This window comes from Sus scrofa, chromosome 10, assembly GCF_000003025.6.
Source record: "Sus scrofa isolate TJ Tabasco breed Duroc chromosome 10, Sscrofa11.1, whole genome shotgun sequence".
In the NCBI taxonomy this organism is placed as follows: domain Eukaryota; kingdom Metazoa; phylum Chordata; class Mammalia; order Artiodactyla; family Suidae; genus Sus; species Sus scrofa.
Window position 1 is genome coordinate 57918764 of NC_010452.4, and position 286325 is coordinate 58205088.

The 286325-nt window shown below is 47.5% G+C and overlaps 4 protein-coding genes and 1 long non-coding RNA gene across 6 annotated transcripts; 3 read left to right on the forward strand and 2 right to left on the reverse strand.

Moving 5' to 3' along the window:
* Positions 284–10353, reverse strand: LOC102164731 (endogenous retrovirus group V member 1 Env polyprotein-like). Its single transcript, XM_005668194.3, has 2 exons — positions 10257–10353; positions 284–5551 (listed from the first exon to the last, which is right to left on the reverse strand). Exon 2 carries the CDS (start codon positions 5091–5093, stop codon positions 4323–4325), a length of 771 nt encoding a protein of 256 aa, XP_005668251.2. The 5' UTR covers positions 5094–5551; positions 10257–10353; the 3' UTR covers positions 284–4322.
* Positions 10721–139201, forward strand: CCNY (cyclin Y). 2 transcript variants are annotated; one of them, XM_021064007.1, is made up of 10 exons: positions 10721–10991; positions 102453–102527; positions 110293–110327; positions 114539–114639; positions 120868–120903; positions 123292–123349; positions 123453–123572; positions 128805–128971; positions 132188–132350; positions 136008–138201. In XM_021064007.1, exons 1-10 carry the CDS (start codon positions 10838–10840, stop codon positions 136122–136124), a joined length of 1026 nt encoding a protein of 341 aa, XP_020919666.1. In that variant the 5' UTR covers positions 10721–10837; the 3' UTR covers positions 136125–138201.
* GJD4 (gap junction protein delta 4) lies at positions 150916–157975 on the forward strand. The gene is made up of 2 exons (XM_003130802.4): positions 150916–154369; positions 156609–157975. The coding sequence occupies exons 1-2, from the start codon at positions 154306–154308 to the stop codon at positions 157703–157705; spliced, it is 1161 nt and encodes a 386-aa protein (XP_003130850.2). The 5' UTR covers positions 150916–154305; the 3' UTR covers positions 157706–157975.
* On the forward strand, positions 159681–189039 carry LOC110255709. Its single transcript, XR_002336409.1, has 2 exons — positions 159681–159946; positions 187937–189039. It is a non-coding gene; the product is annotated as an uncharacterized LOC110255709 (long non-coding RNA).
* On the reverse strand, positions 175217–178027 carry FZD8 (frizzled class receptor 8). Its single transcript, XM_021064988.1, is given in 2 exon segments — positions 175217–177485; positions 177488–178027. Coding segments are annotated over 2 exon segments (2079 nt in total). The 5' UTR covers positions 178007–178027; the 3' UTR covers positions 175217–175925.

The window sequence follows — 286325 nt, forward strand, 5'->3', positions numbered from 1 at the left end:
TGTGAAGAGAGGAGGGGGGAAGGAGGCAGAGGAACGGTGGGGGGGGGAGGTCTGGAACAGAAGGACAGTAAGAGGTGAGCCAGACCTCATTAAAAACGCATTTTACATAAAGTGTATGGGAGAGAAGACTTCTCCGTCTGCCTTTAAGGACACCAATGATAAGCTTGAGAACCATCCAGAGTAAAAGTCTTAACACTTAAAGGACTAGGAATATATGGAGAATATTAGTAGATTGGAGCTATATGTCAATGAAGGTAAAAGCATCAAGAAATATGATGGAAAATATCACGAGAAAAAGAATGTATAGACATATAGATGTGTATACAACTGGGTCACTCTACTGTACAGCAGAAATTGACAGAACATTGTAAATCAACCATTATACAACAATTAAAAAACAAACAAACAGGGAGTTCCCATCGTGGCTCAGCAGTAATGAACCCAACTAGTAACCATGAGAATGAGGGTTTGATTCCTGGCCTTGCTCTGTGGGTTAAGGATCTGGCGTTGCTGTGGCTGTGGGTAGGCCGGCAGCTGCAGCTCCGATTAGATCCCTAGCCTGGGAGCCTCCATATGTCATAGATGCAGCCCTAAAAAGCAAAAAAAAAAAAAAAAAAATCTAAATGACATAAGCCATCTTGGGTAGTTACAGAGAGGATGAGAGAAGAGGCTCTACACTGTCTCCAGATAGTTAGATTCTTTCTTTTTTTCCCTCCTTCCTTCTGTCCTTCCTTTCTATCTCTCTCTTTCCTTCCTCCTCCCTCTCTTCCTTTCTTGTCTTTTTAGGGCTGCCAAAGGCATACAGGGAGGTTCCCAAGCTAGGGGGTCGAATCGGAGCTGTTGCTGCCAGCCTACACCACAGCCACAGCCACAGCCACGCCAGATCTGAGCTGCGTCTGTGACCTACACCACAGCTCATGGCAATGCCGGATCCTTAACCCACCGAGCGGGGCCAGGGATCGAACCTGCAACCTCATGGATGCTAGTCAGGTTCATTCCCTGAGCCACGACGGCACTGGTGTTTCAATCTTCTAGCCGTCCTTAATTACTTGTGGGAATTTACACTCTGATAGGATCTCTTTACTTCATAGAAATCTCTTATGGTGGAATTTTAGGTGTATCCACACACAGTAAAAGTATCTATTTATAGGCAGCACGCTCTGCATTCTTCACATTTTACCACCAAGTGACTGCAATCACTTGACATGTTCTAAACTGTGCTTTCAACAGTTTATCCTACTGGACTGAGTTGCTCTAGGGTGGGAACTTATCTTATCCATTTCTGTGTCCCCAAGGTGCCCGGCTCGGTACTTCCGAGAAATGGTCTGTCCATAAATGCATCACTTATGTTGGTCAAGGTCAAGTTGCTCTCAGACTGAATACAACCCCCGCCGTAGCAGTCACAGGGTAGCCGGCTTAGCATCACTATGGGGGCCTAATCTGGAGAGGAGGGGTCACTGGAAAATAAGAGCACTGGTGACACAGCAAAAGGTCATGGTTATTCCACAGCTGCCTGACAAATGTCCATGTGACTGATGCAGGAAACTGGCTCCAAGTGATACTCAAAGAGCAGATATCCTCTGAGCAGATATTTGGCCCGAGCTTCTAGCCATTTTCCTTCTCTTTCTTTTTATTTTTGTCTTTTCAGGGCTGCAGCCACGGCATATGGAGGTTCCAGGCTAGGGGTCTAATGGAGCTGTAGCTGCCAGCCTACACCACAGCCACGCGGGATCTGAGCCCCCTCTGCGACCTACACCACAGCTCACAGCACCACCAGATACTTAACCCACTGAGCGAGGCCTGGGATCAAAACATTCTCATGGATGCTAGTTGGGTTTGTTACAGCCGAGCCACGATGGGAACTCAGGTTCTTTCTGAATATGCTTCTCCTCAACCTTGCTGCCTTTGGTCGAGAGGGCTGGGCCCCACAGACATATTAAGGCTCCCTTCTCTTCCCCTTGTCCAAAGCTAGTCCTCAGCAGTCACTGATTCCCTCCAAAAAGAGGAAAGGCGACAAGCCGGACTCACGAAAGAGCCTCTTTGCCGCTCAACACTTGCAGATTTCTTCTCCCTTTATCTGCATCTGCTTTCCACTCTCCTGTTCAGATACCTGGAGGTGGGTCTCCACCCCTGGGCCCTTTCTCGTAGTCTGACCTTACACAGGTTTCACCATCAGAATTAGTATCTTTATTTGAAAAATGGGGATAACAGCCTAGACTTGAATGTAAAAAAAAAAAAAAAAAAAAAAAAAAAAAAATCACTTAGTACCTCGTAGGTGTTCAATAAATGACACCTTTCATTGTCATCCTGGCATTACATGGTTTCTGCAGCCTTTCTTTCCTAAAGTGTCCCTGCGCGTCAAGCAGGAGGCATCTCTGCCGGGAGGGTTTTGAAGTGTGTATGTGTGTGTGTGTGTGTGTGTCTTTTGGCAGGGGTGGGGAAGGGTGGGGGTTGACACCCTACTATATTACTGGCAAGGCTTTCACATTTATCTTCCCTCTCCAGGCCTGCTGACTGTAAGTCACACTCCTGAATAAGCCCAACAGGTGCATTCCTAAGGGGACGATGGCAGGAACCGGGGGGCGGGGGGAGTATGGAGAAGTCCCTGCAGACCAGCAGTCAGGCCATCCTTTGGCAAGTCTGTGACTAACCTGCCCCTGTCATGTGGGCCTCCACCTCCAGATGCTTCTTCTCAGTTGACACTGCTGTCCTGTTCTGCCAACGACCTGTCAGCACAAGAAGCTTGCAGTCATGCTGTCTCCTAAATGCCATTCTCCTGTCTCCTCTTAAGCCCTTCAAACCATATCCTTAGTATAACTGTTATGATTAAGTAAAAATTTAATGTGCCTGCGTGTACAGGCTGCACACATACGGCTGAGTGGCTGGATGCTTCCTTTCACACAGCACCCAAGTCACAAGACAGCAATCACAACAGACAGGACGGTAACCCCTACCAGGGTCCAGCCGTCTTACCCACACTGTCGTCCTGAAAATGGAAATCTACACTGACTTAGTCACAGCCCAGACTTTCCTGGGAGCAAAGGGGTCAGAACTGCCTTAAGAAGGAGCACTATTTCATCTTGTTCCTACCGAGCCGCCTCTGGGGCCATAGTTCTTGAGTGCTTTCTTTCCTCATCTTTTCAGCACCAGCACTTTGCTGCCATTTATGTTCCAAGGGGGCCCTTGGCTCTTGAATCAAGAGAAACTGCCAAGAGGCCAGATGAGCATTTCAGACCAGGCTTTATCAGGGGCTTGCACTGCAGCACAAGGGAGCGAGACCCAGGTGACCTCACCCACTTCACTGGTCCTTAGGTGGGGTGACGGGGGGGGGTGGAGCTGCAGGACAGGCAGAGACATGCTTAGGCTGTCCCCCTTGGTTGTGCCATCTGCAGGGATCATGTGTAGATCTCTGCTTTCTGCGCTGGCACCTCCAAAAGGGCTTGCTCACTACCGCCACCTAAAAGGCAACACAGTGGTCAGCACTGCCCCTGCTGCACAGGCCTGAGGTTGTGTTTAATCACTTTGGGGCTGATTTATGGCCTTCAGCATCCTGTTGCTTAAGGAAGCTTCACATCTTGGTCTGTTACAGCTGCCAGCTTCCTGTTGTTCAAGGAGGCGTTGCCCAGGTGCCAGCGTCCTGCTTGATGACCCGAGGCCCCAGCCCATCTCATTCCCCCCGAGGCAGTCTACACCCCTTATTCCTAAGGGTCAAGGGGCCAAAGGTCTCTTCTGCATCTACTTCCTGCTGAACAGGGGCTGCAGACCCTAGCCTACCCGGGAGGCGCAGAAGTCCGCACTGAGCGATCCAAGCACCTAGAGGGACTTGGGTCACCTTCATGGGATGGGCTGAAATCCTGGGGCCACCAGGAGCCTCACTTGGAACTGCTGAAGGCTGAAAGACACAAACCTAACTGAAAGATTAAACAGGCAGGATCTAAATTGTAACAAAAGAACTGTGGCCACTAGAGGGCGCAGGAGAGGCAGGAACCAAGTAACACCAGGCTGAAACCTTTCACCCAGCCCCACAGTGGGCGGTGGGGTTGCTAATTCCATGTAACCATTTAGTTTGTTCATAAATTTCCTGAGTATCTAGTTCAATTTTCTTCGAGCTGTTGACGTCTGTACAGCAAGTTTTGTTAACTTGCACAGACACCCCCTTCTTCAGCCAGAAGATAATTCAGGGTTAAGATAAATCGGGGTCAACTACGACACCGGTGAAGATGAAAACCAGGGACTCCTGGAGCCCCCTTAAGGCATCACTAGTTTTTGAGGCCAGACTGTCTATGGCCCGTGTGAGGTTTCTTAAGGTTGTTTCGTGATAGTCAAAACCCTCCCAGGGTGGCGAGTCCCAGGGCCGCCCCAACCCCTGCCAGGATTAGTCCGAGGGGCCAATTATGTCTGTTTTGAGAGGTGGCATTGTGTTCGGTGGCACCTAGTCCTCTCGGGACCAGTCGCCCCAGGGTGCATTCTCCCCGGAAGTGGACGTTGTCTAAGCAGGGATAGGCGGCAGCCTGGAGAGGCCAGGAGAAGGAGGAATTCGGGTTCCCTTCAAAGGGGAGTCGGTTGTGCGCTGGACCACAGAGGAACAGATATCCAGCGGGGGTGCAGGCCTGGCGGGGTGAGGTGGAGTTGAACCAGCGACGTAAAAGGGAACCCCAGTTAGGTTTAGTACTGCACCCGGGGGACAGGGGCCCTCCGTCTAGCGGGCCCCTGTCTAGTTCTGAGTTTTCCTCTATCCCCTCGTCGTCACTGAAGGCAGATGGGGTCTGATAGGTGAGCCTCCAGGATGGGGCTGCGGTTCCCTTCCAGTGCGTACACGAGGTGTTGGGCTGGGTGCCCGGGGAGAGGAGAGACGGGTCCACACACCAGTGCGTCTGGTTAGGGGTGCACGAGGAGCTTGAAGTGGAAAATGACATCGGATAAACGGAGAGGGCGCTTCCCGCATCAGCAAGGCAGGTGTCTGTCTGGCAGGGGCAGCAGGGCTTTCCTGGCGCCGTGCAGAGAAGGGGCCGCTTGACCTGGAGACCGGTTTGGTTCCAAGGGTCTGTAAGCTCTACACACCCCATGTGGTCACGATCTTGGAGCTGCCCCATCAGCAGCGGTGCGCTCCTCACGGGTTCAGAGGTCAGGGTGAGGTCCACGTCCTCATTTACAGGCACAAACTGGAGCAGAGGAACCCCCTCTTGCGGGTGGTGGTGACAGATCCAACAGTGAGAGAGGTTATTTCCTGAGGCCAAAATGCTGGAAAAGTTGCCGGGCGAGTTTTCCCTCCAGGTCCCCTTTCCTGGTCATTTTCTCCCCAAGCCCTCCGTAGGAGAAGGGCCAGGAGAAGGGTCCACCTCTTCCACCCCATCGCTGGGGCTGGTCTTCTCGATCCAGGAAGGGCAGAGGAGTGGCTGCTCCGCGGGGATGATGGCGCAAGCCGGCAAGAGGCAAGCGCACAAACCCCAAATCAGCAGGGGGAGGCGAGGCCACCACGGCACTTTTTACTGATCTGCAGTGGTTCCTTGTCTTTTGAGTAAGCAGCTCAGGTGTATTCTTCTGTTGTGGCCTGTGGGGTTTTTGGAGCAAGAGTTTTAATCTAGATCAACGTACCCAACTAGGTGTCCCTTGTGGTTTAATGGCAGTGGGGGCGGCTCAAATTATGCTAGAGAGGCCTTTCCATTTTGGTAATAGTTGATCTTCAGGGGCTCCCTCCTTCCAAGTTTTAGGAAGAACTTGGTCCGAGGTTAATTCATGGAGGGGCTGCCCCTTCTGCTGTCCCGCTGGTGGCATGGTCCAAGATCGCCTTTGACCTTGTCCCAGGTTAAGGACACATGGTAGACGCTGGTTTATTCCTCATGGCAGTGTAGGGAAGGGCCTCCCATAGGTCCTCTCAAGTGGGCTAAGCTTCAGGTGACTCTGGGGGTGACTTGAACCCTAAGTAGCAGGTTGGTCCAGGGCTCATAAGTCTCTTGGCAAAGCTTTGCTAAGGTTTTCTTTAAAGTATGGTTCACTTTTCCCCTCCCTTTTCTGAAGATCGGGGGTGCCAAGAGGTGTGTAGTTTAGAGCTAATTCCAGGGTGGCCTTTGCTATGAAGGAGGCACTGTTACTACTCTGGATGGATCTCAGACACCCAAACCAAGGAATCATGTCCTTTAAAAGGGACTTAAAAGACTTTGGTGGCCTTTTCAGATCGAGTGGGGAAGGCTTCGACCCATCCTGCAAAGTATCTATGGACACAAGAAGATATTTGTATCCCGATCCCTGGTCATTTGGGTGAAGTCTAATGGTCAGTCTTCCCCCAGGCATGTCCCTCAGGGCTCAACGGGCCTGAACAATGAAGGCGGGATTGGATGGGGTTGCAGATTATGACACACATACACCACTGGCAAGAGTCACTCATTTCACTGTTCCTTTAAGCCCCCTTTTCTGCAAAGGTCCTTTGTACCAAGTCCCAGAGTGCATCCCTATGAGTGGGTGGCAACATGGAAACCCTTAACGAGCTCCCATTGTTGGGCCCCAGAGATAAGAACCTTGTCATCCTTTATATCCCTGCCTATGCTTCCTGACAGCCCCATACTCAGCCTTCTCTTGCCCCCATGGGGAATGCCGAGGAAGGCCAGGAGTTCAGGGCGGGGGGGTGGTGGCAAGTCACCAGGGCCATGATTTGGTCAGGCTCTTGTGATTGAAGTGTCTCTTTTGCAGCTTGATCAGCTTTGCTATTTCCTTGGCTTATGAAGGACCTGTCCATCTAATGGCAGTTTATTACAGGGAATTACTGCCACAAGCAGCTGCACTGCTTCTAAAAGAGCCAAGATTAAATCTTTATGTTTTATGAGAGAATTTCTAGCAGTTAACATTCCTCTCTCTCTCCAAATGGCAGCAGGAGCATGTAGCACATGGAATCCACATTTAGAATGAGTAAAAATATTTTTCTGGGCTGAAGTCTCGAGTGGTCGGGCCTTGGCGTCTATGATTTCCTTTCAGCTAACTAGAGCATCCTGCCATTCCGGTTCTCATCTCCATGAAGCGCCTACTGTCAGTGAACCATTTGGCCTCGGGGTTGCCAAGGGGTTCATCTAGAAGATCGGATCTAAGTCTGTTCTGTTGTCTCTGTACAATGATGCAATAATCTCCACTGTCAGTAGCTGGGAGAAGAGTTGCTGGGTTTAAGGCTTGGCTCACCTTTAAACTAATATTGAGGGTATCCAATAGGAGAGCCTGAAACTTTGCTAACCCTCCTCCGAGGAACCAATGGTGTCCTTTGGCTTCTCACACAGTCTGGACCTGATGAAGCGTTAATACATCTAGGGGTTGTCTCAACGTAAACTCAGAAGCCTCACTGGCCAGTAGGGCCATGGCTGCTACCACCTGTGGGCAGCTGGGCCACCCCAGGGCCAGTTGTTTTGAAATGTAAGCCACTGGCCTTTGATTTGGTCCCACCTTTTTATTTTTTTGGCCACACCTACAGCATATGGAAGCTCCAGTGCCAGGGATCAAATCTGAGCCGCAACTGGGACCCATGCCATAGCTGTGGCAACGGCAGATCTTAACCCCCCATGCCACATCAGCAACTCCTGATTCCATCTTTTGGGTCAGGACTCCCAGTGCCCACATTAACCTCCCATGGGCGGGGGTGAAGGGTTTGTTTAAATTTGGAAGCCCTGGAGTTCCCGCTATGGCACAACAGGATTGGCGGTGTCTTGGAAGCGCTGGGATGCAGGTTGGATCCCCGGCCTGGCACAGTGGGTTAAGGATCTGGTGTTGCCACAGCTGCAGCTCAGATCTGATCTCCGGCCCGGAACTCCATATGCTGCAGGAGTGGAAAAAAAAAAAAAAAAATTGGAAGCCCTAGTGCTGTGCCCTATTCAAATCAGTCTTCAGAGGCTCCAAGGCCCACTGCTGGTCCCTACTCCATTGGAAGGGCTCCCTTTCTTCTCCCTTTAGAGCTTCAACTAGGGGTTTGATTGTAAGGCCATAATTTGGGAGCCAGATATGGCAAAACCCAGCCATTCTGAGAAAGCCTCAAGTTGTCTTTTTGTGGTTGGGGATGGTATTAACTGATGTTTTCTTTCTTTCTTTTTTTGTCTTTTTAGGGCCACACCTGCTGTATATGGAGGTTCCCAGGCTAGGGGTCAAATCAGAGCTACAGCTGCCGGCCTGCACCACAGCTCATGGCAATGCTGAGTGAGGCCAGGGATCAAACTCACAACCTCATGGTTCCTAGTCGGATTCGTTTCTGCTGCGCCACAACAGGAACTCCTAATTGCTGTTTTCTGATCTATGGCCAGGCCTCACGCAACGGGGCTCAACAAATCCTAAATACTGAACCTGCTGCTGTGAAATCTGAGTCTTTGTTGCGAAGACTTTATAAATTTAGGGCCTTAACAGCATTCTGATCTGAATCTTGCTTTGTCTCACTACTTATTAATAGGTCACCAACATACGTTAACCAAGTTTCATTTTTCAGCCTCAGTTCCTTCAGTTCTTTTGCTAACACAATTCCAAAGACATGGGGACCGTCCCCAGAGCCCCATGGAAGCACTGCCCAAGTCTACCTGAGCAGCCTCCAGAGTGACCAGATCCTTCCATTCAAAGGCAAGAAGGTACTGAGCGTCCGATGCAGGGGGAAATGGGGGTATGGGAAAATGCACCCTTGAAGTCCGACACAGAGAAATGTTGAGTGCCCCCTGGCATCTGGGTGAGTAGGGTGGGGTTGGCACCATTGGGTGAATGGAGATGCCTTCCATACTCACTGTTCCTATGTCTCACACCAAATGGTGTGCTCATTAGGCTTTTGGTCAGGGAGAATCTGAGCGTTATAAAAGGACTGGCAGGCCAAATGGGCCGGTGTTTTAGGAATTTGGTGAGCAGTGTTTGGATGCCCCCTCTCAAGGCCTCAGGCTTTAAAGGCTATTGCCTCTGGATTCCAGGCTATTTCCCTCCAGGCTTTAACTTTTATCTCCACTGGGGCCACAGGCTTCGCCTTTCCTGGTACTGATATATCCCAAACCACAGGACCCACTGGTTTCCTACTTTCTTGGGGGATATTTTCATGACCAATATCTGGGAACTACTAATAGATGCATCTTCTATTCTGATTTTCTGCCTTCTTGGAATCACTCTGTGCTAAAAATATACTAGCTCTCAGTTTACTTAACACATCTCTTCTGAGGAGGGGGACAGCCATGTCAGCATATACAAAAAAGGAACGAGTAAAGATTAGACCTGACCTCGCCAGTAAGGCAGGGGTGTAAATCGTCTTATCTTTGGCTGCTCATCAACCCCCATTACCCTACAGACATAGGTGGAGGGGGCCAGCAGGATCTCACAAGGACATTCCAACAAATGGCAATAATACAGTCCAGAGCATGGAGCTTTTTAAAAGATGGACTAATAAATGTATGAACATTACTAAGGGACGGAGAGGGAGCACAGGTTAAAAAAAAGGTTTACAGGAGCTCTCTTTGTGGCTCAGTGGTTAACGAATCTGACTAGTATCCATGAGGACCTGGGGCGGATCCCTCCCTCAGTGGGTTAAGGATCCCGCGCGCCCTAAGCTGTGGAGTACAGCTACAGATCGATTAGACCCCTAGCCTGGGAAACATCCATATGCTGCAGGTGCGGCCCTTAAAAAAAAAAAAAAAAAAAAGCAATGGAAAAAAAAAGGTTACACTCGTTCAGATTTCGACAAAATAATGTTTACATGGCCTTTAGCAAGATGTACACATATCGCTGATGCTCGAGCGCTGATGCTTGCCCTTACTTTTCTTCCCAGTTGGTACCTGCCTCCGTAAATAACACTTTGAGTTTCTGGATCTCAGTTTCCTCATATAGACCATGGGTTGCGCCTGGTTTCTCCGTACAGAGCATTCTGTCCCCGCGTCTCCCCTCAGGACGCCTTCCCTGCCACTTGGAATGGGGAGAAGGGTTGTTCCTGCCGCCTTATTCTGCCCCCGGGACAGGCGAGGGTGCAGCGTTGCAGAGGAGGTGGCGGGGACTACCCCTCAAAGTCCCCATACGCACGGCCCGGGGCGTGGGCAGGTGACAGGAGAGCAGGCGCTACCTGGCGGACCCGACAGTAACCCGCGGGGAGCGCGGCGCCTCCCGGGCCCGAGGTGCATTCCGGGCGGACGGCCGGCGGCTCAGGACGGGGTAGAGCGCCTATCCTACCCAGTGCCTCTCGGCGCGCGAAAGAGAAGCGAAAAAAGCCCCGCCCCTCAGCCCGGAGCAGCCCCGCAGCCCCCGCCTCGCGGCTGGAGCGCCGCACGCACCTCTTGTCCCAGCGCGGGGTCCTCGCGACGCCGCCGCGCTGCCCGCGCCTGTGAGAAGCCACCCGCTCCTCCGCGGCGCATCCGCTTCCAGGGCAGCGGGCGGGGCGGGGCCGGGTGGGCGGGGCGCGGTCGAGCCGGGTGGGCGGGGCGCGGAGGGCGCGGAGGGCGGGGTCGGTAGGGCGGGCCCAGCGTCCCCGCAGCCGCCCACGCCCGGGCTCCCGGCCGCGCCTCCGTGTCGGCCGCGTCCTCGCCGCCCACGGCCGCCCGCGTTCCCGCCGCCGGCGTCCACTCCGCGTCCCGCGTCCACCCCGCGTCCCGAGCGGCCGCGCCCCTTGAACCGGAACCGCTTGCGGCCGCCGGCGGCGAGCCGGGCCGATCGGGAAGCGGAGGCGGCTGCGCGGCGCCCGCCATGGCGGCGGCGGGGTGAGCCGGGCCGGGCGGCCGCAGTCGCGCGGGCGCGGGCGCTCCTCCGCCGCGGACAGGCCGCCGGGCCGGGCGAGGGGAGCCGGGCCGCCCATGGCGAGGCCGCGCCGCCGCCGCCGCTGCTGACCCGGGGCCGCGCCGGGGCCCGGGCGCCCGCCATGGGGAACACCGCCTCGTGCTGCGTGTCGTCCAGCCCCAAGCTCCGCAGGAATGCCCACTCGCGGCTGGAGTCCTGCCGGCCCGACGCCGACCTGAGCCGCGAGGACACGGGCTGCAACCTGCAGCACATCAGCGATCGGGAGAACATCGACGGTAAGGCGGGCGGGAGGGCGGGGGTCTCTCGGATTCCTCCGGCGCCCCGCGCCGCCGGACCGCGCGCCCCACACCCCGCGCCCCGCCCGGCGGCCGTTGCTCTCGGCCGGTCCCCGCGAGCGGGCCGGGGTCTTCGCCCCGGAGGGCCGGCCGGGGCGGGGTCCAGGCCGGGCTCTGGACGTCTGTCCGGCAGAGCCAGCCGCCTGCCAAGTTGCGCGCCGAAGGGTGAGCCGCCCCGTCCTCCGAAAGGCGAAGGGGATGGGGACCCTGGCCACGGCCGAGGAATGAGTTCCCAGTTTGGAATCGCAGTCGCTACCTGCGGCCGGAGAACTGGGTGCCTGGGTCAGCTCTCCGGAAACTCGCAAATTGATCCCACTTGCTGGCCTCAGACCCCATTTCCATAAAAGCTAATCCCCCCAAAATACCAACAACAATAAGGAATTAAAAAAATTTTTTTTTTTGCGGGGGCGGGGCGCGGTGTGGGATTGCAGTCAAATAGCTTCACCTGAATGCTATTAAAATTTCTTTACGGGACCATCACAGCAGTTTGCTGACAGTTTTGGATTAAGTCGCTTCTTCTTTGCCTGGGGCTGAATTACAGAGTCTTGTGAATTTCTGATTGATTTGAATGACTTTTGGTTGGGACTAGGGTTTGTAAAGGACTGATCACTACACGTGGTAATGGTGGTTTATTTTATTGGTCTTAACAGTGCCTTTATTAGCACTATTTTGTCAATCAGCTACGTGGCTTAATATCTGTAGATGGGTAGTTTATGCGTCTTATAATTTATGTAATTTTCAACTTAAAAATTTTAAAATTGGAAATATATTTTTATGACAGCTTGACTTTTTTTTAAGCACGAAGTCTTTTCACAATTGGTGTGGTTGAAGTAATCTGGAAAATTTTCTTGTGTGAATGAATTGGCACAACTGTCATAATTCATTCTTGTTACTTTTAGGATGGCGCATTCCCTTTAGTTTGCAAAGCCAAATTTAAACTACCAAGGGAAGAATTTTCTCTTTGTTTGGTCTTATTTAATTTCTTCTAATTTCCTCTTTTTCGAACACAGCAGCTTTACTACATGGGTACCATATGTAGAAGAGGCTAATACAAGATCTGGTTTATAATGGGCACTTAGGAAATTAGGGTGCAGTATGACAGTCTAGTGGTGTTATTTTAGACTTTCATTGTATTAACCTGCTCTTTAGCTGTCTGTGAACCATTTAAAAGCATCTAGACCAATATTAAGGCCATTCTGTCTTGATCATTGCTCTGGCCCCAAGCACCTGAAAGAATTATCTTACATATTGTAAAGACCGCGTAAGTATTGTATTTTAAAGGAGTGAATGAAGGAATGACTTTGTTATAGAAAATCATTACCTAGTCCCGTAAAATGTTGAAACATTGGAAATAATTTCTCTTTTATGTTGTGCCCTAATTAATATTGGGTAGAGGCTTTGTCTTTAAAATAACGGATTAAAATAATACAGAAGGAAGACTCACGTTTCTTAGACCCGGGCTGCATACCATTCTTGTTACAGTAAGGAAACAAGAAAATGAAAGTAATTGCAAAGAGCTATTTGGTGATAAGGCTTAGAAGGATTTTGCCAGAAAAAAATAGAATAGTGTTGTGTGTTCTTTCACTTGAAAGAAATCTAGGTTTTGGTCATCATTTGTTTTTGAGAAAATATTTGAAGACCACCAACCCTTTGTTTTGGAGGTTCAGGATAGTTTGAAAGATGATTGAGCAGATGAAGAGGTTTTCTAAACTGGGCTGTAGTGTCTTCTCACACCTGAACCCAGCTGGTACGATGAGGCGAGTTTAAACCCAGAAATATGAATTGACTCTTTAAACAACGTTCTCTCCATCTCCTATTTACGTACCCAGCAGTTCTCAGCAGTTTCAATTAGATGAGAAATGGAGGAGAGTTCCCGTTCTGGCACAGCGGAAATGAATCCGACTAGTGACCATGGTTTTAGGTTCGATCCCTGGCTTTGCTCAGTTGGTTAAGATCCCGTGTTGCGTGAGCTGTGGTGTAGGTCGCAGATGCGGATTGGATTCTGTGTTGCTGTGGCTGTAGTGTAGGCTGGCTGCTGTAGCTCCAGTTTGACCCCTAGCCTGGGAACTTCCATATGCCTCGAGTGTGGCCCTAAAAAGAAAAAGAAAAGAAATGGAGGACCTTGGCGTTAGTATATATAAGGCTCTCCAGGTGATTCTACCATGCAGCAGGTTGTGACTTGCTGGCTGGATGAGTCTCAGAATGTCTGTTGTTCAGGGGCATTTTCCATAGACGTTCATGGTGTCAGAGGCTGGGAGAAGAGAGCAGATTTACCGAGTTACAGTGTACAGGGGTGCATATGTGGAATATGTATTTTAACCTTGATTGTTGGATGGTTAGTAAACACTTAAGAGCTGCGTCTTAAGAGTTCCTGATTCTGGTAGATAACCAAAGCTGAAGTGCCTAAACACCGTGTTTCTTATATCCTGAAAGACCTTCCAGACAACTAGAATTGGAAGGTTCAGAGAAGCTCAGGGGACTGGTTTGCATTTCTCGAGAGCACACGGGTATGAGGCCTGTGCGTGTGCTTTCCCTGCCCACACACAGGGGCTGGTGCTTGTGTAGCATTCCAGTGACGGGTGCAGACTTCCCTGACCCCCACAGGCCACTCGCCTGCCCTTGTATGGAGTGTACCCTAGGGTTAGGGGATTCCTGGTTTTGAAATTTATTAGATTCACCTGTTCCCAGGTATTCTCATAAGATTATTGTGAGATTGAGAAATAACAGAAGCAGCATCGAAGGTAACAAGCACAAGCCTTACGTGGGGCTTCCCCTGCGCCTGATGCCAGTCCATTGCTTGGCATCAGCTCCCTCATTTCGTCCTTGCAGTCACCCTGGGGGGAGTGCTGCCTCCCCTGTAGAACTGAGAGATGAGGCAGGGAGGAGGAAGGACTTGCTCAAAGTCATGGAACCAGTATGTGACAAGTGGAAACTTTCCATCGTTGCTTGACTGACCATCAAACATTAGCTAGTCTGGGGTTACCCTCTGGGGTGCGCTGTGTGTCCCTGCGCCATGTCCGTCGTTTCCCTGGGAGGGACTTCGTCCATCTTAACACACCTGACTTACCTGAGTAGCTTCTTTTGTGGGAGGAGAACAAGAGGAATGGACTAAAGAGAATTTAAAATTCGACGAGACCAAATAAATCAGAGTAAATGGAACATCTGTATCAGAGTGTCGCTTTGGGTTGATAAACTCAACTCTCAAAACGACTGAGAGCCACTTCATCCAGGAAGCAGCTGTCACCCTTGACCACCTGGGAGCCTCCTCGTCCCAGAGCTGATCTGCTAGGAAGGCACAACTCTCGACCTTCAAAACATATTCCGAATCGGCTCTCTGCTTAAAGCCTCTCCTGCAGTCCCCGTCTAAGCAGCCAGGCTGGTCTCCCAGCCTCCCTCCACCCTTGCCCACTGCAGTTGCTGGTCACCCCAGCAGCTGCGCTGAGGTCCCTATCAGAAGGTAGCACATCACTCCTCTGCTGGAAAAACTGCAGCGACTCCGTATTTCACATGGAGTCAAAGCCTTGCTGTGGATTTGACAGTGGAGTCCTCCCAGTGGACTCCAAGGCCCTTCGTGAGCTGCCCGCCTGCCTCACTCACCAGCTCCTTCCGGCCACACCGGCCTCCTCCGGTGCTGTTCCTTCGGCATACTGGACACACTGTCACGCCGGGACCTGGGCCTGCCCCTCTGTGCGGAAAGCTCTTCGCCAGGTGTCCTCTTGGCTAGCCCCTCACCACTGTCAAGTCTTAGTTCAAGTCTCACCTTTTCAGGGAGGCCTTCCAGCCACCCTGCTTAGCATCCGCTCGTCACCCCCCACCCCCCGCAGTCCTGAGGCACGTTCTCTGCTGTGTCTTTAGTGCGTGTCGCCTCTAGTACGTGTCCACGTGTGTAGCTGTGTAGTAACCATGTCTGCTTACCCTGGCGTGTAAGTGCTGGTGGAACATTCTCCTTTTGTTCATTGCTGTAATCTAAGTGCCTAGAAGAGTGCCCGAACCTTGGAGACGCTCTTTAAATATTTGTTGAACGAACAAGTGAAGGACAGCAGAGTCACAGCCTCAGGTATGTATTTACTGAGGGAGAGGAGGCGGGGGAAGTGGGGTACGAGTAAGACTTGCCGTAATGAAAGCAGGGTGGATGCGCTGTGAAACTTTTGGGTTTACGTTTTAACCGAGAGGTAGGCAGATAGGTGATGTCCTGAAAATGAAACTTAGGAAAGATTTCAAAGCAAAACAAAAGAAAAAAAATCACAGGCAAACCGAAAGGAATCTGTGGCTGTTGGAGATCTGTTTAACAATGTGGTACCTTTAGTTGTATTTCCTTTGTCTCTTCGGATGAATGGTTCTAGCCGGGGTCTCACATCCTTGCGTCTTTACAGATCAAAATGAAACTACAATGCGTAATAAACTAAAAAGTACTGGACAGACATATGCAGTCACGGTGATTTCTTGTTTTAAACATGAAGTGTGTTCCGAGATACACAGCAGTGGTGTCTGAACCTGTGTGGCCCGGGAAGGTGGAACACAGTGCCTGGGAAAGCCTGCTGTTGGGAGGGTGGGCTGGCAAGGAAGCTCTTCCAGACCCGAGTGCCTGCTTGTAGTATTGGTTTGGATCCCTGCTGTTGGTTTATACGCTGCCTGCCGTCTGCAGCCTCTGGAAGCTCATCTCTTCCGCATGCTTTTTCTCCAGTCTCAGTCTCACCTTCCCAGCCTGATGGGCAAAACCATACCCATGGACTTTGGTTCCAGGCTGAAACTTACTAGCCGTGCCACCTGCGAGCTCGTGAGATGCTCTGACCAAGTGCGGCTGCCTGCAGAGTGGTGTGGAGACGGCACTGCTGTGGCTCCGCCACCTCCCCTCCCCTCACTGGTGGTACTCTCCCTAACTGGCATCATGACCTTTCTTGACGCTAAGGGGACTGAACCTGGGGGAGGCGCAGCCCCTGCTCTGGTCACACAGACCCTTCACGCCTTTCTGCCCGTTTCACAGGGAGGAAATTGAGCCTTAAAGGTCGAAACATTTGCTCAAGTTTCTACAGCTAGTTAGTGGCAGAGTTAGAGTCAGTCTATCCTCAGTTGCTAGAGGGTCACACCTCAGCTGCCCTGTGACACCTGCTTGGGAGGGAGTGATCTGTGTCTGGAATCGGACCCTCCTGCTGTCTTGCCCATGCCTGCCTCTTTTCAGAGATTCCGTTGTGCTTTGGACTAGCAATACTTTACGATTAGGAGATTTACTCTTCTGCTCCTCTTTTTTTTTTTTGTCCTTTTAGGGCCTCACCTGTGGCATATGGAGGTTCCCAGGCTAGGGGTCGAATCAGAGCTACAGCTGCCGGCCTGCACCACAACCACACAACACAGGATCTGAGTCGCGTCTGTGACCCACACCACAGCTCATGGCAGCACCGGATCCTTACCCCACTGAGCGAGGCTAGGGATCAAACTTGTGTCCTCATGGATGCAGGTCAAATTTGTTTCCACTGAGCCAGGATGGGAACTCCTCTATCATTTAAGGAGGTGAATCGCTTTTACATTTCTGGCTAATGGAACTAACAACACAAAGATCACATCTGTTCCTATCCAGAAAAGGACAGAACCAAAAGGAAAAACGTAACGAGAGACAAGCCATGTGAGCAGCTCCGAAATCCTGTTTTAGTCATGCAGGGTCGGAGGCTTAGCTCCAAGCGTGTCATGTTGGACGTACTTTAAGGAAGCGGCGTTTGGTGTTTCTTACAAGAGAGCTGTTGACACTGTCATACATGTCCTACTTCAGAGTACAAATCCGTTCACGAGTCACCATCTAGACTCTCAGGAGAGGTCCGTGGCACCACCAGTGGATGTCGGGGCCTCTCAGTGTGACACTTTCAGTATCGTTTTCGCCTTGTAGATGAGGGAAGGGGAGCGTTCCCGTTCCCTGCAGCCTTTTGCGTCATCTTGAAATGTTGAGTTTGTTGCTGAGAGTTTTGGGTATGAGACTATTTCTTCTCTGGGCTCTGAGACCGTTATTCTATCTCACCTTTCCTGAAGAACGAGGGAGGGCTCTTCCCCTGGGGAGGAATGTGCCTCTGGCCCTGTGATGTGGTGGAGGGCAAAGCACAGGAGCCCGATAACACTAACCTGCTAACCCGGGGTCTGCACCCCAGACCTGGCTCCACTTTTGCTGCAGGGCCTCTGTCCTGCTGAGCCTCACTTTGCTCTCTGCTTAAAAAAGGGTGCTCAAAAATCCTGCCTTGACATCTGACCTCAGGGACCTAAAATGAGACTGAAGTGCTTAACAAACCAGGAGGGACTAGATGGACGGATGTCATTAGAAATGCAGCACGTGTGTGGATTTTCTGGCATGTAAACACGCAGTGTTGTCGCAGGAGCTGCAACAGCCTGCATTGCCAGAGAGGCCAGAAGCCAAGGGGCAGCTTCTCCAAACACGGTCAAGTGGTCAGGGTAGTTCTGAAAGGCCACCTGGGGCTGTAGAGCTGCGTGACCTTGGGCTGGAAGCTTGCTGGTGGGAGAACCTGGAATAGAAATAGTCCTCATTTGTTGCCCTTCTGGGTCGCTTTTCCAAAGTCCCACCGCAGTGCTGCTCAGAGAGAGTGGGGTGGGAAGCTGAGAGCCTCCCTGACGCCCGCAGCCGCCCAGGCCCCCCAGGCGGTCTGCTGCCTGCCCGCAGAGCCCTGGGTCCTGACAGGGTGAGGCCAGGGCTTTACGAATTCTTCAGTGCACATGCCCACGTGTGCTTGATTATATTAAAATACTGCTTTAAATAAAAAGGGAATCGATGGGCTGAAAAATCAGCCCAGGCAGCCTTGCAGGAATTTTCTGGGGCGGTTGGTGCCCATTTCTTTCAGGCAGGAGTCTGGCTGCCTGGGCCCATGGCTACAGAGCTCAGGAGGTACCTCGCCCCTCTGTTCCCTTTCTCGGCTGCTTGTGCTGCTGGTAGCTGCTTCCTTGGCTCCGTTCTTTCCCTTCTCGGAACTTCTCTTGCTCTCTGCTGGCTTGGAGATGGAGCTGTGCTAACTGAAAGTGAGTGTGGTCAGTCTGATAGCACACACAGAACGGCAGGGTTTTCCCTGGGGTCTCTTGGTGACTTTGAGAAGAACGATTGTCTCTGGATGGTCAGTTCCAAACTGCTGTGCTCTGAGCTCCTCTGGTTCCTCGGAGGGAGGTTGCCCTTAAGGACTGGAGTGGAAGACCTTGAAATCCTTTAATCTTCACCTGTGTCGGAATATTGACCTTCTGGCAACAGTTTTGACTCTGTAAAGAAGCTTTGTTTTTTTTTTTTTTTTTTTTTTTTCTGGATGGCTCAACAATGGGAATGAAAGGTCGTCCTAAAAAGGGAGTTCTAAAATGTGTGGGCAGAGGTAACATCTCTAGGCTAAATGTCTAGTCTCCTGTGGCTATACTACTTTGATTAAAAAAAAAAATTTCAAGGAGTTCTCATCGTGGCTCAGTGGTTAACGAATCCAACTAGGAACCATGAGGTTGCAGGTTCAATCCTTGGCCTTGCTCAGTGGGTTAAGGATCCGGTGTTGCCGTGAGCTGTGGTGTAGGTTGCAGACGTGGCTCAGATCCTGCGTTGCTGTGGCTCTGGCGTAGGCCAGTGGCTACAGCTCCGATTCGACCCCTAGCCTAGGAACCTCCATATGCCATGGGAGCGGCCCTAGAAAAGACAAAAAGACCAAAAAAAAAAAAAAAATTTTTTTTTTCCAACCTGGTTTCATTACTTGATAGACTTAATACCTAGGATACATAGTTTTAATGCCTGGGTCATGATTTTGTGGTCTTTGTCCCCTGTACTTGGGATGTACAGTGAGTGGGGCTTCCTTGGGTGTGACAGATTGAGTGCCATGCTCAGCAGGGATGTGCCAGCCTCTGTAAACGTGTCAGCTGGCTCCTGGTACTGAGAGAAATACAGCTGGAGTACACTAAAGATAATTGTTAGCAACTGCAATTACATCCTCACCAGTTTGCTTGTGAGCTTTGCAGAAATCTTAGTTGGCTGGTGAAATGCAAGTCACTTCTATTTTAGACACCTCTGATTATAGACCTCATGACTCCAGGAGGATGAGTAGGAAATACTCCACATGGGAGTTCATGTGTCATGTAGCTGTGTGTTGCAAGGCTGTGGCCCAGTGTTTGAAACATTTTAAGCAAGTTCTTTCTTGAGGATGGATGCTTCTCTAACTGGTGGGGAAAGAGACGCTATTAAGGATGTTGTGATTATATTTGGCAAGCTTTTGTCTCACTCTGCAAATTTAACCTTAATGAGGGGAATTAGTGCATGGATGGTTAGGTTAAGAGGTCTGTCTTTTACCTGGAGAAAAGGTTTCACTCTACATTTAGAATTCTGTCCAATAATGAACCTTTGACCCTTGCAGGAGAGTAGGTGATTGCAGCTATTCCATTAAGTGTATCTGTAATTGTCCTTTGAAAGACCTCTGGGTTTTAGATGTGGATCCAGACTTTGGATGGTTGCTTACAAGTCCAGGTTTTAGGGCTTCCTGTGTGTCCTGCCAGAGTCTAGGATGAGAATCGAAGTTGTAATGCTGTGTTTAAATTCAGCTTCAGAAATTTCAAACTCCCAAGCTCACAAGCAGTCCTTTCCTTTTATTATAGTGAGCATTACTTCCGTCAGTTTACGTGGACCATCTTGTTTCCCCCCAGCCTTTCCCCTCGGGCTCAGTGTCAGTGATGGGCTGTTACTTTAACGTGTGGCTCTTGTTACCCCACTGCCTGAAAGGCATTGGTAGACACGGTTTCTGCAGCCTGGGTGATTGCCTTCTGTCTGCTGAATAACTGAGGAGGGCCACGTTGTCTGTTCACTTTAATGTGAGCATTTATTTATTGATTGATTTTTATCTTTTTGGGGCCCCACCCACGGCATGTGGAGGTTCCCAGGCAAGGGGTTGAATTGGAGCCACCACAGCCACAGCAACGTGGGATCCAAAGCACATCAGCCACCTACACCACAGCTCACAACAACGCCGGATCCTCAACCCACTGAGTGAGGCCAGGGATCGAACCCGAGTCCTCATGGATACTAGTTGGATTCGTTTCCACTGCGCAGCAATGGGAACTCCCTTGACTCTTTTCTTAAAATAAGTCTCATGTTGACTTTTTTGCTTCCTGTGTTCTGGAGGCAGTCTGGAGGAAGCACAGCAAAGCCGGCCTTCCCGAGTGTGACTTTAGGTATTAACCACACAGGCCTGAACTGAAGGAGGGGAGGACGTGGCCTGATGCTTGTGCTGAACGCAGCCCCGGGCCAAGCCCCTTGCGGTGTGTCGTGCTGGCCTCTACAGCGGAGAGGTGCTGTTTGGTGGCTCGAATTTGCAGCACGGCCCCCGGGGGTTGGGGGTGGAGGACGTGAACAGAGCATGTACCCAGGAGCCGCGGTGGCCTTGAGGGGGCAGGAGGCGTTGAGAGGGGAGGCGACTCAGTGCAAGACCCCAGAGGTGACACAGGGATATTTGGTGTCTCTGCATCCTTGTGAATGACTTGGCTGGACGGCTTTTCCGAGTCAGTGGGGGTGGGCTGCTGGGAGAGGCCCTGTGGACTGGGGTGAAGCCAGGAGACTCTGTCTTCTCTCCTTCAACCCATGAGAGATTGTTCTGGGAGGAACCTCTGTTGGGCTTTTGGAAAATGAAAGTCCCCTGGTGTCTGGGGTAAAGATGGCACTGTGCCGGGAGCAGAGGGCAGGGTGGGGATTGTGGTCAGAGTGTGAGGATGAGGCAGGGCAGGGTGGAGCCGGGTGAGCGCAGGGCACGGCCGCTGTCTCCGCTCAGGCCCAGCGCGGCTCGTGCTGGCCGTCTGGTCTCCTGTGGCCTCCGGCTCGGTCTTCGCCTTCACTTGGGACGTGGAGGGTCGGCAACCAAGGCACCAGAGGAGCGCTGCCCCTGCCATCTGTGTCCAAAACCTGGTGCTTGGTGACCACGCTGATGTCCAGCAGAGCGGGACCCCAGCTGATGTTCATGAATGCGTTTCTGTCTTGATTGGCCGAACTCATGTGTGAGAGTGTGTTCACAGTCTGACTTCTTGGTGTGAAAGTCAGGGACACGGCCACTACAGTGGGCGTGCTCAGCGAAACGATGCCAGGTCTCTCAGCTTTGCTGTCACTGATGTTTGGGGTGGGACGATTCTTGCTGTTGGTGGGGGCTGCCCTGTCCCCTATCGGATGCTTAGCAGCATCCCTGCCTCTGCCTGCTGGATGCCAGTGCACCCCCTCGCCGGTCGTGACAGTCAGACAAGTCTCCAGACTTTGCCAAAGAGCATTTCCCCGGAGGGCAGCCCTCTTCCGCCCCGCCCGAGAACCACTGAGGTGCAGGCTCTGTGAGTCGAGGTGAAAGAGAAACTGACTTGTGGTTTCTGCACCTTTGTCACTGTCACATCTGAGGCTGTGGACAGGCTGCCGGGCGTAGGGCCACCATGTGAGTGACGCCGGAGGCTTCCCGCAGGGTTGCTTTCTGGACTCGTTTGGACGCTTTAGAGCTGGCACACGCTCCAAGACGGGGCTCCTCGTGGTACCCTGGACAGAGCCTGGCACACATAGAAGATCTGCCAAGATTTTTAATCTTTACTCGGATTCAGAAGCCACATGTTTCCCCCCTCTGCCTTCTCCCTTTCCCCTTTCTTCTCTTCTGAGGAGGAATATAAAGATTGCCTGTTTGAATCTGTAAAGCTCTGATCTGTGTTTTCTGATGTTGCTTTGCTTTGGTTTGAGTGCGCTGTGTGGGTTTGTATTTTTGTGGACCTTTTGAAATCTCGTTGCTGTAGCTGGGTGACCTGGCCTCTCCAGGCAGGTGGTGGGCAGAATGGGTGTTTGATTAAGGGTCTGGTGTTCAAGGTCATGCTTAGTAGAAAACTTGGGGGAAACCCCTCTGGGTGTTGTGTCTCTGTTGTATTGTTACACTCTTAAGGAAAAAATACTTATGGATGAACCCATTTGAATTATTTGCTTTCGAGAAGTTTCTGTGTCCAAGCACACCGCTGTTGGAAGGAGGAAATGACAGTGCAAGTTTCTTGAAATTGAGCCTTCGAAATTCAAGTCTTGATTTGTAGCTTGCCTAGATGAGGGAATCTCCAAAAAATGTGGTGATGCTGTATTCCTGACAATTTAACCTCACCTCTGTGAGTGCTTAAACCCCAAATGTCAGTCCCTTATGTGTAAAATTATTTGTAAAGATGCAAAAGCGGCTCCTGGAGTCGAAGCGGTTCTCCCACAGCCCGAGGCCTGGAGGCGCCTGCTCAGCCCACATAGCACCGGCTGCTGATTGGGAAACGCCCTCACTGTCAAGAGAGGAGCTTGGGAGCGCAGAGGGAGGCTGGCTGCCTGGGCCTTGACTGCAGGACGGCAGAGGCTCCGGGCGTACCGAGCGGTCAGGGCTGGCCTGCTTCTGTCTGTCCGCACGCAGAGCTGTTTGGAGTTGGGAGAGCCAGCCCCTCCTGGTCTGTGGGGCACATCTGGGTGTGACGTGGAGATGAGCCAGGCAGAAGCAGCCAGGCCTTGGTCATTTTCTCTCTCTTATCTTGGTATTCCGAGGTCCTCCAGAGTGACCTTCTGTATTGTTTTTAGAGTGCCTTTGAAGTCTGACCAAGCCTGGTGTGTGCCTTTCTGCATGAAGTGAGAAGGAAGGTTTGGCCTCAGCCAAGCCAAGTATCTTTCAGCTGCTCTCCCACGCAGCCTGTCTCAAGAGACTGTTTGCCCAAGAAGAAATATGGCAACACATATTCTCTGCCACTTCCGTGGGGGTGCTTAGCTGTTTGTAGGGACCAGGATGTAACTCTGAGACAAGATTATGATTGTAGACTGTTTTAAGGATTCTCGTTTTAAGCATCTAAAACAAAACCACGAGGCGTGATAAACAGAAGTACTTCTTATTAGGTGCCATGACAAGACCTCTTTCAGGGAACCGGTAACCAGTACGTAAAGGGCTGTCTGTGAAGGATTTGAATCCTATTCTCTTAATAAAGAGAAGCGCTCCTCTTGAATGTCTTCAGCCTAAATTTATGGGGCCATTTCTCATTATACGCGTTGCTGACTCAGTTGAGTGGGCAGATGGGCTTGATGACTGAGCTCTGCGAAGGCCACGTTATTCGGTTTGCTCCTGAGTGTGTAAATAATTTGTCTCCTTTTCAGGTATTATTATAAGACGATTGGTGTATGATGTTTTGGGCTTTGTTTCACTTGTTTTAGTCCCTGAAGTCTACCTAGAATTCGTGGCTCTCGATACCATTTTGATTTGAAATGACTTATTGCTGATGGTGGGGTCAGCATGTGGAGTGGCTGTGGCTGCAAAACTCATCACAAAGCTGGTTTTTTTTCCTTCTTTTCTTCCCCCCCCCCAGAGTTTAAAAGTGGTGATGGTTGTTTAGTTTAGAATTCTCACTGTAGATAAAGGGTTCGCATAAGCAGAATGCTGATGCTGTGAGGAACTAGACAAGCTGAGAAGTTTGGAGGGCTTCTTTTCCTTTTAAATAACATTTCTAGCAAGTGGTAAATTCTTATGAGGAAGTATTTCTAGAATGTGTTCTCTTCAACCGCAGAGAAGCAGGAGTTGGAGAGAAAATGGAATTCAGCAGCAGGTGTTGGCTGAGCGGCATCTGTTCTCCATCACTTAAACAGAGAGCTCATGATGCCTGTGATGACGGGCTTGGGGCTGGCTACTGTGGGCAGAGCACAGCTGTGCTGGCATTTTGTACCAGAGCGGAGTGATGCCCCCTTTTGGAATTGAAGGTTCGGTTCTTCTGCAGGTCAACAAATATTGGTCAGTCCGAGTACTAAGTAAGTTCCAGGCTCCTCACTGGATGCTGGGAACACAAAGACCAATGTAGCTTGGGTTTTGCCTTGAGGACCTAATGGTCCTTTAAGGGAGACGCATATGCAGGTAAGTGATTCCAGTACCACAGACAGAGGTGGAAGGGGCCGGAATGGTGTCCTCTGTCCTGGGGGGGTGAGGGATGTGCCCAGGGAGGGCTTTGCTGGGACAGCCTGGAGGTGAGGGTGTGGGCAAGAGCCAGGAAAAGGGTGCAGGGAGACTCTGCTTCCGGAAGATCCCGCGGCAGCTGGGGCCTAGGTTTGTTCTGAAGCCAGTAGGTCGTGTCGAACTTCTTGGTGGCTTAGCCCCCAGTCATCACATTTAATGAATTATGCTTGTTTGGGGGACATTGGTTCGAAAAGATTCCATAGAGGATGGATGTATATCAGAGAGCGGTTTCTTGTGTCTTTTGCATATACTCTGCATTCTGGAAAATGATTACTCAGAGGCGTAACGTGGAAGACAGAAAAACATCTTGAGACCTGGAAGAGCAGGTGCTGTTTCTGTTGACGAGGAGAAATTAGTCCTCATAGAATCGTCAGGGACCCTGAGATCCTCATGGCCCAGGTTAGGCAGCCGAGCTGCCCGCTGGCATCACACAGCTCGTCTGGGGGCCGAGCGTCTGGGAACAGCCTCCTGATGGGGGTCTCACTGCAAGGTTAGATGTCCCCAGAGAGGGTACCTTGACTCATCTGACTGCTGTCTTCCTGTGATGTTGATCTGAGTGAGGATTATGTCTTAGGGAATTGTAGGAGTTACCACACTGTGCAACGGCCTCCCCCCAAATTTAACAGCTTGGGAGGGCACTGTTCACCACCTGTCAGCATCTGTGGGTTGGGACCCAGCCTCGCTCTGGGGCTCTGGCGGAATTGCAGGTGAGCTGTCGCCTGGGGCCGTGGTCCTCTCAGGGCTCAGCCGCGAGAGGCTCTCCTCCTCCCAAGGCCTCGGGCGCCTGCTGCTTGGGGCCCTGGGGGTCGGTTCCCTGCCCGGGTGGCTTCTCCAGGCCCAGCTCGGCTTCCCCCAGAGCAGGTGGCCTGGGAGGGCAGGGGCCAGCCCCGGGAGCGGTGGGGGAGCCTTTTCTGGAAGCTGAGTCACAAGAGGCGTTCCATCATTGCTCAAAGCCCAGCCCACACCCAAGGGCTTGCACAAGAGTGTGAGTACTTGTACTTGGTTGGAGGTATTTTGGGGGCCGCATTGGAGGCTGCCGACTGCCGGCCTTAAACAGGATTCTTTAGCTAGTATGTAACAGAGGTCCACGCAGACTGCTCGAGCGAAATGGGTCGGAAGCGGGGAGGGCAGATTTACTGAAGTGCACGAAGCCGTTTCCTGGGCAGCAGGGGCCAGGAGGTCCCTCGAGGAGCTGGGGGGCCTGCAGCCACCGAGGCAGCTCTGTCTCCCGTGTTTTACTTTGAAATTCTCTTGTCAGGACTTTTCTTTCTCTGTGTCTCCAGTTTATTTTTCCGTACATCTTTATTTTCTCTCAAGAACCCCCTCTCCCCCCCCCGTCTGCCCCCTCCCCTCCCTCAATTCTAAGACGAGAAAGGCCTGCCGAGAATCTCAGTGGTCCAGTTTCCCGAGGCAAAGGGTTACGTTGCTCAGCTCCGCTCAGCTCATGGGGCGGCTCCCCCTGTGGAAGGTGTCCCGTCAGCTGCGGGGGCTGAAGGTCAAGGTCGGGGTCCAACAGGCCCCCAGCAGCCTTCCTGCTGTCGTGGGAGTGGGTGACAGGGATGAGGTTGGGGGCGTGGGGAATGCTTGGGGGAAGCACATTTCCGAGAAGGGCATTTGGGAAGAATTTGCTCAGATATGTATTTTTAAATTCCATATTTCAGTTTTCCTAAATATGGAAATTCCCTGGAAGACATAAAATGAATGAATTTGGGTAAAGCTCAAGTTAGGGATACGTTTGCAAACAGTTTTGAAAAGAAAGACCTTAGTAGGAAAGCATGGTTATCTCTATTACGAAATTAAAAAAAAAATGTCCTAGAGACTTTTCTTAACTTGAAAGCCAGAAAACTTATTGATTATTAAAATTACTGTTTCTTCTCTTTCTCTGTCTGAGCTTGCCCCTTATAAATTCCAGGTTTATCTCCTTAAAAAACATGTTCTTACACTGTGAACATCTGTCAGCTTTCCTATCTTAGATTATTTTTTTTTTAGCGGTTTATGTAACTTGCATTGAAATTAGCATTTTTGTTCTGTTCTAAAACTGCCCACTTAGTGTCTTCATAACACTCTGTTTTTGGTTAATCGATTTCAATAAATTATAAAGCTGCACAGAAGGTTATTATTGACATTTCTGCCTGCTTGTTTACTTCCTCAGCATTCTAAAATGATGCACACTTTGACATAGCTGTAAGGAATTTTGTGTTACTAAGATAGAAACCAAAAGCCTTATCCAGAGGTCTTTTCTTTTTGCTTTGTAGACAAGGGGTTTTGAGTTTTGTTCTTGGAGTTTGAGTTGAATAGTCCAATAGTAACAGCAATGAAGGCAGATAACAGTGGTAAGTAGTTAAGCATGTACATTTTAAGCTGTTGCTTTGTTGCTTAAAAACTAAGATTGGCAGAATGGTCTCTGGGAATGCCACAGCCCTCACTGGTCTCAAGGTGCAGGGGCTGACAGGTGGCCTTGGGACAGGTGGGTGTGGAGGGTGTGTTGAGTGTTTCAGGGTCCACTGATTTCTGCAAGATGTGCCGATTGTGCTTCTTCAGAAAAGGCTTCTCCCGCTGTTTCCCCGATGCGTTCCTCACACAGTACTTGTCATTGTAGATGTGGATTTGGTGGCAGTGCCGCTCTGTCCCGTAGAATCTGGGAGGAAGGACTGGACTGCACTTGCAGAATCTCTCAGAAGGTGCAACACATCTCCCTAGCTGCTGCTGCTGCCTGGTTGCTTCTGATGACCCAGGCTCTTCAGGCTCTTCTCCCTCTTACCCAGGCTGTCTCCCCTTTCCAGATGTGGAGTTGATCTCCAGCCCTGCCTGGCTCCCGCGTGGCCCCTCAGGCACAGGCTCCCCCGCTGCCCCCGCCTGGGCTCAGACCTCCTTCCTCATCTGGTGACTCCCGCTGCCAGGCCTACCCCTGTCTCCAGGCCCTGCAGTGTTTATTCCCTCCCCGCCTGCTCTTCCTGGCTGGCTCCTGGGCAGGGACACAAAGAGGGGACTCTTCTGCCTCGGCCTAGCCCCAGCCCTGTCGCTCGCTGTCACTTTACCTCGTTTGCCGTCTGTTCTCTGTCCTCCCCCTTTATGTGAACTCCAGGAGGGTGGGGACTCTGTCGGGCTCAGCCACCGTGAGACCCCTTCTTACCTGGAGGTGCTCCAGCAAATATTAGAACCAGTAGAGATCGTGCATTCATTTCACATCTAATTAAGGTTTTGTGGTTCTCGACCTTGGTGTTTTAAAGAGCACAGGCTAGTTATTTTGTAAAATATCCCTTAGTTTTGGTTTGTCTGATGTTTCCTCTTGATTTGATTCAGGTTGCGCGTTTTCAGCAGAGATGCCGCCGAGGAGATGCGTCACACTTAGCGGCACACGTGTCCTCTTCACCCCAGTGCTGGTGACATTGACTTTACCCTCGGTTGAGGGATGCTGTCATCCTGGTTTCTTAATGAGAATAAGTAATTCGGAGTTTCCATTGTGGCTCAGTGGAAACGGATCTGACTTGTATCCATGAGGACGCAGGTTCCATCCCTGGCCTCGCTCAGTGGGTTCGGGATCCGGTGTTGCCGTGGGCTGTGGTGTAGGTCACAGACATGGCTCAGATCCCATGTTGCTGTGGCTGTGGTGTAGGCTGGCGGCTGTAGGTCCAATTCGATTCCTAGCCTGGGAACTTCCATATGCCTCAGGTATGGTCCTAAAAAGACAACAGCAGCAACAAAAAACCCCCCCAAAATAAGTAATTTGTGAGGAGGTCGAGTCTGTGTAAGTGCCCTGTTTCTGAGGAGTTTTTCTCATTGGCTGCGGTGTCTGTTGACAAAGCTCCCTGGCGCGTGTTTGGTAGGCATTCTGTTGTGGGCACGAGCTCTTCCTTCTCATTTATACATTTGCCAGAACAGAGTCATGGAGTCTTGTGTTACTCGGTGAGGTGCAATATGTTCTTCTTCTTCTTCGTTTTTGTTGTTGTCCAAGTTGTCCCAGATTGGGTTGGTGGGAGCCTCTTCCAACCGCAAACTGCTTTCTTTACAAGTGGTGTCCTTTTGATGTGTCCTCCTCCTTCCTTGAACATACTTTAGTTTCTGGCAGGATATTTGCTTTTGTAGAAAGAATTTTCCTGCCGGCTTGGAAAAAGTGCTTTCATTCCCCCTTAAAAAATACAGATGCACTATTTTCCTTTGTAGAACATTGCAGTGACTTCGGTAACCAATCAAGATGCCTGAGGATGTGACCCTAAGCCAGTCTCTCTTTTTTAAAACTCCCACAGTCTTGCTTGCTGGTTCTGTGGCATCAAAGAGCAGCAGCGCATCCGCCGGTAGCTCAGGGAGAAGATAGGTGTACTGAGTGTGTAAAGCCCTCTGCCTGGAACCTGAAAAACTTGGAAGAGGCGCTGGCTTTGCTTCGAGGGTTTAGTGGAGGAAGATGACAGTGAATGAGCATGTGTGCGAGTGAGGTCAGAAACGTGAACTTGGGGAACGAACAGCCCTCTTTCTCTGCTCGTACCCAAAGGACAAGGCAAGGCCGAGGCCTGACCGGTTTGACCCAGAAAGATACGACAGATGACTTTCAGATTGACATGGCTGATTATCTATACAGGCAGAGGCAGAATAAGCCAGAGGTGCTGGCTTCCCCTAATCCTTGCCCACACACCAGAAGGGGTGACCCTGAGGTAAAAGGGGCCAGTGATGGTGTGGGTTGCAGACACCCCGCTGCCTTGAAGCCAGATCGAAGTGGATTTGTAGTCTAGTCGTCCGCCCAGGGCAGCGTGGAGTGTGCAGAGGGCCTCAAACTTCGCCAGAACCCAGGCGGCGGGGAGCACCTGTCTCATGAGCACCACCAGAGGGGGCGCTGATGGGCGATGGCCTCTCCCGCGGCCTGAGCGTTCATGTGTCCCCAGAATGCCTGTGCTGGAACCCCAGCGCCCAGTGTGATGGTGTTAAAGTAGGGCCTTTGGGACGTGCCTGAGTCGTGAGGGGGGAGCCTCCTGAGTGGGCCTGGAACCTTGTAACAGACCCTTCAGGGAGCCCCCCAGCCTCTCCCTGCAGGAGGTGCTCAGAAGCCTGCACCCCTCGGGCGCAGTGTCCAGCCTCCCACACCGTGAGCGGTGCTGAAATGAGGTTCTGTTGTTAAGCCCTCGGGGCTGTGGTGCTTCGTTACGGCGGCCAGGAGCTAGAAAGGCAGCTCTGGAGCCCCCGCCCCGCCTCTGCTGTTCGGGCGGCCCTGGGCGCTCCCTCCGGGACACACCAGCTCGGTTGGAGCTTTGCTTACCCGGCTATTGAGCTAAGTGCAGGGGCGCTGGGGTGGACCAGCCTTTCCTCTGCACCTTCTCCTCGGGGATGTGCTTATTGCCTCCCGGCGGCAACACTCACCAGCCCGCTTGGGTGCACGCTGTCCGGTGATGAGCTCGTGGGAATGAGGCTGTTCTTGGGGCCTTTCTCTGCACTACTCTTTCTGTTCTCCCCAAACTCATTGATGGCATTTGTTTGAGACCCCAGGCAGGCTGTCCCGAACGGCCCGTTAAGGAGCACCTGGTTTGGGGTGGTAGGCTCACCTGATCAGAGTGGCCTGGGAGAGGAGCGTGTGGGAGGTATGGGCACCAGGTGGGAGCGGGAAAGGGCTGGAGCCTGTGGGGGGACTTGGAAAGTCTCAAGTGGGACAGTGGTCTTAGAAAGAAAGTTATGGAGGCGCCCTGCTGCCACAATCCCCCAGCCCCAGGCAGACCTGGAGTCCGTCAGTGCACCTGCCCACCTGTCCGTCATTGTTGAGAATGAGTGGAGCAGCCCTTGCTGAGAATTTCTTGAGAACTTTGTGCTCAGGTGTAGGAGGACGAGGACTTAGAGCTGACCCGGGGCTTGGAGATGGGAGAGTGTGTGATGGCCAGTGGAAACTGGAGGAGGAGGAGGACAAATTGGCTTTGAGGAAGGAGAGGGTAAATTCTGGGGGGCATAGATAGGTTTTATAGTCTTTCCTGGTATTAAGTGATAATTAGTTTTTCTAAAGTTCATTTCAATATATTCTTGTTAAGAACAAAGTCCAGGAATGTAAAAAGGTCTCATCCTTGGATTGGTGTCAAAGAGGTGATGAAAGGTTCTGGAGTTATAATCATTTTACTTGTGGAGAATGTGTGTTTACGGCAGTTCTTAGTGATTTGGGACCCTTTCATCTTATTTCTTTCTTTCTTTTTCTTTTTTTCCTTTTTGGCTTTTTAGGGCTGCACCCGTGGCATATAGAGGTTACCAGGCTAGGGGTCCAATCAGAGCTATAGCTGCTGGCCTACACCACAGCCACAGCAACTCGGGATCCGAGTCGCTTCTGTGACCTACACCACAGCTCATGGCAACGCTGGATCCTTAACCCACTGAGCAAGGCCAGGGATTGAACCCGTGGCCTCGGGTTTGTTACTGCTGAGCCACAATGGGAACTCCTGATCTCATTTCTGATATGACGTCTGGTCCTTGGCCCTTCACCCATATTTTAGAACAAGCAAGGAGGCAAGCAGGGGTGAGGTTCAAGTGCCTGACTTAACCAAAGATTCTTTTTTTTTTTTTTGTCTTTTCTTCAGGGCTGCACCTGCAGCGTATGGAGGTTCCCAGGCTAAGGGTCGAATCAGAGCTGCAGCCACTGGCCTAAGCCAGAGCCACAGCAACGTGGATCCGAGCCACGTCTGCGACCCATACCACAGCTCACGGCAATGCCGGATCCTTAACCCACCGAGTGAGGCCAGGGATCCAACCTGCAACCTCATGGTTCCTAGTCGGATTCATTTCCACTGCGCCACCACGGGAACTCCACCAAAGATTCTTTAGATTATTCCTTCAAGTTATTCAGGCTAACATGGCAGAAAGTTGACTGAATTTTTCATCCTGGGTGTCCCTCGTGTGATTAGAGAGCCCACAAGGTTGCTTTCTGACCACCATACCTGAGTGTTAAAGATGATTCAATATAATGTTGTGCATTTAACTAAGGCGGTGATTTTTAAAAATTGAAGTATAATTGGCTTACAGTATTTTATTTTGTTTAGTTTTTATTAGTTTTAGGTGTACGACATAGCAATTCAGTATTTCTCTACCTTCCAAAGCAGTCCTCACAGTAGGTCTAGTTAGCGTCTGTTACCGTACAAAGATAGTCCAGTATTATTTTGTTCTCCATGCTGAACATGACATCCCTGTGACTGACTGATTTTTAAAAACCTTGTTTTATTAGAGTTTAGTTGGTTTACAGTGTTGTGCCAATTCCTGCCGTGCAGCATAGTGACCCAGGCATACATAGATCTACATTCCCTTCCTTAGGTTGTCGTCCGTCATGTTCTGTCCCAAGACACGGACGCAGTTCCCTGTGCGGTGCAGGAGGGTCTCATTGCTTATCCAGTCTAAAGGCAGACTCCCCCATCCATCCCTCTCCCTCCCTCCTCCCCTTGGCGACCCCCAGGCTGTTCTCTGGGTCTGTGACTGACTTACAATTGCAAGTTTATATTCCTTCATCTTCCCCGCCTATTTCACTCATCCCCTCACTGTCCTTCCTTCTGGCAACCACCTGTTTATTCTCCGTATCTCATCTATGAGTCTGTTTTGTTAGTTGTCTGTGTTTTCATTTGTTTTGTTTTTTACATTCCCCATGTAAGTGAACTCAACGTGGTAGTCATCTTTCTGACTCATTTCACTATTCTCTCGGGGTCCGTGTTGTCACAAGCGGCAAGATTTCATCTTTTTTAAGGCTGATACTGTCCGTCTAACACATCTTTATCCTTTGATCTGTTGATGGACACAGAGGTGGTTTCTATGCCGTAGCTACTGTGAATCGTGTTGCTGCGCCTGTGGGAGTGCAAATAGACAGTGTTTTTGTTTTCTCTGCCTGTAACCCAGAAGTAGCCTTATTGGATCGTAAAGTGGTTGTATTTTAAATTTTTTGAGGACCCTCCATACTGTTTTTGACAGTGGCTGCACCAATCTGTGTTCCCACCAGCAGTGCTCAAAGGTTTCCTTTTCTCCCCGTCTGAGGAGGATCTTTGAATTTGTGTTTATAATAGCATAAAATATCAAGAGAGGACATATTTCTGAAGAGTTTTGAATTCTTACATGCAAGTCGGCTTTAATATGAAGATTACCTACATTAATAGTCTTATTAGACATTTCACGCATGTGACTTGCTTGCCTTTATACTTCATCTTTTCCAGCTACTGTCTTAGTGTTTTTTCAAAACTTCGGGTTCTTTATAGATTTTGCCTGTTAAGCTTAAAAGTTTTTTTTGTTTGTTTGTTTTTTTGTCTTTTTGCTATTTCTTTGGGCCGCTCCCGTATGGAACATATGGAGGTTCCCAGGCTAGGGGTCGAATCGGAGCTGTAGCCACTGGCCAACACCAGAGCCACAGCAACGCAGGATCCGAGCTGCGTCTGCAGCCTACACCACAGCTCATGGCAACGCCGGATCGTCAACCCACTGAGCAAGGGCAGGAACCGAACCCGCAACCTCATGGTTCCTGGTCGGATTCGTTAACCACTGCGCCAAGAGGGGAACTCCAGGCTTAAAAGTTTTAAGCTTTTAAAAGTCACCTTCTTTTACAAATTGAGGCCTTTATCAAAACAAAGTCTGTATAAGTCTGATTTGGGGAACGGTCCTAAGTGAGAATTGGGCTCTAATTGTCAAAATGGGAACATTCTCTCAGTTCTTCCAGTGCTCATTCAAGTTCAAGACTGCCTTGTATGTATGTTTGAAACTAGCCAATTAGCACGTGTTTAACAATCAGTTGAAACAGACGTGTTTGGCAGCATGGAGAACTTTGAACATTCACGCTCCGGAAGGTGGAAAATTCCAAGCGCCTATGAAAGATGTTTATCACTGGGTTTCATACAGTCAGTTGTATCTCAGACTTACCTAGTGCTGTTTGTTGAGCTGGTGAGGTTTATGGAGTAGAAATAAGATAGTATAAATAGTCTTTTTCCTTGGAGGACATTGATTAGCTTCCCTGGAGGCCATTTGAAAGCAAGAGTAGCACAAACTGGATACTCAGCTAGAAAAGAAAAGAAAAAAAACAGGTACACACCTTCATGTTTAACTTGTCCTCACGATATAATGACTTGCGTAGCAAAGAGAGGTTGCTTTTTTTTTTTTCTGCAGCCTTAATATCTTAAAGTCAACCCAAAACATAGATTTATTTCTTCTGTGCTTAATAGGTGAGATATTTCTCTGCTCTCTGCCTCCAGTTGAAAAATGTTGAACTTTAAAAATAAAAAGCCACAGAAGAATTCTCTCTCATTTGTGTGCTGTTACTGTCAAGATACTGGATTACCTCTTACAAATTGAGATGTTTTTGGTTCACTTCTCTGGGTTTCGAAGCTCTCAGTTCTTTTTTGCCCTTATTAATCTTTGTATGCTTAGAAATTGCCAGTTAAGTACATAAAAGGTGCTTTTTTTTTTTTTTTTTTTTTGGTCTTTTTGCCTTTTCTAGGGCCGCTCCCGCAGCATATGGAGGTTCCCAGGGGTCTAATCGGAGCTGTAGCCTCCGGCCTACGCCAGAGCCACAGCAACGCAGGATCCGAGCTGCGTCTGCAACCTATACCACAGCTCACAGCAACACCGGATCCATAACCCACTGAGCAAGGCCAGGGATCGAACCCGCAACCTCATGGTTCCTAGTCAGATTTGTTAACCACTGAGTCACGACGGGAACTCCAACGTTATTAAATCTAAATAAAATCTTTAGTTGAAAGTATTGTACCAGTGTTAATTTCTTAGTTTTTAAAATTGTGCTATGGCTGTATAAGGTGTTAATAACTTTAGGGGAAGCTGAGCAAAGAGTATAAGGAAACTATTTTTATACTTCTGTAATCTGAAAATAGTTTCAAAATAAAAATTTAAAAAACAAGTAGACCAGTTTATCAGCTGTAAAATTATTAGCATGTTCCAAACACAGAGAGAAGTCATTCGTCTGTTGAGGGAAGGGGTAGCTTCTTTTCTATGGGCCGGCAGACTTCCTTGTTCATGTTTCCTAATCTGAAAAACCGAGAGTTGATCTGTCTCAGGAGGATGAGGCTGTTCAGTAAATGCAGACTTGTTCCTTCTGTTCTATGTTATGTGTCTGTACGGTAAGTAGACAGCACTTTGCAAAGGGGACACGGACTTTCTGAAAAGGTTATAGAATTTCATTTTAACTTGTTTCACCTTTGTTTTCTTGAAGGGATGGTGGCAATTGTTTGCCTTTTATTTTGCAAAAAGCAGCATATAGCTTGAGGCTTCATGTGTAAACTGAGTGATCAAATACTTTAATACAGATTTGGGTCTAAATTGAAGAGATGAGATTCCTTTTTGAAATGGACTGGTTCTGCATTCATTTCTAAGGAATAGCATGGAGCTTTTTTTGCGCAGTGGTCTTACCTTTCGATTAAATTTGTAGATTTCAGTTTCAAAGGGTATCACTTAGATACCTAAGGGTATCACTTAGATACTTACCTACCTATTAAAATTATTGGTGATGTCATATTAATAGATGAAAGGACCAACAGTTTTTCAACGGTTGCTTAGAGTGGACACTGATCTGGAAGCTGGGGCTGCACTTTTATTCTTTATTAGTCAAACCCCACTTTATCCTCTTTGCGTACCTCTTTCCTTTTGTTCTAGAGCTTTCTGTGATGATGGAGATGTTCTGTATCTCTGCTGTCCAGCACGGTCATCAGAGCAGAGATCTCCAAGAGGGCGGGAGAGGCAAACGAGTTCACGCTCATTGAGCACCTGCTGAGTGCCCTGCTCTGTGCTTTGTGTCTGATGTCGCCGTAGGGCTTGTCGTGTAGGCGGTGCTGGCCTGGGCCCAGGCCCCCTGGGCACTGTCCGTAGGAGCGGGCGGCTTGAGCTGAACCTTGGAGCCTAAGTGGAATTTGGCAGAGAGGAGAGGATGGGCCTTCCAGGCACAAAGGTACTAAGCAGGCCTGCATGTCAGTTTCAGGAGGGCAGAGGCCAAGGCCCTCTGGATTTCCATGGGGATGACCGTGGTACCTCAACATCCAGCACGGTGCTGGCATCTGCAGATGCTCAGCAGATGGTAAGCGGCATGAGTAGTGAGTTGAGTGAGTGTTTCAGGGAGTAATTCATCCTGGCCCAGGGGAAGGTTCAGGGAGGAGTGAAGAGAAGACTGGAGAAGTTGCTGGAAGGTTGAGGGGCTGAGCCTTCTTCTCAGGCCTGGAGGAAGGTGTCTCACAGGGCGGTGATGGGAAGTTGGAGTTTTAGGTGATTTCTCAGGATTAGTAGCAGGTATTGGAGGGGGAGGTAGAAGCCGGCTGGAGGGGACTACTTCCTCACAGCAGCGCTGTTCCTGTCCTTACAGTTAGCATAGAAAGGCAGGGAGCCTCCCTGCCCCACCCACCAGCTGGGAGAGCCTGCACCTGTACTTCACTCCCCTCAGCCTCCGTTCCTTCTTCTGTGAAATGGGATAATAAAAAGTACCCACCGCAGAGAATCGTCTGAGGGATGAAATGAGCAAAAAAAAGCTCAGGTGCTTGTACAAAGTAAGCACTCAGCAAAACTAATTGTTATTACTAATACGACTAAGTAAAGGTCCATTTCTTGTGTGATGACATGGGTCAGATCTCATGGATCTAATAGAACGAAACACATAGCTCCAAACTTGGGACAGTGTAGGCCTCCCTGGAGTCAGAGTCACAGTGCTGACCCCCCCCCCCCTTCCCGGATCCAGTGCACTCAGGCATCTGTGGAACGCAGCTCTGTGGAGTCACCTGGTTGGTTAGAGGCGGAGGTCGGCAGGTCGGCGGGGCTCCTGTGCCTGGGTCTTTTCCCTGGATCCCTTCAGAGACCCTGCTTGCAGTTTGAAAGTAATTTTCCTAAACCAGAAAAAAGCATATCTGAATGACCAGAAGTAAAAGATTATAAAACCTATGCTCAGGGGACCTCTGATTTAGCCCAGTCTCCTGAGTAAGGGGTACAAAGAATAATCATGCACGTGCTACCCCCCCCACCTCTGTAAAACTTTGGGGTATAGATGCTGGTATAAAGAGCTTGGTTACGACTTAGATGGAGGCTGTTAGCTTTTTTTTTTTTTTTTAATTAAATTTTTGTTTTCTTCTTAGGGCTGTACCGTAGGGGCATATGGAGGTTCCCAGGTTAGGGGTCGAATTGGAGCTCCAGTTGCTGGCATACACCACAGCCACAGCAGCTTGGATCCTAGCTGGATCTGAAACCTACGCTGCAGCTTGTTTCAACACCAGATCCGTAACCCACTGAGTAAGGCCAGGGATTGAACCTACATCCTCGTGGATACTAGTTGGATTCTTAACCTGCTGGGCCACCATGGGAACCATCAGCAATTTTTTTTTTTTTTTTAATCAACATGGGAAATGGGCAGAATTATCAGAAGAGTGATGAAGTGCACATGCTTGGGAAACTCTTGAAAGAAAGTGGGGTTAGAGCTGGAGGTGACTGCAGGTGAGGCACTATGGCAAAGGCCAGAACCGCGCCTTTGGGAAGGCAGCTCTGTTTCAGGGAGCACCTTCCCAGATAGCGAGAGACCTGCTGGATAATGTTCACTCACCGCGCCCTGGCTGCGGCAGGTCTTGTGAGTTTTCTAGGCCTCAGGTTTTTTTGTCCTTATCGTTAGGATTGATTTGCAGACTGTGTCCTAGTATTTCTCATTTGCAGAAACTACACTACCACAAAAATGGAAAAATTGTAGTCTCTTTCTAATTTGCAAAAAGAAAAAAAAAGAAGCTTTTAAAATTACATCGATGGAGTTCCTGTCTGGCTCAGCAGAAATGAATCCGACTAGGAACCATGAGGTTGTGGGTTCGATCCCTGGCCTCTCTCAGTGGGTGGAGGATCTGGTGTTGCCGTGAGCTGTGGTGTAGGTATAGGCCAGTGGCTATAGCTCCGATTAGATCCCTAGCCTGGCAACCCCCATATGCCGCAGGTGCGGCTCTAAAAAGACAAAATAAAATAAAATAAAATTGCATTGATAAGCTCTTTCTTTCTTTCTTTCCTTCATAAATTTTATTGGAGTTCGGTTGACTTAGAAAAGTTGTGTTAGCTTCAGATGGTAAACTTTTTCTTTTTTTCTGAGTTTTTCTTACATACGACTGTCAACTGTCAAACTTTTTTGCTTCTTTTCATCTGTTACCGAGCATTTACATACAGTATATGTATTCGTTATTGTCACAGACGTGGTGGTTATTTTATACTCTGCTTGGTTGTCAGGGCCCCTCTCTGCAGGTGAAGCCGTTCTCGAGTTGCGGTAGAACCCTCTGCATGCTGCCCCACCGTGTCCTCACAGTGGTCTCCAGATTGGAGGGTGCCTGGGGCACTGACAGCCCCACACGGGCCCTTCTCAGCGGGCTTAAAGATTTTGTTTTGGGGTCTTTTTAGGGCCGCACCTGTGACATGTGGAGGTTCCCAGGCTAGGGGTGGAATCGGAGCTGTAGCCGCTGGCCTGTACCACAGCCACAGCAACGCCAGATCCAAGCCACGTCTGCAGCCTACACCCAGCTCATGGCACTGATCCTTAACCCACTGAGCGAGGCCAGGGATCAAACCTGCATCCTCACGGATGCTGGTCAGGTTCGTTTCCACTGAGCCATGACGGGAACTCCTTAAAGATGATTTTTGAAGAGACATAAAACCACAGAGGGCTTCAGAGATCACCTTATTCCCTCCGTAACTGAGGCTGGGAGTTACCCCAGGTCACCAGGGGTGAAAGGCTGACGAGCTGGGCTGGACGAGCAGCTCTCCAGGCTCCAGGCTGGTGTACTGTCCACTGCTGAGCTCTGCGATCTTATCACACCCTACTGAGAAGCCTGTCCGTGTTTTCCACTTCTCCGGTGTGTAGGGAGGAGCTGTAGCCGCCGCAGTCGTCGTCCCGAGGAACTTCCTGCTGATCTGACATCATGGACCCCCGCCCAGCTTTGCTTTGTGGAAGCGGCCTGAGCCGAACTGACAGAAAGCGAACCTGACTAATTAATCCTCAGGCAGGGAGGGCCTTGCCCTGCATTATGGGTAAGATTAGTTAAGAGTGTCTGAGGTGCTGGTGACTATGTGGGGACTAACTCCCCGCTGCAGGTGTCAGTTGGCTAGGAGGACAGAGCAGGACAGATGTGCCCCGACAGCGATCCCACTGGGGACCCTGGACCCATTAGCACCACAGCGCATGGCACCAGAGGCATCAGCCAGACTGTCAGGGGTATGAGCAGCCTTTGGTTTTAGGAGTGAGTTTGTTGTCAGTCACATCGGCAGAAGCCACGGATAAAAGGCTCAGCAGAGTTCAGGAGGCTGTGGTCTCTGGCCAGTCCTAAATGCAGCTGTTTCTGTGAGCCCTGAAAACTTGCATTCCTGGATTTGTGTCTGAAAACACAGAAGAAACTCCAATCAGTTGTTTATGGGAGAGAATCATGAAAACATAAATTAAGAGAATAAATTCCTGGCTTTGTTGACCTGAGAAAAAGGCACACCATGAGAGCTGTGGGCTGTCAGTTGGATGTGTGGGCGCGGAGTGCGCGGGTCAGGACTGTAGCCTGGAGACCGGCACCCACAGAGCGCCCGAGCTCCTGATCCCCAGACAGAACGCGGGGGTCGGGGAGGTCGGTCCGCGCGCGGCTGCGGCCAAGTGCATGTGAAGGCAAGCCCGTCTCTCCCTCGAAGGTTCCTGCTGGTCACGGGCATCAGATGGCTCAGTTAATGATTTCAGTGCTTTTCGAAATAGGGGGCGATGCCAGGATCTGGGTTCAGAACATTTTCTCCTAAGCATACCTAGCCGTGAGAGGGCCTGCTCTGCCTGTTTCCCCAGAGCGCGGAGCGCCTCGTTTCCCGATCTTCGATCTTCGCCCTGAATTCCTCTCCTGGTGTTCGGCAGGTCGAGCTGCGTGGTGGACCACATTCTTTGTTTTGTAGCTGAATGTACCCTTTTGAGAAAACTGCTCCACTGGGCTTTCCTCTAATACATTTACCTTGCCTGAGATTTTTCTAGGATTTTTCTTAATGTACTGAGCCAGTTTAGGTGTGCTGAACATATATAAAAATTTGCAGCTGAGGGAGTTTCCTTCAATGGCTCAGCAGTTAAGGAACCTGACTGGGATCCATGAAGATGTGGGTTTGATCCCTGGCCCTGCTCAGTGGGAGCAGGGGGGTAGGCCAGCAGGTGTAGCTCCCATTTGACCCCTAGCCTGGGAATTTCCATATGCTGGGGGTTCAACCCTAAAAAGCAAAAAAAAAAAAAAAAAAAAAAAAAAAAATTTGCAGTTGAAATGTTTTCCTGAGATGTCTGTGATGGAGTATGTTTTCTCCTTTTTGTGTGTTATCACATTTGTGCCTATTTCATAAATTGGACCTCGGAGAAATCAATGTATTTTTAGGTTAGAGGTGACCAAATGTCCTAATTAAGTGCCTTAGAGTTCTGACTTGTGTAGCTCTAGACTTTGCACTTTTGAGACAGTTGTCTGTTCTGCATCACAATTTCCTGGATGGCTGTTTGAAAATACAGATTTCTAAATCAGAAAATTTGCAAGGGGAGTTCCTGTTGTGGCTCAGCGGTAATGAACCTGACTAGTATCCGTGGGAACTCAGTTTCAATCCCTGGCCTCTCTCAGTGGGTTACGGACCCGGTGTTGCTTTGAGCTGTGGTGTAGGTTGCAGACAAGGCTTGCATCCCGAGTTGCTGTGGCTGTGGTGTAGGCCGGCGGCTACAGCTCTGATTCGATTCCTAGCCTGGGAACCTCCATATGCTGCAGATGTGGCCCTAAAAAAAAAAAAAAAAAAAAAAAAAAAAAAAGAAATTGGTAGGGATGGAACTGCAGAATATGTGTTTTTAGTAGATTGCTAAGGTGATTTGTCCCAAATCCTTAGCTCCTACAATCTTCGCCACAACCCCAGGGTTTCACCGGTGAGGGTATTTGCTCAGAGAGGGGAGGTGAATCCTGGCTGTCATCTCACCCATTTGCTTTGGGCATTTCTATGTGTTTTCTGTGTGCCTGCGAGCAGGCTGGTTATGAAGCCTAAGTTGAGTGGTGTTTTAACTTGACTAGTTGCAGGCATTGCATGGTAACGATCCGGGCTCTTTGGCTGTTTCTGTTGCTGTGCGGTTTTCCGGGGACGGTGGTCTCCGTGGCCTCCTCTGCTCTCAGGCCCCATCCTTCACCATCCCGCCGGCTGTGCTGCGAGCTCTGCTTTGAGCGAGTCCCTCCCTCCTTGGTGACCTTCACTGACCCTCCCTGGCCTGGGAGGCTCTTCCCCGCCTCCCATCTCCCTGCCTTTTCTAAACATGTCGTCCTGCCCCTTTCAAACCACGTCTGTACCAGTTGGGACTGGTTTTACATGTGCGGCTGGGGCTGAGGAGGGTCAGGGTGGGGCAGAGATGTTTTCGGTGTCCCCATGGCACAGGCTACAGGGCCTGGGACAGGACGTGGGGATGCAGCACCCGGTTTGGAAGTCGGGTGGAAAAGGGTGGTCATAGTTAGGGTGGGAACCAGGAGAGGCAGCTGCAGAGGCCCCAGAAGAAAGACCTTGATGACCAAGAGGCCAAGCCGCGGCCTTGAGTGTTCAGGAGGCCAGGTGACAACGGAGGGCATGGCCTTGCCTTTCACCATCCAGGGCCGGCGGTTTGGTGTGTTTCGTGAACATTCCTGTGGGAGCAAAAGGTGAATAGCAACAGTGAGGGGCCAGACCACTCATTTGAGGTGTGAAGGTAAAAAGGCAGGTTTTATTTTATTTTCCCCAATGGCAGATTCTTAGGTGTTTTGAAGGCTCAGAGGACAGAGCTGGATAGAGGGGAAGGTTCAGAATAGAGAGCCACCACGGAGGGAGTGGGATGGTGGGGGGGCGGTCCCCGAGGGACTTGGGAGATAGTAGAGGAGGAGGAGAGGGCCGGAGGCAGCACCCCCTTCAGCCGGCTCCCTCTTGCTGTCTGCAGGAGGAGTCTGATGTGTTTGGGGGGGGCGGGGGCCAGCTTGAGTTGATCCTGCAGAGACTGACCTTGCACAGACTGCAGGCGGCTTGCTGTGTCTGGCGTGAGCCCTGCTGCCTTCCGTGGTGCCCAGGCTATCACTCTGTCTGCCTGCCAGACCCTCTGTCCCCTGTGTCGTGCCCTTGTTCCCACTGGCCGGGCCGGGGCCAGGATTAGCCTTCCTGCCCTGCCTTCCTCCTCTGTGTCATTGTGTGTGTGTTCACTGTAGATCGCATCCCACAGAGAACTGAGACACACTCCTCAATCTTAGGGTTATTTTTAATCATGCTTTGATTTTCTATGTTAGATTACAACCCAAGGATTTTTAAATCCAGGAATAATTCTAGAAGTAATAAAATGAAGTAAGGAAATATATGTTCAGTATCAGAGGACAAGCCTGAGCTGGGGTCACTGGAGGAAGGGATGGGAGCCAGCTCTGTACCTCCCTCCCCACGGGCAGGGTGGTGCCGGTGGTAGAAACTGCTGGGTGCCTCTTTACAGCTGTGTTCGCTCGTTTCCTGAAGGGCCCTATGCAAGTAATGGTTTCATTTTTTTCCTGGTGATTGCATAGAAGGAAGCACATATTTATTCTGGGAAAGCAGTATACACGTAGTCAATAGCATCATTTTATGTGAGTTTTTTTTTTTTTTTTTGATTGGCAACTAGTTGGAAATAGCACATAATTAGATATTTATAACATTTATGGCAAGAAGTGCAGCTTATAAAATTAAAATTTCCTTCGCCCAGATTGAAACTCTGGGCAGATTGAAATGATTTATTTTTTGGCCCTTTTCAGAACAAATGCTGAGGTTTAGACGTTTAGTAGGGCAGCTGTATGCAGTGTATATATCATATAGCCTGTGACACAGAGAAAGAACATTACCATGGGGTTAATTTTTTTCTAATTAGTTTTTAATGTATTTGACGTTATTGCTGGGTAGCTGATCTTTCCATTTTCTTAGTAGGAATACCAGATGTTTCCTAGCGGAGAAACAGGAAAAGAAGCTTGCTCTATGAGAACTCAACAAACCAATATAAATATTTAAAAAGAGTACTCTGTTCATCTCTATAGCCAGTCACACTGGGTTTTCTCTCCCATCCGTCTTTGTGATAAATGAGTGCACATTAATTTTTAGTGCTGAAAATGTGTCTTAATGACATGGAGACTAGTGACAGATGACACCTCCAACCAAGAGATTGTGTTGAGATGTTTTGCAGGTGCAGGTGGGCTGCTGTTTCATAATTGAGCCAGTGGGGAGCTTCTCAGTGAGTGGTGATATGACTTTGATCTTTAAGAAGTGTTTCTTGGTTTGTCAGATATGTGTTCTGAAACAGTTTATATTCTGGCATACTGGAGCTCTAATGTATGTGTCTCTGGAAGTTAGGTGAATGTGCCAAAGAGAATACTGAGGGGAGGGGGGTTAAGTTGTTGCCCATGGAAGAGGTTTGGATTGTTAAAACCAGGATGCAAAGGAGACAGAAGCATATTGTCAGTGCTTGTTATGAAGTGGTGCTGAGCAGTCACTCTTACACTTGTCATTTGACAGAAAGGGATATGGGTTAAGAGTGAGGATTCAGACTGTAAGCAAGGAAGTTGAAAAGCTCCAGGGGAAGGGTGTGGATAGGTCAGTGCCTCTTTCTTTTTTTTGTAATGAATGTTCACAGCAGCTTTGTTTGGCATAGCGCCCACCTGGAAACTACCCAGACGTCCTTAAAGGGGACAGTGAGTGTATTGTGGAACACTACACAGCAGTCAGAAGGAACAAACTGCCTACAGTGTGACACTCTGGATGCAACTCCAGGTTATTGAGCTGAGTGAAAAAAGCCAGTCCCCAATGATGAGGTCACGTACAATCCCAAATGTGGAGCCGTCCCCTCTCACTTTCTGGGCTTCCAGAGCCGTGACTGCCCGCCTCTCCACCCTCTCATCTCCCCTTCGCTTTCGTCCCTAGTGGCTCTCTTTCTTCTGTGGTCTCTGCTGTGCTTCTTAGCTTCCCATAAAAGACTGCCTGCAGAAGGCATCACCAGATAGAGCACTGCACTTCCTGAGCTTATTAAGTTCCTCTCTGTATGCCTGTCATAGCACAGGCTTCAAGAGAAATTCAAAAGTCATTCTTTAGAGTTTCTGAGATGTGGTAAAAGTAACCGTTATGGTCTGTCAATGCTATAACACAAGGCAGGATTTCCTTTTTTATGGCTGAGTAATATTTCTTTTTAGGCATTTGCCACAACTTCTTTATTCATTCATCTGTCGATGGACACTTGGGTTGTTTCCAAGTCTTGGCTGTTGTAAATAACGCTGCAGTGAGCATTGGATTCCAGACATCTCTTCAACAAGGTGTTCTGTTTTTTGCTGTGTATATACCCGGAAGTAGAATTGCCGGATCTTATGGTAGTTCTATTTTTAACTTTTAGAGCAACCTCCATACCTTTTTCCTTAGCGGCTGCACCAATTTACATTCCCACCAACAGTACATAAGGGTTCTCTTTTCTACACATTCTCACCAGCATTTGTTATCACTCATATTTTCGATGATAGCCATTCTAACAGGTGTCAGGTGATATCTTATTGTGGTTTTGGTTTGCATTTCCGCAAATGTTGAGCACCTTTTCCTAAACATATTGGCCATCTGTATACCTTCACTGGAAAATGCCTATTCAGATCCTTTGCCAATTCTTAATTGGGGTATTTTTTGTTGTTTTTGTTACCGAATTCTTTATATGTTTTGGATATTAACATCTTATCAGATATATTATTTGCAAGTATTTTCTCCCATTCTGTAGATTTTTTTTTGATAATTTCTTTTGCTGTGCAGAAGCTTTTAGTTCAGTGTAATTCCACTTATTTATTTTTAATTTTGTTGCTTGTAACCTAAAGGGTGTTACATCCAAAAAAATCATTGCCAAGACCCATGTCAAGAAGCTTTATTTCTGTGGGGTTTTTTTCTAGGTGTTTTATGGTTTCAGGTCTTACATTGTCTTTAATTCATTTGGAGTTAATTTTGATGAGTCATGTAAGGTAGGGGTCTAGTTTCATTCTTCTATGTGTGAATATCCAGTTTTCCAGCATCATTTACTGAAGAGACCATCTTTTCTCCATTGTGTATGCTTTAGTCCCTTAACAAATATTAATTGATTGTATGTGCAGGGGTTTATTTTTGGGCTCTTGATTCTGTATGGTTTTATGTCAGTATCATACTGTTTTGATTACTATAGCTTTTTAATATAGTGTGAAATCAGGAAGTGAGATGCCTCCCACTTTGTTCTTCCTTCTCAGGATTGTTTGGGTCTTAGGGATCTTTGGTGGTTTCATATAAATTTTAGGATTAGTTTTTCTATTTCTGTAAAAAATGCCATTGGGGTCTTGATAGGGATTACATAGTATCTATAGATGGCTTTTGGTAGTATGGACATGTAAACAATATTTTTTCCTGTTCATGAACATGGGATACCTTTTTATTTATTTGTGTCTTCTTGATTTCTTTCATCAATGTTGTGTAGTTTCTGGTGTCGAGAACTTCCACCTCCTTGGTTAAATTTATTTCTAGGACTTTTATTCTTTTTGATGCTATTGTAAATGGAATTATTTCTTTTTCAGATGATTTGTTGTTAGTGAATTTTTGCATGCCAACTTTCTATCTTGCAACTTTACTGAATTGATCATATCTTTTTATGGTTTTTTGGTGGACTCTTTAGGATTTTCTGTATGTAAAATCATGTCCTCTGCAAATAGAGCCAATTTTACTTTTTCCTTTCCAGGTTTGATGCCTTTTTTTTTTTTTTTTTTTCCTGCCCGCATACTCTGGCTGGGATTTCCCACACTGTGTTGAATAGGAGTATGGAGAGTCGATACCTTTGTCTTGTTCCTGACAGTAGAGGAAAAGCTCTCAGTCTTTCACCCTCAAGGATGATGTTAATGGGGAGATTGTATTTTAGGTATAGCCTTTAAAAAAATTTTAATGTGGAGATTCTTTGGTACTGTGCTGAAACTCAACAGGTGGTAGTTCATTAGAGATCGGACTGTGGAATCGGAAACCATTTGTTCTATCACATTAAAATGTATTGATCTAGCTTGCACTTTGGATATTTTACCAATACAGGGTAAGGTTTTGTAACATCATGCTTTGATCATTTGGAAAGTATTGGTTTACCAAGTTATGCAGTTCTTCCAGATATTGACATATTTCATCTACCTGTCTACCTATCTAAAAGTTACACTTGACTTGTCTTTGATCTCATCAGAAAAGTCTTTTGAGGATTAAAAAGCCTCAAGGTTAGGTGGCAGGTAAGTGTTTTCCATAGTTTAAAATTCCAGGTGAAAGCTCAGATTTATGCCATTAGCAATACAGATTTGGAGTAACAGGCTCATTTTGTCAAACATTTTCTCAAATATTAACAAACAGGCGAGTCTGAATAACTATTGTTTGTTATTTGTTCTTTCAGGTAAAAAGGATATTTTGTGAAAAAAGTGGCTAGTTTAGCGCATGCAGCTCAAACCATTGCCACACATTTAAGAGCTTTATGTCAAGGTGGCCATTGACGTACTTGCCATTTCATCACGTAGAATATTAAAAAGAGATTTACTCAAGGGTGGAGACTTAATAGGAAGACTCATCGTTACTGTTTCATCAAGGGCGTTCTTAGTGAGACTGGCTCCCCCCCTTTGTGAGTACATGAGGTGAAAACCAACAGAACTGCTGGCACAGTTTGGTGTCACTACCTTGATTTGTGCCAAGGCATCAGCAGTCTTAACCTCTGTTGCACTGGCACCGTTACTGCAAACGTCAATACAGTGAAAGGGCAAAAAATTATTTGTATCACAATGCAAATAGTTTTGGACCCCCCTAAAAGCTTCTTGGGTTCCCAGAGATTCAGGGTCCACGTTTTGAGCCCCGCTGGACTTGCACATAGTAGGTACTAAATACATACACCCAACTGCTGTTACTGTCTTGTCTTAGAATTCGTTAATCACAGCTTTGTCTTCTTTGGTCCAGGCTCTTATCTCTTCATCCTCAGTACTGGGCACAGTGTTCCAGAGAGAGTGGGACACTGGTAAGTGTGGGGTTACTGTGTGAACGCCCGTGGGTTAGTGCTGGGGGAGGTTGGGTTCAGTAGCTGCTTGTTGTGCTGGATGCTGAAGGCGGAGAAGCGCCTTACTAGACGTGTAGTTATCTTTTGACACGTTTCTTGCTGACTTTGATGTTGAATGACCTTTTCTCCAAGGGTACTGGATATCTGCAGAAGTCGGTGTCTGACCCTTGGCTGTTTCCCTCTCTCTCAGAGGTTTCTGTGGTGACATTTGAGCTCGTGAAGACTTTGCAGGCGGCGGCACATGTGATTTCCAGCCGTTATCTCTTTCCAGGAATTGGCCACGTGTCACTTGGGCTGGCGCAGGGAGGGCGGTGCCAGTGCAGGGGGACACTGGCTGACGTCTGCGCAGCTGGGCAGCCGAGACGCGGGGGCCAAGGAGCGCCTGGCCCCCGTCAGCCAGAGCCAGACCCGGACAGTTTCCCCGAGATCCCCCCGGACCCGCTTCGACGTTAAGACCTGATTTCTCAGCACCTTAAGCAACGGTTCTTTGTGTTTCTTCTAAACTTTAATTTGATGACCAAAAGGTCATGAGTATTGGAGCCATGACCTTAAAGAGTTGGAAGAGGTTTTGGGACACACTTTATCCTAACCCTGATATTTGGCTCATCAGCCTGGCGGGGTGGTTGCTAGATTTAGGTTGTTCTGCATGAAGGGGGGAGCTTCCTCATTACAGGTGTTGTTTTAAGTGGGAGAAGTGCTTTCCCTTTGTAAGTGGATTCTCTGTGGCGTGATCAAAATACTCCCGTCTTCCAGCAGGCTCAGCAGTGGGAAGGGAACCCCAGATGTCGGCCTTGGTGAGGCGAGGCGTGTGAAATTCAGTGTTTCACAGTGTGAGAGCTTCTGCCTGATGTTAACCCATATGTATTATATTATAGTGAAAGTTCTCTGTTCTTGCTTCTTAGGCTAGGGTTTGGTGTACGTGTACTGAGCAGAGGGGTTGTCTTACTTTGTTTTAGTGATCTAAGCCTTTAGAACAGAACCTGAAGGGAGCCAGAGGGCGGCGTGTTGGGGAGGGGGCCGCCACCTCCGGGTGCTGTGTAGGTGTTCCCGCTGGCAGTGCCGGCCTGTGTCCCTCACCAGGTCCCCGTTGGGTAAGGGGGCGGTATTTCTCCACCTGCTCTAGTGGGGTGGGAAGCGAGGCTCACACATGTTGGTCTAAAGTCAAGGGTTGGTTGGGTGGATCCTGATGGATGCCTGTTAGTTTGTAAGCCCACTGGCTGTTGGAGAGATGCTGGAGGAGCTGGTTTGCTAAGTGATGACCTTGGAGAAGGGTGGACTGAAGTCCCAAGCAGCACTTGGAGAAGCACAGACTTGGGAGATCCTTTCCGACGTTTGGTTCATCGGTCAGGCTGATGAGGCCACATGTACACCCAGAGAGTGCGACAGGGCTCTCGTCACATGCCGAAGCTATGGTGGGGAGCACTGGGCAGCCAAAAGGTGTCTCAGAAGCAGGGCACGAAGACTGGCTTGGCCATCACTGTGTTTGGAGGGGGAGCTTGCCGAGGGCTCGCTGGCCTGTCTGCCTGGGCTTGGGTGGCCCGAAGGTCCTGCATGGCGGAGAGAGGATCCCCCACTTTCTTCCCAGGCTGGCCCCCTATGGGGCAGCCAGACGTCAGGAATGGAGCCTGACTGTGTGATGGGAAAGACACCTGTCTGCTAGGGGAATGGGTCAGTGCGCTGCCGAAGGGCCGTGGCCTTGACCTCAGCTCCCGCGAGCTGTGACTTCATGCCTCCTCCCCGTGACTGAGGAGTGGAGGGAAGCAGGGGGAGCAGAAGGGAAGGTGGTGTCGAAAGGCCGCCTTTCTCTTCCTGCGGCCTCTCTGGCTCACCTCTGTCCCCATGCCAGCCCTGCCTACCCTGGACCTGGGAGGGGGCGCTCTGTGCTCTGCGGGGCGGAGGGGGGGGGGTCCGAGCTGTGGAAGGACGTGGCAGACTCAGAACACCATCCAGTTATGTTTCTGGAAGCCAGTAGGACATGAACGCTAACATGTGATGGATTCTCACAGCCTGGCTTGATAGTTTTCTCACTTATTTGCCTATACACTCTGCAAGCCCTTGTGAGTGCCCAGCCTTCCGTCATGCGAATGTAAAGTCCCCCCTCCCCCAGGGCCTCAGAGTCCTTCCTGGTACACAGAGCATTCAGTTGGCTCAGCCCTGGGGGGAGGTATTTCCCTCCTCCGAGATCAGCCCCCTCATTGTCGTGTCAGTAGCTGGTTTCTGATCCATGATGAATAGAAAGATCCAGCTTATTTCCTGGGCGGGGCGCCCATCTCGGGTCGTCGGGGGTTTGGATCTGGAGGTGCTGGTCCCATCTTGGTTTGTATTTTGCATCGAGTGCCTGGAGTCGGTCCGAGTCGTCATTGAGGCGAGTGCGTGTGGGGCGTCGATGGTGCAGTGGTGGCTCTCGGAGCTTATTCCTGGGATGCCTTTGCCCTTCACCCTCAGTCCTGATTGACACCTGGGGCTGGAGCCACTTTCCAGTCTGGGATATATAATGAGCTGGTAGAGACCCCAGGGAGCCTTATTTCTCCTGTGTTTTAGATAAGGATCCTGCTAACAGCAACTAAGTTGAAACATTTATTTGGAAAATTTAAAAGTATACAAAACTGAAGAGTATAATGAATCCCTATATACTCATCACTGATTCAGGAATGTCAAGCTATTTCCCAGGTACCCCGACTGTTATGTAGAGAGCACTTAACTCTGCCCTCCTTTTATTACCTTACCACCGTCCCACGGGGCAGAGATTATTTATCTCCATCTTGAAGATGAGAAAACTGACAGGCCCAGAGAGATGAAGTAACTTGCCCAGGGTGGCACAGCAGCAGCCAGCCTTCAAAGCCTGCGCGCTGACTCTCTCCACTGCACTGCCTGCACCGTTTCTTAGCTTGTCTGATGTACGCAGTGCGCTGGAGTCAGACTAGAAGTGGGACCCGGAGGTCAGGCCGCTTCATTGTTTCTTTTACGATGCTTTTCTTGTAATTTTTCTCTTTCCGTTTTCTTTGGCAGCCAACAGCTCTATGGGTTGCAACTCTCAATTCCATTTGAACCCTGCGAGGCAGACTGGTGTGCCAAGGGCTGCGTGGTAAAGGGATGTTCTGTCTGTGGGGAATTTAATAATAATAATAAAGCCACCCAAAAGTTTGTCTGCAGAGTTTGAAAGTCTAGAATTGTGCCTGTAATTCTGAATGTCAGTGATAACATATTCCTCCAACAAAAATCTTTTGTTGGTGTGTTTTGAATAATTGCTGTGGTAACTTGAATTTTAATAATATATATGTAAGCTTCGAATGAGTACTTTTAAAGTACTTAGCCTTTCATAGACATCGTATCCTACGTGGAAATTAAATCAGACTCCTAATTATACAGTTGGCCCCCAACACATGGCAGGGGACTCGGCTACATGCATTCATTTGGAGAGGAGACTTTTTTAGGAGTTTGGAATTAGTCCAGCTTGCTTCAGACATTCTTCCTGTATTTGACCCCCATAATAGTATTTATTTCTGCATTTAAACATTTGAAATGAACAGTATTATTGAGGTTTGTAATTCTGTCGTTTTAAGTGCCCATTAGGAGTTTTTGTTTCTGCTTAAAAATTGAAGCAGTAAAACAGTGCAAACCTGGATGTGTCACGTTTTTGCTTGGTAAGTACAGATTTTTGTTCACACAGGAGATGTTTTACTAAATGTGCATGATATCAGTAAAGTTGACATGTAATGTTTTAAAACAGATGGTTCTAATACTAAAGAACAAATCAAGAAACTAACTGATTTTTATGTAACTATTACAGAAGATAATTTTGTCGTATGAGGAGAGTGTTTTAGTAAATGATCCCTCCTGGGTATTGCATACACTAGGTGTGCCTTGTAGGCAGGATCCTTTTCTAAGATTCTTTGTTAAGTGAGCAGAATGAGATTCTCTTATATGTGCAGAGGTGCCTTTGGCCGCACAGGAAGAAAGCCAGGCGTTACTGTGCTGGGGGCTGAGTCTGCCAGAAATCATTGCATACTTGCTGCACCTTAACCTCATCCTGTCGCTCCATGGGCTTCTCCCCGGCCTGCCTTTAGGGCCCGCTGGGCCCCTCGGCTTGTCAGCAGCCAAGGGTGGCAGAAGAGGGAGACTCTGGGTCCTCTGCTGTGAGCTGTAGTATCACTCAGGACAGTGCTTCCTCCCTGATTTGGCCCCCAGGGGACACATGGCAAGGACTGGAGACATTTGTTGTCACAGCTGGAGGGGTTCCGATGCTGGCATCTAGTGGGTAGAGGTGGGGCTGCTACTAAACATCCTGCAGCCCCTGGAAACCTGTCCCGACAATAGAGAGTTCTCTAGCCCAGAGTGTTGGTGGTGCTGAGAAACTGTGACTTAGGGCAAATCACTTCTAATTCCGTAGACCACTTCCTCATTGCCTCAAAATGGGGGAAATAATAGTGCTTTTCTTAGAGGGTTTTTGTCGCACACTGTGGGAGGTGGTACGTGGAAGAGGTTGGTTGGTGGTGATGAAACGCTGCAGTTGAACTTGCTGGAGAAGCCCACAGGGTGGAAGACTGCTGCTGGGCCTCATGCAAGTGCAGTAGAAACCCAGCGCTGCATGTCCCGGCTGCCCCAGCTGGAGGAGGATGCTTAGAATCGTGACTTTAAATAGGAAATATTTTAGGAGTTCCCGCTGTGGCGTAGTGGGTTAGGAATCCGACTGTACAACAAATAACAAATGCTAGAGAGGGTGTGGAGAAAAGGGAGCCCTCCTACACTGCTGGTGGGAGTGTAAATTGGTACAACCACTATGGAAAACAGTATGGAGGTACCTCAGAAAACTAAATATAGAAACACCACAGGATCCAGCAGTCCCACTCTTGGTCACATATCCAGGCAAAACTTTCCTTGGAAAAGACACATGTGCCCCTGTGTTTGTTGCAGCATTATTCACAATAGCCAAGATATGGAAACAACCTAAATGTCCATCGGCAGATGAATGGATTAAGAAGATGTGGTATATTTACACCATGGAATACTACTCAGCCATAAAAAAGGGCAAACTAATGCCATTTGCAGCAACGTGGATGGAATTAGAGACTCATACTAAGTGAAATAAGTCAGAAAGAGTTTGTCAATATCATAGGATATCACTTAATATCTGGAATCTAATATACGGCACAAATGAACCTTTCCACAGAAAAGAAACTCTTGAACTTGGACAGCAGACTTGTGGTTGCCTAGGGAGAGGGGGAGGGAATGGGATGGACTGGCAGCCTGGGGTTAATAGATGCAAACTATTGCATTTGGAGTGGATAAGCAGTGAAATCCTGCTGTATAGCACAGGGAACTGTGTCTAAGCACTTGCGATGGAACGTAATGGAGGCTAATGTGAGAAAAAGAATGTGTATGTATGTATGACTGGGTCACTTTACAGTAGAAGTTGACAGAACACTGTAAACCATCTATGATGGAAAAAATAAAAATCATTAAAAAAAAAAAAAGAATCTGACTGTAGTGGCTTGGGTCACTGTGGAGGTATGGGTTTGGTCCCTGGCCCAGGAACTTCCATATTCTGCAGGTGCGGCCATAAAAAAAAAAAAAAAAAAAAGAAAGAAAGAAAGAAAAAGAAATATTTTAACAGGAAGTAGTATTTCTGGCCAAAAGCTGGTTTGTCAGTACTTTCCAAACTGAATAGATGAAGCAGATGAAGCAGATTTCTCCCCCCTAGCACTTTGCTGGGCCTTTACTACAGTGATTTGCATTACACACTGTGGGGAGTGGGAGTAAGATTATATGCATTAGGCCATATTTCCTAAATCATTCAACTATAGAATCTTCTCTTATTAAGCACACAACAGTGTGGTGTTCCACAAACAACACTTTAAGAAATAACAAATGATAACAACTCACTCTCTCTCCACAAATTCTAGTTCAAGGAGGCCTGCAGCGTTCTAGCAGACTGGCTCCTTTGCTTTGTAAATGTCTTGGGAGAGAAGCAGATGGGGGGACCCCGCAGTGGAGGAAGTGGGGTTATGCAGGTCACGACTCCCTGGGGTATGACTTGAAGGCACGTTGGGTCTGCCCGGCAGGGCTGAGATGGCACCAGCCGCTCCCCTGCTTGGGGTTGACCTGGGGCACTCAGCTTGGGTTTGTGGGAGGAGCTTCCCCTAAGATGCACTTCTGTGGGTTTGAGATGGTGGCAGTACCCCCCTCCCGGGAATTCTCTTCACTCCCCAGGTGATGATGCTGTGGAAGGTTATTTGATTTCTCCCCTAGGTCTGTGCCATGCTTGTCTCAGGCTGTTCTGGCAGGGCTTGGATGGCTGGTGAGTTCCTTTTGGGCCGGCACTTTAGCTAAGGGCATTCGTCTCCAGGAGCTCAGGTTAATGCACAGAGTCAGATCCCCGGGCCTTTGTTCCCTACAAAGAGATTGAGCTCATCTGTATTTCACAATGATTGTAGCAGCAAGGTGGTAGCAGAGACCCAGGTGTATAATGCCATTGGCCTGCTGAGAACTGCTGCTGGCCAATGATCTGCTTACTCATGTCTTTGACTCTTGTGATTTGAAAATATTCCATCTGAATTATAGAAATATGTAAATTAAAAATTGGAGTATTCTAGATAAAACCAAGAGCTCAAGTTTATTGCTTTTAATTGCTCTACAGTAGTCAGTATATCTTTATACCCCATTTTATTTAGCTATTCTGTATTGATGTCAGAACGAAATTTTGCATGTCTTTTCCATAAAGAAATTTCAAATATGTGTAAACTTTAAATTCACTCACTCACTGCTTAATGTTTAACCCTTGTTGGCAGCAGTGGTTGACTAAGTAAGGATGGGAGGTGGGAATGATGGGCCTCTTCCTTCCGGTCTGCGGGCAATAAAGGGGTCCATTGTTGGTAGAGAATTTAAAAACGATGGCAAAGCTGACCAAGAGCCAGCTCCCCCCTGCCCCCGCTTTTCTTGGCCTGCTAGTCTAAGCAGTGCCAGTGATAAAATACCTTTTCCCCCTCAAATCTCTCGTGGTCTAGTTTCCGTATATTTGCTGTGAAGCCTGTTGAGGCAGTCGTTAGCTTTGATAAGCATGGTCTTTCAGTTCACAGGGAGGCTGTGTTATTGCACTGGGCTCCACACCCGTGGATGAAGCTGTACACATTAGTTGCGAAGGAACGTTCCCGATGAATTGGCCCTGGAGCTCGCCATCTCCAGCCCCTGGTTCTCCTGTGCCAAACAGTAGCTTGAGTCAGGAGTCATAGCACAGTGGTTGTCTTTTTGGGTGACCACTGGAGGTTTCGTTGGTGTTTAAAACAATTTGGGGTGTAATATTGTTGCTGGGTACCTGCAGATTTTAGTTCATACATGAAATATGTTGTCACTAGTTTCCCAGATGGAAGATAGACACCCAGCAGCGAAGTTTGAGAATTCTAGTTGTTCCGTGTCCTCACCAGCACCTGGCATTTCTTTTTAGAAAGTGAAAATTTGGGAGTTCCCATCGTGGCACAGCGGAAATTAATCTGACTAGGAACCATGAGGTTGTGGGTTCGATCCCTGGCCTTGCTCAGTGGGTTAAGGATCCGGTGTTGCTGTGAGCTGCGGTGTAGGTCGCAGACGTGGCTCGGATCTGGTGTTGCTGTGGCTGTGGAGTAGGCTGGCAGTTGTAGCTCTGATTAGACCCCTAGCCTGGGAACCTCCATGTGCCGTGGGTGTGGCCCTAAAAGGACAAAAAAAAGAAAAAAAAGAGAGAAAGTTTTGTTTCACTGTGATAACTCCTGTTAGTAAGTAAAAGTTAAAAACCCTTGAGTATGTATCACCAAGAACCATCACATGCAATGCAGGTATTGGGGCCGGCTCCATAAATGAGAAAACTGTGGTCCCTCCATCCAAGAGTGAAATGTTAGGTGCTTTAACTGAGAGTGACAGTGGCCCTTTGCTGAGCCACTTGAAAGGAAAAAGATTAACATAATACTGTCCACTTCAGGGAACATGAAGACACAGTTTAGCATAAATCTGTGAGTTCTAAACATCACTTTATATCTGCAGTGTTTCTCTTAAGGGTCTTGCCTCTTTGTTTGGATATTTGCTCCCAACAATCTGATTAAAATGAGAAATAGAGGAGTTCCTGTCGTGGCGGTGGTCAACGAATCCGACTAGGAACCATGAGGTTGCAGGTTTGATCCCTGCCCTTGCTCAGTGGGTTAACGATCCGTAGTTGCCGTGAGCTGTGGTGTAGGTCGCAGATGCGGCTCAGATCCCGCGTTGCTGTGGCTGTGGTGTAGGCTGGCGGCTACAGCTCTGATTAGACCCCTAGCCTGGGAACCACCATATGCCGCGGGAGCGGCCCAAGAAATGGCAAAAAGACAAAAACAAAACAAACAAACAAAATGCAGTACGCTTGTGTACACACACCAGTTACTTCATGTGCAGTAAAGGAATGGAGGAGGAGAAAATGAAAGAATAGAGAAAAATGACCCTGTGGCCGTCGGGATGGGTGGGGCCAAATTGTGGTTTTCGAATCGAGAATGTCTTCCTGGTCTGGAGGAACCAGATTCTGCAGGAAAGAGCAGGTTCTCCTGTCGGCCGCTGGAGCACATCAGCTGTATCTTCATCCTCCAGTTCCACTGGGCAGGTGTGTCTGTTTCATCGACTGGCTGCCCATCAAGTCAGAATCTGATCTGCCTCATTGACAAACCCTGTCATTCACAATAGGCTTTCATTAGTGTCCTAAGTGGTGTATGTCTCTTGATCTTAAATGCCGCAGAACCATCCTGCCCCGCCACCCTCACGTTAATATGATTGTCGTTCTCAGCCCCGACTGCTTCTTTGGGCTCCGTCAGCCAAGGTGAGCACCGAATGAGCACACAGGCAGCACCCCTAGCATCTCCTGACTGTCTGATCACATCTCTTCTTCTGCATCCCTTTTCCACTTTTAAGTGGATTACATTGGGCTCCCCCAGATAATCCAGGATAATTTCCCCCTTCTGAAGTCCGTGGATTAGCAACCTTAATTCCATCATCCCCAGTTTAAATTCCCCTTGGTTGTGTAAGGTAACACCTTCACAGGCTCTTGGGATCAGGATGTGGACATCTTTGGGGCCATTACTCTGCCTACTGCAGGCTCCTTCTGTATTTCCATTGTACTCTGATCTGTACTGAGTTGTGTAGAAGTTACCTGTTTACAGCAGTTCTGGTTGTGGCTCAGCAGGTTAAGAACCCGACATAGTGTCTGTGAGGATGTGGGTTCGATCCCTGGCCTCGCTCAGTGGATCTGGTGTTGCTGCAAGCTCTGGTGAAGGTTGCAGATGCGGCTCAGATCTTGTGTGGCTGTAACTCTGGTGTCAGCCAGCAGCTGCAGCTCGGATTTGACCCCTGACCTGGGAACTTGCATATGCCGCAGGCAAGGCCCTAAAGAGACACACACACAAAAAGTTGTATTTTGAATATCTCTGCCTAATGTGGTCAGATTGTCACTCCCCGCATCTATCTGGCTGCCCGGCCTCCTTGTCACGCCCCGGGATGATGTCCACACGCAGGCCTCCTCTCGTGGCTGCCGCCTTCTCTGCTCCCTGTCCCGGAAGCCTCCTGCCCAGCACCGAGTCTGGGCCCTGGAGGACCGAAGTGCTGAGGGGATGGCAGAGCCCGGAGCCCGTGGCCGGCTTGCCTGCCGTGTGCATCAACACAGGGAGCGAGTTTTCTAGGGCTGAGCAGCTTTCCGCAGAGGAAACCAGGCGATTTTGTTTGTTTTCCTCACATGAAAAGGGCGTATGTCTCTTCTGTAATAGGCCTGTTATTTGTGTGTGCAGAGTACCGACTGGGACTAGAGTGCTGGCCTCCCCTCAGCAGAGCTCAGTGATACGCTCCGTGCCGTGCCATGCCACAGGCAGAAGAGTCTCCTGGCACACCGGGAACCCTGAGAGCTTTCTCTTGTAGACTGAGGACATTTAACTGGACACAGGATCAGCCTCCAGACTGGTGTTTGAGAGCACCTCAGACCTTGTGGATATGTTGTTATTGGCATGGAAGGCCAGGCCTATAGTTCTCCTATCTAGAGGGGCTCGCAGAAAGCACGTGGAGCTGGAGTCTCACCAAAGCCTGGGAGATGTGCCCCTGTCTCTCTTGTCTGATTCCAGCCACATGGATAGCTTCCCTTCCCATTTGGATGCCCTTTCAATGATGCGTATTTGATGTGGGAAGCTTTATAGAGGAAGCCTGGTGGCCTCTGTGAAACACTAAGCACTCTTGCTTATAGTGCAATGAATATAGGCCTTTTGTTCAGAATCCCCCTGGTTCTGGGAGGGGAACTGATTCGTTACCTTCTTCTCGCGCCCCCTCTGGCTTTGGGAAAGAATGTTCAGGGCATCTTGGTTGGTCCCTTTGACTTGGCCTGTTCTCAGAGGGCGAAGACACTTGGCATCACTGTCGGGAGCCTTGGGGTTGCCGACCTGATTGGATTACTTGAAATAACCTTGTGTGCTTGGTTAAGGGTGTGCTTTGTTGAAAAAGTGTTATCTTTTGTTCTAAGAACTCAAAGAGGTTTTCCTGACCACCTCTCTCCCACCCCCACGAGCGGAAGAACTATGGGTAACTGTTTCCAGAGTCCTCCCCTGTTGGTTAGATAATTGGGGTGGGGATATTAGTGGTGCAGTGTGTGCTTAAACAGTGTTTTCAGTGGAGAGAATTCAAGTCATAACGCAAGGGAGTCTCTCCCTGCCCTGGGAGGCTTTCGAAGCGTTTGGAATGGAATGGTTAATGCCGCAAGTTGGGCCATGGAACTGTTGCTGGGGCAACCTTAGCATGAAGTTTCCGGCTCTTGTGCTTTTCTTTTTCATCGGTGCTTTCTTTATTTCTGTTGAGAAAATGAGAAGATGCTGGGGAAGAAAGGAGACTTTTAGGTGTGTGCTTTTGGGAACTCGGACTGAAGCGAACTGTGCTCTGAAGGGCACGCAGGGCTGGCGGGGAGCTGCCCTGGTGGGAGGCCCTTGTGATGAGTGTGTGCCTGTTTTGTGGGGGTGGGGGTGGGGGGGGTGGTTTCTGTCGTGAGCACCGTGTGCTTTGCCCCCTTGGTCCCCGCCGCACTGTGATGCGCCCTGGCCGGTGTGGTGGGAAGCATGAGGGGGCCTCTGCAGCAGAGCAGGTGCTCCCAGGAGGAGGCTGCAGCGTATTCCTGCCTGGTCCCTCATTGCTCGGCAGGTGATAACAAGACCCTGGGGCCGCCAGAGGACCACAGGACACCTTTCCTTTCCAGCTCTCTGCCAATCTTCTCCTCCAGCTGCTATAGCAAAAAGCGGTTTTGCCAGGAGCAGGCTTAATTCTAAATGTCCTGGTTTGTTTTTTTTTTTTTTTCCCCCCCTCCGGAGGGAATGGCTGTACAAGCAAAAGCATCTTCCTTTCTCACTCTGAAGTATTTTTTCACTCAAAATAAGTGAAAAAATGGGTTGAAGGAGATTTATTTTCAGAAGAGAAAAGAAACAAAAAATCTCCAGCTCTGCTCAAGGATGTTGAAGCTGGGATGAGCGAAGGGTTAGGGGAACATGACATTAGAAATTGATTAAAACAAACCAACAGACTGCCTTGTTTCATCATTAATGGCTCAACTTATGCTCTTTCCTTCCATCACCCTGCAGAATCCTGGTTACTGTTTTCTGGTTATGGAACAAAACAAAAATAATGACTCTTTTGCCTTGACCCAGGCTCAGAGATGAAACCAGAAGCCAAATTGACCCTGTGTGATGGCTGATCATTAGGCACAGAAGCAAACTCTGTTGAGAAGGCTCGTGTCTCCCTCAAGGACCGCTAGGCTGTGTGTTACCAGGGACCAGGAGTTACCAAGCTTCTGGCCCAAGTCCAGGTTGGAAGCCGTGATGCCGTGTAGCCCGCCACCTCCATCTGCTGCGGTGGAGAGCCAGCCAGCTTGCTGGGAGGGGCCCCCATCTCTACAGTGACAGCTTCCATGCCCTCGCTGCCTTGTCATGAGCGTCCACCCTGGGAGAGTCCACTGTGGTGAGATGGGTGTGGATGACAGCTGTGGGTGCCACCACGGCAGCTGCCGTCTGATTGTGTGTCTGCCCTGGGGCAGCTGGGCGCAAGGCGGCCAAGCCACACTCACCAAGAAGTTTGAGTCACTGAAGTAACTGCAGGCAGCTGGGAAGTAACAGCTGTGAACAGAAAACCAGCTGTTCTCTGGAGGCTGTGCCAGCGTGGCCAGAGCAAGAGGAACAGAGCTGGGAACAGAAAAATGTGCGGTAATGCTAAAGCGAAAAGAGAAATGCCTTCATTTAAACAGATGTACAGATGATTCCCAGGGAGGAAAGACATAACATAGGGAGCACTTTGAAGAACTCACATTAAAATTATGAAATGCAGATTGAGATATTCTGCTTATATGTAAAAAAGTTGTCTGTGTTTCTTATATATGACTTGAATGGTATAAAAAAGCCAAAAAAGGAGTTCCCATTGTGGCGCAGCGAAAATGAATCCGACTAGGAACCATGAGGTTGCAGGTTCAAACCCTGGCCTCAGTCAGTGGGTTAAAGGATCCGGTGTTGCTGTGAGCCGTGGTGTAGGTTGCAGACGTGGCTCAGATCCTGTGTTGCTGTGGCTGTGGTGTAGGCCTCCAGATGCCTCGCCTGTGGCCCTGAAAAGCAAAAAAAAAAAAGAAAAGAAAAAACAGCAACAAACAAACAGAAAAGCCAAAAAAGAAAGAAAGAAAAAAAAAATGTTCTATTTCCCTAGAAAGAGGAAACCATGGATGCATGAGAAGCACTGACTTTTCAGAACAGTGTCAAAGCCCAGAGTAAGCAGAGGCTCTCACAGATGCTGAAGACAAAACAGGACGGTACAGAGGGTCCTGTGACTTGAGCGCAACCAAAGAAGAGGCTTTCTCAGCAAGTGGAAGATGCTGTAGAGAAGGCAGCTTGGTTCTCTCCGATACTCCCCTGCTCACTGTACCCTGGCCGGACGGGGGTACCCCACATAGGACAGTTCCTAAGAGAGATTAGAAAAAACCATTGTGTCCCAGAGGCTGAGGGATCACAGAAGCACTGCAGATAATTTTTGAGAAATTGTCAACAGTGGGAAAGGAATGTTAGAAGATACGACAAGTAATGTCCTGATTTTCCTAAAGAGAGAAGAGACAGCTTCTGTGCCCATTGATGGATGAGCTTGACTTTGCTTCCAGGCAGAATGCTAGAAAGGCTGAAGAACAGATGGTTTGTGGATATTTAGAAAGTAAAGCAGAGCTAACTAAGAGCAAGAATTCAAACCGGAGAGGTGAACGCAAGCATATCATGCTCACGTTTGAGGGAGTTGCTGGGCAGGGCAGGCAGAAACGTTCTCGAGCCCAGGTTCTCAACTTCAGCTGCGCCTGAGTCACCTGCGGGCTTGCTTCTGACTCTGTAGGTCTGGGTGGGGTCCAGTATTTGAATGTCTTGAGTTCCAGGGACACTGAGGCTGCTGGTCTAAGAACCACTGTCAAATATTTACTGTTGCTAAATTTGGGGAAGACTTACAACTTTTGGGGATATAGAAGAGTGTTTTGGTTGGGAGTTTTAATGGTGGTTCCTGGAGGTGGGTCGCTTCTGAGTGGTAAATAACCGTATGCAACTTTAGTGTTTTATCCGAGTACCCCGACCCTCGCCATCAAGTAATTCCATCGGGGACTAAGATAATGAAAAAGTATCTCAAATTTGGAGCACCAAAAAATTGGGAGGGATAACTGATGATAGTGAATAGCTGATGTTGAATAGGGGAGGTTTGAATGATCTTGCTGTGTTGGAATGTGAATCAGTAGGACGAGGTAATATTTAGCAGTTATACATATAAAATGTTTGCAGGCTGTTACATAAATACAGGAGGCTTGAAAACAGCTAAAGGATCAGGGCTTAGGGATTTGCACAGACCGCAGAATTGTTCAAACCAAGCTCACGGTGGACTGTATTTTTTCCATCTTGTGGCCTGTTTCCATCACTGTGCTGGTCTGGGAAAGGGAAAGAAAGGCCAAGAGAAGGGATTTCTTCCACGGTCAGGCCGTATTTAGAGAATTTGTGTACTTCTTGCACCACATTTTAAGATTTTGACAAAATCGAAAGTATGTTTCCAGGGAAGAGATATTTAAAGGGGTGTTGACAGACTAGAAGTTACCGAGAAAGACTGGGGGAATGTGGCATGCTTGGCCTTGTGTAAGACATCACGTGATAGTTCTGTGTGTTTTATGTCCTGTCTGTGGTTGAAAGTAGGTCCAAGGCTGAAAAATAAAGGGATGTAAATTTTGCATCAGCGGGAGGATAATTATCTTCAAATGATCTGATGTGAATTTAAAAAGCAGTGAGTGCTCCCTAAATGCGGTGCGTTCAAGCTGAGACCAGATGACTTTCCATCGGGATGATCTAGAAAATCTGGGATGGCTTTGCTCTGTAACAACCTGAGGATCTTGCTGGCTTCCAATCCAAACTTTGTCTCTTTCTCATAAAAGAGGCTTCGGGTGAGCTGGGCCTCTGTGGGGCTCTCGTTGGCCCAGATGTCTTCTTTCTGGACTCCGGTCTGGGAGACGCTGTCTTATGGGAGGGAGAGGGCAGAGTTAAAGCGAATCTGGCCCAAACCACACAGCTGTATCCACAGCCACTGCCGGCATGGGGACAGCCGTCATGTTTGCAACCATCCCACTGGCCCAGGACGCCACATGCCAGAGTCAGCAAGGTGGGGCAGCGAGCTCCCCCGCAGGTGAGAGCACAGGGCCAGATGGTCAGAGACTGTAACGCTGTCCACCGAGCACGCACCGAGTGCTTACAACCACGGGCATTGTGTGTGCTGAGGCATGGCGGATTCAGAGATGGGTAGAAACAGCCCCTTAAGGAGCTCAGTCCAAGAAGGCAGAAGGACTTCCCCTGTAGTTTACAGCATAAGAAGGCAGAAAGACTTTTAATCAAATAAATTACTCTGCTGGAGTTGCCGTTATGGCTCAGTGGTTAACGAATCCAACTAGGAACCCCGAGGTTTCGGGTTCCATCTCTGGCCTCACTCAGTGGGTTACAGATCTGGCGTTGCTGTGAGCTGTGGTGTAGGTCACAGACGTGGCTCGGATCTGTTGTTGCTGTGGTTGTGGCAGAGGCTGGCGGCTACAGCTCTTGTTAGACACCTAGCCTAGGAACCTCCATATGCTGCGGATGTGGCCCTAAAAAAAGACAAAATAACTAAATAAATTACTATGCAACTTGATGGTTGCAAAAATACCAGTACGTCCCAAGTATGGAGGCAGCAGAGATGAGCGATGATGAGGATGGCGGATTTCTCAGGAGTTCTCTTGTGGCACAATGGGTTACGGATCTTGTGTGTTGTTGCTGCAGTGGCGTGGGTTGCTGGTGTGGCACGGTTTCAATCCCTGGCCCAGGAACTTCCACATGCCCCCGGTATGGCCAAAAAAATAAAAAAGAAAAGAAAAAAAAAAAGAAAAAGAAAAAGAGGAAGAAGAGGAGTATTCCTAGAGGGAGGGAACCGTCTAGCCTGGGTTTTGAAGATCGAAGAGTTTGCCAGGTGGGTTGGAGGATGAGGGTCGGCTCGTAGGTTGGGGACAGCGTAAGTGAAATCAGAGGCGTGGAACGGTGGGCTGCTTCATGGAAGGAAAGACCCTTTTCTTCACTGCTGTGTCTTCTGTATCTGGAACAGTGCCTTTGGTTATTAATTAATTAATTAATGGTCACATCTGTAGCATGCGGAAGTTCCCAGACCAGGGACTGAATCTGAGCCACCGATGCAACCTCTGCTGTGGCTGTGGCAGTGGTGGATCCCTTAACCCACTGTGAGTCCACAGTGACTCAGGCTGCTGCCGTCGCAGTCTTGACCCTTCCTGCCAGTTCCTTAGCAGGAACTCCTAAAATTTTTTAAAAATCGAAGTATAGTTTATTTACAATGCTGTGTTAGTTTCAGGTGTACAGCAGAGTGATTCTATGTGTATTCTCTTTCAGATTCTTTCCGATTATAGGTTATTTCAAGATTTCGAATATGGTTCCCAGTTGTTTATCTGTTTTATGTATGGAAGGGTTATCTGTCAATCTGAAACTCCTGATTTATTCCCCCTTCCCTTTCCCCTTTGGTAACCACGGCTTTGTTTTCTGTGTCTGAGTGTCTGTGTTTCTTTTTGAACGAAACTTTATTGAATGATCTATTAAATCTTTTGGTCTTGTGTTGGAGGGGTAAGAATGGAGGAGTAAGAGAGGCAGACACCCAGGACGTGATTTTGAAGTCATTTTTCGTGTTATTCTTGGGGATTAGATTAGAAGAGGCAAGACTGGAGCTGAGGAGATGAGTTGCAGGAGAGAAATAGCCTGAGGGACAGTAGGAACGGATGACATAGAGCCGAGAGCTACTTAGGGGATGGAAGTGGCAGGGCTCAGTGGATGCTGGTGCAAAGATCACAAAGAAGAAAGAAGAGAAAGGGAAGGAAGGTGATCGATTTTAGGGGTGTGTTTAGAGTTTGAGGTGACTGTGAGACACTCAGATGAAGAAGTGCATGGGCCGTGGGGTCTATGTGATTCCACCCTAAAAAGGCTGCTTGAGCTCCGTCATCTGGTAAGCGGTCCTTACGCCACGAGAGTGAAGGAGATTGCCCAGTGGGACTGCGTAAGGTTTGAGGGGAAAAGGGCCAGGACAGAAGCCTTAGGAGCATCTGACTGCCCGTCACTTTGCTTTCCACCAGAAACTGACATGACGTTGTAAATCAACTATACTGCAGTTTAAAAAAAAGGACTGAATTTAGTCTTCTGCCTGTTCCTCAGTCAGTTCTCATCACCGTCGTCATTGTCAGCCTGTAGCAGTGATCTGCTTTCTTCTTGTGCCAGCAAGGCCATCGGCCCTTTGTGTGTGGCTATGTCGACGACTAATAAATTATCCTCAAGTCTGTTTAGAGTTCTCTTATCTATGTGGGGTGGGGTAAGTCGATGATGGTCAGTTTCCACTAAAATGTTTGAGCATGTTTTTCTTTGTTTCAGTGAAAGGTAAAACCTAGTTCCTTAGATGGGTTTGTAAAATGCTGGGTATTTCTGGTTGTTACAGTTTTGATTTTTGGTGCTTACCTTCTGAGCCTCCTCTCAGGCATTTGAGGAAGTAGATCTGCATCTTTTTTTCTTTTTTTTTGTCTTTTGTTGTTGTTGTTGTTGTTGCTATTTCTTGGGCCGCTCCCGAGGCATATGGAGGTTCCCAGGCTAGGGGTCCAATTGGAGCTGTAGCCACCGGCCTACGCCAGAGCCACAGCAACTCGGGATCCGAGCCGCATCTGCAACCTACACCACAGCTCACGGCAATGCCGGATCGTTAACCCACTGAGCAAGGGCCGGGATCGAACCCGCAACCTCATGGTTCCTAGTCGGATTCGTTAACCACTGCGCCACGACGGGAACTCCCTGCATCTTTTAATTATGTTAATTTATGTTAACTTGGGTGCTCCGGGAATAGGGAAGGATGCTGCTATGAGAGCTGACCTCATGGTGCTCTGGGAAGCAGGGAGATTTTACTCCAGGCCTCAAGGTCTCAGCGTGTCTCCGGGAGACAGAGCCAGGCGAGTGAGGAGGAAGCTCCCAGACGAGTTCACCTCTCCAGCAGGCCCTTCTCTTCTCTCATCAGCTGTTTCCAGAAAGCCTTCGGGAAGACGATGCGTGACATTCAGCTGTACCATTTGCTGTCAGTCTAAAAAAGCTGTAAACCCGTGGCTTTTTGGAGTGTCTTCCTTAGGGAAAAAAAAGTCATCCAGTAAAGTTTGAGGCGGAGGTTGCTGGGTGTGAAGTGAACTTTGTGGTAGACACAGAATCACTTTTGCTTCAAGTTAGGTGAAGGACAGAGTTTATGCACCAGAGGACCCCCTGCCTGCAGACATTGACGTCTGGGAGCAGGGAAGTGGGCGCTTTCTCCTCTGGCCTGGTCCGAGGGAGTGGGGGTGGGGTTGAATGAGCTTGGCCCACACCCTGCAGGCGCCTCATCTGCCCACCCACTGGGATGGAGGAACATTAAAGAGAAGGCCTGGGAAAGCCTCCTGGCTTGATCGCTGCGTCTTTCTGGGGAAGCCTACTGTGCCATGAAGCTCTCTGCCTGGGAGGGAGGAGCTGGAGCGACAGGCTGGGAATGTGGCCTTGTTGGAGCCTCAGAAGTGCCGCCTCGCCTGTTTTCATAGAGCGGGTGTCACGGCCATGTGCTGCAGGTGGAGTTACACCTCTGGAGCTCGTCTGCACGCAGGTGTGGTCATGGGCCTGCAGAAAAATGTGACACACGGGGCTCAGGGTGGAGAGCGCGCAGGCGTGGGAGGCGCGTGGGACAGTGGAGGGTGGAGAAGGGCAGCAGAGGGGTCCCTTGTGACCCTGGAGCCTGACCAGCTGGTGTGGCGCCAGCCCACCGCGTCCTCATGTGAGACCGAACCCAGGCAGTTTATTTTGTTATTCAGTTTCCTCCTGGATGGAAGAGGGGTAGTAATAGTGGTTACGCTGTGAGGTGGTTGTGAGTTCAGGCATGTCTTGATGTACCGCAAGGGCTCAGGTGTGTTATCACTGTTACTCGGGAATTCTTGAAGAAAACTTAATAAAAAGTAGGTTGAGGTTAATCATGAGGCACCTCTAATAAGATGCGATGCTAAAGAATTTGGACCTAATCCTGTAAATGTCTTTAAGAAATTAAGCAAAGAGGTGGCGTGAAGAAGCGTTTTAGAGATGTTGCAACACTGGCAGGGTGGTCCCGGATGGACCTGAGACGGAAGACCCACTGGGAACCTCTTGGGATCATGAATGCAGGTGCGCCTCAGGTGTGCACAGGGCAGTAGCCATGGGAACATTAAAGAGAAGCTGGGTTGCATCCGACCTTTCCCTTTCTTTGTGGTGTTAGAAGGGGTTACATTAGAGCTTGAGAGAGCGACTGAGTAGCTAATTGGGAGACTCTGAAACTAGACCCTCTTGGACATACCACTCACTTTAGTTTCATCCTTAGACATTTGTGTGTATGTGTGAACTACATATGATGCTTTAGATTTTGATGCTTTCCCGTCATTGTGACTGTCTTCATTCTGCTGAAGGCAGGAAGTAGGTTGATTGATTACTAATTCCTAGTCTTTCTAATTCAAAGAAGAAAGAATCACGGCTGTCATTATTTGGTCCTGCAAATAATTTCTTCCTTATTCAATTTTATTTTTCTCTACAGGAAAAGTTTCATGACTCCTGTTCTTAATTTTCTCTTGTTCTTCTTTGAAGCTCTATGCCTGAGCTTACCTCATTTTTTATCCTGTACCCTCTCTCTTTTATATAAAAGAGAGATAAAATAGATAAAATAGCAGAAGTATTGTCCACTTTTATAGATAAAGTAGTGGAGGTATTATCATGTATATAAATTCCAGACATTTTCATTTGAACCGCTTTGCTCTGGAGAAACCTTCATCCTGCTTTATCTTCTGTTTGGTTGTGGGACCATGTAGAGCAGCATGTGAGTGATTGAGTCCCGCTCTGGGGAAGCAGGTTCTGGCATTGTTTGCCTCGTGTGCAGTGGAGACTGGCCTGTGCAGTCCTGCTCCTGTGGCCCTGATGGTGAGGAGAATCTAACTAGCTTGAGAATCGAGGTTCTCCTGTGTTCTGGGTCTTTCTCACTGGCGGCCTCTTCTTGTTTCTTGAGAAGGTGTGAAGCTGTTGGGATGATATTTTTATGCCTCTCCCTTGGCACAGGTAGCTTTTTGGTGACTTACACTTACTCGCCCGGTATATTCCATTTGAGGTTTAAAGAAAGATGAAATGGCTGGGGTGCAGTTTAAATGAGGTAAGACCCACACCTGTGATGGGGATTCTGGAGAGTGGGTGTCGGATCCAGGATCCCCTAATCTGGTCCCTGATCATCGAATTGTGAGGAAAATCACTATTTTACTTTAAAAATCTCATTCGAAAATAAAAACAGGGTCTCACCTAAAAAATAGAAACTGAATGCTAACTAAACTTTAAAAAAGATTTAGCTCCAAGCTGCAAAAACAGATGCTTTCTTTTGGCAGCTTTGCTTGTTAAAACCTAAGCTGAATGTGAGTGGAGAATAATTCTTAACTATTAATTTGGAGTCTAGATGAAAATGAGCCCGAATTCTCATTTCAAAATCTTATTTGGCTGACAGAGGTGAAAAATATATCATTGTTTATTGATTCAGAATCATACCCTGTAGCATTTGAAGCCGTATCTGAACATGTCACGGGCAGAGGTAGGGTTGCATATTTCCATTTCTTTCTCTTTTTTTGTCTTTTTGTCTTTTCTAGGCCCTCTCCCTGGCATGTGGAGGTTCCCAGGCTAGGGGTCAAATCGGAGCTATAGCTGCGGGCCTACTCCAGAGCCACAGCAATGCCAGATCCGAGCCGCGTCTGCGACCCACACCACAGCTCACGGCAACGCCAGATCCTTAACCCACTGAGTGAGGCAGGGGATCGAACCTGCAACCTCATGGTTCCTAGTCAGGTGTGTTTCTGCTGCACCACGACGGGAACTCCTCCACTTATTTCTGAATGACGCAGGCCGCCGAGTTGATGGGACGGGGTCTGGGGACCTGCTGAGGACCCGAGCACAGCCGCAGCACAGCGGCACTGGACAGGCCCCCTCGGGAGAAGCCCGCTTCCTGCTTCTCCGGGGTTGGGTCATCTTTCCAAGGGAGGGACATCCTTCGGGTGGGCATTCGTGGTTTCAGGGAGGTTTCATTCCTTCTCTGGTGGAGGGCAGGCAGCCTTGGTGTGTGGTGCTGCCCTGACTTTAACTCAGTGAATGCCACCTCTTTGTCTCCTGCTGCTCAACTGGAGGCAGGTGTACGGACCGGTGCCTTTCAGTGCCAGCCAGCTGCCCTTTCCTGACATTCTGCACCCCGACCTTGATGTCCCAGAACTTGCTCCAGAACTTGCTTGTCCCCCTCCTTGTCTGGTCTGTGGCAAGTACCTTTCTTTTGATTCCCTGTGGTACTTAAAAGAGTCAGGGGGTTCTTGTCAGGGATTTGGTGTCACGCCCCTTTGGCTTTTTCCCCCTAGAACTGTCCCGCTAGTCTTACCCAGGGGCTGCCACATTCTCCCAGCAGGACCCCGTCACCCTGGGGCCTGGGTGACCTTTCCCTCTAGGTGTGGGCGGCCCCAGCCCGTTTTCCGGAGCGTGGTCACTCGTCCTCAGGCAGGATGCCCTTTTTCCTGTCTGCTGTCCCGTCCACCTGGCGGCCTGGGTTTAGTCAGGTCTCTGCTCTCCCCTGGAGTGTCTGTCTTAGTAGCAGCAGCGGCATCGCACTCGCTGTGGGCCGGACGCGTTCTCAGTCTTGGCCGCATTTGACCCAGTCCTCGTCATGGCCTTGTGAGGTGTGTCATCCCTGTTTGGCAGGCGGGATGACAGAGGTGCAGGGACAGTAGGTCACTGTCCCAGGTCATGGGGTTGCCGAGTCGAGGACCTGGGGTTTGAACTGGAGCCAGTTCTCTTACCACTCCTTTATACTGCTCCCAGGGTTTTGGTCCCTCTGCTCTCTGGAATCTTCTTTCCTTCTGGCCCAGTGGTCCCTGATGGGTTAGTCCCTTCCTATGCATTCAGCCGCACATTAATACAGGCAGATGTGGTGTTTTGGAAAAAGTCTTGGGCTTTGGATAAGACTGAGGGTCCTGGCTTCAACACTTGCCTGACTGTGTGGCTGGCTTCCCTACCTCTCTGATCTGTTTCCTGTTCTAACCCATAGGTATTTGAGAGGATTGAATGTAAGTGACAAGGTGCTTGGCACATAATAGATGTTGAGAAAATGGCAGTTGTTATGGAAAAGTTGAGAACCGTTATTGAGAAATATGCTAGTTCTTGTTTGCAGTTCATCAATTCTGGTTTCTAATAGATGGGGCCAAGAAGAGACTTCTCAGTTTTCATTCATCTGGCGACAAAGCAAAGCCCCCGCTCCCACCTGGCGCTACTTAAAAGCTAAAAGGATAGGAGAGAATTTTCCATTCTAGACAAAATACTTTTAACATTAGTTAAGTATGAAAATACTGGTCTGTCTTTTGCAATTTTTTTTTCTTGTTTTCTTTATCTCTTTAAAAAATGTTGACTCATTTAATGTCTAGCTAGAGTAAAGGCCCTTAAATTTTCTTTCTCTTAAAGCACAATAAAATAGTATCTGCTTTCATCTAATTGCAGTCTTTGAAACTGACTTCAGATTTTGTTAGGTGGCACTAAACCCTCCGCAGTTACTGCTTTAATTAATGGGCATGAAAAAGCGCTTGATTGGTGAACCTCTATTTTGAGCGTGCTTTGTATGCAGAACCCCCCCCCACCTCCTAAAATAAGACAGCCCTCCTCGGGGGCTGTTTCATAGGCTGATGCTTGCCTTTAATTCAGTTCAGCTTTCTATAGTCTTCTTTCATTTATTTAATAATTTTCTACTGAAAGAGGCTTTTGGGGGAGGGGCACGTGAGGAGGATGTTAGTTACAAGCAGCAGGTTATTTGGGTACAAACTCGAGTTTCTCAAGGAGCTGTCCTGGGTGGGCTGAATGGTGGGAGGGGTCGCGCCTTGGTTTCGATGCCTGAGTCCTTTTGGAGAAGCGTGCAAGGAAGACCTTTGGCCTGCCTTAATTCCCGGGGTCCTGGCCATGGCCAGATGAGGTAAATGATTACAAATAGCAGAACTCTTCACAGACGTACTCCTTTGAAAATCTCCACATCTGCTTTTTCTGAACTCCAGGAAGGCGGCACTTTTACCAAAGGTCACCTTTCGGGTTACCTAACAAACTCCTGGAGTAAGCGTGATGCTGAGTGAAGAGTCCCCCTTCAGCCTGGAGATGAGAAAACCGAGGCAGGGGAGGTGACTCGCGTGCTGCTAATGTGCCTGGAACACGGTGGCGGAGCAAGCAGCGTGCGGGGCTGGGCCCTGCAGCCAGACAGCCTGGCTCCCTCCACATCCCGACCTGCCCGGCGTGGGGAGTAACCCCCCTCCTGCAGAGCAGCTGTGAGATTTGGGCGAGTTAATGCACGTTGCCCCCGCCGCATGCACGTAAATGTGAGCTATTTATTATGTTATAATCATGGTAAATAACCCCTTGCATCTCCTCAGCCCTCTGTGGCTCGCAGAGTGTTTCCTCACTCGTCCGACGCTCACAGCATCGTCTCGGGGCGGTGTGTCTGCTGTCAGTGAGGGCCGGTCCACGGCCGCCCAGCGCTCAAGTGACCTGAACAGAGCCTAGTCTCAGGAATGTGTATGTCCCCAAATGTGTCTGAGTAGACACATAGAGGTTATAGAATTCCTGCTTTGACACTCACAAATTGGGTGATTTTATTTTATTTTAGTTTTTTGATTATGCCTAAGGCATGCAGAAATTCCCGGGCCAGGGATTGAACCCGTACCACAGCTGCTATCTGAGCCACAGCAGTGACAGCGTTGGATCCCTAACCCACTGTGCCACCTGAGGACTCCTGCGTTGTGTGATTTTAGAAATTTGCTGAGAACCTGCCTACCTTTCGGTAGAATTCTAGAGAAATGTCTGATCCGTGTTGTCCTCTGGCTACATGGGCTTGGAAGGTACAGCATTGGTTGTAAGAACAAAGAGAAATGTGGCTCCTTCCCAGCCTGAAAACTGACTGGAACCTCAGCTCTGGGGTTTTCCTGGGTTCTGCTGAGGTCCCGATGCTCCAGGAGCAGTGTGCAGTCACGCAGCCTGGGCGCACGGCAGGCACACGCACATGCCAATCCGCTGCCTCGGAGATTGCAGGCTGGTGAGAGGGGCTCCCTCCAACCAGGATGGGCTTGGGGTCACAGTTCCCATTTACTTGACTTGCTCTTCGTTGTTCTTTCCCGTTTTGGCCGGGAACCTTGCATGGCCTAAAGATGATTGCATTGGCATCATGTTAAATTAAAAGTTGTTCCATTATTGGCACAGCCTGATTGGAAGGTAACTGGTAGTATCTGTTAAATTTACTTAGGCTCAGTGACCCAGGAATTTCCATTTAAAAGCATATATCCTGGAAATACTTGCACGTATTTGCAAATGTCTAGGGCCCTCATCATACATTGTTTATTGGAGATGGGTTAAATAACTCAGGTACATTCCTAGAAGGAGATGTTGTGGTTGGCTTAAAATGAGTTTTATAAGTACTAATACGAACGTGTATCCAAAACAGGTCAGAAGGGCTCACTGAAGAGCAGGAAGGTAGGAAGGGTCCCGTTCCTAACACGGAGGATGAGTGTGCAGGGAGGAAGAAATGAATGATGGGGTCCAGAAAACGTTCGTTTTATGTGGTTCAGTGCAGTAGGATACCTGAGTGGAGGGAGAGTGACGTCACGCCAGAGGACTTTCCACTTTGTTTCCACTTTGTACATTTTACCTGTCTGTGTTGTGTAAACGCTGAAATAGCTATAGGGTTGCTTTTGCAGAAAAACTGAAACTCAGCCAGTGCCTGTGGCCAGCCTTGACCCTGGGTGTCCTCTGGGAGGTTACTTTCTTCTTCATGCTGCTGAGAGAAGGCCCTGCGGCCTGCTGTCCCCAGGGGACGCTCAGCCTTGGGATCCGCCAGAAGCACCAAGAAGCCTGCTCGGTTGTGTCACATCAGAGAACCTCGCTGGGTTAAAACCCTGGCTCCTCCTCCCCCTCCACTGCCCCAGCACACACCTGTGCACACGCACACCCGTTCACACACTCCGCACACACTAAGTGTAGCCTTGCTCTGAAACCTTCTCTATACACATGCTGTGTTGCCTGCTTTCCCTCTAGGCAGCAGGCTCTTAGAAGGTCTGATAATGAAGAAGGAGACAGCAAAACTACAGAGAAGTAAACCGAGGCCTCAAAACCCACCACAAATCAGACTCCACCGGGCATCAGTGCATGTAGCCCAACATGCCTCAGTGGCCACTTTTCGGGATTTAATGCCCAGTCACTGGGAGTTTATCACGATGACTTTGAACAGACGTCAGTAACAGGCAAAATGCTGTTTCAAATACTCCGTTTAGGAAGGCAGGATTGTGTGCAGTACATTTTAAAAAATGCTCATAAAATTTCTTTCGTAGTATAATATATTAAAGCGTAAGCTATCTGGAAATTCTCTGATGCTAAGCCAGTGGTTTCATTGACTTTAAAGCCAATATCCATCTTCCTGGGACTCTTTGTCTCAAAAATAAAATGTTAACTTGAGGGCAGAAATCTTTCCAGAAACCCTTCCACCCTAGTACAATAGACAAGCACTCTGACAGAAAACACTTCGCAATTTTGTTCTGAGGAAGGAGCCAGATTTCTGCCCGCCTGTGTGTCACAATAGGCTTTGTGGTTCCTTCATTATAATTAGATTGAATTGTAATGAGGAGAAGCCATTGTGCCCTTGGGGCTTCCTGTCTTGGCCCAGACAGACGGAACCACAGTTGCAGAAACCATTTTTAAGATACATTGGTGCGCTCTTTGAAGGTGTATCTGTGCCCTGTGCTGAGCAGATATAAGATCCTTTTAAGATCTCAGGCTTCGTGTTAGTAATTAAATGCAATGGACCCTATCACAAATTTTTTAAGCATCATTGAAAAATCCACTGCTCAGGCTGTGGCACCACGGCACACATTGTGACATGGCATGAATTTTGTTGGGGGACATAGTTGGTGCCTTGATGAATAGAGACATTAAAATCTTAGAATGAAGAACCGGGCCTCTGGTGCCTGTTATGGCAGTGGGCTGGGGTGGCATGCTGCCTGGAGGCTACCCCAGGGCCCAGCAGGCTCCCCGGCCAGGCCAGCTGTGCCATCCACCAAGCCTGAGGTCCACCCCAGATTCATTGAATTGGGAGCTGCTGGATTGGATCCAGATGTCGGTTTCTTGCTTCCCAGGTGAGTCTCCCGTGCAGCCAGGTGAGTGCGGCTGCTTAGGATGGATGGGATAGTGGGCAAGGAGGAGGCCCTCATGTCCACTCAGGAAACTAGTGAGGCTTTTCTACTTGACACCTGCACACATGATATCATAAATTAAAAAGGGAAGAAAGAAAATGGAAAACCGAGGTCGAAACATAAAATGAGACAGAGGTGAGGCTTAACTCAACGTCGGAAGACCTGAGGATCTGCTGTGACTGGGGTCACAGCAGCAGCCAGTGTCCCGGGACTCTCCTTGGTTTCGTGGTAAACTAGTGCTTCCCAGGCCTGATCCCTTTAGGTACTAGGGCTGGCAACGACGGCCTGGAGCTTGACTGTTTGCATGTGCACCTGTGTCTTCATGGTTTGAACCTGCCTGGTCAGCGCCCCGCGGATCACTGGAACAGAGAGAGCCCGTGCAGCAGACAGAAGAGCAGGAGTACCTTCAATATCAGCATTTACAAACAGCGCCCAGCAGGGAAGATGGAGTCAAGGGTGGACAAGAATAACAGTCTGTCTGCATCCGTTTCTGAAAATCTAGAAAAAAGACAAGTCTAGTTGCGAGTGACAAAGCAGATCGGGGTTTGCCTGTGGGCAGAAGTGAGGGTGGTGCGTGGTTGGGAAGCAGGCACATGAGCAGATTTGAGATTATGAAAATTCTGTATTTCTTGATTATGATTTTTGCCCCACGGTGTATAAATTTGTCCAGACTCATCGAAATGTTTGCTCAAAATGGGTTTACATTTAATTTTATGTAAATTACCTTAATGAAGCTGAAGCTGATGTTTGGAAAAGCGGATGAGGTGAAGGTGGATGAGGAGTAGCAGTGTGAGCACAGGCTCTTGTGTTGCTGTGCGCTTGGGTTTGTATGTCATGGGCATTTTCCCAGGGAGGGACATGGTTATTTTCTCTGTGCTTAAAATACTTGCTTCCTAAGTGCGTGTTGTAGTTTTCCATCCAGGCCAGCAAGGGTGCAAAAAAAAGAAAAGAAAAAAAAAGCCAGTTTCAAAAAACTTACAATATAAATTATATGACTGTTTGTAGTTCTTTTTCCCCTTCTTTTTTTTTTTTTTTGCCTCACCCAAGGTGTATAGAAATTCTGGGACCAGGGGTTGAACCTGAGCCACAGCAGTGACAACGCCTGGATCCTTAAACCACTGAGTCACCAGGGAACTCCATTCTCCCCCTTTTTTTGGCACATGTGACGGCCTGAGAATTCACTCCGTGATGGAGATGGATCTTCGAATACACCCCCTGTACTAGCTCCCTAGCTCTGTGTGTGGCCAGGGCCTGCCTTGGCATAGAAAGACTAATTTAGCTAAAGGTGGTATTTTTTTCTCTTTAAAAAAAAGGCAAAACATTTTTCTTTTCAAGCTCCTGTTGAGCTGATGATGGCTCTAGTTTGGCAGAAGTCTGGTAAAGTTGAGAGAAGAGATTATGGGTCTGCAGGTGAGTTCCCACTGTGGTGCAGCAAGTTAAGGATTCAGCATTGCCACAGCTTGGCATAGGTTGCAGATGCAGCTCAGGTTTGATCCCTGGCTCAGGAACTTCCCATTGCCGCAGGTGTGGCCAAAAAAAAGGAAAAAAAAAAAAAGTTGCAATGATAAGATGTTCTGGAAAGCCTCTGGCAAGAATTAACTAATACATATAAAACCTTTGGTATTATGCTTGGCACCTAGTAAGTGTTCTATAAACGTTAATGAGTGTTTGTGGGCACATGCAGGATAATATTGTTGGTACACACATTCTCCGTAGATGTAGGTGAGGGAGACTTGCTGCGGCCGCGGAAGCGTGTGTGTAAATCAGCAACATAGGTTACGGGGAGGTTGAGATCAGCTTCTAGGATTTGCCGGGAAAAAGGTTTAGTGTGAGCAGGAGCCCGTCAGAGGTCTTGGTAAACAGGCTGAAAGCAAGTCTTAAATGACACCCTTCATTGAGAGCTAAGGAACGGCCCCCAGCCAAGAGCCGCCAGTTGCCAGCTGTGAGGGAACCTGGCACCGCAGGCTGTGTCCTGGACCGCAGCCCCTCCCGGGCCTGGCAGCAGCCACTTCGCCAGGACACAGCCCTTGCCTGCTTTTGGTGAGATGCCTGCTGGTGCCTGGTGGCGAAGGTGGGGAAAGTCACTTTCACGGTTTGTGGGAGTGAAATTGGATCACTTCCCTCGATTGGCTCGTTCCTTCTGGACGTCTGTCAGCACCCTCTCCCTGATTATATGTTATTCTTTTATTCATCTCATCGCTGTTTATCATGTACTTAGTACGTGCCAGACTTTGGGGTGAGTGGTGAGCAAACACGCGTGGGTGCTGTGACTGGTGCCGTCTTGTTCATGGTCAGGAGGGGCAGGTAGAGCTGAGCACTTGCTGAGTTTGGCAGGTGTCACTGCCGACGTGAGGAGGGCCCGGCTGAGGGCGCGGGTGGGCAGGTCCCGGCTGGCGCGGGGCCTTTTGCGTGGAGGGGAAGGTGTGTGGGCTGCTGCCTGCTGACCAGGAGCTGCAGGAAACCGGTGTGGCCGGAGCGGGCGGCGGGGCAGTGACGGAGGTGGGCAGGGCCAGGTGAAGCACGTGTGGGCCGTGGTCATGCGCTTGCTGTTTACACCCGGAGCCGTGAGAAGCCACTGATGGGTTTAGGGCGAGAGGAGCACCGGTCAGGACTGGAGCGTAGAGTAGAACAGTCTGGATGGGACACGCGGAGGTGGCGTGCAGCTGAGACACCACGGAAGGTCAGGCTAGGTGGTACCATAGAAAGATGTGTCGGGGACGTGCGGAGAGGGGACCAGGTCTGGTCTGAGCGACGGCGTGGCGCTTCTGCTAACCTCGGGGAACACCGGAGGAGGGCAGGAAGGCCCGGGAGCAGGAGCTGCTTTTGAGATTCCAAGTGGACACGGGGAGGAGGCGGTGGGCAACCTGGCCTCGGCCTGGGGGAGCCGTCCTGTACAGGAGCTGCCCCAGCAGGGTGCGTGTCGGCAGGATCGGGAGGTGGCTTGAGCACAGCGGACGTTTCATGGCAGGGAGGGGAGGGGGAATCTGAGGGAGCCTCAGAGGGAGGGGGAGGCAGCAGCTGGAGGAGACCCTGGAAGGAGAGGAGGGTGCGATCCAGAGGGTTCTGCAGAGCCTCTGTGCTTCCTTGCACTCGAGCCCTGGTGGCCTGAGAGAGCCAGGGAGAGGCGGGGTCAGCGGTGAGGCTGAGCCGGGGAAGGGCTGGCTGTGGCTGCAGGTGGGCTTGGGATGGAGATAGGGGATGAAGGGCAAGTTTCTCCTCCTTTTAAAAAACGAGAGGGACCTGAGTGTGTTGAAGTGTGAATGAGGAGACATGCAGCATCCACGCAGGAGTGAGAAGGGGAGTGAGACGGTTTCAGAGATGCTGAGAAGGCCTGGGATCCGGCGTGAGGGGTTAGGCTGGCTGGGTGGTTACAACGGATGCGGTCTCGTGTGCCGGTACTCTGCCTCCTTTCTTTGTCGATGCGATGGTGTTTCAGGGCCCAGTGTCATGCCCTCCCCTTCCAGTCCCTGGGGGAAGAGGCTTCTGTTTTCCTTAGTGCCGTGGCTCTTGTGACAACACGAACTGTTTACAAGACTGAGATGCACATTCTCTCCTTCGCTCCCCCACTGGCTGTGCTCCGTGGGCTGAAGATCTGGTGTTGCCAACAAACTGCGGTGTAGGTTGAGGATGCAGCTTGGATCTGGTGTTGCTGTGGCTGTGGTGTAGACCAGAAGCAGCAGCTCTGATTTGACCCCTAGCCTGGGAACTTCCATATGCCACAGGTGCGGCCCTAAAAGGAAAATAAAAGAAAATATTTTGGGTGGTAGAGCATGCTGTCTTATTCTTAATAACTACTGTATTGTGGTTTTTCTTATATTTTCTTTTAAAATACCAATTTTGGAGGCAAGTTGCTGTGGCGTTTTAGCAAAGCACTGTTTTATTTCAAAGCGATCATTAGATACCAGTGACTAAACCACAAAGGACAAATGGCATCATTTGTACATTGTGGTTTTTCTTGAAGAGGGACTGAGAGTCAAGCACAGATAAATATGAACATAAGGGGAATCGCATCCCAGGATGCAGTGAAATTGATAAAATCCCTCCTCGTGGCCTTAACATCTTAAAAATCTGTATCCTTACTGTTGAGTGTTAATCAGAACATCAGCTTGGTCATTCTCTAGCGCTGTGACTGGGAATCTTACCTTACATCAGTTTCCATATTTAAATGTCGCTAAGCATTCATTGGTGACATTCGGCAGTGAATATCGTCCGCTGGAAGTGGCGCTGCTGCGTGCAGGGCAAGCCTGAGGAGCTGTTTTGGAGCCTTAATTGGGTTTGTTTTGTCGTCATGCTCCATGTGGTCGGATAGTCTGCTCAGCCCTGGTGCTGGGTCTGTCAGAGCACTGAAACTGTTCAGCAGTGTCTGGTTAAGTTTCCAGAGACATCACGGTGTGTACCGTTCACACAAAACAAAATTCTCATCTGATGGACTTTAATTTTTAAAAACCTAGTATGTCTGTGTTTTGGTGCATATACCGTGCATATGACATGTCGATCATGTGTAGAAGAGACGGGTGTTGGGAAGTTTAATTTTACTTCCATGCTAAACCAGTCTGTCTTTGGTCAGGCCTTGCTTTTGGGGTCTGCGAGAGGGAAAGACCAGCCCTGCGGACTCCATCTGTCCGGCGCGATTCCCGCGCGCCAGGCTCACTGCCCGTGTGCCAGGTTCCTGACCCTCGTCAGTGAGAGCGATGAGCCTGTTCTTTTCACAGCTCACGGCAACTCTGGATCCTTAACCCACTGAGCGAGGCCCGGGATCAAACCTGCGTCCTCATGGTTACTGGTCAGATTCGTTTCCCCTGAGCCTCAGAGGGAACTCCTAGTTTCCATGTTTATGCTGACAGTCTGATTTTCACGGAAGGGAGTTCGCAGGTTCCCCTTCACTCACTGAGGACCTTAGGGAGGATTTTACCTGCCCTGGGGCAGCAGAGCCCTTGGCCTTTGCCCGGGGTGGGGCCAAGTACTGTGTTTTAAGTAGTTCTAAGTAGTTTGAGGGGCAACTGCATCATTTTAGTCCAACAGTTTTTCCTCTGTTTTGGTTTGGGATTTTTGGTCTTTTTAGGGCCCCACCCGCGGCATGTGGAAGTTCCCAGCCTAGAGGTCAAGTTGGAGCTGCATCTGTGACCTACACCACAGCTCACAGCAGCACTGGATCTTTAACCCACTGCACGTGGCCAGGGATTGAACCCGCGTCCTCAAGGATACTAGTCTAGTTCGTTAACCGCTGAGCCACGAAGGGAACTCCTGGTTTGGTATTTTTCATACTTTAAACTTCTAAATTATGTGTTCCTAGTCGCCTTCTATCAGAGTTGGCTTGGGTGCCAGCGGTCTAAGCAGTCTGGTGGTCGGGCACAGTCCTTGATTTCTTAGGGTCTCTCAAAAGAGATTGTTTTCGTGTCTGACAGGGGACAGTCTTGGAATTTTCTCGTTCTGAGAATTCTCCGCAGGAAGGTTTCACTCAACCAGGCGGCACCTCGAGGCATGCTTGGCCCAGGGAGCATGTGTTAAGGGCAGGACTGTAGAAATGCTTGTCCTGGGGACTTGAGCTTGGTGTTGGGAGATGGCACAGACGGGGGTGGGGGAGTGTGGACGCCCACATCTGTCAGCCTGCCTGTCTTCAGCGGGCCTGCGCCGCCCCGAGTGCTTGGGAAGGGCAGGACTGCAGACAGCGTGGTCCCAGCTGTCCCTGCGTTCGCACCCAGTCCCGAGGTGGAAGAGGTGGGATACAGGAAATGGCGTAGAGAAACAGAGAAAGGGTGGCAGCTGCTGCTGTGTTTGGTTTTGGTTTTGTTTCTAGTCTCCTGGGGACAGCGCCCAGGTTCAGAGCTTGCAGTAAAGTCAGACTGAATGTTGTTAAGACATAAAACTTGAGGTGATGAAGGAGGTGACGTGTCCAGGTTTAGTTCCTCTTTTGAGTGATTTCGGTTCAATAAACAAGTGCCATTTGGTAGGCAAGCGCCTCATGTTTGTTTTCACTTTTATTGAGAGACACCAGAGTTTAATAAGAAGGGCTTTTTGGGAGTTCCCGTCGTGGCGCAGTGGTTAACGAATCCGACTAGGAACCATGAGGTTGCGGGTTCGGTCCCTGCCCTTGCTCAGTGGGTTAACGATCCGGCGTTGCCGTGAGCTGTGGTGTAGGTCGCAGACGTGGCTCGGATCCCGAGTTGCTGTGGCTCTGGCGTAGGGCGGTGGCTACAACTCCGATTAGACCCCTAGCCTGGGAACCTCCATATGCCTCGAGAGCGGCCCAAGAAATAGCAAAAAGACCAAAAAAAAAAAAAAAAAAGAAGGGCTTTTGGGTTGTCATGCACCTGCGACCCTGAGCCCAGGGCTCACCGAGGCAGTGTCAGGCCTGGAAACACTCTTCGCATCAAAGGAATGATGCTTAACTGTTGGAATGGACACATGGGACCATCCTGGAGGGGAATGTCACTGACCACAGGGCAGCATGTAGCCAGAAGCTTGAATGAAGCCTGTTCCCAGGCTTTTTGTGAAGGTGAAATGAGGTGGGCTGTACAGGTGGTTCCCAAACATGAATTTCCAGCCTTGGCCTTTTCCCTGAGCTCTAGACCAGAGCGTAGCAGACTTTCTGGAAGGGGCTGTGTAGTCTGTGTCTCAACTCAGCTCCACTGTAGCGCTGTATAAAGAGCCACAGACAAGAGGTACATGGGCGACCCCCCCTGCACACCCCTCCTTCCCCCTGCCTCCCACAATGTCTCTCTCTCGCGTGTCCCAGAGCCCTGAGGGTTCTGAGTGCGCCTGTGTCAGTCTTCTGACTCCTGTCCCGCGCATACAGCTTTTGAACATTGGAACCTTAGAACATCTCATCTGTGGGAAGAAAAAAAAGACCTCAAAAAAAGGGAGGGGGGGGGATGTCCAGCTCTTGGAGAGATGAAGCTGCCAGGCAGCAGAAAGGGTGGTGCCAGAGGCAGGTTCCAAAGTCGAGGACACATGGTTGAGCACATGGGACGCAGTCTGCTTCCAGCCAGCCTGCGCAGCACTTGTTTGCTTGTCTGTAGCACCTGCTAATGACGCTCCTGGAGAGGTCACCTAACGAACTACCTCAGCTGCAGCATGTCTGTGTTTTCATGCCTCCTCGCTGTGTCAAGACGTCTCTTTCTACGCATCATTTTGGTTTGTGTCTGTGAAGTTATTTGAGGAGGGGCGCTCTTATTTCTCTTGTATGGCTGTGGCTGGGGGCTGAGGCATTGAAGAACTGTGTGCTTTTTCTCCAGCTGAGAGTATTGTGGTGGCTAATCCAGAGTTCCTGCCATGCTGTTGGCAGCACCGCCCTGACAAGGCCCCACTTGCTGGAAAAGGCAGAGTTTCTTGAGGCACTGGGATGAAATGAACATGTGCTTACTTGAGGCGAGGCCTGAAATGGAAGAGGAAAGAGGTTGATGACAAGAAGGAGAATCCCCTCCCCACTTTTTTTTTTTTTTTGTCTTTTTGCCATTTCTAGGGCCGCTCCCGTGGCATATGGAGGTTCCCAGGCTAGGGGTCTAATTGGAGCTGTAGCCACCGGCCTACGCCAGAGCCACAGCAACGCGGGATCCGAGCCACGTCTGCGACCTACACCACAGCTCACGGCAACGCCAGATCGTTAACCCACTGAGCAAGGGCCGGGATCGAACCCGCAACCTCATGGTTCCTAGTCGGATTCGTTAACCACTGCGCCACGACGGGAACTCCGTCCTCCCCACTTTTTTATTAAAGAAACGGATGTTAAAATCAGACTGACTTGATGTAAAATTTCTGAAAATGTCGATTTCATTAAAGTTCTTACACTAAAGGAATGTAAAGTCTAACAGAAGAAATTTCACATAGGAACTTAGTTCTGATTTCCAAGGGCCATAATTATAAAATGGCCTTAGAAAAAGCGCTGTTCCATAAAATCCCATACTTTGAAAGACGGGCTTTGTGCTCTGTCTGCTCCTGTAGAAAGTGTCATGGTTCGGGGTGGGGACTCTCCAGCAGGCACAGGTGTCGGGCCCCTTCCTTCTGCTCACAGCCTGCTCTGCCCCATGTTGCAGAATGGAGTCATTGTGCCTGGGGAACAAGTCGGCTTTTAGACTATTGTTAGCGGAGGAGCAGAAACAGTCTTTTTTGAAATGACTTTCACTTTGGAAGGGACGGTGACAGGAAGAACGAGAGCTTCCCCAGATGTTATGTGTTTGTAGCCGTAGGTGATTACACAGAGTGTCTTTTCCTGCGTGTCCGCGTTGTAAGGTCTTGTTTTCTTAATTTTAGTGCTCTGTGAATATGACTTTAGCTTAGAAATTAGGCTTTTAAGTGGAAAAAGCAGTAGGTTATTAGCATAAGCTTGATAAGAATTTGTCTGTTGTATCTCATTTTAAAAAGTAGCTGCCTTTAATAAAGTTAATTTCGGTTAATGACTCACTGTAAAATTAAAGAGAAAGAAAATGTGTTTCTCTGGAAAACAAACTTGGCTTTGGGTTTAAGATACTGAGGAAAACACCCAAATTTATGAAAGACCATATGAAAGGGAAAGTTTCCATTTATAGTTTTAGAGAGAAAAATTTTTAAATGGTGAACCAGTAATAAAGAAAGAAGGTTTTAAATAATAGTTTAAGAATTCCCTGCTGGCTCAGTGGGTTAAGGATCTGGCATTGTCGCTGCTGTGGCACAGGTTTGATCCCTGGCCCAGGACCTTCTGTGTGCTGTGGCCACAGCCAGAAATAAGAAATAAATAATAGTTTAAAAGTCTAAATAAAGCGATATGAAAGTGTACCTGGGCATAACCCATGGGCTGGGAAGGTCAGTTAGCCTCCGTGACCAGCACTTAAGCGACCAGTTCCATGACAGCAGCGAGCATCCGAGTCATCACCCTGGTCTGTGGGGGCACGTGCTAGGCTGGGGCCGTTGCAGCCCTTGAGGCGAGGGCCTGCTGCCCGGCAAGGGTTCCCAGTGCTCCGTTGTTGAAACGGCGCTTGTGCTCAGAGAGAACCAAGAATTCGGATGTCAGAGGCTAGACGTCAGATGAGCCGTTCCAGTCAGGGGCCGAGGAAACGTAGAGGAAGGAGCACCCTCTGAGGTCTCCGAGCAAAGGCACTAGGTCAGAGGGTGTGCGCACAGGGGAGCTGAGGCAGGCTTTCCAGGCCAGGGCCGCCGTGCGTGCAACCCTGAGGCCATTGTCAGTGTAGGGCCGGGCACACTGTGCTGCTGGCTGCCTGTTTTATAAGTAAAGTCTCAGTTGGACCCAGGCCGCACGCATCCTTTCTATCTTGTCTCGAGCTTCCTTTGCTCTGTGGAGAATTTTGCTCTGGAACCTCACTGTCACGTGGAAACCAACTCCTTTCCTCCCCCGCCCAGCCCTGTCCACCCCCAGCTGCCGTCTCTCTGATCGTGTGTGTTCTGTGTGTGTGTGTGTGTGTGTGTGTGTGTTCTATGGCTGACCGTTCTGTCTGTGTGTACCTTTAGGTTAAGTGCTGCTGGGATGAGAAATGACAGGCAGACTGTGCCCCTCCTTCTGAGACTGCAGAGTCAGTTTGTATGGGACCAGCAGCAGTAGTGGGGTTGGTCCTTCTTAAACCAGACATAACCTTGCTTATCTGGAATGAACCCCTATTCCTGTTCATTGGTACATAATTTAAACCTTGACCTGTTTCATGTTGTCTCCCCATTTCTCGGTCTGACGTTCCTACCAACTCTCTTTGCTTTCCAGCTAAGGGACTGCTGACGTTTCCATCATTTTGGAAAAAATTTCTGTGTTGTTTGGGGATGGATATTTAATGGTAAGATTTAAAATTCTATGGCATTAGTATACTTAAAAAGGGAAGCATTATCATTCTCTCCATTTTGAATGTGTAAGATAAATGTGCCCACAAAAAAACCTGGAGAAAAGTTAAGAAAAACAAGTGAGAGGAGAAAGCTCCTGTGCTCACTTTATGCAAAAGAAGTACCGTGAACATTTATGTGTAGTTTCTTCTAGTACTTGTAAAAGCTGGATGCATTCAAAAGAAAATCCATGATCCGGCGTTGTGGTTGCGGTGGCACAGGGTCAGTGCCTGGCCTGGGAACTTCCGCCAGCCGTGGGTGTGGCCAGGGAGAGATCTCAGATAAAACAAGACCACTACCCCCAAAACAAACCCTAACCTGAATTAGATAGAATTGTGGTGACTGTGTACAAAATTTTGTATCTTCCTTTTTATTTAGCGTTATGAAAAGAAGTATATGCCCAATTACAAATGTGTTAAGCTTTTAATAAACATTTATTACTTTTAATAGCCACAAAATTTTCCGTATCGTAAATTAGCCTCCTAGTTATTCAGTCCCTTATAACTGGACATTCAGGTTATTTACAGGTTTCTTTTTCCTATTAAAAGTAATACGGTAATGGCCATCTTTGGGCATAAAGCCTTGTCTGCACGTGAGATCATCTCAGTAGGTAGAATTCCATGACTGGAATGAATGACTTCAGGTTTCAGATGACAGTCTGCAAAATGAAAAGGTGCATGATGCTATTATTTCAATTTGCAAAAGCCACTTAATGGATATCTTAATTGAGCAGCATTTGGCAGCTTATTTTTTAATTCTTCTAAATTACTTTTTTCTCTTGTGACTAGACTTTTTAAAAGATTTTAATCGGGTAAAAGAAAATCTGATGTATTTAAGGCTCTTTGTAGTTGGGTGTTCTAATAATAACCACATTGGTGTTTTATTGATATACTTGTGACTTTCCTTTTTTTTTTTTTTTTTTACTGTGACCTATAGAAAGAAAATGCATTTTACATCTGAATCCAAGTCTGTATCTTCTATTCCCAAACACCCATGAAGCAGTAATGTATTACATATTGTTTATTATATTCTAAACTTTTCTGTTTTATTTCATTTTCTGAAAAAGTCGAGTCACAGTCCTCTAAATTGATTTTGTATCCTCCTAAAAGGTCCTACTTGCAGTCTGAAAAACACTGTACTGCATAATTACGTAACAGATAGTGAATTCAGTGGAGTGCCTGATTTTTTGTGGCGGGGGAGGGATTGCCTTGAATTTTTCTGTGTGGATAGGAATCCGGCCTTCTCTTCCCTGGCAGCGTCTAAGACTTAAGTGTTGTGCCCAAGGACACGTAGCTGTTGGGGGTCCAGCAGGGACGGAGGCAGCCTGGGTTACTCCCGAGTTCTGCAGTCTCTCCACCTGCACACAGGTGCCACCCAGCACCGGCCCGGTGTCTGTAGGGCCAACCGGGCAGCCCCGTTAGGTGTGGGTTTACTGAAAGACCATTGACCCTGACTGGACAGTGAGGCCTGCCCTGGAGCAGAAGCAAACCAGGGAGAAACTTAGCTTTCACTCGAGTTTGCTCCCTGAGAGACTGGGTGGCCCTGATCACAGATGGAGGTAGTCAGACGCTGAAGCAAGGCCTCAGCCAGTAGAGGACAATGTCATGACACCCTGGAGGCGGGTCTGGCTGCCTCTCCCGGCCCCTCACAACCTTGCCCTTTGCCTGCGGCCAGTTGAAGGTTTGCTGTGCACCCCACACCTGGGTTTCTGCTGAGATTAGAGGCAGCCCACTGAGCACTTTAAAAAAATGCAATGAATTTTATTATATTTATCGTTGTACAACCATCATCACAACCTAATTTTAGAACATTTTCATCCCAGACCCCCAGTCCATCCCTCCCTTCCCAACCTTGTCTCTTTTGGTAACTGTAAGTTTTCTGACGTCTGTGAGTCTGTTTCTGTTCTGCAGATAAGTTCATTGTATCTTTTTAATGGATTCCACATGTAAGTGATAGCATATGATAGCATATGATCTCACTGTCTAACTTCACTTAGAATGATAATTTCTAGGTCCATCCATGTTGCTGCAAATGATGGTATTTCGTTCCTTTTTATGACCAACTAATATTCCTTTGTGCATATGTAGCACATCTTATTTATCCACTCCTCTGTCGATGGATGTGTCTTGGCTATTGTATATAGTGCTGCAGGGAACATTGAGATACATGTATCTTTTTTAGTCATGGTTTTCTTGGGATAGATGCCCAGGAGTGGGATTGCTGGATCATATGGTAATTGTTTTTAGTTTTTTGAGAAATTGCCATACTGTTTTCCATAGTGGTTGCACCAATTTACAGTCCCTCCAAAAGTGTAATAGGGTTCCTTTTTCTCCACACCCTCTCTAGCACTTACTGTTTGCAGACTTTTTGATGATGGCCATTCTGGCCGGTGTAAGGCAGTACCTCATAGTAGTTTTGATTTGCATTTCTCTAATAATTAGTGATGTTGAACATCTTTTCACACGTTTTTTGGCTGTCTCTGTTTAGATCTTCTGCACATTTTTTGGTGGGTTTGTTTGTTTTTGGTATCGAGCTGCAGGAGGTGTTTATATGTTTTGGAGATTAATCCCTTGTAAACTGCTTCATTTGCTAAGATTTTCTCCCATTCTGTGGGTTGTCTTTTTGTTTAGGGTTTCCTTTGCTGTGCAAAAATTTTTAAGTTTAATTAGGTCTCATTTGTTCATTTTTGTTTTTATTGTCATCACTCTAGGAAGTGGATCTGAGAAAATAGTGCTGTAGTTTATATCAGAGAGTATTTGGTCTGTGTTTTCCTCTAAGAGTTTTATAGTATCTGGTCTTGCATTTAGGTCTTTAATCCATTTTGAGTTTATTTTTGTGTATGGTGTTAGAGAGTGTTCTAATTTCATTCTTTTACATGTAGCTCTCCAGTTTTCCCAATACCACTTACTGAAGGGACTGTTTTTTCCACTGAGCATTTTGAGGAGGAAGCTGGCAGCAATTGATACAAAACCTTACCTCACTCTCACTTGTCAGAAGGATGATGTGGGTGACCATTTTCACCTGAGGCTTTCGGGGGGGGCCTGGTGGTGTAACTGCAGATTCTCCCCTTCCGTTGGATACGATAACCCCTAAGTCGCCTGGACGTTCTAATTCTGGAAGAAAATGCCTCTTCCCCCACCAGATGGAAGCATCATTGAAATCAAAGCTAATCACTGGTAATATTTTTCTCTTTGCAAAGGGAAGTTCATTGTGTCATGCAAGCAAGTGACATTTCCTATTTTTAACAAAGTTACACTGGCTGAAATTTAAAAACAAAAAGCAGGGCTATATTGTTGATCATGGGTTTCTTAGAATGCAAAGAAAAATATGGCCTTAAAAATCAAATTTCACCAAACCTGGTGGATTGCAGGAGGAAAAAATGGAATAAATGGGGCATTCTCCCTTCTTCTCATGACCAGGAGCCTGCCTGAGGGCCGCTCCCACCATGTTCCTCATGAGGGCGCCACTGAGCAGGTGCAGAGAGAGGCCCAGCCCTTTGCAGCGTTCTTACTGGCTCCCCCTCCCTCTGGCTTTGGCATGTTTTATTGAACACTTCTTACTAGATTAAGAAACCGGGGAACCCAAGTGACCTTACAGACCCCAGTAAAATCCACCTTTTATAGTTGCCATGACTGTTTTCATGGCAGACCAGGTCCTTGGCTGCATTTCCCCCACATCTCAGTGTCTCGGGTTTTGCAGAGGATACGGGTTGTTGTGTGCGCTCAGGGTTGTAAAGTTGCCCTCACCATGTGCCAGACAGTTCTGGAGGAAGGGCTCGTGCATTCTGCTCCCCGTCTCTGCAGCCTGCACCAGGGCCTGATTGCAGCAGCACTGAGCACTCAGATGGAACAAAAGAGTTAGGACTGAGTTGCTTTTGTGCTGGGCTAATTGCCTTGTTATTGATTCAACTTTAGAAATGAAATGGATTGTTTAAACATTTTTGTTTCTGTGATTGTTCTAATTCAGGTTTTATTAAACCGGGCAGCGGATCTGTGATGGCGCAATTTTGAAGCACATTTGCTTGGATCTTCCAGTGTGGCTTTTCTGCATGCAAATCTTGTCCAGCCGGCTGCCTATTATCCATCCCTCTGAAGCTTGACAGACCTGATTAAATTCAGAAGGGCTCACTCTGCCTTGGCAGTTGCATCTTAGATTTTATCATTAGTTATGCAGCCCGTTTCATTGTGTCTGAGGTGACCCTCAGAGACCACAGAGTTCCCTTTCTTTCTGTTTCCCCCTAAATTGGATTGTTTGAAAGGCTGATTGTGGTTATTGATTGCGGTAGGAGGTAAATTCTAGATTTACGCTCTTTCTTCTTAAAATGTGAGTTATGTGTCAGGTCTGAAAGTGAGGAAAATACCAGTAGGTGAGGATCTCATTTGCAGACGTGACCATGAATTTGACTGCCAGGAATCACAGAAGTGTTCTGGAAGGACACAGAGGGACCGAGATAAGTTTTCAGATTCTGTGGGCTGGAAGTGGCGCTAAGACAGGTGGAGTCAGCCCTTCTCAGTCACCTGTTGTGTTGTGCCGCCCGATTCAGGTGGAGCCGGGCCTGTCCTCTCCCCCTGCCAGACCTGGGGGTGCTGCACCTCGGGGCCCGCGTTCTGGTGTGGCCGACCCAACGGGTTTTCTCACGTGTAGGTTCCACTGCGTTTGCCCTGGATTATATGTTTTATTTTCCCGTCTTTGATATAATACCCGTTTCTAGTCTTACTTAGCTTTTCATTTGGTTCACTGAGTTTTTTAAACTGCTTTCAGATAATTTCAGACTTGCGTGGCCTGCGTTTCCATTTTTAGAGCTTTCTGCTCCTGCTTTGGATGGGACCCCTCATCACCGTGTCTGGCGGTGGCTGCCTTGCTTCAGGCTGGTGTGCTGCCCCTGACCCCTGTCGTCTCCTGGCATCTGGGAGCCCTTGGTCGTTTTGTGCACAGGTCTTGGTTGCACATACTGCTGACTGATTTCTTCTTTGGGGTCGGGCAGAACTCTCCCTGGGGAGGCAGGGCCCTTAGCGCCTGGAGTTTCTTCTGAAAGATGATGCACCTTGCTAGAAATCAATAGTAATTAGATCATAAAACATCTGTATTTCATCTTCAAATGGGATCCTGCACTTTAGTTTTTTACTCTCTTATAGGGAAATCATAAATGCTGAAGTATGAGTTGGATTTTCTCTAAAACTTTTCCACCTGTTGTTTTTGCTATCCTTTTTTCCCTCTTTCTCTTTTTTTATTTTTTATTTTTGTTGGGGTAGATAAAGAGTAGGACATGATGTTTGTGTGTTCTTTGTTTAAAAAGAAATTGGAAGCAGTACCTTCCTCCCTAAGGGGGAGGGTAGTATTTTGTGCTCCCTAGGGGGTCGTTTCTGTGTCCATGTCCTTGACTGCTGTAAAGGAAGCAGCTCCGGCAGTGTCCCTGTGCCCGAGGGCCCCAGCCGGTACACTTGGAACTGTGGGTTCCCGGGCTGCACACCTACAGTTGGTTACTTTGGTGCAGCAGCGCTTTGCGCTTCTCTTTCCACGGATGAAGTGGATCTTGGCTTTCCCCTACTGTCAGTTTGTTGGAATTTTCTTTCTTGAGTTTGTTGCAGCTCATATAGATTTATAAAAGATTCTGCATTGTGAGGGTCCACCATGGGAGAGGCATTTCACTGACTGCCTTACACCTTCGTTCCTCCTGCGGGTGGTCGAGCCGGAGGTCCCCCCGCTCAGAGAGCACATTCTGGTTGGGGGCCAGCCTGCAGCCCCCAGGTGGACAGCGACCAGAGCCCGTCCTGGCGTCTGTGTCCCAGGGCCACTCAAGGGAGTCCACTCTGGCGGAAAGGGACTCTGCCCAGGTACTTTCCCCGGGGGACCCCTCACAACCCCTCTTTGCATCCTAGTCTAAGCAGGAAGTAGTTTCCTTTCTGGGCCCTGAGGGCTGAGAGGCAGGCGGTGGAGAGTGAGATGACCCACCATAGGGAGGGAGGCAGAGTCCAGCCCGAGAAGCAGAAGCCGCTTCGGCCACCTCGCGACCTCTATGCCAGGCTGCTTAGAGAGACCAGATTCTGTGTAGTCTCTCATATATGTGTTTTTAAGTTTGTATTCTTATTGTTAAGATAAAGGTTTGGGCCTACGAGAGAGTAGAATTAGATGGCGTTTGCTAGATGAGACCCCTTGACGGGATCCATGGAGACGTGCGCCTAGTTCGAGGGGCTGAGGGCAGAGGCCGGCCCCAGGCTGGACCACGGGATCTTGGGTTTTTTCGGGTTTGTGCAAAAGAGGACATGTGGAGGAGGCATGTTTTGTTAGCCCAAACGGAGGGCTGGCCCCTGGAGATGAAGGCAGGAAAGCTATCGAGCCGTATGCCCTGGAAGCTCTGGGTCACGGTTGGCTGCTGGTGGCGCAGGGGGGCAGCAGGGGGAGGGCGCTGGGTGATGGATGCCCTTCACCCCCGACGCCTGCACCATGAGGCCAGGGACCGCCCGTGCCCGCGGGTCCGAGATGCGGGGCTGTCTGGGCGCTCCTGGCAAGAGGGACCCCTCACCAGGCACCTCCCTGCAGGGAGTCCCAGGGAAGGCAGAAGAGAGAGTGATGGCTTTGGCCTCCCTGAGGGTTATTTTCTGTATCCTCTGTTATGTTCCGATTAGGGATTGGAGGGCAGTGGATACAGAAAAGCCAATCCCGTTGGTCAGCTGGGAGTTTCTGTACCTTAAGTGGAGATGTGGGGTCTTTGGGGAGATGGAGGTTCAGGGCTTCTCACTGACTTCTTTTGCTGGAAGACTTTAAGCCAGGGCTCTGCATTATTGAATCTTACAGAAGGAAGGACCCAAGACGTTTTGGTGATAGGATTCTAAAGAGACATAAGCTAGGGGATGAGAATGAATGTTGAAACCAGGCAGCAGCACATTAGAGAGGAGGAAGGATCAGGAAGCTAGGAGGTGACATTTGGAGCCAGTGATGTCATTTACTAGACGAATGACACGGCTGTGAACCGGGAGAGTTCGCTTGTGAAACGCGCAGTTGGCCTTCCGTATCTGTGGCTTTGTGTCTGTGACCGTGGGGGCGACCGACGGTGGGCCCTGAGCATCTGTGGATTTCGGTATCTGTGAGGGTCCTGGAATCTGTCCCCTGTGGTTCCTGGGGGACAACTGTGTATGTCAGGCAGAGCTTCTAAAATGATTTGTTAAAATAGTTTAAAAGCTGTTTAAATCTGGCAGCACCTCCTTACCTTGGAGAGGAAAGAAAAGGCAGCAAAGTCAGAAGCTCCTTCGGGAGTTGGTGGGGATCAGCCACCGAAGACGAAACGTTTCGGAGCCTAGAATGTCTGCCCTCTGCTGGAAATAGGCAGCGGGAAGGCTGACCTGCGAGGTCGGTACCTGCTCCCGACCTCTTCCTCCCTGATCGTCAACTAAGGAAATAGATGGGCAGCAGAGGCGGAGGAGGCCCGGGGTAGGTGGGCACAGGACGGGGGACGGTGAGTGGCCGAGGACCTTGGGCACAGCCGCAGTGTGGGGGCCTGTACTGGTTAATAGGCCACCGTCTTCCTGCAGGTGTGTCACCCACCTGGGGTCTTCCCTCCCTCCTCTCTGAGCAGCCCTCTGTCCTCGAGATCCCCCGTCCTCACTCACAGTGATGACCAAGTCCATCCACTTCTCCCCGCCACGGTCCTTCCCACCCGAATTGTGGCCGCAGCCCACGTCCTCCTCTGGTGCGTTTCCCCCGCTCCCGTGTGCAGCCGTGGTTCTTCTCCCGTGTGTGTTTGATCACCTCCCTCCTCTTTCAGTAACTTCTGGTGCCCCTCAGGTAAGGTGCTGACTCTCCTCTGAGCCTGTAGACTCCTGCGGAGTCGACATGTCTCTTAAAGGCCTGGCGTGCTCTTTTCTGTTTCGTTGTGAACTTTCTGCTTTGAGTGCCCTTCCTCTCCCCTCCAGCCTGGCCAGCCGACCTTCCCTTGTGGCCGCCCCCGCTCTCCCTGCGCTCTCCACGGCACTGCCCCTTGCCCAGCCCCTGTCACTGCCCTGACCTTTCCGCTCCCCCAGCCCCAGATGCAAGTGCCAGAGGCCCGGCTCTTCCCATCGTGCTTCTTGCAGGCAGTGCCTACATGGAGCCCATTCTCCGTGAGTATTTGTTGACTGTTGAATTAAATACTCATGGGGACTCAGATATCTCTCATGGCTTTCAGGGTGTCATTTCAGACTCCTTTGGGTTGCCTGCCATTGCCGATTTTGTCATGATTGCCCATACCAGACCCAGTGACTTGCCTGATGTTAAAATATCAGTGCTCCAAGGGGTGCTTTTCCTGTTCCAGTGATGGTGCTAATTCATGCCTCTCAGGAGAGGCCGGTTGCTAGGAGATTCTCTCTTTTTGAATTAATCTACATATGAGTTAATGGCTGGTCCTTGCCAGTTTTTTCTTTTTCCTTTTCTCTCCTTTTCTATTTTTCTTAAATTTTCAAAATTTTTTTATTTTTTGGCCTTGGCATGCGGAAGTTCCTGGGCCAGAGAAAGTTGCTGAAAAGAGTTACTTCACCTCACCCTGTGTTTCTGTCGCTGAGAATGTTGGTTAATTATTGTGGAGTGTGTAGACTTTGCGCTTATGGTTCCTGTTCTCAGCTGGTACTGATTCAAGGGAAAGGGGACCCCACTCTGCCTTGATGTGGGCCCTGAATCCTGTTGGCTCTATAGCCTGCACTGTCTCTGATCTTCACAGACCAGGGGCTTGTTAGAGTGTCACCGTCATCCTTATTTTATCGAGACCCAGAGAGGTAATGTGATTTGCTCAAGTGGCCAAGCAGAAACCATAATTCAATCTCGTTGACAGTCGTGCATTTTTAATCTTGTTCTCCGCTGGACCTTGAATACTGCAACACATGCTTCTTAATCTGACACCAGGGCAAACCAAGCATCGTCCAGTTAATTTAGCCGATGCCTGATTTTTCTCCTTTTTCCGAATTTAAGCCTGTCACTGCACCTTTAAAGTTTTTTCAGTGGATGTCCTTCTAAACTTAACCACCAGCAGTCAGGTTTGAGTTGTCGAAGCACCCGTGGCTTGTACCTCATTGTTCACAGGACAGCTTCTTGCTCTGGCCCTTGCGGCCTTGCAGTCTGGCCTGGATCTGCCTCTGCTGCTTTCCTTCCACTTGTCTTGCTGAGCTGTCTGACCTGCCATGTCTGTCTCCTAGCTGTCCCCTAAGAAACTATTTTTTCTGTTCACACTGAGCCTTGGCCCATCCTCTTCCTTCTGACTGGAACGTGCCCCTCTCTGCACAGTTTCCTCCAAATATACAGATGGCCAACAAGCACATGAAAACGTGTTCAACTTCACCAATTGTTAGAGAAGCGCAAATCAGAACTACTGTGAGATACCACCTCACACCTGTCAGAGTGGCCATCATTAATGAGTCCACAAATAATAAATGCTGGAGGGGGTGTGGAGAAAAGGGAACCCTCCTGCATTGTTGGTGTGATGTAAATTGGTACAACCACCATGGAAGACAGTATGGAGGTGCCTCAGAAAACTAAATATAGAACTACCATATGACCCAGCAATCCCACTCTTGGGCATATTTCTGGACAAAACTTTCCGTAAAAAAGATACATGGACCTGCATGTTCAATGCAGCACTGTTCACAATAGCCAAGATGTGGAAACAAATTAAGAAGATGTGGTATATATACACAATGGAATATTCCTCAGCCATAAAGAAGAACAAAATAATGCCACTTGCAGCAACATGGATGCAACTGAAGATTCTCACACTAAGTGAAGTAAGTCAGAAAGAGAAAAACAAATACCGTATGATATCACTTATATCTGGAATCTAATATACTACACAAATGACCCTTTCCACAGAAAAGAAACCCATGGACTTGGAAAACAGACTTGTGGTTGCCGAGGGGGAGGGAGTGGGATGGACTCCCACTGGGGTTAATAGACGCAAACTATTGCATTTGGAGTGGATAAGCAATGAGATCCTGCTGTGTAGCATCAGGAACTGTATCTAGTCACTTAGGATGGAACATGATGGAGGATAATGTGAGAAAGAGAATACACACACACACACACACACACACACACACACACGACTGGGTCCCCCCCCCACACACACATATGTATGACTGGGTCCCTTTGCTGTACAGTGGAAAATTGACAACACTGTAAACCAACTATAATGGAAAAATAAAAATCATTAAAAAAAAAAAAATCCTTCTCTCAGGCCCACAACCTCTTCTCTGTTCCAGGAAGTCCGCCCTTACCCCTAAAGCCTGGAGCACTTCCGCCAGTGTCACCTGTCCTCGTGCACCCTGCACGGCTCAGGGATTATTTGTGGAAACGTGTGTGCACATGTGTGTGGGTAGGAGCCCCGCCATGGTGGGGCCTGGGGTCTGAAACACCTCTGTGTGGATGCATGTGTCTGGCTCGGGACCCGGGAGGCGTGTGCCCGACCTTCGCATTCACTCACTGACCCCAGGCACTCGGTCCGCACATGGAAAGCGGTGGTTCTATCGAGAGAAGGATGCTGGATGGGGGTGTCTACTCAGCTGGGTGGGAGTGGCGGCTTGGGCTTGAGGCGGCAGCAGGAATGCACCGCCCCGCGAGGGCACACCTGGCAGGGTGCTCTGGCAAGCCAGGAAACACTGAAAGGATGCTGCGTGGGGCAGCAGGGCCGGCCCTGCAGGGGAGCCACAGTGTGACAAGTGCTCTGGGCTGTGTCAGCTGACGCCTGCCTCCCTGCAAGCCAGCAGGGACTTGCCGGTGTCCCCTTCCCTAACCTACTGAGTGTTCTTGCTCGCCTGACCACAGGGAGCTTGTTAGGATGAAGCATGTGTCCCAGAAAAGCCATCACCCAGATTTTCAGGTTTTTTAAGACATTTTTTTTTATTTTTACTTTTTGGTTTTCAGGGCTGCACCCACAGCATATGGAGGTTTCCAGGCTAGGAGTTGAATGGGAGCTGCAGCCGCCAGCCTACGCCGTAGCCACAGCAACGCCACAGCCACAGCAAAGCCAGATCCGAGCCATGTCTGCAACCTACACCACGGCTCATGGCAATGACAGATCCTTAACCCACTGAGCAAGGCCGGGGATCAGCTGCATCCTCATGGATACTAGTTGGGTTTATAACCTGCTGAGCCACAACAGCAACTCCTATTTTCAGTTTTAAAATGAAAGCGATTGGTTGGTAATGGGAGACCAGAGTGCTAATTTTTAAACTTTCAAGCACTCAAGACTGGTAAATCTGTGAGCAGGAGCCTTGCCTGGCCTGTCACTGCTGTGTCCCTGCAGCATGGGGCTTAACACAGGGTAGGGTGATGCCATATGAGGATTGTGTGTGTGTGTGTGTGTGTGTGTGTGTGTAATATTTGTCTATACATATACAGATAAATTTATTTTAGCTCTTTTAATAAAGTTTTGTAATTTTCTGTAGAAGATTTTACATATCTTCTGTTAAATTTAGTCATAGAGCATTTTGTTGCTTAATAAATCACTTTTGCATTAATCATTGCATGAGCTAATTGTTTATTGCTCCAGGCCACAGTGTTGCTCAGCTCACAACCCTAATGGCGTTGAATGGCGCAGTTCCTCTTGTGTGGGACAATAGCATTGGATGAGTGACAGCCAAACATGTCCCCACCCACTGCTAACACCCTGGGGTAGAGAGCCAGTGCTGCTTCTTTACTTGAGCACTGTCACCAAGATAAAGGGATGGGCTTGATTTCTCTATGTTCATTTCTGTTATCCTTGTGCCAGTAGATTTGTAAAGCCCCTTGTATTTTCTAACTAGTCATTTATGTGCAGATAGCAATTTTGTTTCTAACCCCACCCACCCCTTTCATTTCGTACAGTGTTGAATTGCAGGTAGCAGGATCCCAGCCTCCTCTTTGACCTCAGGAGAGTGGGTGCACCTGATATTTACCCTGCAAGTGTGGGGGCGCCGTAGGGCTTTGGCAGGTGGCCTTTATCAGGTTAAAGGGGTTTGTGCGGAGGCCTGAGTGTGTGGACTCCTTCGTTCCTGATGCTGTCCCTGTCCCTGTGCCTCCTCCGCAGGGATGTCCTCACAGGTGTTCTTTAGGGCCCACTTCTGTTTCCAGGTGTGTCTCATCTGCCATTTAACCACCTGTTGAGTTTTAGATTTCAGCGACTGTCTTTTATGTCTAGAATGTACGTGTGTGTACACAGAGGTACACATCTATGACACGAGCACACACACACAGGGCTTTTTCCCTCAACTCCCTTCCTCTTTTTAACCTTATGTTGTAATTTATTATGTGTGTTTAATCAGCACGTGAAATTGTGCACATACGTACTGTGTGATCTCTGGCCAGCGCTATTCTCACAAGTTCTCCAGGGCCCAGTCTTTTCGTTTGTTGCTTCTCCTGACTCTTGCTTGTACTAAATCGTTTCCTCCTGGGGTCTTGCTGTTTGGGGTGGTGAGCCTGTCCTTCGAGGGCATCAGCCAGGGGGCGGGGGCGGCAGGCGGGCACACAGGCAGGCTTCTCCAGAGCGGTTCGCAGTGACTTCTGCCAGGCACCCAGGGATCTCACGTGACCAATTTGGTGTCAGCCCCTTGTCGCATGCAGAGTAGAGTAAAGCTCCAGGCAGACCAGCGCTTACCAGTTACCGGGGCTGGAAGACATTCCTCCTTCCAGGCCCAGCCTCCGTCATTGGGGTTCATATTTCTGATTCAGTTTTTGTTGAGATTATAGGCGTTTGAGAGTTCCAGACATTTAGAAAAGCCTCTCTTCCAACTTGTATCCATTCTACTGGCTTATATCCTGTCCTACAGAACATCCAAATAAGGCCTCAAGCCAAGACGTTATAAGTACAGAGGATAGAATTAGTCATCATGCCAGGATAATAGGTGTGAACCAAGACCTGCGGTCACCTTGGGTGAAACCTGAGACCCGGCTATAGAGCTGCGGCTATAGAGCTGCGCAGCCCTGCTCTGCGGGAGCCTCACCTCTCTCTTTGGTTAGGGTCTTGAGCCATTTCCCTTGCCACACTCTCTAGAATTTTAAGTGAGTGTCTTTTTTTTTTTTTTTTTGTCTTTTTTTAGAGCCGCACCCTCGGCATTCTCAGGCTAGGGGTCCAATTGGAGCTTGTAGCAATGCGGGATCCGAGCTGTGTCTGCGACCTACACCACAGCTCATGGCAACACCAGATCCTTAACCCACTGAGTGGGGCCAGGGATCGAACCCGTGTCCTCAAGAATACTAGTCGGATTCATTTCTGCTGAGCCATGACGGGAACTCCGGAGGTCTTGTGTTTTATCTCACATTTCTAAGTGCTTGTCGTGTGAGAGCTTTTAGGTTACCTAGTCGGCTGTATTGGGGGAACACTCTGTCTTTAGTCTTAGTGCTCAGATCTTTCTGTCCTTTGGTTCATCGTAGCAGGATATTTGAAAGAGATCTTGGAGAGACTGGAGAGAGAGGGCAGGGGTGGGAAAGAGGAAACTTATAGGGCGAGAGAGGGAGGGAGGGAGACTGAGAGCCAGGTTGGAAGGAGGAAGATGGAGAGACAGACAGAGACCACGTGAATGGGGTCAGGTGTGTAGGAGACACACATGGAGACACGCATGTCCCGGCCCAGACTCGGCTGCACAGAGGTGTGCACCCGTGGACGAGCACACACGGATCAAAATGGAAAGTGAAAATAGAAAGTCACCAAATCTGAGTGTGTTGGCGTAATTGTAAAGAATAAACTTGAAATCAGCAGGGGTAGAAAAGATGGCTTTGGAATTAACCAGAATTGCAGAAACAGCAGTTTGCTGCCACAGCAACAGCAACAGACGTTGTTAAAAAATAGGGGTGCTGATGGCGGCTGCTGCAGTCGGGGCCTGCCTGTTGGCAGCTGCCTGGAGCAGAGCAGTGAGGCCAAGCTCTGGATTTTGGTCTCATTGGCACGAATGAATGGAGATAATCACTGATTCTCAGGCAGTGGGTCAGCAGTAACTAAAGAATAAAAGTAAACCAATCTGATTTCAAATTAACAGGCTTAGAGTTCCTGCTGTGGAGCAGTGGGTAAGAATCCGACTACAGCAGCTCAGCTCGGGTCACTATGAAGGTACAGGTTCGATTCCTGGCCCAGCACAGTGGGTTAAAGGATCCGGTGTTGCCACGAAATGAACAGGTTTTATTTCTCGATTTATCATCATTGCCTTGCAGCTCCTAGTCACACTTAGCAGTCTGACAACCTAAAATTGAAGTTGCAAGTTTGAGATTATGACCACGTCAAATATTTGTCTACAGGTAGGAAACAGACTAGATGGAATCATCTAAGATTAAGTTTGGGGTTGTTAGCTAACCCCAGTTGGCCTTCAAATCTAAGTTGACTGCCTGCTGTGGAGTTCTGCTGTCAGGGATCACAGGATCCTCGAATCTTTGGGGCTCTGCTCACTGATGTTGTCTACGCTGAAATGAGCAAAAGCAGCTCATCTTTTGGATGATTTGTTAGAACAGTGATCAGCCTGGGGCAGGGCAGTGTGGAGAGCGGAGGTGGGAGGTGGGAAGTTTCTTTATTGGGAAACTATCTTCCACGTTTCCTCTTCTCTCCAGCTTACAACCAGCACAGTCGCCTCGCTGCACTGTTCTTTTTTCCTTTTCACTAGTTTTCCGGGCCAGCAGTGATGGATAATAGCTCCTACTGATCTTAGGCATTTCATTAAATTAATTAGTTTATTTATTTAATGGCTGCACCCATGGCATATGGAAGTTCTTGGGCCAGGGATCGAATCTGAGCCGCAGCTGTGACCTCCACCACGGCTGTAGCAACGCTGGATCCTTTAGCCCACTGCGCCAGTCTTAGGCATATTTCATCACACGGATCTTTCATAGCATTGGCGCCAGTTTAAGAGTTGAGATGAACAGTGTCGTGACATTTGTGGAAAGGACAGAAGGATATTAGGTTTTGTGGGATGGAACACAGTCATCCCTTGGTATCTGCTGAGAATTGGTTTCACAATCCATGGACGCTCGAGTCCCTTCTATAAAATTCTGTAGTGTTTGCTCATAACCTACCACATCTTCCTGTGTGCTTTAAATCATCTCTAAATGACTTAGGATACCCGATAAAAATGTTATGTAAATACTTAGCTGTGTGTGCCAAATTCAAGTTTTGCTCCTTGGAACTTTCTGGAATTTTTTTTCCCAAATACTTTTGACCGAAGATTGGGTGAACCTCTGGGTGCAGACCCCGCAGGTGTGGAGCATGCCGTTCGATTTATGTTCAGTTTTGAGTAAAGGGGTCCTGTCCCCGCCTGTACTCAGCTGACGCCTGGACTGAAAGCAGCAGGACCGAGTGCTCTTAGCATGAACGCTCTATTTTAATTTGACATGTATCTTAGTAAGTATCATCATCATAAAGAAGCAGTGATTCAAAACTGCTTCCTAAGCATTGGGTTGAAGTCATCGCTCTTCCTAAGACTGCCTTTTCTCTCTGAAGGACCCCCCCACCCCCGCCCCGCACGCCTCGGAGGCTAGCTTAGCTTGTCGTGATGGATGGTCTTGTCATTGGAAGAGGCAGGAGGACATCTGTCACCTGCAGGGAACAGTGCGATTGCGACCATGAGTTTCCAGCCAGGACTCCGTGGAGAGTGGAGATTGGGAAACTGAGGTTTAACACATCTCAACTGTCTCCAGGTTTGATGTATGGGTTCTGAGAGTTTTATGTCTCCAGCACGGAGCCGGGTGCCGTGGATTCCGGGGTGTTGCAGTACCCTAAAATTTTAATAGCTTTGTTTATGGGGCTCCTGTTTTGTGGTGGGAGCCCTGCTTGTTGCTTTATGTACATAAATCTGTTTTCGTCGCGCCTGTCCTGGTGAGGTGGTACGCGCCTGCTGTGTAGCCGAGGCAGTGAACCTAGAATCGGGTAGCCATTTGCCCGAGGCCATAAAACGAGCAGAGATGACTTCACATCTAGATTTTTCACCTATAAAAATGTGTTATTTTTCCTCTACCGCTTGAGCATCTCTTTGGGGAACGAATGATTCCTGGAACTCGAGGGTGGTCAGCGTTCAGCTTCCACGCGTGGGTCATAGACTGTGTAGCTACTCTTGAGGCTCTTCTGCTCCTACCGTTTCCTTTCCTGCTGCTTCCATCTGCAGCACAGGAGGACCCGCGTGTAAAGGAGGGACTTGATCTCTTTTGTTCGGTTCTCTGTCTTCAGAACGCGGCTGAAGCTGGTTTGCCGACTGAGTGAAAAGGAAGGCCGGTTGGACCGGCCTTGCCGAGCCCCCGGTGTCCATACTCAGGGCACCTCGGAGATCGCCCGCTCGCTCGCCCCACCTCAGTGGAACTGGGAGGGCGTCTCTGTCATCGAGAGAACATCAGAGGCATTATGAAGTCATCTGAATACGTGGTTTTTTTGTCTCACCGTTAACTGACTGTAGGCCTTTGAAACTCAGGAGGGCCTTCTGACGCCCGTGAAGTAGCTGTTGTGGAGACCAGGAAGGGCAAAGACGCAGACACGGGCCGCAGCCCAGAGGAGTCTTCCCGAACCCGGTGTACAGATCCATTTAACCAAATTCTGCTGAAGACTCTTGCCAGGAAAAAAGCATAACAAAACACTGTAAAGTTTGGACTCTCAAAGAGTTGAGTGCCTCGTGTCAGCTGTTTGGTTTGAAGCGCCCTGGTCCCTCTCACAGGACTTGGTCAGCCCCTCCTTTCCTCCTTGTTCGTAGCGGGGCCTGTGCTCTAACGGGGACTAAATTGTAAGTTCCCGTGCGCTGAAGGGCTCTGACCTTCCCTGCCCAGCTGTTGGTCCCCCCCGTGTGTCACCAGCCCGCTCACCCCTGTGGGCTTTTTTGGGGATGGGGCCTCACTCTTCAGGAAGGGTGGTGGCCTCTGATCAAAAATGACGCCTAAATGGGAGTTCCTGTTGTGGCTCAGTGGGTTAAGGATCCGGCATTGCTGTGAACTGTGGCTGTGCTGTAGGCTGCAACTGCAGCTCCAGTCCGACCTCTGGACCGGGAACTTCCATATGCTGCAGGGGTGGCCATAAAAAGAAAAAAAGGACAGGGAAATGGCACCCAGCCCAGTGAATATTTATATTTTATCAGGCGTTACTTCTGGGTGGGTGGGCACTTGGTGGGGAGTGATGGGGCCCCGGGGAGTCCGGGAGGGGCTGGGGGGTGCTCGCCGTGGGGTGGCCTGGGAGGATTATGTGGTGACTTTGAACAGGCGGTGCACTCTCCGTTAGAACTGACTGTAGCTGGGCGCTTAGCTGTCTTTAGCGAGGAAGTTTATTTAGCCTATAATCTCTTAATTTTAAGCTTAATAGTCCGAGCATTTCTTCTTTTTAATTCTTGCAGTTCAGAGACTTCCCCGAGCCAGTGCAGACGCCTTGGGCGGGGGTGGGGGGTCCCTCCCGTCTTGGCTGGAGGGTGTAAGTTTGCCTGGCTGTAGAATGCCGCCTTTTCCCATTTCTTGTGCCGCCACCGCTCACACAGTTGGCGGTCCCTGGCCGAGGTGCACTGTGGTTAAATTTCCTTTTCCTGATCTGGGGCTGCCCTGCGGACCTTTGGCAGCGCCCGGCGGCTCCCTGGCCCTTTGTTCTGTGCCTCGAGCTAAGCCGGCCTTCCGGGAAGGGGCTCAGGTCACTCTGTCCTGAGGCCTGTCCCCAGGGCGGTCGGCCCCCCCACCGGCCTGGAGTGTTCTGTGCAGCTGGCGTCGAGGAATGCGGCTCTGCTTGGGAAGTGCACACCAGCGTGCGGGAAATCCTTTCAAAGTAAGGTCCTGGCGGCTCATGAGACGTCGCCCCCCAGGTGTGACCATTCTGATGTGCTTTCATGTTGCATCGAGCTGAGGATCTCTCTTTCTCAGCAGCACCGCGTTGCCTTGTGTCCAGAAACAAGTCTTTATTTTTCTCTGTGGGAAACTTCTGGTTATCTCATCCAGGATCTAAATTCTAAAACTTAGTTCTCCCAGGGAGAACTTGGGAGCCAGCTTCGGGGGCTTCTGGAATTTCCTCTGCATCAGCCTCCTTCCTGTCTCAGGCGCCAGTCTTTTGGGGGCACTTGGGACCCAAGGCAGAGTCTGGCCTCGCAGGGATGTGGGGAAGCTCTGGCCTCTGGAATCGCAGCGCGGGACCAGAGCTCCAGCCCAGGCCCTCTTACCACCCGCTACACTCTTGGCTCTTGGCCCTGCTCGCCTCAGCCCTGATCCTGAAGCCTCCTCTGCGCGCTTCGTACTTGCTCTGTGTCACTGAATGGGTAGAAATGACACCTGGCCTGTCACCCATGCAGGAAACCACCTGGGCGTAAGCGAGTGTTCTGATCAGGCCGGGCCCTGTGACCTGGCTGGAAAGGAGCCCGCTTGGTACGGGGAGCCCTGCGCTCAGTCCCCATGGAGAGGAGCCGTTATCCTCCCCGCTGCCCTGTGGCCCCCTTTACACCAGGCAGGGCCCACTGGCAGGACGAGGGTGGGGACATTCATCGTGGTGGCTGCGTGCCAGTCTCCCGACCTCTGGGAGAGCTTCTGGGAACACCAGCCTGTGCTGAAGAGAGTCCAGCTACCCAGAGGGTAATAAAGGCTCAAATCATTTCAGAAGTTTAAAAAGCAAACTAACAACAGTATGCACAAGGCAGAGAATTTAGGAGACACAGGGAAGCAAAACAAAACATTGCTCAGTTGCATTATTCAGAGGTAACCCAATATTGGTATCTGTTCTTTTTTTGTACCTTCTGTGCCTACCTGTACTTTCCCCCAAAATGCCATCTCACTGCTTCCTTCACCTCATGACATGGTGTGTCTGTTTCCCTGCGAATGAAGTGTTCTCCACGTGGTTTTTGAGGGGGGCATCGCATGTGCTGGCGTTTGCTCTCACAGAAGAAGCCCCTCAGGATCTGTGACGGTCCCTTCTGAGCAGTTTGGGGGCGCAGCGTCCTAATCTCCGGTACCGGGGCTGCTGCGTGGGTAGCGGGCACTCTTCACAGCGGGATCACAGTGCCCCGAGGAACGAGGAACAGGAACGAGGAACGGCAGCCTTGGGTTATTTTGGTTCCACTTTTGGCTCCAATCAGAAGAACTTGACACTTTTTGCTTATATTGTTCTGCAAACCCCTACTGATGATTTGAATAATAAAGCGGGTCTGAAAGAAGACAAGTCGGGGGTGTTAGGGGAACAAAAGTAAGGATGTGTGGAGCTGACCACAGACGGCAGAGATTTAACCTTTGAATAGCAAGATCCTAGTTGAGCAGGAAACCCTGCTCTTTTTCACCAGAAACTTCTGGCCTGACTTTAGCTGGTTCAAATGGAAGCAAGTTTGAACCATTGAGTATTTCTTTTTTCTCTCTTTCTGCTTCCATCAAACTCCCTTAATGCCTTCAACCACTGCCTCTAACTTGAATGCTTGTAACAGAAGAAGGACCAGATAGTTGAACTAGCATTTAAGGTTTAGTAGATGTTTCTTTCATCCCACCCCCAAGAGGTCAGCAGCTGTCTTCCAGTGAGCCGCTGAGCCACCATCGTGCAGGCCGTAGGAAGAGGTGAGGCCTCTGAGTCTGCGACAGCCCTCAGGTGTTGCCTCCAGGGAGCATGTGACCATCTTGTGTTTTCTTTCCTTTTGTCTTTAACCCGGATAGAGGAGTTCCCTAGTGGCTCAGTGGGTTAGGGATCTGGCACTGTCACTGGTGTGCTCTAGTCACTGATGTGGCGTGGGTTTGATCCATAGCCCGGGAATTTCTGCATCCCCACCCCCCCAGCCCCGGAAAAAAAAGAAGGAAAAAACAAACAAACCAAGGATAGATACCATCTGTTTTTATTGGTGTTGATTAGATGTATTTGCAACTTTTTCGAGATACTGGAACGCAAAATACTTCATTCTGATGCTGGGAGCTGATTTGAAGGTCATTCTGACTATTAATTTTGAGCTTATATCTTCCTTCTTCTAATTTATTTTGTTTTGTTTAACCATTCTTTCCAATGGAATTTTTTTTTTTAATTAGAAAAACTCTTCTACGGTGGTTCTGATTGTTTAGAGCCTGTAGCCCTTGGAGGCTGTTCTAAGGCAGGATCACAAAGCCACATGCCAGTGGGGGAGGAAGGGGTGGGTCCTGAGGAGGTGCCCCCAGGAGTGTCAGGATAGGGAGCAGAGGTGAGGACTGGGCATGGGGTCTTAGGTCCCACAAGTTGTGACCCTTGGGGTGGAGCCTGGTGTTACCATATAATCTGGTTTCTCAAGAGAAGCTGGAGATAGAGATTTTGCACGTTGTGATAAGTGTTTGAAATGTGAAAATCATTATATATTAGCTTAAACTTTTACAAAAGGAAAGACTGTGTGGATCAGACAAATCACATCCATGGTCCAGATTATGCCCACAGATGGCCAGTTTGAGTCTTTGTTCTAAAGGATTAATTTTTGCCTTTTCAGAAAAGAACAGTCGTCATTAAGCAGAGTGTGTGGATGCCGATTTGGCTGAGATATCTTATTTTAATCACCTTTAACAAGCAAATACCGCTCACATATCTGTAGATTTAGATGAGTCAGTTGTAACACATAACTCTCCTCAATTACCTGTTAGAACTTTGTCCTGCTGTTGTGTAGTTTCTTGGGTGCAGAGCAGACTTGTAAAAAGAAAATGGAGTTTTCAGCTAATGGATCTCCAGCCGAGTGTGTGACTTTTTTTTTTTTTTTTTAAATGTATGATTTTCTCAAGTTTCTAAATAGCAGTGTTCTCAGTTGAATCTAGAACAATCTATTAACACGATAACTATTGGATTTTTCCAGGATCCTTGAATGTATTGGCAATTGAAGGTTGAAAAAATTGAAAATCTTGACTCCCTTTAGTTACTAGATGGATATTCATATATTTTCTTTTTCCTTCTTTTTTTAAAGATTTGAACATGGAATTCAATCCTTCAGACCATCCTCGGGCCAGCACAATATTCCTCAGTAAATCGCAGACGGATGGTGGGTAACTAATGTATTTGTCTGTCTGTCTGTCTGTCTGTCTCCCTCTCTCCCCCCCACCCCCTCCCTTCCTTATGTTGATAGTAGCCTCAGTCTTGACTTTCCACCAGACTCAGGAGAAAAACAGAATCCCCTCACTGACCCCGGAAGGTATTATTGATAGTGATTTCCTTGCGGTTTCTTTATTTTGTAGCAAGTTATAAAATTTACTGTTTGAGGCAACTGTCCTTATTTTGCCAATGAGCTGGATTAGTTCTAGGTAGTTTCTAACCTGAGAGTCAGAAATTTTCCTTTAAAGAGTTGGTATTTGTATAAATTCTCTCAAATCAAAAGTATTAGGTAGTATGTAAAAGAAATCAAAATAGAACCCTTACTAAAAGCACCGTCCTCTCCGTTGTGTCATCTGAGCGCTGAGTTGAACCTGTGCACCAGGGGTAGATGTTTTCTTTCTGCCAGGCCTCTGCTAACCGGGTTTCTCCGCAGCCTTTGTGGTCCCACGAGTGTGGACTTTCTCCTGCGGGTTTTTCCCTCTTCAGCCCTTGGCTTGCACCGCTGTCCCCTGGCCTGAGACCGCAAAGGAGAGAGAAGACACACAGTGAACGGTGACGCAGTCTGTTCTGTTACAGTGCTGCAGCGTTGCAGGATTCTGGCCCTGCCTCTTTTAGCAAATTGCTAAGCTCTGATTTTGCGAAGTTCATAAATGGACCAGAAGATAAACATGTCTAAGACAGTAGTTCATGTAATAAGAACTGATAACCCAGTTTATGGTTAGGAAACGACTTTGACCTGGTGTCATGCTGATGAATATTGGTGAGCTTTAATCAAGCAGGCCACTGATTTGATTGGAAAGAATGTGGCGCATTTATTTAAAAAAAAAAAAAAGTGTTTCCAAGGATAAGAATAAATTATCGCTGGCATCAAGTACTTGAATGTATTGGGCGAAAGCAAAACGTTTTTTTCGTGCCCTGGGCTGGTCGGTGGGAGGCGGTTGGGAGGGTAGGATGTGGCCGGGGCAGGAGAGCAGCAGCAGAGGGTTTGGGACAATGAAGAGTGAGAACCAAAAGCAGTTGTTTTACGCCTGATGACAGTGCTGTGAAAACAAGTTACATGTTTGGCATACTTGCAGATTTGGTTCCTGCTTCCTGCGAATTCAGGGCACAGGGCAACATCTGTCAGAAAATGTTCTAGCTGGATTGGCACGGAATTGCATCAGGGCCTCTAACTGGATGATGCGTATCTTGCTCGTCATGGGGAGGGGGTGTCGGATTCTCGGCCCTAACAGGAGCTCTGGGCCGGCGTCAGGGTCGCATACCTTCCCCTCTGCTCCACGCTCTTCTGTCCAGATTTTCAGCATCAGTGACTCTGATCCTTCTGGTTTTTTGCTTATTTCTCCTTTAAACGCTGAGTCTTTCTGTTCAGTGTAAACCTGCTTGAGTCGTTCCGGTTAAAAGCAAGAAAGGGCGGAACAGCCGACCCCGTCTCCGGTTCTGCTGAGGGGGAGCTCCTGTACCGTCTCCTCCTCTTGTCATTTGCTGTCCCCCCGGGCTCTTCCTCCCGCCACCTCTGTTTCGTGACACGGCCTCTGGTGGCTCCCGCTCTCATGTGGCACTGGCTCCTTGAAACGCCTGTTTTGGCTTCCTGTCTTCACAAAGGCTCGTTTGCTGGAAACCAGTCCAATTAATTAAGGGGTTGCTCTATGGATAATTAAGTAGGTTTTTAAAATAGGTAAATCTAGTGACCGTAATGAGTCAATTCTTTGGTGAAGTGATTACAGGGAATTGGCTCTTTGGGAACGGCTCTTTCCTTAACGTGCCTCTCGGACATGTCAGTTTCTCCGTGTGTGCCTTGGTCTTTTTGAGGGTTCTGTGCTTTACCCCCTTACCTTTTTGGTCCGCATCTCATGCCTCCCAGTTTCCAAGCCTTCTGTAATGTGCAGCTGGATTTTGCTCTGCAGTGTTCTCAACCCCTCTATCCTGCTGGCTGCTGGACATCTGTTGCTTCCTCTGAACTCAGTGTGGCCTAGACAGAACTTAGTACCCGGGCTTCACCTCCTGCCGTCCTGCCCTGTCCTCTCCCGGGGCCTCTCCCCTGCGGTCCCCTCCCGCCTCAGCTCTGAGCTGCTCCAGTCCTGCAAGGCTCATCCCCACCCCTGTCTGTGTGCCCTGCTCCCCGTCCAGGCCAGCCCATGTTGGCCCCGGAGGATACGTGTTCCCCGATCCCCCACCCTTCTGCCTTCCCACCCACACGTTTCCCCAACTGGAACATCTCTGAGATCGACAGGCAGTGTGGCTTGTCACTATCAATCAGCAGTATTTTTGTCTTTTGTTTTTTGACGGTCGCACCGGAGGCATATGGAGGTTCCCAGGCTAGGTGTCCAATCAGAGCTACAGATGCTGGCCTACGCCAGAGCCACAGCAACGCCAGATCCAAGCCATGTCTGCAGCCTACACCACAGCTCACAGCAACACCAGATCCTTAACCCATTGAGCGGGGCCAGGGGTCAAACCCGCATCCTCATGGTTCCTAGTCGGATTCATTTCTGCTGCGCCACGACGGGAACTCCAGTGGTATTTTTTTCTTAATGGCAGATAGAAAAAAGATGTACTGTAACACCAGTGGCACTAAAGTCAATGCAATTTGCATGTTTGTCTATGTGAAGGTGAATTTTTTGTTTGTTTGTTTGGTTTGTAAATGAACCAGTGGGTCTATTGACCCACCAAATTCCATCTTGCTGTAGGATAAGGACTGTGCCGAGCACAGAGACTAGCCTGCAGGAGAAACTTGAAAAGACCGATGGATGAATGAGGTCATGAGAGAGTGGAGGCAGGGAGCATGGTCCAGCCTGGGGCAGGCCGAGGCCCTGTGGCACTCTCCCCAATGAGAGGCTTTCTCTTCTGGTCTGAGACATTACTTTCATCCTTAAAAAGGGACGCATCCATTATTTGGGCACAGGGGTGTAGGTCTTGTAGGGCCAGGGAATGTACTGGGCCTTCCCTACACTGCAGGTGCTTCCCTGGTCTGAACCCGAGGCGCTGGTCCTGCCCGCGGACAGCTCTCCCACCTCTGCTGCCATGTCTTAAGCTGCACGAGGTGGGGTGGGTGCAGGGTCTCTTGGCCGTGCTCAGCCCCCTAAGTTAAATGGATAACGGAGGGCTTTGGTGGCCCTTGTGCCCCACTTTTCTCGGCAGCATCACCTGGTCCAGTGTCTGATCTCTTGGGCCTCCCGTGTGGAGAAGGCTGCCTGTGGAGAACACACTCAGCTGGTCAGACAGACCCAGAATGTCAGTTCTGCTCAGTCTGCCCTTTCTGTATCCTCTCTCCTGACCTGTGCTTCCTCCAGATTTGTCCGTCGTCAGAAAGTTGCTCAGTGGGTGCAGTCCCGAGCAAAGGCTCAGGTGTGCTACACCTGGCGGCGGGTGGGGCCTGCGGCCCCGCCTCCTCCGCTGCACTTGCTGCTCGGCAGCGCCCCCTGCTGGCTGTGGGCACAAGAAACTCTAACCGTGGAACTGTCCTAAGTTAGTCCCCCTTCAGGAGCCACCTTTTCCCTCTTTCCCCAGCTTCCTATGTTTATACCAGCCTCATGCAGTTGATATTTTGGGTCAGCTGCCCTGTGACATCTGGGGAGGCAGCAGGATTTCATCTGGGTCAGTCACCACTGGGGACGATGAACGCCTTGGAGAGAGTTCCTGAAGAGAGTGATGGTTAAAAGCTCCAGAATCCCCTGTGGGGCGGCAGGCTGAGCCCCACCCTGTCTGTGTGGTCCCTGTGCCCTCCTGGGCTCTCATCCGGGAGATGAGATTGTTGGGAAGATGGGTGGCAGCTGTTGGGCTCTGAGCACAGACCCTGCAGCAGCAGGAGTTCTCAGTGCCTGCACTCCATCCTCGCGGGGCGGGCTCTTCTCTGCCCAGTAGGGTGGGGTCTCCTCTCTGACCTGCTCTCTGCCATCTTCTTAGGTCGCCACTGGGTCTGGCTGGGGAGAGAAGTGGACACTGCAGAGGGTGGTCTCTGGGCCCTGCTGTGCCCCCACCCATTTTTCCGTCCATGTTTCCTTGATACAAACAGATCGACCCTCTCATCCCATTAAGAGTGGCCTCCGTACACCTTGGAAGCAAACTGCAATGAGGTCACGTCTGAAATGGGAGCAGCCAGCATTGGGGAGCAGCCTTTATAGAGGTGTACACAGCCCAGTGCCTCTCCCCAAACCACCATGTGCCATGGTAGATTGCTGGAGGGCAACTAGTTGTAGGTTAACTGCAGTGACTATAATTATAAACCTTTGGAGACAGTGATTTAGACAATATAGTATAAATCATAAATGAATGTGATTCATTTATGCTTTTAATAGCAATGGAAGAAATTGTCTAAAAATGAAAACTCATATCAAAATCCATCCCCCAAATTAAAGCATCTTATGGGGGAAATATTGTAATACGTATGACAGAGGATTCCTACCTTTGTGTATTACAGAATTGTTATACAACCAGTGAAAGCGCTCACACACCAGAGAAATGGGCTCCACCTCTGTGGGCATGTTTATGTTTGGGCCCATGATATATATTTGCACATGTTTCTATGAAAATGTATTTGCAAGAGCACACAGAAGCATCCATGGAGGGAAGCTTCGCCTTGAGGGTACACACTGCAGTATTGACAGTGGTTATCTCTGAGTCATTAAGGTATGGGTTTTTTCGTTTATGTTTCTCTGTATTTTGCAAATTTAAATTCGTATTTGTATGTTCTTCTTCTTCTATTCTGTATTTTCCAGTTTTTGTACAGTAAGTATGTGTTTCTTTTACAGTCAGAAATAAGTTTTTTGAAGGAATTCACTGTGTTTAAGTTGATGTGCTTCGGAGGAGATCCTTTGGCCTCGATATTCTCCAGGGCAAACCAGGCCCCTGAGGTTGGTCGGCAGTTATTAGATGGATTCTTGAGCTCGGAGTGGTTTTTTCCTTACGCACTTACCTGCCGCTGCCTCCTTCTTGCCCCTGGAATTTTTTTCCTTTCTACGACTGATCTTCCCTGGACATCGGTGAAAGTTTTTCCTCTCTTTTCATTGTTGTTTCATCTGCCTTGCTTAGGTTTCACCCTGAATGTACAGACTGTCCTATTCCTCTGTGCCTGGGTTTAGAAATCAGTGCAGACCCAGGTCAGTTCAGAGTCTGGGGAGAAGCTTCTGCAGTGTCGGGGTGGGGGGGGCCGGTGGGGGTTTGTAAATGTGGGGTGGGTGGAAGCCCCCGCCCAGCACACACCCGCCTCCTGGGCACCAGTGTTCATGACTCTCCTCCCTACAAGCTGTGAGCTCAGCAGGGCGAGGGCCCCAGAGCACCTCTGCTGTGGCCTCCGTGCTACGCTGCAGAATTACCTGATGGATTCACTCACACATCAGTATTGGACTTTTGACTGTCCAAAGCCTGATCTAGGAAAAAGAAAGGAAAACCAACCTTTGTTTTTCATCAGATCTTGTGATCAAAACTGTCATCCATTCTTGACCTGGGCCCGCCAGTCCTTCCCATCCAGGTGATCACTGAGCTCAGTGGTTTTTCTTTGTGCAGTAGCTTAACCCTCTTCACAGGCATGCTGATGGTGTGTGGTCAGAGGGAACTCATCTCGTGCCGATGCAGGTACCAGTGGCCCTGCCTCTGAGGGGCTGAGTGTGGAGGGAGGCACCTGCCGGCCCACACACCCTGTCCTGTCCCCTCATTTCCAAGGAGAGACGTTGGGTTACTGATGGTGGTGGACAGCTGCCCTGGGAAGCCTTTCATAAGTGACAGGGGACCGAGGTCATCTTGCCCCTGTCTGTAGAAGAGGCAGCCCAAGTTGCAATCACACGAACGCGCGCTCGGTCTTCGGGCACCGGGGTTTTCGGAAAGTGTTCTTAAGAGTAGAGAGTTGACGTCCGGGGCAGCCTGAGCGACCTTCTCTGTACCCCTCAGATTGCAAACCCTGCCACTGACTCCTTGCTCCCCGTGTCTTCCGGAGAAGACTTTTAATGCCAGTGGTGGTGGTTTGCTGTTTTGCTGTTTTATTTTTAAAGCCTCTAGTACATTTTCTATTTAAATCATCACGGGCTATGCAACAGCTCATTAAAAATCCTCTTAACAAACTATCATCAGTGCGAACAAAGGAGATAGCTGTTACTCTTCTCCCGGGAAATTGAGATTCATGAGCCACATCAATTTATTGCCTGTTTTCCCAACAAAGCAAAATATGACTATTAGTGCTCTCAATTATCTAGGAACTCTGAGAACTCCAGAGATTTTGAGTGATATGTTATTAGCAACCAAAAATATTCAGGTTCCAAAATGACTAAAGCCAATATCAGAAATGAGTTGGCATATTGCTTATACTGTTACATAAATATGACTAACACACTCTGAATTTCAGCTCCGATTAATGGCTTCAGTTGTTTCAAATTTATTTTCAAGACAGATTTAGGTTTGTGTTATTATTTCTCTCCGCCCAGCACTCCACTTGGTGGTGTCTTAGTCCCGTGCCAGCCAGCTGCGGGGAGAGGAATCCTTAGGTGTAAGGGCACCCAGATATCTCGGACGCTTTCTGAGCCCCTGCAACTGAGGGCTACAAGCCACTGGCAGCACCTGCCTCCTCCCCACACCCTCCTGCCTTCCGTTCACGGCAGTCTCAGCGATGGCGTCAGAGGAATCCTAGCATGGAAAATACAGTCATACTCAGGCCTGTGGCTTGTTACGAAGCAGGCGTATGAAGCACAATCCGTACAAGGAAGCGGTGCACGGGCGGGTCTGGGGGAGCCTCAGTTGTGCAGAGGGGATGGGACTTGTGAGGACAAGAGAAACGGTCCCGACGAGTTGGAGGACACAGTGCACCCTTGGGAAAAGAGCTCCCGGCTCCTCCATCCGGTCAGCTGGAGGGCGCTGGAAAGCGAGTGACTCTGCCTTTGGGGACCGCCAGGAAAAGGCCTCCTCAGACACTGGGCCGGATTTGTGCGCTGCTGCTTAGGCCCCGGAGGTCGTCTCCTTGAGGGAGGCCTGGCTGCTGCCCTGTCGGCGCCCTCCTGCGTACCTGCGGTCCCTGATTAGTCTGTGCTCTCAAAAGTGAGTCTTAGGAAAGAAAATGCGACCCTCCGAGGTCCTGGGTTATTTAAAAGCTCCTCTAGGTACTCTGTCCCCCTCCCGTGTCCTCGAGAAAGGCTGAGATCTGGGACACTCAAGGCCGGGTGCAGGGTGCGCAGACCGCCCTGTGAGAGTGGCCGTTGGAAGGGGCAGTGGCGTTTGTGGCGAGCGTGGGTGGTCTCGCCCCCAGCACCAGTGCAGGGAGTAGTTGGCTTCCATGACCCATAATGCTTCCGACCTACACTGTCCTGTATTTTAATGCTGTTAGGAGTGTTGTCATTATCCTATTTCACCCCAGTAGTATGGACCTTTGTGGGTCTGCGTGGGTTAGAAATAAGTAGTCCTGTTATTTGCTGTCTTAAATTAATGGATTTGTGCAAGTTTTACAAGACTTACAGATTACTAGTGTACCAGGTTACTGGAAAGCTGTTACCCCTCGGTTAACAAGGGCTGCGGTGGTTTTGCTGGGTGCCATGGTAAGTGGGTGTACACGTTGCCCTGTTAGCCAGGCTCAGGTCTGCATGTGTGCAGGTCGAGTTTCTTATATGGTAACTGAGCAGCTGGGTACCTGCATGGGTGGAAGGATGGGACCGTGACACAGAGGCCTGTCCTCAGCCACCTGCAGGGGGTTCGCATGCAGGCGAGTAATGTTTCTGTTGTATCTTTTGTTTTCACAGTGAGAGAAAAACGCAAGAGTCTCTTCATTAACCACGTAAGTGGAACTGTTTGCCTGTGTTTTAGATAATGACTGTCCAGTGCAAAGAGCTTCCATACCCGGGTGCGTGATGGGGAAATGGGCCGTGAATCTTGTTCCGCATGTGGAGGGACGTGAAGGAGGCTGCAGTGCACTTGTGCTCTGTTTGCTCTGTGGCCAGATGGGCACGGCTGGGCTTTTATCCCCCGGGGCCAGTGTTTGTTCAGAAGCCCCAGCCTGCTGCCGCTCCTGGGAAGACGTGCGTGGACAGAGATCCTGCAGCGGACGGCGCCGGGTCCACGCAAGCCCTTCTTTTCGATGTCTGAGCCTTCCCGCCTCCCCTGCCCCGCGTGGCTCTTTCCCTCTCAGTCCATTGGGTGAGCGCCTCGGTGCCCCTCGAGGCTGTCTGCCCCCACACACTCCTGTGTTCCCCTCCGCGCTTGCTGGTCCATAGCATCCGCCTGTTCTTTTGGTGCTCAAAGAAAGGAGAAGCTTGGCGGCACTTTCATTTTCAGAGGAGTTGTAGAAAATCTGGCTCTAGTCTTTCGGCCATTCTGAGCAGCATCCCCTGACCCTGATGGCCAGGCAGAAAGATAGTTGATCTTTCTTCCTTGGGCAGCAGGTGCAGCCGGCCTCCCTCCACCCCCACCCCCCACCCCAGCTTGCACTCCCAGGACTGTGGTGCCCGGCCACCAGGCGAGTTACGGCCACAACCTCCTTGCCCTCTGAACTATACCCCTTTCTTTAGGAGAGAAAACCATCTCCATGAGGTGTGGAATGATGAAGTAGGTGTTTTTCCAGATAAGCATGCTGTAATGCCTCGTATCGAAAACAAAAGCGATGTGTTTGACTTCTCAGGATTTCTAGACTTTCTATGTTTAAATATTTATAGATCTTGAAGTACTTGGCGCTGAAGCTGTGTGCTAAAGAGACTTAAAGCCATAATGTTGTTTTTTCGTCCTCTGAAAATCTGGAGAAAATGCAGTTGAGAGGAAAATCAGAGCTGGGCCCAGGCCCTTGTAGGCAGCCGTCCTTGTGTATGTGCATTAACAGGGTTTTCAGGGTCCAAGAGAAGGTCTCTAGTTTTTATTAGATTCTTTTTTTTTTTTTTTTTTTTTTGGTCTTTTTTAGGGCCGCACCCGTGGCGTATGGAGGTTCCCAGGCCAGGGGTCTAATCGGAGCTGTAGCCACCGGCCTACACGGCAACGCCAGATCCTTAACCTACTGAGTGAGGCCAGGGATCGAACCCGCAACCTCATGGTTTCTAGTCAGATTCATTTCTGCTGTGCCACAATGGGAACTCCAGTTTTTATTAGATCCTTAAAGCAATTCATGACCCCTCCCTGGCCCTCTCACATTTTAAAGCGTCAGTGCGAAGCATCTGTGAAATTGTAAGCTGTGTCTTGAGGAAAACATGTTGAAAATTGCCACACACACACTCCCCTTTTTTTGAGAGCTGTGTATACTGGGCATAGAGGTTTGGATTCACCCTGTAAATCCTCACTCCTGCTCCCTTCCCTTCTGGGAACCGGGACGCTTCCCCACTCGCTGGCGTGTCTGCAGAGGAGCCGGCAAGGGCCAGGCCAGAGTGGAGACAGCAGCCGGCCGCCTCCGCTGGTCCCCGCAGCCCCGTTCCAGGGGGCTGGAGGGAGGGCCGCGCCTGCCCCGCGCCTGGCTGTGCACCTGTCTCCCTTCTCGCCGCCCCCTTGGCGATGCACTCGGTCCTGGCACCTGCCCCGCTGGGACGCAGGCGCGGGTCGAGGGCAAGTGTGCGTTGTGCCCTCTCTGCATCTTCTCTCCCCACCCAGAGAGTGAAATCTTGTGCTTCTTTCTTTAAAAGAAATCCTTGCTGCCTCAGGTGACAGAGGACAGGGTGACAGCACGGCCCTCCGCTCTGAGAACAGAACAGACCCCGTTGCAAAGTAGCGTTTCCGCTCTGCCCGTGCTGGGGTGTGCTCTTCCCACCAACTGAAGGAGCATCTGAGTGAGATCACCCACAGCTTCCGTCAGGCCCCTGACGGCTGTGCTTTTCAGGTTGTAAGACACCCGGGTGTCCTGAGTTAAGGCAGGAGAGTGGTGATAATAATAACCAGTACGGCTGCCGAAGTGTTTGACCACCTCTGCGCCAGGCGCTGTCCTGGTTGCTTTCATGTGATTACAGCTCCCCGCTCGGGAGCTACTGTTTTTCACTCACTCCCGTTTGCAGATGAGGAAGGGGAGGCACACAGAATCAGCCAGCAGAGCAGCGAAGCCCGCGCTGGGGCCCAGGCGCCCGGCTCCCGAGCCCCCCTCCCTGCTCTCCTCCTCCGGGTTCCAGAGGGTCAGACCCATGAGGTGGTTTCGCCTGTGTATCTGAAGTCAGAGAGAACCCTCTTTTCTGAATGGGGCGCCCAGTAAAGTTTGTAACTTAGTTTGTCGTGGAACTCTGGGACAGCTGTTGCTCTTTGCCCTTGTCTAGAAAACCTGTCTGTTTTCTTATTTGCTTTATTGTGAGGGATGTTGTTTCTTTAATGTCTCCTTAGTGTCTGGAGCACCTGCTTAATACATATTACTGAGACAATCTACAAAGAGGCTACTGCTGTTTAAGAAAAGCAGAAGCACTGGGTGTAGATGAGCCATTTAGGGATGGCGGTCACAGCAGGGAAACGGCTTCTACCAGGGGGAGAAAAATAAGGTTTCTCTGGCGCCCAGAGGTCATTCCTGCCCCAAGAGTGGCTCGAGGGAGGGAGAGAAGAGACAGTTTGGAGAAATGTTTAGGACGTGGAATGATGGGCACTTGATGCATGGAGACCAGAGAAAGCAGAGGGCGAGAGGAGATGCAGGAGCATTTTGTGGATTTCTGGCTCTGAGCCTCACAGGCCCCTCCAGGTAGAGCCGTCCAGCCGGTGGCGGGAGCTCAGGAGAGAGGTTGAGGTAGAGGAGAGATTCGGGCCTCATCAGGGAGCACAAGGCTGTTGAATCAATGGACGAGACGGTGCTTGGGAGCGTGTGGAGGGAGAGGAGGCCGTCTTATTTAGGGAGGTAGCAGAAGGGTAGCAGAAGGCTGGACGGGGAGGCGGCCAGGAAGCAGCCAGCCGTCCTCTGCACTGGGAGAAGGTGGGGGGACGGCAGGTCGTCTTCCAGGCGGGTGGGCGTGGTGGAGGGGTGGGGATGCGGCCTGGCGGCCCCTCGGTTCCCTATCACCTGAGCTACCTGCAGGGAGCTCCGAGGTGATGTACAGAGCATCTGAGAAGGTGAGGGCCGGATTCACAGACAGTTACAGAGGGACCAGTGGCCTTCCTGTCCCCGCCCCTTTGTCCCGCCCAGGGATTATGTGCGTGTGCACACGTGTGTGGCTGCCTGTCTGACTGACGTCACAACTCGTCAGCAGCATCCTCTTCAGCATGCAGCCTAAGAGGTCGCGGGTAGTCCTGGGTCTCCACGTCTGATAATGTAGTCGGGTGACTACGTGGCCTGGATGATCTTGCTTCAGTCTAGTTCTAAACTTGTATTATTCTACTAAGTTATACTTTTAACTTGCAAAGCATACATTATTTCAAAGATAGAAACGTGTATCCTTAGAGGTAATTCCTCACTGGCCTTCTCCGTCCCTGGGCTTCTCGGTCCCTGGGCTGGTCTCTGCTCCCCCGCCGAGCAGTTCATGGTCGAAGCTGTGGTCTCTGCTCCCCGACCACAACCTCCGTCATTCTCGGCAAAGTCTAATCAAGTGAAGCACTCGCTCACGTGTTTTCTTTTACATACTTCGGAAATGTTACAGATGTGCAGCATAAAAAGCCTTACTGTCACTTTTTTTTTTTTTAAATGTGTTTCATGTATTTTTTGTTTAATAAGCACTGGTGGGATGTGCTTTTAGATGGATTTTGCCTTTAGAGAAGGAGTGCTTTTTTTCTTTTCTTTATGTCTTCACCTCCTGGAAGTCAGGATATTTGCTTCTCACAGTGGCTTTTACGGACCCTGCCACACACCCTTTGATGCTCTTTCGCGGGAGTTCACTGTTGTGACGGAGGTTTGGGAGCAGGAGTGGTGGTGGTGACTTTTCCGCGTGGAAGAACGTGACATTTCATTGTAGGAGGAACGTGGGTTCTGCTCTGGTCTTGCTGGCAGCGCTGGCGTTACTTGCTAAGGCCCTTTCCCTCTGTAACCTCGTCTCGGGATGAAGGGGATGATGTGCCTTGGAAGAATGTGGAGCCCTGCTTAATTGTCCTTGTTTTGTTGGCATTGTTTTTTAGCATCCTCCGGGACAAATAGCAAGGAAATACAGCTCCTGCTCGACTATTTTCCTAGACGATAGCACAGTCAGTCAACCAAACCTCAAGTATACAATTAAATGGTGGGTATGCATTTAATTTTTCCTTAACTCAGTGTCTTTTCTGTTCCTTAACCTGATGGCTAACTCACTGATTGCAGGCGCTGAGGGTGGGTAAGCCTGGGCAGGGGGAAGCCATGGACTGTTCAGGAAATCTTTTTAAAAAATGGTTTGGAGGAGTTCCTGCTGTGATGCAGTGGTTAAGAATCCGACTGCAGCAGCTCATACTGTGGAGTGCGAGTTCGATCCCAGGCCCAGTGCAGTGGGTTAAAGGATCCAGTGTAGCCAGAGCTCTGGCCGAGGTCATAGCCGTGGCTCAGATTCAATCCCTGGCCCGAATGCTGTGGGTGTGGCCATTTAAAAAAAAAAAAAAAAGATTTTGGGAGTTAAAATGTGGGGTCTTCAACATACTTGTGCATATTACGATTTACATAAAAAGACTACATTTTTCAGTCATTTTAAATGTAGGTTAAAGCTTATTTTTGATTTTGTGCATACCTTCCCACTTGTCGAAGCCATCCTGGCAGCTCTTCAGAAGGTAGTGGGTCCCCCTCTGACTTGGCGCTGCTGTAGAGAGCAGGCCTGGCGCCGTGAAAGTGTACTTGCCAGGAGTGGAGAGCGGAGTTCTGGCCTTGGCTCTGTCCCCAGCAGGGAGGGTGTGGGTGACTCCCTTCGCTTTGGGGACTTACTATAAAATGGAACTAAGGAGGAAGGGCCGTCTTTGGGTAAAAGCGTTTCCCTCTGGGGTGTCAGTTCCCTTCTGTGACATGAACGTGCCGAAAGGTTCCCGCATTCAGTGTGTCACAAGCCTCAGTGGAGGCCACAGAGACCCCGACGGACTGAGGTCTGTGGCCTCTGGCTCAACTCTGAGAAACCTGGGCTGTTTGGCCTTCGTACTCATGTGAAAAAAAAGTACACATTTAACAGCAGCGCGTGTTAGCACGTGCAGTAAGGCTGTGTGTCCTAAATAAGAAGCCTGCTGTTCCAGTGGCTTCGAAGCCCCATTCCGAATGTGACCACATGTGGCAGCGGGCAGTAGGGACTCTGACGGTCGTCTGTGGCTTTCACCTGCTCCAGGGGGAGAGTGGGAGGGAGCCTGCCGTCCCTCCTGGGGGTCGCGTGTTTCTAAGGTCCAGGCGGGAACAGAGATCTTTGCTCCATGTGTTGGGAGTTGAGGGCGGGATGGGTTGGTGCTTGAGGCTGGGAGCACGTGTGAGCCCTGGTGCCACAGCGCTGCCCTTGGCCGAGCCTCTGCCTCCACACTGGCTTTGTGCTGGGAAGTGCGAAGTGCGGCACCCCTGGGAAGGGCTCCCCTGGGGACCCGGCGGCTGCTGATCCCACCCGAGTCCTCAGGCCTGACTTCCCTGGGCGCAGGGACCCTCCCTGCAGCGCTGGCGGGAGCCGTGGAAGCTCAGTGCTTCATCCTCAGGTGGCCACTGCCTCTGGTTGTGACACAGACATTTGGGGCCAGTGTAAAACCAGGTGACGGTTCAGCATTTCAATGTCAGGTCTGGGAAGTGTGAGCACCAGAGTCACAAGCAGGTCTGTGACCCCGTGGTTCCAGCTGAGCCGCAGCTGTGAGGCCCCAGGGGCTTAGAGCCCTGCAAGGCTTGAGATCTGGCCCCGCAGATCCAGGATCTGGGTTGTCAGCGCCTCTGGGAGATGCCATGGGCGGCCAGGGCTGAGGACCCTGATGTCAGCGGCACCTGCCTTCAGGTTCCCTTGAAAGCTTAAACTGTGGATCACACCTGGAGGAAAAGACGCGGAAAGCGGGGTCAGTGAAGACGGCAGAGTGTCGACACGCAACGTTCAGTGTGGACGCTGTGGCTTCTCAGACTCAGGAGATGCTTTCTCAGCACCACCCGGATCTGATGTTCCTTCAGTCGGCAGCGTATTTGTTTTCAGATGTGCCCCATCTTAAAAATGTGCATTTTGGACCTAGGAGCTGGGCAGGGTGGATCCTAACCGTAGTAACACCGCAGAATCCTTCCCTGCAAATCCCTGTAGCTCACACGCCACTTGGCTTCAGTCGTTTTGGAGTGTTAGCTGGCCCGGGTGACTTCAGCCGGGGCCTCTGATGGCACGAGGGGAGGGAGTTTCCTGAAGGGCAGGGGGGTGTGCAGGCTGAAGGCCCTCCTGTAATACCCTGTCTAACCCTGGCCTCCTCCCCAACATGGTAATACTGCTGCAGACTCGTTAATGCAGTCTCACTGCGTGTGGGCACAGCCAGCACTTGTGGGCTGGGCTCGCCTCCTGAAAAGCATGGAGAAATTGCTTTGGAGGAGTTCCCGTCATGGCGCAGCGGAAATGAATCTGACGAGGAACCATGAGGTTGTGGGTTGGATCCCTGGCCTCGCTCAGTGGGTTAAGGCTCTGGGGTTTCCATGAGCTGTGGTGTAGGTTGCAGACGAGCCTCGGATCTTGTGTTGCTGAGGCTGTGGTGTAGGCCAGCAGCTGTAGCTCCGATTAGACCCCTAGCCTGGGAACATCCATGTGCCGCTAGTGTGGCCCTAAAAGACAAAAAAGAAAAGCCAAAAAGAAATTGCTTTGGGTTCTAACAGTTGATTTTCAAGCTAATTTTAGAAGAAACCCCTCTGTAGATTGAGGATTGCCAAAAGGAGCAAATATATTTACAAGTGCTAAGTTAGGGAATTGGTGGACATTAGATTGCAGTTCTGTTGGTCAAAGAGAAGTGGGCATGTGAAAAGTTTGGGCATGATTTTGTGGTCATTTTCTTCGTGGGCATAATACCTTATCTGAGAACTTAATTTTCCCATCTTTTCCTCTAAATGCCAACAGCTGTGGTATGAATTTATCATTTGCCACCCACCTCTGGCCTCTGCAGCAGACCCATGCCTCAAACCATGTGTGAGCACAAGGCTGGCAGTCAGAGAGAATGGGGTGCGGGGTGCTCTAGCTGTTGACGCAGTACCCACAGCACCCATGGCCCCTGACCATGGTGAGGGCAGCTTGGTACATCTGCCCCTCTGGGTTCAGCTCCTCTGCTTGGCCAGCTGAGTCACAAGGACACCGCCAGCAGTCAGGAGCTGTTTTCCTGGTCAAGAAAATAGCATTGCTTCCTCTCTGCTCTGCAGCAAGGGCCTCCAGTCAGCCCATCCTTGGTGACCTCACCAGTATCTGGAGATGAGGCAGGCCGACCAGGCCTCCAGAGCCCGGCATTTGGAGCAAAGCCTGAAGCCCAGATTGACTCCATTTTCAGCTGACTGCCCTCTGCCCGCGGCAGTCACTTCTTTCACGATGACCCACAGAACTGGCCCATGGAGCCAGTGCATATCCTCTGCTTGGTTTTTTCTTTCCGGGGGGTGACCTTGAGTGGACATTGGCCTACAGAGTGGCCCTGTGTTTCATGGAAGCCCGAGTCATGAGAACGTCCAATCTTTTTCTTTCTTTCTTTCTTTTTTTTTCTTTTTGTCTTTTTAGGGCTGTGCCCATGGCATATGGAGGTTCCCAGGCTAGGGGTCGAATGAGAGCTATAGCCACTGGCCTACACCACAGCCACAGCAACGCCAGATCCTTAACCCACTGAGCGAGGCCAGGAGTTGAACCTGAGTCCTCATGGATGCTAGTCAGATTCGTTTCCGCTGAGCCATGACAGGAACTCCCGAAAACGTCCTGTCTTGCTTTCAGGTAACCTTGGGGCCCTGAAGACTTTTACTCCGTCTGCGGAAGCGTGAAGAGCTCTTGAGGCGGCATTATTCACAGGGCAACAACCACAACTGCCTTCATTATAGAGCTTTGATTTGAGGTCATGCTTCTGTGTACTTCACTGGGTTGTAGTAAGCACTCTGTGATGTCAGTTGAACCTTCCTAGTTTTATAGGTGGGAAGCGGAGGCTCCGGGGTGGGTGAACGCTGACGGTGGAGGAGCCAGGTTTTGCATCCACCCATCCACCCGGTCTGACTCCAGTCCCGTGATGCTTTTCCGTGTGTGTCGTGTCAGGCTCCCTCACAGGGGAAGCAGGAACCGTATTTTTCTCAGTCAGTCAAAGTGATTAAACTAATCACTACATGGAACCCAATCACATGAAACACTCAATTTAATCATCACAGCATGACTGTTAAATGAATAAAACAGTAATTTCTTCCTTTTTTTCCAGAGGCAACATGATAGAACAAAGGGGCCCAAAACCGTCACATAAGTCAGAAATCCTGACATGGTGTCTCCACCTGAATTTTCTCGTTTATAAACTAGAAGCAATAACGTCGTTTTCCGTCACAGGGCTTTTAATGGGCGTGAGGGCACTCTGAAACTGTACCACTGTTATTTAAAAATTCTGAAGTCCTTTCACCCCAATTACAATTCCCTCATCAGCTGAGATGCTTTTCAAGATATCAGGAGAAAGAATATGTTCTTTCTGTGTTCCATTTGCTCATGGATACTTTTTTTTTTTTCCTCTTTTTGGTCTTTTTGCCATTTCTTGGGCTGCTCCCACAGCATATGGAGGTTCCTAGGCTAGGGGTCCAATCGGAGCTGTAGCTGCCAGCCTACGTCAGAGCCACAGCAATGTAGGATCCGAGCCACATCTACAGTCTATACCACAGCTCACGGCAACGCTGGATCGTTAACCCACTGAGCAAGGGCAGGGATCGAACCCGCAACCTCATGGTTCCTAGTCGGATTCGCTAACGACGGGAACTCCATCATGGATACTTTTAACACTTAGCTGAAAGCGTTTGAATTAATCGTGCTGGAGAGAGAGAGATTTAGAAGGACTTGTCTTCTCCTGATAGCCTGAGATTCACGCCTGTCACGTTAAGCCTAGGTGAACACGCAGCACGTGCCCAGGGCACTGAGGTGGCTGGGACTCGCCTCTGCCTCCACGTTGGTGCCCTGGATGGCGGTTTCTGGGCTCAGACCCAGCACGCAGTGTGGTGCAGGCAGCTAGCGGTGTTCTTAGAAGGAAAAGGTAAAATTTGGCCTCCTCGGTAAATTTTAAAGTAAAACAAAAATTGTGGGGGAGTCTAGACAGGTTACAAAAGAGGAAATGGGAAAAGAATTGGGCAGTCAACACGAATAACCCTGCCAACTTGATAGGTGATCAGAGAAACTCAAATTGAAAACGGTTACACTTCTTTACCTAGGCAGTGGGAGGATAGTTTTTCCAAACATTCAAGGTGGGTGTTGGTAAAGGGGAGTGAGACAGATGCTGATGGGAAGGTACAGCTTCTCTGCAGAGATATTTGGAGGTATGTGTGGGGAGCCTTACAGGGGCTAATGGCCTTAGAGCAAGTAATTCCAATTACAGGGTGTTTTCTCATGGAAATAATGTAGTCATAGGTCACACAAATATTTACCTGTGAGGTTATTCATTGTGCTATTAATCATAATTGCAGACTATTAAAAACAAGTGTTCAGTAGGGGATTGGTTAATAAATTATTCAACAGTGTGGTAGAATATGGTTAGGTATTTAATGTCATGTTTTTGAATAACATTTTAATGGTAAGAAGAATGTTAATGAGGATAAAGGTGGGAGGCAAACCGGTTTGCTTTTACACACATAATTTATAGATAGATTATATCTCAAGCTGATAGTAAGCATCTTTGGGAAGAGGAATTGTTTTTCTGTATACTTTATTTTCCAAAATTTCTGCACTCTGACTATAACACATTTTAGAATCGGAAAAAACATGTACTTGAAGAAAATTCAGGGGATGGGGATATCTTCATTAAATTCAGATCTTGTAAAATAAAATGTTATGGTATTAAAATGTAAGGTATTACAAATAAGTGTTACGGTACCATTTCAGCAGATGAGTAAGTATATGGCAGGTCGCCAAGAGTTTATTGATTTCAGAGAAAAAAATGGCAAACCATTGTGTGGGTAATATTCACTTTTTTTTTTTTTTTCTGAAAATGTGATTTTCTAAAATAGCAGGTGCAGAGTTGGAGACTTCTAAAGGTGTTTAATTTCACTACCTGTTTCTTTGTGTACTGCCCGTATTTTAAAGGGAGGAAAGCATAACATTTCAGATAGAGCAGTTCGTTTCTGAATGTCACTTGAAGTTTTGATGTTTCTGGAAAAGATGGAATAACTGTTGGGAATGAGTACCTGATTGATTTACTGTGACTCGTGTATTTTTCTTAATCGGCATCTGAATTAAATGGGCTCTTGAGATGGATCATTTTACTTAGACTCAAATTTTAAATATTTATGGTCAGACTTATGCCAGATAATATATAACATCTGAACGTGCTTATGAAACACTGAACTCTTGCCTTTCATTTTACAGTGTAGCTCTCGCAATATATTACCACATTAAAAACAGGTACGTGGATTTTGATTAATTTTGTGCTAAAAACATCACTTGCTATCTACTGTTACGTTTTAGTTGCCTCAGCCTTTAAGTTTTATATCTTTAACTCATTTTTATAGAATCTTAAAGTTAGTGTAATTTACCAACACTTTCCAGGTAAGGGCTGAATTGCTTCAGAGTCAGAGGAAACCAAATGAAGCCAGCAAATCAGAACAGAGGTTCTTGATAATGTTCAGCCTCCTTTTGACTTTATTTTCTGTATAACTTGCTTAAACATTCTATCTTTTATAAAATGTTTTAACAGTTTTTCTGCATGCAACTTAAACATAGAAAAAAATGTGTATAGTTTCAATTCAGTAGAAAAAAATTTGTTGTAAATTTAGCCATAAACTATTTTCATATAGTAGAAATTCTCTCTCTGATAGGAGTCTGGAGATAGTTCAACTAATTAAAAAAGTTAGTTTAAAAAGGAAGTCACAGAAAAATTATTAAAAAGTTTACCTTAAGCATTTTAATTCAACACAAAACATGGAAAAGTGCACTCCTTTGCCAGTTTTATGCAGCATCAAGGCTTCTGCTCTGAGCAGGAGGCATTAGTTACCAAAGTATTGTCTTTTTATAAGCCACACTGGTAACTCATCCTTTCCCCAGTGGCTTTGTTTTTTGTTTTTGCCTTTTGTAATCAGCAGCAAGGAAACTTTTCACATTTATGAAAACAGCCTGAGTGTAGAATCTTTTGGGTTTTGACCACACCTGATCTATTGCAAACTTATTTTTCCTTTTATTGGGTCTTTCCAAAGCTTCCTTCTTTACGTTTGTGAGAATAAAGCCGCCGTCATTGCTGTCCTATTGCGTTGATCGATTTGATATTTACATGGGGTATATGATTGTACTAACAAATACAGCTGGCGTGAACCAGTTCCGGAATCAGCAAGGCCACCTCCTGGTTAGCGTGGGTCTCTCTGGTGGGAGCCACACCCCTTCAGTCTGTTGTACGAAGAGAACAAGGGCGAGTTGTGATAAGCAGTGAGGTGCAGGTTGGATGACAGCTCTTGTCACCAAAAGATTGTGGGAAGACACATACTGGAAGCCAGCTCCTGGAAGGGTTTTCTCTGTAATGCCCTTTCCCTGTAGTGTAACGGGGCTTTATGATTTGTTACAGTACTTGAGAATTTTGGATTTAGGAACTTGCAAAATGTAGGCTATTGGAACTTTGAACCTTGACCAGAGTAACTACGCAGTGAGAGTGCGGATTTGTCTTGCTGCCTATTTCTATGACAGTGAGTCCTCACGAGCAATTCGATGTTGATGGAACTCAGCTATGTTCTCAAGCCAGTTTTGCTTTAGCACCTCTGATTTCTCAGTTTTCAAACTATTACGGACCTCAAAGTTCATTTATAGCCACAGCCAGTAATAATAAGACCCAGCTTTACTCACTGCTTACTTTAGCCACCCTGGTTAGCTCCTTGCCTGCCTTCTGTCATTTAGTTGTTCTAACAATTCCATGAGGTGATACTGTTATCTCCATTTTATAAATAAAGAAATGGAGGCACAGAATGGCACAGAATGTGCTGCAAGTGAGGCCCTAAAAAGGAGAAAAAAAAAAAAAGGATTTAAAATAATTTGCCTAAGATTACACAACTAGTAAATTGGGGAATTGGGAATTGAACCCAAGCCATATACCACTGACACCGTTAATCATGTGCTCTGCTGGGTTAATGGTGATAAACGGAGCCAACAGTGAGGGAGTGGAGGTAGAGAAAGTCCAACTGAAAAGTCAGCATTTGAAAGCAAGCGTCATTGATGACAGATCTAACCCGAAAGTGCCTTGCCTCGAGGAGAGGGGGCGCGGCTGCGGGCAGGCTGGCTCTCTGCTCAGTCACACTGACGGCCTCCCGGCCTCCGCCTGGGGAGCTGGTCACAGGTCCCCCGCTTGCTGGAGACGCTGCTCAGATGCATGGCTTGTAATGGAAGTGAAACTGGGGCCACTTCTCAGAGGAGTCATTTTAGTTTAAATTCTGAATCTTCATTTATATTTTTGAACCTACATTTTTATTTTTAAAATTACTTCTGGTTTCTCAGGAGTGCTTAAATGGCATTTCAGGGGCTCTTGTTCCTCAGGAGAGTTAAACAGGAAATGAAAATCTAGATTTTCACTCAAGTTAACCAAACAAAATACGGTTCATAACCTTTATTTCCTGGACTGTTCAAAAATGATTTAAGTATTCTCCCCAAGAAAAACGAATTATAATTCACAAGTAATCAGTAGCATTCCTTAACATGTAGCACTGCCCCTGTTTCTTGAAATACCTGTTGAATAATCAAGATTTATCTTTGTTTCCTTTTGCCTGGCACTCACTCTTGCGAAGGTAACCTGTTTTCTGTTGTTTTCCCCGCCAGGGACCCAGATGGAAGGATGCTCTTGGATATTTTCGATGAAAACCTTCACCCTCTCTCGGCAAGTAACCCTCCCCTCCGGTCTCGGGTGTTGGCCGTCATTTCTCTGTTGCTCCTGTTGGGTGGGGGGCTGGTCTGACATCTGAGACTATCTCCCTCGCCAGAAATCCGAAGTGCCACCAGATTACGACAAACACAACCCAGAGCAGAAGCAGATCTACCGGTTTGTTCGGACACTGTTCAGTGCTGCTCAGCTGACTGCGGAATGTGCCATTGTCACCCTGGTGAGTGCCCGAGGTTCACGGAGGGGGGCGCGGCCGGGACTGTTCACCGTGGCCCCCGGGAGCCACAGCGCCACTTTGGGGTTGTCTTTTATCTGGGAGAACAGTGACGGGATCTCCTAAAGCCCGTTGGCACATCACACTCAGAAGCAGGAAAGCTGAAATGTTACCTGCAGGTATGTGAGACATGGCTGAAGGGTCCGAGAAGGACCCGGGCCTCCTCTTTAAGTCCAGCCTTCTGGTGTTGCTTCCCTACGGAGAATAACATCCACTGGACATGATGAACTCATACATCGGAAGCACTGGTGTAATCGTTACCTTCTCTTTGGTGATTTGTCTATAAATACGTGTCTGTTAGATACTGAGAGCGAGCATGGATATAATCTGCATTGAAGACTCGTGATGAAATCTGTAACCTGCCTTAAACGTTTAGAACCTTGGGGACAGGAGAATTTAGGTCAGACCTCATTTGGGAAGTAGACTTGACATGGAGCACATTGTCACTGACCCTTTACACTGTGCGCAACTCTGCCTGTGCCTGAACTGCCCCAAGGGACCAGAAATCGGTCCCTGCAGTTCCTGAGAAGAACTGGTGCTGGGACAGGAAGCGTGAGGGCCCTTTGCGTCTCCCCCACACTGGGAGCCCTGTGCTCTCAGCTGATTGGACTTGTCTGTTTGTTCATTTCTTCTCTGGTTGAACCTGCTGCCTGGTAGGTAAACAGACACTCAGCCGGTCTTCATCAGGTGAGCTGGAGTCATGAATTCTTAGGTCATTGCTGAGACTGTATTTAGTGCTCAGCCTTGTTCCTCCAAAGGATGCCAGGTCCTCACAGAACACTCCAGGCAGCAGGATTGACATTTTTTAATGAAGGGAGATTGTGGTAAAGGGGAAAGTAGGGTAAGAACATCGCACGACTGATGATTAGTACTGAAGTTCACACCACGAAGAAAGATTGATTTTGAAACTACTGCAGGTGGAATGTAGGGTTTTTTTGTTTTTTTTTTAAACCTTTTATTCCCAAGAAAATTGTGACCTGACCATGCCCTATAGCACGTTATAGTTTGGATTTATTTGTGTGAAGGAGAAAGTTAGTGTCCCATCTCCAGGGACCTTCGGCAGGGTGGTTAGTTTTTGTTTGGAGTATACGTGTCGGTCATTGTAACTGCTGAACTCTTCCCCTGTCCTGGACGTTAGCTGGTGGCTTAGCAGGACATTCGCTCATCCTGTGGTCTTACGAGCCTGCCGATAGGTTAAATCAGCCTTGCTCTCCTGGTCATGCTGTATCAGTCTTGGATGTTGCTGGACTTGGTTTGCTAGTATTTTGTTGAGGATTTTTGCATCTGTATTTATAAGGGATATTGGTCTTAGGTTTTCCTGTGACAGCTTTGGTTTTGGAATCAGCATCATGCTGGCCTCCTTGAATGCCGCTTTCTTTCCACTTGTGTTTTTCTGAAGAGTTTGGGAAGGATTGGTGTCCTATTTAAAGATCAGGCAGAGTTCGCCACTGAAGTCATCCTGGCCACGATTTTGCTTTGTTGGAGGTTTTTACGATTCAGTCTCGTTGCTGGCTCTAGGTCTGTCTATTCCGATTACCTGTTTTTTCTTTCTGGGTCTTTCTAGGAATTTGTCCATTTTATCTAAGTTGTCCAATTTGCTGTAATTCTTTTTATTTCTGAGAGTCTACTCTAATGTCCCCATTTATTTATTACTAAGATCTTCCTTTTTTTCTTGGTCGGTCTAGTAGCTAAAGGCTTGTCAGTTTTGCTCATCTTTCAAAAGAACCAACTTTCAGGGTTTTTTTTTTCCTTCTATTTATCTCATCTCCATTTCATTTGTCTCCACTCTAATCTTTATTAGTTCCTTCCTTCTGCTTGCTTTAGCTTTAGTTTACTTTTTCTTCCAGTTGCTTAAGGTAGAAGGTTTGGTTATTGATTTGAGACTTTTTTTTTTTTTTTTTTTGATACAGGAATGTATACTAATCAGTTTCTGTAGGCTAAGCTTTTAGCTGCATTACATAAGTTTTGGAATGTTATGTCTTCATTTTCATAATATTTTTTTTAAACTTTTAATTTTAGATTTACAGAAAAATTGTGAAGACGGTACAGAGAGTTCCCATATGTGTTGTACTTGGGATAACATTTATAATATTACAGTATTACTGTAACATTATTAACACCTTGCATTAACATCATCTCTTTGATAAGTAATGAACGGACGTGATACATTTTTAGGAACTCAGGGTCATGGTCTATTCAGATTGTCTCGGACTCTGCCTGTTGCCCCTTTTCTGTTCGAGGACCCACCCCGGGCCCCACACTGCACTTACTCATCGTGACCCCTTAGGCTCTTGACTGGTGGTTTCTCAAGACTTCCTTGTGTTTGAGGACGGCAGTTTTGCAGAGTACCAGTTAGGTTTTGTGTGGAATGTCCCTCCTTGGGGTTTGTCTGCTGTTTTTCTCATGATTAGACTGGGATGGTTTGTTTAGGGGAGGAAATCTACCAGAGTTTCTCTTTCCAGCACATTCTGTCAGAGGTGCGTACTGTCACCATGGCGTCGCTGGGCCAGGAACCTTGATCGCCTGGCTCCGGAGTGTTGGTCAGGGTCGTCTCCTGCCGAGTTGCTCTTTTTCCACTTTCCGTGCCACGCGTGCTCTTTGGAAGGACGTCCTGTGTGCAGCCCACACTTACGGGGTGGGTGGGGCTCAGGCTCTGTCTCCTTAGGGGGTGTGACCACGACGAGCACTTGCCCCCTGGGTGTGTCGGGAGCACCAGTCAAACCGGCCTAGTCGGGTCCTCCTCTGGTGGCCTGACAGCTCCAGCCATTGCTGTGCGGCCATCAGGACTGCCACTTGGCCCCTGGACTGCGGTCCCCAAAGTGCCTCTCGGAGGCCAGTGTTGTGACGATGAGGCGATCTGTGAAATCTATCTGTCCTGACCCCAGAGACTCCCTTTGTAGGTCACGTTAGTGGTTTCAAGGAAGCCAAAAGCTGGTATTCAGATGGAGTGTGGCGACGAATCCAGATCCCTCCTTCGTGTGCCCCTTGGGTTACTAGCAAGTGCAAGGCGGTGCTCAGGCCCAGGCGGCTGAGCCCTGTAAGAGAGTCTGAGACAACCGGCCAGCACTGCTCTGTGAAATGGGGGGAGAAGTTCCAGCAGCATCGGGAATTTGGATTCCGTGAGTTTATTCCTCCCCCGCCTTTGGGCACTTCTGCTGGGTGCAGTCACCTCAGTGCCTGTGTCCTCTGTGACTGCTCCCAACCTGTATTTTCTAGAGATGTCTTCTTAGGAAATTAAATCTGAAAATTTAATTGAGCAGGCGTGTCCTGTTGTGATGGTCTAGGGAATGGTGTTTAGAAAAAAATCAATTGTATATTATTTGACCCGGCAGAGAATTAAAACACCTAAGGAGGAGTTTACCAAAGAAATTGCAACTGACCCTTGAAAATAGCTTTACTGGCAAGTTCTGCTAAATTACACGCTGTTAAGTGGTGCTTATTAAGAATGCCTTATCTCCTGACATAACAACTGCCTTCCCATGGTAATGGAGCGTATTATCTTGTCTGATTCCTTTGTTAGCCCTAGTGGAACATCAGACATGGTGGATGCCTGTTGCTAGATGGCTCTTTTTTTTTTCTCTCCAACCTTATCTTAAATATCTTCTAGTGTACGTGTTACTGTCTATCAACTCTGGTAAAGTAGGTAAGAAGGAAATTGCGTAGGCTTCTTTTTGCACTGAGTCAGTGAGAATCTGCTTCATTGGGGAGCTTGGAGAGACACGCACAGCCCGTCTATATAAAGGAATAGAGTCTTAGGGATCCACGCGAAGATTGTTCCTAACGTTGCCTTTAAAGAAATCTGGAATTAAGTCCAGCCTCAGGTTTCTGCTCTTAATACATAAATGTTTTCGATTCTCTTTGGTAAGTGAGAAGAGTTCATCATTAACCTTTGTAAAATACATAGTCTGGGGGCCTGAGGTCAGTGTCCAGGTGAAATTCCACTCGGCCTGGCCTGGATCTTTACTGGAAGAATTACAGTTTTCACCCAGATAAAACTAATGATCGAAAACAGTAGCTTACTCTCTCTGCTCACTGAATGTAATAAATACCATTAAAGACTAAAATCGCAAAAAACTAAGATTATTGAGCTCTGTTCAGTGACCTTTTTTCCCACCGGTGGTTGTCACAACCCTCTGCTCTTACTGTTTGGTGAGGGTCTCTGGAAGCCCACACCAGGGTCCGTGGGGAGCGCGGACTGCCCTGCGCTCTGCCTCCTGGGCCCTGCGTGAGGGCCTCTCTGACCCTGCCCAGCACAGCCGAGGGCTCTGTCCGCTGAGCTGTATCCCTCGGCAGCGCCCTGTTCCCACTGCACCTGCTCACGGTCCAGGGACTCAGCTTTAATGCTGACACACACTCCAGCGTAGGACATTGTGCTCAGTGAAGGAAGCCAGTCACAAAAGGACAGCTGCTCAATGGTTCCACCTATGGAAGGTACCTGGAGTAGCCACGTTCATGGGGCGAAAGTGGCAAGATGGGTGCTGGGGTTGGGGAGGGCGAGGGAGGCCAGGTGTTGTTGTTTAGTAGGGGCAGAGTTTCACTTTGGGGAGATGAAAAAGTTCTGGAAATAAGAGATGGATGGTGATGATTTTATAACCCTATGACTGTTCATACCACAGAACCATGCACTTGAAATGGTTAAATTGTAGGTTTTGTGTTATGTGTATTTTACCACAGAAATAATAATAAAAAAAAGGTTGTCAACCCTACATGTAAATCTACAATTACTTCAAAATAAAAAGTTTAATTAAAAAACTACAGATAGAAAAAGTAGCTTTCGAATCTGAAAAAGAATGGATATATGTATGTATAACTGAATCACTTGGCTCTAGAACATTAATTAACCGTACTCCGCTGTAAAGTAAAAATTAAATTAAAAAACCTGCAGAGAGAAAAAAATAGGTTTCCTTCTTTCACATCCTTGGTTCTCCTTTGCTGGCACTTGGATCACAGTTGGTAGCGTGAGACTTGACCCCTCGGCTCCTGGAAGCTGTGCCTGTCCCAGAGGCCTAAGGTGTGGCCGCATCCGCTGGCCCGGTTCTGGAGTGCAGAGTGCGCCTCTCGGCCCATCCTGCCTTTGACTCTCTCAAATCAGTGTGATCCGGCGCTAAGCGCCTGTCGAGCTGGGGACGGGGCGGGCGGGGAAGCGGGCCGGTCACGAGGCCGCCGCCTGTCTCCCAGGTGTACCTCGAAAGGCTTCTGACGTATGCGGAGATCGACATCTGTCCGGCCAACTGGAAGCGGATTGTTCTCGGGGCCATCCTGCTGGCCTCCAAGGTGTGGGACGACCAGGCGGTGTGGAACGTGGACTACTGCCAGATCCTGAAGGACATCACGGTGGAGGACATGTGAGTGCGCGGGCCGGGCTGTGCGGGGGCGCCGTCCGTCCGCGGCGTGGGCGCCGTCGGCGGGTGGGCACCCGCGCCTGGGCGTTGCACGTCCCGTACTGCGCTTCCTGTGGGCCCTGGACAGGCCCTGCTAGCCCTTTCTGGCCCGTGAAACTGCTCCCTGAAACCGCGTTGTAGCTGCCCGCGCCGGGTCTGCAGCGCGTCCCCCGCCCCCGGTTCTGTTGTCTCACCGCAAGGCCCAAATGTTACCTGTTTCTCCTCAGCTCAGAGGGAGATTTTTCTCTGCATGTGTCATGTTTGGCAAGTTCATTCGCTTAAAATGACCCTTCTATCCCCAAGGTCCCCCCACCCCACCCCCACCTCTTGCCCTGTGGCCTGGCAGAGCTCTGGGGACTGCAGGCTCCCTGTCAGGCCAAGCAGAAACGACCAGGGACCCTCAGTCCCTCCATAGATGAGGGCGCCTGGCTTCTTGGTTTTTCATGTAGCAAGATATACACAGCATAACATTTACCCTTTTAACCATGTGTAGTGTGCAGTGTACTAAGTATACTCACAGTACTGTGCAGCCAGCACCACATCTGTCTTGAGAACCCTTCATTTTGCAACACTGAAGCTCCATCCCCATTGGCCACCACCTCCCCATCGGCCAGCCCCCGGCAGCCACCGTTCTGCTTTGTGTCTCTGTGAATGTCTCTGCTCTATGGGCCCCATTTAAGTGGATGCACAGAGCCTTTGTCTCTGTGGCTGGCCTCACGGAGCAGAGACTCCCCAGGGTTCGTCCATGTTGTAGTGTGACATTATTTTCAGATTAAGGAAGACACTGCGTATAGAGCGCGTGTCACTTATCCATTCACCTGCAGAGGGCCCTTGGACCCTGGGCTTTCTTCCATCGTCTGGCTGCTGTGACTGTCACTGCTGTGAACATGAACGTGGGTGTGCAGACACCTCCCCAAGGCCCTTTTCTCCCTTTTGGGTCTGTGCCCAGAAATAGGATTGCTGAATGGTGGCTGGTCTTTAAAGTAAGCCCATTTTTCTACAGAAGTAGGCAGGTGACGAAAACCACTCTCTTTACTCCATTTTAGAGCCCCGTTTACAAGTTGCTAAATAGTACCAGTTCAGTTGGGTTTCTTTGCAGTGTTGATGTAACAGATATTTCTGAAATAGTTTCTATCGATTCGAGATTTTTTATTATAAAGTTTTACATATTTCCTCGTAATTATCCCCTTGAAGGCAGTAAATCCATCAAGCCTATTGTCTCTGCATCAGTCTTAGTTTTCTGATGATTTATCACATAAAAAGCTTCAATGTCCCTGTAGGATGTACTGCTGTACTTTGGAAATTCAAATTTGGGATATTATTTTTATTTTTTAAATCTTGCCTTAGTGTGAAAACACAGCAGTTCTAAAATCTTTATTTCCCCTTCAAAAAGGTTGTTTTTTCCCTAAGGAACCCTTGGAAACTGCTACCTAGTTCAAAGACAGATTCTTCTTGACTTTAATCCTTGTTATACCCTCAACAAGAGGCTTTGGTGTCTAGATAGTATTTGCGCAGGAAGAGCAGATGGGTTCTCTTAGGTTCACGTTAAAAGCAAAGGTTTTCTTTCTGGCATTGGAGAATGGGATCTGCAGTGCCACCCCTTGGCCACAGGGTGGCGGTCTGCCCACAGGCAGCTCCCAGGTCGCCCAGGAGAGCACTTTTGTCTTAGTATTTTTAACACTTGTTTTATTAAGATCTTCCTGGGTTCCGGTATTTCATAGGATGCGCTCTTATTAAATCTCACTCAGAGGGGCATAAATTAACGTCATTAAAAGTGTAAAATTTGGCACAACACATACATTTCGGGGTAAATGCCTTTCTCAAAGCTGCATTAAGAAGCAGCTCCTCTGATTAGATGACCTGAATGTGACTTATGGGTCTTTCCCTCTGAAGCCCTCAGGGCTTCGATAACAGCGTGTTCATTCTCAGTTCTCGTTTGCCTGGTAGCTTCTGTCTCAGGAATTCCCCACCTTGCTCGTGTCCCAGCCTCTTGGCTGCCTCAGCGTGCCGTCTGTGATCTGCTGCGATGGTTTCGTGCAAACTGGTCCCCCTGCCCCTGCCAGAAGCACCTCCCCACCCCCTCGCGTCCTGGCCACCCCGGGACTCACTTCAGCTCTCACTTCCGGGCAGCCCTCCCTGATCCTCCCTCCGCACAGGCTGAGCTTGGTCCCCTCCATCCAGCGTCAGTGACTATTGAGCAGCCAGCCATTCTGTGTAGGTGCTGTGCTGGGACCAGACTGTCACAGTCAGATGACGGCGCTCTGGCTGAGGAGACAAGGAGGGGAAACTGTGATAAAGGACAGAGATGAGCACAGGCTGCTGCCCGGGGAGGGGGCCTGCAGCTGAGAGCCTGGCCCAGGACCAGCGCGCCCAGACAGACCTTCACTGCGGGCCGCGTCTCCTCTGGCAGTGAACACGAGAAATAGGCCTCCTCATGGGGAAGTCTGCAAAGTAGGGGTGTGTGTGTGTGGGTGTGTGTATGTGTGTGTATATGTCTGTTTTTGGCTGGGCCCCCAGAGCATTTGGCAGTTCCCAAGCCAGGGATCGAACCCATACCACAGCAGTGACCCAAGCCACAGCAGTACAACACTGGATCCTTAACCTGCTAGGCCACCAGGGAGCTGCAGAGTAAAAGTTTTAAAATGTATTTTGGCCACTGTCATTTGTTTTCATCCAGATGTAAGTGGGTTGACTGCTCTGTGGTTGAGGGTCTGTCACTGAGTGGGTCTCAGCAGGCAGGCAGGCCCAGCAGAACTGCTGCATCTCATCGGATACACGTTCTCGACCCCACCTGCTGCCTCAAACGGGTGGGCCCAGCAGGGGATAGGCGTGCCCCGGGTTGGGGAGGAAGCCCGTCAGTGCTCCTCCAGCCTCTCCTCTTGGGTCTCAGAGGCCTGGGTTTGCTCGGAAAGGTGAGGCCAGACCTTGCTGGGTGCAGGCGTGTGTGCCCTCAGGAGTGTGTTTGCCCAGGGTCGGGCCGCCCTGAGGCACTTCCTGGTGCTCATTCCAATTAGCCAGGCCGCAGCCTTCTGGCCTCTCGACCAGGTAGACGTGGCTGTTAGTGCCAGTTTGGTGGTTAAACTGCAACTCTGCATGCAGCTAGGCAGCTGATGAGACGGCTTTTCTCCCCAGAGGGGGCGGTCTTGGGGAGTCTGAGCCCTGCTGTGTCTTTCTCTGCAGGAACGAGCTGGAGCGACAGTTCCTCGAGTTGCTCCAGTTCAACATCAACGTTCCCTCCAGTGTTTATGCCAAGTATTATTTTGATCTTCGTTCTCTGGCGGAAGCCAACAACCTGAGCTTCCCCTTGGAGCCTCTGAGCAGGGAGAGGGCCCACAAGCTGGAGGTAAGAGGCGCTAGCGCCCCGGGCGCGGGTGCGCTGTGGTGTCTGAGCTCTGCCCCGCGGAGGTTTCTGCCGCTGTGTCGCTGTCAAACTGGGACAGGTGTCCTGGGCCCAATCGGTGCAACCTCGCATTTCTAATAAGCTTCCTAAGGTCGGTTTTTATTGAGTGAATATTGATTCTGTTTTTTAAATCAAAGAATATTTTTAAAACCTGTCTTTATTTTCTCTTTGAATGAGCCCACAAAAAAGTGTTTCCCAGCATGCATTTTTACAAGGAAAAAGATACCAGCCAACCGTAATGTTTGGGAATCCGGAAGGGTCTGATTCTGCTTTTATTTTTCATCTTTTTCAAATATTTTCTCCACAGCCCAGTTAGAGCTGGGGCCAGCCCTCTGGTCCTGGCCTGGGTTTAGGGCCGTCGCTGGTGAGCTGTGTGACTCTCGTGTCTCACACTTGTGTGTAGCTCAGCTTCATACTTGTTCCTAGCTCTTCCCACCTTCTGGGAGCAGAAAATGTGCCGACAAGAAGGACCACGGGCGAGCGTCCCCTCCGGAGGAGGTGTGCTGGGCCCCTTCACCTTCCTCTCGGCACCACCTCGGTCAGTGGCACCGTCCTGCCCCAGGCCGGGGACACCCAGGGCGTCAGGACGGCCGAGTGGCGCTGTCACAGGGCTGCCGCCCAAACAGCGCACAGTCAGGAACTGAGGGGAGAGGGCTGTTAGGGATGCAGGCTTAAGGAAGCAAATGTTTAAAATAAGTGAAACTTTACAAAGTGAACCGTATGTTAGTCCCAAGAAGGAAATTTAGCCAAACTGTGGAAAAGACTGGACGCATAGCGCCGGGTTGAAATCTAGGGAGGTTTCCGGAACTCAGCCACGTGGCCAGAATTGCCCCCCGCCCAGGACAAGGCTGCTCTTCTCTTCAGGAGCCCAGGGGGGAAGCTTCCTCTGCAGCACTGGCTCTGAGGCAGATACCGTCACCTTCTCAAGCACACGGGCGAAGCAGAGACCCGCGGCTCCAGCCTCGCGCTCCCCTCTCCCTGCTCAGGAGAGGAGCCCTGGTGGCCACTTAGCCCCCAGCAAAGCCAGCCTGCGGTTCTCTGAAGACTTCTGTGTGGAAGTCAGCCAAGCGGCGAGACCAGTGCGCCCCAGCAGGTTCTCTGAGTGGAGAACTTGCCTGCCTGGGCGGGCGCTGGGCCAGGCGCCCCCTGGGCTCAGTGGGCTCCCTCTTCCTCCCTTCGCCCCACTCCCTTCCCCCCCACTTCCTCTCCCCGCTCCCTCCCTCCCCCTCCCGCCTCCTCCCTCTTCTCCCTCCCTCTTTCAGCACTTGATGCACCTTTGTAATAATGTCTAAGGAACAGAATTTCAGTACTTTCCTGACGCCAGCACCCCTGGGAGTCCGTTGGGTTGAAGAACTGGAAACTCCTTATGGAAGACGAGGAGCTGAGATGGGTTAGAAGTCCCTCAGGTTCTGTGCCTATTCAGATGCGCCACCAAAGGGCTGTTGTGACCCCTGGTTGATGGTGGATGTGGAGCCAGGAACCCACCAGGAACCCAGCGGGCACAGCGTGGCCTTTCCTTAGTGGGCTTGTCCTCTTAGTGATAAGTTGGTGGCTGTGTACGCACGCGGGGGTGTGTGTCAAGCTGGCAGCGGTCTGCGTCGTCAGACCTAGGATGAAAGAGCATGGTTGCTGATCTGCTCAGCGTTCAGACTTAAACTGTTTGTTAAGTCAAGAAACACAGACTCTACTCTTAGGAGGTTTCAACAAATGAAAATAATTTGTTTTTAAAAAAATGATTGCCCCTTTGGGGTTCCCATTGTGGCTCAGAGGCAATGAACCGATTAGGATCCACGAGGATGTGGGTTCAATCCCTGGCCCCGCTCAGTGGGTTAAGGATCTGGTGTTGCCATGAGCTGTGGTGTAGGTTGCGGATGCAGCTCAGATCCCAAGTTGCGTAGGCTGGCAGCTGTAGCTCCAATCCGACCCCTGGCCTGGGAAGTTCCTTATTCCGCAGGTGCAGCCCTAAAAGGGAAAGGAGAGAGAGAGAGAGACTGCTCCAGCACCCTCAAAGAATCTAGTTTTCTCTCCTTTGAACACACCCCCTGTGTTATTTGTGCAAAGTCTGTTTCAGTGAAGTTTTGTCTCCGTTGGAGGAAGACGTGCTTGGCTTCTGCCCCTCCGGCCTCCTCACGCCGCCTCTGGAGTTGGTTTACAGATGGGGGGTTGTAGGTTTGGGACCGTTATCTCTCAAAGTTGTTGGCAGTTTTGCATTGCCAAAGAGTCAAGCCAGAGCCCGCCGTGCGCAGGGGTTGCAGCTTGGGCCCAGCAGCTCTGCTCCATCCGCTGCCCTGGGGTCCGTCCCAGTGGGCCTCGCCCCCTCGGGTCAGGCTGACGCCGCTCAGAGTGCCCAACTCTCCTGGTGTTCCTCCTCCTCCGTGAGGCAGGGCCCTGAGTGTCCCTTCCCAGACCAGCGTGAGGGCTCAGTCCCCCGTTTGCGGTCGTTGACCATGGCCTGCCGTGTCTGGTTGGAACTTAGACATCCACTCCACATGTAGCTGCCCTCCAGCCAAGCTGGGGACCCTGCCCTTTGGGCATTTGTTTACATTCAGCTGGAAAGAGACAGTAAACAGCGAACACAAGTAAATAAATATTTTCTAGTCCGTTAGGAGGTGAGCAGGGCTGGGTGCTGTAGCCAGTAGCCCCGGGAGTCTAAGCGATGTTTGCCTGGAGCAGGAGTGGGGGCCCGTTAGCCTTGCAGGCCCTGGGGGGCGAGGGAGGAGCTGCTGCAGAGCCTGCAGGGTTTTTTGGGGGGGGGCAGCGTCCAGGGGGAAGAGGGGGGCTAGCTGGCAGGGTGCTTGCCGCTGTTTCATCAAGAGCTGGCGGTGATCAGATCAGGGCCACGCGGCACAGGTGGTAAGGAGGCAGTCAGACACTTTCCTGCCTTTGTCCCTTGACTGTGACTCCTTGGTGGATGGGCCCTGTGCCCACTGCCCTAGCCCCAGTGCGGTCTCTGGCCTAGTGCTTGAATCGTACAGACATTAAAGATCCCACCCTGGCTTCATCACCCCTGCCAGTGATGTGGGCTGCTTTACCTGTCATCAGCATGCTTCAGCCGGCACCTGACGGTGGCCCTGGAAGAGGCTGGCCTTGCTCTTGGCCAGGCGCTTCCCCTGCACACTCACTGTCGGCATCCTCTCCAGGCTACCTTCTTCAGCGACACCTAGAGTTGATCCAGGCCCCCATCATCTGTTTGGGTTTGGTCCCGGTCACGGGTCACGGATGCTTCACAGCAGCCCTGAAAGGAGGGTGCTGTTCCTGCCCCTTTGCAGACGAGGAGGCTCGTGCCCAGGGTCGCATACCCTTCAGTGGGCAGCCAGCTCTGAACCCCGCCTGGCTGACCTGCATGCTGCACCATTTTAGGACTGTTTCAAGTTTTGAGATTATTTTGGAAACCGGGACTGTGTCCCCCTTCCTTTGTGTGCCCCCTGTGCAGGCACAGATCCAGGCGTGGGTGTCGACCTCACGGGCAGGGGCTCCTGTGGGTTCACGAGTGTCCTTAGGGCCTGGGACTGCGCTGATGCACCGCACTGTGGGGGCCCCGGAGCGCAGGGATGGAGGGTACTGCGGGGGCCCCTGACGAGTCTCCCTTCTGCCCCTCAGGCCATCTCCCGCCTCTGCGAGGACAAGTACAAGGACCTGAGAAGACCCACGAGGAAGCGGTCAGCCAGTGCTGACAATCTGACTCTGCCCAGGTGGTCCCCCGCCATCCTCTCCTAACCGTTGGCATCTCCGCTGGAGGCCGTGCCATCCCTCCGTTTCTCCTGTAGTTCGAGAAAAGACAGACGTGGGGTGGTGTGTTTGGTTTTTCCTTTCCTCTTCTTTTTAGTTCCTAGCTCCGCCAGGCTGCCTTGATGACCGCCTCCGCGCCGCGCGCGCTCTTGCGCAGCAGGGCTCGAGGAAGCCAGGCTCTTCCGTGGGATCCCGCCCGCGCCTTCCCGGCTCGGGGACAGCACTTCCTTCGTGGAGGAAAAAGACTCTCATCCTGGAGGAGGAAGGGAGGGGAAGTCGTGTCGAGGCAGGGAAAGCGGCTTGGCGGTTTCTTAAGTCTCCCCGTCGGTCGGTAGACGGAACCGACGGGACAGCCCGGCGTAGATGACAGAGTTGGATGCGCGTTAAAGGCCAGTGCCGCGGTCGCCACCCCACCCGGATCAGTGTGTCCCTTGAGACTTCCTGCATTCCTTCTTGCTGCTTCTCGGGGATTTGGGGGGGATTTTTGTTCGTTTTATTCTGTTTGGGTTTTGGTCCCACAGAGCAGAGAATATAGTTTGTACCCACTACGGCACAGACCTCCAAATAAATAGTACTGGCTGTTTCTCTCTGCACCACTCCTGCGAGCTGTCTTCTGAGCTTTCTTCCTCTCAAGGGGGAGCGCTTGTCACGTTTCTGTGCACCGTTATTGTAGGTGGTTTTCTCCACAGTGGCGGAATCAACTTGACTGTAGTGCCGAACCAAACGGTATCCCTCCCCCCGGCTCCCCCCGCCCACGGAACATTCTAGATCACATGGGTGCTTGTGCCTTCGGTGGTTACTCTCTTCCCTGCTGTCCTGAGTGGGAGCCCCTTCCCCGGCCCCGGCCCACCCGCTCCTCCACGTCCATGTCCATTGTGCAAGCAATATCCCCCTCGAGTTTTCTATGTTTACCTTCAATCAAAGCTAGTCTATTTGTATAAAATTTTTTAAAAATCTAAAATTAAAAAAAAAAAAAAGGTGGGGGTGGGGGTGGGTATGCCAGCAGAAGAGCATTGAAGGGCACCATGTTCCTATTTACTCTGAGGTATTTTTCACAGAATGATTGAATAAAAAACGACTTGCATTTTCATTGTGGGTGCTTAGTGAAGTTATACAAAATTAAACTGTGAAGGTTTATGCTTCACTGATTACCACCATCTGTTTTCATTTCTGACCATCCATCATTTCCTTATGGGTGAGAAAAAAATTTTCTATATCAAGGAGAATTAAAGGGTTAATGATAGAATACCACATGAAGTCTAAGAATCCGGGTCAGTGAAGCATACAGTTTTGGGTTTTGCATATTTTCTTGGGTCACCTTGAGAGAGGTTTCTAAGTTTTTCCTTCATGTCTCTGAGGCAAATGGCAGCAGATAGTCTGTGTTTCACTCTCCTCCTGTGTGAGCCTGGAAAACTTTGGAATCTTCCGTTACTAGTCCTGTGCCCTGAACTCACACACTGCTCCCCAGACATGCCTGCTCCCGAGGAGACAAGCAGTGTTGACAAGTGGGAAGGCTCAGAAATACCCACCATCCCAAGAACACCAAGCCACCCAGTGCTGGTCAGGATTCCGTGAAATTGGCAGCGCCTGTAAACATAATTGTTTGAGCCAGAAGTACCATCAGGTTCTTTCTGGTTTAACCTTTGAAAAGCAAACAAGCAGAAGATGAAGCGTTACTTACCCTTCCGTTGTCAATGCGTTGATGTGTTCTGTATGGGTTCCGAAATCAGCTTCTCTCTTCAAGTAAGGGTTGGATTTAGAACTTGAAACAGAGACCTGAAAGTGTAGAAAATAGCATTTTATATTCCCTAATCTATATAGCGTCAAAAGGGACATATTTTCTTAGCTGGATATGAATACCTCTCGAACAGAAATTAGTTCCTCCCGTGTAAAGTATCTTATTTTCCCGATCCAGTTCAGGAAAGAGGTTCAGCTGCCTTTAAAGCAGAAATCTTATTTTTATCCCTTTTATTTGAATGAGAGAGATTTGAAAATTGAATTATGTAAATATTTCAATGCATCTGCTATTATTTTGTGGAGTTTATTAAACTACTTTAAAAAATTGTATAGTCTATTTATTGTATGTATGTACATACAGTCTGATAACTTAAAATTTAAAGTGGATTCCGTAAAACCTGACTCAGTCTTGTTTAGACTCTTGAATATTGTTTTAGCCTTGTGCACTGGACTCTACCTCTGTATAGGAAAATTTTCCATATTATTGAGCATTGATCTGTATTGGTTGTGTTTCTTGCACTAAGGATTTTTTTAAACTCTGCTGTAAGTGTAGATTTCAGTTTTACTTTTGCAGGACGAGTCACCTGACACAAAGGTAACTTTAGGTTTGTTTTATTTTTCTACATTTCATTCTCTGGTTTGTTCTGAGTTTGCCAAAAAACACAAAAACCAGAAAACAAAAACCCACCCCGACTACAGCCAGTACAGTACCTATTGATAAATGATCGTGATGTAACTTGTTTGCAAGGTGACTCGTGCCCTACAATTAAAGCGGGATTGCTCTTTAGGAATACATCGTCTTAGTGTAGTTTTTGAATGGACCGTTTTCATCATTCACGGAGGATGAAGAAAATCACACAACTTGTTGGCTTTTACATTAGACTTAAACAACAGATAAAGTCATTGGGAGAATAACTATCCCAATGAATTTTTCCTTTTTGGTTTGCTTTCCTTTTTTTTTTAACTGGGAGAAGGGAAAGAAGTCAGGGATTTAAAACCAAACTGGAGGGCGAGGTGGGAGATCCTGCCAAGAGTCCAGATGGGCCCTGTGCCTTAACGTGCGGTGAGGCCGTCGTCTGGCCCCCGCGTGGTCTTCGGCAGGGCCGTCAGCATCTTGGGCTTTGCCTTGGGTCTGGGGGCTTTGATCCTCCGCTGAGCTGCAGAGCAGGAGTTTGGAAGTGAGTGATTTTGATCCTTTCCGGCTGCTTTGGTAACTTCTCACGGGGGCCATATTTTACAGCTTTGAGTTTTTTAAACAACAAAATATACTTCCTGGTTCATTGTAGGTACCTATAAGTGTTCAATAAATAAATCCATAGAACAAATAGTGCCTGTCTTCTGGCTGCCTTTTTTTTTTTTAAGAAAAAATATGATGTCGAGATAAAATTGAACAGGTTTTATTGAGATGAATTGAACTGCCCAGTGAACCAGTTCTTTTCAAGAGTGGTGGAGAAGTTACAGGTTCTGTAGGTGCTGAGTGATCCTCAGAAGGCCCGGGGCCTCAGCGATGCCCCGTTTCACACATGATCCCTGCATCCCCCTTGACTTCACCAGCGTCAGCATCTCAACACAGGTGGGCGGATCACGGAGACGGGTCATCTCCTGAAAGGCCACCCACATTTGGGAAAGAGAGGGAATTAGGGAATGTACCCTCAAGTGAAATGGGAAAAGGATTAACTCGGGATTAATATTTTTAGCTCTGAGGGTTGCAAGGAAGGCCCTGCACACAACCGCCTTCAGGTCATGACCTGCAGCCCGTGCCGAGCCTCCCTAGCTCTGCTGCACCGAGAAGAGGTTGTCCCGCAGGTGTGGGGCAGGCGCCACCCGGCCCAGGGAGGCGTGCAGGTGCTCGAGGTCCCCAGAGCGCTGCTGGACTCGACTTCTTCCTGGTAGGTTTTCTTACTAAGTTTGTGCATCTGGAGCTGCGGAAGGTCAGCCACGTCCCTTCCCGTTAGAAACGTTCCTCTCTGACCTGAAGGAGTCACGGGAGGCCTCTGGGTGTCTGCGTCGCTGCGAGTCCGGGCTGTGGGTGGGCACCCGAGTGGTCCTGGTGGCCATGATGTCCATCTTACATCTTGCAGGAAGCTCTGGGGGAACCTGTGACCCTAAGGGGCTTGGGCTGGATAGAGAGCCTCGTTCCTTTTGAGAACTTTTAAATAGAATGCAGGATAAAAGAATGACATTCCAAATTGACTGCCGTTTTGGAAAAAAATATTAAATATAACTAGAACTTAGGCATATCTTTATATGGACGTTGGTATATTGATTTGTCTTGTAGTGAAACCTGGGGTTTCAGTCTCAGCCCAAAGTTCACTTGCTGTGTGACCTTGGACAAGTTACTCCACCTCTCTGATCAATCACTCAGTGAACTCGGCTGGCAGAGATGCACTTACTTGTGCTTTCACCACCTGTCTTAACTCTGTTTCTAAATACACTCTGCTCAGCCATTCGTGCATCATGATTGCTGGATGTTGCTCTGCATGGATGGGGGAGGCTGAAACCCACCCCCCCCAAAAGACAAATCTGAGCTTAACTGTGAGTTTCCCGAAGAAGTAGGTCGTCTCCTCCAGGCAGACACAGCTGTTCTTAGGAGGACATGGGTATCGGGGTTCAGCTGCTGTCCATCCTTCCTGGGTCTGTCGCAATGCAGTGTATCTCCAGCTTGTCCTCCACATTGATGGACCCTGAAGATCTTGAAATAGTGAAGTTGGGTGTAGGAATCCCCCTCTCCACCATGATGTCTTGAGAAGGATGCTCATGATGTTTCAGCCCTCGAGTGATGCAGATCCTCCTCGGACCTGCAGACGGAAAGCTCTGGAGGAGAAGGGCTTCACTCCCTCCCTGTGGCACTGCATTGAACTTGGCCGCTGGCAGGTGTCTCAGGACTGCCTCTGCTCACCAGCTCTTGGGTCTGCTTCAAAGGACCTGCCCTTGGGGCGACCAAAAGAGTTGGGGGTCCACTCCAAAGAGAAGAGCAGCATTGAGGGGGGGCAGCGTATGGCAAAGCAGTGCCTCTGTAGGGTGGGGCCCCCGAGTTTGAGGCCTTAATGGGGCACAGTGGGCATTTGGTCTGGGCAAGTCTCAGAGCTTAGCTGGGTTGCAAGAACATCATCTTGAAAACAAAGAACTGTCTCTCTCCCTCTCCCCCCACCTCTCCCTCTCCCCCTACCCGTCTCACATGCACACACACACATACCTGTCACCCTAAGAGCCTTCCACTCCTAATACTCAGCTAGCCCATGAGTCTTAGTTATTCTAGGATTTCCAGGAGCAGCCTCAGGACTCAGAACAACAGATTTACTCACCCCTGCAAATATAAAAAGCCATGATTTGGAAAAGCCCAGGGTGAATGCTCCAGGGTCCCCTGCAGCAACCTGCCAGGAGTGGCAGCCTCTTGAATGTGAGCAAAACTGGGAACAAAGTGTCTATTCCAGAATATTCTCTGGAAAACGTGTATTGGTTTTGTAGTGAGTGAACTTTAAGGAAGACGTTAGCTCAAGTAATGATTTCACACAGCAAATACTTGCAAGACAGACTGTACTGTCTGCATGTCAGGGACTGATGGGGACAAGTCAGGCGAGGTCTGTGCCACCAGGATCAGAGTCATGAAAGCTCCGTGCCCTGCACAGGTCAGACGTGGGAAGGAGCAGCAGCGCCTTCGGAGGGTTCTGGCCACCTGCTGCCTGGTTAGGCTCTTCCCTCCCACGTCAGTCGTTTTGACTGGAGACTGTCTTTAAGTTAGTTGACGTGCCGGGCACCTGTTACCCACCAGCCATCGGACACGGTGGGGGGATAGATTAGGACTCAAACCCGCAGCCCCTGAGCTCGTAAAGCTGTAATCCTTTGGTTTGGACAATAGTTCTGACGTGGCAGGAAAGTAGACACATGTTTTGATCATGTCAGGGGCAGGAAGCAGGGCTCTGGCCCTGTCTCTGGTGAGAGGAATGCTTCTGGAAGGTCCCTCCTTCCTGAGGCGTTCATGCGGTTCTGCAATCAGTTATTTCGTGTTTTATACATATTTTTTGAGTATCTTGAAGCTAATGTGATTGCCACCAGGAAAATCTAGGAGAAGCAAATGGAAAATGATTAATAAGAATTCTGGGAGTTAGCTCTCTTGTGGTGCAGTGGGTTAGGGATCCAGTGTTGTCACTGCAGCAGCTTGGGTTGCTGCTGTGTTGTGGGTTTGATCCCTGGGCTGGGAATTCTCACATGCTGCAGGCTCAGCCAAAAAAAAAAGAAAAAGAGCTGTAAGATGTCAGTGACAAGATCACTGTACCACACTGGATACTTCTCCATGCCACCGGCAATAAATAATCAGAGAATGTAATGGTGAAAAGACGCCACTTAAAAATTGCAACATGGAGTTCCCATTGTGGCTCAGTGGGTTAAGAACCTGACTAGTGTCCATGAGGATTCAGGTTTGATCCCTGGCCTCACTCCGTGGGTTAAGCATCTGGCCATACCACAAGCTGTGGTTGGATCTGGCATCGCTGTGGCTGTGGCATTGGCGGGCAGCTGCAGCTCTGATTCCACCCCTAGGCTGGGAACTTCCAGATCCTGCAGGTGTGGCCATAAAAAGAAAATAAGTAAAATTAAAAACAAAATTACAACAGTATGATACACCCAAGAACAAAAACACTGTTCATTGTAAGTGCCCAGCCCAGCCTAAGCACTGAGCATAGGTCAGTTGGTGTAATTTCCATCAGGCTCCAAGGCTGAGAGGTAGCTGCTGTTGTTGCCACGGGAGGATGCTTGGGCTTGGAGAGGGTAACAGCCTTGCCCTGGGCCCACTCGGAAGGTGCAGTGCCTGGAAGCCGGAAGCCAGACCCAGAGCTCCCGGTTCCCACCACCAGTAAGACCTCTCCCTGCCCCTCCTCCTCCCGGGAAAAGCTGTCAGAAAGGTGCCTGCCTGGCGCGACCCCCCCCCACTGCCCCCCGCAGATATGTCATTCGCATTCAGACACCCCTTAGATGTCACGGGGTCCCAAAGGCCTCTTGTGACCCACCCTGTGGGAGGCAGCCCTCCCTGCCACCTCCTAGCAAGGACCCCGCGTGGCCCTAGTGCCTCAGCTCCCTGGCCTGTCTTCAGGTCCTGCTGTCCCTGAGTGTGGCCCCCGGAGGACCAGGCCCCTCCGAGGGAGGGAGGGAGTGGAGAGCACAGAACAGAGCTGGCCTTGAGGGTGGCCTAGGGAAAGAAGTGGGCTCTGGATGCACACTGAGAAGGACGGGCGTCCCCCTGCCTGTGCCTGTGCCTGCTGTCCCTTCCCCGTCCCTGTCACCATGCACTCCTCCCCCTCCCTCCCCATCACCACTCCTCCTCCCCCCTCCTCCCTCCCCTCCCGCCTCACTCCTCCCCTGTCCCCTTGCAGCATAGCTGAGGCTCAGTGCTGGGGAGGCCTCACCCCAGTAAAGACACACATGTAAACATGAAAGACTTTGGAAGCCACCCAGGAAAATCTGCACAGTATTTTCTTTTTCTTTCTTTCTTTTTTTTTGCCTTTTTCTAGGGCCGCTCCCGCAGTATGTGTAGGTTCCCAGACTAGGGGCCTAATCAGAGCTGTAGCCACCGGCCTACGCCGGAGCCACAGCAATGCGGGATCCGAGCCGTGTCTGCAATGTATACCACAGCTCATGGCAACGCCAGATCCTTAACCCACTGAGCAAGGGCAGGGAACGAACCCGAAACCTCATTGTCCCTAGACAGATTCGTTAACCACTGCGCCATGACAGGAACTCCCTGCACAGTATTTTCAATGTAGCTTTTCCCGCAGAAACAGAACCCCATTCGCTCCAGGCTTCCTACGCAGGAAGCTTTCTTCCCACCTGTCCCTGGGCACCTCCCTGATGGGGCGGAACAGACCTGTCCCCATAGTTTCCCACTGGGCTGAAGTCAGGAAGGCAAGGTGACCTGGCAAAGGTCGCAACTGCTCCTAAAACTGCCCTGGGGGCAGGGCCCCCCTACACCTGTCACCAGTCTCCAGGAGCCTCGTCCTTGGCAGAGAGACAGCTGCACTCTTAGCCTTTTAAAGAGGCTTAGCGATACCTATAAGCACGAGCAGCATATAAGACTTTTATTTTTATGGCTGCTAAATACAGATGCCACGCAGATGGCGCCCGGCCTCTTCACGGCATCAGACAGGCTCCAGGAGCGGCTGTTCCAAAGCTCGGCTGGGCCTTCCTTCCCTTCAGGCCTCTGCTTAAGTGCTTTAGAGAAACTGGACACTGGGGATTCCATTTAGGGCCACCAACTGTCCCCTCCCCTGAGGCCAAGGCCCATCCTTTGGCCTGGAGGGGTCCTGCTGGACTGTGGTTTTCTTTTCTTGCACTTGCAAGTTCTCGTTCCGAGGGACGTTTTCTAGCCCAGGCTGTGACTGTCCCTGGTGTCTTCATGTGGCTTGTTCTTCCTCATTATTCTCAGCTCAGCTCAGATGTCATCACCTTGGTGGCCTTTTCCGCTGTCTCATCTGAAGTAGCAGTGACCCCTCCCTGCCACCCCACACTCACATCAGCCTCCATGTCCTGGTCATTTCTGGGTCTGTCACCATCTGAGAGCATCTGCTGCCTCTCTTGGGTTTAGGTTGTTGGTCTCCTCATCCAGGCAGTGCCTACCTCCCCCCTCCTGTAACAGACGGACTGCTGCTCAGGAGGGGCAGAGGTCAGGGGGTGTCTCTGAGCGGGGGTCGGGGGGGCACGGACACAGACCTGGCAAAGCTAGTGGTTTGGGTGGCACCATGTTGTCCTCCATTCAGCACAGCTAGAAAACTTACTTAGAAACAGGCCCAAATCACCACCGATATTTCCAGCATTCAACCCCGCTTCACCCCAGTGCCAGAATCACTGTCTTCATTGATAACTTCGCATTTTCAACATTTAAGTTAGCGTATGGTCACTAGCGGCATCACGTTTCACTGTTATTTCATAGGCATTTCTTATCATAAATATGGCCTTCCTTGCCCAAGGAAGAAAATGCAGGAGTTCCCGTCGTGGCGCAGTGGTTAACGAATCCGACTAGGAACCATGAGGTTGCGGGTTCGGTCCCTGCCCTTGCTCAGTTGGGTTAACGATCCGGCGTTGCCGTGAGCTGTGGTGTAGGTTGCAGACGCGGCTCGGATCCCACGTTGCTGTGGCTCTGGCGTAGGCCGGTGGCTATAGCTCCGATTCAACCCCTAGCCTGGGAACCTCCATATGCCGCAGGAGCGGCCCAAGAAATAGCAACAACAGCAACAACAACAACAGACAAAAAGACAAAAAAAAAAAAAAAAAAAAGAAAATGCAATGATTCAACAGAGACGTCTTTGAATGTCTTTGGCCGCACCTGTGGCATGTGAAGTTCCCAGGCCAGGGATCAAACCCGTGCCACAGCAGTGACAATGCCAGATCCTTAACCCATTGAGCCACCAGGCAACTCCCGGGCAAGCTTTTTAAGCTGAACAATTCCTGGATCTCACATAGGCTAGGAAGACATTTAAGTTGCAGCCGGCCAGAGTGAGCTACCTTGTTAAACATGGAAATTCAGTAAAGATGCTAGAAATGCAATTCTTCAGTCAGAGGACCAAACTGAATCCACTCTAACGAAGCTTCACATGAGTGTCAGAAAGATGAAGGTGGTATCCAAACAACCGCCTGTCAAATCCAAAGTCAGTACTTCCTGAAAGAAAATAAAATCCAGACATTTGACAAGGTAACATACATAGTATCCAGCATTCAATAAAAATTAGACATGAGAATAAGCAGGAAAACGTGACTGATAAGGAAGAGAAAAATCAGTCCACATCAACAGACCTGATGATGGAATTAGCAGACAAGGACTTGAAGACCAGATATTCTAAATATACTGGAGAATTTAAAAGAAAACAAATACAATGAGAAGAATGGCTCTATTAACCTCAGGAAAATATACTTCAGGACGAAGAATATTACTAGAGATGAACAGGGTCATTTCATAGTGATGAAAGTGTCAACTCATCAAGAAGACATAAAAATCTTACTACACAGGCATTTGATGACAACCTTCGAATGACATGAAACCAGACCAATGGGGGGCGGGGGGACATCAGTAGCTGCTGTTTTATTTATTTATTCTTGTCTTTTCTCTTTTTAGGGCTGCACATGTGGCACATGGAGGTTCCCAGGCTAGGGGTCCAAATGGAGCTGTAGCCACTGGCCACGCCACAGCCACGGCAACGCAGGCTCCTTAACCAACCGAGCAAGGCCAGGGATCGAACCCGCATCCTCATGGATAATACTCAGATTCGTTAACCCCTGAGCCACGACGACGGAAGCTCCCAGTAGCTGCTGTTTTAACTCAAAAAGGAAAATACTGCACAGCTATTTATTTGCAAGGTCATCATATCACTATAGATTGATTGAGCAAGGGGACTATCCTGGGGCATTGTGGGGGTAAAAGGAAAACAGCTTCAACAGATTTGGCTTTGACCTCAAGGAGCTCACAACAGGACTGAAATACAGAACACACACATACATACACACACACACAGATTAAAAGATTAAAAGGTGTGTCATGTATTTTCCCTACATGTCCTTCTGTGAATTTTTTTTTTTTTTTGGTCTTTTTAGCTATTTCTTGGGCCACTCTGGTGGCATATGGAGGTTCCCAGGCTAGGGGTCGAATTGGAGCTGCAGCCGCCGGCCTACGCCAGAGCCCTTCTGTGAATTTTTGAATCAAATCATTAGGCTCTTGTTGGCTGTTTTCCATCGTGAAGGATTAGTGCTTGGCTCACCAACGTGGTGGCTGCTTAGTCATCCCGGTTTATGCCCAAGTGGCTACATGACGCCCTCCTCGGTTCAGTTAGAACCCACAGAACTGGGAACCAGAGGTCCGCTTTGGTCCCAAGGAGACTTGTGATGAGCTGCCGCAGGCCCCTACTTTCACTTCTCTTAGGTATCGGTGCTCCCATGCAAGGGGGAACTTATTAAACAAACAGACAAAAAAAAAAAAAAAAAGGAAAAAGATTTGTTCTCAGGGTGATTCACACTCATTATGGTTCATTAAACCAGTAAAGCCCCACTTAAGATGAGACTGGAGGCTTGGGAAAAAGCATCTTTAAAGATCCACTTGATACACGTAACTTAATCTTTGAAAATTTAGTCATGTTTCCCAAGGAAACTGCCTGGAGGGAGGGCTGGGATTAGAAGGGATTACCCTAGAGAAGAGCTTGTCCAGAAATCCCAACTCCGCGAGCAGGACGGGCTCTTTGTTCCCTTTTAATAAGCAGTTGAATTTGTGCTCCTTCTTTCCAAGAAAGACAAGAGTAGCTCACCAGCAGGCCTTCAGCAAGCTTCCCTGGTTCCAGAAAGACCCAGAGAGATGGTCTCTTCCAGGCTGCCTGAAAGTGAGAGCGTCTCTCTGGAGCTTCCCCAGTGTCCCCACTGTTCCCATCTCTGTGTCACATGGAAAGACCGGGGATATTGGGGTCAAGTAAAGGGAATGGAATCCCAGCCTTGTGTGGTCTCTGTGGTCTGAGGCAGTTGTGTGATGTCACGGAGCCCTATGTTCTGTACCTGTAACATGTGCACACACACACACACACACACACACACACTCTCACTCTCTCTCAGTGGAGATACTCCTTCTCTCCTTCCCACTCTCTTTGTGCTCCTGCTACAGGTGCATCATTCATTGCTGTTACCCGACCATATCTTAGATCTCTCGGGATCTAGAGAGTTGGTCACTGTTCTTACAGGCAGAAATGTCCTTGTGCCCCTCCCTGTCCTCCGGAGAAGGCTGCTGTGTCCCCCTCACCAACATCCTTAGACTTGCCTGTGTCTGACGCGGGAACCTGTCCGTGTGTCATTGCTGGATGAAACCCTCCCTCTTTTCCAGAAGGACCCAACACGCTCTCCAGTACCTTTAGAGAACAAAACAAGGCCCAGCTTCCTCCGGCCCCGCAGAGTGGCTTCCCTCCTAGACGGCAGCGCAGGCGCCCCCCTACCGGGCGAGGGCCCAAGAGCTCTGTGGTCCAGCTCCTCGCCCCCGGCTGGGGGACCTTGTGCGCTCCAGGGAGGAAACACGTCCCCTGGCCGTGGCGGGCCTCGCTCCTGGAAGGACAAGCACCTTTTCGTCTCTGAGCTGCCCCTGCTCCTCCCCGGATCCCACCCTTAGATGCAGAGCCACCTTTCGCCACCTGCACTGAGGCCTGTCTCTGCTTTCAAGTGGAAGGAGAGCTTGGCTGTGGCCGGGCCGGTTTCCGTGGAGGTCGCGACGGTCCCAACTGGTCCTTCCCTCCTCCACCTTTTCTTTTGGAGAAAACGTGCCCTGAAAACGCGGCCTGGGGAGACCCCCGTCTCTCGCGTGGCTGGTGGGCGGGAGGGACACTGGCCCGCGGAGGATTCCACTGTCGCCTGCTGGTCCAGACACCACGGTCGCGGTTTCCGAATATATCCCTCGCTCGACAGACAACGCTCATCACTTGTCCCAAAGCAAAGCTCCTTGGATGTTTGGAGGATGAGCGCTGAACAGTTGTGCGTTTTAAAATAGATGGAATTCCTCGGTGGAGAGCAGGCAGAGGGAGGCGGGGGAACGCGGGCTGCCCTGCTCCCCTCTCACCCCGGACTTGGGGTCCTGGCCACCCCGCGTCGCCTGCCCTGCTGCAGGTCAGGTGCTTAGGATGCACTTTCGGTCCTGATTTTTTTTCTCTTCTAGACTTAGCGCAGTGAACTGGTTCAGATCTAATTAACTCTTGGTTGAAGCCAGAGCCCACTCTGGCTCTGCCCAGGGACCCCACCTATGACTCAGCGCTGAGACTGCCAAGCCCGTGCCACCCTTCCCACTGTCATTTTCCAATGTTCCACTAACTTTTCCAAAATAATACGGGCAAATCATGAAATTCGGGAGGAATTTGGTGGCTTCTTCACGAACTGCCTTCAGATCCTGTCTACCCGCTGCTTCCCACCCCCTGCTCCCCCCCCCCCCTCCTCCCCTCCCCCCCCCCAAAGCCCCCTCTCCTCCCCCCACACCCATTCTTCTCCCCCCACTCCCACCTGGGGTCCTCCCTGCGAGGTGAGTGCCCTCTTGAATTCCCATGAAGCAGCCCCCTTCTGCTGCACTGTAACTGATTCTTCACTGCTTATTCATTTTTTTGTGTGTTTATTTATTTCTGATTTTGTCTTTTTGGCATAGGGAAGTTCCCAGGCTAGGGGCAAATGGAAGCTGCACCTTCGACCTGCACCACAGCTCAAGGCAATGCTGGATCCTTAACCCACTGATCAAGGCCAGGGATAAAACCTACCTCCTCATGGATACTGGTTGGGTCTCCTAATTCTGAGTCACAGTGGGAACCCTATTTATTTTTTTTAACTGAAGTATTGAAATTCCCTGGTGGCTCAGTGAGTTAAGGATCAGGCATTGTCACTGCTGTGGCTTGGTTTGCTGCTGTGGCACAAGTTTGACCCTGGCCCTGGCCCTTCCACATGCTCCCAGGTGGGGGGGAGCGGCCGAAAAAATACTGCACAATTTTATAGAATTTACAGGTGTGCATATAGTGGTTCACAATTTTTAATAGTTCTGCTCCATTTATAATTATAAAATTTTGGCTGTATTCTCTGTGCCATACACTCTCTCTTTGTAACTTATTTTCTGCATAATAGTTTGTACCTCCTACTCCCCTGCCCTTATGCTGACCCTCCCCGTCCACTCTCCTTTCCTGCATTTTCAAATTCTCTTTCTGCTAAAAGGAGCCCATTAGCTCTTCTTTGAATGCCTTCCCAAGATGTGGCTGCATGTTCAGCAGGTGCTCAATACATTTGGAAGGAATGCAAGAAAACAAGCTCAGACTGGTAAGGTTTGCTCAAGGTCAAACACTGGTGTTTGGAGCCAGGACTGAACCCAGACCCTCTGACCTTGAAGTCTGTGCTCTTTCCCTAATGACCTCTTTGACGACCAGCAACTGCTTTGATGAAGAATTTTGAACTGCTTTGGCTCCACCTGAAAACAAAAATCCTCCAGGAAAAGGAGCAGGTGTCTGTGGCAGGTGCAGCGGTCCCGTGCTGGACGCCTGCGGTGGTCACGCCAGGAGAGTGTGGATGCTGGGGAGAAGTGCTACTGTGTCCCTGGTCCCTGTTTGGCAGTGCGGCCCCTGCTTCACCTTGTAACCCATGCTGAGAGGTTGCACTGGGTCCCATGATGCCTACACAGGCCCTGGAAAGGATTTGGGGGCACTGACTAACTCTTAACATGTGCTAAGTGGGCCTGGGTCTGGGTGAATTCCAGAAGAGAGTAGAAGTTTCGAGGAAGAGCTTGTGACTCCCTCCCCTGCTTCCACTTTTTTTTTGTTTTTGTTTTTTTGGCTGCACCCGAGGCATGCAGAAGTTCCTGGCCAGGGATGGAACCTGTGCCCCAGCAGTGATCATGTTGGATCCTTAACCCGTTGCACCACCAGGGAACTCCTCCCTGCCTCCGTCTTTGTGCAAATGTGTCCTCCCTAGGGGGCTGCCTGGCCGCCTCACCCTCCTGGGCATCCACTCTTTGCCTCTCGGCTATATTCTCCTCCCTGGCACTTCCCACCATCTGGTGAGGAATTCACTTTGCTGAAAATACCTCTCTTGTTTCTTGTTGGTGTTTTCCACCGGGATGCAGGTTCAACGAGGGAGGCCATCTCTCTCATTCTCTGCCATTTCCCCGGTGCCAAGAACAGTGCTGAGACCAAGCAGGTGCTCAGTGGAGACTGAACGAACTGTGTTCATCACGTGATTAATAATATTTAAGAGGCATCCTTAAGTCAGAGCACATCAACAGTAACAGTAACAGTAAGAGGGCGCCTCCCTCCTGCCTGGGTGATGGCTTTCATTTCAGCTGAGACCACAGTGTCTTATTCCATTCTGGCTGCTACAACAACATGCTGGACACTAGATGGCTGAGGCACCATAGATATTCATTTCTCAGGAGTTCCCTTCATGGCGCAGTGGAAACCAATCCAACTAATATCCACGAGGATGCAGGTTTGATCCCTGGCCTCTATCCGTGGGTTAAGGATCCAGCGTTGCCGTGAGCTGTGGTGTAGGTCTCAGACTTAGCTCAGATCTGGCGTTGCTGTGGCTGTGGCATAGATCCGAGGCTACAGCTCTGATTCCACCCCTAGCCTGGGAACCTCCATATGCTGCAGATGCGGCCCTAAGAAATAAATAAATAAAATAACAGGGCACTAAGTCCATAAATCACCCCCAAAGATCCCACCTTCTAATACCATCACCTCGGTGGAGTGGGATTTCAACATATGAATGGGGGGGGGGCGGACACACACATTCAGACCGCAGCTCTCAGGAAGGCTCTTCTGACTTCCTGCCCAACACCTGGGGCCAAAAAGCAAGCTGGGGTGGGCTTGTGTTTTCTTCACAGGAAAGCTGGATTCTGAGTGACCGCTGGTACCTGGCTATCTCTCCTTCCCGTATAGTCCCTCTGGCCCCGTCTGCTTAGATTCCAGTGGTGCCTTAGAAAGATTTCCATGAAAAGGTTAAAATAAGGCAATTTCAAATACTCAAAGGGCTAACATTGTGCCATGCAGGTAACTATGCAGGTATTTCTGCTAAGAACTGTATTTCTTTAACATTCTGGATGGTAGAAAACTTCTTCGTGCTTTTGATGTTTCATGGGTCTGACTTTTCTGGCCATGGGGTTCCCACTGTGGCACAACGTGATTGGCGGTGTCTCTGCAGTGCCAGGACGAAGGTTCAGTCCCCGGCCCGGCACAGGGGGTTAAAGGGTCTGGCGTTGCTGCAGCTATGGTGTAGGTCGAAACTTTGGCTCGGATCTCATCCCCGGCCTGGGAATTCCATATGCCACAGGGTGGCCAAAAAAAGAAAAAAAATTCTTTTTGGCCAGGACATGAATCGCAAATATCACGTAAGCTCTCTCCTGAGGCCAGGTAGTCGGGGCCACACCTTTCATTTCCACCTGTGAGATTAGGAAGGTGGGCTCAACGGATTTTAAGGTGACATCCATTTCCAAATTTGCATGAATCACCAAGTCTCTGGAGAATGGAATTTGGGGGGGGTGTTCCCCTTGGGGACAATGGAATTTGTGGGGTTGCGTTCCCCTTGGGGACCCGTCTGTGCTGTCTTGTGGATAGGTGAACCCCTCAGAAGTAAGTGCAGAAAAGGGAAGGAGAAAAGGAAAAATCATGTCCCTGACTCCCGCTGGCTTTCTTTCCCCCTGGGCTGAGCGCAGAGCTCCCCCAGGTCTCCCCCACCCCGCAGACACACGAATGGAAAGCTCCCCATCGATTCTGGGATAACGGAGAGGGAGGCACGTGTTTGATGCTCTGGCTACCTCCCCCTCCTGTCCGTCCCCCGTCCTGCTTCTGGCAGCCACCTGGGTTAGAATTTCCTGGAAAAAGCAAAAATGCCTCCCAGCAGGAGGGAGAGGAAGACAGAGAATGGGGACGGGGTGGACTAGGAGGAGGGAGGGCAGGGAGATGGAGAAGACGCTCTGGGGCGAAGGAAAAGCTGAGGGTGGGAGCCCTGAGGAGCAGACCCAGAGATGCACCAGCCACTCACAGGCGTCATACTTCATATTGTTAAGCCATTTTCACATCTGCACTTTCATGTTGCATGTCACAGCCACTCTGTGTAGGTGATGGGCACATTTTTTTTTTTTTTTTCCTGCTTCACTGATGAGAAGACTGAGGCATGAGAAGCTCTAGTGATTTGCTCAAGGTTACAATAGTCTAATTTACTCCCCATTCAGAACAGCCTGCGTAGATCATACAGCAAAATTCAGTAATGGCTTTTCTGGTATTTCAAGTTTAAGTCAATAGCCTGGTTTTTTTTTTATTTTAAGCATATTTTAATAGCCAATATCTATTAGGAAATAAAGATATTTTCTTTTATTTTTATACTTGATCCCTTGAACTACTAGTCCCATATTTTAACGTGACTGCAATTTCTCTAAATTTCATTGTTCACGTCAAAGCATTTGACTAAAATATAGCAAAACTACTGTTCCTTTCTAAGGGGTCAAAATGTTTTCTGTGGGTGGCAGAGTGTCACGTGGGTGAAGATGAAAGCAGCTTTGTTGTGTTCCTCCTCTGGGAATCTTTCTAGGGTTATTACGAAAGTCAAGAATAGATCAGAAATGGAGAAAAGATAGGAAATGTCAAGAGAGCTGTCGTGGAAAATTGAAATGATTCCTTTTCAAGTTCACGAATTCCGTCCTGATGACAGACCTCCAGCCTTGCGGGATGGGCTCTTCCCAGATAGAAAGGTGGCAGCCATGAGGGGATTTGATGCAACTGTGATTGATGTCGGCACGTCCAGACGGTGATATTTTATGAGGAGTTTAACCGACATTTGTTAGGCTGATTCAATGGCCGCAGCACCCGGGCTCGACAGGGCCAGGACATAACAAAAGGAGGCATACCCACGAAGGTGTCTGGGGCCGTAAGGGACTGAAATGCCACTGGTTCAAGTTTTGCACACCCCCTCCATGCCGGATGTCCTTTTAGTATTATTATTATTTTTTGGCTGCCCTGTGGCATATGGAGTCCCCAGGTCAGGGAGCAGATCTGAGCCACAGTTTTGACCTAAGCCGCAGCTGTGGCAACACCGGATCCTTATCCCACTGTGCCAGGTCAGGGATCGAACCTGCATTCCAGAGCTGCCAAGATGCCACGACTCCCGTTGCACCACAGTGGGAGCTCTCAGGCTGGGTGCTCTTAACCATATCATTTCACGTCTGTCTCCCACAAACTCTACTGCAAGACGAGGCTACAGGGAAGATCCAGTGACTCCCCGAGGACCAGGTGGCTGCCCCCAGTTCTGCACCCAGGTCCTTTGTCTCTGAGTGAAGGGTTCTTGTCACTAACCCAGACAGGAAAGAGCCACGGGGTGACTGTCACGGCCCAATGTGGGGACACGCATCCCAGGGGCAGATTCATGCTGGTACCCACGGTGTGAGAGTTCAGAACTCAGGACCAGATCCTTTGGGCTCGAGTTATGGTGGCTTAGGCTCCACAGAACAGATTAAACGTGGCCATTTTAGCACTTCTTTCACAAGTGAAGTGGTTACGGAAATGCTTTCAAGGGGGAAACTCCTCCATCACAGAGTAGATGGTGACTTGGCTGGTTAAGAAAACTTTTCTTTCTTGGGCGAAACGTAGTTTCTATTCTGTCCTGAAGCGTGGGCTCTCCTGGTGGAGACACGTGAGCACTGCCAGGGGCCTGGAATGTCCCAAGAGGGTAAGAATAGCCACGACAGAGACGGCTCCTGCTGGCCCCTGGTCACTGCAGTTGTCAGGAAGGCTTTGCCTCAAACAGCTCGGGGCCGTCTCGACTGGGCGTCAGAAGAACCAGCCTCGCTTTCCCATCGCTTTCACCTGCAAGTCCTTTGTAGCTAAGATACATTTATTCCTGAGAAGATTCCCCACCTCCTTGGAAAACACAGGCTCCAGCAGCCTTGAGTCTGGGACTCCCTGGAAGCATGGACCAGCCAGACCTGCTGGGCTTCCTCGTCATTACCTTAAACTGCAACGTGACCATCGTGGGTGAGTAGCGCGATCTCCCGCAGAGCTGGGTTGCTTTTCCTGGTCCTCCCCCGGAGTCAGACCTGGGCTCCAGCTTCCCTCTGGTTCTCCATCACTTAAGGAGGCTCCACCATCATTTAAGGACGTCTTGGGAGTGAGCGATGTTTCTCTCAAGGGACCGCTTCTTGCTCATATTTGGGGGCCGAGCAGGTGGAAGGGGTGTGTTTGTGTAAGTCTTCTCTGGTGACATTGCCAGGAAAAGGAACAATACAGTCAAAGTTAAGAGAAATGCATGCCCCCGCATGTAGCCACATGATTATGACATTAATCTTATAAGTCACCCACAGAACATTAAAACGCTTCAATCCTGGGGGGGGGGAAGCTTTTCGTTCATCTTTTTAGGGTGTATCCTTGAAGCTTAATTCGTAAAGATTAGTAAATTCTCTCGTGCACTTTGAACCAAATCTCAATTGTAGTTTGTTTTTTTTTTTTAAACAAAGAAAGTAATGAAGTTTTCTGAATTTGATGTAGCCAAGTTAAATTTTCAGAGAGGTATGGGTATCCCAGTAAAGGAATCGAGGAAAGGATTAAAATATGACCATGAAGTGGTTGATATTTTTTTTATTCACTGCTTTTTAAACAAAGTCAACCTGTTTTAAAAGTTTGAGTTAATGACTTAATCAGGTAATGGTCACACAATCCTAGAGTTTAACTGCCTTGATTCATAGTAAAGTTTAGTTTTTCTGATAGCAGATGACAATTTCTCATCAGAAAACAACATATTTACAAGTTCTTTTGATGGGATCTTGAACATATTCCAAAATAGCTGACTCCTGACATGAAAACAGGACTTGGAATTTATCTTGATCTCTAGGTTGGCCTCATTTATTCATGGTTAATTGAAGAAGGACAAACCTCAGTTCGTAATAGCTGGAATAGGGGGAAAGGAATTCTGAATTCTTGAAGAGTCTTCAAAATGGAATGTTCTAAGAAATCTGATTTAAAGGCCCAGCAAGCAACATTAATACAAGCTCTGCAATTACACAAAGATCATGTGGACTGTTACTGTAGAGAACACTCATGAAACTCAGCAGCTTGTGTTTGCTATACACAGTTACAGGAATGCACTAACATCCTTGAAAAGGCTCATTCTTTTAAGAGGAAGACCTTATTTACATCAGCCCAACTCTCTTTTTAGACCTTTCAGTTCAGGAGACATTACCCAAGGTCTGAACTAGCCAAACCAGATCAAACATTTTCGAATCTATGCTTCTTTAAATCCACTAATTTCAAAGCGTTTTATAAACAAGTACAGACACACCTCGTTTTATTTCACCGATACTGCATTTTTTTTTTTTTTTTTATGAATTGAACATTTGTGGCAACTGTGCCTCCAGCAAGTCTGCCGGCATCCTTTTTCCAACAGCATTTGCTCACTTCAAGTTTCTATGTCACATTTGGATAATTCTCACACTATTTCAAGCTTTTGCATTGTTACTATATTCTGGTGAATTGTAGTCGATGATTTTCCATGTTGTTGCTACCACTGGCTGAATTTTTAGCAACCAAGTATTATTAATTTAAGGTATGTACACTTTTATTTTATTTTTTTATTTTTAAATTAATTAATTAATTATTTATTTATTTGCTATTTCTTGGGCCGCTCCAGCAGCATATGGAGATTCCCAGGTTAGGGGTCAAATCGGAGCTGTAGCCACCGGCCTACGCCAGAGCCACAGCAACGTGGGATCCGAGCCGCATCTGCAACCCACACCACAGCTCACGGCAACACTGGATCCTTAACCCACTGAGCAAGGGCAGGGATCGAACCCACAACCTCATGGTTCCTAGTCGGATTCGTTAACCACTGCGCCACGACGGGAACTCCAAGTACACTTTTTATAATGCTTGTGCACACTCAATAGACGAAGGTATCATGTAAATGTAACTTTTGTATGCACGGGGAAACTAAGGAAATCTGTGCGACTCATTCTTTGGGGTGGTCTAGACCCGAATCTGCGGTATGGACCTGAATCCGAAGTATCTCTGAGATGAACCTAAGTCAGCACCGCGTGGGACACTGCAAATGCTCCTTAGGTGTTTGTCCGATGAGCTAAGTGGCTGATCCTGTCGCTGTGACTCAACCACATGCTGGTGCACTTCGTGTTCTGGCCTCAGCCCCAGTAAGGACTGAAAACGGTTGCCCCTGGAGATGTGTCTGTCTGGCTGTGATAGTGCCCTTCCTGCTTCCTCTTTGTAGGGAAGGTCTGGCTGATCTTCATGGTTCTGCTGAGGATGGCGGTGCTCATCCTGGCCGGGTCGCCCGTCTACCAGGATGAGCAGGAGAGGTTCGTGTGCAACACGCTGCAGCCGGGATGCGCCAACGTTTGCTATGACATCTTCGCCCCCGTGTCCCACCTGCGGTTCTGGCTGATCCAGAGCGTGGCTGTCCTCCTTCCCTTCGCCATCTTCAGTGTCTACGTGCTGCACAAAGGAGCCGAGGTGGCGGTGCGGGGACCCCGCGGGCCGGATAATGGCCCAGAGGACGCCGACCCCCTTGACCTGACCTCCGGGGCCAGGCGCTGCCTGACGGTGCCGGACTTCTCCTCGGGCTACACGGCCCACCTCTGCCTCCGGACGCTGACGGAGGCAGCTTTCGGTGCCCTGCACTACCTCCTCTTCGGATTCTTGGTCCCTAAGAGATTTTCGTGCACGCATCCTCCTTGCACCGGCGTGGTGGACTGCTACGTCTCGCGGCCCACAGAGAAGTCCATCCTGATGCTCTTCGTCTGGGCGGTCTGCGCGCTGTCCTTCCTGCTCAGTGTCACGGACCTGCTCTGCAGCGCGCGATGGACACGCGCGGACGACCCAGCCCAGCCCTGGCCGGGAGGAGGCCGCCTCAGGGGCCGGAGGACGGGGCGCGGGAGGGACGCGGGGCGCACGAGGGCGCGGGGCTGCGCGCTCGCCGGGGCCTGCGCAGCGGAGGGCGGGGGGCGCACAGTCCGGCGGCGGAGCCTGCCGCGCGGGGGCGCCGGGAGCTGCCTGGGGAGGACGAGAGCGACGCGCTGTCCTCCGTCAGCGACCAGCCGCCGGTGGCCGGGCCCGGAGCGGCGGCCCCGGGGTGGGAGGAGCGCCCCTGCGCGTCGCGCGCCAGGCTCCCGGGCCCCGGCAAGTCCGAGTGGGTGTGAGCCGCCCGCGTCCGGTCCGGAGAGAAAAAGGGATCCGCAGAAAGGCCCGCTGGCGGGACAGGCTTGGCCAGAGGCTCTGATGCAGCGCCCCGCAAATTTAAGTTGGATAACGCCTTCTACGGAAAACTGCGCGTGGTGTTCAAAAGCGGATGGGGGCTCGGAGGATTAGCGACCGAGCGTCAGGTCCCGAGGTTGCAGTGCTCTGGTTCTTTTGTCTCACGTTACTGCCCTATGTGCTTCATAAAAAGCACGTTCTCTTGCATTCACAGAGCTCATTCATATTTGGAGATTTGCTGATGAATTATTCTGAGGGTTTTTTGTTTGTTTTGGTTTTGGTTTGTTTTTCTGCTTAGCTGATAAGGGCATCTATTAGGCATGTTGTCCAGAGAGGCATATTTGTTTTCCCCAAACCCTTTTAATAAAGTGAATGCTGACTGCATTGTAGTGTCACGCTTCCTACCTCACCGTGTTTAGAAGAAACCACAAATGCAGAAAATACGGCTGAAAAAAATCGGGTCTTTTGTGGGGGTGGGTGTGTCCGGTTGTTATTGCAGGTGGATGCGAGGTGCACAGGGTGAGGGGTGGCCTGCTGGCTTGCTGAGGATCGGTGGCTCTGTGGGCTGAGCCGCTGTCCTCACTGAGCAGCGGGAGCACTCTGGCGGCTGACGGCAGGCGTAGAGTTGTCTGCGTCTTCCAGTCCCAGCTCTATGTGTGACCTTGAGAGTCATGCAGTCAGGGCTGCCCTAAGGGTCGTGCCATCTCAGGGGAGCCCTTGAGACCCCTGCAGGTGTTCCAGCCTCCCGGTCTGTGGCTGATGCTCTGGGGTGGGGGAACCCTGGAGACACAACTGCCTCACCTCTCTGGGGGCTCCCCTCTGCTCCCCTGGTTCTGGTCCAGCTGCTGCCAGGTTAGAGCGTGAGTCTGTTAGAGCTTCAGGGCAGCCTTTATCTACCACGCAGAGAAAAACAGGATAGACCTGCTCATCTTTGTCAGGGGGTGAGGCCGAGCCACTGGGTGTCCTTGCAGAATGCACAGAGAGCCACTGGTCTCCAAAACCCCATGCCGAGGAAGAGGAACTTCAAATGAGCAAATAGTTAGGAAAGTGAAGCGAGGCTCCAGGGAACCAGCGGGCCCTTTTGACTGTTCTAAAGATGACTTTGACCGTGAAATACCTGCCAGGCTGGGGGTGACGTCCTCCTTGATTTGCCTGCATGGTGTCGAAGCCATTGGTTAAAACTTTAAAAAAATCATCCAAAAATTGTTTTTGGGTGTAAAGCCCTTTGAATGAAAGTACCTGTCTTTAACGCATGCCGTAAATCTCTCTCCCACTCTTGTCTCTTTCATTTGCCCCTCAATCCAATGACTTTTCCTCCTGCTAAGCGGTGGCAGAGGCTGTGGGGACAGACCTGGGGTGGCCCTGCATGGTGACCCTGTGCTGTGAGGAGCAAAGTTGCAGAAGTGGCCTCGAGCATTCTGCAGTGTGCGTGGCTGTGTCAGCAGTGACCACCTCGCCAGAACACGCAGATGGGGGGTGACTCCTCCTCTCCTTCCTCTCACACAAGCCAGTGGACTTCTCCCCTGCTTTGTAACCCAGGTTTTGAAGCCTTTAAAGGTCTTTTCTAATCATTGGGGGGCGGGGAGTATCTCAGACTGTATCCAAAAGGTAAAAGAAGTAGGAAATTGCATGATTTCAGCGTGGTTCTCTGCATCTTCGGCGCCCTGGGTGAACGCGAGCTGGCTCACGGGCTTGTACCCCTCCCACAGAGCGTTACTGAGTCACTCCTGCCCCAGGCAGAGGCAGCGGGGCTTTTGGTAACTGTAGCTGCTCTAACAGGTCGCCCCAATCTTGGACATTGAACACAGAAGTTTCCTGATTGATGGGTAGCTTTCCTCCGGGTGGTGACTCAGGGCTCCTTCCACCCTGTGGCTCTACCATCTTCCACCCATGGTGCCAAGATTGCTGTGGCAAGGACAAGACGGTTCCGAGGCCAGGTCTGAAGAGGCCACCGGAATAGCTGGTTAGAACTGGGTCCTAACTGCTTGGAAAGCTGGTAAGGGCAGCCTAGTTACAGAGCCGCCTCCCCCACCCCCACCCCTGCATCCAAGGGTTCCAGCCACAGATTCAACCAACCATGGATTTGAAGGAGTTAAAAAAAAAAAAAAAAAAAAAAAAGAGAGAGAGAGAGAGAGGTTTTCCAGAAACCTTTCTCGGTTGGTGTTCTTTCTGCGGGGGAATCAGCTGGTGGGACCCAGACAGATGCTCAGGAGAGCGAAGTGGGGACCAGTGAGATTATGCTCGTGCTCTGCCAAGAGAGGGATTATTTATGGAATTAATAAATGCGACTCTATTTTTTTTTTTTTTGTAGGATGTTGCAATCTGCTGTGAGAACTTCCTTCGAATTTTCTGAGCGTGAGTCTGGTTTCTGGCAGGAAGGGAGGAGGAGGCGGGCTTTGCTGTGAGAGAGGGGCCACCTGGTTCTCAGGCACAGACCTGCCCGCGTCCCCTCCTGCTGTGGACAGGCCTCCCACCCCTCACCCAGTGGCCCAGGCTGTCAGCCCTGCCAGCTGTATTTGGGTTGTTCCGTGGGAGAAATGTTCCCTCGAAAGGACACAGATGTCTCTCCCCTCCTTGATTTGAAGCAGGGGAATATGCATTTTCTTCCTTCCTGTCCGTCGGACCGCCAGTCCCTTCCTCCGGGAACTTGCTCCTTTGGTCTGTGACCGGAGAGGGAGATGTGAGCGGCAGAAAACTGAGCTGAAAGAAGTGACTGTGTTTTCTCAGGAGCTGATGAAATGAGTTCATGGAGAATGCAGGAAATTAAAAGTCAAATGCCAAGAGAGATTTCGGGGGGAAACAGGTGGAGTGCAGAGGAGCGGGCATGTTTAAAGATGGGAGTGGCTGTGTAGACTGTGGCTGTGTAGACTCTAGGTTGTGCAGACTGTGCTGCTGGCCGCTGGCTGGCTGCCGTCCACTTCCCAGACCCCCTGTCAGTACCCCCCCAAACCCCCGGGTCCCTGAGCAGGTTCCTCTCTGCACAGCCCCCCTCCCTTCCTCTGGCAAGTGCTTGTTGCTTTACCCATAGGCTGGGAAATGAAATTTCAAATCAGCGGAACTATATTGATAAACCAGTGTTTATCAAGCATCAGCTCTGCACTTGGTGTTTCAGCTCTCGCTTTCACTTCCTTCTATGAGGCTAAAGCAAAAACCCTAAACCAGAAAACAAGCCAGCTTCTCACCTGAGAGGCCAGCAAACCAGTGGGAAGAGTTCTAGCTAAAGGCCATTGTTCCGTTCAAACAATTCCTCCAGTTCCTGTGAACTTGGATTTTCTCAGCACTGAAAGGGGCGTCGTGTCAGGACTGCCTGACTTCGTGGGCTTGTTGTGCCATTCAGGCGAGATCGTGGAAGTGGACGCCCCCCACCCCCAGAGGACACAGTTGTGTGTAAGGTGTGTAAGGTGTGTCCTGCACTATGGGATTGTCCATGCTTGACAGATCACTCTAAACTGATCTCTCCAGGAATTTGTGATGATAGAGCATTTGCACGTGGCGGAAGATGTCCACAGACCCAAGGATGCTCTTGACCTCCTTCCCACACCCTTTCTGACCAGCAGAGGCCTCTCTTGGACCATATTTCGGGTGTGCTATTTCTAAGCACTGAAGCAATATTTTATTTCAGGTGGTACATCTGGACCACTTTTGCTCTGCTTCTTTCTTGCTTATCTCTGCCCAGAAAAAGCAGGATTTAAGAAGTCTCGGCAGCAGATCTGGGAGTTGTGTTAGGCTAACTTTGGAAAACAGGGGTGAGAAGTGAGGGCTAGTGGAGAAATCATGGGCACTCTGGCCTCCTGGGAAGGAGTGTGTCTAACAAGACAGTGATTCATCCTTTTGGGGTTGAGGTGGGCCTCTTATTGCTTTTTCTTTTTCTTTTTTGTCTTTTAGGACCGCACCTTTGGTGTAGGGACGTTCCCAGGCTAGGTAGGGGTCCAGTTAGAGCTGTAGCCACCAGCCTATACCACAGCCATAGCAACGTGAGATCCGAGCCGTTTCCCTGACCTACACCGTGGCTCATGGCAACACCGGATCCTTAACCCACTGATCGAGGCCAGGGATTGAACTTGCGTCCTCATGGATGCCAGTCAGATTCGTTTCCCTGAGCCACAACAGGAACTCCGATGCCTCTTATTTCTACTCTATTTTTGTTACAGTGGTTGCCCCTTTCCCTGGCTTTTTCATGTTTGCAGGTTGCAAACTGCAAATGTTTGGCCTGAGATGTGGATTCATAATAACAGATGACAACCAAGACCGACGGAGGTGGAACTGGGGGTGGGCGGTGTCCTGCAGACCCTCTGGTGTGACTGCCCAGGAAGCTGGGAGGTGGCAGTGCCAACAGATGCCAGTATCTCCCTGCATTTAAGATTCCCCCTTCCAGCTGTTGACCAAACAGCTACAAGAATACCCTTCCAGCTGTAACTCGTCAAATAAGGTGTCTACCAAGGGGCAAGAGGTTCCCCTCCTTGGCTTATAAAGTGATGTGTTCTTTTATGTTTAAGGACTTGTTCTCCTTTTCTTGGTCTTTAGAAGGTCAAAGTGCTTTTGATCTCAGAAAGAGTATTTGAGAAGCAATTACATGTCTATAAATTGGTCTTCCTCACCTGGGATTTTTTTTTTGCTCTTTTTAGGGCCGCATCCATGGCTTATGAAGGTTCCCAGGTTAGGGGTCCAATGGGAGCTACAGCCGCCGGCCTACACCACAGCCACAGCAATGTGGGATCCAAGCCACGTCTGTGACCTACTCCACAGCTCATGGCAACACTGGATCTTTAACCCATTGAGTGAGACCAGGGATTGAACCCACATCCTCATGGTTCCTAGTCGTTAACCACTGAGCCATGATGGGAATTCCTCACCTGGAATTTGATTTGAAAAAAGCCTCAGGCATTATTAAAGTTTGCACTGAGTATATCTGGTGCCATTTCCTTCCGAAATGAAAATTCAGTAATTTTATGGAGGTGGTATGTGGGATTGGCCTTAAGCTAAAGCAGGTCCTTTAGATTTTGTTCTGTGCCCAGAGTGGGCCTTCACAGAGACAGTGAAAAGACAGGGAAATGTTTCCACTCTCCCACTAGCTGAGGGCTTTTCTTTGCTTTTGTTTCCCCATCTGTAAAAAAAAAAAAAAAAAAAAGGAAGTCATCTTTCGGAAGTAAGATATATAGAAGAAGACATTATGTCCTTTTTTTTTTTTTTTTTTTGGCTTTTTATGGCCTTACCTGTGGCATATGGAAGCCCCCAGGTAAGGGGTCGATTCGGAGCTGCTGCTGGGGGCTACACCACAGCCATGGCAATGCCAGATCCTTAACTCACTGAGAGGCCAGGGATGGAACCTACATCTTCACAGAGAGTATATTGTGTTCTTAACCCTCTGAGCCACAACGGGAACTCCAGTTCTCCTCATTCTTTTTTTTTTTTTTTTTTTTTTTTTGTCTTTTTGCCATTTCTTGGGCCACTCCTGTGGCATATGGAGGTTCCCAGGCTAGGGATCTAATTGGAGCTGTAGCCACCAGCCTACATCAGAGCCACAGCAACGTGGGATCCGAGCCACATCTGCGACCCACACCACAGCTCACGGCAACGCCGGATCCTTAACCCACTGAGTGAGGGCAGGGGTCGAACCCACAATCTCATGGTTCCTAGTCGGATTCGTTAACCACTGCACCACGATGGGAACTCCCGAGTTCTCTTCATTCTTGAAGGCAGGCAGACAGAGGGGGTTATTGTCCACAAAGCGGTTCCCCTCTCGGTATGTTCTCGGTAGTGTAGGCGCTCTAGGAGGTTAACAGATCCAAAGAGCGCGTGTACATTCTCGACCAACAGGAAGCCAGGTTGACTCCTCGCACACTCTCTGTGAAGTTACCATAATTTCATGGCTTGAATTTAAACGCTAGCCTTGAAGACGCCACTTCCCTCTGTGCCTTGTCGGACCTTGGGGGTGCTCTCTCCAAGTAGATGGCGTGTCTGAGCCCCCACTAAGTCTGCGGGTGAATTGCCCTTGGGCATGGACCTGAGTCACAGGGATGCTCGTTAGTTACGTTTTCGTAATTAACCACTTTGTAACATAGTCATCCTTTCTTATTAGGGAATTTAAATCCAATAAGATTGATAAGTTGGGCCAGGTTTAAAAAGAACTTGACCAGTTAGGTGTATTTATTTATTTATTTATTTATTTTTTATGTTTAGGGCTGTTCCCGCGGCATATGGAGGTTCCCAGGTTAGGGGCTGAATCAGAGCTGTAGCTGCCAGCATACACCACAGCCACAGCAAAGCGGGATCCGAGCCGCATCTGCAACCTACACCACAGCTCACAGCAGTGCCAGATCCATAACCCACTGAGCAAGGCCAGGGATCGAACCCGCATCCTCATGGTTACCAGTGGGATTTGTTTTCACTGCGCCACAATGGGCACTCCCAGTTAGGTATGTTTAAATGCTTTCCATGATGTAATTATTTTAATCATGATTTCCCTCCATGCTTGAAGAAGTTGCCTTTCTGGAATAAATTTCAATCCAGACTACACACGAAAACACAAGTCTGTGTTTTTCAGCCTGTGGCTCCCAGCTGTCCTGATTAAGAACTGGTCTTGCCCTGTCCCCAGGCACTTCTGCCCCATCTAGTTTAAGCCCCCAGACCCATGCACACTTGGAAGCAGGGATGCTGAGGCACTGTCTTGAGGCGGTGCCGATTGGTGGGACTGGGGAATGAGGAAGAGGGATGAGACCCTGGCCGGGTACTGAGGAGCTTCCACCAAAAAGGACGCCCTGGTGGGAGATGGGTGCCTATGGTTTCTCTGCTTGTTTAATCTTTAAATCGTCTATTTCTTTGTTCCGTGTTTCGTTTAACGTATCAGCCTTCGCCTCGAGGTTTCTTCCCCCCAAGATCTTGGGTCGCCTTTACCATCATCACTCCAAAGCCTTTTTCATGGTGGTTGCTAATCTCCAGTTCAGGGGATCCGGGCAAACCCCTGCAGAGGACCAGGGGCAGCGTGTAAGGCCTCCTCAGAGTGCGGCTGGGTAACAGCACGTGGGGTTGGATGTGAAGGGTGGAGCCGGGTGGCCTTGGGCATTTGGGAAGGTGGAGGAATGGAGACCCGCCTCTGTGTGTGTATGTCAAAGAGGTCTGAGGGCTGACAGATCTGTCGCTAACGCCAGATCTCTAAGTGGAGCCAAGAGAGGTCCAAAAAAGACTCCCTTGAGCCAGCCCAAGGTAGGGAGGGTATGTGTCTCCTTGGGGGCACTGGGAGAACTTGTCCAGCTAGATCTCCCCGATGAATGTTGCCATAACCTCGCATGCATGTCTAACACCAATGTTTCTTAATTGTTATTCATTAGGGTCAGAAAGCATCCTGTCCTTTTATATTTTTGTCTACTTTGTAGACATTCTGGTTGAGATGGGGAATGTACTCTCTACTCTTTTCTTTGGCATCTTGTTGGGTTTGGTTGGTGAAGAGACTTACGAGGAAGGTCACTGTGAATATGAGGATGCAGGAAGGAACTCGGTACCTGAGAAGGACACATGGACGTCACCAAGGAGGAGGGTAGAAGGGACCTAAACACACACTGCCCCTACTTCCCATGTGGGTGCCTGACCCCTAGCCCAGCAGGTTGCCTCTGGATAGGCTCTGATCTAGTGGGGGAGGTGATGGGAGATTTGGAGGCAAAATATGGACCCCGAGAATTGTGTGGAACCAGGGGTAGAAAGGCATCGAGGCTGTGTCAGTCTTGATTGTTCTAGGAAACCACACTGTTGCTACTCCAAATAGAATTCACACCTTTTGTTGTTAACTTGACATGTCTCACGCAAGTTAACGAACAGCTTCCAGTAAAACTACAGCAGTCACTTTAGGGGTCTGGAAAAGTGTCGTTGACCTTTCCTGCAGACCCACCCTCACTTTGTTGAACTTGGAAACCTCGGTGTTAGTCTTGCACTAATCCTTCTTGAGTTGGCACAACATGACTGTGCTGGAAAGTCATGGAATTCACCCCATTCATCCTTTAATTAGACTAAACTTGGATTAAAAAGCTTCTGTGTGATTTGGAAAAATCCAATCTTTGGTCTCAGACGCCTAAATCCTCGGAGAATTTTGAAGTGCAAATTTAGAAATCATAATACAGCGTTAGGTTCTGTTAATCTGAAGAGCATGTGAGTCATTTTAAACCTAGAGCATTTCAGACTTAGTCATTTCCTTCATATGAAATCCAACTTTCCGGCATAAAAGTTATGAAGGGTAAGGTTTTCCAGCGCATGGAACTCCAAGTCTCCAATGTGGGGACTGGGGATGGAAGTAAATTGCTAACGGGTCTGCAGCGTTTTGCTGCAACTCTGGTGAAACTTTTTTTTTTTTTTTTTTTTTTTTGCTTCCTCCAAACTTTTCCTCTGGTAAACTTTCTTCTCTATTTTTTTCTCCCTCCTTTATTCTTCTCGCTGTCTAGCTCTACTGGGAGTTGGTTTTCCCCGGTGAGTTTCACATGAAGAAAGTGTCCACAGTTGAACATGGCGCTTTGAATTTCCTCCCACGTCTTGGCGGTTCACAGAGACGCGCAAGTGAAACCCCCAGTTCTCTGCATAGTCGGTGCTCAACAGACATAGGCTGAATGGGTGGATTTTCAGAAAAGCATACAATTTAAAAAATAATAGAAACTCTCTCTTCTTATTTTTTTAAAGTAATTAATTAATTTATTTGGGCCACATGTGCAACATATGGACGTTCCCAGGCCAGGGGTTGCATTGGAGCTGCATCGGCCGGCCTACGCCACAGCCACAGTGGCACCAGATCGGAGCTGCATCTGCAACGATGCCACAGCTTTCAGCAATGCCGGATCCTTAAGCCCCTGAGTGAGGCCAGGGATCGAACCTGCACCCTCATGGATACTAGTCGGGTTCGTAACCCACTGAGCCACAATGGGAACTCCAGAAATTTTCTTCTGAGTGGGTTAAAGCACTGACTCTAACCATTACAAGTCACCAGCATCTCGTTGAGGAGTATATGATCTTGAATTTCCTTCTTCTTCTTTTTTTTTGTAAATAGAGATTTAAAACATACATTTTTTTTTCTCAGTCATTTCATTTGTTTCTCTGAAGGCATTTCCTTCATATGAAAGGGCAGATGCGATAGTTTGTCAGTTATACCTCAGTTTAAAAAAGGGGGGGGGGAGAAAAAAAGGCAGGGTCACACAATAATTATTATTCTCATTTCATGGATGAGGAAAGTGGAGGCCAGAAACAGGGATGAGATTATAGGCTAATAAAAACTAGGGTAAGAACGCAGAAATTCTGCTTGGTCTAGTTCTTTCTGTATTCGGCTTCCCTTCTTTCAGGAGAAGGCAGACTTACCTATGGTGAGTTGTCTGTGGGAAAGCTGTGAGGGTTGCTAAGGCCATTCAATAAATATTTCTGGGCATGTTTATGTCCTGGAGCCCTTTGGGGTGTAATATGGCCCCATGATTTGCTTTGGTTAGTGACATGTGTAGGTAAGACACTGCCATAAGAATTGGTAGATACATTCTCTCCAACCTATGCAGGAATAATGGAAGTACCTCCCAAGATAAAGCTTTAACACATGTAGTGTTCACTCCACAAAGTGTCTACAGCTCTATACTCTCTTTCTAATCCGAGTGATGCTATGAAATGATGCCTTTTGTTTGGCTGTAACAAATCTTTACTATCAACTTCTGTTTTAATAATGCCCCCCCCAAGGTGTCCATGTCCTAATTCCTGGAATTTGTAAATATGTTACCTTGTATAGCAAAAAGGACTTTGCAAATATAATTGAGTTAAGGATCTTGAGATGGGATTATCTCTCTTCCTGAATTATGCGGGTCAACCCAATGTAACTAAAGAGAGAGGCAGACAAGTCAGAGATGTGACCTCGGAAGTGGAGTTTGGTGAGTTCCCTGGTAGCTCAGCAGATGAAGGCTCTGGTGTTGTCGCTGCTGTGGTGGGGCTTCAATCCCGGCCCCACGTCTGCAGGCTGTGGGCGTGGCCAGAAAAATAAAAAAAGCAGAGTTTGAGGGACAAGTTGCTGGAAGAGGCTATGAACTAGGGAAACTGGGGAAGGCAAGGAAACAGACTGTCCCCTAGAGCATCCAGAAGAATGTGGCTCTGTGACACTTGGATTCTTGCCTGGGGAAGGCCCATTTGGGACGTCCAGCCTCAGAACCACAAGATCGTGGATTGTGCCTCTGTGTCATTTTAAGCTTCCTAGCTTGTGGTGTTTGTTAGAGTGGTGATAAGAAATGAATAGACCCAATCGCTTATTATTTGATCTCAAGAGGGACACAGCCAAGGAGTGTGGTGTAACTGCCGATGTGACACTCTCATAGGTTTTGCCTTGTCTGCCTTATAGTTCTCAAAGAAGTTGGTGTTGCACAACCAGATGTGTGCTTGTCACTAGAATAAGTCACTTGCCCATTGCAGATCCAAGAACGGCCACCTGGGGCCATCACAGCGTTGAGAGAAGATTCTGGGTCTGTGACGCTCTTCCGAGGCTGTACCGGGTCCTGTGTCATCCACTCATCCTGAAGCTCCTTGGAAACACATCTTAGGTCACTTAGCATCTCCCCACAGGCATCAACACGGCGTTTTAAGGCAAGACAGTGCCCTGTACCACATCCTAATTTTGAGGGCTTCCTATATGCCTGATACAAAGATTAATAAGACCGTGTGTTGGCTCTTCCAGCGCACAGTCCGGGGGGGAAAGAGATGGATACAAACACACAATTGCCATGTTGTGTGGCAAGGGTGACACCTGAGGGAGATGAATGGAGACCCTTGCTCTGCACGCCTGAAGCGGGGGGGCAGTAACTCAGTGTGGGGGGCAAGGAAGCTTCAGAGAGGAGTGAGGCATTTCCTTGCGTCTTGTTTTTTTCTGTTTCTTTTTTGGCTGTGTCTGTGGCATGCAGAAGTTCCTGGGCCAGGACTCGAATCTGTGCTACCGCAGGGACAACACCGGATCCTTAACCTGCTAAGCCCCCAGGACCTTCCCGGCTGCATCCTGACAAGGGGTCTGCTAGTAGAGAAGGACCTCCCAGGCAGGGGGGCAACATATTCAAGGCACGGTGTGTGTGTGTGTGTGTGTGTGTGTGTAGGTGTTTGCAGAACAGTGAGAGGTGAGTGTGGCTGGAATAGAAAAGCTCAGAGAAGCTGGTACGAGTCACGTGGCACACACCTTCATTTCCAAGTACAAGTCCGGGCGTTGGACAAGCTGAATGGTTCTCAAGGCTGCTGAGTCAGACGCTCTAAAGGGGGTCCAGCATTTTAGAAACAGATTCTACCATACAACCAGGATCAAACACACTGACCTAGATGGGCTCACAGCCTCTAGAGCAGAAATGACATGAGGCTAAGGAATGATAGATACTTTTTGTGTGGTTCTAACAAATCCTGTTAATATTAACTTCTCTTTTAAGGAGATTATCTCTAAAAACAGATTTTTTTTTTTTTTAACTAACCAAATACGAATGAAGTCTATGTATCTTAAGGCTTAAATAAATATTTTATGCTTTAAGAGTAGATAGATTATAAGATAATAATTATAGAGTTCCCACTGTAGCTCAGTGAGTTAAGAACCTGACATAGTCTCTGTGAGGACACAGGTTTGATCCCTGGCCTCGCTCTGTGGGTTAAGGATCTGGCATTGCCACGAGCTGCAGTGTAGGTCACAGGTTCAGCTCAGATCATACTTGTTTGTAGACTCAGGAAAACTTTAGCGTCTTCTTGTGGAATGAATCTCACTTTTTGGGTCTTTGGTCAAAGACTTGTCCCTTCCTTTAGGTTCCCAGAGAAAGAATAGGTTTCTGTGCCCAAAAAATGTTATTCTAAAATTCTAAAACTTGAGCAAAGTTCCAGCATCAGGTAAGATAGTATAAGTTTCCTTTGAAAGATACACATATTGACACACATTCAGGATCCCAGCCCACTGTCTCCAGGACTGCAAGGTGACAGTTTGACTGTGTGTTCTCAGAAAGTCACACCCAGATTAGGCCACCACAGGACAAACCTTCATTTTGGGGTGAGTTGGTTTCACTAAATAAACATTTCCTGAAGAAAAAAAGAATATTTTAAATTTTAATAGCTTCTATTAATAATACGATATGATTAGGTCCTTCTAGGTTTACAGGTTGGGTTTAATTTCTGGTTTAAAAGAATCATATCCTGTGTACCCAGTTTTTCTTTTTTCTTTTTTTTTTGTGATATCTTTACAAAGAAAGAAAAAGTAGGGTTCTCAAAACAGCCTTGTGTGGTGAGGCCTTCACTTCAAAACACCCAAGCATGAAATTCTCCCTTCGACCAGGTGAGGGCACCCCTGTCCTCCCAAATGTTTACTCAAGGTGACCAAAAACAAAAAGAAAACAAAACAAAACAAAAACCCCCACCATACTTCCCACCCACCCACCCCCCAGCCAAACCCACTTCCATTTAAATAAGTCACACTGGATGACAACAGCAGTTTGCTGAGTTAATTTCTGTTTGTATTTTGTTGTTTCATTCTAGATCATAATGTCATTTTCAGTTGCAAAACTCTGAATTCCGGATTCCACGTCCAAAAGTTCTGGTTCAGTTGGTCTGGGGTGCCACCTGGGCTTGGTGTTTTTAAGAGGTACCCTGAACCATTTCCAGTGTGTAGGCAGGGGTGAGAGCTACTGACTGGGTGTTAGTTAATTAGAAACAGGTTTATTAGGGGCTGAAGGTTGGAAATTGGTTTTCTAATTTATATTAGTTTACGGTCCACCCAAGTGTTCAGTAAGGAACTGTAAAGAGATACCTTCGTCCTTGGTGAATAATGGTTCTCCCCAAGGCTTGGAAAGCCACTGATACGTGTTCATGTAATTAACACCTCTTCTGACCTTGCTCTTGCCTGGCTGGTCCTTCTTCCCTCCATCCTTCTCTGGCCACGTCATTCGGATACCACTGCCCTCTTGGGGGCATCTCCTGGGGCCTGTGGTTTATTTTAAAAAACTTTTTTTGCTGTAACTGCAGCATGCGTAAGTTCCGGGTTAGGGATTGAACCTGTGCCAATGCAGATGACAATGGCAAGTCCTTAACCCACTGAGCCACCAGGGAACTCCCTGGGGCCCGCGGTTTAAATCAGCTGAGCTCATCTCTTCTTCCTTGGTCCTCTCCCTCCAGACAGTTTCCTGGGGATCACCACACTCTATCTCCTGCTCCAGCCCAGCTCTTCACTGCCACCTCTTCCTGGTGGCTCCAGGCCTCTGCTGACCAGAGCAGATGCTCCCCACTTTGGGGCCCTCTCTCAGCATGACTCCATCAGCCAATGACCCCTTCCTTTCTCTCCGTCACTGCAGCTCCTCACTACCCAGCAGACAGACTGTGTCCTGGGCCTTTGTATCAACAGGGAAAGTTTGAACATGACCAATTATTGTGTCTCTGTGGATGCAGGCAGCGCAGAGCTGGTGGGCCAGCCCATGATGGCCAGGGGCCTGAGGGGCAAACCTGCCCAAAGCCCTCCTGGCAGCCTCCCAGGCTGTGTGTTCCTGCGTGGGTCAGCGTGGACTGGGCTCTGGTAGGACTGCAGGATGGGGTGAGCACAGCTGACAAAGCTTGTCAGGGATGGATGGACATCGCAGTGGTGGCTTAGGGACTTAGGCACCAGGGCAGCCGGGAAAGGCCTAGGGAAATAAGAGTGACACAGAGGATCTGCGGCTTCTCAGCCCAGCTCTGCTCCTGCTGCGTGACCTTGGGCCAGTCCAGGCCCCCTTGGGCGTCAGTTTTCTGGCCTGTAAAATGAGGCACTTACGGTGCTCGCTGAAGGGCGGTGGCTCTGGATACAAGGCACCTCCTGATCCCTGCTGGGTCACAGTCTTGCCACCGCTCCTTGTTCACAGAGCAGCAAGGATGTCCGAAACCCCTTTAGGCCTCAGGATTACGTAGGTGATGTCTCAGCTCTTACTAGTTCACACCTCCTGGACCCCAGCGCCTCCTTCCTCCAGCCCCACCAGCCACGCTGATGCTGAGGAGCAAGAAGCCTTCAGATGTGGTCTGCAAGAAGCACCTCCTTCTCCACGTGCCCCTCAGGGGCCAGGCCTTCCCACGCGGTAGCACCGGGGCATCCTCCCCCGCCCTGGTTCGATCCTCAGAGCTGGAGTCTCACCCCTCCCCTTTGGCTGAGCCTATCCTGGCACAGATTCTATTCCTTGGTGCCTTTCCCTGAACACCTGGCTGGACGGAGTGGGCGGGGGGGTGGCCCGCGTTCCTCCCAAGCCTGCAGCATTCGTGCACCGCACCGAAGGGCATCCCCGACTCAGCGGATCAATTTCATGATGGGAAACTGTCCGGGCTCAGGAAGTGGGAAAGGGCGCCTCGAAGTGCCCCTTCAAGAGGGTCTTCATGGTTTAGTCTTTCTCTTATTAAGCTTTGGTGTTGGGACTCTGGTGAGTAGCTCATTCTTGAAATAAAAGTTAACTCAGACGATACTTTTTAAAGAGACTGTTGGATTTCAATACGGCTTCCTTAGATGTTTCGCGTAACTCTTGTATTGAGGGTTTAATTCAGTTGAAGTCTTGTGGGGCCTTAAACCCATGTAGGTTGGGGATCTTTTTTTGTTTTTTTTGAGATAGAGTTCAAAATTATGACTACAAATAGCTGTATGCCTCTGTGCGGGGACCAGGCCGCACTGCGGCGTTGGGGGGTGGTGTTCAGTATCTGAAAGAATTGAGAGCCTGGCCCATCCTGCGTGCTGGACCTTTGCGGCACCGCGAGGTGGCGGTATTGTATCAAGTGTGGGAAGCTGATCGCCAGAGGAGCTGGGTGGAGAGTCTCCCGGGACTAGAAGTACCTCTGCTTAGAATCGTCTTGTGTGCTCACAATTGTTTGAGGCTCCCCGTGTGACTTTTCTTTTGGCCAAACAATCCCTTCCCGCCAACTCTGAAGGATTCCAGAAACCTTCGACACTTACCAGTGCAGGTGAAGAAATTAATAGGGACAAAGTTTGGCCCTTAAACGTTTTATACACTTCCCCCTGCGTTTTATGGTACTTTCGAATTGCATTTATTATAAAACAAAGTGTTTCACGTAACTTCTCCCACAAATAATTTTCATGAGCTTTGGCTTTTCTAATGGTTTTAACCATATGAGACTTTATTGACATCCATCTTCTAGCCACAAGTAATCATATCCCCTCCTGTGCCCCGTATGTGACAAGGCTTTCAGAAACTAACACGTGTTCCATGCTCAAGTGAGGGACCCATCTGTTCATCTAATGCAAATGGCCAAATACTCATCCTCCCTTTTCCCATCCCCCACTTGGGATGCTTTGGGGATATCATTTGGGTACCGGTGATGCTACAACTCAACTTTTAGCTTTGAAGGCAAAGACCCAGCATTTGTGTTTTCATATCCGTCTCTCTGGTTACAGGTGCAGGTCTTCCTCCTGAAAGAGGTCCTCAAAAATGCCAGTGGGGTTTTCCATCTATTAAGCTTGCTTCTGCTATTAAGCACATTTAGAACCACTTTCTGAAAGTTCTCAAATATGGCATTTTACAAGGCTATGTTGAAGAATTAGTGAAAGAGAAAGGCTTCAGAGTGGAACGATTTGCTGTGGCGTAGTTGCAAACATGTCAGTGACGAGCATATTGCCAGACTAGGAATCCAGTTATGTTAACCAGCCATCCCACATATGTGGTAATGACTATGGAATCTGCCCTCCAAACTTTCTAAATGAAAATGCACGTTTATGGCTGGTTTTCCGTCCCTGAGAGTACATGAGAGTCACCCCAGGAGTCAGATGCCGGCCACTCAGTGGTACCCACGTTACAAAATACTAATTCTTTCATGAATAAAACTGCAGCAGGCAAAGATTTTACAGTGGCTCTGACTTTAAAAAATGTAAACGGCAGTGATAGCTAGAGTAGGTGTTCTGACCGCATATCTAATTTTAAAAATCCAATTAACACCAGGAATGACTCTGGAAAGGATTTGCAAAATGTTTCTACCAAGAAACTTGTCTTAAAAGTCTCTTATATGAGAAAGATCAATCAAAGAAGTAGTTTCCATTCCATTAATTAAAGGAAAACATTTTTGAGCCACTAAATATTCCTATTAGGAAAAGGAAAGAGAACAAACTTCTTAGCAGGATACAGTGAACAAGTCCCCACCCCAGTGTCTGACGTACACCCCCACCCATCATTAGCAGGGTAGCTGCCCATTTCTTATCTTGATTGACAGGTTAATAAGGGACCTGGGGCTATCTTTTCAGTATGAACATACCACCTTACCAATTACTTTTAAATTATTGCTAATCTGTCAGAAAATAACAAGCGCTGGGAATAAAAATATCTGGAAAAGAGAAATGTCTGCTGAAGAAGCTTTTACTTCCGGTGCTTTTAAAAGGTTCAGTTCAGAAAACTTGCCAGAATTTAGTCAATAGAATTTAGGCGCTGGACGCTTTTTTTTTTTTTTTAAGAAAAACTTGTAGTTTATAATAGTTCATTGGTTCAATTAGGAGCGAAAAAGAAGGGAGTTTTGTAATGCAATTGTCCAGCAAAGGAAAACGCTTTAAATTGGGGGATTATGTTCGTAGACCACCTGTAGGGCATTCAGAGCCCTTTTCTATAATGCTTCAACCCATGCCTAGCTGCCTGCAGGCTGGCTAACAATGCCGAGGAAAGCTGTATAAAAGGCTGCTCGCACTTGTGCCTCTGGTCTTCACTAACTGTTACAAGTCTTCCTCTCCCTCGCTCTCTCTCCTTTTTAAAGTAAAAGTCCCACATCCCTTTAATGGAGGAACTTTAAGGCTCCGCGGTGGCCAATTGGTCTGCACCAAGAGGAGCCGGGCAGCAGGGAAAGAAACTTCAGACTATACAGCACATTTGGAGAGGAGAAAAGATCAAAGTTTTTCAAACTCAAAAGACCAAGTTCCCTACAGATTAACCCTATTCATTTGGCTCCTCTTAAAGGAATGATGTGCTGAGCCACTGGGCAGACAGGTAAAAAGTTCAACAATTGCCAAAGCATTCTTCTGCTAATTCAACAGCCTTCTGCTCAAATAAATTAGCTTAGACTTGACAGAGGAACAATAGCTTTTTCTCTAGGAAAAGAAGCACACTGGATATACACAAGCCTGGAAGGTTATTAAGATGTTAACCCGTTAGTTTAATCCATTAAAGAGCGCCTGCTCCACTACCAGATTGTCAAGTGACTTGCACTGTAAAGTGTGATCGATGATTTAAAACATTAACCTCTACCCTTCAGCAGTGGGTTCAGTCCTGGAAGAGCAGGTGCTTTCAAAATCACGGACGCGAGAAAGGAACGTGGGGTTTGAAGCCTTTAGTGATATTACACAAGATCGGTAACAAGGCCGGAGGGGAAGGCGTGTCTTGCCAGAGCTGCATTTACATACACTAAGGGGAGCGTTGTTCTCCACGGGCCAGAAAGGAGCTACCATTAACAACACCACGTTTTCGGAAAGGTGCAGAATCTCAGTTGTGAGTTCAGTTCAACAGCGATGAGGACTTTGCTAACAATTTAGGAAGGAAGCGTTTAACAGGTCATTTGTCGCCATGCCTGAGGTCAGGGTACATAAGGAGAAACCAGAAAATGTCTGTGTTTCCCAGGCGCCCTCAGCAAGTGCTTTCGGGGTGACAGTTTAGAAGAGGCAGGGGGGAGAGGGCAGTGTTTAAATCATTTATCAAAAGTCATTTTATTGACAAAATAGAATACTTATATTTGTTCTTACAGGGGTGGCCTCTAAACTTTTTACAAAAAATGTACAGACTGTATATCTTTGGATATGTACATATTTTACACGTTTTTTACAATTTAACAAATAATTATATAAATACATCCTCTAAGGTAAGAAACCCGTATTTACTTGGGGTGTATAATTAAGACATTTCTTGTTTGTTTACTTAAGGCATCTGCCTGGTCATTAAGAATACCCAAACCGTGCAATCCCGTTAGGCGGTGGTCATCCCTCCTCTAGGGCGTGTTAGAAGTAGGAGTTTACGTAGCAGAGACGAGGGAGAAAACTAGGTCCCCTCAGGTGAAATCTGTAGGTCTGGCTTCAAGCTCAGCAAATGGCAACCAGCGAGGGCTCCAAACTTTGGGTCCTGGAAACGCAGCAGCGGAGTTCACCCTCCTGTGCCAACAGAAATTAACGGCTGGCGGGAGGAACTCCTCGCCCGTCGGTGGAGGAAAGGGGGCTGGGTCTGGGAGCCTTCAATGCCAGGTACTTTGTTCTAAGAGAGTCCTCTAAGTCCCAGCTAATGGATACCATTAAGAGTTCATTATCATGCTAATAGCAATCAACACGGTGATAGGGTGGGAACCTCTGCCGTCGAGTGTCCTCGCCCCATCCCTCCGGGCGCCCCCTCCCCTCTGCTCAGACCTGGGACAATGGCATCTGCTTTGGATAAGACACGGAGCTAGCCGTGCCAGATCGCCACGTCAGGCCGGTGCTGACGTCGCTGTAGAGGGAGCCCGCCCCGCCGCCCGGCCCCCCGCCCCCGCCAGCCCCCGGGCCACCGCCCCCCGGGCCGCCGCCCCCCGGGCCCGCGCCCGTGGCGCCCGCGCCCTTGCTGGCCCAGCAGCAGCGGGTGCACAGCGCGCGCCACGACTCGAGCGTCTTGCCGGACCAGACCCACACGCCCGAGGTGATGCCCACCACCAGGCACATGAAGTACTTGAGCATGAAGACGGCGTAGTCGGGCCGGCGCGCCTGGTCCGGCTGCAGGTCCCGCAGGCATGGGCAGTTGTGCGTGGCCTCCCAGCGCGGGCGGTTGTGCTGTTCGTAGAAGAGACAGGCGACCACGACAGCGGCGGGCACGGTGTAGAGCACGGTGAAGAGGCCCAGGCGGATCATGAGCTTCTCCAGTTTGTGCGTCTTGGTGGGGCCTCCCTGCTGCTTGATGACCGAGCGGATGCGGAAGAGCGACACGAAGCCGGCCAGCAGGAACATGGTGCCGATGAAGAGGTAGATGACCAGCGGCGCCAGCACGAAGCCGCGCAGGTTGTCCAGGCTCTGGTTGCCCACGTAGCAGATGCCCGCCACCGGATCGCCGTCCACCGAGCTGAGCGCCAGCACGGCGATAGACTTGACGCTGGGCACGAGCCAGGCGGCCAGGTGGAAGTACTGCGAGTAGCCGGCGATGGCCTCGTTGCCCCACTTCATGCCCGCCGCCAGGAACCACGTGAGCGACAGGATCACCCACCAGATGGAGCTGGCCATGCCGAAGAAGTAGACGAGCAGGAAGACCACGGTGCACAGCGCCGGGCCCGTGGTCTCATAGCGCACGTGCTGCTCCACGGCGCCCAGCTCCTCGTACTCGCCGCGCCCTCCCGGGCCGCCCGCGCCCGCTCCCGCCGCGCCGGCTCCCGCCGCCGCGCTGCCCGCGCCGCCCGCGCCGCCCGCAGCCCCCGCACCGCCGCTGCACGCCACCTTCTCGTGGCCCGCCACCAGGCGCACCAGGTAGCCGACGGACACGAAGAGGTAGCAGGCCGAGAGGAAGATGATGGGCCGCTCCGGGTACTTGAAGCGCTCCATGTCTATGAGGAAGGTGGAGACGGTGGCGAAAGTGGACACGAAGCAGAGCACCGACCACAGGCCGATCCAGAAGACGGTGAAGGCGCGCTCGTCCTGGCTGAAGAACGGGTTGTGGCAGGGCAGCGCGCAGTTGGCGATCTGGCCGGTCTTGACGCGGTTGTAGAGAGGGTGCCGCTCGCTGGACACGCTCACCATGGGAGCGCGGCATTGGCAGCCCGGCTCGCAGGGCGCCGCGCCGCCGCCAGGGGGCCGCGCCTTCCCGCCGCCACCACCGCCGCCGCCGCCGCCGCCGCCGCGCGCGGGGGGCGCAGCCGCGTCCCCGCCGCCGCCCCTGCCGCGGGACGGGGGCCGGGCCCCCGGCGGGCGGCCGTGGCCGCTGCCGGAGGGCGGCTGCTCTCGGGCGGCGGCGGCGGCGGCGGCGGGCGGCGCGGTGGGCTGGGCGCGGCCGTGGTGAGGTCGGTGCGGTTGTAGTCCATGCACAGCGTGTCGGGGTTGCCCTGCTCGGGCAGCCGGTCGCAGCGCATGCGGTCAGGCCAGGCGAAGCCGTACTGGCGCATGAGGGGCGCGCAGCCGGCCTTGGCGCGCTCGCACACCGAGCGGCAGGGAGGCAGGGGCTTCTTGTAGTCCTCCAGACAGATGGGTGTGTACATGCTGCACAGGAAGAACTTGAGGTCGGGCGAGCACTGGATCTCCACCAGCGGCCAGAATTGGTGCACCTCCAGGCCCGCCTCGTCCTGCGTGTCGTGGTTGAACTGGTTGGGCATGTAGGTGTAGTTGTAGCCGATGCCCTTGCACAGCGGCACGGTGATCTCCTGGCACGCCAGCTCCTTGGCCGAGGCGGCCGCCGCGCCGCTCGAGCGCTGCAGCAACGCCAGGGCGGCCAGCAACGAGGTCACTTCCAACAGGTAACCCCACTCCATGCTGCGCGCCTCGGCCCCGCGCCCTCGCCCTCCGGGTGGCGCGCGGAGGGGCGCCGGGGATCCTTCGAGAGCGCGGGAGAGGAGAGCGGGTGCCCGGCCGGGCTTTCTCCTGCCTCTCCCAGGAGGGGCTCTCCCGATAACCTAGTCCCTTCTCGGGACGCGTCCGCACGGCGCTGCGGGAGAGGAGGGTGGCTGCCGGAGGGCGCCCGGGTCCGCGGGTCCACCCCGCTCACTCCGGCCAGGGTCAGCCCTTGCGGGGCAGAGTGACCGGCCCCCAGCTCATCGTCTCTCCCTTGCTCGCTTTCTCCGCACTCCGGTGACTTTGCCGGGTACCGAGGGCGGCGGCGCAGCAAGTTTCCTCTCGGGCCGCGGTGCGCAGTCAAGATGGCTGGGCCAGGCCGCTCCGCGCTGGGTCAGCCCCTGCGGCCCCTTTTCGGCGTCCCGGGGCTCATGCTTGACCCCAAGGCCGCGCGGCTGCCGCCGGGGTTCGGAGCCCGCCTCCGCCGAAGCCGCCGCCCTCTGTCCCCTGCTTCGGTCCGTCTGTCCGCTGCCGGGATGACGGGCCCCGCCTCCGGTGGAAGTCCGCGCCGCGCTCCGGCCAGCAGTCGGGCGAGGTGTCGGCGGTCCTCTTCTCGCTGGACACCCGGAGCCAAATCCAGGCCGGAAGGCGGAGCGGACACCTGAGCGGCGCGCCCGCGCCCCACTGTTGCCGCTGCCGCCGCCTCCGCCGCCGCCGCCACCTCCGCCTCCTCCTCCTCCTCGGCGGGAGCAGCGCCCCTCGCCAACTTCCCGCTCCGGCCCCGCTGCGCCCGGGCCGGCTCATGAATATTTATACGGGGCGGACTCGGTCTCCGCCCGCGACCCGCGCGCCAATCCCGGGCGCGGGGCGGAGTCTGCGCGCTCCCCAGGCCCAGCCTTCCTGGGGCGGGCCCGGCTGTTCGCGCCGCCGTGCACGCCGTCTGCGGCCAGAGTTTGGGTAACCTTGGGATTGACCGCAGACACTGACGCTTTGCCACCACGGTCCCCATCGTGCTCGATGTGTCGAAGTCGGGGTTCCATTTCCCCGAGTCTGCGCTTAGGGACTGGGGACGAGCCTTTATGCAAGCGCGACCTCGGAGGCCCGTTTCGAACTAGTCAAGCCCCTGCTTTCTCCGTCCCCCAAATGTGGGCGACCTCCTGGCAGCGGGACCACCCCCCACTCCCCCAGCCGGCCAGTGAGCGGGGGCGTTGCGGGGGACCGAGAAAGGGATGCCTTTCTTGGGGTTCTCAGGACGATGAGAATATAGGTGGAATGGAACCGCTGCAGTTGATTCTGGCTGGTGGGGGCTGGACCGGGGACTTCCCGCTCAGTGTCGTGGGGGAAGCCTCAGTTTCCTTACTTGCAGTGTGGAGTCACAGTACAGATCTCAAAGGGGATTCTGCTAATTGGGTGAGATAAAATAGAGACAGCATCCAGATCCAGTGCACTTTCATGAACCATAAATCCCTTTCTTCTTTAAAAAAGAACAAGAAAGAAAAAGAAAGGGAGAAAGAAAAACTTATAAACAGGACAGACTGGAAACTCTGCGGCTGGATTTTCTCTCTTCGCCTCGTGCTTTTGGAACATACATACGTCTCTCCAAAGTTGACATGTTTTTGCCAGAGCCTCCTCCTCCGCCGTGGGAGGCGGCGCCGAGCCCGGGCGCGGACGCGCGGACACGTCTCGGTGGTGTGCCCGGGGCCAGGCGGTTGGGGACGCGGCCAGCGAGCCCGGCCCCCGCCAGCTCGCAACCACCTTAGACGGGGAGGGGCCCGAGGGGCGGGCGGCCTGGCAGGTTCATTTACGCTTGTTAGGACGTTCCAGGGGGTTGTCTTTCTCCTAGAATGGAGTGTTTATTTTTTAATTGATGTGCTGTTTCATTTAGCGCTTGTATGGAACTCACGCTGGGGCTGTAATTACTGTAATCTCGGGAACAAGCATTTCACTTAGCCAGGAGGGTGGCAACAGACGTTTCTCATTCTCTCCCTCTCTCTCTCTCCCTTTCTCTTCCCTCTGCCTTCTCCCTGTCTCCTACCTCTCCTTAGTTCCCCCTCTTTCTTTCTGTTTCCATATTTTTGCTATTTGTCAGGTTTCACAGCAGGAAGGAGTATAGCTAGAAACCCAAAGTCATGGGTAGGGGGGAGCGGGGACCAAGGAGAATGAGAACTAAAGGCATGTTGGAGGCCAGGTCATTTGGTTGGGGGTGGGGGGTAGTGGTGGATGGTGCTGGTAGTTGGTGGTTATATGTCTGAAAACAACTCTTGTCATGAAACTAACTGGCAGCATCTGTATTTTGCAGAAACCTATGTCTTCCTCCTCCTGTTCTCGCTGGCTGAGTTTCTCTCTAGCATAGTTTAGCAACCACATTCTAAATAGACAGGCAGAATCTCCCATCTCATCCCCTCTCCTGGTTTTTGGCGAATTCTGTATTTTCACTAGGAATTCTGGAAATATCCACCAGGCTGTAGTTATACCCCCATTGTCTTTTTCTTTCTCTTTTAAACTGAAGTCTAGTTTGAACCTCTTTATATGAAAAAACACCACTTCCTTCCCACTTTTGTTTTGGAAAAACTAAACTCCATAGGAATCAGAAATTCAAAGGCTTTAGAAATATTAGCTGATTTGGCAGAAAACGGTCTCTAGTTTTCAAAAAATGCAAAGACTCTACCGTTGCTTGGCTTTTTAGGGGATCCTTTGCCTTCTCCTCCTAATCAGAACTGCCTTTATGGCTGGTTGAATGTGGAAAGTCACCTCTTTCCTGTTGGTACCTTGTTCATCACGGGCCATCCTCCAAGACATTCAACTGCAGAGTAACAGCAGGTAATACCTGGAGATGGAATTCCCAACAGAGTAGTGAAGGCATATCCCCCTTTTTAAGCACCAGCCTGGGCCCTGCCTCACATGACCACAGATAGAAGGGGGCTCCTTTCCAAGAGTAACATAGAGGGTGAAAAGTTTCTTTTGATTTTTTCCAGCAGGAAATGTCAAATAGTGGAGTTTAGAATTACACTATATAAATTTACTAGAGTTGGGTAAAAACAAACTGACATTTGAAAATTGAGGCTGAAAATAGCTGATTTTGGCTTTTAATTGGCATTTAAATTTTTTCTCTTTTCTTTGGAGACAAGATGAAAGCTTTGATGATGAGGAATGTGGAAATTTGGGGGAAGTATATTAAGCTTGGATGAGAAAAACAGACAAAAAGTTCAGAGCTTTCAAAAATCTTGTTATAAGCTGTTTGGGGTGAGATTAAAACAATTTACATAAAATCATTAAATGTTTACTTTTAATTGAGAGACTATAAGAATAGCATTTAAATTTTACTATGAAATTAAATGGCTTCTTGGCAATCTCTGAGAGCAGAAGAGACTTAGAACAGCCAATTAGTGTATAAAAGGCAACAATGGGTCAGCAGAAAGAAACTAGAATATTTATCAACATTGCTGGCTAAATAATGATTTTTTTTTTTTGTATGTAAAGCAGCTGTTTTTTAAGGGAGGGGAAATAGCTTTAGCCATGACATAAATAATGTAGGAAACTTTCTAGAGGGATTTCTGAACAGATGTCTTGTTACCGAATAGCCCATGAGCTCGATAATATAAACAAGTTAGGCATGAATCCAACTCAGAGGAGGGGATTTTTTTACAAAACATTGGATGCCTAGTTGGATAGGAGACTATCAGTACAGGGTATGCTGCAGATTTAAGAAACTTTGGCCAAATTATGTTTCAGTGGATTTTAATTTAAGAGTCCAACCTAAAACTCATGACACTAGAATGGGTCTAACATATACCAGTAAAATGATATCTTCCAGAGGTTAAGCAGAGAACTCTGTAGTAACTAATAAAATTTCTCAGGCATTACGTAAAACGTCTTTCAGGGAAACAATCCAAGTCTATGTTATTAGAGAATATTAAACTCTGTCGAGTAATCTCGGAGTATCTTGATGTTTCAGAATCTGTCTTTCAAAGGATTATGTCTTGAGTCACCCACCAGAGATGGAAAGAAACGTAGAAGTAAACTGGTCTTGCTTGTATCTCTTAGAATTAAAATGGGTGACATTATGTGTCCTTCCTTCCATATTAACTAACGCAAATATGTGCCACTGGTCAGCAACCAGATTCCCACTTTACGTGCAGCTGCCGTTTTGGAAAATGGCAACTCTACTGCCATTTAATTTTATAATTGTTGTAAAACATGTTTTAAAAATCAGTCATTGATTTTTTTTTTTCTCCCTCATTCTCACTGATATATCGGCCAAGTGCTGAAGCTCTTATGACACAGGACGTATTACGCATTAGTTTGGGTACTTTTGGGTGAATAAAGACCTCCTAAGTAAAACCAGCTTAGCCAAGAAGGATGCACCTAGTCTCCTGTATCAATACATCTGGAAGCAGGGCCTTCCCCCACTGGTTCACTCTGGAACAGCGGGGTTAGGCCTGCAGGTCTGCTCTGGTCTCTTGGCTTCCCCTTTGGATTGTGGGGGACCTCCCGCTGCTGAATCATCACATCTCTTCAGGGACAGCAGCCAAGACAGGAAGAGTGGCAGGACCTCCCACAGGGCAGCTCTCCTATTAGAGAAGAAAAGCCTTCCCCTTAGGTCACACTGGTCTGAACCTGTCACACCACTCTTAGTGGTGGGGACGGCTCTGCAGGTGAGATCTGGTGGGCAGCCCCTGGAGCACCCGGTTCTCCCAGCCCGGAAGCCAAGGAAGGGAGAGGGGCTGTTGGACAGACCCACAGCCCTCAGCCACACATTAGTATTTGAAATGAACTCCCAAGCAACATTTACCAACACGCCTAATCTTCCACAGTATTTTGTTCAGGGCTATGAATTAAGGATGATCTAGAGCCAAGAAAACTTTGATATCTGCGCTCCCCCCCCCTTTGAAGTTCTCTGTACAGTGGTGTGAATTAAATGTCAAACAGTTTTACTACTTGTTTTATTTATAATGTGTATAAATTGTGTGGCGTGACTCAGTTCCTTTTTGTTAAGTCCCTCCCCTCCCTCTTGGGAGACTTCCTTAAAAGCACTGATAGGATTCTGGTATTTGGGGGCTTTTCTCCTTTAAGTCTTATACCATGCACGTTTTTTGATATTGACAAGCTTAAATATAATGTAGGAGAAACTGTGTTGAATCCCATCTCTGGAGGGCTTATGGATGTGAAAGAACTTTTATATGAAAAAAATCTTTGTCCCAATGTACAGGGGACTATATCCAGTCTCTTGCAATAGAACATGATAGAAGATAATATGAGAAAAAAAAGGTGTATATATATGGATGACTGGGTCACTTTGCTGTAGGGCGGAAATTGATACAACATTGTAAATCAACTATACTTTAAAAAAAAGCAAGCAAAAGCAAAAAAACCCCCCCAAAAAATAACAAAAAACCCCCCCAAAATCGAAAACCCATAACCACAAATACTACCATCATACTCAGACTATTAGCCCTAATAGTTTATTAATATCATGTAATAGCCAATGTTCACATTTCCTCAGGTATCTTTAAAAAATTTTTTGGGGGGTATATTTGTTTGAATTGGGATCCAAAATGTGGCCGATGTGTCTGAGTCTTTTATAATCTACAGAGTCCCTTTCCACCTCCTTTGCCCCCCTCCCAAACTATTTATTTGCCTTTTTTTTTTTTTTTTTTTTGCCGTTTTTGTTGTTGCAGTTGTTGAGTAAATTGGATGGTTTGACCTTAATTTTTTTTTTTTTTTTTTTTTTGGGTTCAGGAGTTTGCTTCTGGTAACACTGATCCATTTAAAATGGTGGTTTGAAATGATAATAAAATTTACATTAGTGATACAAATGATACTTCTCAGGGCTCCGAGGACATGGAGGTGGTGTTTTAACAGTGGCGTTTCTCTCTATTTTATCTTTGACCGGATTCAGGTAAACAGATATGATTTTTATTCAGAGGTGACAGCACTTGGTTTGTTTTCCCTGGCACAGGTCTTTCTTTCTCTTGGAAGCAAGTGTACCTCTATAGGTTTAACCTTATAGTTCATAATGAGTATAATATTTTATGATGATAAGATGAGAAAAATTGATGCATTAATGTGTAGTCTGTTGAAACAGTATCACATTGTTAATATGAACTCCTGGTGTGTTTTTTCAAGAACACAACCCAGTAGGGTTTGGTTTGAAACGTCCTAGTCTAGAATGTGTTCAAAATACACTGTTAAGGGAAATAAAGTGGGATAGAGAATTCCGTGGTGTGAACCCAGTTATATTATTATCTGTGAGTAGAAAAAAGACTAGAAGGAAGTTCATCAAAGTCTTACCTATGGTTGTATTGGAATTGGATTAACTAGGAGTATTTTTTATTTTCTTTTTTTATGATCTGAATTTTTTTTGGGGGGGGCGCTATTTCTTAGGCTGCTCCTGAGGCACATGGAAATTCCCAGGCTAGGGGTCTAATCGGAGCTGTAGCCACCAGCCTACGCCAGAGCCACAGCAACGCGGGATCTGAGCCGCGTCTGCAACCTACACCACAGCTCACGGCAACGCCGGATCGTTAACCCACTGAGCAAGGGCAGGGACCCAACCCGCAACCTCATGGTTCCTAGTCGGATTCGTTAACCACTGAGCCACGACGGGAACTCCTTTTTTTTTTTTTTATGAGAGTTCCCTCACTCTGTCTTTTTTGCCACACCCACAGCATGTGAAAGTTCTCGGGCTAGGGTTCAAACCTGTGCCACACAGCAGCGACCAGAGCCACGGTGGTGAAAATGCTGGAGCCTTAACCCGCTAGGCCATCAGACAACTTCCTGATCTGAATTTTTACTGAGAAAAAAATTATCTCGAAACAACCCTGGGAGTTCCTGTCTTGGTGGCACAGTAATTAACGAATCTGACTAGGAACCATGAGGTTGTGGGTTCGATCCCTGGCCTTGCTCAGTGGGTTAAGGATCCAGTGTTGCCATGAGCTGTGATGTAGGTTGCAGATGTGGCTCAGATCCCGCGTTACTGTGGCTGTGGTGTAGGCCGGCGGCTGAAGCTCTGATTGGACCCCTAGCCTGGCAACCTCCGTGTGCCGAGGATGCGGCCCTGGAAAAGACAAAAAGATCAAAAAAAAAAAAAAAAAAAAAACCTGGACTTAGCACTTGTTATGTATTATTTTCTGCTGTTCTTTATTTCCTCTATTCTGTCTTTCCTTCTTACACGGATCAAAATGACCAAAGAGCAAGGACCAGATCTTTGTTTTCCCCTTCCCCTCACAGATGCTATGCCTCGTAGGACCGTATGAGGTCAAAATATGTTGCAGCAGATTCGCAGATTGATTTGGTTGGATCCTGTGATCTCAGTGCCCCAGAACTGTCCTTCTGATTGAGAATCCTGGTTCTGAAGTGGGGGGTGGGGGTGGGTAGGAGGAGGAAAGGATTTTATCATTGGAGGGACACAGAATTCGTATCAGAGATGGAATTCCGGATGGTGCCAGCTTGCCTGTCTTTGGAACGATGTCCTGTTTTGGGCTGATCCAGCCTCTTGTCCATGACATGAGGTCATCTGCATGGTATTTATATGTTGACACACCAAACTATGAGCATTTCTTTTTACTGGTGAGTTCCTGAAGAAGAGCATGTGAAGTGGTAGAGAAGACAAATATTGGATCAGGCAGCCCCGGGGCATCACAGCTCAGTTATTTGCTACCTGTGTGGACAGGTAACCTACAGTCTTCCTGAGCTTTGCCTCCTAGTGGGTTAAGTGTGGAATGACAACCATGCGAGTCTGTCACAGGTTGGAGGCCAATGTCTCTTTAAGACTAAGGCGTGCTGCCCAAGGTCAGACACCGGTGGCCTAGCAGTGTCTGGAGAAGATGCTTACGCCCTTTATGAGTTAATTAATTATCACCCAAGCTGGAGCCCTTTCTCCTCCTCCTTCTCCAAAGCCTCCTGCAGGTGGGATCTGTTAAGAGGGTTCCAGTTATTTATTTCACCAGCAGCGTCTCTTGCTCAAGAATCTAGCGTGTTCAGTGTTCAGAAATCTAGCTGCCTTCGGGGCCCGTCGGTCAGGCTGGGGGGAGCCGCTCTGTCTGGCAGGACGAGCTGGGTGGTTTGCAGTGTTTGCTCACGTCCCCGTCTCACCACAAACTCCCTGCAGGGGAATTACTTGGAGGAACACCTTACCAAACGGCCGGGAAGTGTGACTATTAAGGATCTGCCCGAGATGAACATTTATTTCTCACCTGTGCGGTTTCCACAGCCTCGTGGGGCTGAGGCGTGAGCGGCTTCCAGGCACCTGCCAGGAGCACAGAATCCGCGGCCCAGCTGGTGTCTAGGGCGGTGGGTGTGCCGACTCCTTGCAGCCAGAGCTCCAAACCAACCAGCTTCTAAAGAATCCCACCCGCACAGAAGTACTCGTTCACTTGCTCTTTGTCGTTTCTCCAGCGTTTTGGGTCCTTCCTCACTCTCAGTGCGTCATTCTTCTCTTGACGTCACTCCCAGCTCCAGGAAGGTCCTGGTGACGAAATGATGGAGCATGGCTCCTGTACTGATCTTTTTTTTTTTTTTTTTTTTTTTGTCTTTTTTTGTCTTTTGTTGTTGTTGTTGCTATTTCTTGGGCCCCTCCCGCGGCATATGGAGGTTCCCAGGCTAGGGGTCGAATCGGAGCTGTAGCCACCGGCCTACGCCAGAGCCACAGCAACGCGGGATCCGAGCCGCGTCTGCAACCTACACCACAGCTCATGGCAACACCGGATCGTTAACCCACTGAGCAAGGGCAGGGACCGAACCCGCAACCTCATGGTTCCTAGTCGGATTCGTTAACCACTGCGCCACGACGGGAACTCCTCCTGTACTGATCTTGGTAGCTGCCTTTCTTTCAGGTGATGGCTCCTCACTCACCAGGTCCTGCCTAAAGCCCTTGGGTGGGCTGAGGGTCTGTCCTGCTGGGACAGGCTTCTCTACTGGAAGAAATGCCCCGGATTCACCAACAGGTGCCTCTTTACCTCACCCATTAGCCCCCATCCCCATGGGCAAGTCTCTGGCTCAGCCACAGTCGCTCTTGAGAGAGAATCCTTTCTTCAGATACGTTGGCTTTCCGGTGTTCTGCTCTTTGCGGGGCTGGAAAGGGAGTCTTCCTGTTTTTACTTGTTGATCTATTTATTACTCTGTTGACTATTAAATCGTTATGTTTCCTGTGGGATCCATGTGGTCTCTGAATTCCTATTTCCAAAAATGTCTTATCTCCACTGTGGCACTGGCTCATCCTCCAGTCTTAAAATAAATAGAAGAGAAAGATTTACTTTATGTTTTTTCTGTCAAAAATCTGAAAGGATTCGTCTTCTACTAGGATTCTATTGGAGTTCTGTTAGCTCATGGTAATAAAAGATCCAGGTTTCTGCTGGAAGGTAATTCACTGAAATTATACATCCTAATTTTTTTTTTTGATTAGAGTGGAAAAATGTAGGTATAACTAAACAGAGTGAATCCCAACCTATAATTCATAATTGCAGAATGATGAATGTGAGCCCTGTTCCTAAATTCCCCAAGTGAGCTGTAAAAACTCTACTTAGAAAATGGAAGTTAGGGTTTTATGCTAATAGATACTATGGGGAATAGTCCCTTCACTTACGAACAGAAGTGACCAGAATAAGGATGTTGCATCGGTGATAGTGATAAGAGGGTGGATGGGCAAGGCGGAGCAGAATAGTAATGGTAACTACTATTTTTAGCATGGCTTTGACCTCCGAGGCTGAGCTTGACCTTTTTCATCATTTAGGATGTTTTGGCAACTAGCGAAGTTAGCTCAACCTGGCTCCTGCAAGATGGGGATTTATTATCTCACATAGCAGGAGGTAGAAAAGGAGGGTAGATTCCCAGGTTGGTTGGTATTGACTATCAAAACTATCATCCAGGGTTCGAGTTCAATTGTTATAAGTTCTCTTTCCTGCCTCCCTTAGGGTGTTGACAGTGCTGACCTTGGGGTCAGAAGGTGGCTTCAAATCCAGAGACAACATTGCAATGAGATACAACGAACAAGCAAGCAAACAAGCAACAATGGGGCTATTTCCTTCCTTTTCTCTCTTTTTGGAGAGAGACACATTCCCAGAGGTCTCTTGGAAGACTCCATTGGTTGTATTGGGCGGAATCAAGCCACTGATAAGAGGAGTGGGATTGCCACACTTGTCTCCAAGAAATCAGGATACCCTGTGTCCTGGAGCTGAGAAAGTATCTGGCCAGGTGGAGGAGGGTGAATATACCTGAAGAAAATTAGGGGGTATGAGAAAGGAAGAAGGGAAGTGGAGGTGGATGTTGGCAAGGCAACCAACACTGCTACATGACTGCATCCATCTGTCTCTCTCATGTCTAAGCCTCACGGAAAATCTGCAAGAGAGGTATTAATAGTCATGTTTTAAGATGGGGCTCAATTCAGTATCATCACAGAGGTTTGCAACAGCAGAATTCTTTTTTTTTTTTCGTTTCTTTTTCGGGCCACACCTGAGCCACATCGGAACTTCCAGTGTGCTTTTTAAATTCTAATTTTTATTGCATTTTGTTCAGAGAACATACTCCGTAAGATGTAGTTTTTCTGAGACTTGTTTTGTGGCTCACGCCACTGTCAATTTTTGTAAATGTTTCATGGGTGCTTGAAAAGAACATAATTTCTCTGCTGCCTTCAGGGTTCTGTAAATGATTATTTAATGTTACTGAGAAATGTAAATGAAAATCTTCTACTAAAATTGTGAATTTCTAAGTTCTTTTCAGTAAATCCATTTTGTTTGTTTTTGTTTGTTTTGAGGCTATGTTGCTAGGTGCGTACAGGTTCAAAATTATATTTTCCTGATGAATTGTTCCTTTCAATAATAGGCAATAAGCCTCTGATTCTCTAATTCTCTCTCCCTCTTAAAGTCAGTTTTACTTATGGTTATATGTTTATATGAGGCTTTATGTTGACTTTATAATTTTTCAGATATTTCCTCCCCCTCAATTTTTTTAATTTTTCTGTGTCATTACGTTTTAGATGAGTCTTTTATTAATACAGCTAACTAAAATTTCAAAATACAACCTGTAAGTCTCTGTATTTTATTTGGGAAGATTAGTTTATGTTTATTTTGATTACTATTATGCTGAACTTCATAAATCTAAGCTGCTATGCATTGTAAGATGCAACACCATTTTAGTTACCATTAAGAAACAGAAAAAATGTTGCAATTAAGCAGTGACACTTTGCTTATTGAACTTACTAAAACATATTTTAGAATTTATTATAAATGTTTAAAACACATTAGTCTTATGAATAAATGTAAGTGGAATACATCAAAAATTATTTCTAAAAATTGTGACATTCCCTGTCTAGCTCTTCTCAATTAATTTTTGATGCAGAGTCCCCAGTGTTTGTGCTTTTTCAGGCCCTATTACCCTCTATGTTATCAAAAGCAGCATTTCTCAAAAGGACCAAAAACCATTAGAATTGGCTCTTATGCTGGCTTTGCAATTAGGTAGAACAAACTTTTTGGGGTGTCTAGCTTCGGGGATGTTGCTAAACCTGTTTTATTCATCACCTTCTCACTCCTTCTCCACAAATACTCAAATCTTAAGAGTTAAAGTACTGCTCTACTGTTTTTTTCAGGATTTTCCTCTGAGAGAGACACCCATTCTGCAAGTTTTGCTGCTGGCTCTTTTGATATTCATTGTGTAGTCATTGGAGTCCGTACCACAGGTGCTGTATGGCCAACAGGGATTTTTAAAACATCATTGGTTGAACTATGCATTTTGATTTCAGAGATGTTAAAGTGTGAACACATAGGCACCTGAGAGTTGATGAAACATTTTATGCTTTATTTACGTAATGACATAAATGTTATTTCTATGCTTTATTCTGCTTTCTCTTTGACATACCTTTTTTTCTGGAAATTTTTACCTCCTTTCCCACCTTCTATCGGACCAAGTTTTCTTTAGTTTTGTTTATTGGATTGGAAGTTGCACGCTTTATTTTTATTGTTTTCAGCATCCATATTTGACTTGATAGCGTTAATCAATATCTCTTTGCCTATTTAATAATTCATGAAATTGATTTCATTGCCTCTACTCCCTCCTCATCTCATATGTTACAGTTTTCTAGTATTTTGTAGTTCCAACCTTTTTTTTTAAATTTTAATTTAATTTTATTTATTTGTTTATTTTTTTGGGGGGGTCTTTTTGCCATTTTTTGGGCTGCTCCCGCGGCATATGGAGGTTCCCAGGCTAGGGGTCGAATCGGAGCTGTAGCCACCAGCCTACGCCAGAGCCACAGCAACGCGGGATCCGAGCCGAGTCTGCGACCTACACCACAGCTCACGGCAACGCCGGATCGTTAACCCACTGAGCAAGGGCAGGGACCGAACCCGCAACCTCATGGTTCCTAGTCGGATTTGTTAATCACTGCACCACGACGGGAACTCCGTTCCAACCTTTTTTTAATCATCCGAGTTGATTGTCATCATGACTGTTGTACTTTTTTATGATCAGGATCCACTCAGATTTACCCACACCTTCAACAATGCCCTTCCTTGCCTTCACTCTATTTGCTTCTTCAAAACACACTGCTTGTAAATTCAGATTCCTTCTTCCTGGGATACAGCTTTTGAAAGCCTGAGAATGTTGGTATTCTGCCCCCACTCTTAAATGATAGCTTTAACAAAGACGTGGTTTCTGGCACCAGGTGTGTGGTATAAATTGGGTTCTAGGAGTTCCCGTTGTGGCTCAGCAGTTAGCAAACCTGACTAGCATCCATGAGGACGCAGGTTTGATCCCGGGCCTTGCTCAGTGGGTTAAGGATCCGGTGTTGCCATGAGCTGTGGTGTAGGTTGCAGATGTGGCTCGGATCCCAAGTTGCAGTGGCTCCGGCGTAGGCTGGTGGCTACAGCTCCAATTGGATCCCTAGCCTGGGAACCTCCTTATGCCGGGGGTGTGGCCCTAAAAAGACCAAAAAAAAAAAAAATTTTTGGCTCTAATCCAACCCATGCCCTCAGTTTATTTTTATTTTTATTTATTTATTTATTGTCTTTTTAGGACCGTGCGCACAGCATATGGAAATTCCCAGACTAGGGGTCGAATCAGAACTACAGCTGTCGGCCTACACCACAGCCACAGCAATGCAGGACCCCAGCTGTGTCTGCGAACTACACCACAGCTCACAACAACCCTGGGTCCTGAACCCACTGAGGGAGGCCAGGGATCAAACCCGCATCCTCATGGATACTAGTTGGGTTTGTTACCACTGAGCCACGATGGGAGCGCCAATGCCCTCAGTTTATAAAATGAGCTCATTATTGTTGTCTCCTGTTCAGGTCAGCGGGCAGGGGTTCTCCATCCCCTTTCACTGCTATGCAAACCTTTCCTTGGCTCTGGCTTAATTCCACGTGTCAGGCTCGCTGGACATGTGGAGGCGGCCCACTCCCTGGCCTTCCTTTCCTGCTTGTCCCTCCAGCTTTCAGGCCCCTCTTTGTGGTTGCTGGCTCTTGGGAATTTCTTTGTCTTCAGAGTTCAGGTCTGCATTACATTCTTATCTTGCATTTCTAGGTGTTTTGTGGCAGGAAGTTTTTCCACTGGCCCAGTCTGCCTTTCCGTGGATCCTCTGAGAATAATGCATTTTTCTTTTCACGATGTGTCTTGAAAATATTTCAAATAATTAAAATCAGATTAAAACAGGAAATCTGAGTCTTCAGTTCAACTTCTGGTTCTATGGGATCTTGGTTTTCCACAACGTATGGCCTTTAAATGATTGTTCTATTGTATGCCTTTGAAATCCATAGCTAAATGACCGCCTGGGTGTGAGATCCCAGGCCTGGAGAGGAGAGAACAGACTTCAGGCAGCGCATCTCCCATCAAGGTTGCCCGCCTGCAGCAGACACACACCGAGGTATCAGCAACTCACTTCCGGAGTTCCTGTTGTGGCTCAGCAGGTTGGGATCCCGACATAGGGTCAGGAGGATTTGGGTTCAAGGCCTGGCCTTGCTCGGTGTGCTGAGGATCGGGTGATGCTGAAAGCTTGGCGTGGGTCACAGACCTTGTTTTTGGCATTGCTGTGGCAGTGTCACAGGCCGGCAGCTGCAGCTCCGATTCCACCCCTGGCCCAGGAACTTCCATATGCTGCAGGTGAGGCCATAAAAAGGAAAAGAAACCCCCAAACCAGCCTCCCCCCCAAAAAACCCCCCCAAACAAAAAGGAGATTCACTCCCTGTTCAGACTCTGGGTCTTCACTCCCAGAATAGCCAACGCACTTCTCCAAGCTTTGATTTGTAGCTTTAAGAAGATAGATCAGAAAAAGTGACCTAAAAGGACAGAGCAGTTACTCACTAGGCAGAAAGAAGAGAGAATATCTTTTTGTATGCTTATTGTCTAGTTGCTGATTCCTTTCATGTAAAAGCAAATGACTTCCTTATTTATTTTTTTTTTTCTATGAAAATGCTTCTGGCCCACTGGAGGAGCCTGACATGGTGTAGCCAACTGTACGTATGTATGTAAGTGTGTGTGTGTGTGTGTGTGTGTGTGTGTGTGTGTGTATCACATCTTCTTTATCCACTTATCTATTGATGGATACTTAGCTAGCTTCCATGTCTTGGCCATTGTAAATAGGGCTGCTATGAACACTGGGCTTTGAATTATAGTTTTTTAATTATAGTGTGTAAATTATATATATATGTGTATCTACATATATAGTTTTTTGAATTAGAGTTTTTCCTGGATATATGCCTGGGAGTGAGGTCACTGGATCATAGGCCAACTCTATTTTTAGTTTTGAAGGAACCTCCACACAGTTCTCTATAGTGGCTGCACCAATTTACATTTTCACCAGCAGTGTAGGAAGGTTCCTGTTTCTCCACATCCTCTTTAGCACTTATTACTGTAGACTTTTGATGATGGCCATTCAGACAGATGTGAGGTGATACCTCATTGTAGTTTCTGGGTTATTTTTCCTTTTTAGTGCCCACCTGTGGCATAGGGAATCCCCAGCCTAGGGGTCGATCCGGCCTATGGCCACAGCCAGGCGAGATCTGAATGGCATCTGCCTCCTACACCACAGCTTACGGCCATGCTGGATCCGTAACCCACTGAGCAAGGCCAGGGATCAAACCTGTATCCCCATGGATCCTAGTTGGATTTGCTTCCGCTGCACCACAACAGGAACTCTGCTCATTGTAGTTTCGATTTGCGTTTCTCTAACAATTAGCAATGTTGAGGATTAAAAAGACATATTTTTAAACTAAAAAATCCAGTTGCTGAATTACACAGACTCCACACCTCCCTTCACATACAAGAACTAAATTGTGAAATTGCAGGTACATTACGTCATATCGCATATGCGTGTGACCAGATGTTGAGAGGTAGATACTTCTGATGGAGAACAGCAGTGACCTCTGAGGAGGGGCTGGGCTTGAGTGGCAGTCAAGAGGAATTGTGCCTCATTTTTTGGTGTATCATTTGTATTTTTTACCAAATGAATGCCTTTACATATTGCATATTTAACAATGAGTAAAATTTAAATTTGAACACAAACAAAGGAATAACTTAGTATGATGCTCCCAAGCTGGGTTTCAGCCTCATCCTTCGCGGAACTTCAGACATCTGTGCCCAGAGATTTCTTCTCCTTTCCTCCTTCCCGCCTTCCCTCTGTCACACGTGCTTCTTGATTGGAGGGTTTCAAGGTTAGTAAACCCGATCTGAGTAAGGGCAAGCTTCTGGGACTTCTCTTCAAAATACAGCACTCAGCCTAGTCATTATGGTACCCGAAGTGCCAGCCAGTGAAATTCCTCTTTGTGTTGTGTTGGGGTCCTGGCTGCAAATACAGTGCAAAATGTTATGGTATCATTTTTTCCTAAACAATTTCAACATAGTCTGAAGTTGGTTGGTAATTCCTCTTTTGTGAAGCATTCGTGTTTAGTGAATTACAATTTCGAGGCCGACAGAAGTAGAGATTAAATTTTTGCCATTTCCTGTTCATTCCAGTTAAATTTTTTATCTTCTGGAATTTCTGATATTTCCACAGTGTGGTGTACAAAGTTAGTCCACTGTCCAGAGGGACTATTTCTTATTCTCTGTCTATACGACCCCTTTGAGGCTCTGTGGGAACGGAGCGATGCCAGACAAAATACCAGAGTTATCTCTTTGGCATGCCTATGTAACTTACCCAATGCAGGGCACAGATGCTTCATTTTCCTGACCAATTAAAATAGAAACAAACAGAAACCAAGAGTAAAAACTCATAGCAATTATAATCATTTGTTTCAGAAATCACTGCATATTAGTGATAATTATGTAGTAGTATTTTTATTGATTCTGTGTGTCTGTGCCTATTGATATGTTCGTATTATTGATTTATTATCCTGAAGAGAAAACTTAAAACTACTGTGACAAAAATAGTTTGAAAAAAACCCTGTGGTGCTGTCCATCGACAGAGGGATGGATAAAGAAGCTGTGGTACATATATGCAATGAAATATTAATTACTCAGCAATAAAAAAGAATGAAATAATACCATTTGCAGCAATACGGATGGACCTAGATATTGTCATACTAAGTAAGTCAGAGAAAGACAAATAGCATATGAGATGACCAATACATGGAAACTAATCAAAAATGATATAAATCGTATTCACAAAACAGAGAATAGACTTAAAGATTTTGAAAACGAAACTTACAGTTACCAAAGGGGAAGGACAGATTTGGAGGTTGGGATTAACATGTACTTACCACTATGTATAAAATAGATAAGTGACAAGGACCTACTGTATAGCACAGGGAAATCTACTCGGTACTGTGTAACCACCTGTACGGGAGAAGAGTCTGAGAAGGAATGGCTCTATGGTTATGTATAACTGATTCCCTTGGCTGTATACCTGAAACTAACACACATTCTAGGTCAACTATACTCCACAAAAATTAAAAACAAAAGAAAACAAAAAACCCTGTGTGTGGAGTTCCTTGGTACCTTAGCAGTTAAGGATCCAGCATGGTCACTGCTGTGGCTCTGGTCACTGCTGTGGTGCAGGTTTGATCCCTGGCCTGGGAATGTGCGCACGCCATGGGCTTGGCCCCAAACAGAACAAAACAAAACAAAACAAGACAGAAAACAAAAAACCTGTGTCAACTTGCAGGTTTAAAAATTCTGCACTCTTTTCCTCTCACTAGAGCTCAAGGGGAGAGCTCTTTCCGACAAGCATAAAGCAGGTGTGCACTGCTCATCAACACCTGACTCAGGTCATTTTTTGGTGCATTTGGAGGGATTGTCCAATCTCTGAGGAAACGTTGCCTTTTAGATTTTTTTGGTTTGACGTTAGAGAACCAATGACACTAATTGGGTAGGACACACTTATGAATTATGAGATGTGACATGAAGGTGATTTAATAAAGCTTCTTGATTCAGGGGTATCTGTGGGGCTCCTATTTAGATTATAACTCTTTAGAGCATCGTGAGTTCACTGTAAGTGCTGGAGGCCTTATTGAGGGAAATATTGCAACCAAGGCAGGTGTAAAGAATTTTGCTATTAATGCTTAAAAATTTCTTTCAGACTAGATAAAACAATTGGTAAAAAATCAAAACTATTAAAACATTTCACAAATTAATATAAGACGACGATTTTTTATGGGCAGCAACCATAAGCAAAGCAATTGGGCTGACAGAGACCATTCTGGACAAGCAAAGTCACAGTGTAATTGGTCAAAATGTTTTCCATATGTCAATGGAATATTAATATATACATAAACTTTCCCTATTAATAAATCCATTTACTGTTAAATATTTGGATGTTATAGTGAGAGTTCTGTAAATATTTAATTTTGACGTTCACTCAATTTGCCTAAAAGAGATTGAGATTATTTTATAGCCACATTTTTAGTCCAGATAAATGAATGCAGTTTAATGTTTATATCAACTCCATCACTGAAAGTTTCAGTTAATACTGACATGTTAGTTTCTGGAAGGGTGTTTATTCTAAAGGTCTGAATTTTCATTTAGCAAAGATGATCCATCTGCTAGATTTTGGTTGACACTGGTTTCATGTTTAAAGTCTACTCCATCTAATAATATGAGTTTAAAAGAGTATAGACTAGTGCACATAAGACACACTGGTTCTGATGCTCTTCTCTGCACTCCTTTCATTACCTGATACGCTGTATTATTGACACACAGATTTTTGTGTGTGATAACTTCCAGCTCACTTCTATTTACCTCCTCCTGGGTTTATTTATATGCGGGCATTGTGCTAATTAGCTCTGGGGAGGGAGGAGGGAGATTTCTGTACATGCTCTTCGTGTGGCCCCATGAAGAGATGGTCCTTGTACCTGGAAGAGCTTTATCTTTCATTCATTACCTTCAGTAAACATCAGCCTGTCCCTTCAGCGGCCAACTGCTGTTTCACAGCTTCTAGTGAGGAGCTGAGCAATTTGCCAAATTAATTTTCTCTCCTAGTTCTCAGTGGGTAATACCTAAGCATACACATTCTTAACTGGATGACTTTTTCTCCCTCTTTCCTCCCTTCCTTCCTTCCTTCCTTCCTTTCCTTCCTTTCTTTCCTTCTTTCTCTCTGTCACACCCTTGGCAGGTGGAAGTTCCTGGACCAGGGACTGAACCTTCGCCACAGTAGCAACCCAAGCAGCTGCAGTGACAATGCCAGATTCTTAACCTGCTGCACCACAAGGGACCTCCTGGATGACTTCTCAAAAGTATGCTTCACAAGGTGGAAAAGTTGATGATGAGAAAGGACTACCTTTTCTGTCCTTCATGACTGATTTTTACAGTTTATTGAAAATTGTGTTCTTGGGGTTACCTCATGGGAATGTTTTTTAAGAACTTTGGCCAATTTTGCATTCATTGAAAGCAAGATTTATTGACTTGTTTACACTTGAGGGTTTTTATCTGGTCACTGGACTGTAATGAGGAAGATAGTAGGTTCTGAAAACAATCTTTCTAGATGTTTCCAGAGAGAACAGCCTTACTGTGGCTATGTTCTTACTCATACCCTTTGGGTTCCTTTCTGTCTAGACAGAGTTCTCACAATTGTAACATCTAAGTGTTTCTATTTAATCCCCCCCCAAATAAAACTTCCAGCAAAATCCCTGACAAACTTTCGGGAAGTCAGCAGTGACTAGGTGAGATTCTACGTCTACACAAGCTTCCTGGGAGGGTTAACACACTCTGGCTCTTGAAATCTCTTTAGGGCAGACACAGGAATCTTATTCAGATTTCCTTCCACACACAACATCAATAAATATGGAAATTAAGGCTGCAAATCTCACTTCTGATGAAACAATATGCTCCCTAAATTCAGTTAATTGTAAGGTACTTAGTGTTGAAAGACAAAGATATGCTAATCTTATTAAAATATGCCTGGTTAAATTTAGCTATAAATTCCATTCCGTGTCTCCTGCTTTATACATTGTTCCAAGTCAGAAATGTCTGGAAAGAAACCACCCACTGTGCAGGATACAGAGTTAGTAATTTGGAAAGGTGAAAAGTTTAATTATGAGTCTATCTTCTGGGAAAAAAGTGAAACACGGCTGAATTCTTAATTTTTTTTTGTTTGTTTAGATTAAACCACCTGAAGGGCTCTCTCAGATTGTCTACATTTTTATCACTCCGATGGTCACAAAAGCTTTTAACATTTTTTCTCTTTCATTTGAATCAAGTTGTTTTTAGTATATACAAACGGGGAAAAGCGCTTTAACTAGAGTTCAACACTGTTTAGACTGACTCGATCAATTTTTAATTTTCCAGATAATTAAAGAGTACAGAATACTGAATTGTGGCTAAAGGCTTGGCCGCAGATTTAGAGACCAGGGATTTCGATCTTTCTTTGGGGGGGCCAAGAACGTGGATGTTCCTGGGCTAAGGACTGAATCCACGCCATAGCAGAGACCCGAGCCTCTGCAATGACAATGCGGGATCCTTAACCCACTGTGCCACAGGGGAACTCCAGAGATTTCAATTGTGACTTCTTGGCTCATCTTGTGTAACTGTGTAGGCATCATGGAACTTCTTGATACCTTCATTTCTTTGTATGTCATCTGGGCTAAAATAATGACGTACCAGCTTCCTGGCTATCCGAAAGAAGAGTGTTCCCATGAAAGCTTTTGTAAGCTGAAATGGCGTAAATCGAGAAGCAATTACCTCAGGACACAGCTTGCTAACAAATGCACGGAACGAATGAAGATCAAGCACAGATGCTCAGAGACCCAGCTCAAAGCTCTGGCAGCTTAAAGCTGAGAGGCTGAGTGTGGCTCTGGGGAAGGAGCTTGGCAGTGCTGCTTAGCCCCTCGACAGCAGCTCCCTGCAAAACACATGCTGAGCGCTCTTGTTACTTTGGGTCCTTTTTCCCTAAAAGTGATCTTTCAGTTATCAAAAACTGGTACCAGTGTAGGGTTTTTTTTTTTTTTTTTTTTTTTTTTTTTTTTTTTTTTTTGTAAAAGCAAAGTGAACATTCAAAATGCAAGGGATACCTGTATTTAAAAAAGGGCTTTTAATTTATTCTTGAATTTTTTTTAAGGCTGCCCCTGTAGCCTATGGAAGTTCCCAGTCTAGGGGTTAAGTCATAGATACAGCTGTAGGCTTACGCCACAGCCACAGCAACGCTGGATCCCAGCCACATCTGTGACCTACTCTGCTGCTTGCGGCAATGCTGGATCCTTAACCCACTGAGCGAGGCCACGGGTACAACCCGCCCGGGAGTGTGTGTGGTGTCTTAACCTGCTGAGCCACAACAGGAACTCATCAGTACATATTCTTTATGTAGCACTGGGTCTGGTGGGGCAAGGGGCCACTTTTGATGGGGAAGGCAGCCACCAGGTCTGGGAGCAGGGGGCCACTTTGGCGGAGAGCTGGTTGGGGTGGTGGGTTCGCAGGTGAATCTGGGATGGGGTGAGAAGCCCTGGCAAGGCAGACCCTCCAGGGCCAGGCCAGCTAGATAGAAGATGAGCACCCCCCCCCAAAAAAAAAAACTTGACACCCATCAGCACCACCCTTGCCTCTTGGGCGTGCACACTAAAATTAGTCCATGAATGTCCTTCCTGAATGGACCAGGCACCTGTTGAACCGCTGCCTCCTGCTGGGGCTCAGAGTGAGGTAGTGTTGACACATATTGTTGGAGATCAGCGTTTCCTCTGGCTCCTCCCCGCCTTCCCAGACGTATGCTGGTTTTAGGAGCCAGGCGGGTGCAGGTCTCCTGGGCTGGGGAGCGCGACGTGCTGTTTGGACCCCTTGCTCCTGGGGCGGACGCGTGGCTGTGCTGTCCCTCCTCCCTGGGGAGTGGGTCCCTCCTACCCTTCTCAATGGGGCTTTTTCTTCTTCTTCTTCTCTGTGGAAAATCCTTTCTGCTAGTCTTTGGGTCCTTTTCAGAGATCCTCTGTGCACAGTTGTAGTTTCAGCGTGTCGGTGGGAAGAGGCCAGGTTCAACCGGTCTCGCGTGGGTGTGATCTGACGGTGGAATCGTCTCAGCGCACGAACTCCTGCTGCCTGCAGTCTTGGAGCTTCCCTAGATGGGTGCCCCAAGTGGGTCCTGGGTCACACACAGGCAGTGAACATTATGCCCGGGAGTGTGTGTGTTGGGGGAGGAGCTGTGGGGCGTATCACCCGAGGGTTCGCCCTTGACCACCAGGAGCAAAGCAGCTGAATACACGATTCCCTTGTGCTCCCACGGGCTCCTCAGGCTGCTCTAGCAGGTTCTGGCAGAATCCAGCGCAGTTGTCTGTAGCAGTGGCCAATTCAATTCCACATCCCTCCAGCTGCTGTCCCCTGGGGCCTGTTTCATCGTCCCTCGTCCTTCCCTTCTGTGCCCTGAGACCACCTCCCAATTAGACCACCTGCCTACCTGGCTTTGTCTTGGGTTCTGCTCTCAGGCACCAGGCTAAAGGGGCTGCCAGTTTCAGGTTTGAACTATTAGGGAGGTGGGGTCTCCCACTCAGATTCTGAAAAACTAATTTTCAAGGTGAATGAGATTCTTAAACAATAGGGACCTAAAAGATTGTTTCATCCACATTGAAAATCTCTTGTTTAGGGTAACCACTTTCTAGAATAATCCTAGCCAGCACTCCTGGATAACATCACCACCTGCTGCTTCACCTTGTGCTTTTGCGTTATGGAGACGGTTTCTTTCCGTGAACATTGTGCACCAACTTCTGCTAAGCTTCAGCCTTTTTTTTTTTGTCTTTTGTCTTTTGTCTTTTGTGGCATATGGAAGTTCCCAGGCTAGGGGTCTAATCAGAGCTACAGCTGCCAGCCTACACCACAGCCATAGCAACTTGGGATCCGAGCCTCGTCTGCGAACTACACCACAGGTCACGGCAACACTGGATCCTTAATCCACTGAGCAAGGCCAGGGATCGAACCTGCAACCTCATGGTTTCTAGTCGGGTTCATTAACCACTGAGCCATGATGGGAACTCCCAGACTTTTTTTTTTTTTTTGTATTTTTATGGAAGTTCCCAGACTAAGGGTTGAATCAGAACTACAGCTGCCAGTCTACACCACAGCCACAGCAACGGGGGATCTGAGCCATGTCTGCGACCTACACCACAGCCCATAGCAACACTGGATTGCTGTCCCACTGAAGAAGGCCAGGGGTCCAACCCGCATCCTCATGGATTCTAGTCAGATTCGTTTCGGCTGTGCCACCATGGGAACGGCCCGACTTTTCTTCTGCAGCTTCTTCAGCTCGCTCCATAGAATTGGGGTGAGGTGCTCCGGATTAGCTGCTGGCTTAAGGGAGGGTGGTGGCTGTTTCTGTCTCCTTTCCACACCACTCTCCATCTCAGCAGTGAGGTGGTTTCTCTTTATCATTCACGTGTTCTCATCACTTTTGATTTCATGCACAAACGTTCCCTTTGCCTTCACAACTTGACTGTTTGGTGCAGGAAGCCTAGCTGGGGACCTCTCTCAGCTTTCGACGTGACCGTCTCACTAAGCTGCATCATTTCTAGCTTTCGATTTAAAGTGAGAGATGTGTGACTCTTCCTTTCGCTTGAATGTGAAGGAAGGGATGGTTGGTGGAGTGTTTGGAACCCACACTCCATTTAGTGATGTAGTTGGCAGTCTTATATAAAACCTAATATAAGCCTTGGTATCCTCAAACAATTGAAATAGTAGCACCAAAGATCGCTGATGACAGATCCCCCAATAACTGTAACACAAATGAAGAAGTTTGAAATGTTTGTGAGAATCACCAAAATGGACACAGACCATGAAGTGAGCAAGCGCTCTTGGAAAAATGGCACCAGTAGGCTTGCTTGATGTGCCTCGACGGGAAGTGCCATAAAACAAGGTCCGCCTGGATTACGTGGGCAGGAGGATGGCGTGACCCACAATGCGGCTCATTGTGAGTGAGAACAGAGGCAGGAACACTAGTTTCAAGACGGGCAGTAATCAAGGTGCGAGGCATTATAGCCTGAGTCAGGGCTTCCTTGGAGGGATTGGAGAGAAGGGCTTGTGTGGGAGAAGTATTAATAATTAGGGCCTCGCGGTTGGTCCAGAGCTGTGAGTCAGGCCACTTTGCTGAGTCTTAGGAAAATTTTCTGGTCTGGAGGTGCCTAAATGGGCGTTCACCCCTAGGAACGGGTGATGCGAGTCCACAGGCTCATCCATAAAAGATTTCATCAATTTTTACATCAGTCCTTGTTCAGGTTTGATTACTTGTTCCCAGGCTAACACCTCCCGCCCTCCCCTCATCGACGCAGCAGGGGGTGGGGTACATGCAGGGAGCTTACCGATGTCACTTTTGTGTCCATTTCAGAGATTTTTAAAAAAATCCTCTTGTCTTTTTAGGGCTGCACTCACAGCAGATGGAGGTTCCCAGGCTAAGGGGGTCCAACTGGAGCTGTAGCCACCGGCCTACACCACAGCCACAGCAACAGCAGGATCTGAGCTCTGTCTTTGACCTACACCATAGCTCATGGCAACACCAGATCCTTCACCCACTGAGTGGGGCCAGGGATGGTTGTTAGTTGGGTTCATTAACCGCTGAGCCACGCTGGGAACGCCTCAGAGATATTTTTCCTTAAAGTTCTCATCCATCAGTCCCATTAGTTTGGCAGTGTGGTGCACCATCTCTAACAGAGACAGAGAGATAGCTGGGTCTGGGTGATGCTCATACTATGATTTTTTTAATTTATTGGCTGTGCCCTTGGCATGCGAAGGTCCCAGGCCAGGGACTGAACTTGAGCCATAGCAGTGACAATGCTGAATGCTTAATCTCTAGGCCACTAGGCAACTCCTAATACCATGGTTTTAATGCTCTTTCTTTGTGTGTTTTTTATATCCAACGCTAGGACATGTAGACAGCAGCCGGCTTACATGAACCGTAATATCAACAGAGACTAAGTAAAGGGAAATCATTTCAAGTCAAAGGGAGAAAGAAAAAAGCCTATTCACATCGATATATGATTGTACATAGACATTCAGTTACAAAAGATACATGCTAACTATTTTTTCTGAATATATTTCAGAATACATTCTGGGATTTTTGGGGAGGCAGAAATTAAATAGTTTTTTAAAAATGATATATGCCTCAGAAGTTTTACATTTAATTGAAAATTTAAATTAAATTTAATTGAAAAATTTAAAGTGATTATTTAGGGAAAACATTTGTTTACATAAACATAGTGTACCTGAGTCCAGGAGAAAATTGTAAGTTTTTAGAATGCAGTGGCAATCTACCACTTGTGTAAAAAAGTGTGTAAAACTTTATGTAGCTAATATATGTGTATGTATGTGTGTGAGTTTTGTACACAACACACACATATTAATATATACTTCTATCTATCATCTACCTATCTATATGTAGATAGACTTATGGTTTCAAAAGAGTAATTTTAATGTCTGTCTACATCTTGAAACTGGAAGGAAATGTTTACCCGAAAAATGAAAAAAAATCTGCCAGAAGAAGACATCTGAAATGTTTGACTTGTAAAAACCCCAGTTCACCGTGTTTATAATGACAATTTCCTCTTTGCGTATGGGTGACGCAAACATCATAGGAGGAGGTGCAGAAATATAAGGGAGACTATGCAGAAATGTGTCGTTAAGGTCCCCTCGTTCTTGCGATGTACCTTCTGCTTGATCATGACAGAAACATGCCATCGGTAGGCTGTCGTCAGACTGTGGGCTCAGCATCTCCTGATGCTTCTCCGGGATGCTACAGGAGCCATAAATCCTGTAGTCATAGTGACAGGACGTGACAGTCCTGCTTCCAAGGCTGGCTTTCACTGGAGTTCTGTGTTTACCAGGTCCCTGAATATGCCACCCTGTATCTTGTGAAGTCAGTTTACTGACACTTGAAGTGAGTCCTTTCCTAAGACACTTGGAAAAATCAGGCAACTGTATGTTTTTGAGGTCAAAATTAAATCTTGAAATAATGTACTTTGGGCGTCCCCGGCGTGGCTCAGTGGTTAACTCAAGGCGGGTTCGATCCCTGGCCTTGCTCAGCGGGTTAAAGATCTGGTGTTGCCGTGAGCTGTGGTGTGGGCTGGCGGCTGCAGCTTCAATTGGATGCCTAGCCTGGGGGACTTTGTATGCCCTAAAAAAAGGAGACAAAAAATAAATAAATAACTAAATAATGTACTTTGTGTTAATGTAGAGATAATGTGTGCCAATGCCACTACATATATGTAACTGTGTGTTTGTGTAGCAAAACACATTAGCAGAAGAATTTTACTGGTAACAACAGTCGGTGGGTATCTGTAACCATAAAGAAGGTCATGGGATAAACTAAATTCGAACACTGTGAAGGACTGATCGCCTCAGCGACCCCAGCTTGTCCCTCCTCCCATGCGATACCCTTGGCGATATGTTCTTGCAGCTACTCTCCCTTCCCATCCTTGAATCTGGTCTGTTTTGTGACTCATTCTGGCCAACAGAATGTGGCAGAGGTGACCATGTGCCACTCCTGTGCTCCAGCCTCAAGGAGCTTCGCTTATTAATTCTGGGTCTCCTGGCACCCTGCCCCACCACTGCCATGAGAACAAGCCTGAGCCCGCCCGTCGGGAAGTGAAAAGGCACGTGGAGGGGCGCTGAGACCACCCTGGAAGAGTCAGCTCCCGGTCTTGGAACACAGACTCTTGAGAGATGCAGCAGAATCCCTCGGCCAACCTCTAGACGTGTGAGCCAAAAAGAAATGTTTATTCTTGGAGGCCACAGATGTGTGTGATTGCTTGTTATGCAGCATTTTAGTAGCAATAGATAGCTGAAAAAAACCCACATTCCTGTGTATCACATTCAGGCATAACAGTAAAGTTGCTCTAAGACAAGTAGCAAAGCATGGTAAATGGGAATAAATTTCTTTATAGGATGTGGTGATTAATATTTTAACATAGGTTGGTACAAGCAAACAACGACAAAGATTTTTGAGAGAATTCCATGTCATTCTCATGGATGCCCTAAAACCTAGCCATTAAATACTAGCATCTAATGGGCCGTAGGAAGAAAAAAGTTTTAATTTAAGTAGAAACTAGAATTTTTGTTATGATACCTACTGAAAAAGCAAACATGTAAACATTTTTACTTCCCTTCCTTGAAATTTAGAGAATCATCATTTTCCAAGCGAATTAAGTCATTATCCTCTGTGATTTACTTAATCACTGCTATGCACTGTAGCGAAAACAGTCGTTTTTATTTTCTAAGCATCAGGTCTTAACCATTTTCAGACACTTATGTGTATGCATGATACATGCATGATCTCTGATTACCCACCCTGTTAAAATCTTCAAATCCTGACTCTTAGAGCAGGCATCATACTTCCAGACCCACAGTCGTTAGGGTGGGAAAAAAGATAGAAGGGAAAGTAAATATTATAAAAAAATGAAAAAAGTGATCAGAGATACAGAAAGGGAGCCAGAAGAGACAGCCCAAGGAGGAGAAAATGCCTCAAAAAGAGTGGTCAACAGGGTTAAATGCTGCTGAAAGGTTAGGAAGATTCTGGAAAATATCAATTCAGTTTGACAGTATGCCATCAGTGATGGTAGCCAGAGTAGGTTAATGGTGTGTGAAAGGGCTGAATAGATAAGTTGCAGGAGATCAATGCACATATGCAGATGTCCCTTTGAAGAACTTGGCTCAAAGAAATGGTAAGAAAGCGTTGTAGCCAGAAGGAGATGCAGGATCAACTGTGCTTACCTTTTTTTTTTTAGGATGAAAATATTTTTAGAATATTTAAAACCAGATGGGGAGGGACTCAGAAGACAACAAATGTAGCAAGAATAAGGGCATGAACATGTTAAAAAAAGAAGGCTCCTGTGGGTAGAGAGTGACTTATTGGAATCTGAGATTTTAGAAATGATCTGGGAGCCTTCGGTCAGAGTGTGATCTGGGTTGCTGACAGAGATTTAGGAAATTCGAAGAGTGTTGGCTGGGTTTTCTGCATGCATTTTGAAGGACATTTTCACTGGATCTGGAATTATAAGTTGACAATATTTTCTTTAAGCACATTAAATATGTTGTTCCGCTGTCTTACATATTGTTTTTCTCTGAGTTGCAGCAATTTGATTATGAAGTGACTATATGTTTTCTTCTTCTTCTTCTTCTTCCTTTTTTTTTTTAATCCTGCTTGAGGCTTGCTAATCTTGGATCCTGAATTTTGAAAAAAAAAAAAATTGGATAGTCTTTATTCTGCCCCATTCTCTCACTTTTTCTTGGACTCCAATTACATGTGTTACAGAATTAACCTGGAGGTCTCTTATGCTCTGTTCGGTGTTTTAATCTTTTAATCTGTTTTGAGCATTTCCTTGTGTACACAGATCCTTTCTTATGCAGAGTCAGTCTGCTGTTAGCTCAGCCACTGAATTCTTCATCTCAGATGTTCTATCTTCTAGCACAGAATTTCTATTTGATTTTTTAAAGAACTTCTACTTCTGCGATAAAATTCCCTATCTGTCCGATCATTTTAGCCATATTTTCTCTAAAAACGCTAACATGTATCACAATTATTTTCTAAAGTCATTGTTGGCTAATTCCACCAGCAGGTATTATTCAGTTCTCTGAAATTTCAGCTTTGCCTTGTACCTACCAAGAGATGGTATTCTCAGATATAGAGAACGAACTGGTGGTTGCCAGTGGCGAGAAGGAAGAGAGAAGCGGAAAGATGGGGGTAGGGGCTTAAGAGGTTCCAACTGCTCAGCATAAAATAAATGAGTTACAAGGATCTATTGCACAGCACAGGGCATATAGCTGATACCTTAGTAGTAACTGTGAATGGAATGTAACCTTTAAAAATAGTTTATCTCTCTATCGTACCCCTGAAACTTATACAATGTGTGCATTAACTGAACCTCAATTTAAAAAGAGGCAGTGGGAAATCCCGTTGTGACTCAATGGGTTAAGAACCCCACCCTGTGTCTGTGAGGAGGCAGGTTCCATCCCTGGCCTCCCTCAGTGGGTTAAGGATCTGGTGTTGCTGCAAGCTGCAGTGCAGGTCAAAGATGTGGCTTGGATCTGGCGTTGCTGTGGCGTAGGCGGACAGCTGCAGCTCTGACTTGACCCCCGGCCTGGGAACTTCCATCTGCTGCAGGTGTGGCTGTGGAAAAAAAAAGAAAGAAAAAAAGAAAAAGAAGAAGAAGAAAAAAAAAGAGGCAGTGTTCAGAGAATATTTTTAATTGGGTCATAGACTGTTCCAGTGATGGTCAGTTTACTCTAAGCACTTTGGTTTCCAATAGGCAAAGGTAAGCAGGCTCTCCTGAAGGATGAGTCCCACAGAAGGAGGAGGACTCCCCCAGAGGAAGTAAAGAGGGCAAAGATTCATTTCAAACTCAGGTTTTCATCTTCTATCGGACCAGGAGGAAGAAACCAATTACCTGGCAATGAGAGAATCCTGGTCTTTTAATGGTCTTACTTGGCTTAAGGTACAGGGGTAATGATTTCTAGGTCACGGTTCCAACCCCTCTTTGATAAATAATCTTGTGGGGAGAAAGTTGTCGCCCCAGGGGTTCCTAAATGCGACCAGCTATTTTGAAAGCGGGAGCTTTATTCAAAGGGAAACAGCTGGAGCAGGTGTGGTCTGTGTAGGGGCTCCCCGCTCAAGTCAAGGCAACTCACAGGCGAAGTGTTATTAATAGCGCATCAACCAAGTCATCTCATATATTTGAGGAGTTTCCTAAGTATTGCAGAATTCAGCAGTGCCTGAATTTTTATCAAAATCACCTATTGGAAAGTGTGGTATATGTTACCTCCTTTAATTCATGTGACTTCTCTTAGGGAAGAAAAAGGGTTTTTATGGGAGAAAAAAAGTGAATTAAAGAAATTTTTATGTTGATCACAATTTTCCAAAGATCCCAGGTTTAGGAAATAAGACATTCAAGTCAGGAATTCTATTTAAATAGTGGCTTTTTATTATTCCCACTGTTTAGTGCAGCACCTGGCATATTTGTGGGTGCTGAACAAGTACCAATAATATAAACGAAATGCAATTTCTTCCCTTCATCCTGACACTATTGTGCTTAAAGTATAGATGTTTAAAGTCGATGAAAACTTTTTAGCATTAGAATTATATACACACTACCATTAGTTTAGAAAGAAAAGATAGGAATTCCCGTCGTGGCGCAGTGGAAACAATCCGACCAGGAACCATGAGGTTTCGGGTTTGATCCCAGGCCTCACTCAGTGGGTTAAAGATCCAGCGTTGCCGTGAGCTGTGGTGTAGGTCGCAGACTTGGCTCGGATCTGGTGTTGCTGTGGCTGTGGCGTAGGCCGGTCGCTGCAGCTCCGATTGGACCCCTCGCCTGGGAACCTCCATATGCCGTGGGTGCGGCCCCAAAAGACAAAAAAAGACAAAAAAAAAAAAAAAAAAAAAGAAAGAAAGAAAGAAAGAAAATGTACATATATTGCCCTCAGTCTAAGCCTTTTGGAGTAACCCTTTTCCCTCAATGGAATTGATGTGTTTCTCCAATGAAGTTAAAGGTAAATAATGGTCATTTTCCACCCTGGCTGAAAATAGAGTAGATGGGTTTTTTCTAGGATTAAGTTTTTCCCTCATGAATTTACCATCAATTTGTGGTGTAAGTCACTGCTTGAAGATCACAGCTCTATATTATGGATCAGATTAAAATGTTTTTTGCTTTGACCTTTGTCTACAGCGTGAAATAAATGCTCTCCTTTGAACTTCGTAGGCCCTGCCCCTGGAAAAATAGCACTATTTGCTGGACTTGCTATGCCAAGCGTTTGCACCCTCAGCAGTCTATAATGCGAAAAATTAGTCGATTTGTACAATAAGTTGGAGCCAAACCACATTGCCTGAAAGAGCACTTGAAAAAAAGAAGGTGGCTTTCAAATTTGTTATCAAGGTAGCAGCTCTTCCCTTCCGTGTCTGTGTCTGCATGAACGGTGCTATGAGCCCCACCGACCCGTGTCCACCATGGAGTAAACGGGACCCAACCTTGTGATAAACCAAGGTACGTCTCCAGATGACACGGTGATTTTAAAATTGTATCTGTTCAGTAGCAGCAGCAACAGCAGCAACAACAGCTGTGCTTTTTAAAGCAAATCCCTGGTGTGAACAATAAAGCTGACAGGTATCCTTGTTTGCAAACAGCAAGTTCTAGTTTAGCTTTGAAACGGGTGACAGTGGGCTGTCTAATCACAGATGTTGGGGACAGATTCCCCTGCATTTTGAGGGTTCCTCGACTCTCACACACTTAAGGTCTTATGAAGAAGGCTGGCTTTACATTCTCACTCGTGATATATTAATAGGAGTATTTTCAGTACCGTAAAATCACTTGAATGTACAACAATATCACCAGTCTAGACAACAAATTCCAGTCATATTGTAATGATTATTCTGATGGAGGACTCATGCTGAACATGACACAATGAACGTGGCCGTTTTTCTAGACTGTAGAGTAGTTATGATTTCATCTTAAAAAGTTAATGGACTTTGTTGCTTAATACTTTATTTCTGGAGTTCCCGTCGTGGCTCAGCGGTTAACGAGTCCGACTAGGAACCATGAGGTTGCGGGTTCGATCCCTGGCCTTGCTCAGTGGGTTAAGGATCCGGTGTTGTCGTGAGCTGTGGTGTAGGTTGCAGATGAGGCTCAGATCCTGCATTGCTGTGGCCCTAGTGTAGGCTGGTGGCTGCAGCTCCGATTCAACCCCTAGCCTGGGAACCTCCATGTGCCACAGAAGCGGCCCTAGAAATGGCAAAAAGACAAAAAAAAAAAGTACTTTATTTCTCACATTAGTTTTACCCCTTGTTCTCACACATGCCTCCCCCATTATCAACACCCCCCCAGCCCACAGGTGGTATATATGTTGTTATAAATGATGAACCTATACTGACGCATCATGCGCACTCAGGGCCCATAGCTTACAGAAGGGTTCACTCCTGGTGGACATTCTATGGGTTTGGACAAATGTATAAAAACATGAATTCATCATTACTAGAGTTCCCACTGTGGCTCAGCAGGTTAAGAACCTGAAAGATTGTCTGTGTGGATGCAGGTTTGATCCCTGGCCTCACTCAGTGGGTTAAGGATCCAGTGCTGCTTCGAGCTGTGGCATAGGTCAAAGATGCGGCTCAGATCTGGTGTTGCTGTGACTGCGGCATACACTTGCAGCTGTAGCTCCAATTCGACCCCTAGCCTGGGGATGTCCACATGTGGCAGGAGTGGCCTTAAAAAGGAAAAAAAAAAAAAAAAAAAAAAAAAAGAGAGAGAGAGTGAGAAAGGGAAAAAAAAAAGGCATATATCCATCATAGTATCATAGAGTGTTTTTGCTGCCCTAAAAGTCCTCTGTGCTCCCCCAATTCATCCTTCCCCTGACTGACGTCTGGCAACCACTGAGCTTTTTACCCTCTCCATAGCTTTGCCTGTTCCAAAATGTTATATAATTGAATTCTCACAGTAGGTAACCTTTTAATTAATTAATTTATTTTTTGTCTTTTTGCTTTTTCTAGGGCCACTCCCGGGGCATATGGAGGTTCTCAGGCTAGGGGTCGAATCAGAGCTATAGCTGCCAGCCTACGCCAGAGCCACAGCAACACGGGATCCGAGCCGCATCTGTAACCTACACCACAGCTCACGGCAACGCTGGATCCTTAACCCACTGAGCAAGGCCAGGGATCGAACCCGCAACCTCATGGTTCCTAGGCGGATTCGTTAACCACTGAGCCACGATGGGAACTCCTCTTTTTATTTTTTAATTATTATTTTTTGTCCCTTTAGGGCCGCACCCAAGGCATATGGACTTTCCCAGGCTAGGGGTTGAATCTGGCTATAGTTGCCAGACTGCACCACAGCCACAACAATGCAGGATCCAAGCCATGTCTGCGATCTACACCACAGCTCATGGTAATGCTGGGTCCTTAACCCACTGAGCAAGGCCAGGGTTTGAACCCGCATCCTCATGGATACTAGTCAGATTTGTTACTGCTGAGCTGCAATGGGAACTCTATATGTAACCTTTTTAGATGGGCTTCTTTCATTTAGTAATATACACTTACAATTCCTCCCTGTCCTCTCATGGATTGATAGTTCACTTCTTTTTAAGGCTGATGAATATTCCATTGATGATTGTGCCACAGTTTATGTGTCCATTTACCTCCTGAGGGACATCTTGTTTACTTCCAGGTTTTGGTCATTATGTGTAAAGCTACTATAAACATCCATATGTAGCTTTTGAGTGGACATAAGTCTTCTGCTCATTTGGTTAAATACCAAGGCGACTGCTGGATTGTACAGTAAGAACATGTTTAAGTTTCTGCCATATCTAGGTCTGGTTCCGATGCTTGTTCTCTCTTTTCGTACTGTGGTTTTGCCTTTTAGTGTGCCTTGTAATTTTCTGTGGAAAGGACTTGATGTCCTGGGTGAAAGGAACTGTGGTTAATAGTCCTTGAGTAATGGAATGATGGGGTGGGAGGCGAGGGGAGATATTTTCTAGTCCAATAATTAGAGCTTAGTCTTTTGGTTGGCATGTAACCCTAGCTGAGAACGTTACTCCTTCTTCTCGGTTTTTTAAACTCCCTTGAGGTGGGACAGGATGGCTTGTGTGGGTTGAAGTTGGGTACTTCCCTTTCCCCAGGTAGGTAAGCCTCTGATAAAAGTCCTAGATAAAAACTAGTTAGGCTCTGGTTAACTAATTTTTCTTGATAATGGGTCTTGTTAAAGATATGCTTCGGCATATTTCGAAATGCCAAAATATTCCTTTCCCCTTCTGCCTGCTGGAAGTTCAAGGGGATTTTTCTTCTTTATTCCCTGTGAAGATCCTGTGGTGCTTGAGGATGTAAAAAACACAAAAGTATGGGGTCCCTGCCTGACCGTGTTCTTCTAGAACTTTTAACTCTCAGACTTGTCTACACTGAATCTCTAGCAATCTGTGAATTACAGTTCAGGTCTTTCTACCCCAGCACTGGTTCCAGGGAGGTTATTTGACTCATGGGTTTCTGCTTTGGTGAATGGTGATTTTTCTGTGTCCACTTGTCTGTCTTCCAATTTTGGAGGCAGCAGTTTGTCCTGTGACCTTGCTTCTCATGCAAATCTAAGAAGAGTTGTTGGACTTCCCCTGTGGCTCACAGCAGAGCTACTCGGCATTATCTCTGCAAAGGCTCTGGTTCGATTCCTGACCTGGGAACTTTCACATGCTGCAGGTGCAGCACCCCCACCCGCCCAAAAAGTTGTTAATTTTTCAATGTGTTCAGTTTTTAACTTTTTGGGATGGAGTGGCAATTTCTAAACTCTTTACATGCAGGGCCAGTAACTGGAAGTCACTTTTGTAATTTCATTCTTAGAGAGTATATTTTATTTTATTTTATTTATTTATTTATTTTTGCTATTTCTTTGGGCCGCTCCTGCGGCATATGGAGGTTCCCAGGCTAGGGGTCGAATCGGAGCTGTAGCCACTGGCCTATGCCAGAGCCACAGCAACGCGGGATCTGAGCCGCGTCTGCGACCTACACCACAGCTCACAGCAACGCTGGATCGTTAACCCACTGAGCAAGGGCAGGGACCGAACCTGCAACCTCATGGTTCCTAGTCGGATTCCTTAACCACTGCGCCACGACGGGAACTCCAGAGAGAATATTACAAAAAGCAGCTGACTTTCCTTGTCAAGGTATCTGTGTATAAGAGAAAATATACAAAGTGTGTATCTGCCTTAAACTTCACACGGTTTTGTGGTGGAGAGGAGGCCAAGTGAGTATTTTGGGAACATGTAAGGACTTGGATTAAAGCTGTCATTTGATTCCATTATGGAGACTTCAACTAGGTGTAGATTTATTTACACCTGACAGAAAGCATTCTCATTTTTATATGACATATTTTAAAAATATAGCAGAGCTTTGGTTAGTTACTTTGTCTTCATGCATTGATATTTTTATGTACACTTAAGTGAATTTCACAAATGAAACGGGTCTAGTACAGATTTTCAAATAAATAGAAGAGATGTGTGCTGCAGAAACACTTTAACACCCAGGGAATATGTCACCTAAAAAGAGTCTAAATTAGTTCAAGGGTAATATTACTTTAAACATTCTCAGAGTTCCCTGGTGGCTCAGTGGATTAAGGATCTGGTGTTCTCACTGCTGTGGCTCTGGTTACAATTGTAGTATAGGTTTGATCCCTGGCCTAGGAACTTCCTCATGCTTTGGGCATGGCCAAAAAAAAAAAAATTCTAAAATTACTCCCATTTTTCTTCTATAGTTATAATCTCTTCTGAAATCTTTTTTGAATGTTAAGCGTGATGGACTTGATTAATGGGAGATGTGGAAATGAGCTGATTAAAACCTGGAGAGTCTGAGAAGGAGCCTGCGCCATTCATGTGTGTTGCTTTAGTATGCTGTTCATGAAGGAAAAATGCAATGTTTTCTAGTTGTAGAATTGTTGACCTTGACTGGGAAGCAACGTCAAAAGAATGAAAGCAATTACTCTTTATATTTTAGCTTTCTTCCTGATTACACAAATAATATATGCAAGTTATAAAAAATTTCAAAAAGAGCATAGGCGTGTGTAGCATGGAAATCAACAGGCTACTGTTGACTTATGCATAGCTTTCCAAACTTTCTCATCTATGTTGCAATAGTTACTATAGTTATAATTATTACTGATATACACCGATTATATCATAAACACATTTTGGCACCGAGTCTTTCACTAACAAACGAACTAACTATATATAATCTTTACCCTGATATCAGTTTTTTAAATAAATTTTATTGGCGTATAGTTGATTTAAAATATTGTATTAGTTTCAGGTGTACAGCAAAGCGAATCAGTTATACGTATCGTGTATACATATATCCATTCTTTTTCAGATTCTTTTCCCATATAGGTTATTATAGAATATTGAGTAGATTTGCCTATGCTCCACAGTAGGTCCTTGTTAGTTGTCTGTTTTATATACAGCAGTGTGTATATGCCAATCTCAACCTCTTAATTTCTCCGGGTCCTCCTCATTTTCCTTTTGGTAATCATAAGTTTGATTTTGAAAGCTTTGAGTCTATTTCTGTTTTGTAAATAAGTTCTTTTGTATCATTTCAAAATTAGATTCCACATATAAGTGGTGTCATATGATATTTCTTTGTCTGATTTACTTCACTTAGTATGATCATTTCTAATGATATTTTGTACATCTTTTGGTTGGCCTATCTGAATAACATATATTAATAAACTCATTAAAGTATACTGCCTATTATCTCATTAATTTTAGCAATTGCCTACTATTGAATAATTGTGCCGTTTCTCATTTTTTCACTCTTAGAAACAATGCTGAAAAGAATGTCTTTGTTCCCTCATGAGAGAATTTCCTTAGGGAAAATTCTGTAAGTAGAATTGCTGAATTAAAGGATGCACGTGTTTTCAATTTTAACAGCTAGTGACAAAGGACCCTCTAAAAGGCTTGTACAGATTTAAACTTCTGTTTACCAGTTTTTTAGTCAACCCTGGTAATTATCCATCATTTAAACTCAGTTTTATGGGAAAAAATTTCTTATTGTTTTTCAAGCCTTGTTGTTTTTCTATCTATATAATATATAAAATTTCTATCTATATAATATATAAAATTACTATTACTGTAGAATATATAAAATGGAACATATTTTGATAGGCTTGTTTGTAGATAAAACAATGTTTTAATGAAAGTGATTTCTAGTTAGTTGAGACTTGACGGACGTGTTAATTTAAGTGTGATTTTATAGTTAATGTGTTTTTTTCTGAAATTAACTAGTGACTTTTTTCTTAAATTAACCAGTGATGTAAGCAGTCTTATTCTGGTTTTCACTGACATGATTGTGTAGATGCCTGTGGCTGGTGAGTGTGGTTGTGAACCATAACTTGATAAACTTAATTTATCTGATAATTTACATCATACCAACATAACATTCCCAATGTTACGAAATCTTAATTCTGATAGTGTAGACAATTTGCTAAACATCTGGATGAAAAGTGAAAATTCAACTTGACAATCTATATGCTCCTGGATTTTGGCTTATGTGGTTATGTCCCTTCTTTCTTCAAAGTTCTTTTCTCTTTCTGTATCTACTTGTTCCCTAATTGCTGCAATTTTCAATGCGTTTGACAGGAAATAATATTTATATTTGTTTTTTCCTCTCCTTATTGAAAAAAAGGTTTGTTTTCTTTTTACAGCCTCACCTGGAGCATATGGAAGTTCCCAGGCTAGGAGTCAATCGGAGATGCAGCTGCTGGCCTACACCACAGCCATGACAACGCTGGATCTGAGCCACATCTGTGACCTAGGCAGCAGCTTGCGGTACTGCTGGATCCTTAACCCACTGAGCGAGGCCAGGAATTGAAAGCGCATCTTCACGGACCCTGTGTCGGCCTTGACCCACTGAGCCACAACAGGAACTCTGAAATTGCTTTAAGTTTCAGGATTAAGATGATTCTTTCCTGTCTAAATCGAGGACCTATTGACATATTAGTCTTTCGAGAGAACACTGAGATGGCTGCTCCTCTTCGCCAGCCTCTTCTTAGTTTCTGCGTATGGTCCCAACGCCAATAACCATCAGCTCTCATTGTTTGAAAGCTCATTGAAACCGGTAAAGGTCCCAGTGTAGGTAGGGGTCTGTCCTCTCTTGCCCCGAAGAGCTAAGGCAGCTAGGTCTACCTCTCCTGCCCTCAAGTTCAAGTTCATTTGCACCTCTGTCCCCTCCTCTCTGTTTTCACCGTGTCATCTTTGTCTGGGCCATGGACACCAAGGGAGCAAGGGGGGCTCACCTCACTGCCTCCGCCTCATTTGTTCCTAACTTAGGTACTAAGACAAACATTCTCCTTGGATGTTTGCTCTGGCCACTCCCTCCGTTTCCATCTCAACATCCAAACGCCTTGCTGTAAATCTCTACCTCGGTTCCTGCAGCTCATCTACAGCAGCAGTTCTGATTGTCCTGCGAACCCCTTTCCATGGTCGTTTCCTCCCCGGGACAGGTCCTTGTGCTTCTAGAGCCCCAGAGGTTGCCCTCTCCTCCCTCGGCATCATTCAAAAGCCCCTCCAGTGAAGCGTATTCATAAAAGGCATCCAGGGAAGACCTTGGTTCCTGCCCTAGGAGTACTCTCCATGGCTGTTAAGTCTATGTCTGTTCACAAACCACTTAGCATGTTAAATCATCCCTGTTTCTTCTTATCCACATGCTTTTCTTTTTAGGGCCACACTTATGACATATGGATGTTCCTGGGCTAGGGGTCGAATCGGAGCTGCAACTGCAGGTCTACTCCACAGCTATGGCAACACGGGATCTGAGCTGCATCTGCAACCTACACTGCAACTTACCGCAACGTCAGAGCCTTAACCCACTGAGCAAGGCCAGGGAGCAAACCCTCACCCTCGTGGATACTATGTTGGTTCTTAACATACTGAGCCACAGTGGGAACTCCTCATTGTCCACTCTTTTACACAATTGCCTTTTTCTGTATTGATTCATTTGTTCATGGATTCATTTATTCCTATGATATCTGTTAAGCCCCAGCAAGTGCTGCTAAATTCCCTCCCCCACCTCCCAAGATGCGAGGGGCTGTGCACCCCCCTCCCCAAGCAGGCCAGTTGTAGAGGGAGGGGGAGACGTTATCTCACCTTTCTTCAAGGAATTTGCAGTCTAGACAGAGACTCAGGCATTTATTTGCAGAAAAGTTGAGACCGCATATGATTAAGTGACAAATGTTTGGTACAAGTTGGTACAAGCAGTGTGTGCCTTGGGATGTCAGAAGAGAGAATAGTTTCCTTTGATGGGAGGATGGGGTTGGGAGGTAGGTGTGCAAGGGAGGCCGCCTTGAAATGTGGATAAGATTTGAGAGGCGGGGAGGGTGAGAGGGCCCACAGGGAGGACGGAGCCGAGATGGAATTGACAGGGAGTGTGGAAGTACAGCCCCCCTTCCTCTCCCCAGCCCAGGGGTCATTTTTTTTGGAGGAGCCACTGGGCATCTCTTACGCTAACCCTTCTTTTACTTTCTAGAGCAAGCTTTTTAACTGAAACCCAGAGACAGAGACTCTTTCTTTTGCCTTTGGATTATGTGTTAAGAAATACAGCAGGCATATACCTGAGATTTTCTGTTGCTCGGAAGAGTTCCTGAAGCCCCCACACATACTCCATCACCTCCCTGGGGGCTTGTCTGCTCCAAAAAGGGCCCTGGAGGTTCTTCATGGTCTGACCTTGAATTACTCTCTCCCATACCTGGAGATGCTGCCTTGATACGTATGTGATGTCTTCAGACTTGCACCTGAAAAGCTGAGTTATTTCCCCGCATTCCTCCTTCCATGCCTCATTGGTATACAAAGTACAGTTCTTAGAGTTAGTCGAAGTTTGAAGAAGATCCAGTCTGCTCTGATTCTGAGGTCTTGACTCTCATTTCTATCTGTCTGACTAGTTGGCCATCATCTCTCTCTTCCTTGCTTCCGTCTTTCTCTCCCTTGACTTCATCCTGTCTCTTCATTGAGCCTCTACCCATGCATCTATGTATGTCAACATATAAAAACTACATCCCTATTTTTGGGTAAAATTGGGTGAAAATAGTATTCTTGCTCAGGCTGGTGATAAAGTAACCTAACTCGAAATATGTGATGACAAACCACCACACGCACAGAAAGCTGAGATCAGTACATCCTACAAAGAGTTTTGGAACATTGCAATTTAAAGTATCTTGAAAGGATTTCCACCCTCAAAATTAAAAAAAAATTATTTGAAAAGATTTGGTAGAGGGAAAATTACCCCTTTCCCCCTGCTGTGTAGTTCAAGAGCATTTGCCACAAATCTGGGCAAATAAGCCATGGATTTCTAATGAACATCAAATTGCATGAGTTGAGGGATATTATTACAACTCAGGATTTTGCTTAAATTGGGCAAATCACCATTTACACGGGGAGATAAGACAAGGATGTTCTCACAGTGTGTCTCCCTGAAACAGCGGCTTTGTTATTGGTTTTAGGTAGTGTTCTTGGCATTGACTTTGTGTTCACTCTGTTTGCCGAGTTTTTCTTACATCTGAAGTCTATACGCTTCTTTGCACCCCTGCCCCTGATTTCTCAATGAAAGCCGAGTTCCTGAGTCCTTCATCCATTCTTTCTCTCCTTCCTCGTACCTTCACCCCCACGCCTAATTATGAAACAGCTTCAGATACATACAAACATTTTTAAACCCCCCAAGCCCCCATTCTGCTTCCTGCAAACAATAGACGGGTTTTCCGCTTTTCCCCTCGAGAGTTCTAATTCACTTGGAGTGCCGTGCAGTTGGCCAGGCCCGAGATTTCTGGGAGCTGTAATTGTGTCTCATTAATTCGTACAGTAATGGAGGGTAATTCTAAGGAACGTGCAATTAGTGGATTGGTCAATGAACAGAGCAGTTAATCAGCAGACAAAGGACGGGGCTCAGGGCCCATTAGGCTGAAAGGAAGTGTTAGCGCCTGTCTCGGGCTGAAGGAATGGACGAGAACATGCCTGCCCGTTGGACGGGCTGGAAAGACGATGTTTGTCTTTTTGCTAAACCAGCTCTTTTCTTTTCTTTTTTTAAATTGGTGTGGTATGTGTTTATTCAAACACTCGAGAGATTCCTGAGTATCCTGCCTTCGCCGGCCGTGCATTTTTTTCTCACCTCGTATTAGCTGGCAAAGGCTTTCCCCCGACCGCCACTGTGCAAATAAACCCCAGATCCACACACAACAAAGCAAAAACAAGCCCCCAACCAACCAACCAACCCTCGACAATAAAAAAGGAAGGGGAAAAAAAAGCACAAGGCTGCTTTAGTGAAGCGTATTAGAGATAAAAGTCCTTAGCTGACCCCTCTGTCATCAGCGAGTAAATGAATGCAGAGACCAATAGCATTTAAATAAGCCCTTGTGTTGTCGTAGCCTCTATATTCATCTCTATGAAGTGGACCTTTATTCTCTGAATGGAGGTGTCTTAAGTACATGTAAATGTATGCAGATAAGCATATGGGTCTTAAAATGTTGCCGGCCCCATAGCTACAAGTTACCTCAATTGTCGTTTTCGGTGAGAACGTCTGGTCAAATTACTTTGGGGCTTTGCGTGCAAGAGTTAACCCATCATTAGAATAAGGGTGCTTTTTCCGGGCAACACGGACGCGGTGTCCTTGCTAGGGAAAGTTTACCGATGGAAACTGTGAAATGTTGTCGCTGTGAAGGGAAGATTATTAAGAAAATGGATTTATCAATAACACATGGCCCTGGGGCAGCTCTGAGCTCAAGCAAACAATTCTTCAAATAGAGCGACGGCTGTGCTCCTCGGGAAAGCATACATTTGGAAGAAAGCAGGAATGATTACATTTGCTTTTTAAAAATGAAACTAGCTTAATAATTAACCAATTTCCTGAGTCAAGTGCAGTCCTGAAGAGAAAGGTAGGGTTTTTTGTTTTTTGTTTTTTTCTTTCTCCAAACCTGTCTGCTGTTTTATCTTCTTGGGATTCAGTTGGAAACAAAGAAATGTTCAAAAAAGGATTCTCTTAGGCATGATGTTGGAGATTCAGCTATTTTTTTGAATAATTAGCTTCATTTGTTAAATATTTGAAAGACTTTTTACTCTGAGGTAAGGAAGAGCCTAGTGGAAGCTGGGAGTTACTCCATGATATGCATTTTTCAGAAGAATTCTTCTTATCAATTAATAAGGAGGAGTAAGCCTATTCCACCCCCTTTTTCTCTTATTGAGAGTTTCTTCTCTAAAGAAGTATTATCTTTTATTCAAAACATCACCAAGTTTCCTCGCTGCTTGAGTGACGTGCTCTGCGTTGTTCCAGAAACTGGAAGCCTAGGCAATGCCGGGCAGCAGAAGGTGGCATTTAACGCTTGGGGTCAGCATGAACGAGCTGTGTGCAGCCCAGAACCACCCTCTGGGCCTCAGTTTCCTCATCTGTAAAATGCAGATTTTTTTTTTTTTTGCTTTTTAGGGCCGCACCCATGGCATATGGAAGTTCTCAGGCTATGTGTCTAATCAGAGCTATAGCTGCCGGCCTCCACCACAGCCACGGCAATTTGGGATCTGAGCCGAGTCTGTGACCTATACCACCGCTCATGGCAATGCTGGATCCTCAACCCACTGAATGAGGCCAGGGATCGAACCCACGACCTTATGATTCCTAGTCAGATTTGTCTCTGCTGCACCACAACGGGAACTCCAAAATGCAGATTTTTAATTTCCATCTCCAAGATTCCTTTAACTGCACTTTTTTGGAATTTTTTTGAAAAACAGTGAAACTATTTTAAGTCATACTTGCATCTGGGAATTTTTTTCTATCTATCTATCTATCTATCTATCTATCTATCTATCTATCTATCTATCTATCTATCTTTTTGGCCACGTCCACAGCATGCCGAAAAACTCCTGGGCTGGTTTTTCATACAGTGCATTATAAACTAGTGGCAAGGGGACCCAAGACCCTCTGCTGGACTGGTCGACGTTGTTGGCCGCACATCGCTTTATACAGCAACCTACTTGTGGATCCAGCTCAGAGCCATCATTGTGTTGCTTCTCATCAGGAAAGGTTTGCTTTCACCTTTAGGAACAAGTTGTTCACACACAGGGCGGCTGACCCCCTCTGGCTGGAATTCCCAGTCCGGCTCAGCCCTATAGTCCACTCCGTCCTTTTCATTCCAGGTCTTTTGCTTTTTCTTTTGTTTTCCTAGGGCTGCACCTGTGGCATATGGAGGTTCCCTGGCCAGGGGTCAAATCGGAGCTGCAGCTGCTGGCCTATGCCACAGCCACAGCCACACCAGATCTGAGCCATGTCTGTGACCTACACCACAGCTCAGGGCAACACCAGATCCTTTAACCCACTGAACGAGGCCAGGGATAGAACCCGAGTCCTCATGGATACTAGTTGGGTTTGTAATTGCTGAGCCATGATGGAACCTCCGGGTTCCACGTCTTAATGGGACCACTCCCCTCCCCCAGGTCTTTGACAGACTTTCAAATTCTTAGGGAGCCTTTCTTCTCATTCGATTGTACTGGGCAAAAAATTCTTAACATTTTTTTCTGCCAGAATTTTCTTCACGATCAGGATGAGCTTTAAAGACCAGGAAAAAAAACCGGTAAATGATAAATGTATTTATTACTTATTTATAGGTCAAGTACAGAAACTCTTATGCTAACATGGGCCAGGCAGATCGGTTAGGGGTCCAGAGAGCCAGACAGGAAATTACAGATGGTGGTGAGGCAGAGCGCCTTCAAGAGTCCAGCCTCTGCTAAAGAGGGAACGTCAATGATTACCATATGGGGAACTGGCTTGGTATTGTCAGAGGTTCTGATATTTAAAAAGAAGTTGGAAATGCATCTTTTATGTCAACTCTTCCAATATTTAAATACTAGTTCATAAAAGTCTACACACTGTCTTGGTCCAATCAACTACATCTATGTCCTGATCAGTTGCTGGGCTGCCAGTTGGTCCCCTTGGCGCCAGGCAACCACTGGGTCTGTCTTCTTCCATTAAGGAGTAGATGGGAAGCTGAGTTATCTGGTTATCTCCTTCCTTCAAGATTCAGATGCTCGACGTAAATGTGTATCTGTTTCACTGATTGAATAAGCCACTTTGATTGAATTCTTGTGAAGAAGTTTGAAGACCCTGCTCTGGAGGAAACTTGCTTTCTCCTATATTTCTTTTTTCCTTTTCTTTTCCTTTCTTTTTTTTAATGGCCACACCTGCAGCATATGGGAGTTCCCAGGCTAGGAGTCGAATTGGAGCTGTCGCTGCCAGCCTACACCACAGCCACAGCAATGCCAGATCGGAGCCACATCTGTGACCTACACCACAGCTCATGGCAACACCCGATCCTTAACCTACCGAGGCAGGCCAGGGATGGAACCCACATCCTCATGGAGACTATGTCAGGTTCCTAACCTGCTGAGCCACAGTGGGACCTCTGCTTTCTCCTATACTTCAGTGGACTTCATCTTTACTGTGAATAGGCTATGGTGGAGAGGACTTGACTTCAGGGTAAACACCAGGGCGGATGACAATTGCTTGGATTTTAGGGAGACCTCCCAACTGGTGTCTAGCAACTCACTTCTCGAACTTATTAGATGCCATGTAATTGCTGAGCACTGCCCGGATGTGGGCAGGAACTATTCATTTCAGAGGTGTCTGTGAAGACTAAATGCATCCTCCTCAAATCATGTGTTGAAATGCTAGCCCCCATGGTGATGGTGTTAGGAGTGGGGCCTTGGGAAAGCAATCGGATCCCATAGGTGGAGGCCTCATGCATGGGATTTGTGTCTTTATAAAAGGGACCCCAGAGAGCTCTCCCGCTCTCTTTCCACCATGAAGATACAAAAATTTGGCAGTCCGCACCCTGGCAGAGGGCTCTCACCAGAACCTAACCATGCCAGCACCCTGATCTTGGACTTTCAGCCTCCAGCACTTGAGAAATAAATTTCCGCTTATAAGCCACCCAGTCTCTGGTACTTTGTTATAGTAGCCCAAATTAAGACAATGCCTCTTGTTAAGTTAATTCAACAAAGAGGCCTACAGCTTGAGGTGGTTCTAATCCCTTAACGCCTACATAAGCGAACCCAAACCTAAGCCAGACATCTCACCCTGCTTGCTGAGCTCTGGTTATGGAGCCTAAATGTTATTCCAGAAAAGGAAGGTAACCCTGCATTAACCAGTCTGCATTTGCCTAGGGTAACTTCCTCATTCCTGCTTACGATGGGCTAGGGAGTGCCTTTCTGTTTTCTAGACTGGATGCTTCCTGACTCATGAAATCACTAAATAAAAGCCAACTAGATCTGGAAATTAAGTGTCTTTGACATTTTCTCTTATCATCTTAAAAAATGAATTTCAGTAGCAGTGTTCTGTTGTTTGGATATAGTTGCAACGATCAAAATCTTCCACTTTGCAAGTCCCCGAGAAAACAGGGCATGAGAGATCATTCGTTTCTACCTATTTTTGGTAATAAAATGTAAAAGAATGCTGATTATATTAAGATCTTTCTGCTGCGAGATTCTGGTTGGGGAGGGAAGGCAGACATCCATTTCTGACATTATTTCCCAGAAAGTTCATTTATTAGGTTTTACTCTTTCTAGAATGTTCTCAATAAACTGACTTGAAAGTCACCAAAGGGAAATAGGTTATGTGATGGAGAAGATATTACTGTGGCCAACATAACGGTCAAAAAGTCCTCGGATTGCCAAGGAGGGTGGGGTGAGTTACCCAGGAGGCCTCTGGAGAGAGACAGCGTCGCACACTAGCGCCTCCTTCAGGGCTCGTGGTTTCTAGCAGTGGTGTGCCAGACACCCCCCTCACACTGGGGTGGAGCCAGACATTATCTGCGAGATTTAATAAAAACGGGGAGAGGAGTTCCGTGGCTCAGTGGAAACGAACCTGACTAGTATACATGAGGATGTGGGCTCCATCCCTGGCCTCACTCAGTGGGTTAAGGATCCAGGGTTGCTGCAAAGCTGCGCCGTAGTTCACAGATGCAGCTCGAAATCAACTCCTAGCCTGGGAACTTCCATATGCCGCAGGTGCGGCCCTAAAAAAGGAAAAAAAAAAAAAAAAAAAGACAAAAAAAGGAGAGCTGTTGAAGGATACAGTGTGTAGTTTTAATTTGTAAGTGGGACGAAAACGTGAAAACTGGTGCTCTGGCATGGGCCATGGGAAGCAGAATTTCAGGGTGAATTTAGCTCCAGGGAAGAGAGGAACCGAGGGCTTTGGAAACAAGGTCCTGCTGCGTGAGATTCCGCCCTCCGCCTCCCCCTGCTTTCCTCTCTGCAGCTGCCAGGAGCCTGCATGGTTTCAGGTTAGAATGGCCGTGGCGCCGGGTGGGGAGGGCAAGGGCTGGCTCTGACACTTTGGGGTCAGGAGAGGTTTGCAGAAGTTGGCTTGCCCCCCTTCCCCAGAATCGGCCTGGAGAGGGGCCCTCCGCTCTCCTTCCCCGCAGTGCCTCTTCTCCACTCTTTCTGCTTGTTTTGACATCCTTTGTGGGCCTCTGGCCTAAACCTCGGTGGTATCGACTGATACCAAAGATTCATGAAACTAATTTTTAATCTTATGAGAGGAGTTTATTTGGTTTTTGAAAGGGCAAGCGAAATGAGGAAAAGACCTTCCATTTATAGATGAGTTAATTGGTTGGCTTATTTCTTTAATTCTAAAGAGTTGGGAGAAATATTCTCTCTCCTTTGCCCATAAAACATGCAAAATGGTGATGGTGTTGTTTAATTATACCTGGGCTTACTAGGCTGATGGCGCAATTAAATGTCAGGTGTTGGTTTTTTTCCTTTAAGTCTCACACCACCTTGTAATATTCTTAAAGTTTACTCATGTAGAATCCGGGATTTGTCATGGAATTATTAGTAAGAGCCAGGTCCAAGTTCAATACTTCCTTGACTCCAACGTACATGCTCTTAAACCTTCCCTGCAAAGAAGTCTGGTGCCTTGACCTCAAAGATTCTCTGGCTTGACCTTCCAGGATTCCGTATGGGATCATCACCCTCTGGATAACACAATCACTGTCTATGTCCGAAAAGTTGTAATTTTAAGAAATTGAAAGTTTGCTAAATACTTGGTCGAGTGACCTCAGAGCAGGTGTGGACCATTTGGCTTAGTCCTGAGGGAGGTTTTCCCCTCAAGTCTCTGAGAAGAGGAAGCTTGAAGGGTGGAGCTTACTGCCTTAGTTGACAAGTGCTCACACTCTGTATGATTTGCTGGGTTGCCAAGGGCTTCCTGTCGCTTCCAGAATAATTCCATCCCCATGCTCCCCATGATTAGCCATTCCCACCCCTAGAAATCCGTCTCTTTGGGTTAAAATTGCCTCTAGAACTCCCTTGATCATCTACGAGTGGTAGAGACTGGCTGAAATAACCCATTTAAGCTTGAGCCTGAGTGATGTGATCATATGAGCAAAAGTTTGAAATAATAAGAAAAAGATAAATTATAAAGTATTCATTTTTTGGGGTCGCACCTGTGGCATATGGAAGTTCCTAGGCTAGGGGTTGAATCAGAGCTGCAGCTGCCAGCCTACACCACAGCCCAAGGCAATGCCGGATCCTTAACCCACTGATTGAGGCCAGGGATTGAACCCTCATCCTCATGGATACTAGTTGGGTTCTTTACTGCTGAACCACCAGGGGAACTCCATAATGTATTTAATTTAAAAGTATGCAACAGTGTCTAGAATCTAGGGGAAAAAAAAAAAAACCCAAATATCCAAATACTGTTCAATGAGTGAAAACGAAGGGTGGGATTTTGGAAAAGGTGGGGAAGCAGAAGCCGGGTGTAGATGGAGTGGTGACCCGGGTGTAGACGGAGTGGTGACCCTGGTGTAGACAGAGTGGTGACCTGACAGGGAACGGGACCTCAGACAGCGGAGGGGAGGGGGAAAGGGAGGAAGGGATTTGACCGGCCACAGGGGCCCATTCAGCAGGTGCCCTCTCTCTGTTATCAGATCCGAAATCAGGCAGAAACTTGCTCGTGATTGGTTCTTACAGGCACTTCCTTGTTCCATGGTCTTAGAACAGTTTGACTCCCTTTGTTTAAACTCACCCATTTCAGACACGACAAGGACACACTTAAGGAAACGAAAGAAAGAAATAGATGTGATACTAAAAACAAAGGAGTAAAAATTCTAAACTTGTTCCTTTGTGAAACAGGAAAGCCCTAAGCCTGTAAACCCGAATTCTGGTGAAATCAGCAACAATGGGTTATTCAGAGAGTGTGAAATTTATGGGCCCCTCACGCAGAGGATTACTTAGCTTCCTGGATTTCCTGTTTCCAAATACTGTTTTAGATTGAAAATGGTAGAAAGAATAAATAATGTGATAATGAAAACTTCCTACTTTATTTATGCCCGAGAACTACTGTTTGCCTCTGTGTTTATGGGGCTTCTATAGCAATAGACCAAATGTTGGCAGACCTCAGGCTCAAGCACCTGAAAAAGCTGAAGCAGATATGAAGGAACCAGTACGAGCAAACTTGAGGAAGAGCAAGAGATATGCCTTGTGAATCTGGATCTTTGCAAAAGGGGCTCGTACAGGGCTAAGCCCGCAGTAGTGCATGAACAAGATTGAGATAAATGGAGCCAGGCTCTCCTGTGGATCATCCAGACGCTGGTCCCATCAGGACCCATCAGGGGCTAAAGGAGACCCGTTGTCCTGGAGGCTCTGAGCCTGGCTGGAGCCTTAGATGGGCTTCCGGAAGTGGTGGCCCAGGGCTGCCCTCTGCCATCTCTCTGCTGGGCGCAAACTTCTTACCTGACATGCTGCCTGTTTAGAGACTTTCCAGAAATTGAGCTTCCATGGTGGGAAGAAGAGTGAGTAAGAGTAGCCCTGAATGACTGACTCAGGATGGTCTTCGAAACCACCCACAGCCCTGCAGACTGATCTGCATCCCGCAAGCCTCAGTGTAAGGTGGGGAGAGCGTGGAAGCAAAAGTCTGGCTCCTTGCTTGTTAGGAACCGTCCACAGTGTGACAGTAACGCCAGGTAACGTCAGGCCAAGGCAACGTGACATCTGTGAGCATCTTGGTCCTTCTGATGTACCCACAGTTAGAAGAAAAACGTAGACAGCTCTACTGTTTGTTCCCAAGGCGGAGGGGCGGCAGAAGGAAATTGGTAGGTAACTCGAGATCTGTTTGGTGATCAAAGAGGAAGTGGATTCCAAATTTGGACCCGATTACAAATATCACCCCCACCTTTTGAAAGGCAAGGCCCAGGGGTGTGCATGTGCATGGGGCGTGGGGACACTTTCCTCCTCCTGGGAAACTGGCGTTGTCCCCTCCCTGAGGTTTGGTGAGCAGCTACTGCAGCGAATGCGCTGTGGGACATAATCAAACCCAGGTGCGCGTTTTTTACCAGGCGTCGGGGTTCATACCTTTGTGATTGGAACTGCCACCCGAATAGAAAGGGGAAGGAAAACCGATCTAGCTTTGTGTGCCTACTTTTCATTTTAATGAGTGGCTCTGAGAGCCGAGCGGCCCGCTAAACCATTTATTTTTCAGATAATACGAGGAACTGGCTAGAAATACATTCCGAAGGAGAACACAGTAATTAATTTGTCACTGAAACCTGAGGGGTCCAGCTCCACTTATAGGTGATAATGAATGTTTTGCATGTAATTAGCAAGAATAATTAGCACATTCCTGGTAACAAATAGACTGACTGGTACTCTGCAAACAAAATTAATTGTTGTGCTAACAGAGGCAATTGTGTCTCTTTATTGTCTGACAATGGCCCTTATTTTCACCGACATCTACTTCAGACCTCTGCGGCTTTGTGCAGATAGGAAGGGGAATCTACACAATTGTACCTCTTCCATCTGCTTCTCAGAAATTTCGGGACCACCAGGGGACTTGTTTGTCAAAACTTGTTAAACAATTTGTAATCTTTGACATGTGTTTCGCTGCATTAACGGATGAACCGTTCACACCAACTTACTGGTTAAGCCGGGAAAGCTACTCTAATCAATCAAATGCTGACATTTTAAACTCTGGGAACTATTTTTTTTTTTTTAAACCTTCCCTGGAAAAGGAACATATAAAAACTCTGAAGCAGAAATGCAGAAAGGGAAGGGGGGAAACGAAGATTTCCTGAGCTGATCTGTGCCATCTGGAGGGAGGGATCTGTATGCAGAAAAGTGCCCTTGCTCCTCTGGCTGCGAGACGAGATGCAGGTTGCTAGGATCCGCTTTAAAGTCCTTTAAACTGTTTACAACAACATGGAAAAAATTTATGCACACGATAGCCTTCTTTCCCTCTAACTTTGAAACCTGTTTTTTTTTTTTTTTTTTTTTTTTTTTTAAACTTCTAGAGCTTGTGATTTGGGAACATAATTTTAATGGCTGCGATATTCTGGTGAATCCTTGGATAGTCACAGCAACCGAGACACAGTTTAAAAAATGGCATGTCGGGAGTTCCCGTCGTGGCTCAGTGGTTAACGAGTCCGACTAGGAACCATGAGGTTGGGGGTTCGATCCCTGGCCTTGCTCAGTGGGTTAAGGATCCAGCGTTGCCGTGAGCTGTGGTGTAGGTTGCAGACACGGCTTGGATCCCACGTTGCTGTGGCTCTGGCATAGGCCAGTGGCTACAGCTCTGATTCGACCCCTAGCCTGGGAACCTCCATATGCCGTGGGAGTGGCCCTAGAAAAGGCAAAAAGACAAAAACAAAAAACAAAACAAAAAAAACCCTGCATATTGTGGGTACCCTCAGTAGACGATTAAAGGAACTGAGCAGAAACTGAACATGGGAAACCTTGGCTGGGCTCTTGGTGGGTGGGGGTGGGGGAGGCCATGAGAGTCTCGAGCGGACCCCTGGGTGGGGGTGCTGCTTTCCTGTGACTTCTTCTGGAAACTGTCTGCTCCCCATTCCTGCGACTCTGTTTCCCCCAAGCTCCCTTCCTATCGCCTTCAGCCCTTTTCAACTTCTGCCCTCTTGCTGACCTTGGCTACCACTGTTAGGGCACAAAGGTTGTTGTGTCGTAACTCCACTTCCATTTTGGTCTCACGTTTCCAACTCCTGCTTGGCCACTTTAATCCAGATGCATCCCCTTCCTCCCAAATACCAACACATTTATCTGGCACAGACGTGACTCTCCTCCTTAAGCTTCCCACTGCTGTTCACCAACCCACCATTTATCAGCCGTGACGTCTGGACCTCTCTGGGTTATCTATCTCTGTTTCCTGCAGTTCCAAGCAGGTTCTAAGCCAGAGCCAGTGATTTCTTTCTTTCTTTCTTTTTTTTTTTTTTTTTGTCTTCTTGCTATTTCTTTGGGCCGCTCCCACGGCATATGGAGGTTCCCAGGCTAGGGGTTGAATCGGAGCTGTAGCCACCGGCCTACGCCAGAGCCACAGCAACGCGGGATCCGAGCCGCGTCTGCAACCTACACCACAGCTCACAGCAACGCCGGATCGTTAACCCACTGAGCAAGGGCAGGGACCGAACCCGCAACCTCATGGTTCCTAGTCGGATTCGTTAGCCACTGCGCCACGACGGGAACTCCTGATTTCTGAATAACGTCTCTTTGTTCTTCCTCATTCCATCTGCCGATGCCCGGCTCATGGTGCCCTTGGGCAACTCTACGTACCTCCTCCATGCTGGGAAATTGGGTTTCCTCCGATACAGGATGTATCTCTGCTCACACTACTCTTCCTAATGAACTGCTTTGTATCACATCTTCTCCTGGCTCAAAAATATCCAGTGGGCCTTAAAGTTCAGAACCCAAACTGCTTCCTTGATGTTCAGGATTCCCCATAGTTTAAGCCAAGCGGTTCCTGGGTATCAACGTGCTCCAGCCACAAGCTGCGTTCAGACACCTTTTGCACATTCTGACTCCATGAAGCCTCCTGGGCAGCCGTGCCCTCCCTTCCTCCTCTCTTCGAAATCTACCCGCCCTCCCAAAGCCCGGCCTGCTCTCACTTCCACGAAGCAGCTTCCCTGACCTCTGGAAGCCCCGGTGAAATCCTCATCTTCTCTTTTTACCACCTTGGTCTGATTGCTCAGTGAGGATTCAAAAAACTTTGCCACGGTTGGCATTTAGCTTTTCCACATGTAATTCTTATCTCTACAGTTAACCTTCTCAGGGCCAAGGACTGTGTCGTGTTTTAAAGTTATTGATGATTCAGTTTTGTATCAATCGTGTTTTTTAAAAAAATGTTTTTTTATTTTTAATTTTCATTTATCTATTTTTACTGAAGTATAGTTTGACTTACAACGTGTGAGTTTCAGGTGTATAGCATAGTGATTCAGTCATATGTATGTTCTTTTCCATTATTGGTTATTATAAGATATTGACTATAGCTCCCTGTGCTATTCAGTAGATCTTCGTTATGTATCTCTTTTATGTCATGATATGTTATGTTATTTTCTGGCCAAAACCCGGGAGTTGCCGGGTCAGGGATCATATCCAAGCTGCAGCTGCAACAAAGCTGGATCCTTTAACCCACTGCACTGGGCTGGGAATCAAACCCTTGCCTCCCGAGTGACCTGAGCCTTGCAGTTGGATTCTTAACCCTCTGTGCCACAGCGGGAACTTCTCTATTTTATATACGATAGTATGTATCTATTAATCCCAATCTCCCAATTTACTCCTCCCTTTCCCGCTTTCCCTCTTGGTAACCATACATTTGTCTTCTATGTCTGTGGGTCTGTTTCTGCTTTGTAAATAAGTTCATGTGTATCATTTTTTTAGATTCCACATCTAAGTAATATCATATGAATCTGTTTGACTCTTCACTTAGTAGGAAATCTCTAATCATGTTTTACTTTGATTTCAAAACTAATAATATCATAAAAATTGTCCCTACTGTCTAGCACATGGAACTACATCCAATCTCTTGTGATAGAACGTGATGGAAGATAATGTGAGAAAAAGAATGTGTATATATGTATGACAGGGTCACTTTGCAGTACAGCAGAAAGTGGCTCAACATTGTAAATCAACTACACTTTTATAAAACATTTTTAAAAATTGTCTTTGAAGATAATTTTTCCCTTTTTTGCGGGGGTGCTGTTTTAGGCTCTGAGTCTTGCTTCATCTTTTGCTTTTCCAGACACTGGGAGCTCTTGAGCAAGTATTTTCATTCATGCAGGAGAAAGGCCATGAGACCAAAGCTGTGTGTCCTGAGCTTCTGATGAGGCAGGAGTGGTTTGTTAGAGTGAGCAGGAGCTCTCTCGTTGGCTGGAAGACTTCCCAGGTCACACTGCTGGAGAGTGGAGAAGTGACTACCTGCCCGGAAATGGGTTCTGTTCCTCTCTTGCTGCTGACTGGCTGTGTGACTCTGAGAAAACTGCTTTGCCTCTCTGAGCCTTGCTTTCTCACCTGCAAAATCCATTCATTCAGTCATTCCCCCAGTATTCACCGGGCTCCTACTGTAAGTCTTTTTGCCTTGGGGGTTCTCCTATACTGGCGCTCACAGAATACACGATTCATACTTAGATAGCAACTTATATCACACTGACCTAAAATTAGCTCTATATTTGTTTCTCCTCTCAGATAAGTCAAAGCCTTAAGAGAAGAGGCCACATTCAATTATCCTCATATTTCCAGCACCGAGCAAAGTCCCCTTGAACCAGTGTTTTTTGAATGAATGATCATGTGACCGCATTGGAGCCAGTCGTTCCAAAGTGATGGAGTGTGGCTGTAGAAAGACAATCATTTTCCTTTTCCTTATAGGAACTGGATTTTTGAGCTCTTACTTTTGAGAGGTGAAACAAACATTTTGTAGAAATTTCCCGCCCTGGTAAATTGACTACCAACTTTACGCAGAATGAATTCCAGCTCGTTTTCTGGCCCTTAAGCTTTTTTCTCTTAGGTGAAAGCACCCTTGGACTTGTGCAGTTAGGTCACAGATTGACCACGTCTTCCACGGATGTCCCATCTACCCCCGAGATTCCCATTAATCTAGTTGAAATGGTCACATGCGTTTTGGAGGGCTGAAAACAGATAGCAATGGGGTTTATGTTCTTCCGCTGTCAGTCAGGTGGAGGAAGAGACCTCCACAAGGGAGAAAGCTGCATAAGCCAGAAATTCAACAAGTGGGAAGGAAGATTAACTCAAGATCGCTTCCTATGGTCGACAATAGGTTTAGTTTCCAGCTGGGTCTTGAGCTTCCAGACTGGAAGTGACTTCTTGTTTTCTTACACAGCTGGAATTTGCATTTCCTGTCTCCTCACAAACTTATTTGTAATCCTGATGAACTGAGAATGTGGCATTGACTAAATTCTTAAGGTAAATATGGAGATTTTTATCAGGCTAAAAATGAAATTATTTTACTTTTAGTGTTCAGGCAAGATGAGTGAATCAAGAAAGCTTTCTTTTGCATGGGAATAATCTCCAGTTAGGCTCCTACTGGGTGTTCAGGAAAAGAAATGTTTGGTTAGAGCTTTTTGATACAAGCCGTAGGAAGTTGAAGGGTTTTGAATATCTATGATAATAATATCCTAGAATTCAGCATTTTCAGGGGCCTAGGTAAAATGGTGTGTTTAGAAGTGCTTCCAGTTTGACACTATTTGCATGTGACCTAGCTTGGGTATGGATTTTCTTCTTCTTCTTCTTCTTCTTCTTCCTTAGTGGGCCACTCTTGTCATTTCCCCGTTGTGTGCCAAGGCATGAGACTGTGAGTGTAAGCAGCCTTCTTGGGTGAGAGGCTGTTTCTGGCTGCTCTGAGTTGCTGGGGCAGCTGGGGGACAGTTTTCTGGCTAGGATTTTTGCACAAGTACAGCAGGAATCCTTTACACATGCTCAACAGAAATGAAAAAGTTCATTTTTATGAGAAATAAGACACTATGGAATTTTGTCAGTTGAGAGGAGTATATTCAGGGCCTGTGCTTCAGAACTGAAACATCTCTCAGGCGAGGGTTTCTGGAAGGATGTGGATTAATCAGATCATCCTTAAGCTGCCTGCTATTTTATTTTTTTCACTCATGTTCAGACTTTGAGTAGAAGAGCAGAGTGAATGAGTAGAAGAAGGAGTTACGTGTAGAGGGTACAGACAGCAGACAGGGGACCTACTTACCTTTGGTTCATTTGAAATAAAACATACACGTCTGTTCCGGAAATTGGTGCATGTGAGGGAGGGAACCTTGAGGTCGAAGCAATTAGGTCTAAGAAGTTAGAAATAGCAGCTGACTTGAATTTGAATCCAAGAAGCTGCTGTTTTACTATCAGAATCCTTGTCCTACGAGAAAGGGCTTCATGGCGAAATTTTCAATGAGTTTCCATTCAGGGCGTGCATTTTCGGTGGCTTGTACACAGGGAATGCTCATTCCTCCCATCTGAGTTCTGATGAATGTAGTTTTAAGTAGGTGAACTCTTTGCCACGTTGTGATGGGGTGAGCGTGCTCTTAGGTTACGGGCGTGTGGCCCCGGCCCCCTTCCCTTAGCCCTTAACAGTGTCTCGAACTTAACTTATGAGTTTGACTTTCCCTGAACCAGAGCAGTGAACTCATAGAATGATTTTAAGGTTGAGTAATTATGTCTGCAGGTGTTTGACATTTAAACCTTGACACTGAAACAGGAGTCTGGTCTCTCTGTATCCACTTATGATGAATGTCCTTGAAATAGTCCACTTACATACTCTGCTGTAGTTGGCTTGCCCATCAGCTGTGGACATCATTAGGAAATGGAAAAAAAAGGAGTCTTTCTTCATTAATAATGGGGAGGGCAGCCCGTCTCTGGCAGTGGAAAGGCTCTCTCTGGAGCTGGCACAGTCCGATTTTTCCCCTTTGCACTCCTCTTTCCGAGACGCCGTCTCCAGTGGACCCTGGTGAAACCCAGCAAATGACTTTCCTTGCTGACGTTGCCCAAGTGTTGACGGGTATTTATGCACAATCACAGTGAGCAAGCTGCCAGGAGTAGCCCTCTGTGGGCTTCTTACTGGCCCCAAGGGTAGCTCAAATCTCCTCAAGCCCCGAACTGCACATGTAGTCACACCAATGGGCAGGTCTGTCTATTGCAGTAAACGATGTAATTTTTGAGGCAGGTTGAAATAAATATCTTAACAACGACAAGGCTGACTCTAAAGGCTGGTCCTTCCTTTGCTTCTCAAAGCCTCAAGGGACTGATTTGTTCTGACTGGGCGAATCTCACTGTCCAATTTGATAACTAGTTAATTTGAAAAATTTTCCTATGAATGGCAAAATCCCTTCCTTATGGCTATATTCATCCTCTTCTGAGGAGAAACACTTTTTTTCTTCTTTTGGCAATGCCCATGGCACTCAAAAGTTCCTGGGCCAGGGATTGAACCGGCGCCATAGCAGTGACAATGCTGGATCCCCAATCCGCTGAGCCACCAGGGAGCTCCGAGAAACACTGTCATCTCAAGGATGTGAACTATATCCTGTGGTGGTGCCTTCACGTACATCAGGCGAGAGGCTTGGTCTGAGGATGTGTGGCTCGGTCAGTGTGACCTGACCAGCCAGCCATGGAAAGGGTGGGAACAAAACGGAAAGGAATGGCTGAAGCTGCCCCAAAATCGGTTTAGAAGAAAAATATTAGTTTAGACGTTGAAGTCATAGCATCAGCACCAAGCTTCCAGGTGACCAGCATCTCCTTCATCTCATGTCTGTGTACCCCTGGGGTGTTGCCTTGGTTTCACAAGTGAGTTTGGACCAAACACTCGGCCTGCTTACACTAGATGGATGCCACTGTGAATCTGGAAGCACTTTTCAAAGTCTCCTCTTTAGCTTTAACTTTACAGTCGCCTCCCAGGATGGTGCTGTGCACATCAGCCATGGCACCTGCCGGGCACATGGACCCCAGGAGCTGTGCGCTAACCCGGCGCCCCTCCCCTCCCCCGGCTGCTCCAGAGCAGCCCCAGGCGTGGAGCTGTAATTGGCAAAAGGTGGCGATGAATGTATATTTTCATTTGATCCCCGCAACAAGCCTGAGACGAATGGGAGCAGAGATGAAGAAACCCAGACCCAGAGAGAAGGATGTGTTGCCACCAGCCACGGTGGGGGAGGTTGATGGAAACCGAGCCTCCAGTGGGGGTCATTTCAAGGCACTCCTGATGCAGAACTGTCATTAGCAGTTTAAAGAGTTGATTAAACAAGCGTGCAGGATGGTCTGGGAAAGGCCCTGAGTCTGCTTTCCTTCTCGTCTCCCATCCTCATTGACGGCGTAGTGAAATCACAGGCGCTGACCGGGAGGATGTTTTCTGCTCGTGGACTTGTTTATTCTGGCCACAAGCCAGGGAGGTGGGTGCAGTCGTCACCCTCAGGTCCCAGGTGAGGCAGCGAGGCTCAGTAGGGAGAAGACCTGGCCCAGGCGTCCTCAGTCAGGGAGTGGCAGGGCTGTGATGGGCGCTCAGGGCGGCTAGAACCTGTGCTCTTATGTTGGGCCCGAGCGCTTTTAGCCACGGGGTGGGGTCCATGCGGTGCTGACTTCTGCTGCCTGTGCCTCCCGAAGTCCGCTCGTAGCAGGACCCGAACACCCGCGGTTGAGGCTTTCTCAGGGGATCCTGACCTGGCTGGGAGCATCTATCAGGACGTGGCCCCTCCTTCCATACCCAGCACCCACCCCCCTTGAGGACTGTGCACAGAGGCATGGCCCTTGTGAGACCATTGCGTCTCTGCCCATGGTCCGCTGCCCCAGGCCCGCCGCCTTCACTTCGGTCAGCCTTGACTCTCTTCTGAATCCCCACCTGTCTTCCCGGCCCTCTGGAGGGGCAGGGACAAGAGCTGGACACAATGCCTTTGAAAGTCCATTCGCTTAAGCCCATCAGAGCCCTGGGCTGCTCTTCCCTGTCTTTCTCCTCTTATCACCTCCTGGGGCGGGGCCACCAGAGATGAACTCTGTTCCTCTACGTGTCCTGTTAGCATGGCCTTCTTTTTTGTTTTATTTATTTATTTTCTTAAGGCCGCACTTGTGGCATACAGAAGTTCCTAGGCTAGGTGTCGATTGGAGCTGCAGCTGCCGGCCTCTGCCATAGTCACAGCAACACCAGATCCGAGCCGTGTCCGTGACCTACATCACAGCTCGTGGCAACGTTGGATCCTTAACCCACTGCCTGAGGCCAGGGATCTAACCCGCATCCTCATGGGTATTAGTTGGGTTTGTTACCGCTGAGCCGCAAAGGGATCTCCTGGGCTGCTTATTAGCGACCTGACCTGCTGTGCTGATGTGGCTCATCCAGCATTTGAGAAAGGCTTTTTGACAAAAGATGCAATCTCAAATACATTTATAAATTATGTTATTTGGTATAGAAACCTAAACAAAAATGCCGAGACTGTACACTTTCTTGGGGAACACACACACACACACACACACACACCCACCCACACACCACACACACACATGGAGACACACAGAGAGACAGATGGACACACGCACAGAGATAGGCAGACAGATAGACAGACACACACACACACATACACACACACACTGGAGAAGGTTTTTTCCCACAAAGTCCAGGGTAAATTACAGCAAAATCTATATGCAGCTTTGTTTTCTGCTCTGCTACCAAGGGATGTGGTGAAAAGCCCAACCATTTGAGACTCACGACTGAGTTGGGAAAATACTAGAAAGGACAAGCAATTGCTCTGTTTTGGCATAAAGACAAGCAGATAATTCAGAAGGTTGTTGTGGTCTAGTCTACAAGTGTTGCATTCTTTGTGCCAAAGATTTCCTATTCAAATTTAATAGTATTCAATGGCCTACACAGAAATATGTTTTTTATTATATAGCTATAATTTGACTGTAAGTATGGTATAATAATGTGATAAAATGTTTCACTGTCTGTTTAGAGAGAGAGAATTTTATACTTACAAAATCATAATCATTGTATTCTCAAGGTACATAAATGAATTCATTACTCAGGACAGATTCAAGCGTAGAATACTGTTTGAATAATGTGAGCCCTTAAGAATATGCTTAATTATTTCTAAAATAAATTTAACATTGATCCAGCTTGTTTTCATGATTCAAAAAGTAGGAAGAGTGCAAGGAATATGAATATAGAAGTAAAATACAGATACATTTTGATTGTTGTTAATTGCTATGTTCAAATAATTATTTTGCTAGGAGGTGTGTTTGTGCATGTGTGGTGCGTGTGTGTGCATGGGGTATGTGTGTGCATGTGTGTGGCATTTGGCTGGCATGGGCACATGTAACCATACGTGGCATGTATACATATGTGTACAACCATGATGAACGCAAATATGCATGTACGTGCATGCGTGTGTGTGTGTGTGGGGCAAGTGTGGTGTGTGCCCGGTATGGTGTGTGTATGCACCTGAATGTGCGTGTGTGTGTGAATGTGTGTGTGTGTGTAAGTGTGTGCATGCCTTGTGAAGCCAGAAACAATGTGAGTTTAGGCATCTGATCTGGCAGTTGGCTCTGCCTTCCTGGCTCTTGCAGTGTTTTGACAGTGTCTGAAACAGAAGCTTTATTGCCTGAGGGCTACTAATTGCACAGACCACATTTTTCTCTCTGGATTTCTCATGACATTGCTGGTGACACACAACATTAATGTCCAAACTCTGAAAAAAAAATTTTAATGAGACGAATGCACATACAGCTGTTTCAGATACAGATGTTTTCTCATGGTGACCATTGACTCCCAGCAAGACATCCTGGAGAGGCAGGAGAAGTGGGAGGAAGTGGGATACTGAAGGGACCAGAGTTCCCAGCCAGCCTGACTGAGTCCCACCCAGGCCAGGTGCATCTCATCTTCCTAGTTTTGTCTCTTTGGTTTTGCCAATTTTTCTGGTTTTTTTTCTCCTTCTTATTGTACACGGTCCCTAATTCCACCCACCAATTCCTCAAATTCAAGCGTTTTTATAGTATAAAACCTGCCACAGCCCCTCTAGGCCACATTAATAATTGCTCTGTGTCCTTCCTGTGTGCCAGGCACTGTCACATGTACTTTCCATATTTTATCTCATATGATCCTCAAAATAACTCTATGAAGTAGGTACCATACCCATCTCAATTCTATTGCTTTAGAAAATAAATGCTGGCTAAATATTTGCCCAGGATGACATGGTATTGAGCAAGAAGATTGTGGTCAAACCATGTTATGTCTGCTGGCACTGCATCATGCTCCCCCCTCCCCCGCCCTGCACTCTGGTAGCATCTATATTAGTGATGCATATTCTAATTTTTGCCTTAGGCCATTCTGCTCCCTGGACCTTGCTTTTTTTCCTGTGACTAGATCCCATTTGTCCCATGAGGTTGCTATTGTCCTGTGTCTCCTAACTGGTGAGTTTTCCTATTCATCCTTGGATATTTTTCTGCCACTTTGGTTCTTGTTTGTCCTGCTTTTACTATGCCTCATCCACCCCAGTCCTTCTTGCTGTTTTTTATATGCCTCCGCAGACTCTATTTCATCTCATCACCTACTGTGCGAAAATTAAATTTTATTTCTATTATTTATTGGTTTCCTTTGAAGTTATGTAAAGTAAATGGAAAATGTAGAGTAAATCAGTAAATTTCTTCTTCCTCTGGAAAAATACAAGGACTCATAACCCCTTACATGTCCCTGTGTTATTGTTGCTCAGTCTTTGAGATTCATCTTCTATTTTTAAACCTCACAAATTAGTTGTTGCCAGTGTTGTTTTTATTGTTTAGAATTCTTATGTTTCATCTTATACATGTTCACTAATTTCTTTGCTGGCTATTTCTTTTTATACCATGGATTTTTTTTTTCCCTCTGGAATCATCTCCTTTATTCCTAAAGCTCTTCCATTATATGTTTTTCCAGGTTTTTTGAAATCAGAAAATGTTTTGATGATTATCTTGTTCTTGCAAGAGAGAGTTTCACTTGATACATTGTTTTATTCTGACAGAAAATGTCACACCCGTTTGAAGATATTCCACTCTTGTTTTTCTCCCACTGTTGCTGCTGGAAAGTCTGCTGTCTATCTCACTGTCCTTTTGTCCTGATCTAGGTTATCTCTATGGGAGCTACTCAGCTCTTTTCTCTTCTCTCTCTCTTCTTAAAGTTGTTCCTCAATTTGACTATGTTTTGAAGAAATTAATGTTCTTGTTTTGCTTACTTTCTTGGTATACTTGTGTTTATTTGTGGTTTTGTGATTCTAGAAAATTTGAGCTGTTGTCACCTATGTATTTCTTGTACTCTATACCTTGACTCTTTTGCTAAGACTCCAATTAAATGCATATGTTGGAGCTTCTCATTCTTTCCTCCACATCTCATAACGTCTCACATTTCCCCCTCTTTTTCCTCCTCTATACTATATCTTGGTAATTTTTCAGTTTTATATTCCAGCCTGGCTGAGGCATATATTTAGTTTTCCAGGGTATTTTTTCATTTCTATTTTCTTATTATCCCACTTGTGATTTTCCTCTCACATTTTAACCTCTAAGCTTCACTGGCATGTATGTATGTGTGAGGCTGGGAATGTTGAAATAAATGCAGCTGTTCTGACTTCAATAATCAGGCATGTGAATACTGGCCCAGATTTTCATCCTATGTAACTTCATGGGAACTCTCCCAAGACATGATTCAGATGACTGACCTTAAACAACCACCTCCCTGTTCATCCATCAATCATTTACAAATCCATCTGTTTCTGAGTAGGTTACTGCAATTGCACCAAAATACCTAGAAACTACAGTCCCAGGGGAAATGTGTTGCAATCCTCATCAGTGGTAATTTTCTTTAAGGAAATGTTAGTGCAGAAACAAGCCTTTCATAGTAAATTGTAAGCATGACTTCCATCATCTACACTGCCTTCAGCAGAGCCAGGGACCATGACTTTGGTGATGACTGCCCACAATGGAGCTGGTAGTTCACCCAATTAGGAAAATATTTCTTGAAAGGAAAGAAAAAATTCCATATTTCTCATCTGCTCATGTGTTGACCATAAGTGCTTTGCCAAGTTACTGTGCTCATCTCAGGTGGCTGAGTTGCCAATTGTTTCCTTCAGTTGGGTCCACGTATCTTCATTCAGAAGAAGCCTTTGGATGGAGATATTTAGAAATGTCCATAATGTGGGAAGCTTTTGTTTAGGGGTGTGTGTGGTGTATGTGTGTGTGTGTGTGTGTGTGTGTGTGTGTGTGTGTGTGTGTTGAGTATTTAGGGACAGTGAAGGGCACAGGAAGAAAGAAGGAAAAGATGTGGCTTCTGCTGTTTTCACCTTCACTTTCATAATGACGTGGAATTCCATTTTGAAAATTAAATACAGCCACAGTCCCAATCACAGCACTGGATACCTCACAGGAACACAAGAATCCACCATTTCCATAGGTCTCCTTGATTCCCCTTCCTCTATTATCTCTTTGAGGATGGGACACCCCAAAAACCTTTTGTATTATTTTCTTTTTTTTTTTTTTGTCATTGTTGTTGTTGCTATTTCTTGGGCCGTTCCCACGGCATATGGATGTTCCCAGGCTAGGGGCCGAATCAGAGCCGCAGCCACTGGCCCACGCCAGAGCCACAGCAACGTGGGATCCGAGCCGCATCTGCAACCCACACCACAGCTCACGGCAACGCCAGATCGCTAACCCACTGAGCAAGGGCAGGGATCGAACCCGCAACCTCATGGTTCCTAGTCGGATTCCTTAACCACTGCGCCACAACGGGAACTCCCCTTTTGTATTATTTTCTAGCACCTCCCTCTACAGTCTGCCTCCCTCAGGGATATCATTTTATTTTCACAATTTTCAACAACACCTTTAAGCTATTAATTTTCAAATATGCATGAACCTAGATGCCACATTGCACATGACTAACTGGCCATCTTCATCTGGATTTTTTTAGCTGCTTCAAGTTCCAGAAGTACAAAATTGAAATTGTCTTCCTCTTCAAATTAATTTCTCTTCTTAATTTCCTCACTCTTTTAATCATTTAATAATTTAAGACTCTTATCTTCCTTTCTGCTCCTCAGCTAGGACCAATATATCCATTAGGGGCAGTAAACACAATGCCTAGGGCCTATGATAGTTTTCAGGGTCCATGAAAATGTTTAATTTCTTTTAAAATATGAAGAAAAAATTTAGGTAAAAAATCTTTTCTAATAAATAATACTTATATGTTCATCTTTATTTTAAAATATGAAGAAAAAATTTAGGTAAAAAAATAATCTTTTCTAATAGATAATACTTATATTTTCATCTTTATTTATGTATAGTTGATTTACAATGTTGTGTCAATTTCTGCTGTACAGCAAAGTGACCCAGCCATACATATGTATACACATTCTTTTTCTCATATTCTCTTCCACCACATTCTATCCCAAGAGACTGGATATAGTTCCCTGTGTTGTACAGTAGGACCTCATTGCTTGTCCATTCTAAATCTCATAGTTTACATCTACTAACCCCAAACTTTCAGTCCATCCCACTCCCTCCCCCTCTATGTTCATCTTTATACCAGTGAAGTCATTCTATTCACATAATGTACTATACATATAACACATTTTTTTTCTTTTTCTTTTCAGGGCCACACCTGCAGCATGTGGAGGTTCCTAGGCTAGGGGTCGAATGGGAGCTGTGGCTATCGGCCTCAACCACAGCTCACAGCAATGCTGGATCCTTAACCCACTGAGCAAGGCCAGGGATTGAACCTGCATCCTCATGGATGCCAGTCAGGCTCGTTTGTGCTTTGCCAGGATGGGAGCTCCCATATAACATATGTTTGATGAAAGAAGAGTTCCATGAAGGCAAACGTGTCTAGCCCTCAGTGACTAATCAGTCTTTGAGTCTTATTCTTTCATTGCGTTTATCCCTTTCTTTTTCATTTTTCTTCATTGTGATCAGCTTAATTTAGCCTCTCATTGCCTCACTTCTGAGTAATGCCTGTGTCCTTTTGGATCCCTAGGATAATGGGTCCGGCAGAGAGGAGATCTTCCATAACATCCCTGACCCAGAGAAGTAAGCAAGAGTAGGAAGAACACTGGTCTTGAAATCAAGGAAACTGGTGGCTGTAGTCCTGATACATCTGAGTTCATTTTCTTGTATATGGGTTTAATATTTGTTCTACCTTTCTTACAGTGTGGTCATGGGGCCAGAAGAAAGAATGGAACTGAAGTAATGGCGTGCAGTTGTAAGCGCCATCCTGTGGTTGTGTGGCTTCATGACTAACCTCAAGCTCCACTTCTTGGCTTCTCCCTTCTTGCCCCCTGTTCCCTGCAGACCCCCCCACATGCCTAGCTCTCCAGCCTGGGTCACCCCTCCAGCCTGGGTCACCCCCAGGTCCACACCTCTGCTCACAGCAGCCCCATTGCGGAGCTGCTCTCTCTGATCACCTCTATGTCTGCAATGCATCTCTAATTCTGAGTGTATTTTTCCAACCAGTCCTACTCCTTAAGGACAGATTTTCATCTCTCTGTTTATCCCACAGAACCTGGAGCAGCATCTTGCATCTGTTTTATGTAATGACTTGATTCCCGTACTTTGTCTGTGCTGTTTCTCCAGCCACAGTTTCCTCTCCTTTCCAACCACCTCTCTATAGCCCACTTATCTTTCAGAGTCTCACTCAAGGCCTGAATTCTTCATAAAGCGTTTCCATGACTGCTCCCCTGGGATGTCTTTCCTCGCTGAACTTCGGTTGCACTTCCTGAATAGTTTAGCACCTGGTTGCACAGCTAGAGCCTTTCTAGAAGTGAAAGAAGAGAATGTGCTTAGGTAACAGCACTGTCCACATTGTAAAGAGATTAAAAAAACATCTTGGATTGGCCTGTTTTGAGGGCAGCATATATTTTTCATGATGGAAAATGACCTGTGGAAGGTTATCTTCATTAAGAGATGCAGCCTGATGGGGATCTTGGAGACCCCAATGCAGATTCAAATAGCTTTTTTTTTTTTTTTTTCCCTCCGTGGTTACAGAGCACAGCAGCTTGGTATTTAAATTAAAATGAAGGCATCTGAGCTACAATCCGACCTTAAAGAGGCTGACTACATCAACATTCTGTGTAATCCCTGTGTGGTTACCTAACACGGCTCCAGGAACTGGGAGCCTGCCTGACACCTCCTTTCCCTGCCTAATTGCTGTGATTAATTTTTGCACTTGTAACACAATCCTTGGCGCTGCACTGTGAGAGGGACCCAAAGGTCTCAAAACGGTTCAGTTCCTGAATAAGGAAAGAAATTCACGAGGGACATGAAGGTGCGGGAATAGCTTTACGAATAGCAACTGGCTGTTTGGGTTGAACGTGAGATGTTTCTGGATTCCTGATGGTAGAGGTATGATGTTTGAATTCTTTCCGTGGTCCGAGGGAAATATCTAATGACAGCAAATTGCTTATTTTGGACTGTTTTAAGCCTGGTTTGAACATTAGGGAGAAAGACACACCACCTCTGCTCAGTAAAGAGCCAGACGAGGTGTTTCATTGCGTCTGGTCTGCGGGGTGGGTGAGTGCCATGGTCCCCCAGCCTGGGGAGCAGTGATGGGAAAGTCGCATAGAATGGGTTCTCCAGGGCACACTTCGGCTCGGGGCCTGGGAACTACAAAAGCCAGGGGAGGGAATACCTGCTGGAGGGGTGTGGAAGGGGGCACAGTTGAACTCATCTAAAGATAACTGAAGGGTAAGCCAAGGGGACTCTGGAGGGTGAAGCTAGGGTCCACTTTCCTGGAAAGACTTGGCTCTTGGGATAGACCACGATGGAAGATAATACAAGAAATGGAATGCATGTGTATGTGTGACTGGGTTACTTTGCTGTTTAGCAGAAATTGGCACAACATTGTAAATCAACTATACTTTAATTAAAAAAAAGACTTGTCGGGAGTTCCCGTTGTGGCTCAGCAGTAATGAACCCGACAGATATCCACGAGGACATGGGTTCAATCCCTGGCCCCGCTCAGTGGATTGAGGATCCGGCATTGCCGAGAGCTGTGGTGTAGGTTGCAGACATGGCTCGAATCCCAAGTTGCTGTAGCTGTGGCGTAGGCTGGCAGCTACAGCTCGCATTTGACCCCTAGCCTGGGAATCTCCATATGCTAAGGGTGCGGCCCTAAAAAGACAAAAAAGTCAAACAAAAACAGACTGGTCTATGCCCTCCCCAGTTCTCAAATGGCTGTCTCTTGAACACTTTCCAAATAGGCTTTCATTCCTGCTGCCCTCACTGCCTTGTTGACGTGTTATTATCAGAGGCTCCGAGAAGTGGTACCCACTGGGTGTCCATCAGTGCTCATCTCGCCTGACTCACCAGGCCCTGGCTCAGCTGATCACTCTCTGCGCTTGGCTTCCGAGATGCAGCTGCTCTGGCCTCCTCCCACCCACGCCCTCCCTTTCTCAGGCTCCTTTGTCAGTTCCTCCTCATCCTTCCAATCTCTCCCGCTTAGGACTTAGTCCTTGGACCTCTTCAAACCATTTAAAAAATTACTGTCTGTACTCACTTCCCAGGACAGCTCATTCAGTCTCCCGGCTTTAAAGCCCATTTACATGCTGATGAAAAGGAGGAAAGATTTTTGAGCAGCTGCTAGGAAAGCCAAGGTGGGCTTCCTGTCACATTGATTGATTGATTGGCCTCAAAGGCTGGATGAAGGTCAGGGGTTCTTTTTTTTTTTTTTTTTTTTTTTTTTTTTTAACCTTTTAGGGCCACACCCACTGCATGTGGAAGTTCCCAGGCTAGGGGTCGAATCAGAGCTACAGCTGCTGGCCTACATCACAGCTACAGCCAGGTGGGATCCCAGCCACGTCTTCAACCTACACCATAGCTCACGGCAATGCCGGATCCTCAACCCACTGATTGAGGCCAGGAATTGAACCCATGTCCTCATGGATACTAGTGGGATTCATTTCTGCTGCACCACAGCGGAAACTCCAAAGTCAGGGGTTCTTAACATTGGCACTATTGAGTTGAGGACCAGCCATTTCTCTGTCATGTGTGTAAAAGGATGCGAGGCAGCATCCTTGGCCTCTAGCCACGGCCACCCCACCTTCCCCAGATTGTGATAATCAGAAGTGTCTCCAGACATTGCCTAATGTCACCTGCGGTGAGTAATTACTCTGGTTGAGAACCACTGGCACAGACAATGAAAGAGGAAGGCTGGAAATAATCCCCATAGAGAAAGAGGAAAGTATGGCCACCAGTGCTCAAGAAATTGGGCCAGTTAACAAATTAAATATAAAGAATATTCCATCTAAAGAAACAGGAGGATCCTGAGGTGGGGTTGTTAATCTGACTACAAAGAAACATTTTTGTGTATTGTTGTTCCAAACACCCTGAAAGGTCTCCAGGGGCCAGGCTGGCTGCTTATTTATTTCGTACACAGTTTCTGTGTCGGTGAAGGGAGGGAATGAGTTAAGTGGGTGTCGAGAGGAGTCATAATTCTAGAGGTTCATTTGCTTGATTGCAGACTCTCTTACTTTTTCCATGTACTTTGCCAAGTGAAACTGAGTATTCCTGATGGACTCATAATACATAAGCCCAGGCCTCTTTTCAGTTCAGGTGATATTTCTCTAGGGCCAGTCAATATGGTCAATTGGACCTGCTTTTAATGCATCAATCACAAAATGGTCATTTTAGGTCAACGCTGTAGGATTCACTGAGTCACTTACTGAGCAAAGCAAATCAAGGGTTGAAGGTTAATTACACAGAGTCACTAAGATTTGAGGTTTCCTCCTTTCTGCTTGCTTCCTTCATCGCTCTCCTTCTCAGCCCCCATTAATTTCTCTTCCTCTTTTTAAAATAATAATATTATTTTATGGATTCAGAGGAAAAGGCAAGGAGTGGATAGTTAATATAAGGTGAGGGCAATATATTTTTGGCAGAAATTTAGAAGGAATTGCAGTGTTTTAAACAACACAATCTTGAAGCCTCCAGATAATCATTGGTCTCTTATGAAGAGAATTCTTTCTGGATTAGAAAGAGACGACAAATTCTTGCTGTTCTTAATATTTAGCTTTCGTAAATCTTGTATTTGACAGCCTGTGGTCTTATTATAGATTTTTTTTTTCCTTCGTGTGCTTGGACCAACTACTAAAGCAATCCGAATAATCTTGCGACTTGTTCAAAGTTTCGGTGCCTTGTTTTACGGGATATCCTATAATTAAAAATCCATAAAATGCCTGCATTTTGCTGGTTTTTTTTTTGTTGTTGAACCAGTGATTACTTTTATTTGAACTCACAAATATCAGAATTCAACAATGTCAATCTGATTTTGCTTTATGTTCATCAGATGGTCTTGAAATAAAAGGTAAGATGGAAAAAATGAATGTAATGCCACATTTATTATGATGACATTGCATGAGAATGTTGAAAAGGAAGCAGGAAGTTTGAAAAAGTCTTGATTATGTTTCCATAAATATTTGTTCTGAAGATGCAGCAAATTCCAATATGCAAAAGCTATTAAAATAAATCTTTTCTTTTTCTCCTTCCCCAGGAGTTTTGCAAAAATTCTGACTACCTTTCCCCCCTCCATTCAGTATTATACGTCTGCATGTTTTGAGGCTAATATTTAATAATTTTGTAGAAGTAGAAAACTGAAGGCAACATTTTATGCCACAGGCCACAAGCCTTGTATGTCTCAAGTTGCTGATGGAATTGGAAACACAATGGGTTAGTGTCTTAGCCCCATTTGCTGCACCCTGATGACTTCCAAAAGGAAGTGGTCCAGACGTCACGAATTCTCATCGAAGACAAGAATCTATTTCAATTCGTAAGATAAAAATGAGCCTCGTGCACATTTATATTTATTTTGCTTAGGAGAACTGAGTTGTGCTTTCAAAGATAGATTGAGAATCTTTCCTGATGATCAAATTCTTAACCTATGGACCGGGGTAAGACTTTACCCCGAAAAAAGTCTACATCGTTCAAATAACTTGGCCAAACTCCTTTGACCTTGCTTATGTTTTCTCTCAGTTAAAATCCACGAGTTAAAACATGCTCTGGAGATGCAGCTGGACGTTTCTCTGATGGAGGAACCGTCTTCCAGGAAGGCAAGGTTCATGGTGGAGGGAAGATTCCGAATCACAGCTCTGCCCAGTTGCCCTGGAATCTCCAGCTCCTTCTTAGGAAAGTCAGTGGAACTTCCACTGGCCCTTCTGGTGTCCCACGGTGACCTACTCTTGGAGTCTTGAAGTGGGATGAGTACCGCAAACCAGGGGAGGTTCTGAGGGCAGAAGAAGCTTTAGATCTTTGGGTCTAAATCTTAGACCAAAAAAATGTAGGTCCCTTTGCTTTAAAGCTTCGTTCTTGAAACTTGTATTTTTAAAGTGGACTTGTATTTTTGTGACAAATTAATTTATGCCTAGGAGTGCCCATCTGGGCTCAGTGGAAACAAACCTGACTAGTATCCACAAGGCTGCTGGTTCAATCCCTGGCCTCGCTCAGTGGGTTAAGGATCTGGCGTTGCTGTGAGCTGTGGTGTAGGTTGCAGATATGGTTGGGATCCTGTGTTGCTGTGGCTGTGGTGGCAGCTACAGCTCCAATTCGACACCTAGACTGGGAACTTCCATATACCACACCTGCAGCCCTAAAAAAAAAAAAAAAAAAAGGAAGAAAGGAAGAAAGGAAAGAAAAAGAAAAATTAGTTTCTTCCTCTGCCAAGGTTCCTTTGGGAACCTAAGTTCCAAAGCAAATCTAAGTTCTCTGCTTTTTTTCCCCTCTAAATCCTTCTCCTCCTTGAATTTTTCAGAAATGATTCTGATCATCATTTACTATTTCAGCCTTAGGGCAGAAGTGTAACTAGCTGAATAATGAGAATTTCATAAAAAATCATTGTCTCGTTGATAGATCTTGTTGCTACATTTTCTTGCTAAAGAGATAAAAAGTTTGCGGCAAAATGTGGCAAGAGTTAGCATTTTGGCATAGGACACTTTTTTTTTTTTCTTGTCCTGGGTCAGGGGCCGAATTGCAGCGCAGGCCTATACCACAGCCACAGCAGTGCCAGATCCAAGCTGCATCTGTGAACTACGCCACAGCTTGTGGCAATGCCGGATCTTTAACCCACTGAGCAGGGCAGGGACTGAGCCTGCATCCTCATGGATAATATGTCGGATTCCTTTTTTTTTTTTTTTTGTCTTTTTGCCTTATCTTGAGCTGCTCCCTCAGCGTATGGAGGTTCCCAGGCTAGGGGTCTAATTGGAGCTGTAGCCACCGGCCTACACCAGAGCCACAGCAACGCGGGATCCAAGCTGTGTCTGCAACCTACACCACAGCTCACGGCAACGCCAGATCCTTAACCCACTGAGCAAGGCCAGGGATCAAACCCGCAACCTCACGGTTCTTAGTCGGATTCGTTAACCACTGCGCCACAACGGGAACTCCAATATGTTGGATTCTTAACCCACTGAGCCACAGTGGGAACTCCCATAAGACAGATTTAGTAGACTCCAAAAAAAAAAAAAAAGATGTTTGTGTCTAGCTCTGAATCCAAGCTTCCGACGGAATGGATGAGGGAATATAAAATAGATTTTCGATTTGTCCATCCATTTCATCAATGAGCTTTGCCTGGCACAGGATATCTTCTTGTGGGTGACCACCGTCCACCCGCCTGTGTTCACCTTATTTCTCTGTGTCATCACCTAGACTCCTACAACTCCACCCACTTCGCAAAAGCTTTCTCAGCCAACTGGGGGAAGATGGGTGCATTCCGATCTCCTCTCCTCTCTACTCCCCTTCAACCTTTGTTTTTGATACAGGAACAGAAAAAAAGGGAATAGTATACTCAATAATACGCTCATTTTGCTTTGAAGAATTTTCATTCACCCCAATGCTTCTGAAAGGTTAAAAACCATTTTTGTGCCTATTCTGCTTGGAATAGAGTCTCCCTAAAGCTGAGGAAAATGTCCTGGAATGTTTTTAATTCAATTTTCCAAATGTGCGTTCTCCAAAATGAAATCCACCAACTCTCTGTTTTTCACCTTATTCAGTTTTCATCTATATATAAACTAGAGTGTGAAGAAGAGACTCTTTCCCCCCATACAGTCATAAACCAGACAGCACTGGACCGGATGTGACTAAATAATAACCACCTCAGTAACTGCTGGAGGAAGGATGCTTATGCTGCAAAAATGGAGGACCAGCTTTATTTATTTTTTTTATTTTTAATTTTTTTTGGCCACGCCCTCAGCATGAGGAAGTTCCAGGGCCAGGGATCCAACCCAAGGTACACAGTGACAATACTGAATCCTTAACTGCTAGGCCACCAGGAAACTCCAGAGGCCAGTTTTAGTTTTCACTTTTAAGCAAGAAGCAAGTCTTCTCTAGAAAACGATGTTGACCACCCCATGTCATGGTCCCCACCAGCCCTGCTGCCCTGCCAATGACCATCTGTGAGAAACTGATTTGATGGAGGAAACAGACTCATCCACTTTACATTCCCCTGCTAGAGGGACAGTCAGCTGCAGCAACACAGGCTCAGAATCTTGTTTTCCTTTTTAGGGCGACACCTGTAGCACATGGATGTTCCCAGGCTAGGGGCTGAATCTGAGCTGCAGCAGCCACAGCAACACTATATCCGAGCTGCATCTGCAACCTATGCAGCAGCTTGTGGCAATACCAGATCCTTAACCCACTGAGCAAGGCTAGGGATTGAACCCGCATCCTCATGGATCCTAGTCCAGTCCTTAACCCAATGAGCCACAACGGGAACAAAACCTATGTCTTCTTCTGAGCTGCTGTAACAACATGCCACAGTCTGGGCACCTTCTGAACAACAGAAATTTTATTTCTCAGAGTCTGGAGGCTGGAACTGGCGGAGGGGTAGTGGGGGCAGGGTGCCAACAGGGAGAGAGGTGGGGTGAGGGCCATCTTCCCAATAGCAGACTTCTTGTTATATCTGCAAGTGGTGGGAGGGAAAGGGGTCCTCTCTGGGGCCGCTTCTAGAAAAGCCCTCATCCCAGTCCCAAGGGCATCCTAGAGACCTCATATCCTAATACCATCACACTAAGCATCAAGACGTAACAGGAATGTGGGGGGACACAGACCACAGCAGCCGGTGAACAAAACAGAAGATGACCCCTGAAAGTCAATCTGAAAGTTTTCTTTTCCTTAAGCCAGAGACAGGAGAGAGTTGTTTTTCCTTCTTTTCTCTTTATCGTTTTAGCCAGATACAATGCCGGCGACTACTACCGTTTAGGGATAAAGCCAATGCTAAGGGCAGAAAAATGGAGAAACATAAAGGCTGCTGTGTCTACCTGGAAGTTTCCTTACTTCTGAACTTCTTTTTTAAATTTTTTCATCTTTTTAGGCCCATACCCGTGGCATATGGAAGTTCCCAGGCTAGGGGTCGAATCGGAGCTGTAGCCACCGGGCTTACACCACAACCACTGCGACACCAGATGCAAGCTGTGTCTGTGACCTACACCACAGCTCATGGCAACGCCAGATCCTTAACCCCCTGGCCAGGGATCGAACCCAAGTCCTTATGGATACTAATCGGGTTTATTACTGCTAAGCCACAACAGGAACTCCTGAACTTTTTTTTTAATGTAAGAATAGTTAAAAAGAGGAAATCCTAGTGTGATAGCTACTTTGTGTCAGTTTTCTATTATTTCCCATCAAAGTAACCCTTATACAGAGCTTCCTTTTTGTGGTGAAGAGCAGAAGTAAAATTTGAATAAATAATTCTTGTTTGCAGTCACTGCATGCAAGAAAAGCACTGGATTCTAAAAGGTGCGGCAACCACGGGAAAGGTGGGATTTGGGTTGTTAATGAATTTCCAGTACATTTGAGATGAGCAATCTGGGATGAAAAGTGGCTGAGACTCTTCATGTTTTCAACAGCCCTCTGACACCGACGATTTCCTGTGAGCTACTGTTTTGTATGTTCTGATCTCTGTATTCAAATTTATCTTTTTGGTTTATTGCTGGGAGTTAGCTATTTGTGATGGTAAGAAAATATATGCTAGAAATGAAGTTGGAATGAATCCAGGCCCTTTTGTCCATTTTCAAAATATCATTTTCCAAGAATATTTTGATATTTGCATGTAAAGAATAACATGTTTGCTAATTACAAACTCACTGTGCATCAGGCATTACTTCGTAGTCTGCTGATATAGCTGCTAAACAAACTTTTTTGCACATTTTTTTTTTTTTTGCTGTAAAGAAATGAATTTGGAGGCAAATTTGCAACAATCCATTGTTTTCTCCTTCCTTTCTATGTTAGGAGCTCATGGGTTGGAGCCAGTGATTGGCATTTATTGCATTGTTTTTTGCTTTTTTTTTTTTTTTTTTTTTTTTTCATTTTTACAGCTGCATCTGAGGGATATGGAAGTTCCCAGGCTAAGGGTCCAATTGGAGTTGCAGCTGAGGCCTATGCCACAGCCACAGGAACACCAGATCTGAGCCACCTCTGTGACCTATGCTGCAATTTGTGGCAACCCCGGCTCCTTAATCCACTGAGTGAGGCCAGGGATTGAATGCACATTCTCATGGACATTATGTTAGATTCTTAACCCAATGAGCAACAGTGGGAACTCCTACCGCAATTTTTGAATTTGAGGCTTTCCTAGAAGCAGACGGTGACTGTGGGAATTCCAGCTCACAAACTGAACAGACCCCAAGTGCAGCCTTCTTGGCCTAATCTTTGGTGAACTTGAGCCACAGGAAGCGCTGTTGCTCGTGTTGTCTTTCTTTAGAAAAGACATCATCGTAAGGTGAGTAGGGATTGCCTGTATCCCTCCTCCCCCGTAAGAAGTTTGCTTTCAGAGTTAATTCAGCATCGACTTCTTGCTGCATGAACCACATCAGTCAGTTTAGTGATAACGGAGAAATGCTTTGGGTTCATTCGCAGCCATTTGGAAAATTCCCAGAGTCAAGAAATGCAGCACTTCTTATTATGATTAACCTATAAAATGACCCTTTCACCGTTTAGAAATTGTGCAGACCATTACGAAGAAGTTTATTCCAGTTCAGGGCTTGACTGCCATCCTGCCTTCGGCAGGAAGAGTTTCCTTGTGGAACTCAGACCATGTGGTCCTTTTGCATGGCCTTTGCGGCACTTAGAGGACTTTGTTGGAGAAAATGGCCAATTAATCTCAGTTGCAACACTTCAGTTGAGTTCATCACTTCACCACCACGACGCAGCCGTAACACGATGCAGATGTTGCTGTGACCCTGGAGATGCGGGCATTCTTTATCCCGCAGTCTTCCAGCTCACTCGTGAATCTCATGCCTTTGCCAGAAAATTATATCATTCATGACATTTATTTTTATAGGCATTTTCCCTGTTTTTCAGTGTGCGGGAATTAGATAAATGCCTCTGTTTTTGGTTTTGCCTTGGATGCTTTTCTTGAGCCCAATATGAGAATAATTCTTTGTTGTGTTTCACCTATAAAATTGGGCAGTGGAGTGGCGGGGCATTCATTCAATAAATATTGAGGACCTGTTATATTCCGAACACTTTGCTAGGTTTCAGGGGACACAGAGGTGAGCCCAAGCAGGCACAGGTCTGTGGGATACTTAGATGGTCGGAACAGGGAAAAGATTGCCTCTGAAAACATCTGTGGTTTCTTATAATTAGCTCTGGTTCCCAGAAAAACGTAACGAAATTGATTAGCTAGATATATCCTAGGAAAAATGACGATGAAGCAACCCAGTTAAGAGAAGGAACGTTTGGCTGGTGTCAACTGGATAACATGGGACTCTGCTGGTCTCATCATGCATCACTCAGTCAACAGAAATGATGCAGCCTCTGGCACATGTCAGGCACTGTGCTCTCTGCTGGGGGTAAATAGACACCAAGACACAGCCCTTGCCCCAGGGACAGTCACAGTGTGGCCAATAACCAGACAAGTCAGCTTTGTGATGAGAGCTACAGTCAATGCAAGTAGGAAGAGATTTGGAAGTGTCAGCTCAGTCAGGTGGTAGGAGATTTTTTGGAAATAAGAATGTTTCAATTCAATCCTGAAGATGAAGAGGCATTCCCTGGGGGAAAGACCCTCTAGGCAGAGGGAATAACGCAAGCAAGGCACAGAGAGAGATGAGAGAATGTGACAAGTTTTGGTGAATGTCCAGAAATTTGTACCAAAGACATTCGTAAAGGAAGGTGTGTGTTGAAAAGTGGTGAAATTGGGGTTAGGAATGTAACCAGGGCAGGATCATTATACATAATGAGAGGATCTAGGAATGGTTGCCCCGAATGTGATGGGGAAGTGAGGAAGAGTTTCACGTGGCAAAGAGATGCAGTGGACTTTGGAAAGGCACGTCATAGTTCTTGTCGTGGCTCAGTAGTTAACAAATCTGACTAGGAACCATGTGGTTGTGGGTTTGATCCCTGGCCTCACTCAGTGGGTTAAGGATCCGGTGTTGTCGTGAGCTATGGTGTAGGTCGCAGACGTGGCTCAGATCCCGTGTTGCTATGGCTATGGTGTAGGCCGGAGGCTACAGCTCCCATTAGACCCCTAGCCTGGGAACCTCCACATGCTGTGAGTGTGGCCCTAGAAAAGACCAAAAAAAAAAAAAAAAAAAGGAAAGGCATGTCTCTGAAATGGTGGGATTAGAGCTGGGGGAACACATGGGGTTCAGGCACTGACATTGGCACCAGAGTTGGTGGACAGATGTGAGCGTAAGAAGGAGGCCAGAGAGGGTCCAGCTGCCCTGGTTAATGAGGATGGGAAGTGGGGATGGGGAAGGGTTAGAAGACAGGAGGCAGCTGGGTGAGGACTCGGTAATACAGATTTACAAGAGGTGGGAGGGACCAGAAGTGGGCTGGGGCTGGGGCTGGGGCTGTGTATTCCAGAGAAGGACCTTGCTCTTGGTTTAACTCGCTGCTTTCACTGCCTTGACATTCTTACTAAGTTATCTTTGAACTTTGTGTTATGGACGTGAAGTCTGATGGGACAGGGGAGTGCGTGTGTGAGGACAGGGGATCCTGGCAAGTCACTGTGGGCTGGTGCAAGAAACTCCAGTTTTCTGATGACAGCTGCAGGGTGGGCTATCAACCTGCAGAATGAAAAAGTCCAATTCCTCCTGGGGACACAGATGTCAGTCTCCCCTCTCACAGCTGCAGCCTCGAATCACAGCAGATAGACATGCTGAAGCCCACCTCCTCTCTGCAGGGACATACTTGTACCTGGATGGGAGATGGGTAGAGTGCTCTTGGCTCTCCCAGCCCTGGGCTGGGGGCAACTGCTGCTGGACCCCATCCCTGAGATGCCGTGGGGACATTCCTGATGTGGGAGCAGAGGTGGGGATGCTGAGAACTAGTCTCAGGGACAGGAGGCAGTGAGAGGGAGACCACGCTTCATTGTGGTCTTTGTTGTTCGAGGGATTTCACTTACAAAACAGACTCAAAGATGTAATTGTAAAGAACTTCAAGGTGAAGGGCAGAGTGCTGTGACAGCAGAGAAGCCACCCCAATGGGGCAGTGGTTTCTTGGACTCTTCTTTTGTTTAAATGACAGTATGGCAATTGTTCAGTCTGTTAGCCGTTTCCCATCAAAGGAAAAACACAACACGGAAACATTCTTCCGCTACTGTTTCTCTTCTTTTCTTTGTGGAACAAGAGAACCACGAATAGATTTGAGAGTCTTGAGATCATATCTTCTTCGCTCCTCTAGGCAGGTTGTGGGGGGATAGGAGTTGCAGTAACACAGAGGTTCTTAGTCTGGGGCAATTCTGACTGCCCAGTGGATGTTGGCAACATCTGGACACACTTTTGGTTGTCACCAATGGGGGTGAGGGTTGCTCCTGGCATGTGGTGAGTGGAGACAAGGATGCTGCTAAATGTTCTGTGATATGGTACCACCTCCCAGCAAAGAATCAGTTAGGCCAGAATCTCAATAGTGATGAGGAACTTGTGCACTTTATGATAACTATTCCAAAGGTTTATCATTGCCGAACTGGCACTTTTGTTTTGAACACTTGGATATTATGGAACTGACAAGTGGAGACACTTCTGCAGGCTCATAGAATTATCCAGAGCATAAGGGCTGGAAAGAACTTTGAAGATCAGCCAGTAGCGGTTTTCTTTTTTAACCTCCCCCATTAAGATGAATTCTTATGATATTTTTTGGTGCCAAATTCCAAAGAGAAAGGGGTGGAGCTCCTCTTGTGTTCTCAGGCAGTCTCTGGGGCACCTTTCTGAAATCCTAGGGTTCTGTTTAACATAGTTTTGAAAAATATTCATCTAGTTTAACAGTTCCTCAGTCAACCTACAAGCAAATGAAAGGTTAGAGAGACAAAATAATTTTTCTAGCATCTCATTGCTGGCTGGGGGCAGACTGAGGTCTTCCAATTCAATGCTCTTTTCACATAAAGTAGACAGACAAAGAAATCATGTATTCTCTTTTTAAGAATACAGTGCATCAAACTATACCTGGATGGTCCATTATAATAGATGATAAAATTATCTATATTTTTGGAAGGGCTGCGATATTTCTTCTGAAGTCTCTCTTTGGCATGCAGCTGCTCATCATCTTCTTGTTTCTTCATTTGGTCCTCCCTCTGGTCCTGTGTTCAAATTTCTTGTAAGGACATTGGACATATCGGATTCAGGACCACACTAATGACCTCATTTTAACTTAATTATGCCTTTAAAGATCTTGTATCCAAATGCTAATTGGAGGGGGCACAGGCCAGCCCATAATAACATGTAGGTATCAATTTTGTGTTTGTTGCAAAGAGTCACCACTTTACTCAAGTATCTCAGCAGAGTGGCTGCTGATCGGCCTCATTTGTGAAATGGGAAAAAAGTCACCTACCCTTTTTAGCCAAGTCACTGTGAGAGTGATCCATAGAAAGAATTGTGAAAACCTGATATTGGAAAGTCATCCAAAGAGACTCAATGTGCCGTGAGCTCCTTTGATAAAACTCTTGAAATACTTTTTGCACCCTGGCAGTTCTGAATTATAATTATCTTGCATTATCGTTCTTGCCATGAGCACATGGATGACAAAGCTGGGAACTCCCCAGGCACTTTCCGCGTGCCCGGGATATAGAAAGCTGACTCGAGGAAATGGAGGGAAGGGATTCAACACTCATTAGCTTTTTGATTTGATCAGAAATATGAGCGTTGAGATTCTATGCCTGCCGCTTTCTGCCTTCAGAAACCTAGGAGCTTATGTTCAAACTCCATGTTTGAACTTTGGAGAATGGGCTTTCTAATCTTGAACTTGAACTGTGTAGTTGAGAGCTTTCATGTAAAATATCTGTATTCAGTCGTACTGTGTGGGGTTTGTTCAAAGCCAAGTGATGCCTCCTAACATTGGGAAGATGTAAAAATCGAGCCTGGGAGAATTCTCTACACCAGAGGAAGAAAATTTAGTGGTATTACTTCGCTTATGTCCTAGAAAAAGAAGGCCCCTGTCAGGTTACCATATTGACCTAAATTGACAAAATGGCTCTTTGGGAAATAAGGCCTTTGTTGGACCTCAGAAGAGAAGTTTCTCTTGCTGGAGTCCATCTCCTACAACTTCTGTGCCTGTTTTCACTGTCCCAAGCTCTAGCCTGGTCACTGCTGAAGCCCTGGTCCTCCTGCCCACTCTTCCAGCCACATACTATTCCCCTTGTCTCCTTGGAAAACTTGGATTGACTCCCCACTTCTTAGAGATTTAGGTTCCTCTCCTCTTGGTGTTCGAATTCCTCCATCTTTGGGCTCCCCCACCCATGAGCCATGAGATTTCACCCTATTGTTCTGCTCACTGTTGCTCTGATAACTTTTGTTCATCCTTTCCTCCACCCATTGTTCAAGTGGTCTTTTGTTCTTGGAATACTCTCCCTTCCTCCTTATAACCTGTCAGATCTATTTCTTTAATTCCAGACTCTTCTTCTCCCCGCAAAGCCTTCTTGGTCCCCTCAACATGGCTGAACCCCATCCACGGCCAAACAGCTCACCATCTGCCTTGCATGTGAACACTCATTTGTGTGCAGTTTTCCTCCCTAGGCTGAGACCCAAAAGGATGGAAAGGCATCTCATTGGTTACCCTACAAGACCCAAAGGGCTTTGTGCAGAGGACACCCTCAACAAGTATTAGCTGAACAAATTGAACCACTTCTAACTATAGATGACAATTCACATCATCTGTAAAAGCTTAGGATGCTATGTGGTCAGAAGACAAAGTGAACTAGGACCTGAGTGAGCCATGGAAGCACTGAAAGGTTAACTTGCTTCTCCAAGTAGATTTCCACTTAGGCTGCTCAGCTTGTGACTCATTATGGACTCTATATTTTACTTCCTTCCTCTGCAGTATATAGAATAAGGCTTTGGATTGAATTAATGTTCTCTAATTTCTGTTGCATTCATTATTTTACACAAACAGCATGTGTTAATGAGCTATACCGTAGGTCCTTGTTGCTTATCAAATTTATATATACTAGTATGTATCTATTAATTCCAAGTTCCCAATTTATCCTCCCCCCTTTCCCCTTTGGTAGCTATAAGTTTGTTTTCTACTCTTTGGGTCTACTTCTGTTTTGTAAGTAAGTTCATTTGTATCATTTTAAAAAAGATTCTGAATATAAGTGATACCATATAATATTTGTCTTGACCTTACTTCACTTAGTATGATAGTCTCTAGGTCCATCCATGTTGCTGCAAATGGCATTATTTCATTCTTTTTTTTTTTTACGGCCGAGTAATATTCCATTATATGTATGTACCACATCCACACTCTTCTCCATAGTGACTGCACCAATTTACACTTCCACTGATGCTGTAGGAAGGTCCCCTTTCCTCTACACCCTCTCCAGCATTTATTATTTGTAGACTTTTTGATGATGGTCATTCTGACTGGTGTGAGATGATATCTCATTGTCATTTGGATTTGCATTTCTCTAATAATTAGTGATGTTGAGCATGTTTTCATGTGCCTGTTGGCCATCTCTAGGTCTTCTTTGGAGAAACGATTATTTAGATGATAGACCAAGTCTCGATGACATTATTCCACTGACCCTGAGTCTGGTGTCCCTCCTGATGTCTCCTTTTTTTTTTTTTTTGCCTTTTTGCCTTTTCTAAGGCTGCTCCTGTGGCATATGGAAGTTCCCAGGCTAGGGGTCTAATTGGAGCTGTAGCCTCTGGTCTACACCACAGCTCATGGCAATGCCAGATCCTCAACCCACTGAGCAAGGCCAGGGATTGAACCTGCAATCTCATGGTTCCTAGTTGGATTTGTTAACCACTGAGCCACAATGGGAACTCCCCAATGCCTCCCTTCTGATATGACTAGTACATCCTCTCTTTGCACTGAGGGTGGCTGGAGTTGATCTCAATTGGTTACAATACGAAGAATCCTAAGATGTGTAGCATCCAGGGAACCCAGGAATCTCAAGCATTTTTGTGCCTCTACCATGTTCCAATGATTCTCACAGAAGGAGGATGGAAGCAGGCCAGGACCTGTGCATTCAGAGGATATTGTCAGGGTGCTCTGTGGCCGTGCAGCAGCACACCTGGGGATTATTAGATCGGAAAATGTGTTTCCTTTAAAAAACATTTTCATTTAGAGAATTTTGATCAGTTCCATCATCCTGGGATGAAGTATGTACTAGAAGATACATTAAGACAAGGGGAGGAACCCTGTGTTTGGAGGAGTGGAGGAGAGGCAGGTGATGCCGAGGTGAGGTGCAGCCTCTGGGTGGGGCTGACTTTCTGGTTCTGCACCCTGACTCTTTGCACCCCAGTTGTGGGCGGGTTCAAGCCTCAACCACCTGCTCTGTGAAACAGAGGTGATGGCAGTGTCCATTCATAAGGCCACTGAGAATGAAATAAGATGGTACCTATGAGGCACTGGGATCTGTGCTGAGGACATGGAGGTGTGCAGTAAATCTTAGCAATTTTATAATTTTTTTAAGCAGGTAGCCTGAGGGCCATTTCTGTTTCATATTAACCGAGTGCTCTGAGAATGCTGGCTGGAACACAGCATTCGGCAGGGAGCTCTTAGGGATCTGAATTTCACAATTCTTCTCCTTGGAAGTCAAGTTCCCCTCAAATTAATATGAACAACCTACATGCATCTCCACATGCTTGTTACTTGCATGGACTCCTTTTGCTGTGAATTTCCTAGAACAACCTACATGCATCTCCACGTGCTTGTTACTTGCATGGACTCCTTTTGCTGTGAATTATCCAGGAGAGACCAGAGCCTGACCTTGGAAAAAGAGGGGCTGATTTCTTAGAAACTAGTCTGAAGATGAAGCTGTTGACCAAGAGACACTTGCATGACTCTTGTCCACTGGGAGTCTTCAGTCCAGCCAGGGAGCCAAGATAGGGCCAGTGAGATGACACTGCAGAGCCCTGCAAGGCACTGAGGGTCAGGGCTGGGCTAGGCTGAGCTGCAGTGGGTGATGGGAGAGGTGGGTCAGAGGAAGGTGAGCCCCTCCACGCACTCCCCAGGCAGGGAGGGCTGGCTGGCTGGAAGGAATTCCTTAGTCACTTGAATTTTCTTGAAAACATTTAAGAGCCTGGGCAGATGCAAGAAGTCTTTATCCTTCAAATTAAGGAATGTATTCAAAAGGGGAAACATGATGTTTTGGGGAGGCTGGCTGGTCGATAAAAGAGAAGACAAATCCTTGAAAGTCTGGCCCCAGTTTTGGGAGGTCTGCCGTGTACCTTCAAATGCATTCCATGGATCTGGGTTTGGCATTTTCTCCTGGTCTGGTCCGCTTTCTGGTGGAAAAGAAAGAAACATTTTCCAAGAGATCTTTTGCCCCCAGAGGAATTTCTGTGGGGAAAGCATAGGAGAATCACTGAGAGATCTTTGCTCTTGAAAAATTAAGCGTTACCTGGGCTTCGGAGCTACCAGTGTATGGATTCTCCTCTTTCAGGGGAGTTCTGGCTTTTGGTTCCGCAATCGCTACTCAGAGCAGGAAACTGGGAATGGAAGGAACTGGAACACTCTCCTTCCGAATATGCCCTTTGCTAGAATGCTGACCATTATAAATAAGCATATGTTAAGGGAAGGTGGGAGTCTGCCTGTGTTCTGCTCAGTAATGGGTTTTCTTGCTGAGGGGAAAATGATTTATTACATATGTAATTAGGGAATTGATTGCATGGATGGAGTCCATAGTTAGAATCTAAGGTTATTCATTTCAAATATATGCATCTTCTCCACCCCCCCAGTACTGGTGAGGACTAGTATGTTTATGCTTCTTGTTGGCTTAAAATGGTAATTGATGTCTACAAGCCACAAACTTGAGCTGTTTGTGATGAGCCAGTCAGGATGCTGATCTTTCATGGGGGAATCCACAACTCCTCTGGTCCCCTCATGTCTCCAGTCAGAGATGCCAAGCAGGTTTGTGAGGAGAATGTTTTACTCGTCTTAGACCACTGCTCCGAAAGAAGGACTAGACAGGGTAGATTTTGCGCAAACCCATTTCTGCTGTGGACCAGGACAGACTTAGGACACATGAAACTGATAGAAGGATGAAGGTCGCTGGAATAATTAGTCCATCAGTCAAGAGTGCTTTTTTTTTGGCCATGCTGGAGGATCCCTGGGCCAGCGATCAAATCCATGCTGCAGCGGTGACCTGAGCCACAGCAGTGACAATGCCGGATGCTTAACCTGCTGAATCACCAGGGAACTCCAGGAGTACATGCTAATGGATCACATTAAGTGTGTCTTAAGCATTGTGATTATAACCCAACGGTCCTGTCTTTAGAAAAGCCTATGATTTGGTAAAAGCTCTTGAGGAACAGAAAGCAAATGAGGCAGGTTCTGGCAAAGGTGGTGCTGGCACCACAGTTGTGGAGTAACTGCCCTGAAAAGCACTTGCGGTGGGCGTTCCCATCCTCAGGGTGTTTATAAGTGGTGTCTGGGGGAGCAGACAGTAAGAATGTAAATGATAAAAATCTACCAGAGTTCTAAGTGGGGAGACTTACTCTGACCTCGTACAATAGGTCAAGGTTTCAGTGAAAATGTTGGCGTTTTGAAATTGCTTCTTGAGGTAAGAGTATAATTCAATGATGTGGGAAACATAGGCTCTTGAGAGTCGTGGGAGGTCAGGTTAGTCTCTGAGGGTGTGTTAGAATTCAGGTGCGCTGGCCCCAACCCCCTTTCCTGTCTCCAAGAGCCTGTGGGCCCCCCTTTTATGACAATGGCTGACAAGGTGTGTGATACAGACTAACATGGCTGGTAAGGCATGGTGAGGCTGATGAAATCTGACGGATTCCAGATAATACCAGGGGGCAGGTGTTATAAGATTTATTTCCCAGAGGCCTCTGTTAGTCAAGACTTGACTGATTCAGTCATGTTTGGTCTTCTGTGAAAAATGAGGATGAAGCTGCTTTAAAAATGTCTTGGCCAACAGAGCTGGGTAGGCAAACTTCTGACACGGTTTGTGGAAGATTTTATGCTCAAGGTCATGTAAAAGGAACCCCTGTGTAGCAGCAATTTTATTTCCCAAGCAATAAACAGGGGCCAATTCATGGGTCTGCTTGGAAAGAATTACTCAGTAAGAATAGGAACCTTACCTGCTTGCCAAAAGCAAAGAGAAAAGTGCAACAGATTCCATGGAAATAATGTGGCTCTGGCAGGAAATTCATCTATTTGAAGTTGGGTGAGGCAGCCACAGCAGAACAGCCTTCACCTGGGAAGCAGGTGAAGCCAGGCTGGGCATCCACACTGACCCGGCAAGGTCTCGAAATCTACAGGGACTTGCTGGCTCCCTGGGCCATTCAGACCCCTGTCCTGCCAGTCTCAAGACCAGCTGACCCCCAGGGTTTTTATTGTGTTAAGGGTTGAATTCTTTTGGTAGTAAATGGTTAAATTGTGCTGATAAATTCTCTTTGTATGGAAAAAGTCTAAAAAGTCAAAAGGAGAAAATAAACTTGGCGCCCAGTTGTGTCGAATACGTGGTCTCCCAACCCTTCTGAGGTTGGGGAAGAGAGGGAGAGGGGGGAAAAAAGGAGGGAGGGGGATTTAAATTTCACTCCCCAAAACACCAAATACCAGGATGTAAATGTTATTATCACCTGAGGTAGTAAGTGGAATTTTCAGGACCCCCCCCCCAAAATGAAATGTTCTGCCTTTTCCAGTGCAAAATGGATAACATCTATGACCTGCGTTTATTGGCTCCCTTCGCACTTGTATTCCCATTGCAATCCCACTTTTGTCACCTTTGCTCTCATGAATGACCTTCTCAAGGTTCCCAGTGGTTCCTTTGCCGCCTTTCTGCAGCCTCATTCTTCTTCCTGCTCCTTCCAGCATTTCACACCACCTTCTTCCTGAAACCCCATCTTCCCATCACTGCTAGGGCACTGCACCGACTTTTCATTTTTTCAGGCAGTTCCATCATCCTTTGTTATTTCTTAGTGAACCATCTCCCTCTGCTGCCCACTAATCACTGAGGATTAAATGACATGATGTTTCTAAAGACATTCAGGAGGCTGTACAGATATCCAAGTGTTTGTAACTTGATAATGTTCTGACATTTGTTCTGTGTCTTCCCTTCTTGGCAAAGTCAGCCCACTTTTCAACTCCCTTTGGGTATCTGGCTTTTTCTTGTGCAAATCCACCCCCCCCATGCTGAACTGACCATACTCTCTCATGTTGGCCCCTCATTCTGCTGTATCATCTGTGCTCACACTAGACCAGGGCAGAGGTCCTGTGTGTCTTTTCCAATTATAGTTTGGTCAGGATATATGTCCAGGAGTGGGATAGCTACATCATATGGTAACTCCATTTTTACAGTATCAAAATCATGAGCAAAAACTAGGATTCCTTTTTTAAAGGTAAAGAAAATCGCTGTAATTCCAATGGTCAGTAGTGAATTAGAAAGAAGAAATATGCAGTGTTCACAACAGGCAAGTGTAAAGCCACAACATTCTTAGTGCTGGGGAAATACGCTAATACATTTAGATAAAAACATTAAGGACCACCCCCCCACCACAGTCTATATCCTTGATAAACATAGATGGAAAAATTTTCAACAAAATACTAGCGAACCAAATTCAATAGCACATAAAAGGATCATAGAGCTTGATCAAGTGGGATTTATCCCTAGGATGCAAGGATGGTTCAATGATCCAAGATAAGGAAACACCCTAAGTGTCCATCAGTAGATGAATGGATAAAGAAGGAAAAGCTGCCATTTTTGACAGCATAGATGAATGTAGGGACATTATGCTAAGTGAAATAAGTCAGACAAATACTAAATTATCTCAGTTATATGTGAGATCTAAAAAAATCTAAAATCTAAAGAAGTCAAACTCTATCTGGGGAAGCACTCCTTCCATTAAGGCTACTCATTGTTTGCTGTAAACTTGATTCAGGTCTTTCTTCAGTCTGGGGATTTCTTCCTCTCAACTCTTTATGCCCTTCCTCTTTTTTTTGTGTGCTGGTTTCCCCTTCTGGGGTACTTCTTACCACTGTGAACTTTCTGTCTTTGTGGTTTTGGCTATCCATCATTGACCCTAGCCTGATTTCTTTTTGGGGAATTGCACCTCCCCCACTGGTTGCAGTCTGGGGGACTGTTTATCTGGGAATTCTGCCCTCCCTCAACTGAAGAATGTGAGTCTTCTTCTCTGGAATTCAAATTTTGAACAGAGTGATAAAAAGACTGCTCAGGGCTGGAGTTCATTTTCCTCAGTGATTGTGTCAGTATGAAACCATTAAGCTTCCCTGACCCAGGCAAGTACTCTGCTTCTGTCCAGCCTAGATCTCCAGCCGAGCTTGGATGACCCAGTGAGTTCCCTGGATCTTGCCAATAGCTTTCCTTTGGGCTTAAGTTAGCCAGAGCTGGTTCCGGAAACTTCAGCAACCAAAGCAACATAGCTGATACACTTATGCACAGGATGCATCTCTTTTTCTGTCCTTCCTGTTTATTTTCTAATTTTCCTGTCTTTATCTTTCATTTATAGAGTGGGTCTGGCACTTCAATCATTTTTTTTTTTTAGCTGCTTCCAAAACTTTAGTATGTTGCTGTCATGGGTTCAACATACTATTTTCCCCCACTTTTTAAAGTTTTATTGAAGTGTAGTTGATTTACAATGGTGTGTTAATTTCTGCTGTACAACAAAGTGATTCAGTTGTACATATACACATATCCATTCTTTCTCAGATTCTTTTTCCATATAGATTATCAGTGAATATTGAATAGTGTTCCCTGTGCTATACAGCAGGTCCCTGTTGACCATCCATTCAATATACAATGTGCATATTGTGTTCACCACAATTTGGTCCCAACTTATTTCTTTTAGCTTCATCTTTAGCCATGGCCCCTGCTGCAGCCCATATTCTAGCCACAATAAATGAATTTTCTTCATAATCCTGCCATTCTCATTTTAACCTTCCTGCCAGTTGCAAGGGGGTATTCCCTTGTCCTAAAATATTCTTCTGCAAAATTTTGTTCAAACATCATCACCTCTTGGAAGCCCATCCTGGTTCCCTATATGAAAAAAGACTCCATTTTTCATGCTTTTCATTTTCCATCTCTAATGGGATCCTTTAGCACTTGGTCTTTTTTTGATCTGTCACTTGAATTAAAATTGTTCTCATCGTGTCTGTCTTTTCCAATAAAGTGTGAGCTTCTGTGCTTACCTCTCTCTCTGCATTCACTATCTTGCACAGTGCCCAGCATTTTTTATGTCCTCGACAAATGTTTATTGAGTACTGGAATGACTGAATGAATAGATGAGGGTTACTCACAGAATACCCATTCCTGGAGTGGAAGGCAGACTCATTCATTGGTTGGGTGCTCTTAGCCTATTGTTTTGCATGGAGCAAATTTGCTTGTTTAGGTGTGTGGCTCTTCTTGCATGAATTGTACAGCAAGACTGATACTTGACCTTTGGATGGCTATTGGCTCTGGACCTCTGGCATCCCAATATTTGTTTTGCTTCTAACCTTGCCAAAAACAACAAAACACTGATACACGTGTCCATCTCAACAATATTTATTGAGTATCTGCAAAGTGCAAAGCTGGTTATTACCTAGGACACAAAGATGCATCTGACATAGCAAAGTCCTCAAGGGAGACCCAGGTGAGTAAATGTGATATCACAGATGACCACACCCTAGGTGTAAAGAGTTACAACAGAGATATGCCTGAGGTGTTTGACCAGAGCCTTGGCCCTTGGTCAGTGCTTTAATGCCAGGAGATGCGAAGGAGGCAATTCTGAAGTACTTATTTACAAAGGGTACCTTTACAAAAACGTAACGAAGTGTATGTTTCTGGAGTTATAAAGATTCTGAGAGCAGAGAGCAGATGGTGAAGACACTGCATGAGGCTCTGGTGAGCTTTCTGCTCCAATGGGATTGCAGACAAGACACTGGAGGTTTGGAGCATGAGTGCAATGTAAACCCTGCACTTTTCTTAAGTATGCATGTCATTACTGTCATAAAACAACACAAAACAAAACAAATTTAAAGACATGTTCGGAAGAAAGGCCAACCTATCTGAAAAGATTTCTCTAAAATATGCAGAGTGTCTGTTAGAAATACAAGGGCATTAGCCATTTGATGGCAGAGGGTAAGGAAATCATTTGAAAATGGTGTTAACTGGAGTATTTAACACAGACCTACAGTTTGAATGGTCAGGTGGTTGGAAATCTGGCATTAAGTAACAGAAGGTTTCTGTAAGTCAGATGCTCCTTGTTTACTGAAGCTGTTTTCATTTTCTGTTGAAGGGTGGACAGAGTTGCGTGGGTTTCCATTTCTTGTGGGTTCTGCAGCCCTCTTCTTCCTTTCTGTATGAGTAGAACTAATTTCTTCCATGTCTACTCTAGGTGGACTCTATGGGATCCACTCCTACTTCTGGATTATTTCCATAAGGACAGGATGCTTTCTGGGATTGTTTGAGTCATTATATAATGAGTGGAATTCTGGCATCCTCATTAAAAATAGCTATGATTATCATTAAGACTATTTTTTTTCGGTTTGTTTTGCAGAGGTCATCCAAGCAATAATAAGAAAGCAATTAGAAATATAAAATCATGGAAACTCTCATACCATTAAGAGGTCATTAAGCTTGGCAAGGATTGCTGTATCCAAAATTTTGGTCTCATTCCTTGGTCTTTGGATTACATTTTAAGAAAAGAGTGATTACATAAATTTTAATACAATAAATGATGTTTGGCTACATCTTGTCTTTCTTTGGGGAAAAGACAAAATCTTGTGAACCAAAGATGGAGAAGCCAGGTTGATTCATAATTGCTATTTGCTATTGTTTTGAACATTTTCTTTCTTTTCTTTTTTTTTTTTTTCTGTCTTTTTGTCTTTTTTGTTATTGTTGTTGTTGCTATTTCTTGGGCCGCTCCCGCGGCATATGGAGGTTCCCAGGCTAGGGGTCCAATCGGAGCTGTAGCCACCGGCCTACACCAGAGCCACAGCAACGCGGGATCCGAGCCGCGTCTGCAACCTACACCACAGCTCACGGCAACGCTGGATCGTTAACCCACTGAGCAAGAGCAGGGACCGAACCCACAACCTCATGGTTCCTAGTCGGATTCGTTAACCACTGCGCCACGACGGGAACTCCTTGCTATTGTTTTGAATCCAATTTTTAACCACCAGAAATGATCTATTTTTGAGGGGATTGGACGCTTATACAATTTTGGAGGCCCCTCTTTAAATTATGAATATAAAGTTAGGTATGAAATTGAGTATTTCTTTAGAATGGAAAAAATCCACACAACAAATCTCAAATTTGCAAAAACTGACAAAAGCCACAAACAGTACACATGCAGAAAACAATGATATACTTATTAAGCGAATCCATGGGGAGCAACTAGAATGTTTTCTCCCCTTCATTTCCTTAATTTACAGTTTTCACCCTTCAGGTGGTTTGAAGGCTTGTCCTCCATCAGTTTCAAATCTTGTTTCTCATCTTCCATCACTGAGCACTGTGGGGCTTAGTCTTCGAACAATGAAACTTCCGGCCCTGATGCCAAGTGAGTCTTCCAGGTAGATGGTAGGATTATTCCTGGAAACCATTCCTGCTCTAAGGCAGGACATGACTGGAACTCTATAAATATGCCCCTTCCAGATCCAAATTAAATGTACCCTCAACTCATGTCCTTAACCAGAATCCTGAATGCCCATGATCCCTGAAACTCTGCCTGACATTTTGTGAGTGTGATCGGAGGGTTGGGGAAGCTGAGTAGGAAACAGAAGCTGCAACTGATTTGTTGAAATATCTCACCTGGTAAGGTTACCCAAGAGCCCATGCCCTTTTGAATGCACTTCTAGGGCACCTCCCAGGGCCTGGGGGGCCTGTGCAGCTGAGAGGTCCAAATGATGCAAAGCCGTCTCTGTTAATATTGTTTACCTTTCCAGTGACAATTTTTTTTTTTTTTTGCAAGAGTAATGTCAGCCAGCCTGCTGTTGGAAAGTTATCCTTGTCTCCTTCTGTGTCCCCCTCCTCCCAGAATCTAGCAGCTACAGGGAGGTGTTGGGCATTGGAGCTCACAGTCTTCCTTCCTCTGCTTCCATCCTTCTCCCAGATCCCGTCTCAGTCCTGATGACCTGAGTCCAGAGTGGTCCCTCCCTCACCTTGACCACTCAGCCTCCTCAGCAACAGCTTTGTCCACTTGACCACATTTACCGTGTATTTTCCCAGACCTGGACCATTCGGAACTGCTCTGCTTCTGATTTCTGCCATCTGACCACAATTTCCTACCCTCCCACTCTTGCGCATCTTCATCCCACGACCCCTGCTCTTTCACGCTGTAGAGCGTCCCACACTCTTGAGTCCTTCTGCTTCTCATTTACAGCAGCCCTTCCATGATCTCCATCTTTTCACTCTGGCAGCCTAGACTCTGAGTTCCACCACTTCAAACACTTTCAGTGCCTATCTCTTCCCTTTTAGCCTCTGCGTCCATCACAAACTCAGGGATCAGTCACTGCCTCGCCCCTTGCTCCATGCATTCTTCACCAGCTCCTTCAGGCCACGTCATGGTGTCATGTATATGGATATGAGCTCAGATTTCCTCCATGTTAATCACAAGCCTTTATCTCAGTTCGGTCTCTCTCTTTAAGCCTCTGAAACATGGACATTCTGTGCCAATCCAAAAATTTATTCTGGCTAAAATCAACAATGACTTCTTAATTGACAAATCTCATGGACGCTTACTGTTTTAAATTATGAAATATATCAAACATTTTGAAGAATACAGATAACAGTAGGTATTGTTTATTGTTATCAGATGCAGCAAATGCTATGTTTGCTTAGAGTATTTAAAGTTTTTATTTGTTTATTTGTTACATAGATGTGTTTGAAAAACTTTTTATTCATCCTTCATCTATTTCCTTCCCTCCATGGCAAGTTATTTGATATTATGAAGTTGGCATTTATTCGATACGTAGTGTTATCTTATGTGTTTTAAAAATTTGCATAAATGGTAATGCTTATGATCCATATTAATACAATGATATCTTTATTTTAATTTCTCTAAAGTGATCTGTTTTATGAACACACTGCCATTTATTTATCGTCTCTTCTATGGATGTTCAGATTGTTTCTAATTGTTCAATATTCAAGCAATGCAATAAAAATCAATACTAATTCTTCTAACAATATTCACAAGTCTTCCAGTATCTGCACCTTTACTATACCTTATTCTCCAAAGCGGTGTACCAATTTACACAACCATTAGAAACATGGGGATTTCTCTTTTCTTGCATACTTGCCAAAACTTGGAATTTAAACACTTTAAAATCTTGCTAATATGGGTATGAACTATTATCTCTCCTCAATTTACAATGACTTCATTATTAGAGGGTGTGAGTGTCTTTTTGTGCATTTCCTGTCGATATTCTTTATCTACTTTTCTATTAAGTACGTTTCTTTCTACGTCATGACTACTAATCTTTGATTGCACTGGAGTATTGCTCTTTCTCTTCAAAAATATTTTATCTATGATTCACATGCATATAAATACAGGAATGTTTCAAATCATGACCTTACAATGCTATCTTGACTAGAAGTTCTGCATGTGTTTTCTACTTCATGTTTCAAATAACTTTCAATCATACTTACACAGAAAAGTGTCAGGAAAAAAAAATATTGCCCATCTCTGGAGTAATCACTGATAATGTTCTGACATATTCTTGCCTATTTTTTCTTTCAGGGTATGGTTGTCTTTATTTATGAGAGACTTCTTTTTCACTCCATTTACTGACTGAGGCTCATGGACATGTTTTCTTTTGTTTTAGTGACTTCCTACTTAAACAGGTTTTATCAGCAAGGGAAGGCAGCTTTTTGGAAGGCAGATGCATAGTGATGGCTTATTTTGATTCCCTCATTGATTCTTTGTGCCCCCACATGGGAGGAGAGGTGCTGAGTCCCTGGATGTCCTGGGCTGTGTGACTCTCATCTTTCTTAGTTTGACTGGATATAACAAAAACTCAAAATGTTGTTCCAGAAAGTGTCATAGAGAGTGGCTAGAGCTTTCCATTGTGTCTTCTTTGAGGACTTTACTTACTAAGAGAATCTGGCTAAAAACACGCTTGCATTTAAGACACAAAGGCAGCCTTTTAAGCATCTCTTCAGATTCAGAGATTTTGTATCCTACAAGTAAAAATACATGAAGATATAAGCCAAGAAACATCTTCCCAAATATGAAAAACATCGCCGCCATCTCAAGTTCAAGTTCTTGAATTTGTTTTGTTAAAATTGAATTTTTAAAGACTGAATGACTCAAATAATTTAAAACCTTATACTCTTTTTCAGTAAGAGAAGTAAGATGTTATTCTGTTAGAATGGTTGTCCTGTGAATGAGTGGACCAGGTCTGAGAGTGTGTGAGGAACGTGAAAATCCTCCTTCAGCAGTAGCCCTCTTTCTGTCAAAGATGCTTTGTTAGCTGGTCATATGGGAAACTGGTCCACCAGCCTCTTCTGTTGACATAGTCTTCTCTTGTCCCAGGAATCTGGGTTTCAGGAATATGTTGAACTGATTCTAGAAAGATTTGAAAGCTCTTTGTAGCCCAGGGCTTCTAGGACAAGGTTTGCTTTTTTTTTTTTCCATTTTTTAATTATGACTGAAACAAGGAACTTAAGTAATTCCTTGAAAATGGAAATTGATTTGAAGTCTGTATGTCAATTGTCTTATTTCACCTTATTTGTAAGGTCCCCATAAATACCCACCTCAGGGAGTTCCCATTGTGGAGCCGTGGAAATTAATCCAACTAGTACCCACGAGGACATGGATTTGATCCCTGGCCTTGCTCAGTGGGTCAGGGATCTGGCTTTGCTGTGAGCTGTGGTGTCAGTTGCAGATATGGCTCAGATCTGGCGTTGCTATGGCTGTGGCGTAGGCCGGCAGCTGTAGCTCCAATTAGACCCCTAGCCTGGGAACCTCCATATGCCATGGTGTGGCCTTAAAAAGATAGGGAAAAAAATTTACCCACCCCAGTGGTTACTTGCCTACTGTGATCTTGGACCTTTATCACCACTCCCCAGGCAGTGTAGCTGAGTCAAGAGAGAAAATTTTGGAAGAACACCTAGATGCCAAATTGTTCTCTCCAACTTATTTTAGCTACTGATTGTCATCTCACTGACATTTTACTTTATTTTATTTGATTTTACTTTATTTATTTTTGCTTTTTAGGGCCTCATTTACAGCATACAGGAGTTCCCAGGCTAGGAGTTGAATTGGAGCTACAGCTGAGGCCTTCACCACAGCCACAGAAACATGGGATCTGAGCACAATCTGTGACCTATGCTGCTGCTTGTGGCAACACCAGATCCTTAACCCACTGAACGGGGCTAGGGATTGAACTCGTATCCTCATGGGTACTCTTCAGGTTCTTAACCCGCTGAGCCACAACAGGAACTCGTGACTGGAATTTTATATGGAAATCAATAATTGTGTTTCAGAAAATCTACTTTTGACCCTTTAGAGACATTGACTGAGCTTCCAAGGCAGCAAAGCTGAGTCTGATTTGGAGCTCACTTTTCAAAAGAATCTGTTCACACATTGAGCTTTTTTTTTTCTTTTAAAAATGAATACTTTATTTATTTTATTTTTTTATTACTCAAATGAATTTATCACATCTGTAGTTGTATAGTGATCATAACAATCTGATTTCAAAGGATTTCCATCCCACAGCCCAAGCACATCCCCCCACCCCCCAAACTGTCTCCTCCAGAGACCATAAGTTTTTCAATGTCTGTGAGTCAACATCTGTTCTGCAAAGAAGTTCAGTCTGTCCTTTTTTCAGGTTCCACATGTCAGTGAAAGCATTTGATGTTGGTGTCTCATTGTATGGCTGACTTCACTTAACATGGTAATTTCTAGGTCCATCCATGTTGCTAAAAATGCTGGTATTTCATTCTTTTTAATGGCTGAGTAATATTCCACTGTGTATATGTACCACCTCTTCTTGATCCACTCCTCTGTTGATGGACATTTAGGTTGTTTCCATGTCTTGGTTATTGTAAATAGTGCTGCAATGAACATTGGAGTACATGTGTCTTTGTGAGTCATGGTTTTCTCTGGATAGATGCCCAGGAGTGGGATTGCTGGATCAAATGGTAGTTCTATTTTTAGTTTTCTTTTTTTTTGTCTTTTTTTTGCTATTTCTTTGGGCCGCTCCCACGGCATATGGAGGTTCCCAGGCTAGGGGTCGAATCAGAGCTGTAGCCACTGGCCTATGCCAGAGCCACAGCAACGCTGGATCCGAGCTGTGTCTGCAACCTACACCACAGCTCACGGCAACGCCGGATCTTAACCCACTGAGCAAGGTCAGGGACCGAACCCGCAACCTCATGGTTCCTAGTCAGACTCATTAACCACTGCGCCACGACTGGAACTCCCTATTTTTAGTTTTCTGAGGAATCTCCATACTGTTTTCCACAGTGGGTTCACCAACTTACAATCCCACCAACAGTGTACTAGGGTTCCTTTTTCTCCACATCCTCTCCAGCACTTATTGTTTATAGACTTTTCGATGATGGCCATTCTGGCTGGTGTAAGCTGGTACCTCATAGTGGTTTTGATTTGCATTTCTCTAATAATGAGTGATGTTGAACATCTTTTCATGTATTTCTTGGCCAATTTTATGTCTTCTTTGGAGAACTGTCTGTTTAGATCTTCTGCCCATTTTTTGATGGGTTTGTTTTTTTTTTTTTTTGGTATGGAGCTGCAGAAGGTGTTTATAAATTTTGGAGATTAATCCCTTGTCAGTTGATTCACTTGCAAAGATGTTCTCCCATTCTGTGGTTTGTCTTTTCATTTTGTTTAGGGTTTCCTTTGCTGTGCAGAAACTTTTCAGTTTGATTAGGTCCCATTTGTTTATTTTTGTTTTTGTTGTCAATACTCTAAGAGGTGGATCTGAGAAGATGTTGCTGTCATTTATGTCAGAGAGTGTTTGGCCTATGTTTCCCTCTAAGAGTTTTATAGTGTCTGGTCTTATATCTAGGTCTTTAATCCATTTGGAGTTTATTTCTTTGTATGGTGTTAGGGAGTGTTCTAATTTCATTCTTTTCCGTGTGGCTGTCCAGTTTTCCAAGCACCACTTATTGAACAAGCTGTCCTTCCTCCGTTGTATATTCTTGCCTCCTTTGTCATAGATGAGTTGGCTGTAGGTGCGTGGGTTTAATTCTGGGCTTTCTATCCTGTTCCACTGATCTATATGTCTGTCTTTGTGCCAGTACCATGCGGTTTTGATGATTGTTGCTTTGTAGTATAGCCTGAAGTCAGGGACCCTGATTCCTCCAGCTCCATTTTTCTTTTTCAGGATGTCTTTGGCTATTCTGGGTCTTTTGTGCTTCCAAACAAACTTTAAAATATTTTGTTCGAGTTCTGTGAAAAATGTCCTTGGTAATTTGATAGGGATTGCATTGAATCTGTAGATTGCCTTAGGTAGTATAGTCATTTTGATAACATTAACTCTTCCAATCCATGAGCATGGTATATCTTTCCATCTATTTGTGTCATCTTGGATTTCTTTCATCAGTGTCTTATAGTTTTCAGAGTACAGATCTTTGGTCTCTTTAGGTAGGTTTACTCCTAGGTATTTTATTCTTTTGGATGCAGTGGTAAATGGGTTTGCTTGCCTAATTTCTTTTTCTGCTCTTTCATTGTTAATGTATAGAAATGCCGTCGATTTCTGTGTGTTAATTTTGTATCCTGCGACTTTGCCAAATTCGTGGATGAGCTCTAACAGTTTTCTGGTAGAGTCTTTAGGATTCTCTAGGTATAGTATCATGTCATCTGCAAATAGTGATAGTTTTACTTCTTCCTTTCCAATTTGGATTCCTTTTATTTCTTTTACTTCTCTGATTGCTGTGGCTAGGACTTCCAGAACTATGTTGAAGAGTAGTGGTGAGAGCAGACATCCTTGTCTTGTTCCTGATCTCAGCGGGAATTCTTTCAGCTTTTCACCATTGAGAATGATGTTTGCTGTGGGTTTGTCATATATGGCCTTTATCATGTTGAGGTAGGTTCCTGTTATGCCCACTTTCTGAAGGGTTTTTTATCAGAAATGGGTGTCGGATTTTGTCAAAGGCTTCTTTCCATGTCTCTTGAGAGGATCATATGGTTTTTATTCTTCAGTTTGTTAATGTGGTGTATCACACTGATGGATTTGCAGATATCGAAGAACCCTTGCATCCCTGGGATAAACCTCACTTAACCATGATGTACAATCCTTTTAATGTATTGTTGGATGTGGTTTGCTAGTATTTTGTTGAGGATTTTTGCATCAATGTTCATTAGTGAAATTGGCCTGTAGTTTTCTTTTTTTGTGGTATCTTTGTCTGGTTTTGGTATCGGGGTGATTGTGGCCGCATAGAATGAGTTTGGGAGTATCCCCTCCTCTGCAATTTTTTGGATTAGTTTCAGAAGGATAGGTGTTAGCTCTTCTCTAAATGTTTGATAGAATTCGCCTGTGAAGCCATCTGGCCCTGGACTTTTGTTTGTTGGAAGTTTTTAAATCATGGTTTCAATTTCAGTTCTTGTGATTGGTTCATCTTTTCTATTTCATCTTGGTTTAGTCTTGGAAGATTGTACATTGAGCGTTTAGTTGCTCTTTTTCCCTGGAGTTCACTCACCCATCCCCTCCCCCCAAGTCCCTGTTTGGCTTTTTGTTAGTATGTGTTATTCATTTTCCACAGGAAAATTCAGCTTTGGAGGCTGGGACAGATCTGATGCTGTGTATTGATGATGAGTGTACATTTCAGTTGCTTCTCTTCTCTGCAGTGAGGGTGAGGATGTAATAGCAGTGAGGCCCAGACTAAAGGCCTTTTGTGATTCTTTTAAGGTTTCAGGAAGTGCGTTTGTGTCATGTAGCACCGTTAAGACGAAATTAGATTTGTTTCTCTCATGCTAAGACATTCATGGGTCTGCTTGTTGCTAAACCACTGAACCATCCCAGGTCCTGATAAGGTCTGGGTGTGCTGGGCAGAGGTGAGAAGCTCTCCCTTCAAGCTTGTGACATTTTAACCAGGCATGGCCCAATTAACCTCTGACCTTTCTCAAGTTCATCAGGAAATAGACTAGGACTCATTGCTTAATGCTAGGTTTGTGGTTAAAATGACACATGACCAAAAGAAAATCTACTAACAGGAAATGTGTGAGAACTAATCCATAGAAACAAAAACAAACCTTTGACTTACCTACAGTTTTATTGGCCTTTCCCTCTTGACTCCATTTCCCTTTAAGTCAATAAAAAAAAAAATGAGGGCTGCTTGTTAAAACTTCTAGAAGGCTTTGCTTTCTTCAGGAGACTTTCCTGAGCCTAAGTGATCCTGGAAAGCTACTCAGTAATGCTTATGATAATCACTGTGGATGCTGGGTTTTTAAAATTTTTTTTGTGTTTTTTTTTTTGTTTTAACCCTGATAAGAACTCCCTAATGTAATGATTTTTACTTTAATGGTATTCCAAACAGTGTTGGGTCTATAAACAAATTGATCAGATCCCGTTTTGATATGGAGGTTTATCTCTGGCAAAGACAGATGCTTGCTGGTAGATACAGAACAAATGATAAAACAAAAGCAAACAGCACAAGAGCACATGCCTCACTGAGGGAGATGGAGAAATGTGTGTAGCTTCCTTCGTGAAGCCCTGGGTGACACCTGGGGACATGTTTCTATCCATCTTCTGCATTAATTTTAGGGTCATCAACTTTAGGTCCCCAGGTCTTTGCTTTTGAATTTTTCAAATGGAAATCATAGAGCATGCTAGCCTCTGAATTTGCCAGGATGTTTTGAGAGAAAGTAAATAATAGGTTTTTAAAGGCAGTTGCTAATCAAAAAGAGGTTCAAAGGCATGGTGGTCAAAATCCTAGGCTCTGGGGAGTTCCCGTTGTGACTCAGAGGGTTCAGAACCCAAGTAGGAACTGCTGCTCTGGGGCCTGTGGCACAGGCTGTGTCCACCCCACCCCTCCTCTCCGCCACCCTGAGACGGGTGACTTTCTCCAACCAGTGTCCCTCCCTGCGTCCCCAGCACCACAGGCTGGGAAATTCCTGTCCAGGAGCCTGAGGTCTAGTGCTGAGCAAGGTGGCCCCGAGGCAGCAAGGCCCTGCCTCCTGCTCCAGGCTGTCACAGCCTCTTCCTCTGTCCCCAGCCCTCTCCTCCGGATACCCCCCTTCTCCCCTCCCGCCAGCACCCACCTAGTCACATTCCTGTCAAGCTCTCACTCTCAGCTGGTTGTCAACTAAGGTGCTGCCTGATAACAAAGCTATGAACTGATAAGGCTTAATTTCTTCAAGTGCTGTTTTAAAAGGCCAGGAAGTCTTGGAGAGCTAAAGAAATAATGAAATAATGACAGGCATTAAGTGTGTGTGTGTGTGTGTGTGTGAGAGAGAGAGAGAGAGAGAGAGAGAGGGGGGGAGAGAGAGAGAGATGAGAGAGAGAGAGATTGCTAATTTGAACTGGAAGCCTTGATTGTCACTAGAATAGACCCTACAGAGGCTACCTGTGCCACCTTGGTCACAATAAAGCAGGTTTTTCAGTCTAAAACTGAACCTGATCCCACTTAGGAATGAATGGAAGTTGTGGTTTTTCTATTTTGGATTTAATGCATTCTCCTCTTAGCCTGGGAAGCCTTAGGACAAGCATGACAAAACTACAATTAATTAAAATGTTAAAATATGTATAGGCCACACTCTCCGTGACTTCACAAGAGACTAACTCACCCCATGGTCAGAAATAGGATCATCACAAGGAAGAAAATAAAAAAAGAAATTATTCTCTTAAGAATAAATGGGGAGTTCCTGTTGTGGCTCAGTGGGTTAAGAACCCGACTAGCATCCATGAGGATTCGGGTTCAATCCCTGGCCTCGCTCAGGGGTTTAAAAATCTGGCGTCACTGCAAACGACAGCTTGGACCCAGCGTTGCTACAGCTGTAGTGTAGGGCGGAGACTGCGGCTTCGATTTGACCCCTAGCCTGGGAATTTACATAGGCCGCAGGTGTGGCCCTAAAAAGAGAGAGAGAGAAAAAAAGAATAAATGACTTACCACGTATTTTAAGTGGAAGATGCCCAAGTTAACAAAACGGTCAGTAAAAGAAGGCAAGAAGTTCATAGTTTTCCTTGATTGGAATTTCCTCTCCTTCTTGACGTGCAGAAACCAAGTTGGATAAGAAGAGATAGCTGCTGTCTGCTCTCAGCTAAGCCATGAAATGCAATAATGTCACAGTACAAGCTGGGGGAAAAGAAAAGCCTGGGGGGAACTCTCTCGTAGAGGATTTACAAGTATGCAACTCATTTTGATGCAGGATAATTGCTATTGGATGTTGGGCAAGGACCTGCTGATGACAATGTGGCCACAGGTAAGCATGGATGCGGCCCCCTGTGTATGTGTGTATTGTCTTTTATATATTGATTATTATAGTGTTTTAAAGGTTGAAAGTAATAGCATTTTTTTCCTCTTTTCCACATTGCTCCCAGCTTTATTTTTCACCATTCGAAGCATGAGTAAGAAATAATGCTTAATGTTTCAGTGTGATTGAGGAAAATACCAAGATTTGTATTTCAAATCATGGTTTAAAGAAAAATGGCGCTCCAGGCATTAATTAATATTAGAGCCATGGAAAGATCAGAAATGAATTTAGCCTCCTGGTGCAACTAATGGTATTTTGAGTTATATTTTGAACAATGAAAGTGAGGTGACTCTTGAGGTTCTGCTAGAAGAGAAGGAAAGTTCCTGTATCTCTGAGGACTGTCAGAAGATTTCTCATCCTGGTGGAAGCAGCAGAGGTGAATTAGGAGAGGCTGTGGGAGGAGTGATGCCACAGGCCACTTTTGTGTGTGTATGTGTGTGTGTCTTTTTAGGGTGGTACTGGCTACATATGGAGGTTCCCAGGCCAGGGGTCGAAACGGAGCAGTAGCCGCTGGCCTACACCACAGCCACAGCAATGCCAGATCCGAGCTGTGTCTGCAACCTACACCACAGCTCATGGCAACACTGGATCCTTAATCCATTGAGCGAGGCCAGGGATTGAACCTGCATTCTCATGGTTACTAGTCAGATTCCTTTCCCCTGAGCCACGACGGGAACTCCCACACGGGCCACGTTCAACCACAGAACAAGGTCCATCCATTCATTCATCAAATGTGTGGCACTTGCAGAGTGGGAGCATGCAAGGCACAGCCTCCATGCTCATGGGTACATGCTGCTCAGGAGAGGCCCCTGGGGCTGTGCTTATGACTGCCTCCTGCTGGGAGGTTCAGAAAGCTGCCTTGGGGAGACAACACTCTTAATAGCCTAGGGATGAAAGATAGTCAAGGAAGACAGGAGAGAACAGAGTGCCCCTTGCAGAGGAGAGAGCAAGGAGGCAATGTGTTTGGAGCAAGAGAAGGGCAGGGGCTGCCAGCGGGGGTGGGGGGACCCAGAGACTGGGGAGACCTTCAGACCCCTGGAGAAAACCCATGATTGCAAGAGACGAGTTGGAATCATCTTTCCCAATCTAATGGGAAGAGGGGGGCTAACAGGCACATTTAGTAGGGGAGATGGGGAGCTCCTGTGGTGGTTCATTGGGTTAAGAACCCAACATAGTGTCCATGAGGTTGCAGGTTCGATCCCTGGCCTTGCTCAGTGGGTTAAGGATCCAGCATTGCAAGAGCTGTGGTGTTGGTGGAAGACACAGCTCAGATCTGGTTTTCCTGTGGCTGCGGCTGTAGCTCTGATTCGACCCCTGGCCTGGGAACTTCCATATGCTGCAGGTGTGGCCCTAAAAAAAAAAAAAAAAAAAAAAAAAGAAGGGGAGTTGGGGGTCAAAGACCACTATGGTAACCATCCTGGTTTCATTATCTGTAAAGCACTTTGAAAGGCCACTGAGAGGCACCGGAATTAATCTGCACTGAGGGTTTGGGGCAGTGCCTTGCATGGCGTAAATGCTACAGAATCACTTCTCATCTTCATCCCTGTGCTTGGCACTTCCCCAAGGATACTCAGGCGGGGCAAGCACGCACCACGTCTGGCAGACTCACTCACAAAGGGTAGGTGTTTTTCACACATTTCATTTAATTCCATCATGGTTCCTGGAAATACATATTATTATTTGCATTTGGAGAAAAAAACTTGAAGTTCAGAAAGCACAGCAAACATTTCACAACTGGTAGAGGCCAGATTTGAACCAAGAACTGTCGAACTCAGAGTCTCTGCTGCCTCCCAGCTAAGAGCCCTCTGAGGATTCACTACTGACTATCATGGGTTCTATATGCAGCCAGCTGATGATTAAAGGACTGTGGTCATGGGCTTGTGTTAGAGGAAATGTTTGATTTTCCCAGATTTCTGCTCGTTTTAGGGAATGAGGAAGAGAAGGGAAGTGAATGCAAAATACAATTTTCACTTTAATTATAGTGAATTTTTTTCCCCTTCAAGAGATGAAGCACTCCCCAAATAGTTGAAAAAACAATGATTTTCTTAGAAGGATGTCTGCTCTTCCAAGCTGAAGCATATAAAACCCAGAAGGTGTGCTCTCAGCTGACTTGTGAGCTCTCTACAGCTCTGAGTGCAGTAGATGGGTGTGTGTTGTTCTGCAAATAGTTCTTTGTGATGGAAGCAGACAAGTAGGGCTCTACGTCTGCTTTGCTTCCCCAGAAGCTTCGGAGTTATTGTGCTAGTACAAAAGTGGTTTCCAGAGAAGAACAGACTTGTCCTCCAGCTGCTCCCAGGTGGCCCACTCTGCAGCCAGGTGTGAAGGGCTGGCGAGTTCTTCCTGCAGTTGGAGATGCAAGATGTCTCAGGACATGGTGAGTCGAACATCAAACTATGTCTTCCCCATTTGGCTACGGAGGATGCTTCTGAAGGAGGAGCAGATATCGACTGAAAATTTCACAGAAGACAAATGGATTCACATTTCCCTGCAGATTTCTTTCTCTGTGGTCAGAGTTGGAGTTGAGCTGCCCATTCCTGTCAATCTCCTCGAAGCCCCACCCTGATGCTTCCACCTGCTGGGGAGCCAGGCATTCCACATGTCACCTGTCCTGAGGCTGCAGGAAACAACCACGGGCAAATAAGTCACGGGTCATAGATATACCATGGAAGCGCTTTCCATGGAAGGTTTTTTTTTGCGGGGGGTGGGGGGAGGTTGGGCTGTGCCATGGCATATGGAAGATCTTGGGGCAGGGATCAAATCCGAGCCTCTGCAGTGACCCAGGCTGCTGCAGTGGGATTCTTAACCCACGGGGCCACAGCGGGAACTGCCTTCCGTGGAAGTTTTGAAGCATTTTCATTAGGGTAGCTTGGCATGCTGGAAAGGTGGCTGGAAACAGAACTGGAAGATGCACCTGCTCTTTGCCACCATAGGGGCCCTTGTCCCCGTCTCTAAATGCAGGTGTCTGATTGGACAGCGGGAGAGCCCTATGACCTCTCATGCTGTTCTTCTCTCTATGGTCCTTGCGGTGCCCTGACCACCTGCTTCAAGGTTACTCTCACTTTGAAAGCTCAGTTCTTCTATCCACTTTTTTTTTTTTTTAATGGGGAAACGCAGGCTCAGAGAGATTAAGGGGCTTGCCCCAAATCACACAACCAGATTGAGCAGCAGTAGTTGTACTAACATGTTGAGCCTAAACATTAGGTTACATGTCCTAGTAGGACAGTCATGCTCAGCAGTCTTTGTTTCAGTAGCTGCCTGACTTCAATAACTTTATTTCTTTCAACAACTCTTAATTTACCAATGTGGTTGGGACAAGTGTATGGAACACCAAAGGAAGTTACGTGTGGACAAGAAATGTGCTCTTGAAAAGATCATTTTTGTCCCCAAAGTGATTCTGCCCAGGGTGGAAATCACAGGTGCCTTATTTATCCAGGAGACACTGATGTTTCTGAAGGCTTCCCGGCAAAGATCACCCTCCAGATGACAGGGTCATAACTCAGCCTCCTGTTCTGGTGTCAGAATTCCTTCTGGGGATGGCTTCTTAGATGTTCTGCTCTGATGTCCCGCTGCCCTCTGCAAGCCTCCAGCTTTCTCTTCTCCCATCTAGAACCATCTCGATCGTGTCCCTCTATGCTCTACTGAATAAGTTTTCATCCCCCTTCCCTCACAAGCTTCTCACCCCCCAGCTCATCTCTCTGGAATTGTTCTGAACTTCTAGCCCGTGATGCTCCATCTCATGTTAGACATGGCAGTCTGTTCTAGGAGGCTGCTTCCTCCAGAATTAACCTTCCTCCATCCACGCTGGACTCATGGGTCTGATGGAGGCTTTACTCTCTCACAGTCTAGTTGATCCATTGCAAGGGACCTGACACATGAGCCCTGCATCTTCAGACTCTCTTTGGATACGATGAGCCACAGGAGTATCCTCCTGGGTCCCCGAGGGGTGAATCTACCTCTGTTCTGGGACCAGAAGGGGAGATAGCAACATGTGTGTGGGAGTTTTGGGTTTCTAGTCCTTGGGCTGGAAGAATATTACATCAAGCGGGTTGTGCCATGAAAAATGATCACCCTTAGTTCTCACTGTGGCACAGTGAGAATCTGTAGTGGGTTAAGAATCGGACTGCAGTGACTTTAGTTGCTGAGGAGGTAGGTGCAGGTTCAATCCCTGGCCCAGAGCAGAGGGTTAAAGGATCTGGCATTGCAATAGCTGTGTGCTGCAGCTGTGGCACAGGTTGCATCTGTGGCTCCAATTCAGTCCCTGGCCCAGGAACTTCTAGATGCCACAGGTACAGCCATTAAAAAAAAAAAAAAGCAGACATGGACAGGATGTTGTAAACCAGCTATACTTTAATAAAAACTTTTTTAAAAAAATTAAAAAAAGAGCATCCTTAACCTACACAGGATTTGTTTCCAAAATTAGTCTTGCAGACTCACGCTGGAAGAATTCAACAGAAGACAGATAGGTTTTAAAGGGCCAGCATTGTTCCCGGCAGGAGGAAGAGGGCAGACCTGCTGGGGTTGAGGCTGGGGTCCCCCCCAGGGGGGCGGGCAACACTCAGGGGAGCTGTGAGAGCTGAAGGGGAGGGGGAAAAGGAAGAACCGCCAGGGAAGAGAGGCACGAGGGACACCAAGCCAAATGCTTCCTTTCTAAAGACATATCCTAGAACGAAACCTAAGTGAAAAGACTGCAAGGTTTTCACTGGTTCGTATTTGTAGGGATGAAGAATCCTTTGCATTTGCAGAAAGGGGTGGGCGCCTCTGTTTCAACTCACTTCTCTGACCCCAGTGGCATGAGGTGGGACTGAGGATGCGAAGCCAGGCACCTCCTTAGCCATGAGGATGCTTCGTTTTGCACCTTTGCCAATCAAATCCTCGCAATAAAAACAGATCTTTGAATTGCGTTGGGAGTAGTGGCTACTCGCAGAAAAGTGTGGGAACTCTGTTTTCGGTAAAGTGGACAATCTTAAGTGCTGCCTGGCTGAACGGGCCAGGGCAGTTGGCTGGATAAATGATTCCTGACTAAGCCCTTGTGCAGGGGCTGATCAAGGCACTGTGCACTAAGCACCATACCAGCACTGACGCCAGTCACCACCTCTTCAGGAAGATGCTCCTGATGGACCTTTCATTTTTTGCAGTTCATGCTAGGACATCACCAGGATGTATGGTCTGCGTTTGCAAAACAGCCTCATGCGGGTTTCTGTTCATGTTTATTTACGTGGAAGCCCTTCACACCAAGGTAACGGCGGGTCTGGCAGAACGAGAGAAACTTTTCTGCTGAAGATACACCATGGACGCCGGAACTTGAAAGACTCTCTTCGATTCTTTCTTTGACTCGACATTGCCAAGAAAGCAGGTTTGGGGAAAACAATAACTTGAACAACACGGATAAAGTTAATCCTTAACTCGAGACCATTAAAGCCAGGAAATGGAGGTGAATTTAAAAGTCCTGTTGGCAGGGATTCTGGAATCACACTTGTAATTACTTCCCTTCTTCTCCATCTTCTCCTTTCTTCCAGCAAATACAGTGCCGGGGGGAGGGGAAGAGCTGAGAACAAGGTTTAATATTGGTGAGCGGCATCCTCATCTTTAAAGTCACTTTGCCATTGGCTTCCCTTCGGTGTTGAGTTCAAATCACTTTTGCTTGAAAGGTTTGGCTTGCTTTCTGTTAATTTCCCCCCCTTGCTCCTTTATTCTTCTGGGTGTATTCTTCTGCAAATCTCCCTCTCAAAAGAGGCCAAAGTAAAACAGTGGGCAGGCGTCCACATGGAGAAAATCCTGAGCTCCATCAAACCCTTCCCACCCTTCCCAGTGCGGGAACAATGATTCAGCATTCATTACAACGTGACTCATGAGCAATCACGACCATGTTCAGGGCAAAAGACAATGATCAATTTCATAGACTCCTACGTGACCAGGACTACTTTCAGGGACTTAGCAACGATCAGTGACCCATTCTCTAATTAATTATGAGCTTCATCTTCCCACCCATATAACGTAAACAATAGTGCACTTGCCAAGCTGCCTATTCTGTTTCCTCCAGACAAAGACTCAAGTGAGTGGTAATGGGAAACTCAGACCTGCCGCTCTAGATTTCTTGCCTCTGGAGCCAAATATAGTCAGCACGGCTCAGAACTCACAGCCTCTCACGTTTGCTCTGAGCTGAGATAATGCCCTTTTGCACAAAGCCCACATTGAACGTGCTTTGTCTTTGCGCCTCAGAAGCATTACTCTTTTCCACATCTTAACAAATAGCGAACAAGACAGTCTGCCGAGAGGGAGGAAAGTTCCCAGGTACCAAGCAAGGGTGCGGCTACTGATGCTTCCCTTCAGAGTGTGGCTGCTGGTGCTGCCTTTCCCTTCCACCCTCCTCTCCTGCACGTCGGATGCTGAGGCTGCCAGAGGAGTGGGTCACTGTGGTTGTCCTGGTGTCACCCCTTTCAGACTCTCCCTTCCTTTTCTCCAAAGCCACCAGATTTGGGGTCCCGAAACCACCCACACTTTTTAGTCATCACCCCCTCCCCCAGCCCCAGGGGGTCCCCCTGGCTCATGGAGGGGCTTACCACCATGACTATTAGTGACCCTCTTCTTGGTGATTGAAATATCTGTGAACGCCATCCTTTCAATGTTCTGTTCTCTCAATTCCTTGGCCCCTTCTCCATAGATCTCACTCCAGACACTGCCTGGTCCCTTAGTGCAGCAGTCACAGCCTACAGGAATGGCCAGCTTCCTCCCCCCACGTCAGGCATCCGCTCTCCAGCCACACCCTCCTCTCATCTCCTCCTTTACTGCCTGGGTCAAGATACTTTGACCAGCAGTTCATTTGTCCCGTTTCCTGCCTTGTCCTTCATCCCCTTCCAGCTTCGTTACCATCACTTTCCCCATATCACCATCTCTCCTTTCCCTTCTCTCTCTCTATTGGCTGTGCCTGGGGCATGCAGAAGTTCCTGGGCCAAGGATCGAACTTGCACCACAGCAGTGACCACACCAGATCCTTAACCTGCTGAGCCACCTGGGAACGAATCCTTGTCTCTTCCAGTCAGATCTACTTTGCAAAACCCAAACACTGGTTAAATCCACTTTCCATCTACTCTGTGTCTGAACTGAGTAACAAAATAGGGCTGGAGAAAAAAACAGGGGCTAATTTCACTCCCATGAGCCTCCCATGGGCCTTCAGTGCACGTGGCAGGGAGAGCACGCTCTCTGAGCCACTCTGTCCTCCGGGCCCATGTCCATGACTCTTTCTCTTCTCTTCCTGCCCGTTCCTTCATCGCTCAATGGATGATCTTGCTCCCTGTCTCACTAGAGAGCGGAGCTGACCAGAGAGAACTCGTACATTTTTTATTTTCTCGGCCCCCCTTCCTGCATCTGGTTCAGGACAGCGTGTCTTTCCTTCTGCGGCAAAAAAGGCAATTGGCTAGGACTCCAGAGGCAGAGACAGGAGGATGCCTTGAAAAGCCAGGTGGGACCAGAGCCTGAGCCCTGATGGGCAGAGGCTGTGAGGGGGCAGCCAACATGTGCCTCCTTAGACCTCTATCTTCTGCCAAGAGGAGGTCTTGCTCATCCCCCCAGACCCCATCTCAGAGAGTTTAAAAACTTAACATTGGCCCAGAGTTACGGAGTTGTCCAAAAGAGATGACCTAAACCAGTACTGAGAGGGAGCTGAACCGTGAGTTGATTACTTATCTTAAAGATGATATTTATATTCCAGGAGGCTGTGCTCTTTTTAATTAGAAAGTTTGTTGTCCCTACTACCCAGGTGGAAACTCATGAGTTATAAAAAAAGCAAGGGAGCTACACTTTTTTTGACCTAGTTGGGGGACAATGGGTCCCTTGGTTCCACGCCTTTTGGCCGTTGCCTCTCCCTGGACATCTTCTCAAGCCCTCTCAGGACATCATGATGGTCTCCTGCCTGCCTTGCCCTCTGGTCCCACCCACTCCAGGGCATCTTGCAGGGTGCTGCCAGCCCCTTCTGCTTAGGATACCGGTCGGAATGCTCTACTCCTTTGTTCACAATCCAGCCAAGGCGACTCTTCAAGCTCAGGGTTAAAGCCTGCGTGTCCAGCATGGCATGGAACTCCTGACAGGGCTGGCTCTTCTCCCTCACCTTTGTACCTCACTGTGGGCATGTGACACTTCAGGGGCCACGCCCTTCGGTCCTTGAAAGCATACACGTTCCCATGGGTCTCCTTCCACTGGCCTGATTCACCTTGCCTTTGTCCACCAGGCGAACTCCTACACATACCTCAGCATCCAGCAGGTCACCTCCATCATCAGGCTTCCATGAATACCCTGGATGGAGCTGACTGCTTTCTCTTTGGGACCTTCATGGTACCTTATCCACATGCTTCTTTGATAATGTGTCCTTCTTTCTGTGTCTTACCTGCCTCTGAGGGCGGGACCAATCCTGACTCATTACGGAGCATCAGTGGCTGGCAGGGGGTTTTGTGATGTTTGGTAATGCTCATGAATATTTGTTGAATGAATCAATGGACAGCGTGTTTACCTTTTTCTAGGTCTTGGCCTTACAGATCGAAGAGATAGTAAATGTAGCAATTTAAAAAAGTAAACAGTAAACAAACACAATGAAATGATAGCAACTCAGTGACATTTAAAATGTCACCCTTTTTAAACGTCTGTTTTTAGAATCAGTAGAATATGGGTAAGGCTTAACCAAGAGTGTTCAAAAACCCATAACAAAGAATCAGAGTGCCATTTGCAGCAACATGGATGCACCTAGCAATTATCACACTAAGTGAAATAAATCAGACAAAGACAAATGTTGTGAGATATCGCTTATATGTGGCATCTAAAAAAATGATGCAAATGAACTTATTTACAAAACAGAAGCAGACTCACTGACATGGAAAATGAACTTAGGGTTACCAAAGGGGAAAGAGGGGAGGAGCGATAAATTAGGAGTTTGGGATGCACAGATACACACTGACATATACAAAGTAAGGGAACAACAACAAGGACCCACTGTATAGCACAGGGAACTAACTCGATACCTTATAACAACCTAGAATGGAAAAGAATCTGAAAAAGAATATATCTATGTTTATATGTAACGGAATCACTTTGCTGTACACTTGCAACTAACACAATATTGTAAATTAACTATCCTTCAATAAAAAAAGAGTGTTCAATAACCATTGAAAACAATACCAAAGATTCGAACAGCAAGTTGTGCAGCCCATTAATAAATGAACAAAAAGCAAGGAGCCGTCACTTAGACGCGGGGATGTGCACACTGACGTGGTTGAAAGAGTGAGCTTCATCATCTCAGGCAGTAGCTGTGACCCAGGAGGGTACCGCCAGTCTTGCTGTAGTTGAAATTCTGCACTTGCTTGGCTGCGAGCTTGAGTTCTGTTCCACTGGTGTCTCAGATGCTTGTTGGAGCTGTTTTATGTCATGCCGCAGCTGTGTGGGGAAGAGAGCAGAGCGTGGACTTTGGTTAAATATGGAGAAAGCCCTTCTCTTGCTCCTGTAATAAAACCCCTCCACATTGTATTCAACCTGATATTATCTTATTCACTTCACTGACTATAGAATTGTTATACGTATTTTGCTCAAGTCCTATAAAAACTCAATCGAGCAACAGCTATAAATAATTAAACTTATCCTAGCTGGGACTTGCCAGTATAAAGATGTTACAAATTCAAAGCCATACCAGGGCCAGTAGAAAGTGATTTATCATCGCGAAGCCTAACAATTGCAGCTTCGGGGTCTGCGTTTCTCATTAGCTGGCTTGTGGCTGAGTCCTGCAGTCATTTGCAGCCAGGTGTCTCCATAGCTGGGGACACAGAAGGACTTGCAGTGGTTTCTCCTAACTGTCCTGTAAATGTGCAGGGGACTGGGAGATGCTTCAGAGCCAACACCAACTTATATTTCTGGAAGGTTCTTCACAATTAGAGTCAACGCGTTGCTCCTGCCTTAGTAGCAGAAGCCCACACATATGCCACCAGGGGACGTGGGCCTCGCCCAGGAGTGGCCCCTGCTTACGGCAGCGGATACACCTCTGATCTTTCCTATTTTCAAAACCTGATGGTTCACCATCAGCTAAGTTCACATCCAAAGGCGAGCACAGGTGTTACCAGATCCGGCTCAAACCCTTCCCTCCCGTGACAGGGCATAGTGACCATCTCTGCTCTGGAAAGAGCTTCTGGATGGTCTCTGTATTCATTCTTCTTAACTTGATTACCAATTCCGCAGGAGAATTCTTGGAAGGCGCTGCTCACGAAAGTAAACATGAAAGGAGGAACAATAGCCTTGACAATGAAAGTATCACCAGAGAGAGAAAGGGTGTGTGTCTATGGTTTTCCCGAGCGTGGGGGGCACGAAGCTGAGGTGAGCTGCTAACATCCCCTGGTGCCAGCTGTAAGTGACTGTGGGTGTCAGAGAAGGGGGCGCCAGCCGCATTCGTAGGACTGGATCTCATTTTTGCCTGAAACCAACCTTCGCCAGTGGCGACCCAGCCTTGCCTGTGGTTGAAGTGTCAGCTCCAAAATCCACTTTTTCCAGAAGACCCACTGTCTCCAGGGGCGAGGCCTGCCAACTTGGCTCCGGGTACCAGTGATGGCTAAGGAATGACAGCTCTCGAAGGCAGCCTCTTACTGGAAGGACATGCAAGCCCTGTGGACACCGATGCCGGCGTGGTGACTAATCCACCAGGACAGCTGGCTTCTCCATTCTCTTCTGTGAAGCCCTCTGGGGATGGAGAGTCTAGTGGTCCAGCACCGGCAGTAGAGAAATTTTTTTTCCTGCTTCAGTTGACAACTGTACCCATGGTTTTTCCTCCTCTGGGTGTGATGGAGCGACTCATCAAGTTCTCTGAAGGAAAACTTGCTTATATTTGGCATTATTAAAAAGCCCTTAGGTCACCATATCTGAGAAATTCCATTCTCTTTGCATTTCCCCTACGATT

Bases quoted from the DNA above. Each gene is read 5' to 3' on its own strand.
- LOC102164731 (XM_005668194.3), bottom strand. From the start codon at position 5,093: ATGGGGCAGCTCCAAGATCGTGACCACATGGGGTGTGTAGAGCTTACA.
- CCNY (XM_021064007.1), top strand. From the start codon at position 10,838: ATGGGGAACACCGCCTCGTGCTGCGTGTCGTCCAGCCCCAAGCTCCGC. The intron at 110,328-114,538 runs GTAAGTGGAACT...ATTGTTTTTTAG, and splicing joins AGAGTCTCTTCATTAACCAC to CATCCTCCGGGACAAATAGC. The intron at 132,351-136,007 runs GTAAGAGGCGCT...TCTGCCCCTCAG, and splicing joins AGAGGGCCCACAAGCTGGAG to GCCATCTCCCGCCTCTGCGA.
- GJD4 (XM_003130802.4), top strand. From the start codon at position 154,306: ATGGACCAGCCAGACCTGCTGGGCTTCCTCGTCATTACCTTAAACTGC. The intron at 154,370-156,608 runs GTGAGTAGCGCG...TCCTCTTTGTAG, and splicing joins CTGCAACGTGACCATCGTGG to GGAAGGTCTGGCTGATCTTC.